Genomic DNA, 288358 nt, shown 5'->3' with positions numbered 1-288358 from the left:
ATATTCAAAATTTAAAATATCCAGATGAACGCATCATTCTTGAGCAACCCTAAATTCCTCAAAGCTCAAAAAGTTCTCTTGGTTTTGGTTTATTGAATTACTATGCTGGTGAAGGAAATTCATTATTATTTTATGTTATAAAGCAAACATGGATTCTTGATCTCGTAATTGAGTTACCTCAATGTGTACTTATATAGCTTCTGATTTCACGACTCAATATTGACCTCAATTTTTTGTAAGAATTATGGACCATAATTTATTAACTATTATCTAAGACATAGCAACATAAAGAATCTAGTAGGTAAAGTATCTTTTCAATATCTCAGGGTGAGAAAAGGTGATGAAGTTAGGATGCAATATCCTAAATGTAGAAAATAAGAAGTGCATGAAAATTTTAGCATATAAAAAGCAACTTCAAAATGATTGAATTATGGATTGTACCAGCTGCTTCTACCGTATGTGCCCTTATAGAAACTAGTTTGAGATGCATGGATCACATGATTGTGGAACGGTTTTAATGGTTAACCATGCAGTATGTAAGGATATTGAAATAGGTAAAATTAAATTCAAAATGTCTTATGGAGTGATTAAACTCCTCATAGGTACTAAACACATTCATAATTAGAAGAATAATTTGATTTCTCTTAGAGTTTTAAATTGAACAGAATGTGTTTATACAGCTAGAAATAGAAAGTTGAAAGTAACCATATGAAACATTGGTTATCAACTTATCATGAAGAGTGAAAAAATTATCAATATGTATAATTTGGTATATACTGCTAGTGGGAGTGGAGTTGCACTCTTCACAATATTAGAATTAGATTCAAATGATGTGAAGTTATGGTACAAAGCTCCTTATTGGGCTTTGAACTCATTTCCCTTAAGGTACTCTCAACTTAGGTGAGGAGTAATAATTGGATTGAAAATTTGTTCTTTGCTAGGATTTTAGTTTAAACTTGTATTTTTGGCATATTGTTTGAATCCCAGAAAATAGTGACTGTCTAGATTGTTTTAAGTTTGAAATGCTTTGGATACTAGTGAAGTGTTTTGATATTATTAGTTTTAACTCTTGTTCCGATCATTACTTTTGGAGTTGTGTTTTGAAGAAAAAAATATGTTTTTATTTACTTTGAATAAGAATTTGGTAATGGGTAACATTTTGGTTACAAGATGTTTAATTGAGTCATTTAAACTTTAAGTTTTCGAGTTTGAAATATGAAATAATCATCATGCCCTTAAAGTGATTTTTAAGGCATGAGAAATTTTAGTTGAAAATGTATAGAGAACAAAATTTCTACTTCAAATTTTATATTAAATATAATATCATTTAAGACAAGTAAACAAGGGAAAATAAACATGCATACAATTGAAGCGACAACTCTATTGATATAATAGAAGATTAATTGTCTGAATTCGCTTAGTTCAATGAATCTATCAATAAAAGAAAATAAAATAAATGATAAATATATACATGTGATCCAACCCCACTCTGTTGGAGCTAAAGGATAGAAAAAGTGTGGACATATAAACATCTATATGCTTTGTGATTCTAAGCTATTCCCTTATCTTTTTCAATGCAAAATGATTTATTTAAGGTAAGCTTGAACTTTATCCATTCCACTTGATGACCTCAATGAAATAGCCATTTTGAAATTAGACGATGAAGGATCTTGAAACAATCGAAGTGAAAATTTTAAAGTCAAGGCACTCTATCATTAAAAGATACCGTTAAAATACTATTGCATTTCAATGCTATGTAGTGCTCACAAATTGTGTTATTTTTTTCTGTTAGCAAAATATTAGTTGAAAATATATGGGGAAACAAAATTTTTACTTCAAATAACATTTAATACAATAAACAAGGGAAAATAAACATGCATACAATTGAAGCAACAACTCTATTAATATAATAAAAGATTAATTGTTTGAATTCGCTTAGTTCAATGAATCTATCAACAAAAGAAAATGAAATAAATGATAAACATATACATGTGATCCAACCCCACTCTATTGGAGGTAAAAGATAGAAAAAGTGTGGATATTTTGATTTTTAAACTTCATCTATTACTTTCCAAATAATGTATTACCACATGTACTCCTCTCCCCCTCAATTATTGACGTCTACACCAACAAGCATAGAGTGAGGTAGGCCAAACATCTTACCTGATACCTAATAATGCTAAACTACATAAACTCCCTAAAGTCTAAGTCAATGAAAAACAAAAGTACTCTCACATATAAGGCTTAACCATTAATGAATGATTGTGAGACTTTAGGTCTTTTGTGTATTCTTACATAATGTTGCTCTTATGAGTAGGAGAAATTTTCAAACACACACCAAATTCACAAAAGTCTAATTTGCATGATTTCACACCTCCCAATCAATTGTATCATGCTCCATTCACCTAAATGTCAAAGACTCATGTACAATAATATTTTTAGGATCGGATCGGATATTGAACCGAAAAAGTTATCAACTCATGGTTCACTGGTCGGATCGATGATCAAACCGCGGTTGAATCAATGATGTCATAAATATATATTTTATATTTTATTAAAATTAAAAATAATTATAAAATATTTAAAATATATAATTAAAAATTAAATAATATTTATAATACTATTTATTCATTTTTATATAAATGTATTAATGGTCTAAATTTATTAAACAAAGTATATACAATATTTAAATATGAAAATATATTCAAAGTGGTTAAAAATAAAATAAAATTCATATTTAAATATGAAAACAAATTGAAAATGAAAAAAAAAATATGTGATTTATATATATATTATTTTTTGAAATAGCCTATATACTTATTTTATGTTTTTATTAACACAAACAAAGATGTAGCACAATAGTGTGGTTATGCCATTATGAGCTTGTGGATTTGTGGTTCAAACCCTCTTGTTGTAGCTTGTAAGAACAAAGTTGATTTTTGCTTTTAAATCCCTTTACCTTATCTCACATCGGAAGTAAGAGAAAAAATAAAGTGCTTTATAAACCTCTTCCCCAACTAACTAAAGCTAGGTGGTTGAGCCAAGTGGTTGGTGGGTTTTATAGCCTAGTACTTGGGTAGGGGGGCCATTTTGCAAGATGGGGGTGGGCATTTTAATGTTGGGTCGTGGAGAGAATATAGTCCATTTGTCAAAAAAAAAAGGTAGGCAATTAATGTTGGGTCGTGAGGGATGGCCCGCTTAACCAAAAAAAAAATGGGGGTGTTGAACCACTCGGCCCAAGCGGTTCGACGGTTCAATTGACTCAAGTGGTTCAACACCGGTCCAATTGATAACCGGCCAAAAAAGGGGAACCGAATCGGAAAGGTCACTGGTTGGACTGGTCCAGTTTTTAAAACACTACTCATATCATTTGAATTTAATTCTAATGTTGTGAAGAGTGCAACTCCACTCAGAGTAGCTTTATGTACCAAATTATATACATTGACAATTTTTTCACTCTTCAAGATAACCAATGTTTCTTTGGGTTACTTTCAACTTTCTATTTCTAGTTGTATAAACATATTTTGATCTATCTAACACTTTTAGAGAAATTAAATTATTCTTCAAATTAGGAATGTGTTTAGCACTTGTGAGGAGTTTAAACACTCCATAAGACATTCTGAATTTAATTTTGCCTATTTCAATATCCTTACATACCGCATGATTAACCATTAAAATTGTTCCACAATCATGTGATCAATACGTCTCAAACTAGTTTCTATAAGGGCACACACAGTAAGAGTAGGTACAATCCATAATCAAAGCATTTTGAAGTTGCTTTTTATATGTCAAAACTTTTAGGCATCTTATTTTCTACATTTAGGATATTGCATCCTAACCTTCATGCCTTTTCTCATCCAGAGGATATTGAAAAGGATACTTTACCTACTAGATTCTTTATGTTGGTATGTCGTAGATAATAGTGAATAAATTATGATCCATAATTCTTACAAAAAATTGAGGCCAATATTGAGTTGTACCTGAAATAAAAAATTATGTGTACACGTTGAGGTAACTCAATTTTGAGATCAAGAATCCTTGTTTGCTTGAACTATTATTGACATAAAATAATAATGAATATCCTTCACTAGCATAGAATTCAATAAACCAAAACAAATAGAACTTTTTGATGACTTTGCTAGATAAAATTTAAAAGAAGGCATACGAGGATATCCTTGTATTTACAAGCAGGACAAATTATGATATCAATATTCGAGTAATGTAAAAATTCCCCATTTCATCTTATGTGCATGTGAAACATGTTATTTAAGGGTGAGTGGGTGCATGAGTTCGTACCACAAAAGAAATATCCAAAATATGAATATGATTCCATGTCTTAATTTTTGGGTGAGTGTGCACATCAATGCTTTTTCAAAACAGGTTGGACCACTGGTTTTAAGGTGTGGGACAGGCCACAAAAATTCGTACAAGCTTGTTTTTGGCGGTTGTGCCGGCCACCTTTTAATTTTCTGAAGCAATGGTTGACAAAATTTTGAAAGAGAATGCTTTTACCGAATGCTTAGATTCCCTTAGTATTTCAGAAGTGGTCCTTCAATGTGGGCGCCTTGACCCTAAATCTTCGACTTTGATTGGTTGGAGATCCTTCATCGTCTTAATTTCAAAATGAATAATATTATTGAGGCTGCCATGTGGAAGGCATGAAGTTCAAACGTACCTTAAATAAGACCTTTTGTATTATTTGGGATATCTTGGAATCACATGCCATATGGAAGCATATATACCACATATTTTTCACTCATTTAGCTCATGGGGTCACATGCACATGTTTACCACTTATTTCACTTTTGTTTTATTTCTTTTTTACTGACTTACTGCCCGAATTGAATTGAGAAAATTAGAATGGTTTGTTCATATTTCTTTGTCTGATTTCAAATATTATTTTAAAATATTTCTTCTTTGGAATAAGAGAATTCAGAAGATTAGAACAGTATCGTTATATTTTTTTAATACTTAGTTTTAAATGTTACTTTAAAGTTAAATAACAAAATAGTTTTTTAGTATTTTATAAAAATAAAAGTATGTGACAAATTATTTTTAAAAACAGTTTCCTTGAAAATAAAAATTAAAACATTTGCTTACATAAGTTATTTTTAAAAATAATTTTTTAATTTGATTGTATAAAAATATTATAAATTCAATTTATATAGTATTACTTAAATTTAATTTAAGTCTTATTAAAAAATAAAAATAGTTTTATAATTACAAATAAATTTTAAAATAAACCATTTTTAGTCAAGTTTGAATAATAATAAAATTATAAATTATATATTATAAAAAATAAAAAAACTATTTTAATATATATTATGAATTACCATATATTAATAGTGGTTGTAGCATGTTGGACAAGCCATAAAAATACTATTTTTTCTTTCTTCTCTTCCCTCACCTACCCTCCATGCTCTCCCACGTCCAAAAGCCCCCCTCTCCACTCTTTATCATGTTTTTTTCTTTTTTTTTATTGATTTTTTCTTTTTTTTTCATTTTGGCCCTCTTCTTCTTCTTCCCCGGAGTCTGCTTCTCGGGCAGGGGGCTCCTCCATTTTTTTTCCTCACAACCCCAATTTCCTTTTTATTTCTTTTATTTTTTTCCTTCCCCAACACCCATTTTGGACGGCCAGGAACCCACACTTCTCCCCCATTTTTTTTAATTTTTTTTTCTTTCTTTTCCTCCTACCCATTTTCCTTCCAATCTTTTTCCCACCATTTTTTTTTTCTTTCTTTCTCCTCCTCCATCATACCCGACTTCCAAAGGCATCAGAATCTTTTCTTTTTCCCTTTCATCTCATTTTCTTTCAATCATTTTCCCTTTTTTTTCCACTTTATTTTTTTATTTTATTTTTTTATCTTTATTATTATTATTATTATTTTCACAAACCCATCAATGTCCCACTGCCGCCCGTTCCTCTTCTCTCTCATTCCCTCACTTCCCCATCACAATTTTCATTATTATTATTATTATTATTATTTTATTATTATTATTGTCATTATTATTGTTATTGTTATTGATATTGTTATTGTTGTTATTATTATATCAATTACATATTATTTATTTGGACTTCGATCTATTGTTAATTGGATATTTGTTTGAGCTTATTAGATTGAGCTTAAGATATTATTTCTTTTAGTCACATGTATTATTAATGTGGGTTTGTTAATTGATATGAATTTTGGGCTTACAATGTGAGTGAAGTTTATTGGATTATTTGAATATTTGATATGAGTTTGGCCAATTTGAATTATTTAATTTGGATATAGGACAATTGTGGTGTATATTAAATTAAGCTTAGACTATGGAATATTAAATTTAGGCCTAATAAAATTTATTTTAATTTATCCAATTTTAGGTTTGGTTCATTGTGTTTGTATTTTTTTTTTTTATGTTTTGGGTTAAGACCTATAGTAATTTGGGCTCATTTTAATTGACGAAATTTATGGGACTAATTTGAAATTGAAATTTAGGTTTGAATATCTGCTTGGGATTTTGCAAATCTTTGCCTATTTACATTTATGCTATCTTTGTTTTTGCATGGACCCATTCTGCAATCTTGTTGGCTAAGTACAAGTTGATGACACGTGAAGCTTGTGGTAAGTTTATTTTGACACATATTTTATTTCTCACTTTTATTTGGTTTTATTTTTATTAGTTCTTGTAAATATTTGTTTGTATATATTTATTGACTGTGTACGGAATTGAACATCGAACAAACTATAAATTTTGTTTAAGTGAGAGGAAGAATTCAGTAAATGTGTTTTGATAAAACAATAATTTTAAAATATTATTTTTAATAAAAGAAAGTTTTTTTTATTGTAATGTATAAAAATTCAGAAAAATCCAAAAGAATTGTTTTTAATAGAATTTGAAAAATTGTTTTTAATAACATTGTCCAAAAATTTACTTGCTTAATAAAAATTGTTCAAAAATTGTTTTGTAATTAAAGTTGTCCCAAAAATTAATTTTTAATAAAATTGTTCAAAAATATTCTTTTAAATGAATTCCTTTTCCTTAATTAAAATGAGATTAAAAGTATTTTGAGAAATAGAGGATTTAATTTTTTGTATTTTTGTTTATTTATTTATTTAAATGAAAATGAATCAAGATATTTTTGCAAATAAAATTGTAAAAATTCATTATTAATCTTGGTGCCCAAATTGAAATTTTGTAATAAATTCTATTGATACCATAAATGTAAATAACTTTTCTTGAAAGTTAAATACAAATCAAATCAAATCAAATCACTTGAAGAAAATGTTTTTGTAAATAAATAAATTGAAATCATCTATTCAAAATTGTTTTTAATAAAATCTTTTGAAATTTTCATATAGTTAATTTTATTTATTTATTTTATTTATTATTATTATTATTATTATTATTTATTTATTATTATTATTATTATTATTATTTAAATATTTTTTTATTAGTTCGATAAATCAATTTGCATAATTCTATTGTCATTTGTTTTGTACATTCTTGTCATTTTATTTTGTTATCACCTTTGTGTATATTGATTTATGTTATTAATTTTGACATCCATTATTAATTAGTTAATTGTCATAATTCCCTCAATTAGTTTAGTAGAGATCGTATGTATACGGGCTTAGAAGGGTGCTACGGCTCATCACCGTACCTTCCCAATAGGTAACCTGACCCCCGAACCCAAACTCGGTTTTCCACAGATCTGTTCTTTTTTCCTTCAGGAGTCACACTTAGGGTTTTTATTTCTTATTTTGTTTTTCCCTTAAAAAAAAAGAATAAAATAAGTGGCGACTCCAAGTCTTTTTCTAAAAATCAAATTTTCATCAAACAAATAATAAAAAAAGCGAGTCACACCATCGAGTGGGAACGCACGTGAAAATGCGAGGTCCACAGTGTGTTATAAAAATCTGGATATTAACATCTTCATAAAAGCATAATTATTATTTTTGTTAAAAATAAATAATAATAATTGTTTACTAATGTTTTATTTAAAATAAATAATAAAAATGTAAATGAGTCTAGTTTTTCATTATATGAAACTAAATTACAAATAGAGTATTATAGCTAAAATGATTTGATTTAATCTGCAATTAATTTTATGTGAGTTTCAAATTATTTTGAGTTTCAAATTTATATGTAAATTTATGGTATTAATTGAGTCACTATTTGAATTTCAAATAATTTTTAAAAATTAATAAACTTGATGATGAATATCATACTTTAAGTCTTATTTAATTTGAAACTTATTGGCTTAGTAAAAAAATTTACAAAAATATGAATATATGCCAAGAAAGAAATGGTCAGCCCATTCAAAATGAATTTCGGCCTATAATTTTTTAATGTTATTGAGTCTTATGATGTTATAGTACTAATTGCATCAACTTTTGAATTTCAAATAATTTTTAAAATTTGAAGTGAAACTTTTGTCTCTATATATTTTCAACTACAATTTTGCTAAGTAAAAAATAATAACACAATTTGAAAGTACTATATAGCATTGAAACACAACGGTATTTCAACTATGTAGCATCGTCTAATTTCAAAATGACTATTTTACTGAGGTTGTCATGTGGAAGGGATAAAGTTCAAGATTGATAAGACATATTGAAAAATGAAAAGGATATGGGAATAGCTTAGAGTCACATGGCATAGATGCTTACGTATCCCCATTTTCTTGTCATTTAGCTCAAGCAAGATGGGTCTGTTCAGCTACGTAATTCAACACGTTTTGAACTTGTGGTTTACGCGTGGAACCCACCTAGCTTATGTTATCCACGTTTTTTTTCAGGTGCAATTTGGTCATCTTGCTGTGGCCCGTGTTCGGGGTTGGTGCCCTATAAATATGAGTGCTGAAAGTCCAAAGAAAACATCGGGCAATAATATTATAACCAATTTCCAAACCATAGTAGAAAAATGTCTGTTCAGTCTTCAGTGGTACTTCTTGCTCCATCTAAAAACCTCAGCCCTGAGGTTGGCCGGCGCTGTGCAAATTATCATCCCAGCATTTGGGGGGATCATTTCCTTTCTTATGCTTCTGAATTCACAGTAAGATATGCCTACTGGCTACTGGCCATTGTTACCTAGTGCGCCCATGCTATCTATTGGGACCCTCCTAGTGTATTTAGAATGTTGTAATATCACAAATTAAACAGCTTATTCAGGGAATGCTGTGAATTTTTTTAACAGGGCGCTCATGTTTATTTTATTAATTTTCAATTTGATGGTGCAGAACACTGATGATCATTTGAAGCAACATGTCCAACAGCTGAAAGAAGAAGTGAGGAAGATGCTAATGGCTGCTGATGATGATTCTGTGCAAAAGTTGCTCTTGATCGATGCAATTCAACGGCTAGGAGTTGCTTACCATTTTGAGAGTGAGATTGATGAAGCATTAAAACACATGTTCGATGGTTCCGTTGCCTCTGCTGAAGAAGATGTTTATACTGCTTCTCTCCGATTTCGGTTACTAAGACAACAAGGTTACCATGTCTCATGTGGTGAGTCTCTTCACTCATATCTTCATTTCTCTCAATATTGTGCTACACATAAAATATTTAGGATAATGAAGTACGAATCTTTTGCCCTCTATTAATATGAACCACATACCTCAATTAGTATTATCCACAAGTTGGAAACTCAAAGAGCCATGTTGTGTGTCATGTAAAGCAGATTTATTCAACAACTTCAAGGATAATGAAGGAAACTTCAAGGAATCCCTCAGCAGCGATGTGCGGGGAATGTTAAGCTTGTATGAAGCTACACACCTCAGGGTGCATGGAGAAGATATATTAGATGAAGCACTCGCTTTCACTACCACTCACCTTCAGTCCGCAGCAAAATACTCTTTAAATCCTCTTGCTGAACAAGTAGTTCATGCCCTAAAGCAGCCCATCCGAAAGGGGTTACCTAGGCTAGAGGCCAGGCATTATTTTTCCATATACCAAGCAGATGATTCTCATCATAAAGCTCTGCTGAAGCTAGCAAAGTTGGATTTCAACCTATTACAGAAATTACACCAGAAGGAACTAAGTGATATTTCCGCGTAAGTACATAATTATGTAGGACTGCTTATTTGTTTGTTTGAAGTTTGAAAGGAGTTAGATTTAACCTGAGGAGTTCCGTTGAATTGTACTGTATTTTAGGTGGTGGAAAGATTTAGACTTCGCACACAAGCTTCCTTTTGCAAGAGATCGAGTGGTGGAGTGCTACTTCTGGATATTGGGGGTGTACTTTGAGCCCCAGTTTTTCTTGGCTAGAAGGATACTTACTAAAGTAATAACCATGACTTCTACTATTGATGACATCTATGACGTGTATGGTACACTTGAAGAACTCGAGCTCTTCACTGAAGCAGTTGAGAGGTTTAATTCATACACTTCTTGACCTTTGGTCTTCAATCTCAGTGTTGAATCCACATTTTGTATAGTCAATAATCCACTTTCATGTTAAAAGTTCAGCTTCTGCATAGTCATTTATCATTCCAGGTACTTGATTTTCAGGTGGGACATCAGTGTCATAGATCAACTACCAGAGTACATGAGAGTGTGTTATCGAGCACTCTTAGATGTATACAGTGAAATTGAGGAAGAAATGGCCAAGGAAGGAAGATCATATCGGTTCTACTATGCGAAAGAAGCAGTAAGGCTTACAAGTAATTATTTTACTTTAAGAAGAAATGACCTTAATTAAAATACTAATGAAATAAAAACCAAATCCATTATTCAGATGAAAAAGCAAGTTAGAGCATACTATGAGGAAGCCCAATGGCTTCAAGCACAACAAATACCAACCATGGAGGAGTATATGCCTGTTGCATCAGCTACCTCTGGATACCCGATGCTTGCAACCACATCCTTTATTGCGATGGGGGATGTTGTGACAAAAGAAACTTTCGATTGGGTTTTCAGTGAGCCTAAGATTGTCAGGGCTTCAGCCACAGTTTCCAGGCTCATGGATGATATGGTTTCCCACAAGGTATGGTAATCCTTATGCTGTTTCAGACTAATAACTTACAAATCAGTAAATATGTTTGGTACCATGAATTATTGGAGCTGTAACACATGTATTATTTCTAAAATTCAAATTGCTCAAATAATGATTTTGTGATATCTCATATTGGATGAGGGAAAAAGTTTTTTTGTTGTATGAGTTCCCCTTAATCATGTAAACGCGTTTTAAAGTTAAGATGATTCATTTGGATCTAAAGCAAATAATATCTATAAAGTTAGAAGCAGGTTATTATCTATAAACTTCGATGTGAGGTTTGTTTAGCTCCATAAAAAGTGTCTATCTATTTGACCTCACAATCTCATAGGACAGAGAACATTGTGTCTGCATGAGGGGTGATTGTGATATCTTATGTCCGGCATGAGGGTCATTGTGATATTCCAAGTCGTATATGTGACAAAGTTGTCATTATGCATGCATATGGGATGATTGTGATATCCCACGTCAGATAAAAGAGAGTTTTTGAAGTTATAGAAGTATGAAATCTTCTTAATCATGTAAATACGTTTTAAAATTGTGAGGGTCGTTTAGACCTAAACAATATCTATAAGGTTAGAAGCGGATTGTTATAGATTTTATGTATTTGCATTTTCCACTAATCTCTATGATTCCGTATTTATAGTTTGAACAAAAGAGAGGACATGTTGCCTCAGCTGTTGAATGTTACATGAAGCAACATGGTGCGTCGGAGCAGGAAACACGCGACGAATTTAAAAAACAAGTAAGAGACGCATGGAAGGATATCAATCAAGAGTGCCTCATGCCAACAGCTGTTCCGATGACCGTCCTCATGCGAATTCTGAATCTTGCACGTGTTATGGATGTTGTATATAAGCATGAAGATGGCTATACCCATTCCGGGACTTTTCTAAAGGATTTAGTAACCTCCCTGCTTATAGATTCTGTGCCAATATGAAGCTAGCTTTCTTTCTGCTGCTTTGTTGAAAAGATTGTCTTGCATTTTAATCTACTTTCTGTAATATGTAACCGGATGCTTTGTTCAAATTTTAAGAATGCTTGGTTTATGATACTTTCCAACCATATAATTGAATTGATGATTTGTCTTTTTTTTTTTTTTAAAAAAAAATTATTTAGTGATATGGTATTTTTTATTTATTAAGTGTTATGATACTTTTAACTATAAGGACATTTCATGGTAAAAAGGAGTTTTTCACGATAAATTTATTTTCACACCGAATTTTTACTATTGGCGATGAAATATTTAGTTATGGTAAAAATTAATATTTAGCCATGACATATATTTGTATTAAATTATTTTCTTTAAGTTTTGGCCACAAATTAATATTTATAACAAAAAATATTTTTATCAGTGCCTACATATAATAAAGTATGTTTGTATTTATAAATGTAAATATACTTCATATTTAAGAGTGAGAAGATACGGATCAAGCATCATCACCGTCCATTTTACTTTCAATGGGGTGTATGTAAGTTTGTGAGTGAGTTGTGATAATGTGTTAATTAGCCAGGAGTACAAAGGGGAAAAGACAATAAGAGAATTAGCAGAGCTTAAATCTGCATCTTTGTAGCTAATACGAACTCTTGCCTAAAGAACAAAGCCTTCTTATATGAACTCTCACTTGAAGAATGAAGCCTTAATGATGATTTTACAACAAATGATGATTAACACAAGGCTTCATTCTTCAACATGTTACCATAAATTTTATCTTATGGAAAAATTATTAACTTTTCTATAAAATTAAATTTTATCGTTAAAAATAATTGTTTATGAACTTATAGCAATAAACTCACCATAAATAATTTTTTATGGAAAAAATTCTTCTACCACAAAATACTATATTTTAATCACAAATTAATTTATGGTAAAAACCCATATTTGTTGTAGTGGATGGAATCCTTATTCTCTTTTGTCTCTTTAGTTTTGAAAAGGATACGACAATATCTTATCACCCAAGGTATATGATTGGCTAATATTAATTTGATTAAGAAACATGTGCTGATGGAGATCTCCTTAAAAATTTAGACATCCACATCACACCGACATTCCATTAACATGTCATTTTTGGGTGAGTGAGTTGATACAGTAACTAGAAAAATAAATAAAAAAATAAAAAAATCTAAGATATGAACATTACCCTATATCTCTTAATTTAATTAGATGATCCTTTACATAAATATTAGTTCTTTTTTATGCTTTGTAATATTAATACTTTAATAAATTTCCCAGTGGCAACACTAACAAATGCTTTAATGATGATTTTACAATTTTGAATATTTTTATAATTTTCTATCAATCAGTACAAAGCATGTTGGACCACTGTTATCAGGTTGAACAAGCTAGTCACAAAAATTCAAGCCAAGGTCTTTTCAGGAATCATACCGGTAACGATTTTTCTGAAATAGTGGATGAAAAAATTTTGAAAAATGAACACTGGTCCTTAATTGTCTAATTTCAAAAGAACATTTTGTTGAGGTCGTCACATCAAGTTTACCTCAAAATATCAGTCTCCCTGTTGTGGTTTACGTGTGATTTACGTGTTGCTTACCATGTCTTTTCACATGCAACTTGGTCAGTTTACGAGCACTGGGCTCTGGATTAGAGCCCTATAAATTCGTGAGCACTGAAGTTGAGGCAAAAGCATCGGGCAATAGTATAACAAACTTCCAAGGCAAAGTAGAAAAATGTCTGTTCAATCTTCAGTAGTGCTTCTTGCTCAATCTCAAAATGCCACCCCCGCAGTTGCCCGGCGCTGTGCAAATTTTCATCCTAGCATTTGGGGACACCGATTTCTTTCATATGCTTCCGAATTCACAGTAAGATATATGTCTACTAGCTGCACGATATTGTTGAGTACTAGCGTGCCCATGCTAGCTCTTGGTACTCCCTATTATAATTAGAATGTTGTGATATCATAAATTAAGTGGCTGATCCAGGGATATTGTGAATTTTTTTAACAAGGCAATAATTTTATTATATTCATTGCTTCAATTTGGTGGTGCAGAACGCTAATCCTTATTTAGAGCAACAAGTTCAACAACTGAAAGAGGAAGTGAGGATGCTGTTAATCACTGCAGCTGATGATTCCGAGCAAAAGTTACACTTGATTGATGCAATCCAACGGCTAGGCCTGGCTTACCATTTTGAGAGTGAGATTGATGAAGCATTACAGCACATGTTCGATGGTTACGTTATCTCTGCTGAAAAAGATGATGATGTTCATACTGCTGCTCTCTGATTTCGGTTACCAAGACAACCAAGGATTGAAATATCGATTTTTACGGATATATCGGTACTTTGATTTTACGGATATATCGGAAATATCGGAAAAATATCGGTGGATATTTTTTCACAAATATCGATAGAGTGAAAATTATTTAAAATTAATAGGAATGCTTGAAAAAACTTCAAAAAATGATAAAATAAGTAAAAATACACATTTTAAAGTTATCTTGTAAGTGTAATTGACATATATATATAATTAAGAAAAAAAATATCGTAAACAAAGATATATTGGTAAATTCGATATTTGAATTTTAAAAATAATATATATGAATTTTGAAAGTATATAGAGTTAGAATTGAGTTAAAAAATATTTGATTTTATTGAATAAAAACAATTTATACATAAATATAATACATATGATATTATAATAGTCCTTATACTAAGGAAAAGATCGATGTGATTTCATTATATTGTTAGATGAAGATGACTCAATTTGTTGAAGATAATATTTATTTAAAAAATTTTAAAATACTTTTATTAAAACATGTTTTATTATATTTTAAATGAAAATTAAATTAATTTATATAAATATTTTATTTGAGATTTAATTTTTAAAATTTTATTAAAAATATATAGTAACAACATTTTTTTATTAATATTAATTTATTTAATAATCAAAATAAAATTTGATAATTTATAATTATTTATATGGATAGAGGAAAATTGTTCTCATGATTTGTTTTTTTTTTTTTTTTACCTCTACTAAATCTAAAAATTAAAAGGGCCACCACTTTTGAAGTTGCCCTCCAACCGAGAGAATTCCCCTTTTCTGAAGTTGCCCTCTAGTCGAGAGAGTTCCTAAAAAGGACCTATCTTCCTCTGCCACTCTCAATCCTCACAGGTACTAATCTAATCACGTTGATATTTTTTTTTTTTTGCAACCCCCGTTTGATTCCCAAGAAAATCCATCCCCCATTCGATTTCTGAGAAAATTCATCCTCGTTTGATTTCCGAGAAAATCCATTCAAAACCCCCAAAGAAAACCAAAAAATTTGCTTTTCTTTTGCTCCCTATGTTTTCTGGATCTGTTTTAAGGGTCGCTTTGCTGTTGTGCCATTGGATTTAAATTTCACGAACCCTAAATCCACGATTTTTGAGCCAGATTTTGTATCCTGTGCGCGGGTTGGACTGGTAGGAAATATCCGGAAATTTTCCGAAAAATCGGTAAAAATACCAAAATATCAACGATATTTTCGGCGATTTTTTTAAATTCTCCTCTGGTTGCTCCGCGCATCAGATCCACTCGCGATTTTTCTCCGATAAATCGATGCTTCACCGATATTTCGCCGATATATCGGCGATTTTGCCGATTTTTCCGTCGATCAATAATCGGTGACGATTATCGTTTCGGTGCCGCCCGATATCCGATATTTCCCGATTTTTCAATCCCTGAAGACAACAAGGGTACAATGTTTCATGTGGTGAGTCTATTCCATCATATCTTCAGTTTTCTCAAAACTATGATACACTCCCATTAGTTATCATGCGAAGAAACTTGATACACATGCAATACTTAGGTAAATGTATGAATATCATCTACAAATTTGAAACTCCTAGTTATGTTGTGTGTTGTGAGTTGTGAAGTAGATGTATTCAACAAGTTCAAGAATCCCTCAACAGTGATGTGCGGGGGATGTTAAGCTTGTATGAAGCTACACATCTCAGGGTACATGGAGAAGACATATTAGATGAAGCACTTGCTTTCTGTACCACTTCTTCAAATTGATAAATGATAGTTTTTTCATTCATCCTTTCATTCGTTCATGTACAGAGTATATATAGAAGGTAATCACCATTCTAAGAATGGGAAAGAATGATACAAGGAAAGAATGATATATGAAAATAACAACTAATATCCTAATATTTCAACTTTCATAATATCTCAATATTCCTAATATCTCAATATTCATAATATCTCAACTTTCCTAATATCTAAACATTCCTAATATCTCAACACTAAATGATATAAGGAAAGAATGATATAAGGAAAACATTCCTAATATCTCAACACTCCCCCTCAAGTTGGTGCATAGATGTCACACATGCCCAACTTGTCTAAAAATTTTGAGAACACTTGACTTGAGACAGCTTTGGTAAGGATATCGGCCAATTGATCTTCTGATCAAATCTTAGGCAATTCCACAATCTTATCATCCAACTTTTCCTTAATGAAGAATCTATCCACCTCGACATGCTTTGTACGATCATGTTGTACTGGATTATGAACAATGTCACATGCGGCTTTATTGTCACAAAACAATCGGATTGGTTGCATAGATAGGTAACCTAAATCCTGTATGAGGAGTCTTAGCCATAATGCCTCACAAAGTCCTAGATTCATACCTCTAAATTCCGCTTCTACACTTGAACGAGCGACGACATTCTGCTTCTTACTTTTCCATGTCACAAGATTACCACCTACAAAGGTAAAGTAACCAGATGTAGATCGCCTATCATCCACTGCACCGGCCCAATCAGCATCAGTATATACTTCTATACTCTGATGATCAACATTTTTAGCAAACAAAATTCCCTTCCCAGGAGCATTCTTCAAATACCCCAAAATACGCATGACTGCATTCATATGTTGCTCTCCAGGATTATGCATGTATTCACTCACTACACTCAATGCATACACAAGATCTGGTCTTGTATGAGCTAAGTACATTAATCTCCCCACAACTCTCTGGTATCTTCCCTTATCGGTTGATACTTGATTAGGCTCAACACACAATTTCAGACCTTCTTCTATTAGTGTATTAACAGGTTGACATCCCGACATTCCAGTCTCCTATAAAAGATCTAAGGCATACTTTCTTTGAGACAGAAAAATTCCTTCACTTGATCGAGAAACTTCAATCCCAAGAAAGTATTTCAGGACCTAGATCATTCATTTCGAATTCTCTAGATAGATAATTTTGCAAAGCTTTTCTTTCTTCAGGATCATTTCCTGTAACTACCATGTCATCCTGTGGACCCGCATTTCTCACGTGCGCCCCCACTCGATTGGCGAGACTCGCTTTTATTTTGGAAAAGTGAAAATTTTAGTTTTTGAAAAAATTAGAGTCGCCACTTATTTTATTTTTATTTTAAAGGGAAAATAAAACAAGAAAGAAAAACCCTAAAAAATGACTCCATAATTTTTGGAAAAAAGGCATGTCTTTGAAAAACCCGAGTCTAGGTACGGGGATCAGGTTACCTATCAAGAAGGTACCTTTAAAAGGTAGCACCCTTCTAAACCCTATAGAGGTCTCTATTAACTAAGTTGAGGGAAATGTGGCAATTAATCGATTAATTATAGATACCTAAGTAAGCTTGGTGATTTTAAAATAACATGTTAACAAGAAAATCAATCACAATCATATAGAAGATTCAGGGTGCGTACCTGAATCACTTCTTAAGCGCTATCATAAAATATCAATTGTTAGTTTAGATAATATATCACTCAGCATGCATTTTATCATGAATGATCAAACAACGTAAGAAATATCAAGACATCCCAAGCATTCTCAAACATAGGTGTAATTTACAAGGACAATCATATTTATAGAATTTAGAAAGTAGGTGACAGGGGACGTACCTGGATAGCATAGATATCTCATAACGTGCTTCCAAAAGACAAGAAGGGTTAGATAATAAATAATAAACAACATAAATCTTATCATTCTGGTTATCTAATTAGCAAAGCAAAAATAATCAAAGTATACGAAATCATTAATTATCGCACACATCTTGTATATAATTCCTAAAAAAATAGATATGATTTCAATAAATGGCAAGGGTGACAGTAAAGATGAGTTTTAAAAAGATGATTTTATGTAGGGGTTTCACCAATTCCCCAATTAATATACACAAAAATTCATTTGCAAAAAAAGAGAAAGAAAAAAAAATTAATTAATTAATAATGGTAATAATAATAAAACCTCATAAAAAAATATATTTGACAATTTAAAAATATATTTTTTTTAATGTAAGAATATCTTTTATAATTTAAATTTTTCTTTAATAATTTTTTTTAACTTTATTTTATTTACAAGAGGATGATTTCCACAACTCTTTATTTAGAAAGCACAAAAAAAAAATTTATTATTTTTTTTAAAACATAATAAAATTTTTAAATAAGATAAACAATTATTTTATATTTTAATCCAAGAGAACAAAAAAAATGTTTAAAATAATTTAAATATTACAACTTTTTATTTTTTATTTTTGAACAAAGCTATCATAAAAATTATCAAAACACTTAAAAATTCAAACTTTTTCATCATCATCAGGAATTATCCCAAAACTAAAATTAAGCACAATATAAATTTTCATTAATATCCAAATTATTGAAAACTAAAAAAAAACTTGCAAAATATTTCAACTTTTCATTAGCATCACAAAATTATCCAAAACGAATAAAACATCTAATTTTTAAACTATCATCCCGAATCATCCAAGACAAATGCCTACAAAAAGTAACATGAAATTAGCAATAATAATAATAATGATAACTAAAATAAAATAAACAAAATAAATTCAAAAACCAAAAAAAAAAACTAAAAATCCTAACTTGATTTATACTTCATTCAAACAATCATTAGGAATTATCCCAAAGCTAAAAAAAATAAGCACAATATAACTTTTCATTAATATCCAAATTATTGAAAACTAAAAAAAACTTGCAAAATATTTCAACTTTTCATTAACATCACAAAATTATCCAAAATGAATAAAACATCTAATTTTTAAACTATCATCCCGAATCATCCAAGACAAATGCCTACAAAAAGTAACATGAGATTAGCAATAATAATAATGATAACTAAAATAAAATAAATAAAATAAATTCAAAAACCAAAAAAACTAAAAATCCTAACTTAATTTATATTTTGTTCAAACAATCATTAACACATCTCATATAAATACATTAAATCCAACAAAACACTCACCGGAAGACATTAAATCCTATTATAACCGTCCATGATTTCATTCCCTTTCCTTTAACAAATAAATAAAAACATGCCAATAGCATTATTCACATCAGGACTGACCATATATTCACATTCGTTTGCATTTTAAATCCAATAAAACGAAGTCAAAGAACACTAACCTTGCTTGCAGCTACCCTCTTTCACGGTTGTGTCACTTTTTCTTCTCAGTCTAGTTGTGTCTGCTTCTTCGATCTGGCTCGTGTGTTCCTTCACCACAAAGAGTCCCCGAATCAGCCTATGCGTCCTTTAGAAGTTCCACCTGGAAATGTGATCTCCATGTCTACAATTTTCTTCTGAATCTCGTTCAAAAAAAAAATCAACCAAAATTCCTCTAGAGCTCTCTTTTTTTCTCTCCCTAAGACATCTCCCTCTATCTTTAAGCTCTTTCTCTAAAAAAATCCTCCTCCTCTCTCCTTAATCGTCTTTCTCATATTCTCCAAAAAAAAAAAACCCCCAAAATCCCCTTCATCACGCCTCTCATCTTTTTTTTGCATGTGAGTTGACTTTTGTTTCCTTCTCTGAATTCCCCCTGCTCTCTTTCTTGCAAAATACAGTCTGTCTCTTCAATATGCCACCTCAATTCTTCCTAAAATATATCATCTCTTTTCCTTTTCCGTTTAAAATATGCTTTGACCCAAAACACTATTGAAACCTCCTTCCATCATCACGTGATTCTTTTTCCAAAAGACAAATTACATTACCTTATTTGCTGCTCATCATTTCTTTTTTCATACATAAGTTGAATCTTCCCCATAACATGGTTCCATTCATTTTTTCCATATGTCTACTCTTGGAACCAATATGGTAGCTACCCACTCCAAGCTTCACATCATAGGCACTTTCTTATCTTTCTATTGGTGGACTTCCTACAAAATTTCAAAGTTAATAAAGTAATTCTAATTATAATAATAATAATAATAATGAAAATGTTTAAACAAAATTATTAAATTAAACTAAATAAGTAAAGACAAGTATTATGGAAAAGTGATAAAATAATAGGAAAATAAAATAAATGAAGAATATACAAAATAATAAATAAAATAAAATAAACAAAAATATAAGGGTAAAAAAAAGTCAAGCAATGTGATTTTACAAAAACGAGTCTTGCAAGTCATACAAGCCATGCAACCATGCAAACCATGCCCATGCAAAAAATGATCTAAATGGACCTAAGGTGCCTAAATGGGCCTAGAATGCCTAAATGGGCCTAAGGTGCCTAAATGGGCCTAAGGTGCCTAAATGGGCTTAGGGTGCCTAAATGGGCCTAAGGTGCCTAAAAGGGCCTATGGTGCCTAAATTGACTTAAGGTGCCTAAGTGGGCCTAAAGTGCCTAAATCGTCCTAGAGTGCCTAAGTGGGCTTAGGGTGGTGCTTAAGTAGGTCTAAGGTGCCTAGGGTGTACCTAAGTGAACCTAAAGTGCCTAAGTGGGCTTAGGGTGACGCCAAATGGGCTAGGTGCGTCTAATGGGCTTAGGGTGTACTAAGTGGGCCTAGGGTGCCTAAATGGGCCTAAAGTGATCTAAGTGGGCCTAAAGTGTCTAAATGGGCCTAAAGTGATGCCTAATGGGCCAAGTGTACCTAAATGGGCCTAAGGTACCTAAATGGGCCTAAAGTAATCTAAATGGGCCTAGGGTGACTAAGTGAGCATAAAGTGGCTAAATGGGCCTAAAGTGATCTAAGTGGGCCTAGGGTAACTAAGTGGGCCTAAAGTGTCTAAATGGGCCTAAAGTGATGCCTAATGGGCCAAGTGTACCTAAATGGGCCTAGGGTTCCTAAATGGGTCTAGGGTGCCTAAGTGGGCCTAGGGTGCCTAAAAGCTATCCTAAAAAAAACAAGAAAAGTCTAAGTCTAAGTTAGGGCTGCCAAGGGTCACAATAAGAGGTCAGATAATCCCTTAACCAAAGTCTCCGAGGTGGCTTAGAAAAGATAGGCTACACGAGTATTAATGGGCCACCAGGGAATTGCTATAAACGACATGTGCGAGGAAGACAAAATAGAGGGTTTACACATCCACATATACAATGAGTGTCGTAATCTTACCATGTTGCTTTTTCAGGAACAAAGTGTGATCTAAATTACTTTGACGATAGCCAAAAGCTCTCATTGACTTTGTGAACCTTCCAAACCATGCTCTCGGGGATTGCTTCAACCCATACAATGACTTCTTCAATTTGCACACCTTCTGACATTGCTTTTCTGGCACCATGCATCCTGGTGGAAGATCCATGTATACTTCTTCAAATAACTCGCCATGCAGAAAGGCATTTTTCACATCGAATTGTTGTAATGGTCAATCTAGGTTTGCAGCTAAAGACAATAATACTCGAACTGTGTTGATCTTAGCTACAGGTGCAAATGTTTCTGTGTAGTCAATTCCATAAGTTTGAGTGTACCCTTTTGCTACCAGTCTTGCTTTAAATCGTTCAATACTACCATCTGCCTTGTACTTCACAGTATAGATCCAACGACACCCAACTGGCTTCTTTCCTGGTGGACATTTTACGAGTTCCCATGTTTCATTCTTCTGCAATAATTTCATCTCTTCATTCATGGCTGCTTTCCACATTGGATCAGCTAAGGCTTCCTGCACACTGTTAGGAATAGTTACAGTAGATAATTGATTTACAAATGACTTATTTGATTCAGACAAACGATGTTTAGACACATAGTTGCTCATGGGATATTTGACTTTGGTAGACAATTCAGATTCATATGTGGGTTTAGGAATACCTCTATTATGATGGTATGGTAACCGTTTTATGAATGGATCAGGTTCCAAATTAAGAACACCCTCAACAGACGACGATTGGTTTGGTATTTCAATGAAGACATCTTCGGACCCAAATTGTTGACCACTCATATCCAACTCACCCGCTTCCTGGTTCACTAGTTCAGATTGTCCAGATTCATCTTCCTCAAAGATATGATAATCATAATCGAGAGTCTGAATTTCCTTATGGTACTTCCCCTGAAGTTCAGACTCAGATGAAAAATACATCGAATCTTCATGAAACACCACATCCATTGTAATATACATTTGTCGAGTTGGAGGATGGTAACATCGATATCCCTTTTTGTGCAATGCATATCCAACAAACACGCATTGCAATGCATGGGAAGTTAACTTGGTGCGTTGGTGCTTGTGTAGATGCACAAATGCCACGCAACCAAAAACACGAGGAGGTAGATTTGGGACGGTTAGGGCAACTACGACATTAGTAAGAGCTTGGAAAGGTGTTTGAAAGTTAATTAAGGTAGAAGGTACTCGATTGATCAAGTATGCGGCAGATGTGATTGCTTCTCCCCAATAAGATATCGGTGTTTTTGCTGCTATCAAGGAAGCACTAACAATCTCTAACAAGTGCCGATTTTTTCGTTCAGCGACTCCATTTTGCTGGGGTGTATTGGAACAAGTAGTTTGATGAATGATGTCATGTCCTTCCAAATACTTTTGAAGATTAGAACTTTGATATTCTCCACCATTATCACTACGCAGAACCCGAACCTTTGCATTGTACCGAGTTTCAATCATTTTATGAAATTTTTGAAACAACAAGTTCACTTCATCTTTGGTTTTCATCAAGCATAACCATGTCATTCTGGTACAATCATCAATAAAAGTAACAAACCAACGTGAGCCACTCAAAGTTGGGACTTTGGATGTGCCCCAAACATCAAAATGTATAACCATAAAAGGAAATGGATTTTTATTCAAAATTAACGGAAACGAAGCACGATGGCTTTTAGCCAATTCACAAATATCACAACGGAAACCAAAAATATCACTCTTTGCAAACAAACTAGGAAACAATTTTTTTAAATAACCAAAGGAAGCATGTCTCAAACGTCAATGCCACAACCAAATTTCAAACTTTTTCTTCTCCCCCTTAGATCCATCTGCCATCAAGGCTTGTTGCAACTTATTTGAATCCTTTGACTGCAAGTCCAAGTAATAGAGTTTTCCCCGCTTAATACCACAACCAATCGTCTGTCTTGTTTGGATGTCTTTAATCACACAAAATTCAGGCCAAAAAATGACAATACAAGATAAGACTGCTGTGATTTGAGAAACTGACAAAAGATTGTAATCTAAAGATGGAACAACTAAAACAGAATCCAAATTCAAAGTATCAGTAAGAGTTAAGGATCCTTCCCCAATGACTGGGGTTGTCTAACCATTGGCTGTGGAAACAATTTTTTGTGAGGAAGGTCTAAGGGGTGAAACCTGTCTAAAATCAAAAGTCATATGATCTGTAGCACCAGAATCAATTATCCATGCACTATTAATAACAGGTGTAAAAGTATTTAAAAACTTACCACCATGATCAGTAGCGGCTACCAATGCAGAGGCTTTCTCAGCAACATTAACCTCTGTTTTTATTTCAACAACAATTGCAGTCGAGGTTTTCTTGGAATCTTTCTTCCTTTGATCACGATTATTATTATTAATAACAAAGTGTTGATAGCCTAAACATGATCTAAAGGTCCATGGTTCAAACCCTCGGTTCCTCATTGTTTTCCTGGTCATACCAAGAGTCGTTGCTTTGAAATTGAGGGATAGCCAAACTGGTGGGACTAGTCTTATTGCAGTGAGTGCATTTGAAGGTTGACTTATCAATATTAGGGCTTGTCTTAGGATGGTTGATCGTTGTCGGACTACCACAGCGACAAAATATCCAGGATTTCAGTTTCATGGCTCTGATACCATCTTCAAATTGATAAATGGTAGTTTTTTCATTCATCCTTTCATTCGTTCATGTACAGAGTATATATATAGGGTAATCACCATTCTAAGAATGAGAAAGAATGATATAAGGAAAGAATGATATATGGAAATAACAACTAATATCTTAATATATCAACTTTCCTAATATCTCAATATTCCTAATATCTCAATATTCATAATATCTCAACTTTCCTAATATCTAAACATTCCTAATATCTCAACACCACTCGCCTTCGGTCCGTGGCAAAGTACTCATCAAATCCTCTTGCTGAACAAGTAGATCATGCCCTAAAGCAGCCCATCCGAAAGGGGTTACCTAGGCTAGAGGCTAGGCATTATTTTTCAATATACCAAGCGGATGATTCTCATAATAAAGCTCTGCTGAAGCTAGCAAAGTTAGATTTCAACCTATTACAGAAATTACACCAGAAGGAGCTAAGTGATATTGCTGCGTAAGTTCATTATGTAGGACTGCCTAATTTGTTTGTTGGAAGCTCAAAAGGTATTAGATTTTACTTGACTAGTTCCCTTGAATTGTACTGTTTTTAGGTGGTGGAAAAATTTAGACTTTGCACACAAGCTTCCTTTTGCAAGAGATCGAGTAGTGGAGTGCTACTTTTGGATATTGGGGGTGTACTTTGAGCCCCAGTTTTTCTTGGCTAGAAGGATACTGACTAAAGTAATAGCCATGACTTCCATTATTGATGACATCTATGACGTGTATGGTACACTCGAAGAACTCGAGCTCTTCACTGAAGCAGTTGAGAGGTTTAATTCATACACTTCTTGATATTTGGTCTTCAATCCCATTGTTGAATCCAGATTTTGTATATTTATGTTAAAAGTTCATCTTCTGCATAGTCATTTATCATTACAGCTACTTGATTTTCAGGTGGGATATCAGTGCCATAGATCAACTACCAGAGTACATGAGAGTGTGCTATCGAGCACTCTTAGATGTATACAGTGAAATTGAGGAAGAAATTGCCAAGGAAGGAAGATCATATCGGTTCTACTATGCGAAAGAAGCAGTAAGGCTTGCCCGTGATTATTATACTTGAAATATCAATAAGCTTAATAACAGTACTGATGAAATAAAAACCAAATCCATTCTTCAGATGAAAAATCAAGTCAGAGCATATCATGAGGAAGCCAAATGGCTTCAAGTACAACAAATACCAACCATGGAGGAGTATATGCATGTGGCATTAGTTACCTCTGCATACTCAATGCTGGCGACCACATCTTTTGTCGGAATGGGAGATGCCGTGACAGAAGAAACTTTCGATTGGGTCTTCAGTCAACCTAAGATTGTCAGGGCTTCAGCAATAATTTGCAGGCTCATGGATGACATGGTTTCTCATAAGGTATGACAGACCTTATGACTTCTGAATTCAAATGGCTCAAACAATTATTTTTAAAACTCTCTAGTTTCCAATAACCTTAATGATTCTAATTTTGTAGTTTGAACAAAAAAGAGGACATGTTGCCTCAGCTGTTGAATGTTACATGAAGCAACATGGTGCCTCGGAGCAGGAAACACACAAGGAATTTAATAAACAAGTAAGAGATGCATGGAAGGATATCAATGAAGAGTGCCTCATGCCAACAGCTGTTCCAATGACCGTTCTAAATCTTGCCCGTGTTATAGATGTTATATACAAGAACGAAGATGGCTATACTCATTCTGAGACCATTCTAAAAGATATTATAACCTCCATGCTAATAGATGCGGTGCCAATATGAGGTTGGAATTAGGTAGCTTTGCCATCCTCCATAAACACTGGAACCTTCTCTCTGCTGCCTCGTTGAAGAGATTATCTTGCATTTTAATTAATCCACTTTCTGTCATATGTAACTGGAAGTTTAGTTCAAATTTTAAGAATGGTTGGTTTATATATGATGCCCTTAAACCACAAATACTATTGAAAACCTACTCTCATGAAATTAAGAGTCTGTTTGCCACAGCCCTTTTAACTTTTTTAACACAAAATTTTTATCTTTAATATTAGGAAGGATAGAAACACTTAAATCATTGTCAAAGGCATTCTAATTTTCCAGTATTAAGTCGCCGGCACTTCTACAAATTCAGCCTGGCCTCCAGATTGTTATCTTCATCATTTACAATGCACCATGTGTTGGTGCCAAGCTATCAATTAGTCATCTTAGCAACTTCCTACAAAAATCTATAACCATATGGCAGAACTCTAAACTCCAAACTGTAGCACAAAAGCACAGCCATCTGAATCAACGTCATGATACCAAAAGCCAAACTCCCCTTCAGAGACATAAATACTCTGATTCGGATCAGTGGTACAGTGAAATCAAGGTGTTTTATTTCTGTATGTTTGCTAGTAGTGCTGGAAACATAAGCTTACCTTAATTAGAAGATAAGGTATTCTTAATGAAAAGAAATAAATAAATAAATCTACCCGTTAAATTACATTTTTTTTGGTTTTGAAAAATAATCTTTCATCCTAATAAGTCCCAAAATATGATTTAATTTCTAAAGGTGAACTAAAATATTTTTAAATTGAGTGATAAATTTTAGATTTTATATTTGAATAATAAATCTTAAAATCAAATGTTGGGATTTTTTGTAAACTATATGCTTCATGTTTGACTCTCTTCATTGAATTTTATTGTTGAATTAATATATTTTAAATCTCTAATTTTGTTCCCATATTCAACCATTTCATGGACGTCTCAGTTTCAGCACACACACTGTACTTCACCATTATTTCATTATAATCCTATTTTTATTTTTTTTTCCTTTTCTTTTATTTCATTTTATTATTTTTGCTCTATTTCTACTTTCATTTTAAAAAAAATATATACAGGAGTTTTCTAAAGAAAATGGAAAGTTTGTGTTTACACTTGCACTCCTTCAGGCTATTGACAATGCACTATCATACTGTAGTTTCTGAAATTATACTGCACCCCTAAGATTCCTCATCAAACCTCAAGACCACCCCTCACTATTAACTTGGCCTGTATTCTGATGTGATGGTCTGATTATATAAAAATGCCAAGGCTACACCTAAAAGCTTCAAGGCTTTCATCTCATCTATTCTCCTTTTCTCCTTCTTCGGCCATTACATCCTTTTCTTTAAAAACGATTTATTCCCAATTTCCATTGGTTCTTCAAATTATGGTTTGCCAAATGAAGTCTTCCATAGTTTTCGATTGCATTTATGGTCCTAGGTGCTCAAGATGTGTATCTCTAGTAAAGACAAACTAGGATATATCAGTGGAGACTTCCCACAGCCTTCACTGATAGACTCTGGGTTTCTGGAAATGGCAAACCAAAAATGCAATCATAAAAGGATGGGTAATCAACTCAATGGACCCACCCTTGATCGGTGATTTTAATCGCTTCCTACTCCAAAAATGGTATGAGATTCTATTGCTGTGACTTTTTTTGTGGAACTGATACATCTCAAGTTTATGATTTGAAAAAAATAAAAATAAGAAAAAGCTTACTAACCTAATGAGACAAGCTGGAGGATCCATCAAAAAGCATTATAATGATTTGCATGGCTTATATATAGAGCGAGATTGATTTTTGTTGTCCTAACCTAATGAAGTGTGTTGATGATATTTAGAAATATCGATCTAACAAGAAGAGAAGGTTTATATATATTTTTGGATGGTTTAGATGATAGATTAGATAAGATTCAGAGTGATGTACTATAGATATGACCGTTTCCTACAATCCAAAAAACCTACGCTCATGTCCAGAGAGAGGATAATAGACAGGCAATGATGATAACAAGTACAAAGATCACCACTAGTGCTACCATGGCATCAAAGTGAGTTAGGGCTAGGCAACCACAGCCATAACCTCTTCAAATTACCAAAATCGAGTCCCTGGAAAGCCAAACATGACCTCCAAGGTGAAAGTACAATTGGAAGGACGAGGTTGTAATCACTGTAAGAATACGAAACGTACCGAGTTTACGGCCAAAGTAGTAGTTCTTTGGAAAAAAAAACCCAAACTAATCCGGTTTTCAAACTATTTACCAAAATACTCTTTTGATCCACATCAGCCATCCACGTCAACAAGCCATCTTCGTCAAACTTGCTTTTTTACTTTGGAGACCCAATTTTTTCCCGAAATCAACCCAGAAAGTATTCTCTGCGGCTCCACCATCTGCAGCTCCATTTTCTCTCCTCACTGGCTGCAACTCCCACCAGTGGCTCCCACCAGCAGCTCCACCGACAGCTAGGTAAATTTTTTTCGAGTTCATGAGTTTTTTCCCACTCATTTTCCTTAGCTTTCTCACCAACTAAACAGAGGAAAACAAGTTGTTTTGAGGACGAATTAAAAATAATTGTAAAACCACAGTTACTAACTGTGGTTTTAAGGGAAATTATAAAACCACAGTTTGTAACTGTGGTTTTAAGGAAACTTCTTTTAAAACCGTAGTTAGTATTTGTGGTTCTAAGAGAAATTGTAAAACCACAGTTTGTAACTGTGGTCTTAAGGAAATTTTTGTAAGTACTAAAACCATAGTCACCAACGGTGGTTCTTTACACTTAAAATCCATGTGAATGCTTACGTGGATAAAGAAGACTACTTTGACAAATATTTTCAAATGGATACTATTCTTATTATTATTTTTTACAAATATATTATTTTGGTCTTAAACTCAAACATACCAGTAAAACTTGTTTTAAGTTACATGGGTATCCTAAGGGGTGGAATGAATTGAAGGTGTGGAAATAATGAGAAGTCGTTTCAAATAGAGGCTTAGAACAAACAATCATTGTAACAACTAAACTACAATTATCCTTTATTCCTCAAGAAGAATTCCCCAACGACCCAACCACGCCTTAACAATCAAGGTACCTGTGATTATACATTACTGAGTTCTAACCAAGATGATTATAATGGATGAACAATTAACTTTAGGGCAACCAACCAAATGACATTTAATCCAAGTGACTTTATATAACTTAACCAAAGGACTAGTATTGTCAATGCAAATGGGATTACATATCCGGTTATAGGGGTTGGAACTATTACTCTCTCACCTTCACTCTCTTTATCAAATATATGACTAGTTTCATCTCTTTCTAATAGATTGATGTTTACGGGTCAAGCCACTAAGGAACTAAATTGTGTTGCTTTAATCTACCTAATTTCTTTGTCTTTTTCGGGATATTCTTATTAGAGAATTCATTATAATAGATTTTCTTTCTATTTTTAAATTATTTTAATTAGTTGTAATTTTCTATTTTTGTGTTTTGGGCTAATTCTTATTTCCTATTTTTATGTTTTGGTAGATTATTTCCTATTTTTGTGTTTTAGGTTTTGTGTATATATATTCATTTTTAATCAATGAAAAAATAAAGTCATTGTTTTTCAATAATCCTCTCTCTACTTCAATATGGTAATAGAGTCAAATCTTCTTTAGAGTATTTTTTTTTTCCTTCTCCTCAATGACTTCCGGTGCATCCTTTTCTTTCACCAACAATCCTATCACCATCCAAAATCATTAAGCAAAGTACTAAGAAAGGGAGGTTGTACTACATGGATGATTTCAATTATTGTAAAGTTAATACTATGAGTCATACTATCAATGGCAAAGAGAGATAGATTTAGCTATGACATCATTGGGTCATCCATCCTTTAGTTTCATGAAGTATTTATTTCTATATTTATTTTCCAATTTACCTATTACAAACTTTAAATGTGAAACTTGCATTTTAGCAAGGTGTCATCACATACCATTTCCGAGAAATTTGAATAAATATGATGTTCTTTTTGCCCTGATCCATTGGGATGTTTAGGGACCCTCCTCCATCAGTACTTTATTTGGTATTTGTTGGTTTGTAACATTTGTAGATTACAGTACTCCAATGACTTGTTTACTTCTATTGAAACATAAAGATGAATTGGGAATTGGGGTTGTTTGGCCTAATATCCATGATCTGTTTCCTTCCCTTTCTCGTTCAAAACTATTCTGCCCAACTTTATAATAATCTTTTCAGGCTATGTTTATGAAAAATAAGTAAGAAAAGGAAAAAAATGATTTTATTTTATTTTTCCTTTTTGCTATGTTTGGTTTTTGAAAAGTATCCAAGAAAGAAAAAAATATGTTAAGAAAAATGATTTAATTATGTTTGGTTTTGTTATGAAAAATATGAGAGAAAGTCAAATATAATTAAAATTATTAATAAATTGTTATATATTTAAATTATTTAATCTTTATATAGAGAAGTTAAATAAATGAAAAAAATTTAAAGTAATATATCAAAATAATTTATTGACTTAAAATTTTTTTTTCTTTATTAATTTTTTTTTTTTTACTTTTCCTTATTATTTTCTTTTCTTTGCATTTTCCTTCAATCTTTTTGGAACCAGACATTTTATGTTTAGATGACTTAGGAAAAAGGAGTGGAAAAAAAAATATAAAGACTATATTCTACTCTAGGAAAATAAGGGAGAAAAGTCAAGAAGGAAAATTAGAATGAAATAAAAATGTAAGAAAAAATATAGTTTTTTTTCTTCTTTATTTGATTATTCTTGAAAATATAAAGGAAAGAAAATCAAATTTTTAAAGAATTACTTTCCCTTATTTTATTTTTAAAGGAAACTTGGAAGAAAAATAGAATGATTATGAAAAATGACCTCCAACATCGATACTTTATAACTAATATTAAGAAAATATTTTTAAAATTATATTTTTGCTTTAATTTGTAAATTAAATGAGTTCTAAAAATTTAAGTTAAAAAACATGCATTGTGACTCACTCATACTCACAAAATAAAATTTATGGTACTATATCTACTTGTGAAGTTGAAATATTTTTAAAAGTCATGTCCTAATGATAAGATTATTAATCCATATTTAAAACCATCAAATATTTTGAATTATATAATCATGTAATTTCATTTTCTAATAAACAAATACTAAATCAATGTCATTTGGACTTATAAATATTACATGAATTTGATTCAGAAATTGATATTTCTATGGATGAGAAATATGTTATAATTGTTTCTTCATTCTCAACAAAACCAATTCTTTCAACTCAAAATTCATTTCAAGTGATCCCAAAGGACTTATGTTTATCAATGTCCAAAATTTGTTTTTGAGACCAATAAAATTGTCTTTATTTATTTATTCAATTTCACTATGTTATATGATATTGTTTTTAAGACATGACAAAATTGTATTTCATTTACACTTGTAACAAGATTTTTCGGTTTTTGGAAATTTCCCCACAAATAATAACATATGCTAGTTTGTTAAATAATAGAAATTTAATTATGTATAATTATATTAATTAATTTAATAAAAAATAATTATTTACTTTTTATTTGATATCTAAATTTTTTACTATAAAATAAACATATGCAAGGAATTGTCATGATATTGTAATATATTTTTAAACGCAAATACTTAATCATTTAAAGATTTAATTTTTTCATTTATTACTAAATTATTTTTTTCATAATTTTTATTAAATAATTTAAAAATTATATAATATTAACTTCATAAAAGTGTCCACGTGCATAACTTAGTATTAATATAAAAGATTTCAAAGTCTTTTTTAAGCCCATGGTATAAAAGGATTGAAAAATGACTTAGAGCCTTCGAACTGTTTTTCAAATTTTAATAATTTTTTAGTAAAATATAATTTTTGAGAACTTATTTTTATTTTGTAATGTTTTAATAATATATTTTAATTATTTTTCTTAATTTTACTTATTTTTTATATTATTTTAAAAAATAATTATATGAATACAAAAAATGATTAAAATAAAATAAATTAAAAAAATATTTAAAAATATAAAAAATAATTTATGAATATTGTTCTAAACAAATTTTTATTAAAAAAAATACACCAAACATTGTTTCTAGAAACTTCCAAAAAAAACGGTTCGTGACAACTGTTTTGAATTTTTTTTTCAAATACCACGCATGTCCCCAGGATGGGTAAGGTGGTAATTTCAAAATACCAACCGCAATATATAAGCAAAAAATTTGGGGTTTCTTCGTCGGAGGCCGCTATCGATCCTCTCCGTTCTCTAGTCGTCTTCTCTCATCACAGGTGTGTCTTTTCTTCTCTCCTCCTCGCTTCTTCTTCATTGTTCTCTGTTATTTTCTTTTCAAATGTACTGATTTGATTCGTATATATTTTTCCTGATTTTACCCAAGTTTTTAAGGCAATAAAATACAGCATCTGTGCATGAAATTTCTGTGGGGTTCAAGAAACTGTGTGATATGAAATTGGGGAAAATTGAGTTTGATATGTGTAAGAATTCAATCTCAGGATTATATCCTCTAGTACAAATCACATACTTAACTACTGGTAGGTCAAACCTAACCCAATAACCAAGGAAAATTTTTTGGATGCTACTCTCATCATGGAGGCTGGGCTTTGAGTAGATCTTGGGTTTCTGTTACCACTCAACAAAACAGAAACTATTTCATAGAAAAATTTGGATATGATTCATTCCATTCTTCATATAATCTCATTATCATATATAGAAAATTTGGAAATTTTCAAACTAAAATGAGTTCATTATGTCTTTATTGGAACATTTTCTTTCAATAAATTGAGAGAATTTTAGAGATTAATACCTACTATTTTTGAAGTAGTGGTATATTTTCGGGTAAGATTCATAAGTATCAGTTCTTCATTGAAAACATCACTTTTGACATCTTATGTTTGAATATTTTTTCAATTATAGTTAGGAGTAAAGCATGTAGACCAAAATGTGAAGAGGACTATGGCCTTAGAGAGCTTCTGAGAGGACTAGAAATTTGGATATGATTCATTCCATTCTTCATATAATCTCATTATCATATATAGAAAATTTGGAAATTTTCAAACTAAAATGAGTTCATTATGTCTTTATTGGAACATTTTCTTTCAATAAATTGAGAGAATTTTAGAGATTAATACTACCTACTATTTTTGAAGTAGTGGTATATTTTCGGGTAAGATTCATAAGTATCAGTTCTTCATTGAAAACATCACTTTTGACATCTTATGTTTGAATATTTTTTCAATTATAGTTAGGAGTAAAGCATGTAGACCAAAATGTGAAGAGGACTATGGCCTTAGAGAGCTTCTGAGAGGACTAGAAATTTGGATATGATTCATTCCATTCTTCATATAATCTCATTATCATATATAGAAAATTTGGAAATTTTCAAACTAAAATGAGTTCATTATGTCTTTATTGGAACATTTTCTTTCAATAAATTGAGAGAATTTTAGAGATTAATACTACCTACTATTTTTGAAGTAGTGGTATATTTTCGGGTAAGATTCATAAGTATCAGTTCTTCATTGAAAACATCACTTTTGACATCTTATGTTTGAATATTTTTTCAATTATAGTTAGGAGTAAAGCATGTAGACCAAAATGTGAAGAGGACTATGGCCTTAGAGAGCTTCTGAGAGGACTAGTGTCCTTATGGATATGTGGCTTGGTTTTTTTTCCCAAGGCCCATCTTCAGAATCACAAAGAGCAAACTATCCAAATAATTTTTCCCCAAAATTCTTAAGGTATACCACAACAAGGACAGACTTGTTGTACTGTGAGGAAGATCACTCAAATTTTCTACTTATTAGTGTTATAATTTTACCAAAAAGGTCTTCAATTTTAAATTGTAACTTTTATTAGACGTGTAGGGAAAGTCTAATGAGGCATTGAACCAACTGATGTCCCAAAGGGGAGTCTACTAGCATCTTTATGTAACTAGAATCCCTCCCCCCTCTCCTTCCCTCCCCCCCTCTCTTTCTTCCACATGAAATTGTAATAATTTGCTTTTAGTTTGGTAGAATTAAGCATACCTTAATCCTTCATTCGGCATGTATGATAACCTTCAATGAGATAATCAAAGCAGTAGGAAGAAATGTAACAGTGCAATCATGCATGCCATGACATGAAGTGACTGGAGTTATGAGCAAACTTGAGTATTCTTTCAAATTATGGCATTTTAGGAAGTTAAGAGAAATGTAATAAAGCTTCAGAGATAGGTTCACAAAGGGAAAGTTGTTGGTTTAGAGTTGAATTGAAATCCTTTGAGATTTCACAAAGGGAAGTCAAGGGGAAGATGGTTGGTAAGATAGTGGAGAGGGGTCGGGGGTTTTCCACTTGGATTAGGGTTGGTGAGAGGGGGCTTGCTCGATTGCTGGAAGAGGTTGAAACTTGTTGTGAAGGAAAGGCGGGGATGGTCTTCAATATGAGGTGAATCGAAGGTGGAAAGGGCTACAAGCTGGTTCTTTGTAGCTACAAGGCAGGGAGATTCTTGCTGTGCTCTGTGCTGTCTATAAAGGAGAGAAGATTCTCCTTAGTTTTACCTGAGGAAAGGGATGGTTTGAGGGGATGGAAGACCCTCACTTCAAAGTTGAGGGGCATTGGTTTTGTTCTTGAGCATAGGCATTTGGAATCTTCCAAGGAGGTTGTTCGTCCTTTGGGGGACAGTAGAGGTGGAGGAGCATTCTTAAAGGGTGAGTATTATGCATAAGTGGTGACAAAGGAAAGAAAGAGGTAGGTGAGGAAGTTTGGGTTCAAGGTGTAATGGAGGAGGTGTTGAATAGCTTGAAACCGCTCAAGAATGCTTGGTGGGGAGATGGGGGATGTTTCTGACCAGGTTCAGGATTTAGGCTCTTTGGAAGCTTAAGCTAGGCCTTCTTAGAGGGTAAAAGGTAATTTGCATCTATCCTTGTTGGGGGACTCTCTTATTCTTTTCAAATGAAGCAATTGAAGCAATTGACTCAATGTTGAAAAGTAATAGGGTTGGGGTACTGTGCAAATTAGATATTGAGAACACATATGATCATGTCAATTGAGGCTTTTTACTTGCGGTCTTGGAAAAAATGGGTTTTGGCAAGAGGTGGATTAGTTGGATTAGTTGGTGCATTTCTACTCCAAGTTTCTTGGTTATTATGAATGGTACCCCTTTAGGTTTCTTCCAAAACTCTAGAGGATTAAGGCAGGGTGATTCTCTTTCTTTGTATTTGTTTGTGCTTGCTATGGAGGCGCTTAGCTGTCTCCTTGGAAGGGCAAGGGAAGATGGCTTTTTGACTGGCTTTAAAGTGAATGGGAGAGGTGGAGAGGGTTTGGAGGTTACTCATCTACTATTTGCAGACGACACTTTGGTGTTTTGTGAGGCCTCCCATACCCAATTGACCTATTTAAGCTAGTTGCTTATGTGGTTTGAAGCCATTTTGGGTTTGAAAATTAATTTAACAAAGAGTGAGCTTATTTTGGTGGGGAGAACAGAGAACCTTGATGAGTTGGCTCTTGCATTAGGCTGTAAAGTGGGAGTGCTCCCGACCACCTATTTAGGGCTCCCTTTAGGTGCCCCTTTTAATTCGTTGGTGGCTTGGGATGGAGTGGAAGAAAGATTTCACAAAAGATTGGTTTTGTGGAAAATACAATATATTTCCAAAGGGGGAAAACTAACGTTGATTAGAAGTACGTTATCTAATTTTGCCAATCTACTTTTTGTCTCTTTTCCGGATGCCAAGGATTGTGGGGTTAAGGTTGGAAAAAATCCAAAGGGACTTCCTATGGGGAGGTGTGACCTTAGATAGTAAGCCTCATCTAGTGAAGTGGGATACCGTTTGCTCTGATAGAAGGATGGGGGGCCTAGGTGTTAGGCGCCTTCACTTGCTTAATAAGGTCGTTCTTTGTAAGTGGATTTGGCGCTTTGCTTCAAAAAGGGAGGCCTTTTGGAGACAAATCATTAATGGTAAATATTGGGATTTGGAAGGGGGTTGGTGCTCTAAGGAAGTGAAAGGAGGCTATGGTGTTGGTTTATGGAAGACCATTAGAAAGTTGTGGGATGTAGTTAGTTCTAATTCGTCCTTTTCGGTGGGCAATGGGAAAATGATAAAGTTTTGGAAAGATAAGTGGTGTGAGGATGAGTCGTTAAATGTTTCTTTTCCCTCTTTATTTGCTCTTTCTAACTCTAAAGATGCTTGGGTGGTGGAGTTGTGGCAACATTCTAATGAGAGGGGGGGTGGTTGGAATCCTAACTTCCTAAGACCCCTAAATGATTGGGAGATTGTTATTGTGAAACACTTTTTGGCAAGACTTCAAGATAAAGTGGTAGAACAGGGTAAAGAGGATAAAGTGTGTTGGGTTGATATGAAGAGTGGAACATTCTCTGTTAAATCACTTTATGCTAGCCTAGAGATAGGAAGGGTAGTGCAATTCCCTTCTAGTGTTGTGTGAAATGCGTGGGTTCCTCTTAAGGTGTGCTTTTTTGCTTGGGAGGTGACTTGGGGAAAAACTTTAACTCTTGACTAGCTTCAAAGGAGGGAGTGGTCTTTAGCCAACCGTTGTTTCCTATGTTTTTCTCATGAGGAGTCTATTGACCACATCCTTTTGCATTGTGACAAGGCAAGGGTGTTGTGGGAGCTATTATTCGTACTCTTTAGAGTTTTTTAGGTGATGCAATCCACAATTAAAGAGACTCTGCTAGGCTGGCATGGTTGCTTTGGTGGAAAAAAGTGGAAAAGGGTTTGGAGGGCAGCTCCTTTATGTCTCTTCCGGACTATTTGGAAAGAGAGAAATAGAAGATATTTTGAGAATGTGGAACTTCCAATCCAAAGGTTGAAATACTTGTTTTTGTGTAACTTGTTAACTTGGGCCAAACTGTTTATAGGTGAAAGATTGATGTCCACAATAGATTTCATTGATTGGTTGGATTCGGTTTAAGGGAGGGAGTATCTTTTTGTCTTCTCCTTTTTTTGTTTTTGGCGCTTCTTGGTTGCCGTTGTATACATTGTGTGTACTTTGGTCTCATTTACTGATTAAAAAAAAAAAAAAATCTCTTATTCTTTTCAAGTTTGATAATACTTGTGAACTGAAATGGGTTTTGCTTCTAGGAAATAGTCGGCTTGAGGGTAAAGCTTTGCGGTTGGATTGGTGGAACCCTAATGTAGGTTGCCTTAGGGTCAAGGATTGTGTCAAAGAGGTTTGGATGGGAGTGTTAGGGTTACCTTTACATTTTTGGGGAGAACAGTTCTTCAAGAGGCTCGGTGATGCTTGTGGATGTTTTATAACAGTTGATGAGGAGACGAGGGAGAGACGGCTTTCGTAGTAGGCTAGGATTCTTGTGAAATCCAATGGGAAGAAGGTTCCAAGAAAGTTGCATCTAGTGGTTGGGGTTGAGGTATATGAAATTTCTTTAACTCCGCGTATAGAGAAGTTTGAACTTAAAATCTGTCTATGTGATAAAAACATCAGACAACTATGTCTGAACTTATCCATTAAAAAGGACATGTTGGACAAACATGAATTCATAGGCAATTTGTAATTTTGCATCTCCAAAATTAAGGAAACAGATTTTAAATAAGCATTTTCTGCTATATAGATCGTTAAATAATTAAATATAGAAAAGGATTCACTCACAGTTTTTGCTTTTCTACTCAATTTATATTAGGCTGTGCCTGGGAAGCTGAAAAAGAACTTGCCTTGAGGTATTACTGTAGTAAAAACTGTTACAATAGTCTTTAATTTAATAGAGGAAAGGGTCATTCTTAGTTGAAATGGAACTGAACCTAACCAATTAAGATATAAGGCTTTATCTATCAAAAATAATAATAAGATTTAAGGCTTTGTTGCTGTGTTTCTGCTATTCTTGTTTCTGTGTATAAATTTGAATATGTATATTATTTTTATTTGTGATTTTACTGTGTGTTTATATGTATGCGTGCACTTGTGTGTATAATTTGTGGTTGTGAAAGATAATTGAACTTTTGCCTGTAATCCTAAAATATATTGATTTGCTATCTCTCAGGCATTTGCAAGGAGCAAAACCCATTACTTTGTGAACAAGGGTTTCTTTCCTTCAAATTCATTCCTGTTGGATAATATTGAAAAGATCAGGTGTATTAATTTAATAATTGTACAGGTATGTTTTTTTTTAACACTTATCACTTGTGTCCTGGCTTTTTTTAGTTATTTTTTGCAGCAAGGAATCCATATAGAAAGAATATTTCATGCATAATGTAGGTACACAGGATGTCCCACTACAATAAATAACACTTAGGGTTAAAACTCATAGTTACGTTTCTTAAAAAATGTGGCCAAGTGGTACTAAATGTGTGGTGACTATAGCTTCCAGTCATGGTGTTTTGAAAACTATGACACCAAACTTCTAGATATAGTTATGGCCATAAAAAAATCATGCCTAAGAAGTATGAAGGTATGGGGAAAAATATTGGACTTTTTGGTCATGATCATGATCATTGTATAAAACGTGACTAAGGTATGCCTTTGGTCGTGGTTGAAGTAAATGAGGAAAATTTCACATGGTGACTACTATATGACTGTCCATGATGATTGTATAAAACGTGACTAAGGTATGCCTTTGGTTGTGATTGAAGTAAATGAGGAAAATTTCACATGGTGACTACTATATGACTGTCTATACAAAATGAAAAATGGCATCAGAGTTTTGATATGAAAACTGGGCAACCAATTTTACAAGTTACTTGCCATAGTGAAAACAAATGAATCATAATCCAATTCAGAATATAAACACTAACAACCTAATATGGGACTAAAATATCCTCAATTGGTAATTGAATATCCTAGTCCATGTTTGGAGAATGGCTTTTCCTGTCAGCCAAACAGCCCTTTAATGACAATATCACCTTCTACTGACCTGTGCATAAATCAATCTGTATAAAATTAAAAATGGGTTCTGGTATTAATCCCCAACTGTAAAAATTATTGACTGATCCTCCCAAATGTCAAATAATCAATTATTAACAAATAATTGATAACTCAATCGTCTGTGATTGAATTCCATTCAACACACAGACCAATAAATTTCCCAGTATGCCAAACAGCCTCCAAATAGTGCATTTCTATCTATCAAAACAAACATATAACATTACCTACTCAAAATCAAAACCCCCTTTCTAGCTCTTGATCCAAAACCCTAAAAATTAGAGCATCCCCAATCGTTCCACTACAAAGACCAGATTATCAAGTATAATAAACAAAACATACAATTATCAAAACAACACATTACAATAATAAAGACCAATTATAAAAATGAAATAAAATAAAACAAGAAAACAGAACACAAGATCTGAGAAAAATGGATCCAAACCCTAGTGAGAACAGATCCAGATACTACAAAACCCAGCAGAAAAGTGAATTAAGTGCATCATACCAACTGAAAATGGCAATTTAGAACAGTTGTAGCTGCAACAAGGAGAGAGATGAAGAAGCTTTGCTTCTCTTGCAGCTCAGATTTTGTACTTCAGCAAGTGGACTGTAGAGAAAGGTCTTAACACTGTGTTGTGAAGGTGTGGCAAATTTGAAAATTTGTTGGAAATTAATGGCTTTTTTTTTCTTATTTCTTGGCTGCCAATAGGGTCATGTTAAACACATTCCAGAGTTTATAAAAACTCCCACCTAACTCTTTGCACGCCTACCATATTTACCTATGCATTCCAAAAAACAAATTCTATCAACTTGTCATTGAATTGGAAAAGTTATTGAATCATGGTTTATTGGTCAAATGAATGGTTGAACCTTGGTTTTGTTTTATGTATTTATGGCTTTTTTTTTCTTATTCCTTTATTGCTAATAGGGTCATGTTAAACACTCATTCCATAGTTTATAAAAACTTCCACCTAACTCTTTGCACTCCTACCATATTTACCTATTCAATTCCACAAAACAAATTCTATCAACTTGTCATTGAATCAGAAAAGTTATTGAGTCACGGTTTACTGATCGAATCAATGGTTGATTTTTGGTTGAATCATGATGTTAACATGACATTATATATATATATATATATATATATTGAAAAAATGGAAGTGGCTTTATTTTTAAACTTTTTAATATTATTATTCCTAGGTGCCTAAGACTTTTTATATACAACTAAATAATTATAAAATCATTCACTTATCGATTGGTCTATGATTAAGTATCATAGGTTGGTTTTAGACTAATTCTTGTCAAAGTTTTATTTTACATCTAATTAATTATATTTGATTAATGTTAATAATGAAAGATAAAATTTCTAAGATATTATTTAATATCTTGAAATTAGTAATATTTATAATTCTATCAGCATTTAGTTAGTAAAATTTTAAATTTTCTAAGTTATTTAATATTTTGTAATCATTAATAATTTTAATTTTATTAACATTTAGCTATTAAAAAAATATATCAGGAGTAAAGTTAAATTTTGTTATTTAATTTGATCAACATTTCAATAATGATACGTTACATTATACTCTTCTTTAAGAAACTATCATATTGTTTTATCTCATTCTAAGTTTATGTAAATTATTTAAACTTTTAAATAACTAATCGAAGTATTGTGTGAATATGATATGTGAAAGAGGCATTTGGCCTGGTGGTTGGCTAGCTCTTTCTTTTGCTCAAGATCACACCATCAACCCCAACCAAACTCAAAAAAGGTGAGAAATCAGGGATAAAAAATTGACCAGCCCAAACTCAAGTAAGAAAGGCCCAAAGTTTTTAACCCACTCAGTTCTAAGATAATCAGCCAGTTCATCTGGTTGGATGGTCTAATGGTCAGGTTAAATGGTTCTCCTCCAATTCAACATATATAATTGAGCAAAAAAATGAGAACCAAAACAGTCAGAGAAAATGATATACATCATAAACCCAAATCCTATAAGCCCATGTGTTCAAATGTTCAAACTTCACCACCACATGTTTGTTTCTGCAATTTATTAAGCCCACATGTAAGTCAAAAAATGGAGGCTACACATAAGGAAGGGTGTTGGAGAGCATGATGTACATTATACATCTAAAACCTACAAGTTTAAGCTTTTAAAAAAATTAGTTGTCCAACAACCAGTTGGTAGTTCGACCAGTTGCACTGGTCTGTCCAATTTGATTGGACAAAGATGCACTTATTTACTTTGGTGCATCTGGTTGAAATTCAAAAGTTATTTAGGGTGTAGAAAATAATATGGTGTGGGTGAACAAAAAAATGGAAAAACATGTGAGGTTAATTGCAATTTACTCTTAGCTTCCTACCAGAAGAAACTATCCCAGTTGATCATTTATTATAATATCTCACCACAACACTGAAAATGAACAAACACTTCTCATGCAGTTTCAGGAAATGGACTTATGAGGAGTTGAACTTGTCTCCTAGTTTATTATTTTGCTTCGGTCTTTTTGAATGGCTTGAAGTCTGTAAGAACTATATTCTTTTGAAGAGTTTAATTGTTTTGCTTTAGTGGTGAAATCTTTGACTAACTACATGTGGATCGATTGGTTTATTGGCCAGGCTTAAAAGGAGTTGATGGCTTCAAAGTTGCAGCAGTTGCAATCCAAGGCTGCTCAAGCATCACAGTTCGTGGTAAAGCATGGATGTGCATACCACAAGCAGTTGTTAGAGCAGAACAAGCAATATGTGCAGGAGCCACCAACTGTGGAGAAATGCAATTTGTTGGCAAAGCAACTATTCTACACTCGCCTTGCTAGGTAATTCTCTAAATATCCTTGTCTAACTGATATTTGGTTTCTGTGTGTGTGTTTTGGTTCAGGTTGGATTTATAATGACCATTCTACAATTGGATCATTTCATGCTCTCTCTTTCATCAACATCTTGCGGCTTGGGGGTACCATCCCTTTGACATTGCAAGATGTGAACTGTAAGGCTTGGTTTGGAATGTGCAGTACACATATCTAGCTAGGCTATTATTTAGGTACCTTGTTGACCTGGCATTTGATTTCACTTTCTTAGCTGGTTAGTCCTTGTAGGTCTTCCCAAGATCATGCCCACTACCCACAACCAGCCCTTCTTTTTCAGCCTTTAATAGGCTTACAATTGCTTGCTGGATACACCCTCAGCTACTTTCCACTCTCTTTGGAGCAGATGCAGCTGCAGATGCTGTATTTTCATTAAACAAATATTGACTTTTTCTTCAATTCTGATCTTGATTTTACTAGTTGGTGTATTGTAATGGAAATAGATGAAATGATTGATTTTCCCCTTGGCTTTCACAAGGAAAAGGGTTTGTTCAGTCACATTGAAATGCTAACTAGAATGGGAAAAGAAAAAGAGGTAAAATAGACTTCCAAGAGGATGTGTTAGAATTTCAGCCTGGGGTCGGTCGGTTTTCCGATTATGTTTGATGAAAATCAATTGATATAAGGAGTTCTGTGTGTGCCTCTGACCCATCCAACTTGATGGATGCTTTTAGTGCCTGGTTTTTTAGCATTAAAAAACAGATTGTATTTTTCTGTTGGAGGTAGCTTTTGATTGTGTCTCATGATAATTAATTGATAAAAGAGCTTTGATTGTATTTTCTTTCATAGTCACATATCTTTAAGAAGCTGCATTTTTTTCATTTGTAATCAGTAGAATGCTCACATGTAGAAACTGGAATTTGTCTACCCATCCATACACATTTTGAATTTTGATGCTACAGTGCTCTAATATAGATCATATGAAGTATATCAAGCAAAAGAAACTAGCTTTGTCTGTCTGTATGCACATATTTGCTGTTTTTTTCCTCACTTGTTTTTATTTCCTACAGTATCCCTGGTCGTTATGAATCTTTCTGGAAGGAGCTTGATTATGTCAAGCACATGTGGAAGAACAGGCAGGAACTTAAGGTCGAGGATGCTGGTATTGCTGCCTTGTTTGGGCTGGAGTGCTATGCATGGTTCTGTGCTGGTGAGATTGTAGGAAGGGGATTTACATTCACTGGTTACTACGTCTGAAAACAACCATTTGGTTAGAAGAGTTTGAGGGTGTTGAATTTGTAAGCCTCTCTTGTCATCTGGTTGGTTTCAATCACTTTCCTACATGCCAATTTTTGTATTTCTGCAAAAAATTTTAAGCTGAGGAATCAGTAAGTTTGATAGCACCAATAATCCATGTACTTGCATTTGTGTGAAGTGGCTTATATGGAAGAGCCTTCAAGTGTTCTGTTAATTCCATTGGATGTCGTGCTCTTCAATGCAGACACGTTAATGCAAAAACATAATGGCAGTCGAGCTTTTAATGTGGTTGACCGATCATGTTTATCGTTGTGGAATGTAAGAATGTTCCATTAAATGAAAGAGAATATTATAGGGGATAGGAAACAAATATAATTATTAAATCTTGAAATATCTTATTGTGGGCCTCGCATTTCGGCTCAATGCGTTTCCCACTTGATGGTGAGCTCGATTTTGATTTCGAAAAAATGATTTAATTGTTGATTAAGAAAAATGATTTGGAGTCGCTACTTATTTTTGTTTTATTTTTAAAAGGGTAAACAAAATAAGAAAGAAAACCCTAAGTGTGACTCCTTATTTTGGAAAAGGTGATCTGTGAAAAACCGGATCGGGTTTGAGGGTCAGGTTACTTATCAAGAAGGTACGATAAAAACCGTAACACCCTTCTAAGCCCCTAAAACGAGTCTCTACTAATAAAATGAAACAATCGTGACATCTAATAAGGAAAATAACGAATACCCGAAACTATCATGCACATACGAGAAACAAAACATACATAGAGAATAACCAAAATGAAAGTGGATGCGTACCTGATCAGCAAACGGCAACGCGCTATCATAAATTAGGGTTAGTGCATAGTAGTGAACATAAAGTATATCATTCATATCACCGAACAGAAAGAATCACTAAAAGCACGCATGACATTTCGTTCAAATTCGTTTCATTTTGAAGAAATTCATTTGATGTCGGGCCCCCACCATAGCCTGTTTATTTTGCATGAACTAATTCCATAAATTCCATAAATTCCATCATTTGGAATTACAGAATTTGACTTCATGCTTATTTTAAATCATTTTAAAAAATCATGAAAAATTCGGAAGTTGCCCGCTGAAAAGAAAATGGAGGCCAAATTTATTGAAAAAGGGATTTTGGGAACCTCAAGGAAATGCTCTAAGGAGGGAGAAAAAGGTGGACCGTCGATCGGACAGAATTTCGGATGCGAGATATCCGGGGAAGATGGAAAGTCAACCGGGTAGAGTTCCGAGTGTGAGACACCCGGATGGAATGGCGGCATAGAAGGATTTCGGATGTGAGACATCCGAATGGAATGGCGGCGCAGAAGGATTCCAGGTGTGAGACACCCGGATGGAATGGCGGTGGAGAGGAATTCGAGGAGTGAGACACCCGGGGGAATGGAGGCGGGGAGGAATTCCAGGAGTGAGACACCCGAATAAGGTAGAACGTTGTTATGAGTAGTATGAAGGATAGGTATGGGTTGTATGGATATGGAGGCTTGGGTGAGTGGTTTTAATGGGTATGCGAAAGAGTGAAGGATAGCATGCACCCGGGAGACTCCATGTAAGTGAGGGAGTGGGATGGGGAATGAATGAGAGGAAAATGGGTGTGGTGGAGGATGCCTGATTGCTTCAAGATTGAGTGAGGAAATGGGTATGACGACTTAGAGAGAGAGGTGGACAGATGAACGATGGGTATAGGAATGCTGATGAGGTGAGCTTTGTTGCCACAACGACTACTTCAGATTTTCTAGGATCTCCTTCAAGCAGGGATCAGAGAAACAACCCATTCCATGAATAGGCGCCAAAAACAGAGGAAGATGAAAAAAAAAACAGAGCACCAAAGAAAACGAATAAATAGATAAAACTACAGAGACTTCACTTCATGAATCATCAGTGAGTCTCCCGAGTAGGCGGGAAAATCATATCAAAAGCTACCCTGGGCATGATTCCCGGGCATTTCATAATCACAATAGAGGCAAACCAAATTTATATACACAATAGCAAGCACAAACACATGGTTATATCCCAACAAACAAACAAGTGGCCTTTAACATCCACCCCAAACAAATCACTGAGCATTCAAATGCCAATAAAAGATATAGAGGATTGATAAACGTACCTGGAAATCCCTTTCTCTGTTGAATATTTGAGGCTTCCAACTCACTGTTTAATATTTTGTGGGTGCTCTGCTAAAAAATCCTTCTCAAACGATCATGGAAACACCTCTCACTCTCTCTACAGCTTCTCCAATATTTCCTCTCCTCTTTTCCTCAGAAAACTCATCCGTTCCCCTCACAATGCTCTCCCTCCCTGGCTTCCTCTCCTCCTCTCCTCTTTTTTTTTCTCCGGGATATCTTCTTCTTTCCTTCTTTTTCCCTTCCCAACGATCTCTGCTGCAGCCCTCTTTTCTGCTTGCTCCTTCTGCAGCTTCAAAAAGCGAGGTCGATTCCCTATGGCCACTAAGGACGCGACACGTGGCCCGCTGGGATAGCGACACCTGGCTAAAAACGTGATCTGCAAAAACAAATAGAGAAAAAGTGACTCAAGCCTAAATGGGGGTCTACACTTATATTTTTACCTTCTTTGTATCTATATCCTGAATCGCGTTCCTTCGGGTTTGGTTTTCCCTCTTTCATCTTCATATGACTTTTCTAAAATATTTATAAGGATGCTCGTCTTATGTTTTCTTATTTTAAAGGGAATTTAATTATAATTACATATGAATTTATGAATTATTTTATATAATATTCTTAATATATATAGTACTTAAGAATTTAAGACATTTTTCGGTTGTGATTATGATGATCAATTAGCAAATATATTTTTGTGATGCCTATTCATATTGATCGGTCATTTTGGTTTTCTTCATTTGATCAATCTTAAGAATTGATTCTCCATATTTTCTTTTTCTTTTTCTTTTTAAACATAGGCCATAGTTTAGAGATATTTGCATGAACAACATTTCTTACATTAGATGAACCAATTAGGATCTTTTGAGTGGGTTGAATTTTAGGCTATGTTTGGTTCTCGAAAAATACTAAGGAAATAAAAAATTACAAAGGAAAATGATTTATTCATGTTTGGTTGTCCTATGAAAAATATCTAAGAAAATTAAATATAATTAAAACTAATTAAAAATTTATGTATTTTTAAATTATTTAATATTTATATTGATGAGTTAATATAAATAAAATAAGTATGAAGTAACAAAAAAAAATATTTTATCAATTTTTAATTTATTCTTTTATTTTTCTTTACTTTTTATTTCCTTCTACTTTTCCTTCCATTTTTCTTCACATTTTTTGCAGCCAAACATAGCTTACGGAATTTTTTTGGGATGTCTCCAGAGGTCTGATCAATCAAATCTTCCGTTTGATCCTCAGAAAAATTATTCTGCCTTTCCATGAGGTTGTTAGTCGTGGTCAACCAGCATTCAATCAACATTCCATGAATTGGCTCATGTTATAAAAACCACTCATTCTAACCACTGTCATTTCTTTTATGGAGAATATCAAGTAAAGAGGAAAATAGAAAAGTAAAGAAAGTATTGAAAAATAAAAATAAAAACATATATTTAAAGTAAATAAAATTAGCATTTATTCTATTTCAAATTCATTTTATTTGTCTTAATTTTTTATGTAATAATTAAATCATTAAAAATTGTATAATCTTTTAACAACTTCTAATTATAATTTGATTTTTTGATTTTTATCTTAATATCTTCCTAAAACCAACCATCACATCAATATTTTTGTTCTTATTTCATCTTATAGTTCTTGACAGAACAAGGGACTGGTGTTTCTATATTTATTTATTTCTCTTAATTTATTTATTTATTTAATTATTTATTTAGTTGTGTGTGTACTCCCTGCAATCTTCTTCCTTCTCTATTAATCTATTATCTATTACTAATCTAAAAGTATGGGCTCATGGTAAAACTTTTTTTACCCAAAACTACCCCTAGAAGTGAAACTCTTCTACCCAAAAACCCTTATAAAATGATTAATTTCTTTTTATATAAAATAAGTAGCACGTCTTTTCGATTTCTATTCCTAATGATCATTATTATGTCTTGGTTTTTCAAACTTTTCTTATAAAAAAATCCTAGAAAAAAAAAATTAATTCTCTTTTATATAAATGAGACCAAAAATCAAACCCTTCTTCAAAAAACCATAATAAAAAGCTAATTCTTTTTTAAATAAAACTAACTAAAAAAAATTTCTTTTATATTATATTCTATAAAATAAAACCTTCTTACTTTGAGAAATTATTTATTTCTTTCAAGTGAGATGAATGGATGTCTATATGTCAATTATTCTATCATTGCTTTGCTCGTCTACTTATAGCATGGAGTTCATCTACTGTTTATACATAAATTAACCCTCAATCACATAATATTTCACTCTCAAATATATATTAGCATCACCAAATATGTATGTATGATGTGGATTAATACTTTCTTGTTTCATTCTTAAGTTGCATTTCCCACTAATTGTTCATGCATGTTTTTACAAGAATAAGAGCATATTCACATTAATTTCCAATGATGGTGAGCCAAGAATGAAAAGAAAGGAGAAAAATGAACATGCAAATTGGGCAAGTCGAACCCACTTAACTCACATCTACAATGATATGGACAAGATTGAAATGAGTTAACTCCGGGTTGGATTAGAATGATACTAACAAAAAAATATTGAAGTTGGCATGGGTTGAAGTTACATTCACATTATTTATTTATTTAGAATTATATTATATATTATTTTATTTAAATACAATATATATATATAAACCATAAGAATGAATTGTAACATTTATTATTTTATAGTTATATTAAAAGGATAAGCAAAACCTTGCATTTTAAGTCGATGGTTGCATGACAAGAAAATTATTTCAGAAAATGGTATTACTTGTTAGGAAAACATATTTGAAGAAAGTACATCATTTTAAAAATTGTATTACTTATTAAGAAATTACCTTTGAAGAAAAGTAGAACATGGACTTGTTCCATTCAAAGGTAGAAAGTAAAGCATTGACTCATTCCATTCAATCCTAGGAATCATGGAACTAACAAAATATACATATATTACAGCTGACATAGGTTAAAGGTGCATCCACATTATTTATTTAGAATTATATTATCTATTAAATACAAAAAATATGTAAAGGGTAAGAATGAATTGTAACATTTATTATTTTATAGTTATATTAAAAGGATAAGAAAAACCTTGCATTTTATGTCAATGGTTGCATGACAAGTAAGGATTACTAGGGGGTGGGTTTTTTCAGGTACTCGTCTCGTTCCCTCTCTAATGGAATAACTTTGAAATTTAAATAAATGAGTTAGGGATAGATTTGATTTAAAAAAAAAAAAAAAAAATCAAGGCGGGTTCAAGTATTGACTTGTCTCACCCTGATTATAAATAAAATAAAATAAATTTAATTTTTTATATTTCCTATTTTTAATATAATAATAATAATAATAACAACATAATTATTATTATTATTATTATTATTATTATTATTATAATACCTTTCAATAAAATAAGTTATAAAAAAGTATAATATGTTAAATATTTATTTTAATGTAATTAAATAAATTTTAAATAATTTTAAAAAATTCAAAAGAGAGTTAAATAGGGTAGGACAGGACAATTATGAAAAATTCGCATACTCACCATGCCCCGACCTTTTAATTTTTTAATGTGATGGAATGAAAATTATTTTGTATAAACAAGACAGGACTGGTATTGAGGTAACCCGTTCTGAACCTTACTTTCTTGTTATCCCTAATGACAAGGAAATCATTTCAAAAAATGGTATTACTTATTAAGAAAACACCTTTGTAGAAAGTACATCATTTTAACAACTGTTATAGTTATTAAGAAAAGTAAAACATTCACTCATTTCTTTGAAAGGTAGAAAGTAAAGTACTCACTCATTCCATTCCATCCTTAGGAATCATGGAGCTAATAAAAAACTATTAAATTTGGCATGAGTTAAAGGTAAATGCACATTATTTATTTATTTAGAATTATATTATATATTATTTTATTTGAATACAAAAAATATAATAAGGATAAAAATGAATTGTAACATTTATTATTTTATAGTTATATTAAAAGGATAAAAAAAACCTTACGTTTGAACTCAGTGGTTGCATGACAAGGAAATCATTTTAGAAAATGGTATTACTTGTTAAGAAAACACTTGAAGAAAGTACATTATTTTAGAAATGGTATTATTTATTAAAAAAACACCTTTGAAGAAAAGTAAAACATTGACTTATTCTATTCAAAGGTAGAAAGTAAAGCGTTAACTATTCCATTCAATCATTCAGAATCATGGAACTAATGGAAAAAAAAATATTAAAGTTGACATGGGTTAAAGATACATTCACATTATTTATTTATTTAGAATTATATTATATTTTATTTTATTTAAATACAAAAAGGATAAGAACGAATTGTAACATTTATTATTTTATAATTATATTAAAAGAAAAAGAAAAACTTTGCATTTTAAAGTCAATGGCTTCATGACAAAGAAATTATTTTAGAAAATGGTATTACTTGTTAAGAAAACACCTGATAATGGTTGAAAGTAAAGCATTGACTCATTTCATTCAATCCTTCGGAATCATGGAGTTAATCTCAATAATAACTTCCACAATTCCTACTATGAAGGAGCATTAGGAAAATCAAGAAAGTTAAAAGGGGATAATGGTTGAATTATCATTTGCAACCTATTTTCACTTCATAATTTTAGTTTTTATAATTTTTATACTTAGATTCATATAATCAACACATTAAATTAATGAAACTTTACCACAATTTTTTGCATTATTGACTTTTAATTCTTCATGGTAACAGAGTCTATCCCTTCTCAAAAACTCACCTCACAAATTTCCACAACTAACCTCACATTTCTATTTTTTTTAATATCATTTTTAATGTCATCCAAGAATTTCTTACCGTATTTCTCATTATCTAACAATCCAACATTTGTCATTAATATATATATATATTATAACCAAAAAAAATTGAATAATTCACCATTTATTATTATTATTAACTATTATCAGACTTTTTATATATTCAATTTAACATAATTTAATTTTTCCTTTATAAAAAGTTTTATAATAGTTAATAATAATAACAAATGGTGAATTATTCAATTTTCTTGATCATAATATTTTCTTTTAATGACAACTAATAAGAATATTTTCTTTTAAATTGAATATATATATATATATATATATATATATATATATAATTCATTCATCATTTATCATTTGTTATTTATAGGAACTATAATAAATCATTTTTTAAATTAAAAACTGAACCCTTTTTAAAAATTAAAAATTGAAATTATTTTAAAATAAAGTATTTGCTAAATAAAATAAAATGATAAATAAAAACTTTATTTAATAAATTTATTTTTAATTTACCTTTAGCAATAAATCAAATTTTGGCAATTACTGGGATTAAAGGTTATTTTTCAAAAAGAAAAAAGGGTAACTTAATGGGTAGATTTATTTATGTCTTTGCAGTAATACCTTATCTTCTAAGGTAAAGCTTATGCTTCCCGCACTACTAGCAAACAAACAGAAAATAAAACACCTTGATTTCATTGTAACACTTTGCAATAATCGGAATCAGAATGTTTGTGTCTCTTGGTATGACGACGTCGATTCAGCAGAGTGAGATGGCCATGCTTTTCTATTTCCTTTAGGCGTTTAGAGTTGTACCATACGGCCATATATTTTTGTAGGAATTTGCTAAGATGACCAATGGACAGCTTGGCACCATCGCGTGGTGCATTGTATGATAAAGATGAAAATCTAGAGGCCAGGCTGAATTCGTAGAAGTGCCGAAAATTAATTTCATGAATGGACTTTCAATAGTATTTGTGGTTTAAGGTTATCATAAGCCAAGCCTTCTTAAAATTTGAACTAAATTTCCAGTTACATATGACTGAAAGTGGATTCAAATGCTAAGATCATAATCTCTTCAAAGAGACAGCATAGAGAAGGTTGTTCCAGTGTGTTTATGGAGGATGGCAAAGCTACCTAATTCCAACCTCATATTTGTTGATACCTCGAGTTTTCGATGATCCACGTAGTTGCCAGATGGATGGACGCGTGATTTCAACTCATAAAGGTTCTTGATCCAGTCGTTATACCTGCAAGAAGGCATCCGGACAGGGTGTCCGGACGCACCCTTCGATGGTTCTGTTAGCCATGGTCAGAGAGAGGGATATAAATCAGTTGGCCTTTTACCAGGTATTAGGAGGTTACCAGGGGGTCGCCTTCTCTTCATGTGAAGGCCTATATATATACAACTTCAGGGGTACTGTTCCTTTCATTAATGGTGAGGAGATATTTTATGTTGTTATGATGATAATAGGCGTTAGTAGGAGCATCATCACCCTATAAGCGGCTGTCAGAAGCCATGGTAGGTGATGCGGTTGTCAGAGATCGTGGGAAGTGGTTATGTAGAATGATCGTGGGAAGTGACTTGCTGTCACTTCATCTTGTCTTCTCATTCTGCAGGTGGCATGATGTGGGCCATGGCTGTTTGTTGTGATAGCGTGTAAGACTCGCTTTACTTTAATTGATGATCCGGACGATTATACCCGGATGACATATACTGATTATCCGGATGTATTGTGAAGCGGATGCATTATGAAGGTTGTCCGGATATCTATGCTCTGCCAGCGTCGTTTGCTCTTCCTTGGATAGGAGAAGCTGAAACGTCATTTGCCTTTCCTTGCGACGGTCCGGATAGGAGAAGCTGAAACGTCATTTGCCTTTCCTTGCGACGGTCCGGATAGGAGAACTGCATCATGCATATCCTTAGGGGAATCCGGATGGTGGTGGTCCGGATGATGATGGTCCGACTGGTGATACGTGTCACGTGTCACTGTGAGATGTGTGCCACGTGTTTCCCAGAGGGAGGGGTCCCTACAATATTGGCACAGAATCGATTAGCATGGAAGTTACGAAATCTTTTAGAACAGTCCTAGAATGAGTATAGCCATCTTCGTTCTTGTATATAACATCTATAACCCGTGAAAGATTTAGAACCCGCGTGAGGATGGTCATTGGAACAGCTGTTGGGATGAGGTACTCTTCATTGACATCCTTCCATGCATTTGTTACTTGTTTATTAAATTCCTTGTGTGTTTCCTGCTCCGAGGCACCATGTTGCTTCACGTGACATTCAACAGCTGAGGCAACATGTTCTCTGTTTTGTTCAAACTACAAAATTAGAATCATAGAGGTTATTGGAAACTAGAAAAATATAAAAATAATTGTTTGAGCCATTTTTGAATTCAGAAGTCATAAGGTCTGCCATACCTTAGGGGAAACCATATCATCCATGAGCCTGCAAATTATTGCTGAAGCCCTGACAATCTTAGGTTGACTGAAGACCCAATCGAAAGTTTCTTCTGTCACTGCATCTCCCATTCCAACAAACGATGTGGTCGCCAGCATGGAGTATGCAGAGGTAACTAATGCCACAGACATATACTCCTCCATGGTTGGTATTTGTTGTACTTGAAGCCATTTGGCTTCCTCATGATATGCTCTGATTTTTCATCTGAAGAATGGATTTGGTTTTTATTTCATCAGTACTGTTATTAGGCTTATTGATTGTTCAAGTATAATAAGCACAGACAAGCCTTACTGCTTCTTTCGCATAGTAGAGCCGATATGATCTTCCTTCCTTGGCCATTTCTTCCTCAATTTCACTGTATACATCTAAGAGCGCTCGATAACACACTCTCATGTACTCTGGTAGTTGATCTATGGCACTGATATCCCACCTGAAAGTCAAAGTAGCTGGAACGATAAATGACTATGCAGAAGATGAACTTTTAACATAAATATACAAAAATTGGAGTCAACAATGGGATCGAAGACCAAATATCAAGAAGTGTATGAATTAAACCTCTCAACTGCTTCAGTGAAGAGCTTGAGTTCTTCGAGTGTACCATACACGTCATAGATGTCATCAATGACAGAAGTCATGGCTATTACTTCAGTCAGAATCTTCTAGCCAAGAAAAACTGGGGCTCAAAGTACACCCCCAATATCCAAAAGTAGCACTCCACCACTCGATCTCTTGCAAAAGGAAGCTTGTGTGCAAAGTCTAAATCTTTCCACCACCTAAAATACAGTGCAATTCAACGGAACTGGTCAAGTTAAATATAATTCCTTAATTTCAAACTTCAAACAAACAAAGTAGGCAGTCCTACATAATTACGAACTTACGCGGAAATCTCACTTAGCTCCTTCTGGTGTAATTTTTGTAATAGGTTGAAATCCAACTTTGCTAGCTTCAGTAGAGCTGTATTATGAGAATCATCGGCTTGGTATATTGAAAAATAATGCCTGGCCTCTAGCCTAGTTAACCCCTTTCGGATGGGCTGCTTTAGGGCATGATCTACTTCTTCAGCAAAAGGATTTGAAGAGTACTTTGCCACGGACTGAAGGTGAGTGGTACAGAAAGCAAGTGCTTCATCTAATATGTCTTCTCCATGTACCTTGAGATGTGTAGCTTCATACGAGCCTAACATCCCCCGCACATTGCTGCTGAGGGATTCCTTGAAGTTTCCCTCACTATTTTTGAGCTTGTTGAATACGCATCTACTTCACAACACACAACATAACTAGGAGTTTCAAATTTGTAGATGATGTTCATACGTATACCTAAATATTGCATGTGTATTAAGTTTCTTCGCATGATAACTAATGGAAGTGTATCATAGTTTTGAGAAAACTGAAGATATGATGGAAAAGACTCACCACATGAAACATTGTACCCTTGTTGTCTTAGTAACCGAAGTCGAAGAGCCGCAGTATAAGCATCATCATCTTCTTCAGCAGAGATAACGTAACCATCGAACACGAGTTGTAATGCTTCATCAATCTCACTCTCAAGATGGTAAGCCACACCTAGCCTCTGGATTGCATCAATCAAGAGCAACTTTTGCTCGGAATCATCATCATCAGTGATTAGCATCTTCCTCACTTCTTTCAGTTGTTGAACTTGTTGCTCTAAATAAGCATGAGTGTTCTGCACCACTAAATTGAAGCAATTAATAAAATAACACAACTTTATTTTATGATGTCACAGCATTCTAATTACACTAGGGAGTCCCAATAGCTAGCATGGGTATACTAGTTAACAATGGTCGGTAGCTAGTAGACAAATATCTTACCGTGCATTCAGAAGCATAAGGAAATGATTCCCCCAAATGCTAGGATGATAATTTGAACAGCGCCGAACAACGGCGGAGCTGACATTTTTCTACTTTGCCTTGAAAGTTGGTTATACTATTGTCCGATGCTTTTGCCTCAACTTCAGTACTCACGTATTTATAGGGCTCTAATCCAGAGCAAAGTGGCCATAAACTGACCAAATTGCATGTAAAAGACATGCACAACATAAGCATAAGCCACACACGTAAACCACAACGTGAAGGCTGACATTTTGAGGTAAGCTAGAACTTTATTTTTTCTTCCAGGTGACGACCTCAAGAAAATGTTCTTTTGAAATTAGACAATTAAAGACCACTCTTCATTTTTCAGAAAAATCGTTACCGGTGCCATTCCCTAAAAAGAACTTGGTTTGAATTTTTGTGACAAGCTTGTGTGACTAGCTTGTTCAACAACATGCTTTGTAATGATTGGTGGAAAATTATAAAAATATTCAAAATTGTAAAATCAACATTAAAACATTTGTTATATATTTTTTAAATTAAAAAATAGTTAATGTTGCCACTAGGAAATTTATTAAAGTATTAATATTACAAAACATAAAAAATAACTAATATTTATGTAGAGGATATCTAAATTAAGAGTTATAGGAACGTACTTGGATTTTATAGATATATCGTAATATATAAAAAAAATCAATAAATATTTTAACAAAATCGATAAAATGAAAATTGATCAAAACTTATAAAAATATTACAAAAATAGAAAAAATGATAAAACAATTATAATACTTATTAAAGTTGTTTTATTAAAGAAATTAATATATATGCAATAATATGTGAATTTTGAAAACATATTAATAAATTTGGAACATTATGTAATAATATTTGAAAATATATTAATATTAAAATGATAATATGTTTAGTTTGAATATATTGAAAGACAAAAAGAAATGATAATATTTAAATAAATATTTTTATTTATAAATTTATATTTGTCTTACATTAATTAGTATATAAATAAATAATAAGATAATTAAAATTAACTTATTTATACTAATTTTATTTTAATTAATTTATATTATAATATATATTAATAATTTAGCAAAGATGTTATGACTTATAATATATATACAATTTCTAACAAGGAATCCCACATCTAAACTTGGAGAGAGAAACAATGTTGATTTGATAGATGTTGCCCCTTTAACTGCCTTAGGAATTAATGGGCGGGTCAGGTGGGCTAGGTGGGCTGATCGTCCAAATTGGGCCCAATGGACCCCAGCAGATTTAGAAGAGATACAATTGATTTCTGGTTCATTATTTTATAAGTTATTTTTAAAAATTAGTAGGCTCGTTAATGAAACCAATGCCTTAATTCTTGCTTGATTTGGAGTTTGTTTGCATAACCGAAAAAATTTGCAAAAATATGATATATGCAAAGAAAAAACTAACTAGGTAATTGAAAATGAGTTTCATAACTTTTTAATACTAATTAAATCGATTTTTGAGCTTCAAATTACTTTTAAAAATCAATATTTTTTTTATATATCAAGTATAGCATGATTTGGAATTTTTTTTTCTTAATGAAAAATTTTAGAGAAATTAAATTTAGAAAGAAAAAAGAACATTTGTAGTTTAAAATAATATCATATTTGAAAATTTTTTGTATCAATATTGGATTATGATGAGAGAAGAAGAATGGTAACATGTTCAATTTTATTTGCTTTTTATGATTTTTTTAATTTGTTTATATATATTTTTGCTTTTAAAAATTGATAAAAAATAACTTCTATTTGCTTTTTAAAAGTTGTTTTGCATTTCACTTTATTTTTAAAAATTTGAAATAAAAAACAATATTATGAATTAATTTTTAAAACACATGATCAAACAAACTTTTACATTTCGTAATAGAGTAGTAACAACAATAAAACCAATAAGGATTCAAGTCGACTGAAAAATCCTCCTACATACTTTACCTTGATAGTGGCATTTATGATTCCAGAGCAACATTTGAAGATGACATGGAGTCCCGATCAGACATAATAATAATAAGATGTTAGATTATTGGGATGCCAATTTCTTAAGGCAGATCTATCACAATAATTTTGGGCAAAACTATTAACAAATTTAATCCCTAAACACCATTAAAACCTGTAATCATCTCGTCTTCGAAGATGTATGTCAAAAATTGAAGCCCTCAAAATAAGCGGATCAAAGCCCTCAATAGCAAAAATCAAAGCCTAAAACAAAATTACTCAAAGTCTGTTTATTGCATGATTTAAAAATTGTTTTTTATTTTTAAAAACATAAAACTATTTTTAAAAATAAAATAAAATAGAGAATAATTTCTAAAGAACAAGTAGAAGTTGTTATCATTAATTTTTAAAGACAAAATAAAAACATACAAAATTTTTAAAAACCTATAAAGAACAAATAAAATTGAATATGATATCATTCTCTTTTTTATCTCAATAATACCGATATTATAAATGATAAAATATAATATTCCTTTAAATTATACGTACTTTTATAAAAATAATAATAATAATAATAACTTTTCTAAAAGTTTTCATTAATCAAATTGTATTTGATAAATAAAATTTATTAATTTTCAAAAACAATAAGTATTGTTGAAATCATTAATCAGTTTAGTAACTTATATAAATAATTTAAAACTTAAATAGTAAATCAATTAATACGAAGAATTTATGAACAAAAATTGGTTTAAAATAACTATTATTTTTCTTCTATATAGAATCATTATTTTCTAATTTCTTTTCAACCAGACAAGTTTCAAATTAAACAAAATTTAACGTATTGGATTCATTAACAAGTTTACTATTTTTAAAAATAATTTGAAACCCAAATAATAAATTCATTAATACTATAAATTTATGAATAAAATTGGTTTGTAATAGTTTTATTAGTTTTTTCTACTCATAAAGTATGTTTTTATGAATTTTCTCACTATAAAAATGAACTTTAAATCAAGTAATACTTTATATTGAATTTATTAATGGGTTTAACAATTTTTAAAAATAATTTGAAAATAAAAAAATATATCTAAATTTCTAATCATTAAAAAAAAAATAATAGATCAAAATTATTTTATTGCTTCTCCTATGCATACAAATATATATTTTGAATTTAGGAAAATAAATTATAAATTAAGACAAAATGAATAATTTAAATTCTTTAATTATTTTAAAAAATTTTAAGAATAATTTTGAATTCAAAAAATTGATCTAATTAATTACAGATTAAATCAAAACAATTTAAAATATTAAGTAAATGTAATGAATAACTTGACTCATTTACATATTAAAAAAGTTAAACTTTATTCAATATTTATTTTAAATAAAATATTATTGTGGACCCCGCATTTCGACTCAATGCGTTTCCCACTCGATGGCGAAATTCGATTTTGACTTTGAAAAATGATTTTACTGGTTAAGAAAAATTGACTTGGAGTCGCCACTTATTTTTGTTTTATTTTAAAAGGGTAAACAAAATAAGAAAGAAAAACCCTAAGTGTGACTCCTTGTTTTGGAAAAGGTGGTCTGTGAAAAACCGGATCGGGTTCGGGGGTCAGGTTACTTATCGGGAAGGTACGGTAGAGACCGTAGCACCCCTCTAAGTCCCTAAAGTCGGGTCTCTACTAATAAAGTGAAACTGACATGGCAATCGAATAAGAAAGTCAATGGATACTCGCATCAATCATGCATATATGAGAATCAGAATATGTATAGTGAATGATCAGAATGAGTGAATGCGTACCTGGGCAACAAACAGCAACGCGCTATCAAGAAACGGGATTAGTGCACAATTAATGAATACAAAATATAGCTCATGCATATCGGAGTGCGAAACGAAGCTCAAGCGAAATACATTAAGCACGACAATTGACAGTCAAAAAGGGATCAAACATAGGGCCCCCAACAAAGCCCAATTTATTGTTCACTAACTAATCTCACGAATCCCGCGTTTTTAGAATTATGAAGAAACTATTATTGCTTATGTAAAATCAAGAAGATCAGAAGATTATTTAGGAACTGAAATGTGATTAAAAACTATTCGAGCGAAAACTGAATTATTGGAGCTTATTTGAAAATTGGAGTATTTGGAATTAAATTTTGAAGATTAGAGCTCCGGTGATTAAATCGAAATTTGTTAAAGAAAATGAGAAACGGACTTTAGGAAATTGAAATACGAGACCATAGACTTTTGAAAGTTGAATTTATAATAATGATAGTAATGAGGTCTTGAGAGGTTGAATTAATAATAATAATAATTATAAGATTTCGAAAGTCTGAATTAATGATAATAATAACAATAATAAGATTTTAAAGGTGTGAATTAATAATAATAATAATAATAATAAGATTTTGAGAATTTGGATTAATGATAATAATAATAATAATAAATAGATTTTGAAAGTTGAGTTAACAATAATGATAATAAGAGAGTTTGGATTAATTATGATAATAATAATAATAAATAGATGTTGAAAGTGCGAATTAATAATAATGATAATGATGAGATTTTGGAGGTTTGGATTAGTGATAATAATAAATAGATGTTGAAAGTATGAATTAATAATAATGATAATAATGAGATTTTTGAAAGTTCGGATTAATGATAATAATAATAATAATAAATAGATTATGAAAGTTGAGTTAATAATAATAATAATAATGAGATTTTTGGAAGTTTGGGTTGATGATGATAATAATAATAATAAATAGATTATGAAAGTTGAGTTAATAATAATAATAATAATGAGATTTTTGGAAGTTTGGGTTGATGATGATAATAATAATAATAAATAGACTTTGAAAGTTGAGTTTATAATAATAATAATAATAATGAGATTTTGAGAGTTGGGATTAATGATAACAATAAATAATAAATAGATGTTGAAAGTTGAGTTAATGATAATAATAATAATAATGAGATTTTTGGAAGTTTGGATTAATGATGATAATAATAATAATAAATAGATGTTGAAAGTTGAGTTAACAATAATGATAATGATAAGATTTTGAGAGTTGGGATTAATGATAATAATAAATAATAATAAATAGATTTTGAAAATGTGAATTAATAATAATGAGATTTTGAAAGTTGAGTTAGCAATAATAATAATAGGGTTTTGAAAGTTTGGATTAATGATAATAATAATAGTAATGAATAGATTTTGAGAATTTGAGGTAATAGTAATAATAATAATGAGATTCTTGAAAGTTTGGGTTAATGATGATAATAATAGTAATAAATGGATGTTGATAGTGTGAAATGATAATAATGATTAATAATAATAATAATAACAATGATAATAATAATTAACAATGATAATAATAATAGAAACCATAATAATAATAATCAATAATAATAATAATAATAACAATAATAATAATAATTAATAATAATGATAATAACAATGATAATAATAATTAATAATAATAATAATAGGCTTTGAAAAGGGGATAAAGATTGGAAATGGGCCTTGGGCCTTGAAAAGGGGTTAAAAGGGGGTTAGGAAATGGGCCTTGGACTTTATCCTAAGCCCAATATCCCTACCATGGGCAAACCCAAGCTGACATCTATCATCAATGGGCAAGCCCAAGGCAATTAAAGCCTTCACAAACTTGGGCTTCTCTAAAAACAAACCCATATTTGATACCTGGGCAAACCAAAAATGGATCACAAGCTTGGGCTTGGCTCTAAAAACTGGCCCAAGTCCAATGTTAGCATGGGCGGGTCCAGAGACTCATCTCCCTCACCAACTCACCCCGCCTGGCTGCAACTCCCCTCACCCTCTCTCCGCGGCAGCGGCGGCTGACTCCATCACGCCGAGATGAAGCTGGCTGCCGGCACGCGCCGCTTTCTCGGCGCGTCCACGTGCTCTCCCTCTTCTCCTCAACTACAGGGGCGACGGCAACAGCAGGAGCACCACCACCAGCTGGAGCGGCAGCAGAGACGGGAGCGCCACCTCCACCGGAACCAACATTGGCAATGAGGCGAATATGTAAGCGGGGGTGCAATGCCGGGTACTGCATTAGTGTAGGGAACGGGTTGAAGATGGTGAGTTTAAGGGACATATATACGGGTAGGAATGGTGTAGATAGATATGGGTGTGCTGTTAAGGTGGAATGAGAACGTGAACGGTGAGCTTAATGGGTATTTGAATGAGCAAGGCTGGCATGTGCGCATGGGGCTTCATGTGCATGGGAAAGTTAGCAATAAGCGGGTAGGAAATGCATGGAATGGATAGTGGCCGGAATGAGAGATGTGAGACGTGAGTGGTGTTGGACATAATGGGTATGTGCGGCCATAAAAAAAAAAAAACAGAGTATCAATAGCAAAGAGCCAACACAAAAAAAAAACAGAGTATCCAAACACATGAGCCTCATCTTATCTTGAAGTCAGAAGGTTCTCGTACAGGTGGGAAAACCAGGTTGAAACAAGACCCAAAGATATGATTCAGGCATCCAAGGGAGAGGTAAAAAGGAATTGGATCACTCTTAAATGAATTTCATAGGAAGAACAAGGCACATATTATTGATAACACAGTCACAACAATAACAAGGAAAACAGCTGCAATAGGTATGCGGTCCAGAAAATGCACCTGATAAGCTTCCTTTCAGCTGCCAATCAGCAAGAAGACCCCTGCGTTCTTTTTTTTCCACCTTTTTTCCATTTTTCTCTGTTTTCCCTTTAGCTCCTTTTTCTTTGGCTTCTCCCGCAAGCCTCTCTGCTGCCTCTCCCATCAGCCGCACTTCTCTGCTCGAGCCAACCTCCCATCAGCCGCCTGAAAGCAGCCCACTTGAGAGCCGTCCGGAAAAACAGCAAAGAAATAATAAAAGAAAAGTCCCCCCAGCTCCTTGGGGGGGTCTACAATTATTAAAATTTATTATTATTCATTTCTAATAAGACAAATTTACCAGATATTAATATCCTTATATTTCTAATATATACTAAAATGGTATATTTTTTATAAAAAAAAATGTAATTTATAATTTTATTATAATATTATTATTTATGTTTTACTAAAAATTATTTTTTAATTTATTTATAGTTATAAAACTATTTTCATTTTTAATAAGAGCTGAATTAAATTTAATTTATACTATATAAATTAAATTTGTAATATTTAAAAAAATATATTTTTAAAAACAACTTGTCAAACATCCTTATTTTTACAAAACATTAAAAACAAATGTTTTTATTCTTTTACTTGAAAATAGTTTTTAAAAACAAATTTTAAAAAATATGTTCAAACTGACGCTAAATATGTGACATGTCCCAGAAAAATTAGTTTGATATTAAACAACCAATTTTCTTGAAAATCTGAGCTTGAAGTAAATCATGCACTCAGTCTAACATTTCTAACATACGTTTATTCATATACAATATTTTACTGGTGCAGGTTGCCCATGAATCATAACTGAGAAAAGAGCTAAAAGCTACTGCCAGAAAGTCTTCACTACTGCTGAACTTCATAGATTCCATCCAACGCTTGGGATTGGCATACCAGTTTAAAAGGGAGATCAAAGAAGCATTACAGGACATGTATCAAACCTATAATCTGGATGATGATGATAATGATATGACCTGGCCAATGCTTCTCTTTGTTTCCGACATCTGAGACAAGAAGGTTACCATATTCCACCTGGTAAAATCCCGTGACCCATTGTTGTCTAAACATATATATGTCATCTGCGATTACATATCATTGATTTCCATATATATATATATATATATATATATATATGTGTATGTGAAATTTTCACTTAAATAAAAAATAAAAATAAAACAAGTGGGAAATCGTCTTTTTAAGGACAACAAAAATGAGAAATTTTCACTTAAATTGAAAAAAAAAAACACCTAAGTGGAGAGACAATTTCCACACAAAAGTGAGAAATTCAAGAGAGTTTTTCTCACTTCTTAAATATTTCTCATATAAAAAATGGAATTTTAGAAATCGTGTCTTGGAAAGACGGTTTTTTTTTATAAATTTTAAGAGACAATTTTACACTTATAATTTTTTTTTTCTTATTCGGATAAAATTGCAGTATATTTGAAATTATTTTTACTACGATAATTTAGGAATTAATTTTTAAAATTATCGTAATTTTATCAAAAAATCCGCATCGTGATTAAAGTGCCCCACAAAATATAGTTATCACTATTTGATGACATGAGCCCACATGGCATGTCAGTACATCAATCATAACATTTGATTAAAATTGTTAGTCAAATTGATGGGATACATCATACACGTGTGGTTGGCATCGCGATTTAAGTGTCCCACAAAATATAGCTATCACTATTTGATGACATAAGCCCACATGGCATGTCATTATTATATGTTCCCGTGAATACATCGTGGCATTTTGGATTCTTCTTCTACTTTTTATTTCCAAATTATAAATAGAAAAAGTTGTGTTTTCATGGACCAATATGGTAATAATATTGTTTTGAGAACCCAATTTTACATATTTCAAACTTGATAATGTAATTAGAAAATATTTGGAGAATCATGCACTTTCAGCTTATGTGTATTTCAATACCAAAAATACCCTTCATCTTGCCAGCTAAGCGTTCCACATCTGAAAATTCAAAAGAGAAAAACCCTTCGAAAAGCCACAAAACCAATATCTCTCTCGTATTCTGCTTTTCCCCTTCTCTCTCCCATTCTCAATCTCAGAAACCCAAAATGTTGTAAAACCTAACCTCTTTCATTTCTGTAACATTCTCGTCTCCCATTTTTGTAACCTTTTCCCCAAATTACTTGATCCAGAAACCCTAATTTCTGAAACGAAGATCAGATCCGGGGAAAATTGGTAATCAGAATCAATGGTGGGTGCATCGAGCTCATGGTCTCGCGCATTGGTTCAGATCTCACCCTCCACTTTCTCCATCATCGGTATCGCCATCGGCATCGGCGTTTCCGTCTTGGGTGCCGCTTAGTACTTTCTTTTCCCTTCCTCCCCTGCAAAATCCACCAAAATAAAACAACTAATAAAATTTTTGCATTCTTGTCAAACCAGCGGAGGTTTAGGTTAAATCGATACATTATATTTGATTTTTTTTTTTTTTGTTGGATCGTTGTTTTGATGGTTGCGTTATTGCTGCATTTTTAGGGGAATTTATATAACTGGAAGTATTTTAATTGGTGCCATCAAAGCTCCTCGGATTACTTCAAAAAATCTGATTAGATGAGTACTTCAACTTTCTTTCTTTCTTTTTTTCTCGCTGGTTTTATGGATCATTGATGTGGTATTACATTGACTGGCTTATTAATGAGAGGTAACTGACAACTTCCATGTGTAAAAAAAATTGAATTATGCCACCACTTGCTAGATTGTCCGGGCATAGGTTACATGGTCGTAGGATAAGCTGATACGCCTATTTACCATCAATATCAATGAGTGTCAATTCTGAAATCTTACTGAACATACATTTGGACAAATCAATATCAATATTGCGACCAATATTTCAGTATGGTTCATGTTGATATTCTATAATATTATTGGTATTCCTCATTTACTTTGATGAACTGAAGATTTTTGTGCTCATTTCCTATGCAATACTTGCTTGTTTTGAGCTTAATTTGAAGACTCATTCAAGATTGCTGCTAAATTCACAAAGTATCGACACGTTGTTGGTGACTTGGAGGCATGAAGGGGCAATTTAGGAACATAAAAAGGAGTCAGCAGAGAGTGCATAAAAATGATAATATTTTCCACTTTGACGGTGAAATTTCCTATTCCAGCTCATTGGGGTTTAAATCCCATATTATTTTCAAATAGTTGTATTAATACATGCATAATGCTTGTATTGTTAGTCATTTTCCTACTATAGTGGCTATTTTTCATTGCATTTTTGAATAAAGATACTAGTTTTAGATTTTTATTCACATGATTTCTCATTTGCCTAGCCTCATTGCTTATATTGGATTTTTAGAAGTTCTATGCAAGTAACTAAACAATTGTGCCAAGTAGTTGTGGGAGAAAGAGATGGAGAAATCCAAAAAAGAGAATGGATATAAAGGAAGTAATAGGGTAGGTTCTCCTTTTTTGACTTTGCATCATTTACTTGAGTGAAAACACAGTAAGCTGGTACTACTCTTCCATATCTGGAGAAGAAACTTGCAACTAGAAACATCTAACACCCCTTTGATGGCCCTTTGACCCTCTCACGCAATAGTTGCTCTATCTATTTGGCTCTAATTTGACATGTGAAATTTACTAATTATCTATCTTTCTACTTAAAGCATGTCCCACAATTTTTTGTTCATGCATTTGTTGAGAATCATAGGCGTATATATGAAGTGATTATATTGATTATTACTTCATCTGACATGATTTTTCAGTAGTGTAATGCCTGCAACCTTTAACTACCATGTTACAAAATTTTACATCATATCATAGTGAATTATTAAATTCCAAGCCTCGGGCCTTTCTTTGTGACCCTTAGAGTATCCCATTATGTGGTTCTCTTGAGTGCTCAAGAGGTCTACCAAATGTTTTTTGGGACTGTAGCTTAGGTACTACCTTAAGGGCCCTTGGGTACTACTTTAGTGGCCTTGAGGTACTACCTTAAGGGACCCTAGGTACTACCTTAAGGTAAACTTGAACTCAACTTCTCCCAAGCCTCGGGTCTTCCTTGGTGACCCTTAGAGCATCCCATCATGTGGTTCTCTTCAGTGTTGAAGTGCTCCACCAATGGTTTTTTCAGACTGTAGCTTAGGTACTACCTTAAGGGCCCTTAGGTACTACCTCAGTGGCCTTGAGGTACTACCTTAAGGGACCCTAGGTACTACCATAAGGCAAACTTGAACTCAACCTCTCCCAAGCCTTGGGCTTTCCTTTGTGACCCTTGGACCATCCCATTATGTGGTTCTCTTCATTCCACAAGTGGTCCACTAAGGGTTTTTTGGGATTGTAGCTTAGGTACTACCTTAAGGGTCCTTAGGTACTACCTTAGTGGCCTTGAGGTACCACCTTAAGGGACCCTAGGTACTACCTTAAGGTAAACTTGAACTCAACTTCTCCCAAGCCTCGGGTCTTCCTTGGTGACCCTTAGAGCATCCCATTATGTGGTTGTCTTCAGTGTTAAAGTGGACCACCAAGGGTTTTTTGGGACTGTAGCTTACCTTAAGGGCCCTTAGGTACTACCTTAGTAGCCTTGAGGTACTACCTTAAGGGACCCTAGGTACTACCTTAAGGTAAACTTGAACTCAACCTCTCCCAAGCCTCGGGTCTTCCTTGGTGACCCTTAGAGCATCCCATCATGTGGTTCTCTTCAATGTTGAAGTGGTCCACCAATGGTTTTTTCAGACTGTAGCTTAGGTACTACCTTAAGGGCCCTTAGGTACTACCTCAGTGGCCTTGAGGTACTACCTTAAGGGTCCTTAGGTACTACCTTAGTGGCCTTGAGGTACCACCTTAAGGGACCCTAGGTACTACCTTAAGGTAAACTTGAACTCAACTTCTCCCAAGCCTCGGGTCTTCCTTGGTGACCCTTAGAGCATCCCATTATGTGGTTGTCTTCAGTGTTAAAGTGGACCACCAAGGGTTTTTTGGGACTGTAACTTACCTTAAGGGCCCTTAGGTACTACCTTAGTAGCCTTGAGGTACTACCTTAAGGGACCTTAGGTACTACCTTAAGGTAAACTTGAACTCAACCTCTCCCAAGCCTCGAGTCTTCCTTGGTGACCCTTAGAGCATCCCATCATGTGGTTCTCTTCAGTGTTGAAGTGGTCCACCAATGGTTTTTTCAGACTGTAGCTTAGGTACTACCTTAAGGGCCCTTAGGTACTACCTCAGTGGCCTTGAGGTACTACCTTAAGGGACCCTAGGTACTACCATAAGGTAAACTTGAACTCAACCTCTCCCAAGCCTCGGGTCTTTCTTGGTGACCCTTGGACCATCCCAGTATGTGGTTCTCTTCATTCCTCAAGTGGTCCACCAATGGTTTCTTGGGACTTTAGCTTAGGTACTACCTTTAGGGCCCTTAGGTACTACCTTAAGGGACCTTAGGCACTACCTTAAGGTAAACTTGAACTCTACCTCTCCCAAGCCTCGGGCCTTCCTTTATGACCCTTAGACTATGTCATTATGTGGTTCTCTTGTGTGCTCAAGTGGTCCACCTTTGGTTTTTTGGGATTGTACCTTAGGTACTACCTTAAGAGCCTTTAGGTACTACCTTAATGGCCCTTAGGTACTACCTTAAGGGACCTCAAGTACTACCTTATCTAAAGTTTGGTTTTTTGTGACTGGCTTGTTGGTTCAAGTGGGTTTTCCCTATTTTATGCTATCTCTCTCAGTTTGGTACTTCTATCATGCTACATTGAACTTGCCATGTCAAAATTGATGATTCTGTGAAACCTTCTACACATACCAGATATAGGATTCTTAGTGCCTTATTTGTGTTCTAATACAGATATCTATTCATATTTGCATCTACTTGGTGAATTTATTCTATCATATGGTATCATGTAAGACTTGGCTTTCTTGCTAAATTATTTCATTAATTATTTGTTCAGGGAAAATCAGCTAACCATGTGAGTGAAGTAGAGCTTGGAAGGGCTACTTGGACTTTTCTCCATACTCTTGCAGCTCAGGTCTGTTTAAACTTGTTGCTTTGGAGGTTTGGATATGATTTTGACATTATCAATTGGTTGACTTCTACTTAGGTCTCAACTGTCAATTGTTTTTCTGCTGGGTTTTCAACATGACCCATTTTACCAAATCAATTCAGGTTTCTGATTTGATGAATGAAACCAAGTTTCTCATAAACCAGAATGGGTGTTGCTCAACATGCAAGTTGGTTTTGTTTGTGCTAATTTGCAATTGTTTTGTGTTTCAACAGCCTTAATAAACCAATATTTCCTTGTAAGAGAGTTGATGCAAGGTGGGGCAAGCTGAAATGCGAGCTGCGTGCATGTTATCTGCAAGGAACTCCAGATTTTGGTGAAGGATGACATTAACATAATTACCATAAACCATCAACTAATGTTATTGTTTGATTTTCAGTGTTACTATTGCAAATAATAAGAGTCATATGAAATTAATTAATATAGGAAATCATTTGAATGTCTTGTATAACTCTCTTTGGTATTGTATAAAACAAAATCAGTTTCCCTTAACTATTTCAAGGATAATTTCAACAATGGTTGTGAACAACTGGTTTTTTCTTAACAACCAACCAGAACCCAACATCCTTCCCAATTTCCAAAATGAGAAGAACAAAAAAAAAAGGACTCAATAGTAGAACCTACAAATCTAATGTACTATGTTGAAACTTAATTGCCTGAAGTTGAAGCTTTTTCTTGATTATCTGTGGTTGGAAATGGAGGGGTCTGGCCAAATTTCAGTATACATGCAGTTTCATAAACAAGGTGGAGTTACAAAATCGCTTGAGCATCCAAATATGCATCGCATGAGAAACACCAAAAAGATAAATCACTGTTCACAAAGTCAAAAGAGGAAACTAATGGAGTTGGTGTAGAGCTTCCATCCGATGATGTCAAACAAGGATTTGAACTTGTTTTTACATTTAGCTCATTCCCAGAACTCTGAACACCAACCAATAACTGGTGCGGGGGCGGGACAACACCATACACCTTACATGAGGAAGCCCTGCAACAGTGAAAAAATGACCAGAAGTCATTACCTAAATCAAACTACCATATGATGTGAATTTATATAAATTCTAATATACGAACTTATTCATATAGACCGCATATGAAGAAATATGCATAAATTGACGTGATATTGAAAACTGAAAAAGTAATTAAAAACAAAATTTTCCACGACCATCACATGGAACTTTACAGGCTGGTTGAAATTCATATTAATAAACATCAGAATAATACTAAAATCTATACTCATTAAATGAAGTGGCACAATATTTTGTGAGGGATAACAGCTGGTAATGATACAGACCTTTTATTACAACAAAATTATAGTATTTAACAAAGTCTAAATAGAAGCTATCTATGAAGAAAATAATATTCACATTCCCCTCAGACTATATTTAAGAGGGTTAATCAAATTACCTCCAAACCCATGGAGTGCTAGGAACACCATTCTTTGGTTTTTTTTTTTTTTTTTTTTTGATAGACAAAGAGAAGAAAAATGATTAAAACACGCCTAAAAGGGGCGCTCCCCATGTACACAGGCAGTATACAAAGAAAGCCAAACCCAAGGCCACAAAAACAACAACAGACTAAAAAGGAAAACAGCTAAACTTCAACCCCATCACCCAAAAAAATCAGAAAGGAGAGATAGTCCAAGTCCAGAAAAGGTTTAGACCACTCTAGAAGAGACCGAAAAAAGAGGTTTCTTAGACTCGTATCTGACATTTCTTCCTCTTGGAAGGTTCTTCGGTTTCGCTCTCCCCAAATGCACCAAAAGAGACAAATAGGCGCTAATCTCCACGCTGCTTTGCTTTTCTTCCCTAGGCCATAATTTTATAAAGGCTCCCCACAAGACTGATAGGCCTAAAATCCTGCACGTCACTAGCCCCTCCTTTCTTCGGGATAAGTACTAAGAATGTTGCATTAAGGCTTCGGCAACACGCATTCTGCAAGTGGAACTCCTCAAACACCTGCATCACTTCCCCCCCGACAATAGGCCAACAAAACTTCCAGAACGCCAACGTAAAACCATCCGGCCCTAGCACCTTATCACCCCCCAAATCTGAGAGAGCTTTGGTAACCTCCTCCTCCGAAAAGTGCCCTTCCAAACTCTCATTATCCAAGGAGTCAAGAGTTTTAAAAAAGTACCTCATAGTTACTTCTTTTTGCTTCTTCTTTCTAGGACTATGCATTCTATTCTTCATATGTACCCAAAGGTGCCCGTGGGCAGCTTATTATACATACATACATATATATATATATGATTTTTATTACTGATAAAAAAAAAGTATACTCAACTTATAAAATTTATTATCCATCAATTCACCATCCAATATATTTTGAAGGTTCCAACAGTCGAGGTAAAGAACAGAAACTCACACATTTGATAATCATAATTTAGTATACTCAACTTATAAAATTTAGTATCCATCAATTCACTATAATGAATTAATTTCAAAATTTCCTCCCTCCTCACCTCTGATCCAAGTTTCAGATATGAACAAGATTTAAAAATACTGTTTCAATTCACTTAATTATAAATCCAAAATACCCGGTTCCACATTCAAATAAATTGGTACTAGAATGAGCCCTGCCCCACTACTATGTGTGCCTGTTTTCTCCTCCCTCTTTCATAATTTTGACTTGAGCTACTTCAAGGGAAAAACAAAATAACACCTACTTCAAGGGAAAAACAAAATAACACCACAATGTTTTTTTCCTTAACAAAGAAAAATAAAAATATGTTATGCCAATATAAGAACATAATTCTTAACCATTTGATGTTTGGGGCATGTAAGCCATTTCCATGTGAGCCTTAGAAGTTCAGAATAGTGAGAGATTCTCTCTCTCTCTCTCTCTCTATCTTCTTCTATTTTTTATGCAGTAAGGACTTGTCACTTTAAACACATTGATTCCAAAAATAAACAAAACAAATAGAATGTAAAAAAGAGTACTGTCCATTTCTTTCAATATACTTGTAACAGAGAATTAAGGACTCACAAATGAGGGTTGGCATCAATCTTGCTGAAAAAATCTCCACCAATGGGATGCAAAGAGCTTATTAATCTGTTCAGAACAACATCTATATCCACATTGAAATATTGTGTATATGATGAGATGCTAAAAACTCCCTTCCAGTTGCTCATTGATTGTTGTGGTCCATCTCCTTCTGCATGAACCGACATATAGAAAGATCATCTGAACCGACGACCTTTATCCCAAAAAAAAAAGAAAAAAGGAAGTGATTAGAACAGAATGCATTAGGTGCGAAGTCATACTCGTTTCTGAAGAAATATATGCAAGGAAAGCCGGAAACATACCCATAGACAAGGTTGGCAAAACCCATAATAATTCCAGAGGCAAAGATTGCATATCTGACTCTAAGGGACTCTGGTGCATAAATATTGGATGCAGGCACACTCTCTAGCTTTGTTTGAAGAATGATTGCCACAATAACTCCATATATAGCAACAACCTCACAGAATATGACACTAAGAACCGAACACCCCAAAAGAGAAAATGACCAAAAAAATAAGTCAAAACCATCATTTCTTAAGGGGTCTGCATTTTGTAGTATCGTTGTGCATACAGTGCAGCAAAAGAAGTCTAATTTTTGTTCACAAAAAACATTCTACAATTCTCCAAAGTGGAGGATTACTTTCCTTTTCATTTTGTTTTTTCTTATGCTTTGAAGAAAACTTGGATAAGCGCAATGTGTTCATCTCCTATTATGCAACTACTTCGCTAGCATATTAACATGATACATGACTCATCCAACACACAAAAATCCTCTTTTTGGTGTTTTCATTTTCCACCAGGCTTTTCCATGCACACACAAAGGCAAAAGTACCAAGACATTAACTCACCCAAGCCACAAATGGACATCTACATTGCATAGATGCAACTCTGCAATTAAAATAACTACTGTAGGCGACTAGAAAAAAAAATTCCTCTTATTGGCTTTTATTTTTCCTTTTATATTGTTCTCTCAACAATACCAGAAGTGGTCAACTACTTTCAGCCACAATCATAACTTTACTTGGGAAGTGACATATATCAAACATGTGGGAACAAGGTTGGCATAAGGGAAAACAAATAACCGCACTACTCACTGCATGCGAGCTCTAGTTTGGTGGCAATTCATATCTGACCATCATTAGCAAGTGAAGGGGGGGCTTTTTTATAAATGACTTTTTTATAAAATTGAAATCAATGTTGTATACATAACTTTGCAAAATGTGAGTCCAAGGAAGCCAAGAGTCCAACAAGGCAAAAGACAAAAAGTGCAATATATCTGAGTACTAAGAGGATAACTACAACAATATAACTGCATCTGATCCTCACTATCTTTAGATTTGATTCCACTATTTTTTAACTATGCTCTAATAGTTATATCCCCATTATTCCATATCCCATTGCAATTTACAGTTGGTTATTCCATCAAAAGGCCATCTCCTACCACTATTGCAAAGCAACAAGGTTTTTTACACCCTCTTCTTCTAAACAATACTGTGAACAAATTACTGACAATCCTTTCTTCACTGACTACAATGGTGAAGAAAGCCATTATTGCCCTAGGGGCTGATTCCCTAATAGCTGAAATGAACTTGGCATGTATAAAACATTTCCACCCCTTCTTCCTCTGGACCTCTTACCATCCCTTTGCTACCTTGAGTGCATTCTCAAAACCCTCTTCATCCTCTTTCTTCTCTGCCATGCCTTATTCTATGGCTGCACGACAACCTCTTCAACTCTTTTCAATCCTCAGCATTTCTAATTCACTTTCCATAATCCTAATGCTTAGAACCCAATCAAATACAACCAAAGACACCATCTTCTCAATTTCAAGCAATTTCCAATGATTTCAAGTCAAACCCTGATTTGAAATCCAATAGGTCATACACTGATTTATGCCTCAAATGTGTGGAACCCTTACAAGGGTTTTGCCAAATTATTGGCTAGCACAGGCTATAGCCATACTCTTTTGTTTATATGGACCAAAACTCATACCATCATCATCCTTTTTATCACAACCCTGGATTTGCAATTATTCACAAAAAGTATTCCCAACAAATAAATTTGCTCATTTCTTGTTAACATGCTCTACATCAAATAGAGCAGATTGTTTATTTGATAACACTATGAAGGAGTTTGCTCTGTTCTTGTTTCTCTTCCTTTATTTCTTCTTCATGCAATTTTTCAGCATGGTATTCAGCCACTTTAAGCTTGTGTAGACTTTTCAGCCACTTTAAGCTTGTGCCACTTTTCAGCCGCTTTAAGCTTATGTAGACTTTGTCAATTTATTCTTAATAATTTTCTCTTCCTCTATTTCTTCTTCATGATATTTTTGGTATTCAGCCACTTTAAGCTTGCTTTGGTATTCAGCCACTTTAATATTATTATTATTTATTTTTCTAACTTCTTTTGTCCACATCTCAATTTTTATCAGAAATTGATTATAATAACTTGTGATCATATTCCCTTCAGATCACGACTAGGGGCTATACAACCAAAGAAATTAAGAAATTCTTATTATTCCAATTACAGGCATTGTATTGTCTAACATCAACTTCACATGAAGTACAAAGGGAATTAGAGTTTGAAATACAGTTCTAGACCTATTTCAATAGCTGTTATAACTGCTATGACCAGAAGCTTTATGCATATTATTCATTACTCTATTTCTTCCTTTCAGAGACCTTATACCTTCTAAGAGGGTGCATACCACAGGATAATACATCAAGTACTTGAACAGTCAACAAGTACCCATCTTGGATGACAGAGAAAAACAAGAATTTCAAAGATGCATAAAAACTTATAATAAGAACCTCCCTTCACTCCACTAGGCACATATCTACAATGCAAGAGACAAAAAATAAATAAATAAATAAATAAATGGCCGCTAAAAAACACTAGGGTTTCAATATTAATGAATTCCAACACATTGAAGCAGCTGGAATAATCCAAAGGAACAAACAGGTTGTAATCCAAATGAAAAAATAAAAATAAAGTCTATTACAATTCTATAGTGCCGATACTTTGTGAATTTAGCAGCAATCTTGAATGAGTCTTCAAATTAAGCTCAAAACAAGCAAGTATTGCATAGGAAATGAGCACAAAAATCTTCAGTTCATCAAAGTAAATGAGGAATACCAATAATATTATAGAATATCAACATGAACCATACTGAAATATTGGCCGCAATATTGATATTGATTTGTCCAAATGTATGTTCAGTAAGATTTCAGAATTGACACTCATTGATATTGATGGTAAATAGGCGTATCAGCTTATCCTACGACCATGTAACCTATGCCCGGACAATCTAGCAAGTGGTGGCATAATTCAATTTTTTTTACACATGGAAGTTGTCAGTTACCTCTCATTAATAAGCCAGTCAATGTAATACCACATCAATGATCCATAAAACCAGCGAGAAAAAAAGAAAGAAAGAAAGTTGAAGTACTCATCTAATCAGATTTTTTGAAGTAATCCGAGGAGCTTTGATGGCACCAATTAAAATACTTCCAGTTATATAAATTCCCCTAAAAATGCAGCAATAACGCAACCATCAAAACAACGATCCAACAAAAAAAAAAAAAAATCAAATATAATGTATCGATTTAACCTAAACCTCCGCTGGTTTGACAAGAATGCAAAAATTTTATTAGTTGTTTTATTTTGGTGGATTTTGCAGGGGAGGAAGGGAAAAGAAAGTACCAAGCGGCACCCAAGACGGAAATGCCGATGCCGATGGCGATACCGATGACGGAGAAAGTGGAGGGTGAGATCTGAACCAATGCGCGAGACCATGAGCTCGATGCACCCACCATTGATTCTGATTACCAATTTTCCCCGGATCTGATCTTCTTTTCAGAAATTAGGGTTTCTGGATCAAGTAATTTGGGGAAAAGGTTACAAAAATGGGAGACGAGAATGTTACAGAAATGAAAGAGGTTAGGTTTTACAACATTTTGGGTTTCTGAGATTGAGAATGGGAGAGAGAAGGGGAAAAGCAGAATACGAGAGAGATATTGGTTTTGTGGCTTTTCGAAGGGTTTTTCTCTTTTGAATTTTCAGATGTGGAACGCTTAGCTGGCAAGATGAAGGGTATTTTTGGTATTGAAATACACATAAGCTGAAAGTGCATGATTCTCCAAATATTTTCTAATTACATTATCAATTTTGAAATATGCAAAATTGGGTTCTCAAAACAATATTATTACCATATTGGCCCATGAAAACACAACTTTCCCTTATAAATAAACGTTTTTATTTATTTATTTATTTTTTTAAAAAGGTAATGCTTGATAAAAACCAGTAAAAAAATAAAGTATTAAAAAAAATTATTATCTCAAATTTTATATATATATTTAAATGTAAATTTTAAAAATTTATCATTGTATTTTTTAAAAAAAAAATAAACATTAGCAAATATTTTGAATTTCATTCTTCACATTCTTTGTATCATCTCCAATTTTTTTTAGTATTTTATTGTTTTAATTTTTTAAGAATATTTTTTTTTATCATTTCTAAGTCTAATTAGAATTGATAGACAATATAATTGCATTTTCAAGTGAAAATAAATCTTTAAAATGAAAAAAAAAAATATAAAATTTCGAGGTTACAAAGAAGATAAAGAATACATTTTTTTTTTTACCTCTTTCAATTTTTAATTTTTTTAATTCTTTTTTTTTTAACAATTCTACAAATAATAACTCAAAATAGTATTATTAAACTATTTTATTATCCTATCAAGTTAAACAGCAAATTTGAGAATTAAAAATAATAATTTAGAGTACAAAAAATGTGAGAAGGGTAGGAAGAATGCAAGTAATACTTTTTTGATACCTTCATCACATAGTTTGTATGACTTTTAATTTTTAATTTTTGAAATTAGAAATTTATTTTTGAAAATACCATCATTAGTAACGCAGAATAGTATAATTATTTATTTTATTATAATTTTAATTTAAAATAATTAAATTAAAAATTTTAAATCTGAAGAGTACAAAAAATATGAGGATTGTCCAATTAACTAATACATTTGCTTTACATATGATTAAAATATCAAAATGTTGAATTTTATGTGGAATTTAAATATTTAATAATTTGTTAAAAATAAAACAATGTAGTAATGACTATGGGATGAATTTTTTTTGTTAATAAATATATTTTACAATTTTTATATTAATTTCATTTTTATTTTATCCAATTCTATTTTTTATCTCAATATTTATCTGTTATTTATTTTATATAACCCCAAAATTGTTGAGGGAGAAGGATGGTGGAAGAAGAGGTAAAAGGAGAAGAGAGGAGAGTGGATCGAAGGTGAGAACCAGTTACTACCTTAACCGGTTAACTTAGTCTTTTTTTTTTTTTTTCAAATTTAAAATGGATGGCCAAGATTTTTTGGTACGGTACCTCTTTTTGTACCGCATAATTTCCCTACTAGAAATTCTCAACTTAACATTAGATTAGTCTTGATATGGATTGAACATATTTGATGGACGAGCTTACCTGAGTTAAACATCAAACACATCCAACTTACCCAATTTTCAACTCTTATTAAAATTAAGAAATGAAATAATGGAGAGCTTTTAGTCTTACATTATGTAATAGTGTAGGCCCCTCATATTGGGTCTAGAAAAGACTTATTCTTTTTTGCCACCTTTCGTTCACGTTCTATTATCTTACCTTTTGGAATGTGAGCTGTAAAAGACAGGTGGCAAAAGAGGATATTCTGGTGGTATGCTATGAGGGTAGGACACATGGCAGTGAGGTTTTGGGGGTTTTTTTGCTGGCTGTTTTAGAGAGGGTAGTGGAGAGTCTGGGTAGCAGGGGGTTTCTGGTAGTTTTGTTAAAGGTAGCAGAAAATGTCCTTTGCAGAGATGACACGTATCAGGAAGGGATATGCTCTCCTTTTGAGGGTGTCTTGAGCTAGATAAAAGAGAGAGAAGGAGAGGAGCTAGAGGCCTTCTTTTTTCTGGAAGGGAGAACTAGCAGAGGGGAGGCAGCAGACACCGTTGGGTAAGATCCATTGGAGGGGAAGAATGCTGAGGGGAGAAGAGAGATGGTCTCTTGGGGGAGAGCAAGAAATTTTGAGTGAGGGAAGTAAGTGAGAGGTGAGGGGCCAGAAGTATGAACTGTGTGTCTCCACACTTTATGATGAGAGTTCAGATGCTGTAATTTCCAAACAGTCTACCACTATTAACCTCTCCACCCCGGGCCCACGGGCATGTGGTTCCAATTTGCATGACCACCCTCCTGTGTTCTTTTCTCAAAGGTTGCGTGTCTCTTTTCTTTCCTCATCTTTGCTTCCAAAAATTGACTTTCAAAAATCCATTTTTCAAATAATTTTGAACTCTTCAGCTCTTTTATTCATCCTTAGATATCTTTAGGAGTCTAAAATCATTTCAATAAATTATTTATTGTCATTTTCTCTTTGGCAAGCATATTTCACAAATTTCCTTAATTTTTATTATTTTTTTTATTTTCTTATTTTTAATAACATTGAATAAATTCTATAATTCCAAATAATGAAATTTGTGGAATTAATTCATCCTAAAATAAATCGGGTATTGGTGGGGCGCAATATCTATGATTGATATTGATTGATTTATGTCCTACTCTATGACATGCATGCAATTATTTTGTACTTGTCCACTAACCATGTTTCCATTATAGCACATTATTGATTCGTTGTTCAAGTACACATCCTATCTTATCTCATTTGTTCGCTCACTTTCCATTGTGCACTTTGGTCATATTACTTTCTTTTATCATTATTTGATATCCATAATTTCCCAATCAATCATCATATTTGCCTAACTAATTAGTAGAAACTCATTTTTAGGGGCTTAGAGGGTGTTACGATTTATTACCGTACTTTCCCGATAGGTAACCTAACTTCCAGACCGGACTCGATTTTTCACAAACCTATTTTTCCTTAAGGAGTCACACTTAGGGTTTTTCTTTCTTATTTTATTGACTCCAAACAAATTTTCAAATAAAAAGCGAATCTCATCATTCAAGTGGGAACACGTGTGAAAAATACGGGATCCACAAATAGACAACAAACTTTCTAAATCATTCCAAGAAGGATATTATTTGTTAAGAAAATATATTTTTCCCCGTCATCCATATAGAAAAGAATGAATTTTTTTTTTCCATTCTCTAAGAATCCAACACACTCTTAATATTCATCAATAAAAGAAAATATTACCACGACAATATTTGAATAATCATCATTTTTTTTACTATTATTAACCATTATGGGACTTTTTAAAGGTAAAATGAATTTATATTTAATCATAATTATTTTAAAGGTGAAGTTAAATTATATTTAATCAGAAATCTACATATAATTCATTTATTATTTATAATTAAATGATATCAATTAAGATGAAAAGCATGGTAATTAAAAATAATAGATTTATAAGAAGTATACTGAACCATTTTTAAAATTAAAAATTGAACTTCTTTTAAAATAAAGTATTCACTATATAAAATAAAATATTAATTATTATAAAATTTAAGGTTAAGATAGAATATTAAGAAAAGTTTTAGTATCAAAAACGGTAATTATCTAATTTTTTTAAAAAAATATTTACATTTCAAAATAAATGATGAAGAAAAAATAGTAGTCCTATTTTTATAGAATAAAAAAATGATATTGTCACGTCCCTAGACCCACTCCAAGGGCGTGACAATCATTTCACACCTAAAACCTTATTTTATAACTGAAAGTTACCAATTATCAAATACTTGTTCAGAGTAGCGGAATAAAATTCTAAAATCTTCAAAACTTAACCTTAAAACTAAGCATCCATCAACCAAAATCTATTATCCAAATAGATTGCAAACTCAAACATTTCAAGTGCTAACAAAAATTTTCATAATCTTCAAAACTCAACTTCAAATTATCATAAAAAATTTAAAAGTTCAATATCTAAATAGCTTCCAAAAACCAAATAATCCAAATGAACATAAACTTATAAACTAACAATATCCAAAAATAACATTCTAAGCAAAATCCTAATGATGACCATTCCTTGGCCCAGCCATCACTCCTCGTCCGAACTAAGGGTACGTGAAAAATTATCAACAAAGGGGAATGAGCTCAAAACCCAATAAAGAACCTTAATACAGTCTATGGATCAAATATTTCAAGTTGACTTGCAAAATAAGAGATATTATAATGAATTATTTTCATAAACTTTTGAGTCAGTTTTATCAATACATTCAAAACCTTTAATTGTACATTTTCATTTCTGATTCAAACATTTTCATATCAAATTCAGTCAAAACATTCAAATCATTTATTTACTCTGGTCATTAAATATCAAATGGTGTCCAGTTAAGTGAGACTTTTCAAATAGGCGGCTAGCCTCAAATTGTTCCTTTAAAGTGGACAGAAACAAAACATTACTAGTACTAATAACCTCTAACCAAACCCCTAGAGGCTGGGATCCAAATCAATTATGTTCCCCACCAAAAAATATAAAAGTCAACTATTATATCCCGTTGACAATGGTCAAAAAGTCAAAAGTCAACCATTATATCCCGTTGACAATGGTCAAACAAATCAGAGTCAAACACTTATTTCAATTATTCAATTTTGCAAAACATAATATCTCCACATTTCTCTGTTGTAAACAAAATATAAGGTTCTAACATACTTTTCATGCAAAAACATATTTGATCCATGCATAAAACGAATAATAACTCAAAACGTTTCCAAATGATGAATATAAAAATTTGTTTCTAAAAAAAAAAAAAAACAACTGCATTAATTTCTCTTACCTCAAAAGAAGTCCTTAAAAACTTGGAAGAAAAATAATTATGGAAAATCTACTATTCATCTAACAAAGTATAAGAGAAATAACAATTACTATTTATCTAAAATTATAGGTTTAACAATCTTAAAATTTTAGGTATTCAAATTAATATTTTTAATTATGAAAGATAATTTAATCTATTCTTATTTTAGAAAAATTAATAAATTTTTAATTCATATAAAACTTAAATTTTATTTTCAATTTATTTCTTTAACATAACATAATTTAATTAAACTACAATTTATTCTACTAATTAAATTTTATGCTACTTATTAACTTACACTCATCATTAATATAATAATATTGATTACTTCTATTCTCTCACTTTCAATTTTTTTTTCTACTAAACATATACTGTATCCCCAATAATTCTCCATTATTACTAACATAATATATATATTAACCACAAAATATCATCCGTACACATCTTCCTTTATTAATAATATTACTATTTTCTTTTTCCTTTCACCGTTCTTCATCTTCCACAAGCACGCATTATATATATTTTTTTTTCAAAAAAAAACTTCCTCCAGTGCACACACGTTCTCTTTCTTTTTTTTTTTTTTCTTTTTTCTAATTTTTTTTAATCCCTTGAGTCACATATAACAATATATTTATTTACTCATTTATTTATTTATTTATTAAAATTTCATTACTTATATCTATTCGTTTAAGAAATTTTTAATTTCCCCATTTCCAACAATAAAACAATTTTTATATTCCTAATTTCAATATTTTAACCTAAAAGTTTTAAATAGGTTAACCGAAATCTTCCAAAGAATCATTTTTTTTTTTTAAAAAAAAAAAAACTTAATATTTCCCAATTTCTAACGATAAAACCACTAATAATCCTAAATTTCCAATATTTTGATATTAAAACGAATTAAAACAAAACTAACCCTAATCTAAATTTAAAAAAAAATAAAGAATAATTAGCGTATTCAGAACTAATTAACGAATATAATATATTAATTTATGATTAGAATTTTACCTGGAAAAACCTGAACTTCAACTCTGAATTTCTAACCCTTGAGCCCTACGATCTCCAATTCTTTAATTGATAGGGTTTTTTAAATGAAGAAGACGAGGAAAAGTTCAATTTATACATAAGATTTTTAATTATAAAAGGACTCTTTCACCCTTAATGAATTTAATTAATGACTTAATTACTTTATAAATTATCCTATTTGGGGTGTTACAGATATTATATTTTTTATAGTTTTAAATATATTATTCCAAACTCTATTATTTAATGAAAATTTAACTATTTCATTGCTATTTTTATCTTCTTGAGATATTATATGTAATATTTAAAATTTTAAAGTATATAATAAATATAAGGGTAAATTTGTAGAAATAAATGAATCATTTTGAACCTCAATTCTTTTTATTATTAAATTTTTTTAATATTTAATTTTCAGTTTTATCAAACATCACCTTATCTTTTAAATAATATTTAATAATTTTAAGAATTACAAAAAAAAATTACACTGATAAAAAAGTGAGGATAATATTTGAGAAATGGTCGTTTTTTATCTTTTTATTTATTTATTTATTATTGTTTTTATTTTCGAATTTGTAAGCTTTTCGTAGTCGGTTCACGATTTTTCTTTCCTTCTTTTATATTTTTCTTCTCTCGTCCTTTTCTTCTATTTCTTGGGGCTAGTGTAGGGCCAGATTGTGCGTAAGCCTAACAACAAATCCACCACGTTAAAAATTTAGAACAGAAGATACTCATGTTGCGTCTGCTCCTAAGCTATCTTCAAAAATCAGTGAACCAAAACAGGCCAGCTGGGTCCTTCCTTTAAATACCCCACTCCCAGACTCAAATACCTACACAAACAACTACAACACTTTCTTTCAGGGTTTCTTCTCCAACCAAAATATGTCTCTTCCACTCTCAGTTACAGCTCCTAGTCCAACCCAAAGGCTTAATCCTGAGGTGGCTCGCCGCAGTGCAAATTTTCGTCCTTGCTTTTGGGGTGATCGTTTCCTCACCTATACTCCTGATGATCCGGTAAATGAGCTTTCATAATTCATGGAAGCAAAAACATGTTATTTTCGGTCATAAGTTAGAGGTTATTTATGATTGTTTTTAAAAAATAGTTATCAGAAAACATGGTTGTTCTTAATATTATGCATCTTGAAAATTTAATTTAATTTTTTTATTTTTTGTATCAAAATGCTATGCACTTTTTGTTGTATTTTCAATTGTTTCTCATGATTTTTTTATTACTTAGAAAACACTTATCGGTTTATTATAAAAAATAATCTAGTCTGAAAAATAGTCATTTTGTAAAATTTAAGTATCGATATATCCGTATTTACCTATATTTCAAACATTGACAATAACTAAATAAAACTCTAAAAATAAGAGTATTCAAGAGAAAAAATAATTTAAAAATATATATATTTTTTTCCAAAAGCTTAATATGGAAAGGGGGGAAATAAACATCATCTTACGGGGAAATAAACATAAAGGAGGTTTTGATTCCATATTAGACAACCAACCAATTTTCTCTGTAAGGGACATAATATTAATCATGTTCCCAATACCCTCCCTCACAAGCAACCTTTTTTCTTTTCGGACTGAACAAATTGGAAAAGTAAATATGTGGCGACCTCCCGGAAAATTTGGTCTAATATTGGACAACCATTTTCTTAAAGTTAATTTCAGCTCGAAGTATGTCATTCACTCAGTCTAACATTTCTAGCATACGATTTGTTCATACAATTTACTGGTGCAGGTAACCCATGCTCGTAAAGTGCAACAAATTGAAGAACTGAAAGATGAACTGAGAAACGAGCTAAAAGCTACTGCCAGGAAGTCTTCACAACTGCTGAACTTCATAGATTCCATCCAACGCTTGGGATTGGCATACCAGTTTGAAAGGGAGATCAAAGAAGCATTAGAGGACATGTATCAAACCTATAATCTGGATGATGATGATAATGATGACCTGACCAATGCTTCTCTTCGTTTCCGACTTCTGAGGCAAGAAGGTTACCATATTCCACCTGGTAAAATCCCATGACCCATTGTTGTCTAAACATATATATGTCATCTGCAATTACATATCATCGATTGAATGGTCAACTTCGCTGATAAACAGATGTATTCAATAAGTTCAAAGACGACGAAGGCAACTTCAAGGAATCATTGACTGGTGACTTACCAGGCTTGCTAGCTTTATACGAAGCTACACATTTAATGGCGCATGGAGAAGCCATACTAGAGGAAGCTCTGGCTTTCAGCACTGCTCACCTTCAGTCCATGGCAACCGATTCAACTCATCCCCTTCCAGCACAAGTGACTCGTGCACTAAAGAGGCCTATTCGCAAGTGCTTAACAAGGGTGGAGGCAAGACATTACATTTCCGTCTACCAAGAAGATGGTCCGCATAATAAAACATTACTCAAGCTCTCAAAGTTAGATTTCAATCTATTGCAGTCACTCCACAGGAAAGAGCTAAGTGAGGTCACTAGGTAAGTTGCGGAACCAACAATATTCAGAAAGCTACATATTTGGCAATTTTCTTCACTCTGATAATCTGTTGATACATCTTTAAGGTGGTGGAAAGGTTTGAATTTTGCCAAAAAGATGCCTTTTGCACGGGACAGATTAGTGGAGGGCTACTTCTGGATATTGGGAGTGTACTTTGAACCCCAATATTCCCTTGCTAGAAGGATCTTAATCAAAGTATTAGCCATGATATCCATCATAGATGATATATATGATGCATATGGTACATTCGAAGAACTCAAACTCTTTACAGAAGCAATTGAAAGGTTTGATACATGCATGCCCATCAAAATTGTTGGCTTAATTTCCAAATTTCTAGTCAAATTTCAAAAAGTTCCAAGGATATCTGTTGCTTCACTTTCAGATGGGATGCCAGCAGCGTAGATCAACTCCCAGATTATATGAAGCCTTGTTATCAGGCTCTCTTGGATGTTTATGAAGAAATGGAGGAAGAGATAGCCAAGGAAGGAAACCTGTACCGTGTTCAATATGCAAAAGCAGCGGTTTGCCTCCAATGACCCTTCTTCTAGTTCCTTAACTCTTTCATAAATATTTTTTCTATCTTCAAAAAATATATTGTAAGCTAGCAGTATAATTAGTCTATTTGCAATATTATGTAAACTCAGATACAAAGGCAAATCCAAGCCTACTTTGTTGAAGCCAAATGGTTGAACCAAGAATATACACCAACATTGGATGAGTATATGAGTAACGCACTAGTAAGCAGTGGTTACTCTATGCTCATAACCACATCTTTTGTTGGCATGGGAGATATAGCAACAAAGGAGGCCTTCGATTGGGTTTTCAGCGACCCTAAGATGGTTAGAGCTTCATCTGTCATTTGCAGGCTCATGGATGACATAGTTTCCCATGAGGTATTACATCATTTATGCTGCTTCATGTTGTGTTGTACTAGCTCTAGCTCTATGTATCCTTGATTTTCTTCGCTTTTCTTTTTGTGCAGTTTGAGCAAAAAAGAGGGCATGTTGCATCAGCAGTTGAATGCTACATGAAGCAACGTGGGGTTTGTAAGCAAGAAGCATATGATGAGTTGAATAAGCAAGTAGTGAACGGATGGAAGGACATGAATGAGGAGTGCCTCAAACCTACACAAGTGCCCATGCCTCTTCTTACACGTGTTCTTAATTTCAGCCGTGTGATTGATATTTTGTATAAGGACGAAGATCAGTACACACATGTTGGAAAATTGATGAAAGATCTCATTGCTTCGATTCTCATTGACCTTGTGCCAATATGAACGGAGAGATGGTTCTGTATCATGCTCTATCCTATATGTCATATAAAAATATGATTAATAATGTGGGTCATGTATATTTTCCTATAATATTATAAGATCTGTACTCATCTTTTAATGAAGCTTATTGATATATGTCATATCTTATAATATCATCTTATCATGTTTAACATCATTTCCGCAATTGTTAGTTATCAAAATCTCTAGTTTTCCAAGAATGGTAATATAACATCAAAGGGTGCAATATTTATGTTCCAGTTATGGTGGCAAGAGCACTTGCCATGATGCAAATTCCAAGCAATCCAAGATCTCAGGGCTAAAATTTTCCCCTGTAGAATTTTTGGGTCCAAATTGACAATTAATCATCTAATTAACTTTATATTTAATTAAATAATTAAAATTTTTCAAAATTGGGATTTTATGAAAAGGTGGTGCTAAATCAGTCTAAAAAGATGAAGGATGATGGATCAATTTATACTAATTTTTATTTCCATTCTAAATATATCTTGGAAATATATTTATATTTACTAAGGTCCAAGAAGTTTAATAAAACAAACCAAATAATCAAAATTGTATCATTTATATTGTCTAAAATATAATCATAGAAATATTATTCTAATATGATAATAGTGAGTAATATAAGAGTATTTTCTTAAAAGACAATTAACTAGCTAATATAACATCCTTTTCCACAAAAATTACAAATGATACCGGAATTATTATTTGAAACTTCTTTCCCAAAATGATTTTTATAATACTTTTCATTTTTATAAAATTTTAAATACGTTTTTGACTTATTAAAATCATAGTGAAAATCTTTTGCCTATTTGAAAATTTCTCATGACATTATGTCAATCATCTCTTTTTTTTCTTCTCAAGAACATATTTTTCTTGAGACAACTTTTTCACATGTCCCAAACTGTTTTTCCAAAACATCAAGCTCATTTTGGAGAAAGACAACTTCCTTTTTTGAAAAAAAAAATTATATATTTTTGTGTCACATTTCTATAAATCAAGGTAAAGTTTTTCAAAAATGTTTTCTAATTCATCATTAATAGTTGAAGAATTTATCTCATCTTTATAGTCAATGTAAAGCATAAAACACATGTTAACAAACCAATTCTGCACATTTCTTACATGAAGTCTTTATCATTCTCATTCAATGTTGTTACAATTATTTTCTTCTTTCTAGTACTTAGGGTTTTTACTTTTAATAAAGTTTTTTCCCCTTTATATTTTCAAACTTAAAATGCTTTATGAATTTTGCGCACTTTTTCCATTGAATATTGGTCTCTTTTTACAAATTTAATAATTAAGAATATAAGTGACATATTAAATTATAAGAGCAATCTAGTATAAAAAGAGAAGAGATAGAGAAATTCCAAATACAAGATTTTATAATAGTTCTCACAATAATCTATATTCACTCTCCTCAAACTCCAAGTAAGATGCGAGTTTTACTATTCTAAGACTTTCAACCCAAGTTTCCAAGCTTTAGGTTAGATTATGGTTCGGAGGGACCTTTGCAACAATAAAACTAATATAAGTGAATGTTCCCATTTGACAAATGATAACTCCTATTTAATCACTTGGCATTTTTTATGAACCAATAAAATAGAAAAGTTATCAAAATAATAATGTATTTACAGAACATTTAAGAAAATAAAACAAATATGTTTAACAAACAACAAAATAAAATAAAGAGAGAGGAGGAACAAGTGTACCCTTTATAGTGCAATCCTTAATATAATGGTCCTCAACAACTCCCAAGATGAAGCCTAATAACACAAAAAATCTCAACCCTCTCACAAAATACAAAGACTACTTCCCCCTACCCTTTTTGTGAGCCCTAGGGTTTTTTATTCTGTAGGCTTCAGTTTGTTTGTCTCTTAGCCAAGACAATAACACCCGTGTAAACTCAGAAATCCAAATCGAAACAAAATAAACTGAAGCCCAATACGAAGCAGTAATCCAAAGCAATAAGGCTCAAGCTCAGTATAAACAAGTCTAATTCAAATCATAATCAAATACCAAGGCCAATATAACATGCAAAGCCCAAAATGCAAACAAGCCCAAACCCATCCAAAGTATTACAGGTCAAATAAAATAAGGAGTCAAAGCCTAAATAAATAAAATTCAAAGCCCATAATCCAAACTAAAATAAATCTAAATCATTACCCAAACCCATGTTAATAATCCAACCAAAGGAAGGCCCAAAACATATATGTCAAGCCCAAAACAAAAAATAATTACCATATAAATCAAAAGGAAACTTACCCAAATCTTTCTTCCCATGATGAAGAACAAAGCAGTGAGGTCGTGGTGGTGATAATGGAGGACGACCTTTGGTAATTAGGGCGGGGAGGAAGACAACTTGCTCACTTGGGGCTCTTTTTCTTTGGTTCCTCTCCTGTTTTGGGCTTGGTATTTTTTTGGTGAGAGAGTCTTGAGATTTTACCTGTATTTTTTTAGTTTTATCTGTGAAAGCTATTATTGTAGGAGGCTCAACTGTATAGGGTACTTTTTCCCCTCTTTTTATTTATTTCTTTTCATTCCAGTTTTGTAAATATAATTGTTTTTTCTTATACTAGTTCTTTATTCGGTTCGTTTTTTATTCATTTATTTTCAATTTTTTTAGCATAATGATTTTGTTGTATATGCTTTGAATCTTTTATTTATTTCATCTTATTTTTATTTGAATAGTTTATTTTGTATACTTTTTATGTATGGTTTAATTTCATTTTTACTATTAGCTATTTTCAATCACAAAATGTGTAAAAAGAACAACCAAAAACTATTTTTGGTAAACTAAAATGTTTTTTTTTGTAATAATTGTAAAATTGTTATAAAATATCAGAATTTGTCCCATTTGTGGATGATTCATATTAATGTGAATTTCTTTGTGACTTCTTATAAAAAAAGAAAACTTCTAATGAAATATTCATGACTTTTTTCTTCTCTTTCACTATATTTTCTACAACATGTTATCAACACGAGCATGATAGAAGAGCAATAGGCCATGGCAAAGGAACATGAGACTATAGCAAAGTCTAAAATCTTGTCTATTTTCAAGGACTCTTACATGATAAGGTGAGTCATAATATAACTTTTTATTTGTATTCTATAATTATTATATTCTTTAATTTTTCATGTTATCATCCAATTTTTCATAGTTGGAAGTTATGTAGAAGGAAAAAAAAAAAAAAAGACTAGTAGACAAATAAATGTTAAACTCATATCTTAAAACTATATGCTACAAATTAAAATTATATATAGTCAAAAGTTATATAATTATTATTCATGTTAAACTCATATAGCTAAAGGTTATATGTTATAAATTAAAATTAGCTTGAGCTATATAATTTTCACTCATAACCATAAGTACAAGGGTACATAGAGCTAGTACAAAACAACATGAAGCAACATAAATGATGTAATACCTCATGGAAAACTATATCATCCATGAGCCTGCAAATGATAGATGGAGAGCTCCAAGAAGAAGTTTTTGTGGCTCAGCCTCAGGGGTTTGTTCACCCCCGCTATCCTCACTATGTTTGCAAATTACATTAGGCACTTTATGGCCTGAAACAGGCCCCTAGAGCTTGGTTTCATAAGCTTCAGGTCGCCTTAGTTGATTATGGGTTTCAACCCTCACGTGCTAACATGTCCCTCTTCATTTACCACACTACTTCAGAGGTGTTTATTCTCCTTGTATACGTCGATGACATTTTGGTCATTGGAAGCAGTCAGAAACTGATCTCTCACTTCATCTCCTATCTCCATGATAAGTTTGCACTCAGAGATCTTGGCCCTCTATCCTATTTCTTGGGTATTCAGGCTCACCGTCAAGGCTCAATCTTGCACCTCAATCAGTAGAAGTATATTACAGACCTCATCAACCGCACTCACATGGAGAACTCCAAACCTACACCCACACCAGGTAGCCTTGGATGCACACTCTCTCAGTCGGATGGTGTGCCTCTATCAAACCCCTCTAAATATCGTCAAACAGTAAGGACTATGCAATATGTCACTTTAACAAGGCCTGATATTGCTTTTTCTGTAAACAAAGCATGTTAGTTCATGTCTAAGCCCTCCGATGTCCATTGGCTTGCTGTCAAACGTGTTGAGATATTAGGAATGTTTCTTATATCATTCTTTCCTTATATCATTTAGTGTTGAGATATTAGGAATGTTTAGATATTAGGAAAGTTGAGATATTATGAATATTGAGATATTGGGAATATTGAGATATTAGGAATATTGAGATATTAGGAAAGTTGAGATATTAGGATATTAGTTGTTATTTCCTTATATCATTATTTCCTTGTATCATTCTTTCCCATTCTTAGAATGGTGATTACCCTCTATATATACTCTGTACACGAACGAATGAAAATATGAATGAAAAAATATCATTTATCAATTTCAACATGGTATCAGAGCCATGGAACTGAAATCCTGGATATTTTGTCGCTATGGTAGTCCAACAGCGATCAACCATCCTAAGACAAGCCCTAATATTGATAAGTCAACCTTCAAATGCACTCAATGCAATAAGACTGATCCCACTAGTATGGATATCCCACAATTTCAAAGCAACGACTCTTGGTACGATCAGGAAAAAAATGAGGAACCGAGGGTTTGAACCATGGACCTTTAGATCATGTTTAGGTTATCAACACTTTGTTAGTAATGATAATAATCGTGATCAATGGAAGAAGGATTCCAAGAAAACCTCGACTGCAAATGTTGCCGAAATAAAAACAGAGACTAATGTTGCTGAGAAAACCTCTGCATTGGTAGCCGCTACAGATCATGGTGGTAAGTTTTTAAATACTTTTACACCTGTTATTAATAGTGCATGGATAATTGATTCTGGTGCTACAGATCATATGAATTTTGATTCTAGACAGGTTTCACCCCTTAGACCTTCCTCACAAAAAATTGTTTCCACAACCAATGGTAACACAACCCCAGTCATTGGGGAAGGATCCTTAACTCTTACTGATACTTTGAATTTGGATTCTGTTTTAGTTGTTCCATCTTTAGATTACAATCTTTTGTCAGTTTCTCACATCACTGCAGCCTTATCTTGTATTGTCATTTTTTGGCCTGAATTTTGTGTGATTAAGGACATCCAAACAAGACAGACGATTGGTTGTGGTTTTAAGCGGGGAAAACTCTATTACTTGGACTTGCAGTCAAAGGATTCAAATAAGTTGCAACAAGCCTTGATGGCAGATGGATCTGAGGAGGAAAAGAAAAAATCTGAAATTTGGTTGTGGCATCGACGTCTGGGACATGCTTCCTTTGGTTATTTAAAAAAATTGTTTCCTAGTTTGTTTGCAAAAAGTGATATTTCTGGTTTCCGTTGTGATATTTGTGAATTGGCTAAAAGCCATCGTGCTTTGTTTCCATTAATTTTAAATAAAAGTCCGTTTCCTTTTATGGTTATACATTCTGATGTTTGGGGTCCATCCAAAGTCCCAACTTTGAGTGGCTCACGTTGGTTTGTTACTTTTATTGATGATTGTACCAGAATGACATGGTTATGCTTGATGAAGACCAAAGATGAAGTGAACTTGTTGTTTCAAAATTTTCATAAAGTGATTGAAACTCAGTACAATGCAAAGGTTCGAGTTCTGCATAGTGATAATAGTGGAGAATATCAAAGTTCTGATCTTCAAAAGTATTTGGAAGGACATGGCATCATTCATCAAACTACTTGTTCCAATACACCCCAGCAAAATGGAGTCGTTGAATGAAAAAATTGACACTTGTTAGAGGTTGTTTGTGCTTCCTTGATAGCAGCAAAAACACCGATATCTTATTGGGGAGAAGCAATCACATCTGCCGCATACTTGATCAATTGGGTACTTTCTAGCTCAATTAACTTTCAAACACCTCTCCAAGCTCTTACTAATGTCGTAGTTGCACCAACTGTCCCAAATCTACCTCCTCGTGTTTTTGGTTGCGTGGCATTTGTGCATCTATACAAGCACCAACGCACCAAGTTAACTTCCCATGCATTGCAATGTGTGTTTGTTGGATATGCATTGCACAAAAAGGGATATCGATGTTACCATCCTCCAACTCGACAAATGTATATTACAATGGATGTGGTGTTTCATGAAGATTCGATGTATTTTTCATTTGAGTCTGAACTTCAGGGGGAGTACCGTAAGGAAATTCAGACTCTTGATTATGATTATCATATCTCTGAGGAAGATGAATCTGGACAATCTGAACTAGTGAACCAGGAAGTGGGTGAGTTGGATATGAGTGGTCAACAATTTGGGTCCGAAGATGTCTTCACTGAAATACCAAACCAATCGTCGTCTGTTGAGGGTGTTCTTAATTTGGAACCTGATCCATTCATGAAACGGTTACTACACCGTCATAATAGAGGTATTCCTAAACCCACATATGAACCTGAATTGTCTACCAATGTCAAATATCCCATGAACAACTATGTGTCTAACCATCGTTTGTCTGAATCAAATAAGTCATTTGTAAATCAATTATCTACTGTAGCTATTCCTAACAGTGTGCAGCAAGCCTTAGCTGATCCAAGGTGGAAAGCAGCCATGAATGAAGAGATGAAATCATTGCAAAAGAATGAATCATGGGAACTCGTAGAATGTCCACCAGGAAAGAAGCCAGTTGGGTGTCGTTGGATCTATACTGTGAAGTACAAGGTAGATGGTAGTATTGAACGATTTAAAGCAAGATTGGTAGCAAAAGGGAACACTCAAACTTATGGAATTGACTACACAGAGACATTTGCACCTGTAGCTAAGATCAACACAGTTCGAGTATTATTGTCTTTAGCTGCAAACCTAGATTGGCCATTACAACAATTCAATGTGAAAAATGTCTTTCTGCATGGCGAGTTATCTGAAGAAGTATACATGGATCTTCCACCAGGATGCATGGTGCCAAAAAAGCAATGTCAGAAGGTGTGCAAATTGAAGAAGTCATTGTATGGGTTGAAACAATCCCCGAGAGCATGGTTTGGAAGGTTCACAAAGTCAATGAGAGCTTTTGGCTATCGTCAAAGTAATTCAGATCACACTTTGTTCCTGAAAAAGCAACATGGTAAGATTACGACACTCATCGTATATGTGGATGACATGGTAGTTACAGGAAATGATCCTGAAGAAAGAAAAGCTCTGCAAAATTATCTATCTAGAGAATTCGAAATGAAAGATCTAGGTCCTCTGAAATACTTTCTTGGGATTGAAGTTTCTCGATCAAGTGAAGGAATTTTTCTATCTCAAAGAAAGTATGCCTTAGATCTTTTACAGGAGACTAGAATGTCGGGATGTCAACCTGTTAATACACCAATAGAAAAAGGTCTGAAATTGTGTGTTGAGCCTAATCAAGTATCAACCGATAAGGGAAGATACCAAAGATTTGTGGGGATATTAATGTACTTAGCTCATACAAGACCAAATCTTGCGTATGCATTGAGTGTAGTGAGTCAATACATGCATAATCCTGGAGAGCAACATATGAATGTAGTCATGCATATTTTGAGGTATTTGAAGAATGCTCCTGGAAAGGGAATTTTGTTCGCTAAAAATGTTGATCATCAGAGTATAGAAGTATATACTAATGCTGATTGGGCCGGTGCAGTGGATGATAGGCGATCTACATCTGGTTACTTTACCTTTGTAGGTGGTAATCTTGTGACATGGAAAAGTAAGAAGCAGAATGTCGTCACTCGTTCAAGTGCAGAAGCGGAATTTAGAGGTATGGCTCTAGGACTTTGTGAGGCATTATGGCTAAGACTCCTCTTACAAGATTTAGGTTACCTATCTAGGCAACCAATCCGATTGTTTTGTGACAATAAAGCCGCATGTGACATTGCTCATAATCCAGTACAACATGATCGTACAAAACATGTCGAGGTGGATAGATTCTTCATTAAGGAAAAGTTGGATGATAAGATTGTGGAATTGCCTAAGATTCGATCAGAAGATCAATTGGCCGATATCCTTACCAAAGCTGTTTCAAGTCAAGTGTTCTCAAAATTTTTAGACAAGTTGGGCATGTGTGACATCTATGCACCAACTTGAGTGGGAGTGTTGAGATATTAGGAATGTTTCCTTATATCATTCTTTCCTTATATCATTTTGTGTTGAGATATTAGGAATGTTTAGATATTAGGAAAGTTGAGATATTATGAATATTGAGATATTGGGAATATTGAGATATTAGGATATTAGTTGTTATTTCCTTATATCATTATTTCCTTGTATCATTCTTTCCCATTCTTAGAATGGTGATTACCCTCTATATATACTCTGTACACGAACGAATGAAAATATGAATGAAAAAATATCATTTATCAATTTCAACAAAACGCATTCTCCGATATTTAAAAGGAACACTTAATCTTGGTCTTCATTTTCAACCTACCACTTCTATGGAACTTTAGGGATATAGTGATGCTGATTAGGCATCTTGTCCCGATGATCATCGAAGCACCAGCGGTTACTATGTCTTTATCGACTCAAATCTTATCTCCTAGTCCTCCTCCAAACAAAGCTTGGTCTCCAAGAGCAGTGTCAAATCTGAATATAGAGGGTTAGTCTCCCTCACAACTGAGTTGGTGTGGATTCAGTCACTTCTTCAAGAGCTTTGCTTACCCACCTCTCCACCCATCTTATGGTATGATAACCAGAGTGCAGCTCATCTCGTTGCTAATCCAATCTTCCACTCTCGATCTAAACACATAGAATTGGACTTGTATTTCATCCGAGATAAAGTTCTACACCAAGAGCTTCATATCTGCTATGTGCCTTCAAGTGACCAGCTTGTTGATTTACTAACCAAACACCTACCTATTTCCCAATTTTGTAGTCTCTGTAGCAAGCTCACAGTCACCAACCCGCCTCTGAGTTTGAGGTGGGGTGATAACCAAACCTCCTAACCACCTCTCTCACAGTTGTAACATATTTCAACCGTGTAACATATCAAAACCACCTCATGTAACTATATATAAATACGTTTGTAATCTTGATTCTCATCTTAATGAAAAATAGTTCAGTTCATTCTCTTCTTCTGCATATTTCTTCAAAGGTGATATATGAAAAACAACAAAGACATGACTCATAATATATTGGTTTTGTTCTATCATTTTTTAAATGATTAGATCTATTTTTTGAGTTCCAAATTATTTTGAAAATTTGTTAAATCCATTAATAAATTCTTAAAAATATGATCATGTACAAAAAATTATAATAGAGTCATTATGAACCAATTTTTATTCACAAAGTTACGGTGTTAATGGGTTTATTATTTGAGTTTCAAATTATTTTTAAAAATAACTAAACTCATTAATGAATTCAACACATTAAGTTTTGTTTAATTTAAAGCTTTGCCTGGTTGAAAAAAATAATAATAATGATTCTATGTAAAGGAAAAACAATAGAGTTATTTTAGACCAATTCTTATTTATAAATTTCTTGTATTGATTGGATCGTTGTTTGAGAATTAAGTTATTTTTAAAAATTATTATAAAATCGTTAATGAATTCAACGCATTAAGTTTTGTTTAATTTGAAATTCATTTATCTAGTGAAAAAAAAATCAAACAATAAAAGTTCTATTTAAAAGAGAAACAATAGAGTCATTCTAAACTAATTTTTATCTATAAATTTTTTGTATTAATTGATTTACTATTTGAGTTTTAAATTATTTTTAAAAATTACTAAATTCATTAATGAATCCAACACATTAAGTATTGCATAATTTGGAGTTTATTTACCTAATAAAAAAATTATATATATATATATATATATATATATATATATATATATATATATAAAGAAAAAGCTAACCCAAACATTTAGAATAAATTTTGGTCTATTGAGTTCCAAGACATTTTAGTATTAATTAAATCAATTTTTGAGTTTCAAATTATTTTTTAAAATTAATAAATTTTATTTGTCAAATACAATTTGATTTGAAAATTGTTTGATTAATGAAAAATTTTAGAAAAGTTAATAGAATTTTTAAAAAGTAGATGTAATTTGAAGGGATATCATATTTTAGGATTTACTGTATTGGTATCAAATCATGGAAAGAAAAAAATAATGATATCATGTTCAATTCTATTTGTTTTTTATGTTTTTTAAAAATTTTCTATGTTTTCATTTTGTTTTTAAAAACTAATGAAAACAAGTTCTACTTATTCTACAAAACTTGTTCTCTATTTCTCTTTATTTTTAGAAAACAATGGTAAAATAGTATTAGGAATTTTTAAAAGCGGATTTCTATTTTAAAAAAAAATGTTTTTAAATTATACAACCAAACAAACTTTAAAATACAATAAAATTGGGAAAGGTAGAAAGAATGTGACAATTCTTCACTTTCTACCTCCCAAATTTGTCCTTCTTTGAATTAAAAAAATAAAAATAAAAATCTATTTCAAATGAATATGATATTGTTTAAAAACACTAATTATACTTAGAATTAATGGAAATGATATACAAAAATTAAAAACTTAAAATACTAAAAAATTGAGGAGAGCACAAACCTCACAATCTATATTTTTAAATGTAATTTTAAAAAATTGATTGTTGTAATTTGTTTTTTTTTTTTAAATAATTTAACCATTAGGAAACATTTTGAATTCTCTCTCAAATAAATTTGACTCTTTTAAGAAAGATTATGATGAAAGTGTTTTTAACGCTTCTATCATAAACACTTTTAAAAAAAATCAATTGATATTTACATATAAATCAATCTAAATGCTTTCAAAGTGTTTTAATCATATATCACATAACAAAACGAAAAAAAAAATATTTTTTTTTGAAGGAAACGCTAATTAAGTATTAAAAAAAATACTTTTAGTGACTCTACAAATTTTTAAATAGTTTTAAAAAACTTTATAAAATATATAATTTTGGCAACAAAACAAAAAAAAAATTTAATATTACCAAATGCTTCTAACATTTAAAAAATATAACCAAATCCTCTCTTTATATTTTGACAATTTTAACAATTTTATCATCATTTGGATCTAAAATATAAAATCATTTGGTATATGACATATGTTGAAATTTATATAGGTGAAGGGGAATTATGACTTTGTTTTTTTTCTTTAGAAAGACACATTGTTGTTTCTTGATAGACACAACTTATTTTAAAGGATGTGTCTTGTATCTAGAAGATGCAACATCTTTCAAATAATATGTTTGATGTCTTAAGATACAACCCTTCAAAAGATGTGTCTAGTACTTTAAAGACACATCTTTTCTAATAAATCACCAACAAATATATAAATAAGGACCCTTGATGACATTATTCGTTCATTCCTCCCTCCCCGGGCCCGCCTTTTTCTTGTTTTGGTCATTCAAGTCCTTAGTTTCAAGTCTAATCATTTTCTTTTTTTGCCAAAAAATGATCTGATTGTCAATAAACCATAAGCACATAAAAAGGACAAATTCATCTTAAGAACATAAAATCAAACTCTAACCTCGACTAACCTTATTTATGAGTTTCAATTTTCAACTTACTTTATTTTATTTGTATGTTTATTATGCACACTTATTATCTATGTATTTTCAAGGATTTAGATAACAACACATACCCATAAAAACCTATTCCAAAAGAAAAAAAATCACTATCAATAAAAACCTATTCAAAAAGAAAAAAAAATCACTATCATAAATAAAACTTTCTTACCTCGCAAAACATTTACTCCTTTTAAGTGAGACTAGTGATTGTCTATCTTCATTTGCGTGCTAATATCATATTGGAAATTCTCAATTTGACACTGGGTTTGGTTTCACAGGTTTCACATGGGTTGAATATACTTAAAATTAAGAAATGAAATAATTGAGAGCTTTTAAGTCTTAAATTGTTTGCTTGAACTTGTAACACGTAAGCCACTTTCCACCGAGTTTAAGACCAAAATAATATATTTATAAAAAAAAATGATAAGAATAGTATCCATTTGAAAATATTTGTCAAAGTAGTCTTCTTTATCCACGTAAGCATCCACATAGATTTTAAGTGTAAAGAACCACCGTTGGTAACTGTGGTTTTAGAACTTACAAAAATTTCCTTAAAACCACAGTTACAAACTGTGGTTTTACAATTTCTCTTAGAACCACAGTTACTAACTGCGGTTTTAAATTAAGTTTCCTTAAAACCACAGTTACAAACTGTGGTTTTACAATTTCCTAACTTTACAATTATTTTTAATTTGTTCCCATTTTAATGGTGTTATAATTTTAATATTATTTTTAAAATATTTTTTTTATCAAAACAACCATAAAACCACAGTTATTCAAATTAGTGATGTTATGTTATTCACATGTTTCCTTGATAATTTAAACAAATAAAACTCAAATGCATCCTAAAGTCTAAATGAAATAAATTCTAATTAAATAAATTATTACAACCACTACCTATTTTTCTTTCATATAATTAAAAAATTATACATTTTAACCCAGACATAAGTTCAAATCATACTTAATAATAAATAACCTAAAATCATAATCACTGACATTAATTTTCATATGAAAAGATAAAATTTTAAAATAATATAAACAATTTCTTTAGTTATTTTAAAATTTAAAAATAATATGAATAAATAATTTTCTTTAGTTCATATGTGAAAATATTTGTAAAACAAATAAATATTTTATTTACTATAAATATATAAATTTTTATGGGAATGCATGTAGACCAAATTATTTTCTCAAATTTTCAAGGAAAATATGAAAAAATAAAGATAATATATATATATATATATTTTAAAACAGTCGTAACAAAAAAATTTGTGAAAAGCAAAATTCGAAAATCCCATACTTTTTTATACATAAGTCCCCTTAAAAATATTTGTGAAAATTACAACATAATTGTAATTTTGATAAAAAAATATTTTAAAAATAATATTAAAATTACAACACCATTAAAATAGATGTGAATTGAAAATAATTGTAAAACCACAGTTACTAACTGTGGTTTTAAGGGAAATTGTAAAACCACAGTTTGTAACTGTGGTTTTAAGGAAACTTCTTTTAAAACCGCAGTTAATAACTGTGGTTCTAAGAGAAATTGTAAAACCACAGTTTGTAACTGTGGTTTTAAGGAAATTTTTGTAAGTACTAAAACCACAGTCACCAACGGTGGTTCTTTACACTTAAAATCCATGTGGATGCTTACGTGGATAAAGAAGACTACTTTGACAAATATTTTCAAATGGATACTATTCTTATCATTTTTTTTTACAAATATATTATTTTGGTCTTAAACTCCTTTCCACCTAAGTCAATGATCGAGCAGCAAGGAAATTATTATTCAAATTGATATGATAGGATGTGAATGGCATCACGATTTAAGTGTGCAGCAAGGATATAGCTATCACTATTTGAGGACATGAGGTGACATGGCATGTCATTAGTCATTACTATATGTTCCCATGAGTACATCGTGGCGTGTTGGATTCTCCTTTTTAAACTTTTATTTCCAAATTACAAATTATTAATTATAATAGATACTTTTATTTATAAAAATAATAATAATAATAACAATAATGCTTAGTAAAAACCAGTAAAAAATAAGTAAATATTACCAAAAAAAAAAAAAATCATTATCTCAAATTTTAATAATTTTTATAATAAAATTTTAAACTATAAAATAAATTTTTATAGTTTTTTATTAGAGTATTTATATTTTTTTTAAGAAATGTAACTGTTTTTCTTTTTTAATGATAAAAAAATACATCATATCAATCACGTTTCCTTCTTGAAGATTGAAATGTATGGTGCAAAGGACAATTCTTAATAAAACTCTGTATTCAAATTGTTTGAATAAAAAGTTATTGAATTTTGGTAACAAATGTATGTGTGTTAAACCCATTTTAAACTCGTTTATTTTTTTTTAAACCCTTTTCATTGGGGATAAAGTAGGATAGGTTTCAAAAAAACCTATCCCATTATCTTTCCTATACAAAAATAAATTTGAAAAAATTATTCATTAATCTATATTTGTTCAAGAAGAATAGGATTCGTGACTTTTAAAAATTTATGATTGTAATTTAAAAAAAAAATTAAACTTTTGAAAACATTTTGGATTCTCTCACAAATAAATTAGACCCAAGATTACGGTGAAAGTGCTTTTAACCCTTTTATCATAAGAAAAAAAAATCAATTAATATTTACATGGAAATCAATCTAAGTGCTTTGAAAAAAAAAATTTATCATATATTATATGACAAAAAAGAAAAAAGAATAAATATTTTTCAAAAGAAACACTAATCAAATATTTAAAAACAAAAAAAAAAAAAAAAAAAACTTTTTGTGACTATTATTTTTAAAATAGTTTTAATTTTTTTTTTAAATATCTAATTTTGACAACAAAACAAAAAAAATACTTTAAATTTTATCAAATGCTTCCAACCTTTAAAAAATATAACCAAATCTTGGGATAATACTTTGACAATTTTAATAATTTTATGATTAATTGGTTCAAAAATATAAAATCATTGGATACCAGTATCTTCATCTCAATTATTTTATCATGCTTTGCCCAAATACACATGGCATGAAGTTCCATCTACCTCTATGTATATAGAAGTAAAGTTTTGGTACTGGAAAAGATAATTATCTATTTTTTTTAAAAAAAATACTTACATTCCAAAATAAAGATGATTAAAAAAAAAATGATATTATTTTTTTTTTTTTACAGTTTTAAATATATTATTTCAAACTCTATTATTTAATGAAAATTTAACTATTTCACTGATATTTTTATCTTCTTGAGATATTATATGTAACATTTAAATTTTTAAAGGATATTATTAAAACTTTTTAATATTTAATTTTCAATTTTATCAAACATCACCTTATATTTTAAATAATATTTAATAATTTTAAGAATTACAAAAAAAAAAGTCCTAAAAAAGTGAGGATAATATTTTTAAAATGGTCTTTTTTATATTTTTATTTGTTTATTTATTATTGTTTTATTTTCGAATTTCTAAGGTTGGCAAGATTTTTCTTTCCTTCTTTTATATTTTTCTCCTCTCATCCTTTTTTCCATTTTTTGGGGCTAGTATAGGGCCAGATTCTCCCTAAGCCTAATAAATCCAAAAGATTTAAAATTTCAAACAGAAGAAAATCGTGCTCGTAACCTATCTTCATAAATCAAGCAGGCCAGGCTCCTTTAAATACCTGACTTCCCAGGCTCAAATACTTAAACAATTACAACACTTTCTTTAAAGGTTTCTTCTCCAACCAAAATATGTCTCTTCCACTCTCAGTTACAGCTCCTATTCCAACCCAAAGGCTTAATCCTGAGGCGGCTCGCCGCAGTGCAAATTTTCGTCCTTGCTTTTGGGGTGATCGTTTCCTCACCTATACTCCTGCTGATCCGGTAAATGCGCTTCCATAATTTGTCAAAGCAAAACATGTTATTTTTAGTCATGATTTAGAGTTTATTTATGGCTGTTTTTAAAATTCACTACTAATATTCATCGATATTTTTATAATATTTTCGATATATCCATAAAATTTAGTACTAATATTCATCGATATTTTTTTAATATTTTTTATATATCCAAAAAATTCAAGTACTGATATATCTGTTTTTACATTTTTTCAAGTAATTCAAAAATACATTTTTTTTCCTAAAAGCTTAACATGGGAAGTGAGGAAATAAACATTCTCCTCCTATAGGGAAATAAACATAAAGTAGGCTTTGATTCCATATTAGACAACCAACCAATTTTCTCTGTAAGGGACATAATATTGATCATGTTCCCAAAACCCTCCCTCACAAGCAACCTTTTTTCTTTTCGGACTGAACAAATTGGAAAAGCAAAATATGTGGCGACCTCCCGGAAAATTTGGTCTAATATTGGACAACCATTTTCTTAAAGTTAATTTCAGCTCGAAGTATGTCATTCACTCAGTCTAACATTTCTAGCATACGATTTGTTCATACAATTTACTGGTGCAGGTAACCCATGCTCGTAAAGTGCAACAAATTGAAGAACTGAAAGATGAACTGAGAAACGAGCTAAAAGCTACTGCCAGGAAGTCTTCACAACTGCTGAACTTCATAGATTCCATCCAACGCTTGGGATTGGCATACCAGTTTGAAAGGGAGATCAAAGAAGCATTAGAGGACATGTATCAAACCTATAATCTGGATGATGATGATAATGATGACCTGACCAATGCTTCTCTTCGTTTCCGACTTCTAAGACAAGAAGGTTACCATATTCCACCTGGTAAAATCCCATGACCCATTGTTGTCTAAACATATATATGTCATCTGCAATTACATATCATCGATTGAATGGTCAACTTCGCTGATAAACAGATGTATTCAATAAGTTCAAAGACGACGAAGGCAACTTCAAGGAATCATTGACTGGTGACTTACCAGGCTTGCTAGCTTTATACGAAGCTACACATTTAATGGTGCATGGAGAAGACATACTAGAGGAAGCTCTGGCTTTCAGCACTGCTCACCTTCAGTCCATGGCAACCGATTCAACTCATCCCCTTGCAGCACAAGTGACTCGTGCACTAAAGAGACCTATTCGCAAGTGCTTAACAAGGGTGGAGGCAAGACATTACATTTCCGTCTACCAAGAAGATGGTCCGCATAATAAAACATTACTCAAGCTCTCAAAGTTAGATTTCAATCTATTGCAGTCACTCCACAGGAAAGAGCTAAGTGAGGTCACTAGGTAAGTTGCGGAACCAACAATATTCAGAAAGCTACATATTTGGCAATTTTCTCACTCTGATAATCTGTTGATATATCTTTAAGGTGGTGGAAAGGTTTGAATTTTGCCAAAAAGATGCCTTTTGCACGGGACAGATTAGTGGAGGGCTACTTCTGGATATTGGGAGTGTATTTTGAACCCCAATATTCCCTTGCTAGAAGGATCTTAATCAAAGTATTAGCCATGATATCCATCATAGATGATATATATGATGCATATGGTACATTCGAAGAACTCAAACTCTTTACAGAAGCAATTGAAAGGTTTGATACATGCATGCCCATCAAAATTGTTGGCTTAATTTCCAAATTTCTAGTCAAATTTCAAAAAGTTCCAAGGATATCTGTTGCTTCACTTTCAGATGGGATGCCAACAGCGTAAATCAACTCCCAGATTATATGAAGCCTTGTTATCAGGCTCTCTTGGATGTTTATGAAGAAATGGAAGAAGAGATGGCCAAGGAAGGAAACTTGTACCGTGTTCAATATGCAAAAGCAGCGGTTTGCCTCCAATGACCCTTCTTCTAGTTCCTTACTCTTTCATAAATATTTTGTCTATCTTCAAAAAATATATTGTAAGCTAGCAGGATAATTAATCTATTTGCAATATTATGTAAACTCAGATAGAAAGGCAAATCCAAGCCTACTTTGTTGAAGCCAAATGGTTGAACCAAGAATATACACCAACATTGGATGAGTATATGAGTAACGCACTAATAAGCAGTGGTTACTCTATGCTCATGACCACATCTTTTGTTGGCATGGGAGATATAGCAACAAAGGAGGCCTTCGATTGGGTTTTCAACGACCCTAAGATGGTTAGAGCTTCATCTGTCATTTGCAGGCTCATGGATGACATAGTTTCCCATGAGGTATTACATCATTTATGCTGCGTCATGTTGTGTTGTACTAGCTCTATGTATCCTTGATTTTCTTCGCTTTTCTTTTTGTGCAGTTTGAGCAAAAAAGAGGGCATGTTGCATCAGCAGTTGAATGCTACATGAAGCAACATGGGGTTTGTAAGCAAGAAGCATATGATGAGTTGAATAAGCAAGTAGTGAACGCATGGAAGGATATGAATAAGGAGTGCCTCAAACCTACACAAGTGCCCATGCCTCTTCTTACTCGTGTTCTTAATTTCAGTCGTGTGATTGATATTTTGTATAAGGACGAAGATCAGTACACACATGTTGGAAAATTGATGAAAGATCTCATTGCTTCGATTCTCATTGACCCTGTGCCAATATGAGTGGAGAGATGGTTCTTATCATGCTCTATCCTATATGTCATATAAAAATATGATTAATAATATTTTCCTATAATATTATAAGGTCTGTACTCATCTTTTAATGAAGTTTACAGATATATATATATATCATATCTTATGATATCATCTTATCATGTTTAACAGTATTTCCACAATTGTTAGTTATCAAAATCTCTAGTTTTCCAAGAACAGTAATCTAGTATCAAAGGGTGCAGTATTTATGTTCCGGTTATGGTGGCAAAAGCACTTGCCATGACGCAAATTGCAAGCAATCCAAGATCTCAAGACTAAAGGTTTGGCCTGTAGAATTTTTCTTTTAGGAGGAGGGGGGTCCAAATTGACAATTAATCATCTAATTAACTTTATATTTAATTAAATAGATAAAAATATTCAAAATTGGGATTTTATGAAAAGGTGATGCTAAATCAGTCTAAAAAGATGAAGGATGGATCATTTTATCCTAATTTTTATTTCCATACTAAATATATCTTGAAAATATATTTATATTTACTAAGGTCCATGAAGTTTAACAAAACAAACCAAATAATCAAAATTGTATCATTTATATTGTCTAAAATAGAATCATATAAATATTATTCTAATATGATAATAGTGAGTAATATAAGAGTATTTTCTTAAAAGACAACTCTCGCTAATATAACATCCTTTTCCACAAAAATTACAAATGATACTTGAATTATTATTTAAAACTTCTTCCACAAAATGATCTTTGTAATACTTTCATTTTTATCAGACTTATAACTTAATCCATTTTTATTAAAAATATAATTTTGACTTATTAAAATCATAGTGAAAATCTTTTGCCTATTTGAAAATTTCTAAAGACATTATGTCAATCATTTCTTTTTCTTCTCGAGAACATATTTTTTCTTGAGATAGCTTTTTCACATGTTCCAAACTGTTTTTCCAAAACATCAAGTTCATTTTGGAGAAAGACAACTTTCTTTTTTTGAAAAAAAAAAAACATTTTTGGGTCAGATGTCTATAAATCAAGGTAAAGTTTTTCAAAAATATTTTATAATTCATCATTAATAAATGAAGAATTTATCTCATCTTTATAGTCAATGTAAAGCATAACACACATGTTAACAAACCATTTGTGCACTCTTCTTACATGAAGTCTTTATCATTCTCATTCAATGTTGTAACAATTATTTTCTTCTGTCTAGTGCTTAGGGTTTTTTCTTTTAATAAAGTCTTTTCCCTTTTATCTTTTCAAACTTGAAATGCTTTATGAATTTATGCACTTTTTCCATTGAATATAAGTGACATATTAAATTATATGAGTAATCAAGTATAAAAAGAGAAGAGATAGAGAAATTGCAAATACAAGATTTTATAATAGTTCGCACAATATGATCTATATTCACTCGATCTCCTCAAACTCCAAGTAAGATGCGAGTTTTACTATTCTAAGACCTTCAACCCAAGCTTCCAAGCTTTAGGTTAGATTATGGTTCAGAGGGACCTTTGTAACAATAAAACTAATATAAGTGAATGTTCCCATTCGACAAATGATAACTCCTATTTAATCACTTGGCATTTTTTATGAACCAATAAAATGGAAAAGTTATCAAAATGATAATGTATTTGCAGAACATTTAAGAAAATAAAACAAATATGTATAACAAACAACAAAATAAAATAAAGAGAGGAGGAACAAGTGTACCCTTTATAGTGCAATCCTTAACATTAATGGCCCTCAATAACTCCCAAGATGAAGCCTAATAACACACAAAAACTCTCAACCCTCTCACAAAATACAAAGACCCCTTCCCCCTACCCTTTTTGTGAGCCCTAGGGTTTTTTATTTTGTAGGCTTCAGCTTGTTTGTCTGTTAGTCGTCACAATAACACCCGTGTAAACTCAGAAATCGAAATCAAAACAAAATAAACTGAAGCACAATACGAAGCACTAATCCAAAGCAATAAGGCTCAAGCTCGGTATAAACAAGTCTAACTCAAATCACAATCAAATGCCAAGGCCAATATAACATGCAAAGCCCAAAATGCAAACAAGCCCAAACCCATCCGAAGTATTACAGGTCAAATAAAATAAGGAGTCAAAGCCTAAATAAATAAAATTCAAAGCCCATAATCCAAACTAAAATAAATCTAAATCATTACCCAAACCCATGTTAATTATCCAACCAAAGGAAGGCCCAAAATATATATCTTAAGCCCAAAACAAAAAATAATTACTATAGAAATCAAAAGTAAACTTACCCAAATCTTTCTTCCCATGATGAAGAACAAAGCAGTGAGGTCGTGGTGGTGAAAATGGAGGACTACCATTGGTAGTTAGGGCGGGGAGGAAGACAACTTGCTCACTTGGGGCTCTTTTTCTTTTTTGTTCCTCTCCTGTTTTGGGCTTGGTATTTTTTTGGTAAGAGAGTCTCGAGATTTTACCTGTATTTTTTTAGTTTTATCTGTGAAAAGTTATTATTGTACTTATTCCCCTATTTATTTATTTTTTTTCATTCCAGTTTTGTAAATATAAATTTTTTTTTCTATACTAGTTCTTTATTCGGTTCATTTTTTACTCATTTATTTTCAATTTTTTTAGCATAATGATTTTGTTGTATCTGCTTTCAATCTTTTATTTATTTCATCTTATTTTTATTTGAATAGTTTATTTTGTATACTTTTTGTGTATAATTTAATTTCATTTTTACTATTAGGTATTTTCAATCACTAAATGTGTAAAAAGAATCAAATTTGAATTTTTTTCAAAAAAAAGGAACAACCGAAAACTATTCTTGGTAAACTATAATATTTTTTTGTAAGAATTATAAAATTGTTATAAAATATTAGAATTTGTCTCATTGCAAAAACTTGTGGATAATTATTCATATTAATGTAAATCTTTTTATGACTCCTCTTAAAAAAAAAAACCTCTAATGAAATATTCATTCAGTTTCTTTCTCAACGTTCTATTTTTTTCTTTCTAGATTTCTTCTCTTTCACTTTATTTTCTACAACATGTTATCAACACAAGCATGATAGAGGAGCAATAGGCTATAGCTAAAGAACATGAGACTATAGCAAAGTCTAAAATCTTGTTTATTTTCAAGGACTCTTACATCATAAGGTGAGTCATAATATAACTTTTTATTTGCATTCTATAATTATTATATTCTTTAATTTTTCATGTTATCAGCCAATTTTTCATAGTTGGAAGCTATGTAGAAGGGAAAAAAATGACTAGTAGACAAATAAATGTTAAACTTATATATCTTAAAACTACATGCTACAAATTAAAATTATACATTGTTTCTTGTGATTTAAAGTGTTACTATCACAAAAAAAAAATGATCTGATTATCAATAAACCATAAATACATAAAAGAGACAAATTCATCTTAAGAACATAGAATCAAACTCCAATCTCGACTAACCTTATTTATGAGTTTCAATTTTCAACTTACTTTATTTTATTTGTATGTTTATTATACACACTTATTATCCATGTATTTTCAAGGATTTAGATAACAACACATACCCATAAAAACCTATTCCCAAAGAAAAAAATCACTATCATAAATAAAACCTTCTTACCTCAAGAACATTTGCTCCTTTTAAGTGAGACTAGTGATTGTGATCGTGGGTTAGGTTTGCGAGCTAATATCATATTGAAAACTCTCAATTTGACACTGGGTTAGTTTCACAGGTTTCGCATGGGTTGAATATAGTGATCGTGCACGGTAGTTAAACTTCAAACCCATCCTAACTAGTCCCATATTTTACAACTCTAGTTAAAATTAAGAAATGAAATAATAGAGAGCTTTAAGTCTTAAATTGTTGGCTTGAACTTGTAACACGTAAGCGACTTTCCACCTAAGTCAATGGTGGAGCAGCAAAGGAAATTTTTATTCAAATTGATATGATAGAATGTCAATGGCATCACGATTTAAGTGTGCAACAAAATATGGCTATCACTATTTGAGGACATGAGGTGACATGGCATGTCATTAGTCATTACTATATGTTCCCGTGAATACATCGTGGCGTGTTGGATTCTTCTTTTTAAACTTTTATTTCCAAATTACAAATTATTAATTATAATAGATACTTTTATTTATGAAAAAAAAAAAATAATGCTTAGTAAAAACCAGTAAAAAATAAGTAAATATTACAAAAAAAAAAATTATTATTATCTCAAATTTTAATAGTTTTTATAACAAAATTTTAAATTATAAAATAAATTTTTATAGTTTTTTTATTAAAGTATTTATATTTTATCTAAGAAATGTAACTGTTTTTTTTTTAATGATAAAGAAATACATCATATCAACCACATTTCTTTCCTAAAGGTTGAAATATGTGGTGCAGGGTACAATTCTTAATCAAGCTCTGTATTTAAATTGTTTGAATAAAAAGTTATTGAATTTCCATGAAATCGTGACAAATATAAATTATAATAAATATTGAATAAATGAATATAAGACAATTCTTAATTCAACTATCTCTAAAAACTTGTTTGAATAAGTTGTTTTTAAAATAATATTTTTTTGGTTTTGTAAAAACATTGCAAATTCAATTTATATAATAATTAAATTTAATTTAGGTCTTATTAAAAATGAAAATAGTTTTATAATTACAAATAAATTAATCAATATTTTTAGTAAAACATGGATAATAATATTATAATAAAATCATAAATTATATTTTTTTATAAAAATATGTACTATTTTATTATATGTTATAAACATAAGGTATTAACATCTTCATAATTTTTTATTATTTAAAATGAATAATAATAATTTTAAAAATATTTTATTTAAAATGAATGATGAATAAAGTTTAGCTTTTTAAACATATAAATGAGTCAAGTTTTTCATTATATGTACATAATATTTTAGAATGTTTTGATCTAATCTTCAATTAATTACATCAATTTTTTTAATTCAAAATTATTCTTAAAAATTAAAAAATTAATTAAAGAATTTAAATTATTAATTATGTCTTACTTAATTTATAATTTATTTATATAAATTCAAAACATATATTTTTGTGTATAGGAGAAACAACAAAGACATGACTCATAATATATCGGTTTTGATCTATTTTTTGAATTCCAAATTATTTTGAAAAATTGTTAAATCCATTAATAAATTCATAAAAAATATGATCATGTACAAAAAGTCATAATAGAATCATTATAAACCAATTTTTATTCACAAAGTTATGATGTTAATGGGTTTATTATTTGAGTTTTAAATTATTTTTAAAAATTATTAAACTCATTAATGAATTAAACACATTAAGTTTGGTTTAATTTAAAGCTTTGTCTGGTTGAAATAAAAAATAAAAAAATAATAATTCTATGTAAAAGAAAAACAATAGAGTTATTTTGGAAAAATTATTGTCCATAAATTTCTTGTATTAATTGGATCATTGTTTGATAATTAAGTTATTTTTAAAAATTACTAAAATCGTTAATGAATTCAACGCATTCAATTTTGTTTAATTTGAAATTCATTTATCTAGTGAAAAAAAATCAAACAATAATAATTCTATGTAAAAGAGAAACAATAAAGGCGTTCTAAACCAATTTTTATCTATAAATTTTTTGTATTAATTGATTACTATTTGAGTTTTAAATTATTTTTAAAAATTACTAAATTCGTTAATGAACCCAACACATTAAGTATTGCTTAATTTGGAGTTTATTTACCTAATAAAAAAATTGTAAATATATATATAAAGAAGAAGCTAACCCAAACATTTAGAATAAATTTTGGTCTATGACATACTATTATTATTGAGTTCCAAGACTTTTTAGTTTTAATTAAATCAATTTTTGAGTTTTAGATTAGTTTTTTAAAATTAATAAATTGTATTTATTAAATACAATTTGATTTTAAAATTATTTGATTAATGAAAATTTTTAGAAAAGTTAATAGAAATTCAAAAAAGTACATGTATAAAGGGATATCATATTTTAGGATTTATTGTATTGGTATCAAATTGTGGAAAGAAAAAAAAACAATGATCTCATGTTTAATTTTATTTGTTTTTTTATGTTTTTTTTTTAAATTCTATGTTTTCATTTTGTTTTTAAAAAATTAGTGAAAACAAGTTCTACTTATTCTATAAAACTTGTTCTCTATTTCACTTTATTTTTAAAAACTATTTGTAGAAAACAATGGTAAAATAGTTGTGGACCCCGCATTTTTGCTCAATGCATTCCCATTCGATGACAAAACTCGTTTTCTATTTATTTGGTGAAATTTTGATTTTTAGAAAAGACTTGGAGTCGCCACTTATTTTTGTTTTATTTTTTAAGGGAAAAAAAAAACCCTAAATGTGACTCCTAAAGGAAAAACAGGTATGTGAAAAACCAAGTCTGCGTCTGGGGTCACGTTACTTATTGGGAAGGTACAGTAAAGATCGTAGCACCCCTTTAAGCCCCTAAAAATGGGTCTCTACTAAATAAGGTGAAACAAGCATGGCAATTGATAAGGAAATTAATGGATACCAATGAAATGATCAAATAATAAAACGAATTAAGAATGATAACAAATGAATAAATGAAGTAGGATTGAGAACATACCTTAGCAACAAGTAATAATACGATATCATGGAAATAAGGTTAGATTAAGTATAAAATTATCACATACATATCAAAGAGCAAGACAAAGATCGAACAATGTTCATTAACCATAACAATTGGCAATCAAAAGAGAAAACTCATATGTAGGGCCCCCACCAAAGCTCAATTTATTTTGCATGAATTAATATCACAAATTCCATTATTTTGGAATTATGAAAAAATCATTCTTGCTTATGTAAAATCAAGAGAAACAAAAGACTATTTGAAAACCAGAGTGAAATTAAAATTGTTTGAGAGAAAACTAGATTTTTAAAATTTATTTGAAAATTGGAGTCTTGGAAATTAAATTTAAGAATTGGAATTTTGGAAATTACATTTGAAAGAAATTGGAATTTTTAAAATTATCTGAGAATTGGAGTTTTGAAAATTAAATTTAAAAATTGGAATTTTGGAAATTAAATTTGAAAGAAATTGGAATTTTTAAAATTATCTGAGAATTTGAGTTTTGAAAAATAAATTTAAGAATTGGAATTTTGGAAAATAAATTTGAAATAAATTAGAATTTTGAAAATTATTTGAGAATTAGAGTTTTGAAAATTAAATTTAAGAATTAGAATTTTGGAAATTAAATTTAAGAATTGGAATTATGGAAATTAAATCTAAGAATTGGAATATGGAAATTAAATTTAAGAATTGAAATTCTGAAGATTTATTTAAAGATGGAATTCTAAAAATAATTAATTAATTAAATTAAATAATAATAATAACGAAAGTAATAATGATTAAATAAATAAATATGAAAAATGGAATTTTGGAAATTAAAAATTAAATTTGGAAATCAGAATTTTAAGGGATTATTTAAAAATGAAATTTTAAAAATGAATGAATAAATAAAATAATACTAATAATAATAATAATAATAATGAAAGTAATAATGATTAAATAAATAAATGTGAAAATTAGAAATTAAATTTGGAAACCGAAATTTTAAAGAATTATTTAAAGATGGAATTTTAAAAATAAATAAATAAATAGAAAAATAATTATAACGAAAATAACAATGATTAAATAAATAAATGTGAAAATTGGAATTTTGGAAATTGTGAATAAAATTTGGAAATCGGAAATTTGAATAATTATTTAAAGATAGAATTTTAAAAATAAATAAATAAAATAATAACAATGAAAATAATAATGATTAAATAAATAAATGTGAAAATTGGAATTTTGAAAATTGGAAATTAAATTTGAAAATCAGAATTTTGAAGAATTATTTAAAGATGGAATTTTAAAAATAAAATAATAATAATAACAAAAATAATAATGATTAAATAAATTAATGTGAAAATTGGAAATTAAATTCGGAAATTGGAAAATAGGAATTTCGGAATTTGGGAATTAAATTTGGAAATCAGAATTTTGAAGAATTATTTAAAGATGGAATTTTAAAAATAAATTAATTAATTAATAATAATAATGAAAATAATAATGATTAAATAAATAAATGTGAAAATTGGAATTTGGAAAATTGGAAATTAAATTCGGAAATTGGAAAATCGGAATTTCGGAAATTGAGGATTAAATTTGGAAATTTTAAAGAATTATTTAAAGATGGAATTTTAAAAATAAATAAATAATAATAATAATAACTAAAAATAATGATGATTAAATAAATAAATGTGAAAATTGGAATTTTGGAAATTGGAAATTAAACTCGAAAATTGAAAAATTGGAATTTCATAAATTGGGAATTAAATTTGGAAATAGAAATTTTGAAGAATTATTTAAAGATAGAATTTTTAAAAGTAAATAAATAAAATAATAATAATAACGAAAATAATAATGATTAAATAAATAAATGTGAAAATTGGAATTTTGGAAATTGAAAATTAAATTCGGAAATTGAAAAATTGGAATTTTGGAAATTGAGAATTATATTTGGAAATAGGAATTTTGAAGAATTATTTAAAGATGGAATTTTAAAATAAATAAATAAAATAATAATAATAACGAAAATAATAATGATTAAATAAATGAATGTGAAAATTGGAGTTTTTGAAATTGAAAATTAAATTTGGAAATTGGAATTTTGAAGAATTATTTAAAAATGTAATTTTTAAAATAAATAAATAAATAAGTGGAATAATAATAAAAAAAAATATAATAATGATTAAATAAATAAATGTAAAAAATTGGAATTTTGGAAATTGAAAAATTAAATTTGGAAGTCGAAATTTTAAAGATTTATTTAAAGATGGAATTTACGGAAATCAAACCTTGACACGTGAGAGAAAAGGAAAATAATAATAATAATAATAATTCACCGTGCCACCGCCACTTATTTGTTCAAAGAACTTAAAGTGCCCCTACCACTAATGCAAATCCCTATGACATTGACTGGTCATTCATCACTTTTTTTTAAAAAAAAACCTTTTTGTAGGGACCCCTCCCCCTGATGCCACATGGCACACATTTCCTAATGACACGTGGCACGTATTCTCATCCGGACTATCCCTATCCGGATTTCCCCAAGAGTACACGTGACGCGCTTCTCCTTTCTGGACTCCCTCAAGGAGAGGCACACGACACTCATAAACATAAACATCCGGATAACCGACATATCGCATCCGAACGACCGACATATACTATCCGGATATGTTTGTCCGGATCATTGACTGAAGTAAGCAAGTCTTACACGTCATCACAACAGCCTGCCATGGCCCACGTTCCGCCACTTGTAGAGTAAGATGACAGGAATGAAGTGACGGCAAGTCACTTCCCACGATCTCTATCAGCCGCCCTATGAGTGATGATGACCCTACCATCACCTAGAGGCATCATGACAAGCCAAAATATCTCCCTACCATTAAAGTGGGAAACAAAGCTCCTGATACGATATATATGAACCTTCACACAAAGAGGAAAGTAAGTTTGCTATACCTAGTAAAAAGCCAACTGATTTATCTCTCTTTCCATGGCTGACAAAACCATCGGAGGGTGTGTCCGGACACCCTGTCCGGACCCCTTTTGCAGGAACAACTGAACCAGGAATCTATATTGGTTGAGATCATGCGTCCATCCATTTGGCAACTACGTGGATCACCAGGGACACAAGGCCTCAACACTTTTCACCTTTGTTTTCCCTCGCATTCAACTCATCTATTCTAAAAAAAATTCTTGAATAGTAGCTCCCACATCTCCAGCTTTGTGGCCATCATAAACACAAAAAAAAAAAAAAAAAAAAAACAAAAACAAAAAGTGGAGGAAATGGTAAGGAAAAATGGTGTGGTGGTGGAACGAGTGTACATGAGGGGTAGAAGGATTGGTGGAATATATGGGTATGGAAATGGGTGTGGGGTAATGAGATGAATGGATATGAATACTAAAGGATGGAGTCGTGGATATTGTGGGTTGGGATGGGTGGTTTCATGAGAAAAATGGGTATAGGGAAGGGTTGATGGAAAAATGGGTATATGCATGCATGAAGAGTGGAAAGGTGATGAGATGGGGTGGCTTTGACAGTGGGCATGAGTAGGAAATGGGTATGGCGGGCATAGAGGGTGTGATGGATGAAAAATTAGAAAGATAAATGGGTATGAGAGGTTCGATGGGTGTGAAGGAAATGAAAACGGCCATGCATGCAAGGTTCCTTTGCATAAGTGAGAAACGAGCGGTGGGGCAGCCGGGTGTGATGGGTGGTGCATGGGGCTTCATGCACGTGAGAAAATGTGGGAATGACCTGAAAATGAGTATTGATGGGAGAAATGGGTCTCATGGGTATTTGAAAAATGGGTATGTGGTGTAGAAAGAGAAATGGGTATGAAGACGGGTATGGAGGATGGAATGATGAAAAATGGGTTTAATGAAGTATGAAGGTTAATGGAATGGGAAGAAGGTGAGGTTGTGTGAGCGGGTGAAATTGAAAGTAATGGGTATGAGAGGTGATTGGTGGAATAGGTGCTAGAAATGCAATGAGAAAGGTGGTTTTCATGGATATTAAAAGGTGGAGCTATGGATATGATGGTGGAATAAGTGCTGGAAATGCAATGAGAACAGGAGCATGAAGGGTGGTAAGATGGGTATGAAGGAACTTTGCAAAGGGGGCTTTGATGCTTTCAAGGGGTCTTTCAAATCAAAACTTGCAGATGTCACCACTGAAATAATCAACCATGTTGGAATCAGGTGTAGGAGATGTTGATGGCAAAATTCCCCTGCTACAATAGTTGTCACCAGCAAAGGAATCTCGATCAACGCATTGTAGTAATTCCTCCTTCCTCCTGCAAAAAAGATGTCCTGATGGGTTGTCCGGACACACCCTCCGATGATTAAGTTAGTCTTTTGGAAGCTGTTGGAAAATAGAGTTTTCATTTGGGAGTGTTGCTCCGTGATTTTCGTCAAGAAAGCTTATTGCTTATTAGGATGCTTATCCCTTATCCCTTGTTCCTTACCTCCCTGAGAGCCTCCTTAGAGTTTATATATGAGTCAAAAAGCATGGCCTCGCTGTGCTAGCAGGTCTCATCGTCATGATTACCGCTCATAGGGTGGCGAAGCAATCATGACGTTTCTGGTGCAAGATGGCAGCTGTTAGGAGGATATTTAGGCGGTGGATGTCGCCTCAATTTATGACTTTAAATATTGGGGATGTGTCAGGCAACCTGAGAAGACTTGGGAATGTCTTGTCAAATGTATCTTGCATTAAAGATGAGTGACAGCTCAGGAGACTTGGTCGTCAGTATTGTCGCTGCTTTTTTTATTGTGGGCGGAAATGGATCCGGCGAATCGCGAGCGTCTGATGAGCCAAGCTGTCCGGGTAAGCGTCACCAGAGGATCCGGACATGTCTGTCCGGGGAAGTTGAATCGTTCTCCTCTCTCACTCGGTGACAAGCGCCGGCTGCGAAATATCCGAAGAATGTGGAACGTCGGCCGGACAGAATTCCGGATGTGAGATATCCAGGTGGAATGTCGACGGAGAAGAATTTCGAATGTGAGATGTCCGGGTGGAATGAGCGATGCCACGTGTCGCAAGAGGCCGTCTGCGTGTCCAAGGGAGAGGGAGCCACGCGGCAATTTTTAGGGAGGATCCCACAAGAGATGTATGGGTGTTTGCTTGAGCAACTTCCAAGTCTGGCCTCAGCCACCACATTAAGACCTCAATTTGAACACTAAGTTAAACTTCCAAGCAGGTTGCCATGGGAGCTCCTGTAAGATGGCAGGTACGGCACTCCCCTGGCTAGATGAACCTCAACTCATCGAATAGACAATAAGGCACATGACTCCCAAAGGCTTTGATACTGAACTATTTCAAAAGCCTTCCATTCCAGGCAACTAACCCAAACATGATACTCACTCCAGAAATATAAAAAACAGAGGATACGGTGAAGGAAAACAGAGCATGCGCAAGAGGAAATAATACGGTTAAATTTGACTATCTTTCATGAAGATCAACGAGAGTTAAAAACTGGTGGGAGGTTTTGTAGTGATTTCAACACATGAACAATGGCATAAGCACCATGCAACTCATTACAAATGAAACAGAGACCAAGCAAATAGAAATGAATAACAGGCTCAAGACATCCAAGCATCAAAATAAACAAAATAAACATTCAAATATCGTCAAGGAGCATGGCATGACTGTGAAAATGGAGAACTTAAGGTGCGAGTTAGTTAAACCTAAACGATCTCCTTTGAGCAAATGTTGTATGGTTTATCACAAGCTACAATCCTCTTCCTCTGTTTCTTCCGTAAAGACTCTCTTCCAACAGTCTCTCCACACAGATTTCCTTTTCTTTTCTTTTTTTCTCAACTACCTCATCTTTTTTTTTCCCTCATTTGGTTTCTCTTTAGCTACATTTTTCTTTCCGTTTCTCTCCAACGGTTGGTATCCTCTCAAATTTGCGTCTCTATAACTCCCAAAAACTCTTTTTTCCTCTTCCTCTTGTTTGCTCTGTAATCAACCCAGAAAAATCCCTTTCTCCCACCAGCCAGCTTACAGAACATGCTCCCCTTGTCTCTTACCGCTCAGGCCATTTTTCCTCGAGTCTCAAAAACGCTCCTCACCCTCTTAGTAGCGAACATGCTCCATCTTTTCCAAACAGTTGTATTTTCTTTTTTTGCTCTGTTGTGCCTCCCTTTTCTGTCTTCCTTGGCAGCCCAAAAACGACTCCTTCTTAGGAAGGCCAGAAGAATAATAATAAAAAATAAAATAAAATAAAAATCAAACCCCTCCGTTTGAGAGGGGTCTATAATAGTATTAGGAATTTTTAAAAGCAAATTTCTATTTTAAAAAATAAAAAAATTGTCTTTAAATCAGACAACCAAACAAACTTTAAAATACTAAAAATTTGGGAAAGATAGAAAGAATATGAGAATTCCTTACATTCTACCCTCCCAAATTTGTCATTCTTTGAATTAAATAAAAATAAAAATAAAAATCTATTTCAAATAAATATGATATTGTTTAAAAACACTAATTATACTTAGAATTGATGGAAATGATGTACAAAAATATAAAACTTAAAATACTAAAAAATTGAGGAGGGCACAAACCTCACAATCTATATTTTTAAATGTAATTTTAAAAAATTGATTGTTGTAATTTGTTTTTTTTTTTTTTAATAATTTAACCATTAGGAAACATTTTGAATTCTCTCTCAAATAAATTTGACTCTTTTAAGAAAGATTATGATGAAAGTGTTTTTAACGCTTCTATCATAAACACTTTTAAAAAAAAAAATCAATTGATATTTACATATAAATCAATCTAAATGCTTTCAAAGTGTTTTGATAATATATCACATAACAATATGAAGAAAAATTATATATATATATATATATATATATATATATATATATATATATATATATATATATATATATATATATATATTTTTAAGGAAACACTAATCAAGTATTAAAAAAAAATACTTTTAGTGACTTTATAAATTTTAAAATAGTTTTAAAAAACTTCATAAAATAGCTAATTTTGGCAACAAAACAATATATATATTACTAAATGCTTCTAACCTATCAAAAATATAATCAAATCCTCTCTTTATATTTTGACAATTTTAACAATTTTAGTATCATTTGGATCTAAAATATAAAATCATTTGGTATATGACATATGTTGAAATTTATATAGGTGAAGGGAAATTATGACTCTTTTTTTTTTTTGGAAAGACACATTGTTTTTTAATAGACACAAGTTATTTTAGAGGACGTGTCTTGTATCTAGAAGATACAACATCTTTCAAATAATGTGTTTGATGTCTTAAGACACAACCCTTCAAAAGATATGTCTAGTATTTTAAAGACACATCTTTTCTAATAAATCACCAACAAATATATAAATAAGAACCTTCCATGACATTATTCATTCATTCATCTATTCTCTCCACTTTTCTTTTCTTTTTTTATCATTCAAGTCCTTCTTAGTTTCAATTCTAATAATTTCCCTTTTCTACCAAATATTTGGTACATAAAAGAATACAAATCATCAAACGATTTATTGTTTCTTGTGATTTAAAGTATTACTATTACAAGAAAATGATATGATTGACAATAAATCATAAGCACATAAAAGGGACAAATTCATCTTAAGGACATAGAGTCAAACTCTAACCTCGACTAACCTTATTTATGAATTTCAATTTTTAGGATTTTCAGCGTACTTTATTTTATTTATATGTTTATCATACACACTTATTATCCATGTATTTTCAAGGATTTAGATAACAACACATACTCATAAAAACCTATTCTAAAAGAAAAAAACCACTATCATAAATAAAACTTTTTTACCTCAAGAAAACATTTACTCCTTTTAAGTGAGACTAGTGATTGTCTATCTTCATTTGCGAGCTAATATCATATTGAAAATTATCATTTTGACACTGGGTTAGTGTAGACCCCTTAAAAAACTAAAGGAAATGATAATTTTTTTCCTTAGGTTTTGGGACCACCCGGGAAATGGGAAGCCTTTCTTTTTAGTAGGGGGGACCCCTTTCTGGAAAAGGGACCGGCTCCATGGACACGGCAAGGAGCATGGATGGCCATGTTGGTGGTTGAGAGGCCATGCTTGCTGATCAAGAAACAAGAGAGTGGGTGATAGCTGTGACAGGAGGGTTTGAGGTTGAGAGGTTTTTGACGTCATAGGGGGAGGTTTTTGTTGAAGACTGATTCAAAGTGGTTGTTGGCATATTCCTATTCTTATGGTTGAGTTAGTCAAATAAGGAGCTTGTTGCTAAAATCGAGTTAGTGGGTGTAGTGGGTCAAGTGTTAGTGGTGTAGTGGGGCAGATTGTGTCCTCTTTGTTTTTTTTTATATAAATAGACATGTTTGCTGTAGTGGAATTAATGACTGCAATAAAAATATCTAGAAACATTTTCTTTGGTCTGGTGAAGCTCTGTTTTTTAGAGTTAAAGAGCTCTATTTTTTTCCTTGCTATTGTTTAGTCTTGTTTTTGTCCAACAATTTTTGGTATCAAAGCAGCCAGGTTCCTTCTGAACTGGGCGAATAATGGCAACAACCAACGGCAGTATGGTGAGTGTGTCTCAACCAGCAATTCCCATTTTCAAAGGTGAGTGCTATGAGTTTTGGAGCATCAAAATGAAGACTTTATTCAAGTCTCAAGATCTGTGGGACTTGGTTGAAAATGGCTATCCTTATCCGGACGAAGAAGCTAGGTTGAAAGAAAATACGAAGAAGGACTCCAAGGCATTGTTCTTTATTCAACAGGCTGTACATGAATCAATCTTCTCAAAGATTGCAGCAGCAACCACAGCAAAAGAGGCGTGGACAACCTTGAAAACTGCATTTAAGGGTTCCTCTAAAGTGATCACGGTGAAGCTCCAGTCCTTGCGCCGTGACTTTGAAACCTTGCACATGAAAAATGGAGAGTCAGTGCAAGATTTTTTGTCAAGAGTTGCTGCTATAGTTAATCAAATGAGGTCGTATGGTGAAGATATTCTTGATCAAACTGTCGTAGCAAAGGTGTTAAGGAGTTTAACGCCTAAGTTTGATCATGTAGTTGCAGCCATTGAGGAGTCTAAGGATCTGTCAACCTATTCATTTGATGAGCTCATGGGATCCTTGCAATCTCATGAAGTGAGGCTGTCCAGAACAGAGGAGAAGAATGAAGAAAAGGCATTTTACACGAAGGGGGAGACATCAGATCAGAAGAATGGAGACAGAGAAGCTACTGGTAGAGGACGTGGCAGAGGAGGTGCTCATGGAAGAGGTGGTCGTGGCAGAGGCTGAGGTGATGCACAAGGTGACCAAAGGCAGTCAACTGAGAAGAGCAGAAACAAGAGTAATATCCAGTGCTACTACTGCAAGTGGTTTGGACATGTTCAAGCTGAATGTTGGAAGAAAGAAAGGCAAGAAAAACAAGCTAACTATGTCGAGCAAGAGGAAAATCAAGTCAAGTTGTTCATGGCCTATAATGAAGAGGTAGTATCTTCCAACAATATTTGGTTTTTGGATAGTGGATGTTCTAACCACATGACAGGGATAAAGTCGCTCTTTAAGGAGCTGGATGAATCACACAAGTTGAAGGTGAAACTTGGTGATGACAAACAAGTGCAAGTGGAAGGCAAGGGGACCGTGGCAGTGAACAATGGTCATGGTAATGTAAAGTTCCTTTACAATGTGTACTTTATTCCTAGTTTGACTCAAAACTTGTTAAGTGTGGGACAACTTATGGTTAGTGGATACTCCATTTTGTTTGATGGTGCTACTTGTGTGATCAATGATAAAAAATCTGATCAAATAATAGTTGATGTTCGTATGGCCGCAAACAAGTTGTTTCCTCTTGAAGTGTCAAGTATAGAAAAGCATGCTCTTGTTGTTAAAGAGACTAGTGAGTCTAATCTGTGGCACTTAAGGTATGGTCATCTAAATGTCAAAGGGTTGAAGTTACTAAGTAAAAAGGAAATGGTGTTTGGACTACCTAAAATTGACTCGGTGAATGTGTGTGAGGGCTGTATTTATGGGAAACAAAGCAAGAAACCATTCCCTAAGGGAAGGTCAAGGAGGGCATCTAGTTGTCTTGAGATTATACATGCTGATCTATGTGGTCCTATGCAAACTGCTTCATTTGGTGGCAGTAGATATTTTTTGTTGTTTACAGATGATCATAGCAGGATGAGTTGGGTGTACTTTCTTCAATCAAAGGCAGAGACTTTTGAGACCTTCAAGAAGTTCAAAGCATTTGTAGAGAAGCAGAGTGGCAAGTGCATTAAGGTGCTGCGGACTGACAAAGGTGGAGAGTTCTTATCAAATGATTTTAAAGTGTTTTGTGAAGAGGAAGGCTTGCATAGAGAGCTGACTACTCCTTATTCACCAGAGCAAAACGGTGTGGCTGAGAGGAAGAATAGAACGGTGGTTGAGATGGCTAGAAGCATGATGAAAGCCAAGAACCTTTCAAACCATTTTTGGGCAGAAGGAGTTGCTACAGCTGTATACTTGCTGAATATTTCTCCAACCAAGGCAGTGTTGAATAGAACTCCATATGAAGCTTGGTATGGGAGGAAACCTTGGGTAAGCCATTTAAAGGTTTTTGATAGTGTTGCCTATACGTTGATTGACTCACATAACCGTAGTAAGCTTGATGAAAAATCAGTAAAGTGCATCTTTATTGGTTATTGCTCTCAATCAAAAGGATATAAGCTATATAACCCTGTTAGTGGTAAGATAATTGTTAGCAGGAATGTGGTGTTTGATGAAAAAGCTAGCTGGACTTGGCGTGTAAGTGAAGACGGTGCTCTTGTGGAGATTTCAAGTGAAAGTGAAATGGCACAGAGTGAAGATTAGCAGCCTTCTGTTCAGATTCCAGCAAGTCCAACTCCCTCTAATTCACCTAGTTCCCCAAATTTGAGTAGCAGCAGTTCTTCACAATCTTCAGAGGAAACCCCTCCAAGGAAATTCAGATCTTTAAGGGACATCTATGAGACTACACAAGTCTTGTTTGTAGCTGATCCAACAACCTTTGAAGAAGCAGTGGAGAAGGAAGAATGGTGCAGTGCTATGAAAGAAGAGATAGCTACCATTGAAAAGAATGAGACTTGGGAACTGGTGGAGCTTTCTGAAGACAAGAATGTGATAGGTGTTAAATGGGTTTTCAGAACCAAGTACCTTAGCAGATAGTAGTATACAAAAGCACAAGGCACGGTTAGTGGCAATGGGCTATGCACAGCAACATGGAGTTGACTTCTCACCAGTTGCACGGTTTGAAACAGTAAGGACCTTATTAGCCTTAGCTGCTCATATGCATTGGTGTGTTTATCAGTTTGATGTCAAGTCTGCTTTTCTTAATGGAGAGCTAGTAGAGGAGGTGTATGTATCTCAGCCTGAAGGCTTCATAGTTCCTGATAAAGAAGAGCACATGTATAGACTAAAGAAGGCCCTTTATGGGTTGAAACAAGCCCCACGAGCATGGTACAGTAAGATAGATTCTTACTTTGTTGAGAATGGCTTTGAAAGGAGCAAGAGTGAGCCAAATCTTTACCTGAAAAGGCAAGGTAAAAATGATCTGCTTATTATTTGTCTTTATGTAGATGACATGATCTATATGGATTCATCCTCTTCTCTTATTAATGAGTTTAAAGCCTGTATGAAGAAGAAGTTTGAGATGTCAGACCTAGGGCTGTTGCATTTCTTTCTTGGTTTAGAGGTAGAACAAGTAGAGGATGGAGTCTTTGTTTCACAAAGAAAGTATGCTATTGATTTGCTTAAGAAGTTCAATATGTTAAATTGCAAAGTAGTAGCTACTCCTATGAATTCAAATGAGAAGTTGCAGGCTGAAGATGGCACTGAAAGAGCTGATGCTAGGAGGTTTAGAAGTCTGGTTGGAGGCCTCATTTATCTGACACATACACGGCCAGATATAGCTTTTGCAGTTGGGGTGATCTCCATATTTATGCATTGTCCTTCGAAGCAACATCTTGGAGCTGCAAAGAGATTGTTGCGATACATTGCTGGAACATATGATTTCGGGATATGGTATGGTCATGTTCAAGAGTTCAAATTGGTTGGCTACACTGATAGTGATTGGGCAGGGTGCTTAGAGGATAGAAAAAGCACTTCAGGCTATATGTTTTCTCTTGGGTCAGGTGCAGTCTGTTGGAGTTCAAAGAAGCAAACAGTGACAGCCTTATCCTCTTCTTAAGTTGAGTATACAGCTGCAACCTCATCCGCATGCCAGGCAGTGTGGTTGAAGCAAATTCTTGCTGATATTAATCAAGAACATGAGGAGCCAACTGTAATTTACTGTGACAACAAAGCTGCCATAGCAATGACCAAGAATCCAGCCTACCATGGAAGGACAGAACATGTTGATATTCGGGTTCATTTCATAAGAGATCTTGTGGTTGAAGGTAAAGTTGTTTTGCAGTATTGTAACACCAATGAGCAAGTAGCGGATGTGCTGACAAAAGCTTTATCTAGAGACAAGCATGTCTACTTCAAAAGCAAGCTTGGAGTTTGCAACTTTGAATCAAAGGGGAGTGTTGAAGACTGATTCAAAGTGGTTGTTGGCATATTCCTATTCTTATGGTTGAGTTAGTCAAATAAGGAGCTTGTTGCTAAAATCAAGTTAGTGGGTGTAGTGGGTCAAGTGTTAGTGGTGTAGTGGGGCAGATTGTGTCCTCTTTGTTTTTTTTATATAAATAGACATGTTTGCTGTAGTGGAATTAATGACTGCAATAAAAATATCTAGAAGCATTTTCTTTGGTCTGGTGAAGCTCTGTTTTTTAGAGCTAAAGAGCTCTATTTTTTTCCTTGCTATTGTTTAGTCTTGTTTTTGTCCAACAGTTTTCTGGGGGTTGGAGAGAAAGCCGCGACAAGAGGAGTTTTTGCAGAGGGATAGGGGGAGGTTTTTCAGGAAGCAGGGGGTGGGGGGGATCCAGAGAGAAAAAAGAGCTCGAATGAGGAAAAAGGAGAGGTACGGTTACCATGGATCTCTGGACTTACTTTATGTATATAATCTCCTTATTTTTCTCTTAATAGTTCCAGTGGATTATCTAATCATATGTTTAGTTTCATGGTTCATGTTTGAGTTATGGGTTGATTACTACTATCTCTTTCACATCTTTGGGTTGTTTTGAGAGCAATGAAGCTTTGTTTTAGCCTCACCATCTATCACGCAGGAGTCTTGCTCTGTCTTTATTGTTGTGAGATGCCCTCAGATTCACCCGCCTCCTCATGACCATTACCATGCTCATCATCCATCCCCAATACCCGCACTGTCACGCTCCAATATATCCAACGCCATGCATCATTCGTCCTACCTCATGCTCACTAAATCCCTCAAACCCGCTCCATTTCATCACCATTTCACGTTCCATGCATGGCCATCACCCTCACATACCCACCTCTACATTTCTCTCTCTACACCACGCCATGCACCCCTGTTGGTTTTCTTAAAGCCAGTAACAAACTTGAAACGCAAACAAACACAGAGGATTTTTGGTGATGCTCAACTCTTGCATCATTTTCTGGTTTTCTTATTATATAAGCAAATACAAAATCATAACTGCACTACTAACATTACAGCCCACGTTTTCTAAAAATAAAACTAACAACATAAACTTTACTTAAATAAATGCTACCCTAATTTTAGCCACACACTGGACTAAAAACTGACAGCCTAATTACGGACTCAAACAAAAACCAAATTTGCTAAAATTAAACAAATCAACTACTGGACACGACCCTCTAACAACAAGATTAACTCATCAATCTCCTCCTTAAGCTTGTTGTTCTCTACTGATGATCCTCACACCAATCCTTTCTCTCATCTCCAAGAACTTCATCCTTGCTAGCGACTTTGTCAGAATATCAGCATGCTGATCTTCTGTGCAAACATGTTGAATTTCAATCATTCCTGATTCAACACAATCTCTAATGTAGTGGAATCGGGTATCGATGTGTTTGCTCCTCTCATGGTGAACTGAATTCTTGCTCAATGTAATTGCGGACTGATTATCGATCTTTAGAACCACTTTCTTAACCTCGGTCTTTAACAAATCTGCCAACAGTCGTCCCAGCCACACTCCTTGACACGATGCTGCACAGGCAGCAATGTACTCCGCTTCACAGGAAGATAACGCAACCACTTTCTGTTTTTGTGAACACCAACTAATAGGATTTGATCCAAGGAAAAATATTAAACTTGAGGTACTTTTCCTATCATCAGTATCACCAGCTAGATCACTATCGGAGTAACCGATCAACTCCAAGCTTCCTTCCTTTTTCTCATAAACGCAACCGAGGTTTAGAGTTCCTTTCACGTACCGCAGTATGTGCTTCACTGCGGCCATGTGCTCCGTTGTGGGCTTCTCCATGTATCTACTCACCATGCCGACAGAGAATGCCAAATCTGGGCGCGTGTGCAGTAGGTATCTTAAACTGCCAACAATACTTCGGTACAGAGTTGTGTCTACAGGTGGACTTGTGCTTTCCTTGCTTAGTTTCAGACGAGGTTCCATCGGGATTTGCGAAGGGTTGCAATCTTTCATGCCGCATTTGTCTAAAACCTTTCTTGCATATGCCGACTGGTTGAGTGTAATCCTTTGAGAATTCTAACAGACTTCAATTCCCAGATAGTAACTTAGTAACCCAAGGTCACTCATGCTAAACAATTTCTTCATCTGTGATTTGAACTTGTCTATGTCTTGAATACACTCTCCAGTGATGATTAAATCATCCACGTAGACTCCAATAATTAAATTCCTTTTACCTTGATTTCTCATGTACACGGCATGCTCTAAAGAACACCTCTCAAAACCGAGTGTCCTCAATGACTTGTCCAGTTTTGAGTTCCAGGCTCTAGGTGCTTGTCGCAAACCGTACAATGCTTTGTGCAGTTTAAACACCTTGTGCTCTTCTCCTTTTATTTCAAAACCCAGCGGTTGAATGACATACACTTCCTCTTCCAAATCACCGTTGAGGAAGGCTGACTTCACATCCATATGATGTACCTTCCATCCTTCATGTGCCGCAATAGAGATCAGCAAACGTACTATCTCTAGCCAAGCAACAAGGGCGAAAACTTCATCAAAGTCTATGCCTTGTCGTTGAACGTACCCCTTTGCCACTAATCTCGCCTTGTGCTTCACAATTCTGCCTTGAGTGTCCTTCTTTAGCTTGTAAACCCACTTTAGACCTATAGGTTTGTGGCTGTCGAGTAATGGAACGAGCTTCCAAGTTTCATTTTTTCGAATAGAGGAAATTTCCTCCTCCATTGCTCTTCTCCACATCGGATCTGCCTTGGCTTCTTCGAAATTTGACGGCTCTTCTTCTCCTAACAAACACAGTCCCGAATACTGCAACTCTATTGGGACTGTTGCATCGTACAAGCTTTTGATGTCACGCTTACCCCGTGGTCCTACTAATGAACTCTCATCAAATGTCAAGGGTTGTAGTGTTTCGGTTGATACTGATTCTTCAAAACTTGTTGCTGGAGTATATGGTGAGTTTGAAACAGATGTTCTAGATCTCGTGTTCATCACTGGTGTAGCATACTGGTATCGGTTACCAGTTTGTTCTTGTGTCGTCTGTGGGAAATCCATGCCAGAATTGCTGATACCAATGCCAGAATCGCTGACACCCTCTTTATCTTCCTGATTTGTCGTATCAGATGCTCCTGCTATGGTAAAATAGTGTGCTGTAAGAGTGTTCCCTGCTGATCCTGTTTCTGTTTCTAGAAATTTGCTCCACTCCCACTTCTTCTCCTCTTCGAACACGACATCCCGTGTCACCACTACTCGTTTTGACTTTGGATCAAACATCCGATAGCCTTTTGTATTCGAATCATAACCTATAAACACCATTGGCTTGCTTTGGGTCTGCAAGTTTTGAGAGGTGAGGTGTAACATCTTTTACGTGTCCCACACATCCAAAGATGCGAAATTGATCAACAGTTGGCTTGCAGTTGTAATATGCTTCATAGGGAGTTTTGCCGATGATGCTTTTTGTTGGTGCTCGATTTAGGAGATATACGGCAGTTGATACCGCTTCTCCCCAAAATTCGCCTGGGACTCCCATGCTTTTCAACAGGCTCCTTGCCATGCCGACCACCGTCTGATTTCTTCGTTCAACAACTCCGTTCTGCTGAGGAGAATAAGGCGCCGTGAGATAACGCTTAATTCCCAACAGCTCACAGTAAGTCTTGAACTCATTTGAGGTGAATTCACCGCCACGATCTGTGCGAAAAGCCTTCAGTTTGCTGTTTTTCTCCATTTCTGCTGATGCTTTGGTCTTCTTGAATGCCTCAAATGCTTCGTCTTTGTTTCGGATCAGCACCTGCCACATGAATCTAGTACAATCGTCAACCAACAGCAGGAAATAGCGCTTGCCTCCGTGTGTAGCAGGAGTTATTGGCCCGCACAAATCTCCATGCCACAGTTCAAGGGGTGATTCTGCTCGGAATTTTGCCACTGCTGGAAATGGATTTCGGTGTTGCTTTCCAATCAAGCAACCATCGCAGATGCGGTCTTCATTCTCGATTACGGGTAGTCCGTGCACCATCTGTTTCTGACTTAGAATTTTCAAGGCATGAAAGTTCACATGCCCGTATCTTACATGCCAGCGCCAAGCACTTTCTTTGCTTCTAGCCATGAGACATTCTGGTAGGACCTGAGCAATGTGCAGCAGATATAAATGACTTCCTGACCTGCTCACTTTTGCTAGTAGCCTTCGTGTCCTGTCCAGGATAGTCATCACTCCTCCTTCAATTACAACCTTGCATCCGTTTTCATCTAACTGACCAAGGCTTATTATGTTGCTCTTCAACTTCGGGATGTAGTAGACATTAGTAAGTACACGATGTTCACCTGTGAAGCATTCAAATAAAACCGAACCTCTTCCTTGTATTTCTACAGCCGAGCCATCTCCAAATTTGACTGACCCTTTAATGGTCGTGTCAATTTCAGCAAATTTTTCGATACAACCGGTCATGTGGTTACTTGCGCCGGTATCTAAATACCAAGCCTTGTCTTGGGTGCTGTTAATCTTTGGCACCACCTTGTCTTCGTGTAGTAACACCTGTTCGTTCTGTATTGCGTGGCTGAGAACACAAGTTTCAGCCATCAACAGTGTCGGTTCATCATCGGTTTGTGTTGTAACAAGATTGGCCCTCTCTCTTCGGTTTGGCTTGGGACACTCTTTTTCAAAGTGACCATATTCATTACAATTGAAACACTTGACCCTGGATTTATCGAAGTTGCATGGCTTTCGGTCTTCGTTAGTGCGTTCACCATTTCCTCGACCTCCACCATATCCACGCCCGCGGCCACGACCTCTCCCGTGACGTCCTCCTCTTTTAGTGTTGCTGAAACCTTCATATTTCTTTCCCTTTAAGCATCTTGCCTCCCACTCGGCTTGGGCAAGAAGTAGTTGTTCTCCATCGCCCTTTGTGTGTACTCGTCCTTTAAGTCCTTCCTCAAAGGTTCTGAGGCGGCCGATTGCTTCTGAGACCGACATGTTCTCAATATTGCCAAACTGCTCGATCGTTCCGATAATTTGGAGAAATCTATCTGGAACTGCGCTGAACAGTTTTTCAACAACTTCGCTGTCGTCAAGCTTCGTGCCCAGCGAGCGGATCTCACCCGCCAGCGTGGTAAGCTTCATGGAAAACTCGTTTATTGTCTCTGAATCCTCTATGTGTAACTTGTTCAGTTGCCGTTTCAGCACCTGTACGCGTGCCTTCTTGACGCGATCTTCACCAACCCGCATCTCCCTGAGTGCGTCCCAAGCCTCCTTTTCCGTCTTCTTCTCCGCGATTGCCATCATCACGTCATCTGGCACGGCTTGAGAAATGGCTACCATGGCGCCTTGATCTTTGTCATCGTTTGTGTCTCCACCTTCGATCACTGACCATACTCCTAGCGAACGCAAGATTATCTTCATCTTGACAGCCCATATGCCGTAGTTCGTTTCGCTTAACGTTGGATATTGGATCGGGATTGAGGCTCCTCTTGCCGTCGGTTTGACGACTGCAAGCGTCTTAGATTGATCTCCTTCAACACCGGCCATTGCTTTGACAATCTAGCTCTGATACCAAATGTTGGTTTTCTTAAAGCCAGTAACAAACTTGAAACGCAAACAAACACAGAGGATTTTTGGTGATGCTCAACTCTTGCATCATTTTCTGGTTTTCTTATTATATAAGCAAATACAAAATCATAACTGCACTACTAACATTACAGCCCACGTTTTCTAAAAATAAAACTAACAACATAAACTTTACTTAAATAACTACTACCCTAATTTTAGCCACACACTGGACTAAAAACTGACAGCCTAATTGCGGACTCAAACAAAAACCAAATTTGCTAAAATTAAACAAATCAACTACTGGACACGACCTTCTAACAACAAGATTAACTCATCAACCCCGAGCTTTCCCGCCTTAGCATGGACATGCATGGCCACATCTTACCCATATCCACGCCCTTTTTCAAACCCACTTCTCTCCATCTCTCTCTCTCTACTATACTTTCTCTTGCTGGAAAACTGTTTTGGGTTCTTTTCTTTTCTTGCAAACCAAACAGCGGGGTCGCGGGCTAGTCCGCCGGAGACCGGGTTCAAGACCATTTCGAGAGCACGGCATCGTTTAGCGCTCTGCCGCTGCAGCCGATGCCCAGGGGCGGTGAAGTTTTCGGTCCGATTGACTGCAGCCTCTTTATGTCCGATCCGCTCGAGCGAGGTGCTCTGTCTGGTCCCCTCGATACCGACGTCGACTCTGACGTGGGAAGAATCCATTTCTTGGCTCCATTGAGCGGACTTTATGTGAAAGAGAAGATGACGAAGGGTGTTTCGGCAACTCGGAAGGCTCTTTACCGGAATCTTTCCGAGAAAAAGCGACCGTGAGTGGTGCCAGTGCTAAAGTCCGTCGACCGGAAGGAAGCTCCCGCAGCCGAAGATGGGAGCGGCTCAGAGGTGAAGAGTGAGAGCAATGTTCAATGAGCTCTAGGGAAGGCTTAAAGGGATCAGAAAGTGGGAAGTTTGAGGTAGGAATGGGCAGGCGGGCATGGACTGCAGGATGTGTTAGATGGATTTTGAAAAATCTAAATATTTGAATTTGAGTTTCTAGACGTTGTACTGGGCTTGCAGAGGGGAGTGCATCCTTTGAATGTTTGAATATTGAGGTAGCATGGGCCACGTTGAGCTTCTCGAGCAAGCAATGGGCCTTCAGTCATGGGCCACTCCAAATGAAGGAAAACTGATGTGGATAAGTCGTGAATCTTACATTTAATGGTGGCCTTTTCATTCTGATATGCTGCCTCAGGCCCGGTCTAGCTTGTATGGCCACCCTTCTTGGCCCATCTTCAAAGCCCACGAATTTTAAAAGTTGATTATTGAAAATTTAGCTTCTAAATAATTCAAGTTCACAATTCTTTTCACCGTCAAATTTTCTTTTTAAACTCTAAATTCAATGTCTCAATTTCCAAAATCCCAAACTTCTGCATTTACTTAATCGTCGTTATTTTCATTATTATTATTATTATTAATTCACTTGCTTATTTTTAAAAAAAAAAAATTCATCTCTAAATATTTCTTCAAATTTCCAATCTCTAAAATTCCGTTATTCACGGTCAGTCGCTTAATTGTTATTTTTCATCACTATCGTTAATATTTCGTACTTATTTATTCATTTCCTTTAAAAATCCCCTAAAATTTTAAAGTCCTAAATTTATTCACTTATTCATGTATTTTTTTTTTCTAAAACAAAAAAAGAATTATTATTATTGCCATATTCAAAAAATCTTCTAAAACTCGATTCTAAACTAAGTTCGCCATACTCTAATTCTCGAAACTCAATTCCTTAAATTTAACTCTTCAAAGTTCAATCTTCAAAATAATTTTTTTTTTTTTTATGTTCTAATTTTAACTTTAATTCTCCAAGATTCGCATTTTTAAATTTAATTTTCCGAAAGCCCCACAATTTTGAATTTAATTTTACATCTTGTATATTATTATTATTCTTTCGTATTTATTTATTCATTTCTTTTAAAAATTCCAGTCATTAAAATTCAACTCTTCAAAAAAAATCTAACTTCCAAATTTAATCTTCAATCTAAAGAAATTTCACTATTCACTTTCATTCGTTTAAATATTACTTTTTGTTAATTATCATTACTATTTCATAATTATCTATTTATTTCTTTTAAAAATCTCAACCATTAGAGTCTAATCCTTCAAAAATCCGACTTCCAAATTTAATTTTCGATCTCAAAAGTCCCGTTATTCGCTTTCATTCTTTTAAATATCATTTTTGATTAATAATTAACGTTATTCATATTTATTTGTTTCTCTTTTAAAAATCTCAAACATCAAAGTCCTATTCTTCAAAAATCCGACTTTCAAATTCAATTTTCGATCTCAAGAATCTTACTATTCATGTTCACTCGTTTAAGCATTATTTTTGTTGTTATTATTGCTATTCCATACTTATTTGTCTATTTCTTTTAAAAATTCCAACCATCAAAGTTCAATTCTTCAAAAGTCTATTTTCCGAATTTAATTTTTAATCTCAAAAATTTTACTTTTCACGTTCATTCGTTTAAGTATTATTTTCGTTATTACTTCCAAATCTAATTCCCTATCTCGAATATTTCACTATTCACATTCACTTGTTTAACGGTTATTATTGCTATTATTATTATCTCATTCACTTATTCATTTACTTAAAATTTCATCTTTAAATAAGTCTTCAAAATTTCGATTTCCAAATTTAGTTCTCTAAAATTCCACTTTTCCAATTTCCGAACTTAATTTTCAATTCCTAGTATTTTAATTCTCTCATTTATTCCATTACTTACTTATTATTATCATTATTATTATCATTTTATTCATTTATTTTTAAAAAATTCTGCCTTCGAACGATTTCTAAGATTTCCAAATTTTATAATTCAATTTTCATAGTTTCTACTTCTCAAATAATTTTCAATTATGATTTCTTTCAAAATTTAATTTCCAAAGTCCCAATTTTCGTAATTTATTTATTTTTTTAATCCCAAACTCTCAAATAATTTTCAGAATTCCAATTTCTTTCAAATTCAATTTCTAAAATTCACATTCTTACATTTAATTTCTAAAAATCTAATTTTCAAAATAAATTTCAAAAATCTAGTTTTCCCTCGAACAGTTTTAATTTCTGTTTAGTGATATAAGTGATATGTTTTGTACTCTTTATCGTACACTGATCTCATTTTTATGATAGCGCATTGCTCGTTTGTGGCCCAGGTACGCATCCACTCCCATTCTGGTCATTCTCTATGCATGTTTTGATTCTCATATGTGCATGATCGATTTGAGTATCTGTTGATTTTCCTATTGATTGTCACGTCAGCTTCATTTTATTAGTAGAGACCCAACTTTAGGGACTTAGAAGGGTGCTACGGTATTTACCGTACCTTCCCAATAAATAGCCTGACCCCCGAGCTCGATTCGGTTTTTCACAGACCACCTTTTCCAAAATAAGGAGTCACACTTAAGGTTTTCTTTCTTATTTTGTTTATCCTTTTAAAAATAAAAATAAAAATAAGTGGCGAATCCAAGTCATTTTTTTTAATAAATAAAATCATTTTCAAATAAAAATCGAGTTCGTCATCAAGTGAAAAACTCATGAGTCGAAATGCGGGGTCCACAGTTAGGTTTCACATGGGTTGAATATAGTGATCGTGCAAGTGAGTCAAACTTCAAACCCATCCTAACTAGTCCCATATTTTACAATTCTAGTTAAAATTAAGAAATGAAATAATAGAGAGTTTAAGTCTTAAATTGTTGGCTTGAACTTGTAACACGTGAGCGACTTTCCACCGAAGTCAGTGGTGGAGCAGCAAAGGAAATTTTTATTCAAATTGATATGATAGAATGTCAATGGCATCACGATTTAAGAGTGCAACAAAATATAGCTATCACTATTTGATGACATGAGGTGACACGGCATGTCATTAGTCATTACTATATGTTCCCGTGAATATATCGTGGCGTGTTGGATTCTTCTTTTTAAACTTTTATTTCCAAATTACAAATTATTAATTATAATAGATACTTTTATTTATAAAAAAAAGAAAAAATAATAATGCTTAGTAAAAAGTAAGTAAATATTACAAAAAAAAATTATTATTATCTCAAATTTTAATAATTTTTATAACAAAATTTTAAATTATAAAATAAATTTTTATAGTTTTTTATTAGAGTATTTATATTTTATCTAAGAAATGTAACTATTTTTTTTAATGATAAAAAAATACATCATATCAACCGCGTTTTTTTCATGAAGGTTGAAATGTATGGTGCATGGTACAATTCTTAATCAAATTCTGTATTCAAATTGTTTGAATAAAAAGTTATTGAATTTCCATGAAATCGTGACAAATATAAATTATAATAAATCATGAATAAATGAATATAATACAATTCTTAATTCAACTATCCTTAAATTGAAATTATTTTTGCAATATACAGATATATATATTTATTGTGTGTTAAACTCGGCCCAAACATATTTATCTTTTCCTTAAACCCTTCTCATCGGGGGTAAGGTAAGATGTTATCTTTCCTATGTAAAAATGAATTTGAAAAAATTAGTCATTCATCTATTCTTGTTCAAGAAAAACTTTTATAGGATTATTTATATTTTTAAATGTAAATTTTAAAAAAGACCCAGGATTATGGTGAAAGTGTTTTTAACCCTTCTATCATAAAGAAAAAAAAATCAATTAATATTTACATGGAAATAAGTCTAAATGCTTTGAAAGCTTTTTTTTATCATATATTATATAACAAAAAAGAAAAAAGAAAAAATATTTTTCAAAAGAAACACTAATCAAATATTTTAAAGAAAAAAATTTAGTGACTAAAATTTTTAAAATAGTTTAAATTTTTTTTTAAATATCTAATTTTGACAATAAAACAAAAAAAAATATTTTAATATTATCAAATGCTTCCAGCCTATAAAAAATATAACCAAATCTTGGGGTAATACTTTGACAATTTTAATAATTTTATGATTGTTTGGTTCGAAAATATAAAATCACTGGATACCGATATCTTCATCTCAATTATTTTGTCATGTTTTGCCCATATACACACGGCATGAAGTTCCATCTATGTATATATAAGTAAAGTTTTGGTACTAGAAAAGCTAATTATCTTTTTCTTTTTTTTTAAATATTTACATTAGATGATTAAAAAAAAAACATGATATGATATGATATATATATATATATATATAGTTTTAAATATATTATTTCAAACTCTATTATTTAATGAAAATTTAACTATTTCACTGCTATTTTTATCTTCTTGAGATATTATATGTAACTGTAGACCCCCCCCCCCCCCCCCCCCCCCCGGAGGCAGAGATTTTTTATTTTGATTTATTTTTTCTTTTCCTTTTCCCAACTTTCTTCCGGAGCCGCTCGACATGATGGTCAGGAGCCGTTTCTCGGGCAGCAAAAGGAGGCTGGCAGCCAAAGATGATGATGAGTGAGCTGTTCTTGAGCAGCCCAAAGGGGACAGAGGAGCTGGGGCTGCAAGGGGGACAGAGGAGATATTTCGGTGGCTTGCTGAGGAAGCCAGGAGGAGGTGAGGTTTAAAAGCAAGAAGAGAGGTTGAAGAGGGGTTCGGTTTTTTCTAGGCTACTGTGGAGAGGGGTCCAGGTGAGGTTCTGGGAGTTAGAGGAAGAAGCTTGGAGTCCTGTTGGTTTTTGCTGGAGAAAAAAAAAACTTCCTCAGGTATGGTTATTGCAGACTTATTGATGTTTTTAGCTGTTACCTCTCTTCCATATCTCTTGTTGATGTTTGGATATTCGTTTGCTTGGGGTGGATAATGAAGGCCACCTATTTGTCTGTTGAAGATGTGATCCTAAACTCATGTTTTTGAGGTTGTTAATCTTACTATGCCATGCTTTTACTGTGAAATATTCCACAGTCATGCCAATAGTTGTATTTGATGTAGTCATTCTCACCTATGCATGGCCATTTCTATTCCTCACTACTCTACCTTCATTACTTCATACCTGTCAAAACCCGTCATCATGTCCATTATAGTGTTCTTTTCTCTCCCTAACCCCCTCGCCCATTCCATACATGCACGCGTGAAGCCCCAATACATGGCCACCTCCATTCCATACCCGTTTTCCTCATGCCCATGCACACGGCCACCCTCACTTCTCACTAATCCACTCGTTTCATGCCCTCCATGTTCACTTATCTCTCTACACCACATACCCGCTCTTTAAATACCCATGAGACCTATTCCACCAACCCCATGCACATAGTCACCACTCATCACACCCGTTACCACCCATTTCCCCTCATAAGCCTTTGCCACTCATTCCACCAACCCATAGCCCGTTTCTTGCACCACGCATGGCCCCCAAAATTCATCCCTAGCCTTCATTAAGGTCCCAACTGCACTCATTCGCGTGCATGGGAACCATGCAAACCTGGCCATCATTCACATACTTCATACTCCCACTCGAAATACCCCCCACGCACCACTTCTCTCTCTACACCGCAGCCATACCCATTCTCTCTCATTACCGCATCCACCACCTTTCCCACTTATCCCCCATTCATCCATCCCATATCTTCCCATGTGCATGCGGTTCATGCACACGGCCTGCTAGCACTCTCCCCAAGCCTTCCTATAATATCCATTTCCCACCATTTTCGAATCCCTTGCCAAGCGCCCCCCCCCCCCCCCCCCCCCCCCCCCCCCCCCACGTTCTGCCCATTTCCTCAAGCCAAAGCTCTAACCGACGCCGACCTGGTCTCTGGTGATGACCACTCCATGGCTGCCGCTCCATGGTCCTCCAAGAGCTGAGCGTGAAGGCACACTTGGTGACAGTCAATGCCCCGTCAAGCCGTCGACACCTCCGCCGTTCCTGCCTTCAGAAGCTCCCATGCCGCTTCCGGTTGCAGTTTTGACGAGGACGAACAAGATCTTGAAGCGGCGTCATCAATGATAGGTCTTCAGAGTCATTAGGATGCCGCGCATGCAGATCAGTTGGCGAGCTCCCGCGGGCACGGCCAGGTTCGTTGAGGTACAATTTGGAGCATAGGATATGGAGTTCGTTGACCCCCAGCCCAGAAGCTTGAGGAGTACATCTCCATGCATGTTGGTATCATTAAAGGCCATGAACGAAGGCCCGGTAGAGTTCAGAAAATTTATTTTGTTGGGTTATTCTAATCAGAAAATGGGTCATTTGGCTTACGCGGAGGACGGCTATCTAACCCTTATGCAATCCAATGGAGGGGGTGTCATTTGAAAGAGGTTGAGTGCAATCGGGCCCGTGTGAACAGTTCCAGTTTGCATGTTCGGCATCCCGTGCCCATTTCCAAAGCCCACTTACTCTTTTTTTTTTTAGTTTCTTTTAGTTACCCATTTTCATGCGTGCACATGTGGGAGTTTTTTTTCTTGTGCTGTCAGGTTGCCATCCTTGGCCCCTTTTCAAAAGCCCACAAGTTTAAAGAATTGTTTATCCTAAAAAAGAAATCTAACTCCCAAGTTAATTTAATTCCACTACTCTCCATCCTTAAAAAGTTTTAGGTCCTAAATTCCATTACCCAATAATTTTCCAAACCTCTAAATTCCCGCATTTATTCACTTAATTATTATTATTTCCATTATGATTATCATCCAATTTGCTTACTTGCTTATTTATTCATTTATTTAAAATTCAATCTTTAATTAATTTTTCAAATTGCCAAATTCACAAATTCAATCTCCAAACTCCCGCATTTATTCACTTAATTATTATTATTTCCATTATAATTATCATTCAATTTGCTTACTTGCTTATTTATTCATTTATTTAAAATTCAATCCTTAATTAATTTTTCAAATTGCCAAATTCACAAATTCAATCTCCACATTCCCGCATTTATTCTCTTAATATTATTATTTCCGTTATAATTATTATCCCATTTATTTATTTATTTATTTTAAAAATTCTATCTTTAAACAAATTTTTTTCAAACTTCTGATTTTCGAATTAAATTCCTAATCCCGAAGAATTCTCACATTCATATTAATTTATCACTAATAGTTTATTTATTCATTCTAAAATTCTATTTTAAACATTTCTTTAAAATTTCCGACTTCCGAATTTAATTTCCAATTTCAAAATTTCCAAAATTCAGGTTTATTTATTTAATCATTATTTTCGTTATTATTATTATTCCATTTATTTATTTACTTATTTTAAAATTCTAACATGAAGCAGTTCCAATTTTCCGACTTCCGAACCTAATTTCCAATACGAAGAAATTCTGAAAATTCCGTTCATTCATTTAATCATCACTTTCATCATTATTATTATTCTATTTATTTTATTTCAAAAATTCATTCTTTAAACAATTCCAATTTTTCGACCTTCAAATCTAATTTCCAATTTCAAAAATTCCAGCATTCCCATTCATTTATTTAATCATTATTTTCGTCCTTATTATTATTATTCCATTTATTTATTTCAAAATTCCATTTTTAAACATTTTTTTGAATCCCAATTTCCGAACTTAATTTCCGATTTCTAAAATTCTAATTTCTTTCAAGTTTGACATCCTAAAATTCCAACTGTTAAATTTAATTCCCAATACACCAATTTTCAAATAAATTTCAAAAATCCAATTTTCTCTCTAACAGTTTTAATTCTCTTCGGGTTTCAAATAATCTTTGGTTTCTCTTGATTTTATATAAGCACGAGTGCTATTTTCATAATTCCAGAATAATGGAATTTGTGGGACTAATTCATGCAAAATAGAATGGGCTTTGGTGGGGGTGCCCACATATGAGATTTCATGATTGATTGATTGATTGATCGATTCATTTGCCATGTGTGATCGATTTATTCTGTTCCTTGATATACATATAATCATTTTGCGTTTATTCACTAACCTCATTCCATGATAGCGCATTGCTGTGTGCTGCCCAGGTATGCATTCCCTCATTCTGATCATTCACTATACATATTCTGATTCTCATATATGCATGATTGATGTGAGTATCCATTGACTTTCTTATTCGATTGCCATGTCAGTTTCACTTTATTAGTAGAGACCCGAATTTAGGGACTTAGAGGGGTGCTACGGTCTCTACCGTACCTTCCCGATAAGTAACCTAACCCCCGAACCCGATCCGGTTTTTCACAGACCACTTTTTTCAAAACAAGGAGTCACACTTAGGATTTTTTTTTCTTATTTTGTTTACCCTTTAAAAATAAAACAAAAATAAGTGGCGACTCCAAGTCAATTTTTCTTAATCAATAAAGATCAATTTTTCAAATTAAAATCGAGCTCACCATCGAGTGGGAAACGCATGAGCCGAAATGCGGGGTCCACAGTAACATTTAAATTTTTAAAGGATATAATAAATATAAGGGGTAATTTGTCAAAAAAATCATTTTAAACTTCAATTCTTTTTATTATTAAAACTTTTTAATATTTAATTTTCAATTTTATCAAACATCACCTTATCTTTTAAATAATATTTAATAATTTTAAGAATTACAAAAAAAAAAATACCCTAAAAAAGTGCGGATAATATTTTTAAAATGGTATTTTTTATATTTTTATTTATTTATTTATTTATTATTGTTTTTATTTTCGAATTTCTAAGCTTGTTACGATTTTTATTTCCATATTTTATATTTTTCTCCTCTCATCCTTTTTTTCATTTTTTGGGGGCTAGTATAGGGCCAGATTCTCCCTAAGCCTAATAAATCCAAAAGATTTAAAATTTCAAACAGAAGAAAATCATGCTCGTAACCTATCTTCATAAATCAAGCAGGTCAGGCTCCTTCAAATACCTGACTTCCCAGCCTCAAATACTTAAACAATTACAACACTTTCTTTTAGGGTTTCTTCTCCAACCAAAGTATGTCTCTTCCCCTCTCAGTTACAGCTCCTATTCCAACCCGAAGGGTTAATCCTGAGGTGGCTCGCCGCACTGCTAATTTTCGTCCTTGCTTTTGGGGTGATCGTTTCCTCACCTATACTCCTGATGATCCGGTAAATGTGCTTTCATAATTTGTGGAAGCAAAAACATGTTATTTTCGGTCATGAGTTATGCAACTTGAAAATTCAAATTTATTTTTTTATTTTTTGTATCAAAATACTCAAGTTTTTTTTTTTTTTTTTTTTTTTTTGTATTTTCAATTGTTTCTCATGGTTTTTTTATTACTTAGAAAACAGTTAGCGGTTTATTATAAAAAATAATCTAGTCTGAAAAATAGTCTTAAAAGTTTAAAACACTATTTTTTACTGTTGAAATAAAAAATTGTTTTGAAGAACAATCTTCAAATATGTTCTTACTTGCTTCAAATGTTTTGGTGTACGGCAAGGAGGGATATGCCAAAAGCTTAGAAATATCAATAAAAAAATCCTAAAAAATAGGAAGTGGGAGCACACGCAGATGGAGGAGAATTTTTCCTCCAAAATCTTCTCGCCGATCTTCTGAAAAAATCAACGATTTTTATGAAAACTCGTCCATTTTTTGGGTGACTTTTCAAAAAACACCAGTTTTTTTCTTCTTTTTTTTCTTTTTTTTTTTGTTAATGATTTTTATGATTTTTTAAATTATTCATTTTTAATTTATCTTTCATTTTAAATTTATATTATCCTTTTATTTTTCACTACTTTTTATATTTATTTCATTAATCTTATTTTAAAAAAATTACTACCATTTTACTCTTAAATTTTTTTATATTTATCCTTGTAATTTTATTTAATTTCAAATAATTTTATTTTAAAATATTAAAAATGCAATTTTACTCAAAAATGGCTACAATATAAAAACAAATTAATGAAATTCTAATATTTTATAAATTAAAATTAATTTGATAAGATAAATTATTAATAAAATTAATTATTTAAATAAATTAATATTAAGAAAAAGTTATACTTATGAAAATTACACTTACAAAATAACTTCAATATATATATTCTTCTTTATTTTATTATTTTTTAAAGTTTTTTAAGCATTTACATGAATTTTGAATCATTTCTAATGGATATATATTTTTGTCAAAACATTTATTGATATTTTTTCAATGTAATCCCCAACATTAATGGCTCTCAAAAGCTTCCAAGATGAAGCTCAAATAACATACAAAAACTCTCAGTCCTCTCATAAAATACAAAGACCCCACCCTTTTTGTGAGCCCTAGGGTTTTTTTATTTTGTAGGCTTCAGCTTGCTTGGCTCTCAGTCAACACAATAATACCCATGTAAAATCAAAAGCCCAAATCAAAATAAAATAAACCGGACCCCAAAGCAAATACTGAAGCCTAATACCAAGCAGTGATCCAAAGCAATAAGGCTCAAGCTCAATATCAGTAAACAAGCCCAACTAAAATCACAATCAAATCCCAAGCCCAATATAACATGCAAAACCCAAAATGCAAACAGGACCAAATCCATCTAAAGTTTTACACTTCAAATAAAATAGGGAGTTAAAGCCCTAATAAATAAAATTCAAATCCCACAATCCAAACTAAAATAAATCTAAATCATTACCAATACCCATGTCATAATCCTACCAAAGGAAGGCCCAAAACATATATCACAAGCCCAAAAACAATTCCCATGATGAAGAACAAGGCAGTGAGGTCGTGCCGTCGTGGTTGGAGGCTGCCATGGTAGAGAAGATGGAGGACGGCCATTGGTAGTTAGGGCCGGGGGGAAAAGACAACTTGCTCACTTGGAGCTCTTTCTTTTTTTTTTTTTCTTTTTTTTTACTTTTTTTAGTTTCTCTCCTATTTTGGCCTTTGTATTTTTTTGGTAAAAGAGTGTTGAAATTTGACCTTTATTTTTTTTACGCGTGGCTGAGGGAGGTGATGGTTGGGACGGCGACGGGCTGAGGGTTGAACAGGAGAGCAGGTCCGTGGCTTGCAGAGGAGTTTTTGACTAATGGAGGTTGAAGGAGGAGAACAGGAGAGGGATCTTGCAGGAAAAAAAAAAAAAAAAAAAGAGCTAGAGGGGGCTCTCGAAAGGCTGTTTTTCGGAGATACTTATAGAGGGTGAAGATTTCATTGCCAGGGGGGAAGAACTCTTCTAGTTGTTACAGAGATATTGAAGGGAGAGGTTTTAACTGAGCTGAGGGGATCGAGGAAGAGGAAAGCTTATTGATCTTTGGAGATTCAAAAGAAAGATTCAGGTATGATTCCTTTGCGTACTCCTTACTCCTACTTCCTCATTGTTTTGGCCTTGATTGTTTCACCTCGCTGTTTGATTATTCTCATTTGTTTTATGACGCTTGGAGTTGCATGAAATCTGAGTTTCTTTGCTTGCTCTGTTTCGTCCCTTCTTGGTTTCTTGAACTCCTTTGATCAACGACTACCATGTCGATTTGTTTTGTTTTATTTAGCTCGTTTTTCTAGTCATGTTATCTTTATTTTTTTATGTTTCTTCCACCTATTCCGGATCCTTGGATTAATATATGGAGTGGGGTCTGGTTCAAAAGCCTACTGGTTTTCCTATAGTTGTGCTCTGTTTTTTTTTTTTTTTTTTGTTTTCTTTACTCTGTGCCTGAATGATACATGGTCCAAGCACTCTCCATTTCCTTTCCGTCTTCATGATCCTTTGGTGACTCTGTTGAGGGCGCTTCAAAATCAGCATTTACTGGCGCGTCATTTTGTTGCGTTTATTGGACTGCTATTGGCTTGGTTCAAAGCAGTTGGATCTAGCTCAGAGCCTCGAGAAATTATTATGGTCATGTCTCCAGGGCTGTTCTTTAGTCTTGCATTGGTTGGCGATGGTCTAAGACTGTATTGTGTGCAAATACCAGTGGTTTTTTTTTTCTCTTGGATCATCATGAACTTTGAAGAATTTGAAGAAAAATATGAAGAATTTGAAGACAAAATATGGAGGAACACCTCAATTCATTCTGTGATACCTTCCTTTACAATGAATGAAAGCATAAATAAATAGCCTACGGATATGAGACAATTCCGGAATGGAATTTCCCTTACATGGAAAGTGAATAAACTCTTACATGGGAAGTGAATAAACTACTCTTACATGGAAAGTGAATAAACTACCTTGCTAGAATTACTTCTAAATATATAAACTACTCTTACATGGAAAGTGAATAAACTACCTTGCTAGAATTACTCCTAAATCAATTATAATAAAGGCTGTACATTACACTAATTAGGGAAGTAAACAGAGGATGCTGGCTTGATTTCCAACACTCTCCCTCAAGCCGCGTTGTAGATGTTGATCATTCCAAGTTTTTCTGTCAGATCTTCGAAGTTAACTCAAGCAAGAGCTTTTGTGAGAATGTCAGTCGTTTGACAGTTTGTCGGAGTGTAGCTGACTTTGAAAACTCCTTCTTCAATCTTTTCCTTGATAAAGTGTCGATCTATCTCCACGTGCTTAGTTCGATCATGATGAATCGGATTCTTAGCGATACTGATGGCAGCTTGATTGTCGCAGTATAACACCATGGGATGCTTCAATGGAACCCGTAATTCTTCTAACAGCCTGTTCAACCAGATTCCCTCGCAAATACCTTGTGCCATAGCACGAAATTCTGCCTCAGCACTGCTACGGGCTACCACTGACTGTTTCTTGCTTCGCCATGTAACCAAGTTCCCCCAGACAAATGAACAATAGCCTGAAGTTGATCTCCGATCAGTCACTGAACCTGCCCAATCTGCATCTGAAAAAATCTCAATCTCTTTCTTTGTTGTTCTTTGAAAGAAGAGACCCTTTCCCGGTGTCATCTTGAGGTATCTCAATATTCTGATCACAGCAGTCATGTGTTTTTCGGTTGGATTATTCATGAATTGACTTACCACACTAACGGAGAAGCCGATGTCTGGCCTTGTATGAGAAAGATAGATGAGTTTCCCCACAAGACGTTGATATCTTCCTTTATCAACTGGCGCACTTCCATCACTTTCTTCCAGTTTGACAGTTGTATCCATAGGTGTTTCTACCGGCTTGCATCCTAGCATTCCTGTTTCATTCAATAAGTCCAGAATGTATTTGCGTTGTGAGACTGCTATACCTTTCTTTGACCTAGCAATCTCCATTCCGAGAAAGTACTTGAGGTTTCCAAGATCCTTGATCTCAAATTCCTTTGTCAGTAATTTTTTAAGTAAGTCAATTTTCTCTTCATGATCACCTGTCAAAATTATGTCGTCCACATATACAATGATAATTGCCAGTTTCCCTTCTGGGAAGTGTTTCACAAATAATGTGTGATCGGATTGACATTGAACGAATCCGTACCCTTTCACTACCTTAGTGAACCGTTCAAACCAGGCCCTGGGAGATTGTTTGAGACCATACAAGGATTTTCGGAGTCTGCAAACCTTGTTGAAATTTGATGTCGTCTCAAGTCCAGCAAGAATGTCCATGTAAACTTCTTCCTCTAAGTCACCATTGAGGAAGACATTCTTCACATCAAGTTGGTGAAGCGACCAATCGAGATTAGCTGCCAAGGATAAAAGTACACGAACAGTATTGAGCTTGGCAACTGGAGCAAAAGTTTCTTGATAGTCAATGCCATAGGATTGGGTGAATCCTTTGGCGACCAACCGAGCCTTATACCTGTCCACATTACCATCTGCCTTGTACTTTACTGTGAAAATCCACTTACACCCAACTGGTTTCTTACCTCTTGGGAGGTCAGTAATTTCCCACGTACCATTCTTTTCCAGCTCCCGAACTTCCTCATCGACTACCGCCTTCCACTTAGGATACTTGAAAGCTTCCTGAATATTCTGAGGAACTTGTATCTCTGTGATGCTAGAAGTGAATGCACGAAACGTAGGTGATAGCTTATCATAAGAAATAAAATTTCCAATGGGATGCTGAGTGCATGATCTAACTCCTTTCCTCCAAGCTATGGGCATATTAAGAATATCATTTTCTAACTCGGAATCAACAGTACCATCAGGAGCATTGTTACCTGGAAGTTTGCTTGGATTAGGACCCGGTTCTGCCTCATGGGTTTGTTGAGAAAGTGCTCTTTCCTCCGTTTCCTCTTGGATGTGCTCCTTATCCCACAAGTCAACAATGGACTCGGGTTGATTAAATGACTCTGGAGGAATGTGATTTTCAGTGGTGATGGGTGACTCACTGAATGACTCAAGATCCCAAAATTGATATTCTTGAGTTGAATTCTCCCCCTGAATATCGTTTTTGGGATAGTAAGGCTGGGTTTCAAAAAAGGTGACATCCATTGAATTGTAGAATTTTCTTGTGACCGGAGAGTAACACTTATACCCTTTTTTATTTGAAGAATACCCAAGAAAGATGCACTTGAGTGACCTAGGATCAAGTTTACTTCTATGTTGTTGATTGATATGAACAAAGACAGAGCACCCGAAAATTTTGGGTGGGACGGTGGAGATGAGACGAGTAGTCGGAAAGGATTTTAGGATTGTTTGACAAGGTGTTTGGAATTTTAGTACCCTAGACGGCATCCTATTGATGAGGTAGGCTGCCGTAAGGACAGCTTGCCCCCAGAATAATTTTGGAACATTCATGGAGAACATTAGTGATCTAGCCACCTCTAACAAATGCCTATTTTTCCTTTCAGCGATTCCGTTTTGTTGTGGGGTATCAACACATGAACTTAAGTGAACTATCCCTTCTTGTGCTAGAAATTCTCCTAGAATGGAGTTGAAATAATCCCTAGCATTATCAGACTTTAGAATTTGTATTTTTGACTGGAATTGGGTCTGAATCATATTTTTAAAATTTTTGAAAATTTGACTTGTTTCAGATTTTTCTTTCATGAGGAATACCCAAGTTAATCTAGTGTGATCATCTATGAATGAGACAAACCACCTAGTACCAGTTACATTTTTTATTCTTGACGGACCCCAGATATCGCTATGAATCATTGAGAATGGACTAGACTCTTTATAGGGTTGAATGGGAAAGTGAGACCGGACTTGCTTTGATAATTGACAGATTTCACACTCAAAGGATTTTGGATTTTTATTAAATAATGAAGGAAATAAATGCTTGAGATACATAACATTTGGATGACCTAAGCGATAGTGCCACAACCTAATTGCACTATCGTTATTTTGACATGAAACCGAAAAAGAATTACTACCAACTGTCATTTGAGGTTGTTCTTGTGGATCGTGGCGCTCCTTAAGGATGTAGAGTCCAGATCATTCCTCAGCATTGCCAATCGTCTTCCCCGAATCCAAATCCTGAAATTCACAGTGAGTGGAGGAAAAATTAGTAATACACTTCTTTTCCTTAGTGAGTTTACTAATTGACAATAGATTACAGTCCAAGTTAGGAACAAGGAGAACAAAGTTGAGAGTAAGATCCCTTGATAGCACAACTGAACCTGTTCCGGCAACCTTTGATAGTGAACCATCTGCTATTCGGACTGTTAAATTATTTGGACATGAGCTATATGTATCAAAAATTGTCGCATCTCCCGTCATATGATCAGATGCTCCTGAGTCCACTATCCAAGGTTTTTTACATTTCTTACCAGCAGTGAAGGCACTCAAAAAATTACCTTTGTGCGCCAAGGTTCCAGAACCAATGACCTGGTTGGAAGATGAGCCAGTTTGTGACTGTATTGATAAAAGAGGAGACAGTAGTTTCCGAAGCATCTCCATTTGCTCCTTATTAAAAGGGCTAGCTTCAGGTTGTGGCGATTGTTCATCGGTAGCCACATGATTGCCTCGTCCTTCTTTCTCAAGTGGTTGACGTGGCTTCCAATCTACTGGCTTTCCATGAATCTTCCAGCAAGTTTCTCTTGAGTGTCCCGGCTTTCTGCAATGATCACACCAAGGTCTACCTCCTTTAATTTTTTGACAGTTGTCAAAAGGAGCGAATTGAGTCTTAAGAGCCGAGCTTTTTGCCATATTCAATTGTTGATGGGATCCCATCATGAGATTTTTCCGACTTTCTTCGCAACGGACTTCAGAGAATGCCTCTCTGAGGCTAGGTAGGGGTTTTACTCCCATGATTCTTCCTCTGATTTCATCAAGATTTTTGTTCAAACCTAACAAAAATTTAAACACACGTTTCCCTTCGACAATCTTTTTATACAAAAAACCATCTATAACACAATTCCAGTTATGAACCTCAAACGTATCAAGTTGACGCCATAGACGAGTAAGAGTATTGAAATATTCAGTTACCGTAAGGTTCCCTTGACGCAAATCGTGGAGGATGCCTTCAATCTGGATGATTTCAGATGTGTTTTCCTTGTCTGAGAAAGTTTCTTTTGCAGTGTCCCAGATTTCTTTGGCAGTATCAAATGACAGAAAATTTTCACCAATGTCAGCGGTCATAGAGTTGACTAGCCAGGACATGACCATATTATTTTCTGCTATCCACTTTTTGTAGGTTGATGCTGTGGTTTCTGGTGCCGCCGAAGCTCCGGTGATGTAGTCATCTTTCTCCTTTCCCCGTATAAACATTAATATGGACTGAGACCATTGCAAATAATTTTGCCCATTCAGTTTATGGGCTGTGATTGGAAGATGAGAGGTTTCCATATGATGAGAGGATGAAGATGATGAGATGATGATATCAGAAGTAGAGGATGATGAATTGGTAGCCATTCCAAAGGCTGGACCGTATTTAGGCATAAATTAGAAGAATAGAATTGAGTAAAAAAAAACTGACTAAAGATGAAGACGAAGAGACAGGATTAAACTTGCTCTGATACCATGAAGAATTTGAAGAAAAATATGAAGAATTTGAAGACAAAATATGGAGGAACACCTCAATTCATTCTGTGATACCTTCCTTTACAATGAATGAAAGCATAAATAAATAGTCTACGGATATGAGACAATTCCGGAATGGAATTTCCCTTACATGGAAAGTGAATAAACTCTTACATAGGAAGTGAATAAACTACTCTTACATGGAAAGTGAATAAACTACCTTGCTAGAATTACTCCTAAATATATAAACTACTCTTACATGGAAAGTGAATAAACTACCTTGCTAGAATTACTCCTAAATCAATTATAATAAAGGCTGTACATTACACTAATTAGGGAAGTAAACAGAGGATGCTGGCTTGATTTCCAACAAACTTCATGTAGTTGGAAAAGAAGGGATTTATTAAAATGTTCTGCTATCTCTAAGCTCTCAAATGGATTTGGAAAGGTAAAGGATGTCAGTTCAGTGGCTTGTGTTTAGAGAGGTTGGATAAATGTCGATATTGGTGAGACTATTTGTAAATCATGTTGAGCACATTTAAGTTTCATCCCTTGACCATCAGAGGCACTTGTTGAAGTTGGTAACGCTGGCGAAGCTTTTGGTAAGTGACTGGACACTGAGCATGAAATCAACAGTCCATAGAGATGGGATATTCGCCTACATTTCCTCATCACCATGCCTATCTCACTCACCTATCACCTAACCCTCTCTTCAAATCTCATTCACGTGTCTAGCCTATTACCCCACACATATCTATTTCATCTCATACCCATGCATGCTAGCCATCACACTTTCTCTCTCTTCACCACAGTGTCTCTTCTCCATATCCATTTCACGCCCACTTACACCGTCTGTTCCATCACCCTCTCAAGTGCCTATATGCCCGTCACCACACCAAACCCGTTTATTTACCACCTTTGCATGGCCATGCATGGCTGCATCACGCTCACTTCGTGCCTCCCAAACACCATATCTATATTTCATTCTTCACCCGTTCATCATACCCATAATCCTATACCCATTTCCTGTCCACTCCCTCCCATCATTCTCTACATATATTCATCACCTTTCAAACCCCATACCTCAACTTACCCATAACCCTTTCCATCACACCACTTTATACCCACATCTCATACCCTCCGTGCACTTTGATTTCCCATTAGTTTATATCACTCCATACCCCTCATTCCACACATACGCTCATCCCTTCGTTTTCTCTCTCTACACCACCACCCAAATTCATTGGAACTCCTCATCACTTAAGCCCACACTCCTATTCAGCTTCTTCACACCCATCTACCCGCAAACCCCATCCATATTATCCACATCTCCATCCTTTAACACCCCTCAAACCCATCTCTCTCCTTCTAAGCCTTCATCTTGTCATGCCATACTCTCCACAGTCAATCTATCCTATGACATTGCACTCACCACCGGCTGTTGATTCCTTCATCATGCCATTTCTTCCACTCTTCATACCCCACGTCCTCATGCATATACCCCTTCTCATACCCCATGCAATATGCCCGTTTCCTCACCACCTTTTCTCTCTCTACACCACACTTCTTTCATGCATCCCGTTTTCTCATTAATCTATACCATCCCATGCCCCCACCCAATGCATACCATCACCCTCACATATATCCACTCACCCGGTTTCTCTCTCTACACTCCATACCTTTCATGCATATCCATTTCTCGTTCATCTACCCCATCCTTCCCACTAGTCCCATATCCTCTTTTTCCTACCATCCACACACCCCATACGTTTCATGTCCATACCCACTACCCTATTCTTCATTAACCTCTTCTTTTTATTCACTTTCTATGCCTACACCACCACCCAAACCCACTCAAACTCATCATCGCTCATGCTCGTGCTTCCGCTCTTCTCACTACCATGTAGCACCCCTTTCTCTCTCTAACAATTTCATCGAACCCACTTCCCGTCATCACCTTCCACTACCCCTTATATCATTCTTTAGTCACCCATTTGCTCCCTCTCCTCTCCTGCGCGTGGAACTTCAAGCATCCATACCCATCTCTCACCCTCTTCACCACCACTTCCAGGCCCATTTTTGAAGTCTAAGGCCTATTAATCCCAGTTTGCATGGTATCACTTCCAGGCCCATTTTTGAAATCCATATTATTATTATTACAGGGCCCATTTTTTAAGCCCATGGCCTATTATTATTATTATTATTATTATTATTATTATTATTATTAATTCACACTTTTAAAATATTATTATTATTATTGTTATTATTAATTCAACTTTTAAAATCTTATTATTATTATTATTATTAATTCAAACTCTCAAAATCTTATTATTGTTATTATTATTAATTCAAACTTTCAAAATCTTATTATTATTATTATTATTATTAATTCAAACTTTCAAAATCTTATTATTATTATTATTATTATTAATTCAAACTTTCAAATTATTATTATTATTATTATTATTATTATTATTATTATTATTAATCCAACTTTCAAAATCGTATTATTATCATCATTACTAATTCAACTTTCAAAATCTTATTATTATTATTATTATTATTATTAATTCAAACTCTCAAAATAATATTATTATCATTATTATTAATCCAACTTTCAAAATCTTATTATTATTATTATTGTTATTAATTCAACTTTCAAAACCTTATTATTATTTTCATTATTAATTGAACTTTCAAAATCTTATTATTATTATCATTATTATTATTATTATTATTATTATTATTATTATTATTATTAATTCAACTTTCAAAAGCCATATTCTCGCAGTTTGATTTCTTAAAGTTCATTTCCTATTATCATCATTATTATTAATTCAACTTTCAAAATCTGCATTCTCGCAATTCAATTTCTTAAAGTTCATTTTTTTTATTATTATTATTACAAATTCAACTTTCAAAATCTATATTCTCGCAGTTTAATCTCCTAAGGTTCATTTCTCATTTTCTTTGACAAATTTCAATTTAATTACCGAAGCTCTAATCCTTTAAATTTAATTCTCAATACTCCAATTTTCAAATAAACTCCAAGAATCCAGTTTACACTCGAATAGTTTTAGTTTCACTTCGGTTCTTAAATAATCTTCTGATCTTCTTAATTCTACGTAAGCAAAAATGAATTCTTCATAATTGTAAAACACGGAATCAGTGATATTAAGTCGCTAAATAAACGGGTTTTGGTGGGGGCCCAACATGGGTGACTTTATGATTAATTGATTGATCATTTGCTTTGATTATCATACGTGATTGATTTACCCTACTCTTTGACATACATGCGATTATTCCTAAATTGTGCACTAACCCTCTCTATTAAAAGTGCATGGCGGCTCGTTGCCCAGGTATGTACCCATCTTCCTTCTAATCGTTGTCTATGCATGTCTCGATTCTTATGTGTGCATGATCATTCAGGATATTTATTGATTTACTCGTAAATTGTCACGTCAGCTTCATTTTATTAGTAGAGACCCGACTTTAGGGACTTAGAGGGGTGCTATGGTCTTTTACCGTACCTTCCCGATAAGTAACCTGACTCTTGAACCCGATCCGATTTTTCGTAGATCACCCTTTCCAAAATAAGGAGTCGCACTTAGGGTTTTCTTTCTTATTTTGTTTACTCTTTTAAAAATAAAACAAAAATAAGTGGCGACTCCAAGTCATTTTCTTAATCAATAAAAATCATTTTTCGAAATCAAAATCAAGCTCGCCTACGAGTGGAAAACGCATGAGCCAAAATACGGGGTCCACAATATGCTTTGAATCTTTTATTTATTTCATCTTATTTTTATTTGAATAGTTTATTTTGTATAGTTTTTCTGTATAGTTTCATTTTATTTTCACTAATAGGTATTTTCAATCACTAAATGTGTAAATAAAATAAATTTTGAACTTTTTTTTTTTTTTTTGAGGAAAAAACAATTAAAAACTATTTTTAGTAAATTGAAATATTTTTTATAAAAATTGTAAAATAGTTATAAAATATGAGAATTTATTTCATTGTGGTTGGAGGCTGCCATGGAAGAGAAGATGGAGGACGGCCATTGGTAGTTAGGGCCGGGGGGAAAAGACAACTTGCTCACTTGGAGCTCTTTCTTTTTTTTTTTTTTTTCTTTTTTTAGTTTCTCTCCTATTTTGGCCTTTGTATTTTTTTGGTAAAAGAGTGTTGAAATTTGACCTTTATTTTTTTTACATTCATCTGTGAAGAGTTATTATTGTAGGAGGCTTGACTGCATAGGGTACTTTTTTCCTTCTATTTATTTCTTTTCATTCCTGTTTTGTAAATATATTTTTTTTTCTATACTAATTCTTTATTCGGTATGTTTTTTTTCATTTACTTTCATTTTTTTTTAGCACAATGATTTGTTGTATATGCTTTGAATCTTTTATTTATTTCATCTTATTTTTATTTGAATAGTTTTTCTGTATAGTTTCATTTTATTTTCACTAATAGGTATTTTCAATCACTAAATGTGTAAATAACATAAAATTTGAACTTTTTTTTTTTTTTTTGAGGAAAAAGCAATTAAAAACTATTTTTGGTAAATTGAAAAAACAGTTATAAAATATGAGAATTTATTTTATTGTGGGAACTTATATAAATGATTATCCATATTAATGTAGATCTCTTTGTGACTCGCTATAACGTGAAGAAGACTTATAATGAAACACATGTCAAACAAGTCCTAGATTATGTGACCAAGTATTCTTAAAAATTAAAGTTTAAAGAAGAAAGAAACAAAAATATTTTTTTTATAATCTTAAAATTTTGATTAGTTAATGAACTTCGATTTGTATAGGTATATGTCTCCACATGTACATAACTTTGATCATTTGTTTATTAAATTTTATTAAAACTTTGTAATCGCAAATAAGTGAAAATTTTTAAGGCAAGACACAAGTGACCTAGTTTTAAGAAATGATTTGCATATTTATTCAAATGGATCATATAAATATAAGAAAAAAAAATACACCTAGATGTCAAGAGTATAAGCATAATTCGATGAATCAAATCCAAGAAAGAGGAACAATAATAATATCTAACTATGTGACACATAGATATGTACTAAGTACTCACACTTTGACCATTGCGTGTAAGGTTTTTGGGTCATAAGGGATTGGTTTGACTCAAACTCTAGTACATAAAAGTGTTTGGCCCCATCTTAATTTTAGGGCTTAGCAGTTAACCCACAACACACAAAACCCATGATCAACAAACCCTTTTCTTTACTCTTTTTCTTCTTTTGGATCCTAAGAAGACCAACTTTAATTTGTCTATCTTAAACAATTTGTCCACGATGACTCTCCCAACTTCTAGTGAAGAGTTTCTAATGGGTAACTATGGATAACTACCTAAAATAATTGATGGATCTTTTGATGTGATGGAATAGTTTTGGTAAAGTTATTACTTTTGTATAAATATGTTTTATTCTCATTGATCTTGTAAAAGTTTTAAATTTATGCTTTGATACCAAACATTAGAATCAAATATTTAATCATCTTATCTGGAATCTTCAACTTAAACTCTAATATCAATTATTATAATCAATATAAGGATTAATCATTTGAAGGCATACAATAGAGTTTGACCATACAATTCGCGTATTTTAAAACCATGACTCATCCTAAGACTTATAACAATATCTAATCATATTCGAGTTTGCACACTTATCCCAATGCCAATTTCAACAATAATTTTTCTTAGGAAACAATATTCTTGCATACCTAATAATAATTATTTAATCTTTATATTATGTTGTTAATATATCTACATTGAAACTTCTTCTAGCATGACAAGTGAGAACAAATTTATATCATGTATTCGAGTTGTAAGGGGTCGCGTGGTAGGAGAGGGGTGACTAGGTATGTTATAATTTTGTTCTTTAAGAATGAAAAATGACTTTCAGATGTACATGTTGTGTGGGAACGGTTAAGCCTCATTCCCGATATGAATATGAATAAGTGCGATGTTAAATATTAGCTTGACCTTATTGGTAGTTAATTGATTTTTTTAATAATATAAATAAAAGAGTGTTATATTCTAACTTTCAAATTTTTCTTCTTTTTTTTTTTATAACTATACAAAATAAAAAAATTTGGAACATTTTAATGAAAAAGTAATTCTTATAAATCAATAAAATAGAATTTTAGAATATGAATTCTACAATATTAAGAAATTAAAAACAAATAAAAATAATGATTATGATATATAGATGATGATACAAAAATTCAAAAATAAATAATATCAAAATAATAATTCTTATGAGTTAGTTAAATAAAGATTATTTAGTATACTAATTTTATCATATCAAATAATTAAAAATGAAGACAAATTTTAAAGGAAATTCATTAAAAGTGAATCTCATAAATCAATTAAAATAAACATTTTAAAATTTGATTAATTTTATTGTATTAAGGAGTTAACAATAAAATGTTTTAATTTTAAAAGAATTAAAATTGTATAATAAAAAAGATTCGACAATAAAAATTATTATTTATTATTTTAGATACGTGAAAAGTAATCAAGGCTAATTTGTTCAAAATGGGAATACACGTGTTAACAACCTGACGAGGGTCAAAAAGGAAAGTTTGAGTGGGTGACTCTAGTGCCCCTCCTCAAGAAGCATATCCCCATGGAAATTCCCCCCTATATGAACTCCGTTCAAGCTCCACAGCCACCAAAAAGAAAAAAAAGGGAAAAATAATAATAATAATTCCCCCTAATATGTCCCAAGCGACCTCGTTCCATGAGGACCAGGACCTCGCGTCGCCGTTGCTCCGGGCGGTGAAGACCCGCGGCGGAGAGCCCCAGAAGCTGTGCATCGACGACATGCTCCAGCGGCACTGCGGCGAGTTTGGGGTGTGGCAACTGAGACACTTCGTTCTCACCAGCCTCGCTTGGGCTCTCGAGGCCTTCCACACCATGGTCATGATCTTTGCCGATCAGGAACCGGCTTGGACGTGCGTGAGCAGCCGCGGCTGCTCCGTCGCGTCAACCAGCGTTTGTGGGTTGGACCCAGGTTCGTGGGAATGGAGCGGCGGTCCGGGGAGCTCTACAGCGGCGGAGTGGGGACTGGTTTGTGAGAACAAATACAAGGTCGGGCTGGTTCAGGCCTTGTTCTTCGGCGGCTGCATGATTGGTGAGTTGACTCAGTTTCTTTGTCTAAGATCTCTGCCCTCCCCTTCTCTCTCTTACGTGTTGAGTCTAATTTTCTAGTTTATCTTCTCTTAATTTAATCTTCACATGCCTATGATCATCGGAAAAAGCCCAGCATTTTGGACCAACCCATCTAGTTCCGATTTTACCCTTCTTTGGACGATTTATAATCGAAAGAGTTGGTATAAACGAGGGTAGAGTGGTCGTTTAATAATCCTTAAATCAAATCAACGTGAGACAAAATATTATAATTTTATATGTTTATTAGGGCTGGCTGTGTAGGCTGTTATTTTCTGGGAAGTGTTTGTCCATATCCGGTTCACAAAATGATTTATTTTTTTATTAACTATGAAGGCTACAGAATTTATTTCCAATATTTTTCCTTTTAATTAATTTTCAAATTTACGTTAAAAAAGAAAAATTCTATAATGTGATGACATCACTTTAGGAAAAGAGATAAGGTGGTGAGTGATAAACATGTGAATAAATATTAATAGCTTGGGTGGGTTGTAACCAATATGAGTCCAGAGAGACTCTGGGGACAGTGATACATGAAAGAGAAGCCCCTTTTGTTTCCTTAGTAAGCATCTTGGGTTGATTGTCAATCCTACCATTTCAGAATTTGACCACCTGTTTTAGTTGCGTTACACGCGGACTGAGTGTGGTTCTTAAGAAAATGCCATATCAGTAAAGAATGCGCTAGAATTGCAGGCATGAAAGGCGCAATCATGAAAGTGGGAAGAATGAGAAAATTAAAGGGAAAGTTAGATTGCGGCCTGCAGGTATCGTATTGGCCTCTTGATCCCCAAAATGGGTTCTCTTTATTTCATCTTGGGATCATGACCTTTTCCATCATATCACGCTTCTTGGTACAACCCATGTGTTGATGATCAATGATCATGGGGCAATAATGTATATACCAACAGTTCATCCATGGTGGATCCTGCTCACATTTAATAGGTTTGGTGATTGGGACCCTCGTGGAGTTCTGACAAGTTGGGTACAATTGGATAAGGATAGGCACTAGGAGTGCTGAAATTTGACTCAAGGAAATGATTCAAAAAGGTTCTAGTGGAAGCATGACATTGTTGAATCTTGATTATACCAACTAAACTTAAATTTCTTTAATCTTTGAATGGAATATAACAGAAGTATTCATTATCTCCCCATGATGTGAAAACTGTTCTAAAAGAGTGTTTTTTTATATCTATTTTTGAAAACTTTTCCTACCATATCCATAATTTTTGTGTAGTGTTTTCAGGTGCAGGAGTTTTTGGTCATCTCTCAGACTCCTTCCTAGGAAGGAAAGGATCTCTAACTGTAGTCTGCATCTTGAATGCCGTCTTCGGCTGCTTGACCGCCTTATCTCCCGGCTTCTGGGCCTACGCCCTCCTCCGTCTTCTCACCGGCTTCAGCACTGGCGGTGTTGGCCTTTGTGCCTTCGTCCTCGCCACCGAGCCCGTCGGCCCTACCAAGCGTGGCGTAGCTGGAATGTCCACGTTCTACTTCTTCTCAACCGGCATTGCACTGCTTTCTGGCATAGCTTATATTTTCCCGTCATGGCGCTCTCTCTACATCGCCTCCTCCCTTCCCTCCGTTCTCTTCGTTATACTTGTCATTCCTTTTCTCTCCGAGTCCCCCAGATGGTACCTCGTACGTGGGAAAATCAATGAGGCCATGGAAGTCATGCGCGTCATTGCCAAGTCCAATGGAAAGCACTTGCCTGATGGGGTCGTCCTTGGCCTGGACGAAGAAACCAACGAGAATTCAACTGATACTGAGAGCTATAAGGAGGAATTGTCCACCAAACAAGCAATATCAGGATCTCTCATAGATGTAATTAGGTCACCTATCACAAGGTTTCGATTATTTCTAGCAGTGGTCATTAACTTCTTGTGCTCAGTAGTGTACTATGGCCTTAGTCTAAACGTCGTCAACCTTGAAACCAACCTCTATCTCAGTGTGCTGCTCAATGCCGTGGCTGAAATGCCAGCATACACCTTGACAGCAGTTTTGTTAGACAGGTTCGGGAGGAAGCCATTGGCGATTGGGACACTGTGGTTCAGTGGATTTTTCTGCCTTTTGGGGACACTGGTGAAAAGCAATGGGATATGGAAGGTTGTCCGAATGGTATGTGGAGTTTTGGGAATATTTGGGATGGCCGGAACTTATAACTTGTTGTTCATTTACACGACGGAGCTGTTTCCGACTGTGGTTAGGAATGCGGCACTCGGGTGTGCGACCCAGGCGGCGCAGATGGGGGCGATATTGGCACCCTTTGTGGTGGTTTTAGGCAAGGTATTGCCATTTGCAGTGTTTGGAGCTTGTGGGATTTCCGGCGGCATACTCGCTTTCTACTTGCCGGAGACTTTGAACCAGCCATTGTACGACACCATGACCGGAATGGAGGATGCTGAGAAGGCATTGAAGGAGTAACAAAGGGTGGTTCTTAGTCAGCTCCATTAGAATGAGCACATAAATTAATATGACTTTGCTTTGTTTTTTTACGCTCTTGTGGAATTTAATTTTCACGTACACAAAAAGAATGACTCAGAGGTGGTTGAATTTGGATTGAGAGCTATTGACCCATCAGTTTATTCTTCTCTTTGGGCTCTAAGTTGAGAACCACACTCAGCCCATATGTCTGGGCTCAAGCTACACATCGTTTGCCTTGGTCCATGCTCGGGTAGCCAAATTTGACTCATTTTTAAAACTGGACTGAGAAGTAAGTAACTATTTTTTAAGCTCAATAAGAGCTTCCATACATGTTTGGTTTATTTTGTTCAAATAGTTTATCATGAAAGTCAAGAAAATGTTACTATTTGTAGAATTTCTAATCAAACTTACGTAGAAATTCCTCTTATGATACCAATATTATTCTTTAAAAATTATGACCCGGATTTTAGTTTTTTGTTAAAATAAAAAATAAGAAGTTATCCCAAACCGTCTAAATATGTTCACATGTCTCTAAAGCTAAGTCATAAGGTACAAGATCAATAATATGCCTTAAATATAACTTTATGGTATAAATGCGAATCTCATATTAGATAGAGGAAGAAATTTCCAACACTGTGTATTGGGTTTGGGTTTTTCCTCAGCTTGTAAATGTATTCTAAAAGTATGAGAGTCTCTTGAGCCCTCAACGTGAGATCAATCATAATGTTACAATCATGTGATACACAACAATAATGATGTGTCCACGTAAATGATTGAATTTTAAATACAAAGTATCTATGGTTGTACCCGCACCTACTAGGTGTATCAGTGTATGCCACCTAATTTTTGCACCTACTAGTGCCTTCCCGGCCCATAGTAACACCACATATCAACAGTGCACTTTGAACAAGACCTTTTCTTTCTTTATCTTTGGACACCCTTCTTGGCTTGTACTCCTTACCAATGGCCTACAGGAAAAGTGAGATTTGGATTTGGAAAAGAAAGGTTCATAGATCATAGGTGAGTGAGAAGGTAGCTTTACAATTATTAGAGATGTGTGAAATTGGTGTGTGAGGGGTTGATGAAATAATTCCAAAGAGATGATGGGGAATGAGATGTGGACAGTTAGCCTATAATCGCCATCCCGCCTCCAAAAAGCAATCTTCTTGGAAAGATTCATTCAACCACTTTTCCTTCACAAAAGTTATAAGCATAGAGCTGCAGTCCCTACCATCTGTTTGAATTTTCCCATGTATCTTCCCCCAGCAGAACAATGCCCACGATTTTGCTAGGGTTTGGTAAGAGAAGGAAAGCAGCTATCTTTTTTTAGAGCGCTATGGGGTAGGAGTCAGCACATTAATAGGCCAGCAAGACAAGAAAAGAAAAGAAAAGAAAAGAAAATTAATTTGTTTCCCACTCCATTTTGTGATGATAAATATGAGAAAAAGAAAAGAAAATAGTTGAAATTATTTTTGAAACATTTTTATACGTTTTGCCCAACGAAACAGTCTTGACACCCCAATGATTGAAGGCTCGCCATGACCAAACGTTGAAAAGGTTTCAGTTGATCAAAGTCGTAACCACTTACCCACAAGAAAAAGAAAAATGGAGAAAAAATAAATAAATAAAGCTGGAAGTCCGAGATATTATCAAAACTTTATCCATTGATCATAACAGCACTGAATGCTTTGCAACATAATATTTTTTAATTTTCGCTTTACTGTTGCAGATTGATTACATTCGTCCGTAATCCTATTTACAGGTTTTGGGTGATGAACACCACTCATCAGAACATGAACGGCGCCGGAGAGAACGTCGGCAGCGTCATCGAAATTTGACTTCGCCTGAAAAAATAATTAATTAATTTTATAAATCATTTTAGATTTCAAAACGACGTCGTATAATCGAGATCGGGGACTGGAACACATGGATTTGCTTACCTGTAATCTTCGTTGTAGCTCCGAACATGAATCTTGGTACTGGATGCAGCCTTCCTCTTCGGCGTCCTCTCCGACTCCGCCGGCCTTTCTTCCTTCTCCAGGACGAGGTTGTCCTCGGAGATCGAGCACAGAGACGGATGCCACTCCACCGACGACGACGACGACCGCGATGACCCTACTCTCTCCTTCCGGTAGCGCCTCCGGAGTTCCACCGTCCGCGATTCCTCGGGGAGCGGCACCTCCTCCGGCACCGCGGGACGAGGTGGCATCCCGCAGCACGACACGAACTCGAAGATGAACTTCATCTCGCCGGAGAGGCTGCCAACGGTTGAAATTACAGCAAAAGGCTTGCGAAAGTGGAATCACGGTATGTGCCAACAACGAGAAACTTGAAGCTTTCTCATTCCGGGTGGAACGGCGTCTTCTTCCGGTGAAGTGAGATTTCTTCTCTCCGCCACTCACGCTCGTTTTATAAAGAGATTTTCATTATTTTGTGCCATACAAAAGGAAAATTTAATAAAATTTGTCTTTATCACCAAGTTGGGTCGTCGTTCGGACGAGCTGACGTGGAGGTGGGCCCGACGGCTCCAGAGAATTATCTACTATTCGCAGCTCCTCATGTGTTGGAGAATGCCTTAAACTTTTCTTCCTTTTTATCTCAAAAGCTTAACCATTTTGTTAGAATTTCTAATTTTAACGGTCGGTTAATAATTTTTATCAACCCACGCTATTTTTAAGATTTGTTATTATTATCGATACGGATTATTCAGGGGAAAGCAGGTTTTAATTCATTACTATGTAAAAAAAATTTCTTTAACTTTTTCGGGTTTGTTTTTGAAGAAAAAAATCTCAAATAATAATAATAAAAATAAACAAAAACACTTATGTGGAATAATCTAATTGTCAATTAGTGTTATGACATGGCAAGTAAAAAAAAGTATCTTAAAAAAATTATATGAATCATCAAAAAGTAGATGCTAATATTAAAATGATTGTCTAAGTCACTCAAATAAGATATTTGATTTTGATTAGATCAAAGTGTCTCAAATATTAGATAAGGATGAATAAATCCTAATTTAGGATGTGCTCAATGATAAGTAGGGCCAAAATATGATAAGTTTGGACACAACTGGATCTCAACCTTTTCATTCCATAATAGGTTAAGCTATTATAAACCTGACATAAAATTTTAATTAATACTAAAATCAATTTGTTTTATTACATAAAACTACGATTATGTTAACATCATGTTGTTTCAGACTTTAAGATTATAAAGTTTGATTTCTAATATGTTTAATTAGCTATATAATTGATTATATACTTTCTGTTTTTATTTTAAAAAATATATATATAGTAAAGCCCTTAGAATTTTACATTAACAAAATAAAAAAATAAAAAATAAATAAAATAAAATAAAACATAAGGTAAAGCAAAAACATTGCTTTTGAATGGAGACAACTTTTGACACTAAAACATTGACCCAAGCTTGTTCACTAGCTAACGAACTCTCTAGTTAAGAAGTATTATATTACTAATAATTTAGCTTTCATGGGAGAAATTATATAGTTATCCATAAATAAGTTATCTCCGTTGTCACAAATGTACAAATGAATGGGTTAAAAATATCGATCATGATAGACATATTTATCTATTTTTGTCTCTCTCGTATGATGAAGGAGAAAAGACATTTATTTTTCTCTTAACCTTACTCGTATTAAATTTCATGAAAAATGCATTTGTTACAAAGTAAATATTATTAAAAATTCATTAACTTCGTCTCGCATAAATCTCAAATCATTCATTAAGAGTTGATAGAGAGTGGTGGGTGTGAGTAGCTAGACATCAATTGTCGAATATACATTTTTAGGGTTGCTTACGTGTCATTTCCTCATTGGTAAAGTTCTCAATTATATGTAACTTGAGAATATTTTTCAAGCCTTGTATGACCCGAGTTCTCACAAACATGACTATTCGAGTTCACGAATTCTACACAGATGTTCAATTGTCATCTCATTATGGTTACTCGATTGACTGGGTAATATTTATATCCAAAATTATTTGGAATTTTCAAACTAATGAAATGTTAAAAACAAGTTTCATAATTATATGATACTGAATATATATTATTAAATATTTAATAATTGTTTGGTGAAGTGTCATGAGGGGTGCTACTGATTTGATAAAACCTAAGAATGTGACTACATTGTTTTTTTTTTTTTTTTTAATTGCCACAATGGAAGTGATTAGTATACATTGAATCTTGAGAATTTGACGATTGAATCGAGGGGATACTTTGGACATTTTTCTTTTTTTGTCCAAAGTAGAATTTGTCAACTCTCTGTATTTTGAAAGTAATCTTCAAAATTGTGGTCAAGCCTTCAAATTTTATAAGAAAAATGCTTCTAATTATTAAAAAAAAAACATTTTTAATATCTTCAAGATTACATTTGGAAATAAATGCTAAGGTGATGATTTTATGTTGGAATGAAGAATGAAAATGAGGAATCAATTATATTATTAGTCATTAATATGTTTGGGTTGTTTTTAGAATGAAAATAAAAATAAAGTATTCATTAATATAAAAATCCTAATACAAGTGAGATATTTTATTTTTTTTGAGTATGTTTTTCTAATAAAAAAATCGAATATATTAATGAATGAAATGGAATTAATTTATATAATACCATGACAATACCAATGTCATTTACCATATCAATACGTGCCAAGGGATTATGGAAAAATATAGTAATTTTAAAAAATAATTATTAAAATGCGACACTTTTGAAACTATTTCCAAAATTATCATACTTTCAAAAAAAATCAATTAAAATTTGTTTTGTAAAAAGACAATTTCAGTTTAATTTTGAAGTTGTCATAAATCTAGAATTAATTTTTAAAAAATTAATTTTTTTTTTTCCCCAAAAATCCCTATACAACTCGGCCCCAAATCACAAAAAAAATCTTTCCACATAGAAAGTTTGATGGGCATTTCAGAGCACAAATATTCCACATGCATGCATATCTAGGAGTATCATAAACGTACAAATGTTGATTCCCACCTAGCCAATCTCTTGATGTAGAGATTGATTTTATCAACCTTTAATTTCACAAATTAAATGTACTTGGACTTTCAACTCCTCAAGTTGAAAATCCACTCACTCACAAAGTCCAAAAATATGACGTGGCAAATCCCATTACAATATTGGCCCATTTTATATGGGTTACTTTTCTTTTTCCTCCAAGATTAAGGTAAATAAAGTAACGCAATTGGAAGTACTGTCAAAAGTTACTTTAATTTATTAGTAAAAAATTGTACATAAATTGCATCCACCTAAGGCTCCAATTACTATAATATTCAAATGACAATTGGATTTTTCTTTTTTTAGTGCATGAATCTCAACCTCAAATCCATTTTGATTCATTGGCGATTCTTCCCCATTTTTTGAGAGGACTAAATGACCGGGATGAAAGGTCCGTTTTGAATAAAGAATAGTCAAAGAAGATATTGCTTGTACGTATCTCCATAGGTCAAATTACAATGTAGAAAAAAATGTACGTATCTTATGTCTGGCTATATTTTCAATATATGAGAAAATGCTAACACACCTCCACCACAAATATTTATAGCAATCAGAAGATTACATGGTAGGGATGGTAATAATGTGGATTTTTTTGTACCTCTCGTCTTGTCCCTAATGAGACCCGTTTGAAATTTAAATAAATGTGTTAGATATGGATTTGAGAGTATTTTTAAAGTTCCAGTGGATTTAGGTATTATCTTATCCTACCCTATCCCAGTTATATATAAAATTAATTTATTTTAATTCATATTTTCTTATTTTTGATATATAATAATAATAATATTTTTTCATATATTTTAATTGTTTATAAAATATATTTATTTTAATATAATTAAAGTTTTTTAAAAAAAAATTTCAAAAAAAAATTAAGCAGGTCGAGGATGAGAACTACCCTATTTAATTGTTTAATGAAAAATATATGAGAATTGTTTTGAATAAATGTACCCTATTTAATGGCTACATTTCAATTGATACGAGAAAATGCAAACACACCTCAACCACAAATATTTATAGCAATTAGAAGCTTACATGATAGGGATGGTAATAATGTGGATTTTTTTGTACCCATCTCGTCTTGCCCCTTATGAGACCGATTTGAAATTTAAATAAATGTGTTAAATATGGATTTGAGAGTTTTTTTAAAGTTCTGATGGATTTGGGTATTGTCTTATTCTACCATATCCTACCCTATCCCAATTATATATAAAATTAATTTACTTTAATTTATATTTTCTTGTTTTTAATATATAATAATAATAATCATTTTTCATATATTTTAATTATTTATAAAATATATTTATTTGAATGTAATTAAAAATTTTGAAAATTTTCATAAAAAAAGTTATACAAAAGGATGAGAACCGCCTTATTTAATTTTTTTAATAAAAAAGGGATGAGAACTGTTTTAAATAAATTGGACAGGACTGGGAGGGGGACAACCCGTCCCAAACCCACCCCATTGTTATTCTCAATACCATGCTCTCAACTCCTTCATACATAATCCCGCTCCTCCTTAACTTGGGTTTTTATTTGTTTACCTAAAAAATATTTTCTTTCCATTTCTTTTGACACAAGCAATTTTTCTCTAGTGAATGCCATCACTGCTGAGAAAAGAAAACGCCATACTGTCATCATCTTGATTTATAATCCTTCCAACAAATCCCATATTGCCATAACTAGCGATACCTTTCTTATACAGCGACGTAGAATTAAGTCCCGAAATATCTCCCATTGCTAATACTTTCTAGCCATGAATTCGTTACATATTGCTTCAACGCCAAGGCAAATGCAATTTGTCCCCAAGCAAAGATTTGAAAATAATGTGCTGTCACAATGGTTGATTTTATGCCACTTGTATACTATGACAATGATAAATGCATAGATGTTTGAATTGGTACGCAGGCTTTGTATTCATCTTAATCGAGTCGCTTTATGTCTATAGGAAAGACACGATTCGATGAGTCAAATCATAGTATGTGAATGGTATATAGTAGGAAAGAGAGGTGGAAGAAGTAGAGATAGCTACGTAGGAGAGTAGGACATGTGTGGTTTGTCCTATGTCTCCATGCATTGGATTTCAGTCAAAATATTTGTGTCTTTGTCAGTGAAGGCAATCTTAATTTATGGAATGGCTCGACTCGTTGTAAGGGGAGAAGGTTATTTTTTGTTTCCCTTTTCTCTTTTGTTTTCCTATTTTTGATGCTTTTTCTATAAATCTTGTTCCAAAATTCTGCTATGAGTGCTTGATCACTTGAAGAGTTCTTTAAACTAGTTTTAAAATTATTTGATCTCAAATTAAAGACTTAAGGTCCACACAATGTCTTATATTACTCTAATTTGTTTTTCTTTAACCTTTTTATATTTTCCTATGTCATTTCAATTGATCACACGATAACCTTAAGTTTTCAATGAAGAGTAAGACATAATTTAAAAAAAAAAATTAAATCAAAATATTTGGAGCATATGTCAATTCTAACTAATTTAATTATATTTAATTTAAAAAATTTATAATAAAACAAATATATATATATATATATATTATTTCAATATTTATTTTTTTAATACTTTCTTGAAACCAAATTTATTTTGATTGAATCAAATTGTATTTTTCATAGCCTCAAATGGGAGTTTTCGATTAAATAGTTTTTTCTTAAAAAAATAATAATAAATAAATAAATAAATTATCAATCTAATATGATGTTGAAAATATTTGTCAAAATAGTGTGTCCTACCAACATCAAATTTAACTTTATTATTTTTTAAAACCATAATTAATAACTGTGATTTTAATTTTAAATTTTAAAAGATAGTTTCCAACCATAATCACCAATTATAGTTTTATATACTAAAAAAAAAAAAAATTCACCTAAATGGGTATATGATGAGAAAGACTAGATTGACAAAAAAAAAATTAAATGTTCTATTTCCATTATTTTTTTCTTCAAAAACACTACTTTGCCATTAAACTCCTCAAATGGGATACGAAAGATGTGAATCATATATATTCAATGGTTCAAATATGGACTTCAATAAATATTAATACGATATCTTAGCATTTTTCAAAATCTTTAGAATCTTCGAATTTTGCCCATTTAGTTAGTAGACTTAGAAGAGAAGTTTGGGGTAGAAGGTCCACCATCCCTCCCAAACTTGATGACAAATTTGTTTTTGAGTGATCAAAGGTTGCATTCCCTCACCCCCCACCCCCCCAAAAAAAAAAAAAAAACAAAAGACTAGTGTGAGTATAATAATAAGCAACTTTGCCCACTATTTTTCATTTGTATAGAGATCCATCCACCTTTAACTTGAAGGCTTGAAGCTAATCTCTTACATAATAAAAATGGTCAGATGCTCCTATAATAATCATAGCTTCAAATAAATGTTCCATGTAGTGGAGGTAGTTATGAGGGCTTGGCCCCTAAGATTAGTTAAGTTAGCCAAAGTGCAGATCCTATTGTCAGAAAGTCATGGATGGTTAACAAACATCCTTTTCTTGATTTGTCCTTTTCCCCCATCAACCAAGAGCATTAAAGTCCACTGCAACATTTAAATATGGAAAACCTAACCCATAAAGTAAATTTCACCTGCAAATGCTATGGACTATACAATAAAGCAGGTCAATTTTCAAAGGATCCAAAGACAATCTCAAGGAGTTGATTTGGAGGATTTGGGCATTAATTGCCAATAACCCATTGTCATGGAAGCTCATAAAACCATAATGAATAATTTTATATTAAACCTGGCCCAAAAATTAACTTACCTCCTAATCACAAATAAACCATAACATTCAACTACCAGAGGGATGGCAGCTATCCAAATCAATTGTGATCTCCATTTCCTAGATGTATTATTAAGACAATGTAAGTAAACCCTAAGCAAACAAATCCCAAATGTACAGTTCAAATAATTACCCTTCAGGCATATTATTATAAACTGAGTTTCTGAAATGCAAATGAATAGAAAATAAAAATAGTTCCACATTATTGTTCCAACATGCACCAATTTGAAATCCATATACTTTTCAGTTTAGTCTGTGCTCAGTTCTCATATAAGGCAAATCTACACCACAAAATGAAGTTCCAGGGAATGGCTGACCAAACAACCTCACATGAGAGGAATCAATGGATAACTGTAGTTCATAAAAACTATAATTATAGGGAACTATAATTGATAGAAGCTGTTCCCAGACAAAATTGGTTTGAAGATGACAAGCTTGATCCGTTGAATATGGGAGTCATCAACGACCATATGGTGGAGCCCCATTGTTTTGAGGAGATGGAGGTGGTCTAGGTCTTGCATACTCTGCAAATATCACCCAACCATCCAGAAACTGCATAACACAAAAAAGGGAGAGTAGTCATCATTCACAATACCAAAAGAGGGAGGGTGGTCCTATGCAGAAAGAAATTTTAGCATCCAGCAAGTGAGCATGCTATGAATTCATTGAATTGTGAACAATGATCCTTTCCTCTCTAGCCTATTGGGCCCATCTGGATACTTGGGGAGCACCCCTGCATTTTGAATGATGGTTTTAATGAATTTTCATCTGCCCACCAAAAAAAAAAAAAAACAGAAAAAAGAGCAATCCTAAAGAACTATGGTGATAAAAAAAACCCTAGAGAAATAATAAAGAGTATGGAAGAGAATATATCAATAATACAATTCAATACTATTAGTTGGAATTTCTTTTAAGTGGGTATAAGTCTATATCTCCATTTGGAAAAAAGAAAAAAGGGAAAATAAAAAAACAAGACAAAAAGAAAAAAAGATGAATTTTTTTTTTTTATGGGTAAACACAAAAGAGAATATATTAATTAGAAAAAAGAAGCCCGGAGGGCAACCCAAGGCATACAGGAAGTATACAGCAAGTGCCAAAAGGCTAAAAAGAGCAAAACAAGAGGGACAACAAAAACCTCACCCACCCTCACCTAGAGCCCAACCAATCAAAAAAGTTGATTAATGATAAAGGGTCAGCATCTATATAAAACTTTGTCCAAGACCATAAACTACACACAAAAGAATACTTCAACCTATATACTGAAAACGCTATCCTATTTCTTCTTTCCACAGCACCCAAAAAAGGCATAAAGGAGCCAACTTCCAAGCTCTTTAAAATAAATAAATAAATATAATATAATATAATATATATATATATATATATATATATATATATATATATATATATATATATATATATATATACACTCTCTCTAGATTAGCTTGCAAAATAACATATAAAAGAGGTTATAACATTAAATGGGGCTAAATGCACTTAGAAACAAGAAAACTCATGCATGAAACTCAAAATTGGACGAAGTTATGTCACCAATGGGGCAAAACAGAAAATTGTGGAACCAAAAAAGGGAAACCCAAATGAGAACAACAAAGTAACTGTAGTTTAAGAGCAGAAAAGTTTAGGAAAATAAATAAATAAATAGGCTACATGAAGACATTCTAGGATAACATGTAATAAAGAAAATTATTTACTAAGTTCTACCTTTCTAAAACAGATTCCCAGACACCAGGATGAATATTTCACGTGGACACAGTCCCTTTATTTTCCCTCACATTCAGAGGATTGGCAGCTCAAAATTCCTAACTGCAGATTGTTATTTCTACTCCTACTTCCATGGGAAAATGTTTAGAAACCCAAAAAATTTCTTCATTCATTTGGTTTCTTAGAAGTTGGATGAGTAGCTTATATATTGGCAATTTCGTGAAGAAGTCAATTGTGTTGTTATTTTGCTTAAACTAGAAGAAGCTCCATATCCATTTTGAAGATATTATAGAATAGGGATAGCAATCTACATCAACCCAGTTCAAGTCTGCATCAAGAACTTCTGCAACTTTAGTGTAAGCCAAATTTTCGAAAGTTCTTTTGCTCGAAAATTTTGCCAAGTTTCAATTTCAAACTAAGTAAGAAAATTGAGCCCAAAGATCTCAAATTTTCAGCCCTAGAAATGGTTTAACTATCTAAAACCTTTTTTTGGGGCTTCAAAATTTACAAAAACTGGGCCAAGCCAGCAATATTGCAACTGGTCAGTTTTTTTTTGATAAGTTATAATGCAACCAGTCAATCAACCCAGGCTAGCAGCTTCAGCCATGTTTGAACTTCCACTTGGACCAATTCAAGAGGAATACTCCACCACTTGAGATATTTAATTGCTTTTGAGAAGTCAAAGGCTCCTTTTTAGCTCAATAAGAATTTTTCCACCTGTCTAAGTAATTTTCATAAAAAATCTTGACTTAAAACAAAAAATACTTAATATCTAAACCAAGAAAATGTTGCTTCTCCTAAAAGCTCTATTTAATTTGTACAAAAATTAATCTCATATTTAATAAAAAATTTACAATACCAATATTGCGCTTTGAAAATCATGAATCCTTATGCAAAAAGCAATTTCATGTTCGATGAAACTTTTACAATACAATATTGTCTTCTAAAAACTATGACTTTGATGTTGGCTTCAACTTCTAGCTAAAGTCATAAACAAAAGTTATCCCAAATGAGGCCTTAGTGTTTCAATCTTTTTAGAACACTCATTTCCAAACTCCCAAACCCTAGTTGACATCTTGCCAAAAAATATATTTCTGCAAGTCTCAGAGAAAATCCTCTTCTTTCTGAGATCAACTTTGCTTCAATACCCTTTTTTTCCTAATGAGCCTAAGTGCAAAGTTTCTGTAGACTTTTGAAAACCTTTCAAAATCAATTACTTCAAGAGATTAGAAATTGCTTCTAAGAAGCAAAACTTATGAGATACATTGATTCAGCAACTCCAAATTAATAATCTAGATATACAAAGCAATCCAGAAGGTTTCAGGCGCATGTGGATTCAAGCAAGGTGTTACATGAAAGACCAAGCCAGAAACCAGCATTGGATCCCAAATCTCTTGGATAGTAACCTGCAAGGCTTCAAAGTTTAATTTACAGTTGATTTGATTCACACCATTGATCCACAAAGGTCTTTGGCCGTAAAATTTCAGGGTTTCCACACTATATCTTGCCTCCTTTTGCATTTTTGCATGATTGATTTACTGTTATAGCATTTCAGAATTAATTTTTAACATTAATTCTTTGAATAGATCTTAGTTTCTTTAGACTAATTTTGATCATTTCAAATCTAATTTGACAGATGAAATCGATTATACAAAAGACACATGATATATGTATATATATACACACACGTTATACAAAGAGCCAGAGAGAGAGTTTTCTACATCATTCAAGCTACTACTACATCTGTTTCATGGTTATCAAATCAAATTTGTTATGATGAGAGAGTGGAATATCATGTCATCCTAAGTTTAGAATGTAATTGGATCAATTTCTCCTAACCTTTAAATGAAATGGAAATAAAGAGACCAATGTGAATGTCAGCTCACCTTGCCATCCATGCCCTTTATACCTTCAGCGGCATCTTCTAAGGAAACATATCTCACAAAACCAAACCCCTTGGAATATCCTGATACACGATCAGTCACTACTCTAGCTACAAAACCACAAAAAACCAGTGATAAGTAATTCAGACATAGTTGTCTGAACTCTGAAGAACTCTTGTAGAAGAACAAACCATTGACCACTTGACCAAACTTTGAAAATGCTTCATGAAGCCCTTCTGAAGTAGTGCGCTTGCTAAGCCCTGTAAATACATCATGAGTAGAATATTATCAAATAACAGTGACTTAAGAAATACTATGAAACCTATATTCAAAATGAAGGATCAAATTAGATTCATGAAAACAAAACATCATGCATATCAAAGACCAAAATACAACCAGAAACAAAAACTTCATTCAGAGAAACCATTCAATATTCAGCAAAAACCTAAACAAAAGAAAACAAATAAAAAGAAGCAGGGGAACCAAGTAAGATAACTTGAAAAGATAAACCATGGTCCTAAAATCCCTTTGTATAATCTCTCCTCCCTCTCCCAATACAAAAACTTCATTCAAAGAAAACAAGACTGAATTTCAACATTCAGAAAAAAACCTAAATAAAAGAAAACAAATAAAAAGAAGCAGGGGAACCAAGTAAGATAACTTGAAAAGATAAACCATGGTCCTAAAATCCCTTTGTACAATCCCCTCTCTCTCTCAATACAAATAACTCTCAACTTATTGACACCCAGACTCCTCCAACTTATTCTTTAAGATACTTACAAAGTATGTGTACACCAACTCCACAGGAGCAGCCCATGGGCCCAACTTTTATCTTAACCTACTGTTGGGAAATAAAGGGTGCAACTCAGGAGGAGCAACCCATGAATTCTTTTCCAGACCTTGGGGAAATTACTTAGGGTAGCCTATAAGTTGGATGGCTCAAGCCACAGGATGCTGGATGCACCAGAAGTGACCTAGGTGAAGCCCCCTCAGGGGGATTAACCTTGATCAAGGTAGATGGCTGGTGAGTGTTTCAGTTAACTTGATTATCTTTATGAGGTTATGGGATTGTAGCTGTGGGGCAAGGACTAACCTTAGTTTAGGAACAAGGTTAGGAGATGGTTGTTTGTGAAACAGATGCCACAAGGATCACTTGCCTGCTCAACTCAAACAGAGCTGGACCCTAGTCATGGAAAACAGGTGAACAGAAGATGAACTGGATGTGCAAGTGCAAGGTCTCTCACAATTTCCAGAAACAGAATGCCTGCAAAGTTCTCATGCAAATTTTGGCCTAAAACCCTCAACACCTAATAATATCTTTAGGCAGCCTCCTTCCCATAGCTCCAGGTTGCTTGGGAGGGACTATATATTGACTTGCTACTAATACATCATGTTGGAACCAAGAAAATATGTGGAACCAAACAACATTTATTTATATTCTTTTCAATTCATGCAGGGCAATCCAAATTATGGAGGACCACCTGCAAAACATAAAAAATCCTCCAATGCTCATGTCAGTGAAGACTTTCGTAGGATGAGAAGTTCTTAGTATAAAAAGTGCATCCTCCAAACTTGTGTTATCAAAGGTGATCATTAGGGTTGCCTAAACCACCAAGAGTAAAAGTCGCCTCTTAAAGACCCAAGCCAAGCGGGCTTCAAAGAGGCAACGCCTAGGCAATCGCCTTGGGGATAGGGTTTAAGGTGTAGAGGAGACCGCCTTTGACCTTGGACTAAGGTTAAACATACTTAGATTGTAGTACAACTCAATCTAAGATTAGATTAAAATAGAGTATACAAGTTATTTTTTATCATAGTGATAATGAGATAAAGGGCTATCAATCTAATCTTGATGGAAGTGATGACAATTTTAATTTCAATTATGACTATGATGATGATGCCTAAAGCTTTTCTAAGTTGTTCATTCTCTTAATTTGTTTTCTATTTTGATTTTTGGATGTTAGAAAAATTAGAATATGCATTTGGACAAAATAAATTTCTCTTAATAATATGATGTTTCTTCCAATGTGGGGCATAATGTTTAATACTTTGAATAATTACTACCACTTTGCTAATTTTATAAGATACCATGACGATGGAAAATTTAATAGTGTTGACTGTTGAAGATGATGTTTGCATTGATGAAGTACTAAATAGGTAAATATATGTGTACTCTTTATTGTCTTACTATACTTGGGCTACCACCTTGTTTTTCACCTTCCTCAGGCTAAAAGGAGTCCTATCACCTTGACTTTGCCTTTTGCTTTTAACAACATTGTTCCAAACCTTTCCTTTAGTCGTTTCATCTATAGCTAACATCAGTATTAGGATAATAATTTACAAATGATGGATAATAATCTCTAAATGATAGAGATTAGGATGTTGTTATTAGGATAATAATTTTCGGATGATGGATATTAGGCTATTATTATTTTAAATATTTGTTGGTATGATCTTAAATTGGAAATCAAAACATCAATATTTGATACATAACCACTCATTTTCACACTTTTTGGGCTTTAGAAAGTGAGAAACTCCATACGAGTGTAACCACTCTAAATAGGACTTGTATCAAAGACCTTGAAGCCTCGCTTTGCCATGAGGATGGTGCCATGGAGGCTTGCCATAAGGCTACTATTACTGAAGCTTGTCATGAGAATATTGTCATTAAAGTTTGTAATGAGACCACTACAATTGAAGCTATGCACTTTGCTTTTAACTTTCTTTCAAAGAAGAGACACTCACTTGCTCTTCTAATAAAAAATAAAATAAAATATGCTTAAAATGGCAAAAAAAAAATTATAGGAATATGAGACCCTTTCATTAAAAATAAAAAAATAAAAAAGGGATAGTAGATGAGAAGAAAAATTCACAATAACAAAGAACGTTTTTCATAAAAAAAAAAAAAAATTAAATAAAGAATTTTTATCATAAAGAAATAAACAAAATTTAACAAATCTAGGAATTTAAGAGATAATTGCAATTCTAACATAATAAAGGAACTCATAAAAGATCTATGTTTTTACCATTGTAGTTTGACATAATAAGAGAACTTGATTCCCAGATTCAGCACCAATTGTAGAAACCAAAAAATATTTACGGAACCTAACAACATTTCCTTTCACTACTTCCAACCATTGGTCTCATCTATAGGCATCAAGTTTCCCTTATAATGTTATAAGTGCAATGGTAAAGATAGAAATTTTTTATATCGTCATCATCTCATAAGCTGTTTGAAAGGAAAAATGTGTGTCGTTGCTCCATTATGCAACTTTTAGACAATTTTGAAGAAAAGGAACAGTAGATTGTCTAAAAATGAGAAGCATTCTTTTCAAGGGCCAAAACACTCTTTTCTTTGTAATCTCTAGGCATAGTCTAAGTTTTTTTTTTTTTTTTTTTTTTTTTGACAAGTCATAGTTTAAGTTGTTTATAGATTTTGGTCCTTCATCTTTAATAGATTTTGTTGATTGGTTGGGCTCTTATTGGGGGGTGTTGTTTTGTGTTGCCCTTCTATTCTTTTGGTGTTGCCTTTAAGCGTTTATTACAGGCTTCATGTGTATGTTGGGGCACTCTATAGACGTTTCCTTTTATAAATTTCTCTTGCTTTACCCATAAAAATAAAAAAATAAAAAAAGTTTTAGATTTATTGCATTTTATTTTTTCCTTTATAAAAAATCTTTATCTAAAATATTTCTATGAAAGAACTATTTGGTACCATGAAAATTGTTTTAGTCTAAAGACTCTAAACTCCTTTATGAAAGGACTCATATTCCTATTTATATATAAAATAAAAAAATTTATAAAAAAAAAAAAAAACATTTTTTAGATTTTTCTATCATAGCAAGTGGGTGACTCTTATTTGATGGCAAATTAAAACCAAGGAGCAAGCCTTAATGGAACAACTTCATGGCAAGCCTCAATAGCTCCAGCCTCGTGGTAAGTTTGAATGGCACTAGCCTCGTTATACAGCATGACTCCTAACTCTTTGATGTGAGCCTCTTAGTTAGAATAGTCAAACTCACATTAAATTTTCCCTTTTTTGAAACTAAAACACTTCAAGAAAATATATCAAAAGGGTGTTATGAAGGACATCACTACAAGCACCAAAGTGGCAAAAGGTCGGGAGAGTTTGTATGAGGTTCAATTCCCAATGGGGACAAAAACCTACCTATAAAAAAAAAAATGAGGGAGCATTACTACTAGCTAATCAAATAACAAAAAATATAAAGATGATATCAAATAGTTAAGTTTTGATTTTAACAACAGATTTTACCAATAAATATTTAAAACAATAATAACCTAATATGCATTACTATCCTAATAACCCATGGGTTATAATTAAAGCCACCAACTATAAGGTGATTGTGTGCTTTTTATACTAAGTATTTTTTATCCCAGAAAGCTCCTTCCTCATAGAGTTTTCTTCTGTTTTGCAGGTGCAGGTACTCGTCCACTGGACTAAGGAATACAATCAAAGTTAAAGTCGTTTGACTCCACATATTTCCTGGTTGCAACACATCACTGTTTCCATGATTCAAAATCCAAAAGTTTCCTTGTTTCTTCTATATTTGTCATTTTGTAGTAAGTTTGCTATAGGACTCAAGCTGCCAGCCCCATAAAAAAAAGGAATGAATAAATAAATAAATTAGTTTGCCCTTCATCATTTTCACATATTCCTCTAGTGTTCTGGAATAACGAAAAGACAATTGAAAACAAACTGAGCTCGAGATCAACACCAGAAGATGCTCCACAAAGACCTTTACACATCTTTTGTACCATAAACGAAGAACTCATTTCAGCACAACGAAATAACGAATCAAAACTATAGAACTCCAAAGGTAGAAGAAAAAAATGAGATGCCAAAATCTAATAAGAGGAACGAAACCACCATTTTCTTATTCGTATCTGAAGTAACAGAAGAAATAACAAATAAATTTAATATTCGGTTAAACCCTAAACCCTACAACCGAAACCCAAAAGCCAAAATCAAAAGGAAAAAAAACAACTCAACCGAATAACTACTAAGCGGTGTTTTTGTTTACTGAAAACCCAAGTTTGAGTTTAAAGTTTATCCATTTTCTAAATTTTCTCGGAAATCAGACAAGGCATAGATGTATTTCACCGAAATGCAAGACCAATGACAAAAAAGTAGGAAAAATAAAACAAAGGATAGATTTGAGGTGATACCAGAGACGAAAAGATTGGTGGAGGGCTCAGCCGGAGGAGTGGCAGGAGTGGCCGCAGTGATCGGCGGAGGAATGAAGGTGGAGGTTGAGAATAGCCGCCTCAAGCTGCGAGGGGCCGCCGCCGCTGCTCTCATCGCCATTTTGGGGTTTGGTTCGGGGGTTTAACACTCTCTCTCAATCTTCGTAATCTCGGGCACGAGTCGCACGACAATAACAATCCTCGGTTTTTATTTCTAGAGAGAGAAGATAGCGTAATTACCACAATACCCTCATATTTTGACAAGTAGGGTTAGAGATTATGTTGACAAAAGGGCCCTTTCCTATGGGGGTATGGGCTGTGGATGGTGCAGGTACAGGGTTCCGTCCAGGCCCAAATCAAAGTTCTGTTCAAGCCCAACCCAAATCTCTAATAGAAGGACCCAAGCATTTTAATTATGAAAAATGATTGGTTTTGGACTCCAATCAATTGAATGGAATGTGTAATTTTGACATAAATGGAATTTTTTATGGATGATTATCCGTAAATTTAGCACTTTTTATTACCACTTTTTAGTACGACACCAGAAATAATTCATTAAAACAAAGTTTAATGGGATGTTTGGTTTGTAGGAAAACATCAGGTGCTTGCAAAATTCGTGGTTGAAACCACAAGACTATACCCAATTCCAAGCATCCCTGAACGAGTGATTGATACTCATTATTGATGAATAATTAGCATTAATACCAGAAAATGACCCATCAAAGGCCCCTCACACAATACCATGAGACTAGTTCGACTAAAACAATCATGATAACCAAGTGATTCTTCAAGAAAAAAGACATCTTGGAAACAAAACTTAGTCCCAAAAAAATGCCACTTGAGTATACCCATCACTGCAGTACTGCCAATGTGACCAAAAGAAAACAAAAACAGAGAAGAAAACAAGAAAATTGCCAGATGTTTCAAAATCTCTCTAAGCCTTATCAGCTTTGGCTGCAGTAGCAGCAGCCTGTCCTCGGAGACGACCAGTCCTCCTGGCAGCGATGAGACCAACCTTCTGCCCAGGTGGGGCGTCACGGCGAACAGTGCTGGCATGACCAATATGCTGGTGGTTACCACCACCATGGGGATGCTCCACAGGGTTCATGGCCACACCACGAACCTTTGGCCAGCAGTTGCGCTTGACCCGGTATTTATGGTATGCATTACCGGCCTTAAGCATTGGCTTCTCAGTTCGGCCACCTCCCGCAACTTGACCAACCATGGCACGACAACCACTTGGAATAATCTTTTTCGCCCCAGATGGAAGTTTAATCCTGTCAATGCAAGGATGTCAAACAGGAAAAGTATCTTAGATTACGGCTTATTTTTAACCCAGTATAACAAAACGACAAACCAGATGGATCAGATGATAGATCAAAAATACAACACTCATGTGATTTAAGTAAATGAAAAAAAAAATTCCAATATAAGGACATTGAAGTAAAGGAGGAACCTAATATGAGACTTCACTTTTAATGGCTGTTTTAAAAGCACGCACTACCAATGACAAACGAATAGAAAGATAGAGCAAACAAAAACATATTGATGATTAATGAAATTAAAAAGACTACTTTTTTTAAGGCAAAGGAAAGGAAAATGATAAAATGTATAAGCCCTTCCCTTGTATCTTACAAGAGATGAGAGAGCTCTCAGCTTGAAAGAAATAAGGAAATGGCCTATTGGATGTTCCTATGTGCCTGCAACGGAACTCAAAGCAGCATAGAAATGATTGCTCACTCGGTTCTTTAAAAGGCAATGCCAAGAAACACTTAACTTTCGAGAAAAGCAAGATTTTCAAAAGATGCATATTCTCTGGAACTCTCACAACCAAACAAAAACCTTCATCTTTCCAAGTCAATAGACCAAATTAACTTCATCTTCTCTCAGAAGCCAGGACCCAATATCCTCATCCCGAACAAATAAAGTGTGTTAGTAAAACCAGTGTAAAGCCGGCATCAAGGAAGATGCCACACGGACATTCATGCTCTTTTCTTAGAGCTAAAAATCATTCTTACCCACAAACAAATAACAAATTTTCAATAACATATAGCTTGATCAATAAACTCCAAGATCAGATTTAGTTGGCAGGATTTGGAGCTTCTGCAATCCCCATTCATATCTCTGGAGATGCCAGAAATCAAAGCATGAAAATGATTTCATTTACATTTCCATCTCTATTCCAGTCACCAAACCCCATTAAATTCCATAACCCAAAAAGAAAGCATTTAAAGCAACAAGATTTTAATCATACAAAATTCCATTATCATCAATAGAGCAAACACTTCTAATGACAAAAGAAAAGAAAGATATAGCAAACAAAAACATTTTGATAATTAATGAAATCAAGAAAACCTTTAATTTTTTTTAAGGCAAGATCAAGAAAATGATAAAATGTATAAGCCCTTCCCTTGTATCTTGCAAGAGATGAGAGAGAACTCACAGCTTGAAAGAAATAAAGAAATGGCTAATTGGATGTTTCTATATGCCTGCAACGGAACTCAAAGCGGCATAGAGATGATTGCTCACTTGGTTCTTTAAAAGGCAATGCCAAAGAAACACTTAAATTTCAAAAAATAAAATGATTTCCAAAGATGCATAATCTTTGGAACTTACAATATCCTTTTTTTAGCAGAGGAATTTAAGGATAGCATCAACCTTAAATGTATCTACAGTCCTTCCTCACAATCAAACAAAAATTCCCATTCATCCGGGTCAATAGACCAAATTAACTCCATCTTCTCTCAGCAGCCAGGACTCAATATCCTCTTCCAGACAAATAAAGCGTGTTAGTGGAACCACAGTGTAAAGCAGACATCAAGGACAAAGCCGCATAGTTATTCATGCTCTGTTTTAGAGCTAAAAATCATTCACACCCACAAAAAAATAACAAATTTTCAATAACTTCACATACAACTTGACCAATGAACTCCAAGATCAGGTTTAGTTGACAGGATTTGGAGTGTTTCTGCAATTCCTATGCATGTCTCTGTAGACAACAGGAATCAAAGCATGAAAATGATTTTCATTTCCATTTCCATTTCCATTCCAGACATGAAACCCCCATTAAATTTCATACCACTAAGTAAACCCAAAAAGACAGCATTTCAAGCAACTAGATTATAATCATGCATAGCTCCATCATCGGCGATAGAGCTAAAATCATTCAGCCCAAAACAAGTCTTTTTTAAATAAATAAAAAATATTTCAACTAGACTTAAAAGTCAACAGCCCGCAACAGTATGACAACACTGAACACTGAAACTAAACCCCAAAAAGATTATTTGAATCGTAGAGTTAAATCAAGCAACTGAAACACAAAAGGCAACTTCTCCATATTTCAACCAAACAAATCAGATCATTAATCTTAAAAATCAACAACCCCATTAACACTGAAAGCAAACCTCCAAAAAATGAATCATTTGAAGCAAAAAAGTTGAACCAATGATACCCACATTCAAATAACAACTTCTCAATATTTCAATCACACAAATCAAATCAATAAACTCAAAAAGAACTCAACAAGCAGAATCAAGGACGACAAAACTGAATCCATACCTAGAGGTTCCATTGTCCGGGTTGTGGCTAACCACAATGGCGTAATCACCAGAAGCCCTAGCGAAGACCCCACGGTCACCAACATGGTGCTCAACGTTACACACAACGGCACCCTCAGGAATGGATCTGACAGGCAATACATTTCCTACAACGAGATTGGCCTTTTTTCCACAATAGACGAACTGGCCAGTGTACATGCCTTCAGCGGCCACGAACAGCTCCTTCTGATGCTTGTAGCGAAAAGGGTGACGGAAGGTAACTCGGGCGAGTGGAGCGCCTCGACCAGGGTCGTGGATGATATCGGTGACAACGCCCTTGAGGTAGCCATTGCGTTCACCGAAGTCGAGGCTGCGGAAGCGAGCTGGACCCTTGCGGTGGTGGGTGTGGGACTTGAAGACTGAGCCAGCACCTTTACGCTGAGCTCTGATGACTCGACCCATTAGGGTTAAGGTTAGGGTTAGGGTTTCGGGGGTCTGAAGGTTGGGGATGGAAAAGGAGGGAAGGGGAGGAGAGAGGAGAGGAGTAGCGAGATTAGGGTTTTAGAGGTGATGTGGGCTGGGGGTTGCCCTAGGGATTGTTTGGTTGGGGAAACAGGATTTTCTCAAACTGGGTTAGGGTTTTCCGGTATTGGAATAGGCATTGGCAAAGGTTGTGTTTGGATGGGTGGAATTGATGGGTTTTTGGGTAGGAATGCAACAGGGCGGGTTTGGTGCGGGCACCCTCATCTAGAGCTGTCCACGGCACGGCCCTATGCCTAGCGGGCCATTACAGGCTAAAGTGCTGGGCAGACACGGCCCACTTAAAAATCGTGTCGAACCGGGTTGACCCATGCAAATCAAATAAGTGACTCAACGTAACCCATAAGCATGTGGCCCAATCGTGCCTTATTATGTTGTATCGGGCGGGCGGCCTATGATTCATGTGCCACTCACTTTCTTAAAATTTTTAATTTGATTTTTTAAGTAATTTTGTCTTAAATTTTTTTATTATTAAATAAAATTTCTTTTTATTACTTTAAATACTTTTTTATTTTTTATATTTATATTTATTGAGTTTGTAATTGTAAAATTTATAAAAATGTTAATTTTTTATTTTTAAAAATAGTACAAAAATTATTTTTTATCAAAATAACAATAAATTTAAAATAATAGAATATAAAAAGAAATAAAATATAAAAAAAATAATAAGTCATTTACTTATTTACCTCTAAAACTAACCTAGTTGTTAGAGGAAGTGTTATAGATATTTAACATAGAAAATATTAATAGGGAGTGATTAATTTATTTATCTTTTAAACTAGTCGTTATATAATTATTAAGAAATATAATATAAACATTTGGCATCAATTAAAAAAAAAAAGTAAAGTTATTGATTTACTTTTTTATCCCTAAAACTAACTATTATATAATTATTAAAATGAATATTATCAATATTTGACATGTAATAAAAAATTAAAAAAAAAAAAAGATATTTAGAAAGGTGAAGTAGACATGGTAGACTGTCTCTTTAGACCCAACACAACCCTCTCCTTTGGGTCGTGCCGACTTGGCCCATTATAGTAATTGGGTAGTGTCGACCCAACCTAACCTTTAGCGTGTTTGGCCACGGGCCAAAATGGGTAGCTCAGTCTAATGGACAGCCCTAATGAGTCATCCCAATATCATCCTATTTATTATCAAAGAAAAAAAATAAAACAAGACAATATGAAAACACAAAATTCATATACCCGTTCCATCTAACCCAGTTTAATTTTTCATAAATTTTAATTATTTTTTCTTTTATTTTTAAAATTTTTAAATTTTATTAAAAATATAACATAATTTATAAATAAATAAATATTAAAAATATTTATAATTTGTTTTTATGAAAAGTAATATTATATACATCATAAAAAAATTAAAAATGAAACATAAATTGACTAAAAAGTAATTTTTTAGTAAACATTAGATATATGAACCTATTCCGGTATCATGTTTTAAAATTTTTTTCAAATATGCCTTGATCCCATATATTCTTATCTCAAACTTTTCCCGTTAGGGGCTAGAAAGAGATGCCCAAACCACCTTCCCATACCATTCTTAGTTTTTTGTAGAGGGTTGGGATATTATATATTTATATGGTAACAGTGATTCTTTTTCTAACATAAACCTACACTTATACCGAAATAAGCATAATTTTGACATAAAAAATTAATGTAATTACGTCTTAAAATGATAAAAATAATTTTAAAAATATCATAATTTTAGAATTTCACATCTAACTCAACTTTAAAAAATGAGTTAACATATATATATATATATAAAAGGTGAACTTATGATGAACGAGTTCAATGTAAAAAGTGAATTCAAAAGACAGATTTAATGTAAAAATTAAATTAAACTTTTAAAAACATGTTTATTTTGAAAAATAATAGTATTTGATTTGTAGATTGTAAATTATGATTATTTTAAGTGCTTATATGATTTGAAAACATAATGTACAAATTTCATGAGTTTCTCATTTTTTTATTTTTTTTAAGAAATAATATTCATGCTCATTATCAAACATATGGTATAATTCTTAACTTAAGTTAGGATAATAAGGAATTAATATAAATAATGGTAATAAACAGTATGGGTTGTGGAAAACAATCTACAACATGAATCAATAATTTAATGATAATTTTTTGTAAATATGAATATTAACATTGCATTTTTTTTAAGAATGATAATGTCAATCAAAAATTACAAAGAGGAAGAGTTGCTTTTTCAAAGGTTTGGAACATAATCGTACATGAGGTGAAATGAGAAATAATTGATAATAATTAAAAAAAAAAAAAAGAAAAAAAAAAAAAGGTAGAATTTGTTTTATCAAACTTTTTGAAGACACTTCTTTGGCCAACTTCAAAAAATAACTCCCATTTTTAAAAAAAATAATATTTTCATAAACTTTTTAATATAATTTTGGTAGGACACCATAAACATAAATATGGTAATTGCAACTATAATGGTTGGAGGTACGTTTTCATTTTCTATTTATGGGCATTGTTCATAAGAATGACAATGAACAGATTTGGGATGGGTGACCAACCCATCTTTAACTAAAAAAACAAATTTAATATCTTCCTTACCCAGCCATGCCCGTTTAATCTTTTTATATTTTTTTCTATCTTTTTAGCCTTTTTTTCCCATTTTTTATTGATAAAATTTTAAATGGTATTAAAAATAAATATAATTTATAAATAAATAAACATTAGAGATATTTATAATTTATTTTTCTAAAAAATAATATTTTATATATGTTAAAAAAAAGTTGAAAATTTAACAAAAAAAATCAATTAAAATTAATTCTTATTTAATATTATATATAATTGAGACAAGTAAAATAAAATAAAACCCGAACCCATCTCAAACCCGTTTACATATTTCCAAAACAAACCTGGGTGAAATGAGATAAATACCCAAAAAAACTCACCTCATTATCCTCCCTATTTATACATGTACCACAAAGAAAAAATGAAAAATGTGAGTTGAATGTGCTCAATACAAATGCAATCATAGGCCATAACTTTCATTTATTATCCAAAATGGTTGTTGAATGATCAATGGAACACGTTACTTTACGTGTAGTCTTCTTTTTAAATAAGCATGTGAGGCCCACAAATTAAAAACTTGTACGTGGGCCAATAAATGGGGAAAATAACAAAGTCATAATACCTCATTAATTTTCCTAAACAAGACTTTAATATCCTATTAAATTAATAAATTATCAATTAACCTAACTAATAGTATAAATTGCTAGGCATTGAGTGTAAGAATGAAAACTAAACATCAGTGTCACTCAAATTTTGATTCCTATCTTCTATGTAGATTACGATTAATTTTCATTTTCGTCCTATTTTCATTCCTGTTTCCACGTGCCAAACGCTAGTGATTTGGCACAAGCAATGGGCCATGCGGTGACTTGTATAGAAAAGTGACCTAGATGGGCCATCCTATGTAAAAAGCAAAGACTACTACATAGGACCATAACTTAATGGAGTATCTAAAAGTAATCTCTCAAGGCTGCCATCACATTTGGACTTCGTTTTCATCTTTGACAAATGAAACTCATGCCTTCCCGACAAGTCATTCGCTCATCCTTTACATAATCTTTTTTTCGTCATTGAACTCAATCTGAAAGCTTAACCCTTTTCAGGATTGAGACTTATATTTTACGCTGGCTGCCTACTACCCTACCCAACAAAACTTGAAGTTGATACGAAATGTTGCTACACTCAAGGTTTAAGTTAACCCATTTTGGAACTTTTTATTCAAATGCCTTCCCTACAAGCTTTGTCTCTAAGCACCAAGACTTCCTCTGCAGGTTCTCCTTGACTGCCAACAATCTCCAAGCTTATCCCTGAACTCACCTTCTACCACAAGAGAAAACCCAGACTTGCTGTTTAAAATTTCTTCTTCAACCATATTTTCTTCAACTTCACATTTAAGATAATAACACAAATTCAGTTTAGTTTAAAATCTCCCGCACAGCAATCTAAAACAAACCCATTGTTCATGGTCTAGAAACCTCACCATGGCAGTCTTGCTGGTCCTGATTTTGATGAGCTGTCTCTTCATGAACTCCGAATCCATCAGCAGAGTTGATTTCCCAGATGGGTTCATCTTTGGAACTGCTTCTTCAGCTTACCAGGTAATGCTTTTCATTTTTCTGAACTTTCAATTTCTTCATGATAGATTCAATAGAATAGCACATGAAATCATATGTTGTAGTTTGAAGGAGCTGTGGATGAAGGAAACAAGGGAGTTAGCATATGGGATACTTTCACAAGGCAACCAGGTAAGAGTTCAAAATTATTCAATTGCAATTTGATTCTATTAACACAGCTTATGACCCAAGACAATAATATTTAGAGACGGGTTTGATATGTTGATCTTGTTTGTCTGTTCTACCAGGGAGGATCCTGGATTTCAGCAATGCAGATATGGCAGTCGACCAATATCACCGGTTTAAGGTGAATTGTGAAGATACATTGGGTTGACTATAGATGTGCTTAATCGGTTTAGAGTACAAAGGCATAAGTTGATTGTTTCAATCTTCTTGCACCAAAAATTAAAAATGAAAATAGAAGAAGAAAAGAAAACTTTCATTTCTTTCAATTTTTAAAGCCATTCCAGTTTTGATGTTTTTTTTTCCCCATTTTTTATGTCAAGTGTATCCCTTGCAAACTTCACAAGAAACTTGTACCTTAAGCTTAAGCAATAGAAAAAGGAAAATAAATAAACAAATCAATAAACAAATAAGAAACAAGATGATGATGATGATGATGTGCCACTAACCTCGATAAGATAAGCATAACATCCAAGTAAGGCAATTAGAAGCATTTTTTTATTTAGTCAACCAACGACTGCACTTTTTCTCTCAAGACTGAGAAGTTAAATTTCAAAATTTACAGACTGATATAGACTTGATGAAGGATTTGGGAATGGATGCTTACAGATTCTCAATATCATGGTCAAGAATTTTTCCTAGTAAGAAAAGAATCCATCCTTATTTTTGTTTTCCTCTAGTTTTTGCTTATCATTTGTTTAACTTTTAATAACTGTCTTAGAATATTCCTTTTAACAGAAGGTACAGGAGAACCGAATCTGGAAGGAATAGAATACTACAACAGTCTTATAGATGCTTTACTTGAAAAAGGTTTCTCAATAACATGACTCATTGAATCTAATTCTCATAGAATATTAGATTATTGAAGGTTTAGCTCTTGTTTTCTATCAGGAATTCAACCCTATGTAACTCTCTATCATTGGGATCTTCCACAGATGCTTGAAGATAGATATGAAGGATGGTTAAGCAAACAGATAGTGTAAGTACATCACAATTATCTATGGTATTTTCATGACATGAAACAGACTTAACCAATAGCCTCCATTCACTCACAGAAAAGACTTCGAGTATTATGCCTCTACCTGCTTCCAAGCTTTTGGAGATAGAGTCAAGAACTGGATCACCTTTAATGAACCCCACGGTTTCGCACTCCAAGGTTATGACACAGGTCTTCAAGCTCCTGGGAGGTGCTCCATTCTTGGGCATTTGTTCTGCAAGACAGGAGAATCCTCCACTGAACCATACATTGTAGCTCACAACATCCTCTTGTCTCATGCTGCAGCTTATCATAATTACCAGCTCCATTTCAAGGTATTCCTCTTCATGAATATGATTGTCTTATAAGATATTCTGGTTCTCCTATCAATTAAAAGAAAATGACAAGAATTTTATTTTCCATTTATGAGGGTCTTTCAGGAAAGTCAAGGGGGTCTAATTGGAATGGCACTGGATGCCAAATGGTATGAACCGATATCTGATAGTGATGAGGACAAAGATGCTGCACGTAGGGCAATGGACTTTGGAATCAGATGGTAATTTCTCTTGTGGGATATATAAAGCTTGAGTTACGGACATTAGCAAGAAATCAATTCCAATATATGAAGTGCATGACACCAAAAATTGACTCAGGTTCCTTGATCCACTTTTCTTCGGTGAATATCCACTGTCAATGCAGAGGCTTGTGGGAAAGAGACTACCAGAGATCTCACCAAAAACAGCCAAGTTTCTGTTGGGGTCCTTGGATTTTGTTGGCATAAATCATTATACCACATTATATGCCCGGAATGACAGGACACGAATTAGGAAATTCATATTGCGGGATGCTTCATCTGATGCAGCGGTTATTACTACCTGTAAGATGCCTAGTCGCTATTTACTGCATCTAAAAATAAAATTAAATAAAAGTCAACTAAGATATGAACGGATAATCATGATGAAATGTTCTTGAATGTAGCTTTTCGAGGTGGAGAAGCTATTGGAGAACGAGTAAGTCACAACTTCTTAGGCCTATCATTTACTTAAACATACCAAATTAAAGCATGCTCATGATTTCTTCCTCCTCCAGGCAGCTTCTCGCTGGCTACACATTGTGCCATGGGGCATCCGAAAGTTAGCTCGATATGTGAAAGATAATTATGGCAATCCACCGGTTATTATAACTGAAAATGGTGAGCAGTGTCAATCTTCTAAGCTAAACATTGACTTTCACAAAATAACATGGTTTAAACTCATGAGTGCAGGCATGGATGACCCAAATAGAGGTTCTATACCTTTAGAGAAGGCTTTGCAGGATGACAAGAGGATAAACTTTCACAGGGACTATCTCACAAACTTATCTGCTGCTATAAGGTAATGGAAAGTCCCAGATGAATGCTTGGTATGATTTCTCTTGGGTTGTCTGGCATGTACTTCTCTTTGAGGCCTTGGATTCTGTATATGACACCTAACGGAAAAGTTAATTACAGGCAAGACAACTGTGATGTGCGTGGTTATTTTGTGTGGTCTTTGCTTGACAACTGGGAGTGGAACTTGGGCTATTCTGTCCGTTTTGGACTCTACTTTGTGGACTACAAGAATAACCTTACAAGGATTCCAAAGACCTCCGTTCAGTGGTTTAGACGTATTCTCAGATCCAACAGTGGTCTGAGAAACCAGTTTTAGAATCTAGCTTGAAGAAACTAAAACAAGCTCATGTTGTACCCCATAATGAAATTTAAAATAATTTTTTAGAAGAAAAAAAAAATTTGGTGAAAAATAACCATTAAGATGTGGGTTCATGAAGCATTCTTCCCTTTCTTTTCTGCGATGATATAATTCCAATTCATTGAAAGCAAATGTAAACCTGATTCATGATTCTAAAAGGGAAAATAATCCAAAGTCTTAACTGTCCATTCAAAGAGAAACAAGGGATGAAAGAAACACCAAAGACAATCAAAGAAAAACATCAAAGCAGCAAATTGATGAAACCAGGACTCAGGGAGGTAGAAAATGACTTGATTTAATCCAAAAATAGAAAACTACATTAGCCTGAAAAGAAATGAATACAAAGGTCTTTCTCAACATAAAGCAATTTGGAAACTACAAAGCTTGAGGTTTATGAAGTACTTGCAGAATCAAAAGCTAAATATGATGCTGTACAAGCTCTCTAATAAACAAATAATATGCTCATATACTTCTAATGGCTAATTCAAGCGGCAAAATTGAACACCTATACGCATTTATTCAAAGAAAACAATCAGAACCCCAAAGATGAGGAAGGATTTGAAACAGAAGTAACAGTAATTTTTCTAACGTTCCAATTTTCTGGCTTCCATAATAGCAAGTACCTTTCCCTATGACATAAAATCATATGTAAATATCATGATTGGATCTGAAATGAATACAAACATAATATGGGTATGTCATCAGTTTATACTAAAATAGGTTATCAAAATTGAACATTCAATCCTACATTAGAGATTCAATTCAAACAGAGAGAGCACACAAAGAAAATGCGCATAATAGAATATGAGCCAGATTGGAAAAAATCATGTCCCAAGAATTCACTTCAAATTCTCTTCTGCTTCCCCCAGATTCCTCGACCTCTGTTTGGTTGCTAAGAAAGCGTAAGAAAAAGAAAACAGAATGAAATTTTGGCATCCTACAAAATCTGTTGTTTCAGCTTCCGAAAGTTGAATCTCAGCTCCACTATACATGGAGGTTTATTTTCTAAGACAACAAACAGTGAAAAACCGAAGCTTCAAGAAAGAAAAAAATAATAATAATAAATAAGCCTGCCTCTTTTATTTTCCTGCGTTTTCTCGGTAACCAATCAGAGGATAAGGCCAAGGGAGCAAATTCTGGTTTCCAAACGGACTGGGATTGGCAGCTTCATCGTCGCTAGGGTTCTGCTTGGGGAGAATCAAATTGTTTCATCTATTTTAATTCTAGTGGGAGTGTTTGGAGTGTGGGGAAGCGCGGAGGCAAGAAACAACTGCTTCCAATTCAAAAGTCAAAAAGAAAAAGTGTTTTAAGAATATTAAAACTACTTTTTATATATATATTTTAAGAAATAATAATTAAGTAACAAGGTAAAATGCAATAAAGAAAAGAATAGGGAGGAAAATGCAAATAAGGATTTTTATCACCGTTCACAAATCCTATAGCCATCCCATCAAATGTCCAAAGTCATAGCCTAGTATGAAGCATATTGTGGTCTATTGAGAAATGGTGCATTGAATTCAAGATGCAGGCAAGACTCTAACAAGTGGTAACATGAGGAAGTTGACATTGACCTTCATAAACATGCAATACACATCTCTACATCTAGTGAAACTAGGGATATATTGGCATGCCACGAGGCAGTTGTTCTCAAGAAAAATGTTGATCATCTCTATTAACTTTTGGATGTATTTAATTCAGTTGACTAAGGTAAGTAATGCAATGTGACCTAAACCTATGTGGAAGGAAGTCATATCTTACAATCTCTATGTAAAAAGCTCGAATTCCCACTGAAAGGATAGTTTTAAACTTAATTTTGTTTTGTTAACCCAAATTTTAGTCTTCATTTCTTTGGCAACTTGATTGAAAGACAACAATTGGCTTACTTGACTTGTGATTACTTATTACCATTGATCTTTGCAGTCTAAGATAAGAAATAGGGACAATTATGCTTTAGGGAGTTCATTTGTTGACAATGAGTTAAATGTCTTTATAAGCTATATAATTGATAGTAATGATATAGTCAATACTCTCATGACATCCAATAAGAACATTGTATGGTAGGTGTGTATGAACTATACCAACCTCAATAAACTGGTAGACACATCACAGATTCATGAATTTCTATCTTTTATGGATTTCCACATCAAATAACCAAATGTCCATGCAACAACGAAATAACAAGAAGTTATTCACTATCAAGAGAGGGTTGTAGTATGAGGCAATGAACTTTAAGTTGAAGAATATGAGGACAACCTATCAAAAGTTGGTAAACAAAGTTTGTACGTAGGGGATATGGAAAACTATGGAGATATAATTGGATTACATGCTTATCAAGGGTCATAGTAGAGAAAATCACCTTTAGCACCTACAATATGCATTTTTATCATAAGAAAGCATGAGATGAGGCTTAATGCTAGTAAACATGCATTAAGTGTTAATACAAGGTTCAAACTATTCAAAATTCCTAAGTGCTAATGGAGTTTTTTGGTAAAATTCTCCATCAACTTTGAGAGTGATGATTTCAATACCTAGATGTTAAAAGTATATAAACGTAGGCTACTCGACCAATAAGAAAAGGTTGGTGTGGTCTTGATTTCACCAAAGAATTAAATAACAATGGTCACCTTTAATCTAACGTGAAAAAACTGACATTAAAATTAATAACAACATGCAATAAATATTTATACATTTAATGAAGCATGCCAAAAAGTATGGTGTCATTCCATGAGTTGACCATTCTAATAGTTGCGAGAAAGAAGTTTATCACCTCTATTAAGACATTTCATACCTTTAATGTGATTAATAGGGTAAGTAATGTTATTTAACCCATCTTACTGATAAGAGAGATCATATTATACTTCTCTTATATGAAGATTGAATTATGTTAAAACAAGTTTTAAACTTGTTTTTTTATCACGACACTCTTAACTTGGTCTCTATTACCATGGTTGACTTATCATTGGAGCACCATTGGCCCACTTAGGGTTTGGTTGCTAATTTTCCCATTGATCTTTGCATTTCCCTTGCTTTTTTCTTATAACGTAATAGGGACTAAACTTCATCCACTTTAGAGTAATATTATGTTTTTGGAAAACCTTTCAATTTACCTTTAAAAATTGAAAATGCTCCTAATTTCATGATCACTTCTGTTAGTTTTTATGAATAAATTCCAAAAATAAAAAAATACACAAACAAACAAATTTGAGGTAGGCATTGCCGCAATGGGCAATGGGCAATGGGCAATGGGCTAGAGGGAGTGACCCAAAACCGGCTTAAGGGATGGGTTGGTGACTAGTGTGTTATATCACGACTATTATTATCCACCAAACTCCATAAATACCCTCTTCTCCGAGAGGGCATCGATCGAGCACCTTTGTCTTTGCTCCATTACCTGTACTAGTTTCAAACAGCAGGGCCACATTGGAATACGGCTTTTTGCAATATTGCCCATGAAGCGAGGGTACACAGAATCTCCATCAACCTCTCTTGGTCCACCGCATTCCAGATTCAGACACAACCCAGAAGGTGAATTTCACTGGAATCTCCCTCTGTCGTTCATTCTTTTGAAGTTCTTGGATGATTATTTGCTTGATTTCTGGATTTTGGGACATGGGTTTTGTGGTTTAGGGGTTGCCCTTGGTTTGGTTGCTGGGAAAGTAGAGGAGAATAAGGGAGCGTGAAATTTAAGCCCTTGAGTTAGGATTTTCTTTCGGGTTTCACGGGCAATTTGTTGATGGCTTGGCTAATTTGTTGATTTTTAGAGCTGAGTTTTGTAGTTTGCATGCTTTTGAGTGTATTTGGTTGATGAGAAAGCAGAGGGAAAGGGAAGAAAATTAAGATTTTGAAAGCCTTTTGTTTAATGTTGTATGCTCCGGTTTTTGAGAGAAAGTGATGCCTACAATTAGTGATTATTGTATGAGGGTTAGTTGAGAATTGAGAAGAGGTTTCTGTTATCTCAGGTGAAACTCAAAGTTTGAATAATCTTTTTTTCCTGTTTCCTGATTTTCTGACGACCTAAATAGAGTGCTCTTTCTTTAATTTTTTTTAGGTTATGTTTAATTGTTGTATTTTATTGTCTTAGGTGATTCACAATTTCTAGAGGATGAAAGCACAAAGAATTTTGCCCGGAAAGTGGCCGACCATTATAGTGCCAGGACCAATCAGACCTTGGAAGAACGAGAAGCAAGTCCAATCATTCATTTGAAGAAACTAAACAACTGGGTATGACTTTTAATCTACTGAAATACATTGTGAAGTTACAAGCATTTGATGAATTTGTGTTGTTTTGATATGTTTGAATTTTTTATCTCATCGAACAGATTAAGAGTGTCCTCATTCAGCTTTATGCTCGCCGAGGGGATGCTGTTCTTGATCTTGCTTGTGGCAAGGTGTTATAGAGCTTTTATATCTATCAAATTGAGTGGCAGTTCTTTTATGCTAATATTCTTTCTTGTTCTTCACCCTTTTTTCACTAGGGTGGTGATCTAATCAAATGGGACAAGGCAAAGATTGGATACTATGTTGGCATCGATATTGCTGAAGGCTCGGTAAACTGCTAATATACTTCTTTCTGTTTCTTGAAACTCTCTTTCTGTTGGACTTTGACGTGGATGAAATTATAATTAATGCATGAACTGGAGGCCATTTGTGCATTTTTCATCATAGTTTGTGAGATTTCATAACTTGATTTGTTCAAACTGGCACCTTAATACACTCATTGTTTGATTTCTTTTTTTCTTGTAAAATGAACAGGCAAAAATAGCAATAACTAGTCCATCTTATGTCACTACTGGCCTCATGTTATATTCATAAAAGGCTGGTATAATTGCATGTTCCTGTTACCACTCTGTATAAGGTGCCATTAATACTTGGGTTTGAGCCTTTTCCCTTATTAAGGCATGGCAAGAATTTTGAATTTTTTTCTCAATTGTCTCTGCTGTTGCATGTTTGCTGTTATAAACTTGCCTATCATTGTGTTTGGCAACTATGTACAGATAGAAGACTGCCGTACACGCTATAATGGTGACGCAGACCATCATCAACGGCGCAAAAAGTTCACATTTCCGGCTCGCCTTATATGTGGAGATTGTTTTGAGGTAATTGCTGTTATAACAGCTAGTTTTTGTAATACATATCATTTCCCGTATTTACTGGATGGTTTTGTTCTATGCTGATATCAGGTTCCCTTGGACAGAGTTTTGGAAGATGATGCACCTTTCGATATTTGCAGTTGCCAGGTGAGTGATTCTCTTGTAGTTGAGGGAAGCCTGTTGACTGTTCTTCAGTGAGTAAAAGATTATATTAAAATACTTGGTTGTGGAACACTTGTTTCTTCTTAAAGATTACCTTATGTATTGTTCTTTTTCTACCTAAGTTCTATTAGTTTGTTTGGTTGTTACTATAATTATCAGTTTGAGCTCCAGAATGTTTGAGATTGAAAATCAAGATGTTGCATTTTCATTTTTGGAGTGACTATTATTTGAATATTTGAAATAGATTATTCTGGGACTTGGTAGCAGGAGACTTGAGAACTCTTTGACAGGACTTACTTTTACTTTCTCACATTCCTTAGCACAACAGAATCATTCCTTTTTCTTTCAAGTTTTTGAAATTCAAAATGTTACTCCATCTTATTGATTTTGTTTCTTTGTTTTTTTTTTTTCTTCCTTCATTTTTATTTTTGTTTTTAGCACTTGCTTTTTTTTTTTTTTTTTTTATAATTAAAATCATGTAGTTGCCGTAATGCTAAATAATTCAATAAATGATCTGCATCTCAAATTGAATTTAAACATAAGAAGTTAGTGTTTTTTTTTAGTCCTACAGCTTCATGAATTGGTCTTCCTGTTCCTTCAGCATTGAACTTTCCAGGTCATGTTGTATACTGGTTTCCAGTGAATCATGCAAACATTAGATATAGATTTTCGAGGCTTCTTCAAGTTTCATTAGATGAATATTTGATTAATTTAGATCATCACCTGATTAAATTTTGCAGTTTGCTATGCATTACTCATGGTCTACTGAGGCACGGGCACGACGTGCTTTGGCCAATGTATCAGCATTACTTCGTCCAGGAGGCATCTTCATCGGAACGATGCCAGATGCCAATGTTATCATCAAAAAGCTTAGAGAAGGTTTTATCCTGTGCTCATGATATTCTCCTTGGTCTTGATTTCATCATTTCATACCATTTCTTTAGCAAATATAAAATGCATTAGAAATGTGCATTTGATGGCATGTGGATGCTTGATTGTAACGACTCCCAATTGAGCATTAAGCTGAGTGGTCAAGACTCAACTCTACTCTAGAATGCTTTATTTGTACTTGCAAATCCCATGAGAGGGTGTTGAAATTGGTTTACATGATGGGAGCATCAAGTTGGACTTCTAGTTGAAACCAATTGTCTAAGATCAGGAAGATTGAACTAAGGTCCTAAAATATACAAGAACATGACCTTCATAACAATCCAGAAAAATAAAATAGCAGAAAGCCTGACTTGTGCAAAAACTCAGCTGGTTTGTCGTTATTGTGAAGTTTATCTTTCATTTAGGCTAAAAAACCAGCAAAAGCTGGTGGTGGATTTTATTCTTAGTTTACTCTTCAAGTATGAATGGTGATGGCTTGCATCTTTGTAGTGTTCTCTTAGTGAACATTTTATAATGGATTGCTCTTGGACTTCAATTAGTTTGTCGTGGCTTAGTCTTTCTGGTAGTTCGAAGAAGAAGTAGAAGGAAGAAAAAGAAAGAAAGAGAGGAGCGCTATGGTAGTTTGGGTTTGGGTGCTGACATTTTCAAAAGTTTTTCCTAAAAAAGAGGGCCAAAAAAAAATAAAAATGCTGTTTAGTTAAAATGGGGGCTAAAGGCCAAAATGACATTCTTCTGCCTTGAGCTTAAAAAGTGGAAAAAAATAGATGAGGTTCACTTCTCAAGCACCACAGCTGGGGAGTAGCTGCATGCTTGGGCTAGGTACTCCAAACACACCTTCAACCATTATGTGCTAAAGACCTTAAGTGCCAAAGAACCCATCATAGTGAGATAATCCACAGTTAAACTGACGAATGGAGACAGCTGTATAGGTGGGATGCAACAATGTCCTGAATCTCTCTTGAGAGATGTGCAAGCTATAATGCAATAGACAATAAGTTAGAAGCCCCAATAACAAGATCACTAGAATTGCCTGGATAATGACAATAGAAGAAGTTGATCTTCTTTATGTTTTTTATTTAGACCAAATAACTACGCCTGATTTCTGCTTCATATTCCCACCATACCTCAGATTTTGAGCATGTGGTAATGATGTTGTCCTGTTGATGATCTCTTGTGATATTTCCAATCCCCATTAACCTTGGATTGCCTAATTGGCTTCTGTTGATGCTAAGCATGACAGAATTCATGGAACATGCAACCAAGGGGGGAGATATGGTAGAGCATGGTGGAGATCAACCTGTCATTCATGGTTATTCTCATTGATGATAAGAATAACCAACAGCATGATGCTATTTTCAGAGTGTATACTCCTTTGCGCCTTCTTAGGTGCTTTTAAATTGGCTATTCTTATTGATGAACTTCTTGGTTACTGCAAGTTGTTTCCAGGATAATGATTTATTGACTGTTATAACTTAAAGTGGGAAAATGGAGAAACCTTCCAAGACATTTGACAAACTTGGAACCTATTGATACTTGTAAAAATTTCTAAATGAGATATTGTTTGATTTAATTTTAGGATAGGTGAAATCTATGAAGCTTTTGTACCCTCTCAGAGCAAATTGTATTGCGTATTGTCAATACGAAATTTAATTTTAGGGTAGGTGAACTCTATGAAGCTTTTGCACCCTCTCAGGGCAAATGGTATTGCATTTGTCAATATGAAGTTTCATTTCTCATCCCTAGTGTATGTAACCATTGAAGCTTCTGTACATGGAATATCTGTTTTGTTATTATTGATGGAATATGCTTCTTAACCTGACTGTGCAGCTGAAGGGTTGGCCATTGGTAATAGCGTATACTGGATACGATTTGATGAAGACTTTTCTAAAAAGGTGGATTCTTTTCTCATCTATTGTGATTACATAGTTTTTGAGAATTTGTTTGTGCTACTGGAAATTGTTTTTGATGCTCCCTTTATTTGATTCAGAAATTTAAAACTTCTAGTCCCTTTGGTATCAAGTACAAGTTCCACCTAGAGGTAATGTTCTATTAAACTTCTTTATTATAAATCCTTTTGCTAATTTTGGTTGGTTGGTATTTTTCAGACTGAATGATGTGCACTATGTTAATGTTTAGATTGTGTGTGTCAATGAGATATATTTTACCGCAATTCTAGACAATATTTACTTGATTACCAGTTTTGATTATGATCCTGCTGCTCAGCTCTACCTTGATTCCTTAAGTTACAGAACCACACAATCCTACCCATAAAATAATATTGAGAAGAAAGAGCTTTTGTTGCAGGATGCTGTTGATTGTCCTGAATGGATTGTCCCATTTCATGTCTTCAAATCATTGGCAGAAGAGGTATAGTTTTGACTATCATGAATTTTTTTGCTTCTGATAATGCTGACAAAACTGCCATACCTCATTAAGACATACATGTTACCCTTTTCCCTCTGCCATTAAAGTGGCCACCTCTTGTGCTTAAACAACAAGATAGATATACAAGGAAAGCCATTGACAAGCCAGAAATTTCCTATTTGTGTGACAAGTAACAATTTAAAGAGTATCCCCTTCCTATTGGATGGCTGGTTTGCTGATTTTCTTGGAAAGGATATTAGGGATTATGTCCATGTCATCTGGAGAGCAAAAGGAGAAAGCTCAACATCAATGTAAAAATGAAAAAAATAATAAACAAGGACATAAAACAAAATGCTCATCAATCAAATATGGTTAATGATTTTTACTTATAGACAGTGTTTAGAAGCCATCAAAATGTTTTTCCACTTTTACATCTCAATCATCTCATACCTTTTTAATATGGGCTGTTTAACTTTGAGGCATTAGTGAGTTTGTGTTTGGCTTTTGCAGTATGATTTGGATCTGGTTTTAGTGAAGAACTCACATGAATTTGTGGATGAGTACTTGAAAAAACCAGAATTTGTTGAGCTTATGCGGAGGCTAGGTGCTTTGGGTGATGGAAACCAAGACCAGAGTAAGTCCAATTCCTGTTTGTTTCCCTCCCATATATCTTTTTTTTCCCCTCTCATCTTCTCCCCTTACCCTTCTTCAACTTGTGTTCTCATTCTAATGATGGAACATTTCTCATTTGCCTTCTGAAATTGCATCATTTTCACATCTCCAAAGAGTATTGACTTTTAAAATATCGTCTTTCAATGTTTAGCCACATTATCACAAGATGAATGGGAGGTAGCTTATCTGTATTTGGCTTTTGTGTTGCGGAAGGTGACCACTGAACCCTTGTATAATAACCATATTAGTCTCTATGTGAAATTCTCTCCATACTCCATGTTTTGTAATTCGAGGCTTTTGAATGAAATGCTGTGTTTGATTTCAGCGAGGTCAACCAGACCGTACACAAGTGAATGGCAGAAGAGATAAAGGACAGATGCAAATATCAAAGGAGGATATCATGTACGTTGGCACTGGGGTTTAAACAAGAATCAAAACCAGGTCCTTGTGTCTCCATTTCCAAACTCATAACAATAACAGAGCCTGCTCCCTGAAGCATGGATCAGCCCACTTAGCCAAATGGGAAACATGTCAAGGTCACAAACTCAAGATGGCTATTCAATTTTGTAGAATCACAATACCAGTTTACAGTTATTTATTTTGTAATGTCTGGACAAGGAATGCGAGAATCAACCAACAGCGAATGTGGTGGTTTACTTCACACCATGCAGAAAAAGGAAAAGGAAAAAAAAAATGAATTTCTGTGTATCTGTGGTTTGATTGTCATTTTATGCCTGCGTACTTCATTAACTTTCTCAGTTGGGAAATAAGAGATAGGCAGCTTCTGCTTCATGGATCCTTGATTGAACTTGGATGCTTTTCAGAGTAGGATTTTTGTTGACCCTGCAAAGATGGAAGGCATCTATATTCACCTTTTGAAAATTGGTACATGTTTTTGGAATATTTGAGAACCATGTTTCTTTGTTTGATGTGCATCTCAATGGGCAATACATGGCCTCAGATGAGGTCTATGGTGTCATAACTCCTAATTTTGTGGTGTGATACTAACATGGATGATCCAGAGGATAAAGAAAAAGAGAGTTTGAAAAAATAACTTTGATACAAGAGAGAAACATATATAAGTTTTGAGAATACAAAATTAAGTTTGAGCACCGCTGTGGAAAACGATTTCTTATTCTTTAAATAATTTATTAATTTTAAATCTATTTTTTATTTCTCTAACATTTTCGCCTCAACCTTTCTAAGAACCAAGTATAGTCTTACCATTTTTTTTTTTTTTTTTTAATTTTTAGGGATACCAAACAGATCCTAAGAGTTCTAAGACAGCATGAGGTAAGAACAAGTCTCAAGTCAACTCTTTCCTATCATACCGAATGCAGAGAAATGTAACTTAAGCACCATTTAATGACACCACAATACAATACCTCTGGTAAATACAACTTCAATAGACAAAAATAAACCATCACCCAAAATACAAATAAATGAAACCTAAATGCCAGAGTGCAATTCTTCACAGAAAAACCCTCAAGGTAAATAACAATCCAAGTTGGGAATCTGATGATCAAAACTAAAAAAAAAAAAAAAAACTAACACCCATTCAAGCAGCACTTTGGGAGATACCGCATCAAATGTAAATCTAATAGCATTTTTAGAAAGCTGAGAGAATTTAGAATAGCAGCAAATGGAACAGAGGACAGCTGATGGCATAAATATTAGCCCAACACCAACAGACTTCAAATCCGCTGTACATAAAAACTTAGTCAAAAGAGTCTTTTGACTACTAATTCATTACTGCGATGTATATAAGATATGGACCTAATTATTCATATTGGCATCCTAATAAACCAAATACACATATAGGATAGGGTTCGTAAATTCGACAAATTAACGTTTCATCACAACCACCATGATAACCATCACTGCCAGTCCTGTTAAGGATGCTCCAAGGCCCATATTCATGACCTGTCCTTCCGGTTTTTCATTGGAATCTGGAGATGACTTAACATCAGCAGCTGGTCGTCCAAAGATGTTGCCCACAATCTCAGCCAGTGAAAGCTTCATAGTCTCAAGCAGAGACGCAAACCAGGAACTCAGGCTTCCAGAATCCCCTGCATCTGATGAATCTTCAAAGCTCTTTGGGGTTTCCTTATTTTGAAACCTGCTTCCAGAATCTCCTTCATCTGATGAATCTTCAAAGCTCTTTGGGGCTTCCTGATCTTGAAACCCAGTATCTGCAACAGATTCCTCCGCATTGAGACCCATACTGGGGTAAGGAGCACCTGCAAACGGCAGAGGGCAAACTTAATTTGGAAGCATCCCACATAATAAGAGCGCAGATCACTGCAAATGAGGTAACCAAATTCTCACATGTTTTTTGTGCCTGCAGGAATTCCACGAGCGCTTCATTTTGCATCACAGCACTCCAAACATTTGGGTCACTTGCAATTGAAGCAACAACATTCTAAAAACAAAACAAAAACCCGATATTTAGTCATACATGGGGAGATTATTATCACTGTCCTGCAACAGAAAGCTAACACAAATAGAAAATGGCCTTAGAATCAGATGTCCATACATAGTTTACTTGATTAGGCATACCATTATACCAAAACTAAAATCTGTGCAAGGCAGTTCAATTTTGGAACTTCATTTGCATCTTGGAGTATTCTAAAATTAGAAAACATGAAATAGAGTTTAATTATTGGGGTTTTACCAAGGTTTACTATGAACTAGCCACCATGCAATTCAATGCTCCGTTAGTTGATGGTTGCAAACATTTCATTCAAGAACATCAGCAACTTAATCTAATAGCCCTTAAAACAACCCAATCAGAGTATCCCATTCATTGAATTCCATCATCACAAAGAAATAAATAAAATCAGCCTAACCTGTGCTGCAGGACTATCTTTCAAATATGCGAATGCCTGAATAGCATGTGCTGGCACAGTGGCCACTGTATTCTCAGTAGTAGCAACACACGCTTTGGTCTCCAAATGATCAGAGTTTGCAATCTGAAGCAGACCCAACTGCTGAACCCCGGATCTGATAGACCTAGACGGTGACAGATATAACCTGAAAATTCATGTTAAGCAACATAGTAAAACATAAGATTATGCTGAGAACGATCCAATTGGCAAACCCACCTATTATCAGTACTGAGTATAGTAACACGTTTTGGACCTAATTGTTAATCCACACATTTTGAAACGGACCATAAAGCTTTGGTACTATGTATGATGGCAACCTAGAACTCCAACTGTGCACTATTCCTCTGTTTGGTTAATGAGAAACCAGTGGACAGGGGAAAATAGAATCACTCAAAAACATCCAAAGCTATTTTAAGAATTTTTTCCGTAATGGTGCTTTCCTTTGATCTGCCTATTTTAAGAATTTTCCTGTACTATTGCTTTCCTTTTCTCCGTCCCTCTTTTTCTCGGCAAATAACCAGAGGTTGTATAGATTGAAAGTGATGAAAATGCAAAATTTTCTACTGAAACTGAAATAAAATTGAAATTATTCATCAAATGTCATAGAATTAATAGAAATATACTGATCCAAAGCATCTTTTAATTCGGAAGTGGCCTCTTTCGCCTCCTGAAGAGTCGGGACTCCTCCAAACACAACCCTAGGCAGCGGCTCACCAGTACCGATATTAATCTCCTCCTCGACGCTGGCGAACTCCCAGTCGTCAAGCTCCCACGACGGCCTCTGCACTGACACAGGGGCGTCACCGAGCTTTGCGGAGGAGATAACAGAGGACACAGGGACCGTGGCTTTACGGGCCGCTGCGGCCATCGGTTGCTCCACCGGCTGGACAGCGGGAGCGCCGCGGAGGCCGGCGTTGACGACGCCGACTCCGGCCACCTTCGCCGCGGTCCTCATCACTCCACCACCCATGATGTTTTCTGCGAAAAAACAAACCCCCGAAATTGGCAAAAGCTCCGAGCGAAGCTTCGTATTTAGAGAGAGATGGAAGATAAGAAGTTAAAGCTTGAGCGCGGAGAGAGAACGTGATTGGGATCTGGACACGTGGCTAATGCAGGGAGTAAGCTTAATGCTGAAGCATGAAAGTCATGAAATCCAACGGTTGAAAATAAAACGATCAGACCAAATTTAAGGGGTTGTTACACGATATATCCCCTGATTGTACGCCTGAAGTAACACACGGGTGTGATGAGTCGTACCGTTCCATGATTTGGTGGGCCAACCCCTACGAATTCTGGTTAAAATTAAAAATAACGAAGAAAAGGAATGAAGATGAGGATGAAAGATAAGATGTCATCGTATGACAAAAAAGGAATTAAAATTTTAATTTATGAATTTTTTATTTTTATTTTTATTTTAAAAAAATAATTCATGATAATGAAATTCATCTTTAAATAAATAAAATATAAATTTCTTTTTATTATATTCAATTATTATTTATTAGACAAGGAGATAATCACTATTTATTATTAGAAAATGATAAAAAATAATATTAAAAGGGGTATTATTAAATTATGTCATTTAGGATTAAAATTAATTTTCAAATATGAATCATTGGGATTTTGAAGATTTAGTATTTTAATCTTCTTTTCTATATTTTAAGATCGATTTTTTTTTTCAATACAATATATGAGTACCCTTTTCCATAATGGATGAAAATCCTTAATTTTTGATAATTTTCTATGATTTGTTTGAATTCTATTTTATTTGTTACCTTAAAAAAATTAATAGTTATGAAGTATTTTTATTAAAAATATTGAATCACATTTCAAGTATTTTTTCGTATTTTTTAAATTTTATCAAACACTTTATTTGCTTCCAAAAACATTTATTTTAAGTTAAAATACTTTCTAAAATTATTATCAAATACTCAAAAAATAAAACTTAATTTAAAAATAAAATTTCAATCTCACCGCTCCCTATCTACCTACTATTAATTTGGATATGACCATCCAAAACTGTTATACCTATTTAAATTACTTCTTTAAATGTGATTTTTATGAAAACTTATAAATATTTATTTCAACTTTACCTTCTCAGACCAAATTTATTTATCAACATAAATTAAAGATAAAAAAAAATAAAATAAAAAGGAATAAAATAGTCAAATAATAATAATAATAATAATAATACAATTCCTCATAATGGATTAAGAAAACAAGTATAGATTTTAAAAGCAAAATTAAAGATTTGTCCTTTGATATTTATTTATAGTATTCATAAATAGGAACCAATGTATAGTTAACTTTTGGGCAGGCCAAGTAAGTATCCAATGCCCACCAATTGAATACCGTATGGATAATAATGAATCATAGTTTTAATTATTAAATTTTAATCTTATATTTGATAAAATTAAATAGTCCAAGTTGAGGATGATGATTAAAAAGCGACAGACAGAAGAGACCATTCGCATGGGGCCCTAAAACATTGAGATGACAGACCAACCTTCCACGAATAGATTCCAATATGGGAAATATCTTTACAGATGGCAAATCCTATCATTATAAGGCCCCACCCTCCAAAAAAAATAATTCTTACATTTTTTATTATACATATGTATAATAATTTACCTGGCTGATTGGGACATTTTCTTTTAATATATGCTTTTGGCATCAAAATGTGTGACATCCTCCATCGAAGTCTTCACATTGTTACAAAATTGATCCTGGATTCTAATCCCAAGATATAAAGAAATGAATCCATCTATGTGACTTTGTCACAAATTAAAAACTTGCTTTTGACATCAGAATAATTTTTTAATTTCATCAAAACCTATTTTGCAAATCATATTTGAATATTATAAATGTTTTTTAAATTATTAAATTTTGTTTTAAAAAACAAAAATAGAATTATTAGAAATCATGTCTATATATATATATAGAAAATATCTAAAAAGTGAAAATTTTTGGAGGGATTCTTTTTTGAAAAATAGAGAGACCATAGGATACCCCGTAGGAAGCTGCTGTGTGGGCCCTACCTTTCCCGCCCATCATAAAGCAATTCCATTCTCCCACTAGGCTCCCAAATTCCAATAGAATATAAACAAAAATAAAATTCCCAACCTTACTTTTTTTCATAATTCCAAACTTACATCCACGGGCCCCTTTTTCCTCCCACTATTAAAAATAAAATAAAAATCATACTATTATTAGATAATTTATATTTGAAAACAATTTAAATATATTGTTTTGATAACGTGTCTTTTTAGAAAAACATTTTAAAAATTTATACTTTCTAAAAGCATTTCTAGAATTAATCCTAAGTTATATTTTGAATATCTTAAAAAACAATAATTTTCAAATATAAAAAACAAAAATCTATCTCAAATTTTAAATTTTTTTAAAATATAAAATAAATTCACTACTATTGATATTTAAGGAGAGAATAATATAAAGAAAGGAAAAAATAAATTATTATCTTAGACATTAAGGACAGATACTTTGCTTTGGTTATCAACAAATCCTTTATCTTTACAGATTAAAAAAAAGGGAATGGAAGAAAAGTTAGAAGATTAGAACTTCTAATCTCATTACCAAAACCAAAACCTGATTCCATATTTCCTACAAAATCATCTAAAAAACCCTAAAATTATGACTATATATAATTACATTATTGATTATTCCTATTATCATTACATTTTAAAATCAAAATTCCAAAATGGCTTCCCATTTTTTTTTTTTTTCTATCTAACAAACTCGAATCCTTTCTCCTTCCTCACGTTCTTCTGTAAAGAACCTGCATCCAAAAAAGACGTGATTTAAAATCAATATAAAATTATATATTGGCAAAAATATTCAAAGGCTGAGGAGTGCTTGTACCTTGTATTGTAACTGATATTATTTTGATTTTTGGTCTAAAAGTGTTGTACCTTTGAGTATTTTTCAAAGAAAAGTTTTCTACATGTTCTCTGTTTGGTCGCCGAGAAAATTCAGAAAAGAAATGAAAAGTAAAAGTGCTTCATTTTCTGCTGTTTAGGCGATAAGAAATGGAGCGTCAGGTTTTTATTTTCCAGTTTCTTGTCATTTTGTTTTCGTGGTTTCTCAGAGATAAAAAGGAAAAACGATCAGTTTTTTTTGGAGGAAGAAGAGCCATGGATGAAACATTAAAGCCAATTCCGTTACAAGATCAAAGAAGATATTTAGAAAAGAAAAAAAAAAATCAATTCGCTGAAATGAAGAGAGATCCAGACACACATTTACCTTGAGGTTTGCAGTCAGGTGGATCCTCAAAGAGCGAGAGCGAAAGCTGCTTGTGAGCGAGGCCGATGTCGAACAAAATCAAGCCAGAGTTGGGATCATCAACGATGATGTCCTTAACGGGAAGCCAGAGAAAGAGCTCCTCCTGGGTGAGACCGACGACTCCAATGAGGCCGCCGTAGCTGAGATTGGCGGTGACGACGCTGTCGAAGTAAACTCTGGTCTCGAACTTGGTGAGGCAAGGGCCGTCCAGGAAGACCTGGAGGCGGCCATCGGGATCGAGGGTGTAGGACCGGACGGCCTTTGGCAGGAGCCCCGCTGGGAGGCCACGGGAGCGGAGGAGGTCGTGGATGGTGTCGACGGCTGAGGAAAGGGAGAAGAGGAGAGAGAGGAACCCCAGAACAGAGAACGCCATGAATGACGTCGGGGTTTAAGAAGGTGGTTTTGTGAGCGAGGTGATGAATCAGACGATGAAGGCTAGGAATGGAGGGAGCATGGCAAGTGGGGAGACGGTTTAAAAAGGGAGGTTTTATTTATGATTTTACTTAACTGCCCTCCGGCGGTGGTTGCCCCGGTGGTTGATTAGGGTTCCATGATTTGTTTTCTAATGCGTCATTTATTTGGCTTATAAAAGGGTTTTGGCATCTTGGGTTGTCCCTTAATTAATTTTTTTTTCCTAAAATAACCTCAAAATAAATATTCTAAAGGGGTTAAGGTCAAATTTTGAATTTAGTCTTTATTACCAACCCAAAAAATATAAATAAAATTTTTAAAAAGGGTTATCGCCTGAAGACAAAGCTCATGCTTTGCATGGAGTGGCACCTTCTTACTTGCTTGCCTTTAAAAATTCAATGCAAATTTGTTGTTTTCTCAACAGAAAGAGAAAGAAAAAGTAAAATATGAAAAAAATAAATGAATAAAAAATCCCAAAGTGGGTCCCGTCTGTTTGCATGATATATACATGTCAACCATGCAATAGTAGAAGCTGGTCTGCTCTTTAACCCATTGCAGACAACTTAACCCAACCAAGGTTACCACACAAGGGCATTTTCGTCAATCAACATATCTCCCGGATTTTGTGCTCTTAGCCGTGTAACGGCAGCAGCCAATGTACTCCGATGGTCACAAGTGGTATTCCAGAAGTTTTAGACCCAAGTGGAGGGTAAAATGGTAATATTCTAGCCTATGGTTATTTTAGGTACGATTCGGTTCCGTGGAATCTGTGCCAGATCTGAATGGCAACGGAAGCTTAACGCTCGGAGGAAATTACGAAGTTCTGAAGACTTATAAATAAGAAGGCACGGGAATATCTGTTATTCGCCGTTTTGCCACTGTGGGTCACTGGCAGGGTCATTTTGGGAATAAAAGGGTAAAATTGGTGATGATTATAGGGCAGAGGGGCCTGTATGTGTGGCACCCCACGGCCTCATTATTTATGACACGTGGAGGCGAGTGAAACCGGGTACCCCTTTTGCAGGTTCGTTGATTCGTTTGTTTTGGCCCTCTGGGAAAGCATGGGCTGGGAGAGCCGGTTGCCAGTTGGAAATGGCCCACGTGTGGATTATGGGGGTTCCCCACGCGTGGTATAGAACTCAGCTTTTCAATAATTAGTGGACCAAGATGGTAAATTTCGAAATTTTAGAAAGAAAAAAAGTTAAAAAAGAAAAATTAGAAAAAAAAAAAAATCACTTCAAACTATTTTTTTCGAGTATTTTGGAATTAATTTTTTTTTTTTTTGTAAAAAATTACAAATATATTAAAAAAAAAGAGAACTAAAATAAAACTAAATATTTACGAATGGAAACAAATTGTACCATTTGAAATAAAATCCCCATTTTTTAGGAAAAACAAAACAATAATAATGGAAGGACATGGAGAAAAGAGATGGCAATTGGTGGTAATGATTGATATTCCTCCGAAGCTGAAGCAAGATTATTGAAAACAAAAACGCCAAAGAGGAAACTGTGGCACACCCACAAAGCCTAACAACCTATGAATATAAAAATCATAGACTTTGAATTAAAAAAGTTGTGAAATGATATTAGTGAATAATAAATAGGTATGATGGTGTCCAGACATGGGATTGGTCAGTCATGTGAGTGCATCCACAGAATCAATCACGGGTCATTGGTATTCTCCATACCAAATTTATAGTGAATCCAATGTAGTAAAATCCAAAGGGAAAAAGTGGTTTCTTTTTCACATATTTTCTTATATGAAATCATTGGCTTGTCTTAGGTTTGTCCTACTTTCCCCTCTTCTTACGTAATTTGGTAGTGGATACCGGATATAGTGACTTCCAGTTGGAACTTGGAAGGGAAGCAGAGTAGGCGTAAGAGTGGGGTAGGATCAAAGGCGGAGCCAGTCTTTGGTCATGATATTGACGAGCCATTCCTCTTAAAAGTGGTACAGAGCTTTGACTGGCATCATGTGGATAAGGAGAAAGTGACTGTCGTGGTTTTTCCATGGTGGGCTTTCTGCTTTTTCTTAATGGGTATTGGCCCTTGAGGCGGTTGCAGAGCTTCTCTTCAGAAGCTGATCAACTGATACATGGTGGCAGAGGGCGTGGAAATGGCTTCTCAGCCTGTCAAAATTAAAAACAGCAATGTGTAGTGGGTTTCAACATGGATATAGGATCTGGTGAGCTGTTTGGTTGGTTGTGCATTGGCTGAGGGGTTTGTCGAATTGAAGGCATGAATGCATAGTTGTTACATGGGGATGTATCAGCCGATGGGTAGTTTGTGCAGCAGAGAGGTTATGAAGAGAGAGAATAAAGTTGCAAAATGCATGAGGATTGTTGGCTCAACGGGGTCGGAGACTCATTCGAATGGTGAGCTCAACAACCCCCTCATCAAACTGGAAGGCGGGCATGGCTCTTGTGCAACATAACCTGTTATGACGGAAGGTTGGGGTACACCTGTACGATCTTCCCTTCCACAGTCAAGTTAGTAAAAGAGTAGGAAGGAGGACGAAAGCAATGTATGAGCAAAGGGTTGGCGGAGGAGTACGATGTTGGAAGAGTGTGCCTTTTCGAAAGAAAAAGCAAATGGTGTAAATTCCACGAAAGAAAAGGCAATGGTGTAAATCCCATACCGGCAAGGGATTGAAACCTTTTTTTTTTTCTTTTTTTGGGTTTGTATTGCCTCACTTAATTAGCCTCATAGGCTTATTGATAGGAAAGTGGGAGATTGATGCCCCATGGGGCCCAAGCCCACTTGAATGAGATTTCAAGCGGTTTGGCCCAGGAAACCATAATACGCACAAACAAGTTAACTAGTATTTTTCTATATGTCCTAGTGGTTCCACTCAAGATTTTAGTTCATTGGGCATATAATTCATAAGTGTATATAAGAAAGTTTAAGTAAAAACGTAAAAATGTATTAGATCTTATGAATTGACTTTTTGAAATGGACTAATTAATTCATTAGAATCTAAATGGGTTGGATTATGTAACCCAAACTTGATTTGAGTTTAAATCGCTTAAGCCCACAAAGAAGCTTATCTAAACCCCTTTAGGGGAGAGAGCTTTAGTCTTGTAATTCAATTTTTTGAAATTCCAGAGAGAAGGATATCTTTTTCTTATGCCAAGACTTGTGAAGGGAGAGATAAGGTGGAAGATTGTTGGATAGATGAGTTATACAACGACCATTGTAGTTTTCAAGTTTCCATCGGATGAAAATCGATTTAAAAACATCCAAATTGCAAGTTTGAGCTTTCCAACACTAAATCTTTATTTTATAATGGTTTTTAAAATCATTTATTTCAACTATGATAGGTCTAAAGTGAGTGCCATTGGGATAGTTGCATGCACTTTATTGATATAGAGCCAAGGAGCAAAGTAATTCAAAGTTCCCAACAACTAATGTTAAATCCCTAAGTTAGGATTTTGCATGTTAGATCTATTTTAAGGAATGCTCATTTTTCTTACAAGGTTGTTTATTCACCCTATAGCCTAAAGATATAAAAAAATGTGTATTGATATTAATATGATGAACATATTTGTGATTAAATGAATATAAATATTTTTTTTCTCCAGATGGGTTGTAAGCCCCATAAGAGGTATAAAATTTTTCTTTGTTGTAAAAATCCATTATTTACATTAATAGATTGGTTGTAAACTTCAATTTGAAAAGAGTATAGGACTTTTCTTTTCCTTATAAAAGTTCATTTTTTTATCAATTTATGTAACCTTGGGAGAAGATGGAAGCGATCAAATCATTCTAAAAAAAAAAAAAAGTTTTTGGATGGAATCACAACCCTGAATTTGACTCAAAATCGAGGGTGTCTTCCATACATTTCATAAGGCAAGCCACATATGGTTTTGAAGCTTAGAAAGTTACCAATCCAAAGCTTTAAATGATTCACAAATTGGAGTTAAAACCAAGGGGATATGGCTAATTGAAGCAACAAGTGCTGGTTGACACCATCTAGTTGAAGAGCTTGAGTGTGCCTAGATAAGAGCTCAAGTGCTTAGATTAGAGCTCCAGTGCTAAAGGCGACAATGAAGGCAACATGTGCTTAGATTAGAGCTCCAGTGCTAAAGGCGACAATGAAGGCAACATGGAGGGGGCAAAAATGGCTCTTTGGGAGTTTTTAGTTTAGGGTTTTATTAACTAACCCTAATTTTGATTCTAGGGCTATTATGATAATTTAGATTTTATTCAAATTTTAATTACAAGATATGCAACAAGATTCTTTATGGAGAAATATTTGTTTAATTATTTTTTAGTTTATTATATGTTATTTATTATATTGCATTAATAAATTTTCATGAGAAGATTTTCTTAAAACCATTTATTTAAATTGGTTGTTCCTAATAAGAGTGTTATTCCTTTTGGAACTATCCTTTTAGTTTTGATACAAGTGATTCTCTAATCTCTCCCCATGAGAATGAAAACTACAAGAGAAGGAGAACAATATCTAAGATGATCCTCCAAATTCTCCTCTTGGAAACAAGAAGGAAACCATCTAATTTGGACATGAATAGTTCAAAGATAAGAAATCAAATAACAATTCTTTCGGGTATTAGAGAATTTATGATAAAAAAAATATTACAAAAATATTTTTGAAAGTTTTAGTAATTTAAGAAAGCTATAAAACATGTTGAAAATACTTTCCATAATAGATTGTTTAATTCATTTTAAGGAAATAAATATTTTTGCAAGTTTTTCATAAAGAATATTTTATGAATTATCAAAAGATTATATTTTTTTATTAACTTACTATTTTTAATAATTTTTATTAAATAATTAAATATTATATAATATAAACTTTATTACCTGTCCCTAATATACCAGTGGTTAATTGCCTACCATTCATCTTGGAGACTAGGGTTCATTTGTAACTTACACGTGTCAATTTTGTTATTGCTCTCTTGGGGATTTGTTAGAAAGTTGCTATGTTATAAATACTATTTTTCTGTTTTTAATAACAAAAATCCATTTTCTAAACACAATTTTCCATTTTTAAGTTCTAAAATACAGTTCACAATTAATATAACAGACCCCATAATTTCCCCCCCTCCTTTTTTTTTCTCCTTATTTTTGCCAAGTCCTATTTATCTTTTTAACCAATAGGTGGATCAGACCATGGAAATTGAGGCAAGAACAGGGGAAAAAGGAATTTTGGAGCATAAGAAATCATATAATCACTCGTACTGATGAAAAGAAATGATATAGCATCCAAACAAGAAGATAAAAATATGTCCTAACCATTCATTTCAATCAGGACCAATGAGGAGATCACCCACCTCTTGGACCACCCATTATTGGTACCCTGCATAATTCACCATGTAAAAGAGTCTCCATTACATGATTAACAATTATGCATGGAACTTTTGCAGGCAACAAGAGGAATGATGCAAGGAAATGGTAAATGGAACAATAGCTCAATGTCTAATGCCAAATCTAACAGTACAAGAACAGAAGCATGAAAGTCCAGGTGCCTATCAAATTCCACAATTAGTTCAATCCATACATCTAAATATCATACTTCCAAAGCTAAACTACACGGGAATAGTTTGATCACACAAATGAGATACCATTAAAGAGATAGATTTGGATTAACTAAATATTCCTCAAGTGTTATCTTCCATCAAAGTTCTTACAGGCTAACAGAACATTTTCCATCGCCCGACAACCATATAACCTGAACTCTACAAAAATCTAAGGACGGATTTGAGTATCCACTGACAAATGTCCTCATATGTAACTAACCATTATCCATTGTAGATCAGTGTAACAGCCACCTCTAGAGAAAAATATTAATGAACTGCCAATACAAAATAAAGAACAGTTACCATACAAATCATAACAATACGATTTATAGAAACATGCGAGGTATCTAAAATTGAATACCTCATCCAGAATTTGATTCTGAGCGGCTTGCTTCTTGTCGTGGTCGTCTTTTTTCAGCAGGAGGGCCATCTCTTCGTCTTTCATATCTTCTGCTCTCATATTTTGATTCTCTTCGTTGTTTTGGCTGGTAAGTAGGGTATGTGCAAGGAATGATCTCCCCATTTATGTATTTATCACCTAAAAACCCACAAGATGAAAAGGGGAGATAGTATGACCATTAGCCACAGCAATAAAGTAAAACCGTTCCTTAATTTCACCAAAGAGTTGAACAAACCAACCTCCATAATCCTTATTCTTAACATCTATGTATGAATCTGGCAGCACCCAAAGAACGCCAGGCAACCCTACATAAATAAGGAAACAGTGCAAAGTGATTCTCCAAAACCCATGCAAGGGACCGTCTATTGAACAATCAAGCACTGGCAATATTCACCTACCCTTGAATTTTTCAGATGTTTCTTCAGACACAGTGCATTGGAACCCAGTATATGTGGTGGTGCTAAAAGCATACATATTCTTCTTTGCTTCTTCCATGCTGTGCAGAAAACGCCCAGGTGAGATCAAGAACAAAGAACCATCAGGTAAAACACACTCAACAATCTCCCTAGTTTGAAAAAGTTCAACACTCTTCTTTTATCCTCAAAGAGTTACAATTTGAAATTCATTAGTTCAGTGCATAGGGCCATGTTATTGAAGCATCAAATGGCAGTACTCTATACAACTCAATCTAGCTTAGCCTACACACTGGAGCTTTTAGATGCATTTGTTGTATCATCATCTTCAAATTAACATGGCACTTAAAGTGAAAAAGACAAAAAAAAAAAAAAGAAGGGAAAAAAGCAGGAAGAATATTCATTCTCTTCCCATCTATGGCTTCCACTCTTCCCACTGATTGCTTTCTAAAATCTTGAAGATACAACTAACATGTTTCCATGTCAACCCAAGAAAAGATTTTGAACCCAACATGCAATAAGGGGTTCATTTGATGAACCAATCATAACCCTCTCAAAACAAGAAATATGTAGTCATTTATTGACTCCAAATTTATTTTTATCTCTTATTTTTCTTCACTTTTTCCTTCCTTTAACTTTCCTTGATATTTTCTGCTCTTCTCATTGTTTTTCTTTTCTTTGCATTTTAACTTGAATTTCCTAGGAACCAAACATAGCCTAAAAGAGAAAAAAGAGGTTCCCTGAATTGACTAACACAAAGATTGTATTAAACCTATAAAATGGTAGGTTAGGTCAACACTGAGTAATATCGAATCTCAGATCTCATTGGAGAGTCCAACATTTCATTTCCAAGATTCCCTCTTAATACCAAGCCATGCTATAGGTCCAGCAAACTCGCCCCTTCTCTTATTCCATTACACATACAGCATAAATAACCCTGATTTTGTGAAAATTTATATCAAAATACATCTAAGCATTTCGGGAAATGAATCATTTTTCTTTAATTAAAGACAAACCACAACCATGGAATGAAAATTCAATACAAGGAACACGCTATTATCCCATAACAAGTTCAAATGCCTAATCATTTCCTTTTTCTTTCATGTCATTTTCTCGACAATCAAACAGAGGACAGGAAAAAGCGAATCGCAAGAGAGAGTACCTTCCCAGTACAGTAGCGAGCGTGTTGAGATACGTATCGATCATCTGCTCTCTCGTGGGAGCCGGGTCTTTGGGGAACTCCATGACAATGAGCCAGTGGTTATAGTCACAGCCGGGTAACATAATCGTTTCTCTAGGTTCATTGCTGCTGCTCCGCTTCGATGAGTACTCGCCATCGCTAACGGCGGCTCGAATCGGACGTACGGCGCCAGAGCGGGAGGTGAGTCGCGGGCGAGAGATTGAGTTGAATCGGAGGGGAAAAGCGAGTTGAACAGTGGACCTAGGGTTTGGGTGGGAGGAGGAGATTAGGGTTTTGAAAGTGAAGGAGGTGGTGGTATATGTGGTCGCCATTGGAGAGAAGTGAATTGCAGAGATGAGGTTTGGAGTTGATATTTATGTTTGACCCCCTGGGCCCCGGATTTTTTTTCTGGTTCTTGGGCTGAGCCCAAGTCACATTTCAGGTAGGTGGCTCCTCAAAACGACGCCGTTGAATATCCTTCGTTTGTACTTGAACTTTTTCTGTTTGTTTTATTCCTGTAGTTAGGTTCACCTATCCAGCCCTAACCCAACCCAACATTTGGGTTGTATAGATAATCATTTTCAATTCTTGGATTGAGTTTGATTTAAAATTTTTCAATCTAGACTTAATTTGAGTTAGGTTTGGACCAATGCCAAATTTAATATTTTTATAATATTTATAATGCATGTTACAATAAAGGATGAATTTTGGTTATAAGTTATTCCCCCTTTACTTCTAAATATTATTGCAGATGTATCATTTATTTATTTTTCTTCTTTGTATTAATTAATTTTACTCTATTTTGCTGAATTGGATTGCTTTGCGGGGGTAGAAAATTTGTTGCTGTCTCTATACTATCAAAGGCTCTAGGGATGTCGGAATAGAAGAGCACTCATCTTAGGATGGACTTACTACTTAAATGCTTTTACCAGTTATTCAATTCACTTAACACTTGGCTACCTAGCTTTTACTGAAGACACAATAATTGGTATGCTAAAGGTGCATCCTTTATACAATTTTCATACTAAGAAAATGTCCTTTCAATGTTTTAATGTCCACACCAAATATGGATTAAACTATCTCACAACATTCTAAATCCAGGTTACGTACTATTTTAACGGGCGAACAACCCAACCCTTTAAATATATTATAACCCGTCAATGTGAACTCTCGGGGGAGATTAACTTGTTATCCTTAAAGTAACTTTTATCTATTAAACGATGACCCTTATACTTAGCACTGTTAGATCACTAAGGTTTACTTTTGTCCTTACTCAATAGGCGGGTCATGCAGTCAAGCTCCCTCCTACCTTTGCACTCAAGGGCTAATCTTCATCTAGTTTGAGAAAACCTTTACATGCCTCCATCATCTTTTAGGAGGCTAGTCCTCATATAAACTGTACATTTAAGATTATCCCTTGGCCTAGAGGTTTTGACAAAAATGTTTTTTAGTGGAAAGAGTGTAATTTATAATTTTTCATTTTCTTTGTGAATCATTTATTAGAATGACTTTAACTAACTATTTGTTTTAATACACTTCTTAATTTTTTTAAAAAAAATAATTATAAAATTTATATAAAAACAAAATATTTTCTAAAAAAAATATTGATTTATCTTATATTTTTAAAATTCTAAAATTTGGGATAGTAATTTTTTTTTTATTTCTCAAATAAATTTTTTTTTAAAAATTCTAAAAACAAAAATTATATCTTACATAAAATTATAATTATTGTCTAATTTTAAAAATAGAAAACAGGAGTGTATTGAAATAGACATTAAACTTATGAGATTCAAAGAATCAAAGAGAGAAAAAAAAATTATCTAAGGCTTGTTTTCTTAACAACATAAGAAAGACTACATACAAAATAAAGTTATGTAAATAGGTTCATAATCAAAGAAAATTAAAATACTACATACAAAATAGAGTTGTTCACAATAAAAATAAATAAATAAAAAAAATTAAAAGATTATATCACCCTTGCTCCTAAATAGTTTCACCTCTTTCTCTACTCATTTCCATAGTGGGTCACGCAGTTTATTTATTTATTTTTTCATCTCTTTTCGCCATGAAAGGTGGCACTGTTCATTACCCAAATGAAAATCGAAAATAATGAAGGTTTTTTTTTGTGTTTGATTGAAACTCGAAGATGGTAGTGAAGCTTGTGGAGAAATAAATGTCTAAGATCAAGTATGTGCATAGAGCAGCCAAAATATCATTGTTGGATATCCTCAAAATATTATACTGATATTTTGAAAAAAAAAAAATTAATGAGATATAAATAGATTAAGAATGTGTTTGGTAATGATTTTACGAAACGTTTTTAATATTTCGAATACTTGAATGATAAAAAATTTTAAGTATTAAAAATATTAGAAATATTTTCTAAAATTATTACCAAACAGATTTTAAAACTTATGTATTGTTTTTTAAAGGTGATAAAATTTCATACGATCCGATAACATAACTTGAACTCAACACACTTTTTGTGAGTTTAGGTTGAGTATAATCTGGTTTAGGTCAAATTGGTGTCGACTTGTATAACATGTTTAATAAATAGACAATTTTTAGGTTAATCACTTAATATGAATTTGATGTGAATTTACTTATTTAATAATTATATTGATTAATTTAATTATAAATTTAAATTATTTAATATATATTTGACTCGTTTTTAAATTTTTTTGTAAATAAATAAATCGATTGAGTTATAAATATATTTTGTTAAAATATTAATCATATAAAATTACATAAAATTTAACTCAGTCTAACATATAAATAAGAGAATTTGATTATTGAATATGTTAAATTACTTGTCAATTATTTAATAGTTAGATAATATTTGATTTTATATTTTTAATCCTTTCATTATTGGTTTGAGTTAATCTATGTACATAAGAATATCTAGGTTTTTGACCCGATTAAGCAAATTCCCACCCCTACCTTTTCCCATATGTAGTCAATTGCTTCAATATTGAGATTAGTCAATTCATTTGTGACATGATTGATAGCTCTAACATCTAGCAACCAGCTACCCTCATATGCCATATAAGGGCTAAGCTATCATGGCTATGTTTGATCCTCGACGACTTCCAATTCCTTAAGCATTAGAAAGTCTAGTTGAACTTGAATCAAACACTTTTGTATAACAGGCCAAACTAACCAAAAATTTGGCACTGAGGCCTAGTATAGAAGATGAGACATTTTAATAGCTTCACTTGACCAGTCTACTCCCAATGCCCCATTATTTCTGAAGTTTACAGGCCAATACAGCCGTGATTACAAAGAAAGAACTCATGGGCTGAACTTGGGTTGGGTCTTAATTGGTGGGGCCTCAATTCTGAGGCTGAATTTGGGCTGAACTGGGTTAAATGAAGTTGGGGAATATTCCCTGAGTGGTAATCTAGAAGCCCAACCTCTCATAATGGGGCAGCTGCCTAATTGTTTATTTTGTATGCTGGTTTGGTGGCTTGCAGATTGCATTCGATCTTATATCTTGTCCTCCTTAGGAGAAATTGGAGAAAATTCACTTTGATATGGGACTTGGAATTTGGTCTAAGTAATTTCACTATCTCCCATTTTCTTTTAACACCATCATCAGCACTTTTGAAAAGAAAACAGCCACTTCCCAAGAAAATAAATAACAATAATAACCCACAAAAGAACCATTGCACCCAATAATAGTACTTCCACAATCACAAAATCACAATTCCATTCAGACCGATCTCTCTCTCTCTCTCTCTCTCCCTCTCTCTCTCTCCAATGGCCAAGTGGTTAAGGGAGAGACAAAGAGAAAAACAATATAATGGTTATGTAAAGTGATTCTACTCCCTCTATATTGTTTATTTTATCAATCATGTCCAACAGTGTCTCTTCCCATTCATTTCTTTAATGGGTTGTAGTTAGTCACAGCTTTGATTCAACACTTAGCTTGAGGGAGGAGGACCAGGGCCAGGACCAGTCACCAGTCTAGTTGAATTCAACAATGCTGGATGTTAGGAAGACCCTAGACATCCACTTACTCCTCAACGCCCCCCTGATTGCTGCTTCAACTACTAACAATATCATTAGTATCATTAATATATAAATGATGCATGTTCCTCACAATCATTCATTAAAGATATAGTCTCCTTCTCCTTTTCTAAATGTAAATAAATTCGACAAGCGCGACACCCGTGTTCAAATTATTACTCTTAATCTTTGTTTTTAAGTATTTAACCTTCAAACATTGTTAGAGCATACGAAATATTCTTGTAAAATAACTTTATATTATAATTTAAAATTAAAAATGATTTTGATTAATCAATTTAATATCTTAATCACTAAAAAACTTAAATGATTTAACTTAAAGTTATCTTAACTTATTAAATAATAAATTTTAATAAATACATAATAATTTGAAAAAAGTAGGATTTGATTCACTAATATGAAAAAAAGAACCCAAAATTTTTTAAATTAGTATTATCTTCATATATTTAAAAATAATTTGAAAAACATGCACTTTTTAATAACTTATCCAATTATTTTCAAAAATACATTTTTTACTTGTCATATCATTCAAATCAATTGACAACTAGATTTTCCATATAAATATTTCCATTCCTTTTAGTTATTTTATTACTATTATTTTATTATTTGAGGTTTTTTTTTTCTCTCTAGAAATAAACACATTGTAGGATTATTATTCTAGTTTCCTAAAAGTTTAGGAAATATTGTGCAAAAAAAAAAAAAAAAATCATATTTAAATAAGATATATATATATATATATATATATATATATATATATATATATATATATATATATATATATATATATATATATTGTATTTTATAAAATTTTAAGTAGAAATATTGTCTAACAAATCATATTTAATCATAATTAACAATTTGAAAAGTAATGAGGCTGTTTATTAAATAATAAATTTAATAATATATAATTATTTTAATCATGATTAGTTTATTTAATATAAAATAATTATTTATTTATTTTTATACTACATATCAAAGTACAACTGTATTGTAAAACATTTTATATCTAAAAAACTCTTACAACAAATTTTATTCTCAATTATATTGCACAATTATTAATATTATATAATAAATATAAATTTATTATTGATTTATTTATTATTAAGAACATGAATTTATTTTTAACTTATTAATACTAAAATAATTTTTTTTTTCAAATTCTTACTTTATAATGTTTCTACAGAAAAAAAAAATCTCAAATAATAAAATGTCTAAAAGAAAATGAAACATTTATATGGAGGAGGAGTCTAGTTGTTAATTGATTTGAGTGATATGACAAGTAAAATTAGTATTTTTTTGGAAATAATTGAATGAGTAATTAAAAAACGCATGTATTTCAAATTACTTTTAAATAGATAAAGATAATATTAATTTAAAAATTTTATGATTTTTTTTTTTCCGTATATTTTCATATTAATGAATCAAATATAACTTTTTCCTAATAATTTCATTAAAAAAAAGCTCATAAAATTGTTTTTAAGTTGAATGGAGTTTTGTTCTCGAAAATGATCGAAAATGGTAAACAAACCACCCTAAAACCTTTTGGATGGTGGAGGCGATGAGGGGGAAATGGGCCATGAGGAAGGGCCCATGAAGGAAACAAGGGAATGATGCCCCACGTGTGGGTGGGGTTGGAAATGAGGGAAGGGGTGGTCAGTCAAAGTCCACATTCTCCAGGCGGGGGGGCGCAGGGCCGGAGGGCGGTGGGGGTGGTAGGGGCCATACGTGTTTATGTCCACCACGTGTGAGGGCGATATTGAAGTGTGCCTCCTCCACAACCACCCAAGTTGAGCCGTCACCCTCTCACCAAATGTGACATTTCACGTGAACTTTGCCCAACGCCCTGCCCCCTCCTTTAGAATTGGGATGAGTGGCCCTTAATCACCTTGCCCTCTCTCTTTACAAATCATTAATATTTTATCATCTTTTTCTTTCTATATATATAATAATAATGCATAGCCCACTCACCAAAAGCCCCCCCACATCTCAATTTCCAGTGATTATTAGCATGATGATGATGATTATTTTTTTTCAAATTCCCAAGTCTATAATAAAATCATTGAATTTCCCATTTCTCCATCATACATATTCTTTCTGATGGGATGTGAGAAGGCTTCATTGGAATGTATGTCTAAGCATATTTAGGTAGTTGAAGTAGTCACCCCTGTAATATAGCTAGATGGATCATAGATAGAATAATATTTGGGCATCTTTTTCTGGGTCAGACTCAGGAATAGTTGTTTGGATGAAGAGAAATTTTTGACAGGGATGGGATTGTGGATGAATCAGGAGCTGTTGTGTTGTCGAGGTAATAATTGATGGGATCCTTGTCATTCTGGCTTGAAATGTCTGGAAAAAGGAGGAGGGGGGTTGCTTTTGGGATCGCTCTCAGGGGAATATGCATCTCTCCTTAAGTGTAGCTCTCAATCGCTCTCCCGGCTCTTCTTTGGCCACGATTATTATTATTATTATTATTATTATTATTATTGAGATGATGTGATAATTATCATTTTCAATGCTCCGACATCTACACCTCTCATGAATGCTACTGCTGTCCATCGTGGTTTTCCTATTTTTGCTCCTTTCAAGTCTTACCATCCCACGTCAACCCAAAATAATTCATTTCTATGTATATATTTCCTTTTCATTTTGTTTCATTCCATTCAATCCTTCTTCTTCACCCTTTTTTCTTTTGTCTCCCTTCCAATTGTCTCGTAATTTAACTTAGTTTTAGTTTTTTCTTTTTATAGCTTCTGCTTGTCTTATTAAGCATTGATTTTCATATAAATAATGTTCAATATTTACGTGTGAAGAGATTTGTATTTAAGTTCAATGAGCTCTTGCAACTTAAAAAATTCAAGAAAATGTTAAGAAAATTTTGAAAAAAATATTTAGGTTTGATTTTAGGAATACTAGAAAAAGAAAAAAAAAAGAGTTTATTGTGAAGGATATGCAAAAAATTCTTTTAATCCAAATGGTTCGAAGGACGTTCTACTAGGCAATCTTCATTTTTATCTTTACCGTTCAAATAATGTTTCCTTCTCCAGATGATGGACTTGATTTACAACACTTGATTGCTTAGTGTTTTCATCATTTTCCCATTGAAAATCACATATACTATTAAGGGAAAAGTAAAATAGAACAATGTTGATGAAGATCTTTTTATGAAAGAAAATAAATATAATTAAAATTAGTTAAAAACTTATGAATCTTTTAATTATTTAATTTTAGTGGATTTAATTTTTTTTATAAATTTTTTTTAATCTATATACTTTCTTGTAACTAATAATAACATTATCAATTTTTTTTGTTTCCTTTCATGTTTAGTTACAAGAAAGTATTAAAAACAGGAAAAAAAAAAAAAAAAAAAAAAACAATGCAAAGGAAAATTGTTTTTCTCTCCATTTTATTTTTTTTGTCGGACTATGTTTGGTTTCCCAAAAATTTGAAAGAAAATACAGGAAAAGAAAACAAAAAAAACAGAAAAAATGAAGAAAAATTAAAAATAAATCTAAATTAATAAATTATTTTTGTACTTTTTTTCAAACTCATTTTATTTATCTTTCTCTATTATATAAAAATTAAATAAGTTTAAAATACATACATTTCTAACTAATTTTAATTATATTTGATTTTCTTTCGTTTTTTTCCCAATGAAACTAAACATGAGAAAATCATTTTCTTTAATATTTTTTTTCTTTCCTTAATACTTTCCAAAAACCAAACATAAACTTAAACTTTCCAAAAACCAAAAAGCCTAATAATTTTTTCTTCCATGCTTATACAAATTTATCTCTACTACCTCCTCTCATATATAGAAAATAACCAAAAATTTGAAAATGCTTAAATTTAAATAATTCTAATTATATTGAATTTTTATTTTTATATTTTAGAATAAATTAAATACATTTTTTTTTGAATTGATTATTATTTTTTTATTTGGGTCGTTTTCTTGGTGTATTATATGAACATCTAGTTAATGTCTTGTCTCTCTTGACATCTACTTTTTCCTTATCTGTTATTTGTATTATTAATTAAGTGACCAACTAAACTTTCATTTTCACTAATGTCTAATTTTCATAATGCTCCACTTTACATTATTAAGTCAATGCCTCGCCTTTTCTAAATGTCAATTTTTCTATTTTCTTTGTTTGGTGGCATTCCACTTTTTGCACGTTTATATTATTAGTCAGCAGGTGGATATGTATCAATAATAATAATATTATTAATTGATTACCCTTATTTCATATATATATATTAAAAATAGTTAAAAAAAAAATTAAAATATAAAATTTTTTGAACACCTTAAATTTAATTTTTTTTAAAGCGATTATAGATACTAAACTAATATATAATTTTTCTTTGTTTTGATGGTAAAATTAGTCTTTTTTTTCTTACCTTTTCGAAAGGGGTGTTTTTTTTATTTTTTTTATTTTTATATTGAGGATTGAAAATGCTCAAAATCTTTTAGAATAACTAGAATTGCATCACAGTTGTCAAATGCACGGAGGAATTTTTTGCAAAAGGAGGACCTTTACAAGAATTCTTTTCGCACCCCTTTCTCAATAATCACAAGAGTTATCCTCCCTTTATCATTTCATGATTAAGGCTTTACACATATCATTGCCTTTGTGACTGCTATAAGCTTTGTTGCCGTGTGAGGATAACAACAGTTGTGTTTATCTTTTTAGGTATAGGTCGGTCGATTAAGTCAACTTACAAGTTTGGAGGTTGTTTCTTTTCATCATTCTTATTTTGGGATAAAATGAATTTATGTACCCTTAGATTTTGAGATAAAGCATTCCCGTTATGGTTTGATTTTTAATAACTCCAAGGACTATTTTTTTATTATTTAATTGTAAAATAAGTGTTCATCCTTCCATAATTATGAGCTGATTTTCACAATCATATGATAAAGGAAATTGGAACTTCAATTGCTTTTCAAATTGGCACTTTGGATGTTTTTCAAGGGAGCCTTTTTTCTATTTTTCTTTGGGTGTGTGTTACATGTGAATGCACAAGAAGTCCAATCACCTTTATTATATATATATGTCACGATTATTTTCCAAAAAAGCTATAAATATCTTCCCTTATGTTCCATCTTGTCTAACATGTAAAATATCACACACAAATTTTGTGCTAATAAGCTGTTTTCTTCCTCTCAAATGATTTGCTCATGTAAATAAATTAAAAATTTATTTAAATTCAGCTCAAACTTTGCTCATTTGAAATCTACTTGTCAAAAAAAAAATTATAATAATAATTAAAACCCATTTAAAATATAGGTTGAATTTGGATATGACATCACTCATAAAATCATTGGAGGGTGGGGTCAACTCACCATGTTTACATCCTCGCTTTTGACTTAAAAAATAATAACTAATTTTAAATTCACATTTTTCTAGGTAAAAAATGGTAATAATACAACGTTGTTAATGAAACAAATTAGAATTAAAATAAATAGATTTTTTATTTTATTTTTTTAAACTTGGGATAGATAGTGTTTTAATTCTTTTGAATGAAAAATATTATGAAAAAATTATAAATTTATTTTATTTAAAAACATATTTAGCTTAAGTGTAATTAATTTTTTTTTTTAAAATTAGAAGAAAAAAAAAAAACCAGTGGGTATGAAAAAAAAAATTAAATAAAAAATTGAAAATTAAAAGAAATGGTGAGGAGTGGATATTGGACAGGAAAAGAGTGATATGTCCAAAAAAACCTAAAAATACGGGTGGGAGGGGTTTGTTTGTTATCTAAGTAGGGGCCGACCGAGCCACGAACTTCAAAGGACATGCCCACGTGGATTGCGGTGCCCTTACTGGCTTATGCCACTCTGGGTCCCACCCACGCTTTCCTCTACACGTCAGGTCAACGCCAACTTTCTTGCCAAGTGTCAGGCCTCCATGCGTGGTCCCTTCTCTCCCCGGATTCTACGCTTATGGGCACTCGTGATTTCATGCACTCTGGGGCCCACCCGACAACGGGGATCGGTAGATACGTGTATTTGTCTCCTTCTCTCTCCGTATCCCGGTTTCGTCGCCGACTTCTGAACCTCTTTGATTCCTTGCCATCTCCATCTCTACGATTATTTCATTACCATAAGCGTAAGTTATAGCTTCTTCTTTCGTATTTGGAAAATTCTGCCCTACTTAATAATAAATTAATAATTACCATTCTGAATTCAGATTTAAATTACTAAACAAAGGAATGAGACTTTAATCCAATAAAAAAGTTTTTTTTTTTTTTAAATTTCACAAGAAGTAAAATGAATCAAATACAAAAATATAAGTAATTTTATTTTATAAAAAACATGTGAGGATTTTATTTATTTTATTTTATTTTTTACAATCTAATAGATTAAAATCATTTGTAATAGCCTTTTAAATACAAAAAACATTTTCGTCAATTATCAAAGATGATGTCGATGTAAAGAGATTATATGAAGATATAAGTAAGTTTTAAAACATGTTGTATTGATCTTGATGGTCTCTTATTTCATTCTTATCTTCATTCGATCGCTAAAAGTTGATGTTGGAACTTCACATGCTCTTAGATGTGGTTTGATAATTTAAAATAAATTTTAAGTTAATTTTATTAAACAACTTTAATACTAAAAGTAAAAATTAGATAATAAGTTTTAAATTAATAATTTAAATATAATTTAACTTAAAATCAACTTAAATTGTTAAATAATAAATATTAAGTTTTAACAAACGCCCTTTTAATTTTGAAATATTTTTAATGTATATATATAAATGAATTGTGAACTAAGATTTGGTTAATCTCGATTTTGATGATAATAAAACAAAGTTTGGAATTAATGATTATATTTAAAGTGTGATTATACAAGAACATTTTTAAAGTGATAATTACAAAGACAAAATCAAGTCAAAGGAAAATCAATAAGAAGAAAAAGATCTCAAAGAGAAGTATTTTTCAAGACTTAAACTTCATAGGATACCTTTGTAAGCTTTTAAACCTACCATGCATTAAATACTAACGGTTAGTGAACCAGTCAAACCAAAACTCGACTAGACGAACCTCCAACAGTTAATTTGACATTTTTCCTTTATAAAAAGGTTTCAATCTTCATTACTTCAAGAACTTAACTTTCTTAAACATTTTTAAATATATTTAAATCTTGAGAGAGTGTTTTTTAGTGCACTATTGTTTTAAAACATGTATATCATTAATACACCTTTCAATCCTAATTTTTCTTGTACATTTGAACTTAAAGTTTTGTACTAGGATTTTATAAAATTATTTTTTATCTTCATTTCTACATCATTGAGAGGAAGAATTTAAGTGTAAGGTATCACTTAGGGATTCTTAAATGTGGGGTATCACTTGATGTGTTATTCAAGAGTGAGGTATCTCTTGAAGATTGTAAAGGGTGCTTGGAGCGTAAAGTCAAGAGAATGGATTAGAACCATAATCCAATTGTATTGCTTGAATGCGTGATTTGGAAGCCTTGAATTAGTGGAACTTCAAGTTTGAGATTGAAGTTAGAAGATAGTGGACGTAGGTCGGGTTGCGCCAAATCATTATAAAAATCTTGTGTTTGTATTTTATTTTCCCTACTCCTTTACTTTATATATAATTGTTTTTATATTGTTTTATTATATATTTACATATAATTGTCTCTTGTATTTACATAATTTAAATTTGCAAAAAGAAACCATCATCCTATTCACCCCCCTTTAGGTGATTATCTTAGGTTGAATTAACCCATTTTTTTTTAAATATTAATGAGCTTGAAAAAAATAATTTATTAACTTTAATAATACGTAGCATCTAAGAAAGTACCAAGAAAAGAAATAAAAAAACTTAGAAAAATGAAAAATCATTTTCACATGTTTGATTTACTGTAGAAAATAAAAAAAGAAAATTAAATTTAATTAATGAGAAGAAACTTATGTATTTTAAAATTATTTAAATATTTAATAAAAAAAGTCAAAATAAATATAAAATAATATGTAAAAATAATTTATTAACTTTAAATTTTTTAATCTTTTTATTTTTATTTTCTTTCTTTCACTTTTCCTCCATATTTTCTTTGGATCTCATTTTCATTTAAAATTTCTATTTATTTTTCCTCTAAATAATAATAATAATAATAATAATTTGTAAACTCTTTTTAATATAAAATATAACTCTTATTATACACTTTGTTTTTTATTTTTAAAATAAAAAATAGAAATAATTTTTAAATAAAATGTACAAACTTTTAAAGATTTACATTGAAAAATAATTATTTTAAAAATCCAGGTATAAAAAATTTTACTATCTCAAATTTAAAAATTTAAAAAATATAGGATAATTCTATAAGTTTTGTACAAAAGGTTGGACTTTTTGTGACAATAAATAATAATATAAATTATTTTTCTGATGTTGCATTTCAACGCTGTCAACTACCTAATCCATGGCTGAGGTTGCTTTCAAATGTCTTGTGAATCACGAACTCATCCTCACGTCAACCTTATCCGTATAAATTTCACAAAATATTTTTTCTATTCACAATGCTTCTCTACGTGCCACAACTAAATCCTATTATATCAATTAAATGTTCTTGTCACCCCTTTAATAGTGTAGTTTGAGAAAATGTGTAGTGTAAAAAGTTATGATTCCATTGATTTTTTTGAGAAAAAGTTAGTGGTATCGATACAATTCGAAAGGTGGAAGCTAAGACAAAAAAAGAAAGAATCGATCATTCGAGTATTATCAAATTATACAAAAAAAAATGAGAAAAAGGGAAATATATATGTGTGGTATATATTTTATGTATATTGAATTGCAGATATGGAAATGATAGAATCATTTTTTATTGGACTAAGTACAAATATGATTGATATAAAGATAAGATAAAAAAAATAGATAAAAAAAAAAGAGTCGATATCGGATGAATTCAAAGGTTTCAACATAAGCATAAATAAAAGAAAAAAAGAAGTTGAATTAAAATTGAAAGCGTACTTAAAATCCATCTAATTTGGTTTAAATGATACGTTTTTAAAAGCAACTATAACTAATTTTGGTTTGAAGTTCAATGACATTAAATATAATGAATATATTTAAAAATTAATTTGACCATATTTTTTAATAATAATGAGTCATTTTAATGGAATCTACAACATTTATACAATAATAAATATTTAAAAACTCATCAAATATTGAATAATTATAAATATAGAAGTGTTAAAATATGGTAAAATTTGGTTTTTCAATCTTTCTTATTTTTGTTTTTTTTTTATGATACTGAAAAATTGTGTGGGTAGTGCAAGCTCTTAAATGCAACTGTCATTTTCTCTTTAATATTTTCTAAAAATAAAAATGAAAAAATGTTTTTCAATAAATATCTTGAAAAGATAGTCAAAGGTTGTGGTTGCAACTATCATTTTCTATTTAATATTTTATTAAAAATAAAAATATAAAATTTTTAAATAAATATTTAGAAAAGGAAGTTAGGTCAAAAGTGTTCGTCTTTATTTTTATATTAATTCTTGAATTGAATTTTGACCATTTTCTAATCATCGAGCATTCTTGAATTGAATTTTGATTCATTTTAATTACAGATTTCAAATCTAAAAATCGATCCACATGTCATAAGAGTTTATAACCTATAACCCTCAATTCTAATACCAATTTTTAGATCGATTTTGAGATTGACTTTCATGTTGGAAACATGAAAGATTTAGTGTATCCAAAGATTCCAAACATAGAAAAGGGACATTTTTATAATCTAAAAGGTTATATCTTTCATGATTTTAAAGTGGGAAGGGGTTAGTGGGTGTTATCTTTCAACCAAATATCCCCTAGCTTATCCATACTCCATAGCACCCTGAGTAGAAATTAGAAATAGGTAAATACTAAATAGTATAAATGTAAAATACAGATGGGTATGGTACATTTGATACAGTTCCCTGCACCACAATGACCACACAAATGGACAGAAGCAACACCTCATCAGGATTATCACTGAGAGATCAATGAGTTGTTTTTTTTTTTTTCCTCTCTCTCTCTTGAAGCTTTCTCTGTGAAGATTGTCTTTCTCTTTCTATCTCTGCGATTGTCCCCCTCTTTTTCTGGGTTTGTCTGAAAGCAATTGATTGATAATTGTCCACCTGACCGAGTCCTGAAAATCTGTTACAAAAACAGACCTGTTCTTGTTTGATTCTTTTAGACAAATGGCCAAAGCCCTCAGAGGGGAACACTCTCTGATCGAATCATCTTTCTTTTTCCCTTATCTCTATTGCCCCTCATAGACACAAACCCCTCCTCCTCTGCTCTTTCACCACTGCTTGTCTCCTTTTTCACTATGGTGATTTTCCCTTTTTTATCTTTCAAGGGTGGACCACAAAAGCTTCTGCGGGATAATGTTGGTGAAAACTGGTTTAATCTCAAGTGTACTTTGGTGGGTAATTGTTCTTTTTCTGATGCCGACGTCCAAAGATTTTGTTGGCGGAGAAAGAGAAATTCGTGAGGTACATATGTTTCTTGTTGATTCTAACAATTTTTATAGATATATAGATAGATATAATGGCTTTGTAATTGAGAAAAATTAGACAGAAGAGCTGGAAAAAAGAGCTTCCTTGGAGAAGGAACTGTCTTTGTACATGGCTAATCCAAAGTCTCTATGCATATTAAACAACGGTTAAAAAAATCGAAAAGAAAAAAGGGAAGATAAGGAACATGGAAAAAGATGGGTCAATTAACCTAAAGGGCTTAATTCTTTTCTTCCTTCTAAGATGATAATGGTGATGATGATAGAAAGGGTTGAGAGCAGTAGTCCACCAAATTCTTCAGTTCTTGTTGCACCATTGCTTGTGTCCAGGAATCCATTTGGGGCACTTGGGGCTGAAGTAGTTGGACACAACCCTTGAGTTCAATAGCTCAATGATGGGCGCAAATTTCACACACCGTGGGGTCTTGTACTGGTTTATGGACGCCCCTAGGCTAATGGCATAGTCCATCAGCTTGTCGAATGTCCCTGACTCCACAATCTTCATCTCCAGTGGCCCAATCGACTTGTCTGAGACCCTGCCTTGCCGGTACACGCTGTTGAGGGATTCTTCGACAGTCAGGCAGCAGTCCTCGAAAACAGATGGAGGAATTGGGGTTGACCCCCTCAGGCTCAGCTCCCAGTACAGGACATAGTGGCCTGGAATTGTGGTGGTATCCGCATAGCTTGTGTACTCGGTGAGAGTCGCGTCGAACGGCATCAGGTGGTTCACCGCATTCTTCACCGCCGCCTGCAGCTCAACCTCATCCGTCTTATCGGAATCGATGCTCAACACCACATTCTTCCGGCATACGAAGTTGAACTGGGGTGCCTTGTTCTTGAATCCGGCCACACGGAGCACATCTCCTACTCTATACCTATACAGCCCTGCAGCATCAAGTTCATGACATATATATCAGCATACATTTGAAAGACAAATGAAAAAAATTAAGTCAATTATGTCGGGCAACTGACCGGCATAAGTGGTGACGACCAGCTCATACTCCTGCCCAAGCTTGACATCGACGAGATCGACCAAGTCTTGTTGCTCCTTGTCATTGAGGGATTTGGGGACAGAGATGGAATTGGTCCCATTGTTTCTGTGAACGGGCAAGAACTCGAAATAGGCCATAGTGGGAATGAGGGTGTAGGAGACTTCGCTTGGCTTGCAGAGAGGGTTGAGGTTGACACCAAAATAACACTCGGAAGAAGCATACATGGTGCACACTAAAGGGAGGTCATTGCTATAGTAATCAAGAGTTGGAATGTACTGTGACATGGTCCCAGTCACAATTACATCCACATACTTGGTATTAGGCCACAGCCTTGTGATGATCCCTTGCCATGACTCCTTCCTACATTCACCCTCCACGAAATCCGCAAGCTTGGGATCGGGTTTAAGCACCCTCATGACCGCCTCCCTCACGGAGGGGTCGGTGATTTGTTGGTCGATGGTTCCAGTCCTTATGTCCCTGCAAAGAAGAGTCCAGTGCTTCTCCAGGAAGCGAATTGCCCGAATGAAGCCGGAGGCGAACACGGCGCCCACCCGGAGGACCTCCTTGTTCTGGACAAGGCCACAGAGCATTTGGGAGTACATGCTCTGGTAAGAGTCTGGACAGAGAATGGTTTCGTTTGGGCTAGTGTAGTTGGTGTAAGGGTCATAAGGCCTCTCCCTGAAATGGGAGCTTTTGTAGTAGCTTGTGAGCACCGGGCGTGCCACAAGCCCACCTGGGGTTTTGGCCTCAGACTTAATGAACAAAAAATACATCCCTTTTCCCTTTTCGAGTCCCTGAACGGACTGGCTCATCACCGGCATGAGCAGACTATAAAGCAATGACCTCCTCTCCAGCTCTTCTTCTATGGTTGGCATCAGCTTCCTCTCCCCGCCAGAAGTCCCCGAGCTGCAAAGCAAAGCAAATAAAAAGCAACCGCATTCAGTTTCAATCCATTTGAGTACACATTCTGAAAAGCCTCTCACCCCAATTACCAACAACGAACAATACCTTGTGAGGAACTCGGAGATGGGGTTGGAGCACAGAATCAGAGAGGTATCCCCATTGGCGATACGGGTGATATCAGGCTGCAAATCCTCGTAGGTGATGACAGGCATGAGTTTCTTGAAGGTGTCACGGTCAGTGTGGCCGCCGAGGCCGTGGCGGTGCAAGTACTCAACGTGGGCATTGCGGGTGAGAATTTCAGCCAACACCCTCTTCTGGACTTGATCAGCGTTGGTGGTGACATCTTCAATGAACTGAAGAGCCTTCTTGTTCTTCTCTGCCAGACAGTAGTCGTGCCCCGTTGCTTTGAATGACTTCTTTGGAGCTTCAGGCATGGTTGGTTGCAGAGAGAGAGAGAGAGAGAGAGAGGAGGGATGATGAGTAGAAGAAGATGGTTTTTGGGTGCTTGAAAATGGTGAGAGAAGTGGGTATATATAGGGGAAATCAGCCATCCCCATGCTCCACCTTAGGGTTTAAAAGCGCATAAACTATTCCCACAGGTGAAGGGCATCCTTGGAATTACCCCCCACTTTATGATCATTTTGTTTTAAATTTTTTCAACACTCTTTCATCACATAAAATTAAATTATGCATTCCTCAACCTCACTCTCCTCCTCTCCCTCTACCATGTCTTAAATATATCATAATCATATAGAACCTCTAAAGCTTATTGTACTAACCACCCCCAACTACTTGAGGATGGTGGAGCCTACTCCTTTGTAAAATTCACTTGTAACACAAAATCTTGGATCAATCCATTCCGAGTTGATGTCCATACACTTAATTTTAACTCGCCTTTAATTTTGACTTTTGTACGCTAAGTAGGAATCCCATTATAAAAATTCTCCTGCCCTCATTCTTATGCTCCTTGGGATGCCACCTTGACAAACTAGAGTGTGCTTGTCGTACAAGAAAAACAGGGCCACTTTTGAAATGCATCCTCTCACGGTATTTGAAGGCCAATTAGAGGAGGAGAATTTTGACTGCCCATCTCCGGTAAACATGCAGTGACTTCACCGGTTACATGTGTGCTTGTACCGCGGGTGTTCCTCCAAACCCCGGCAACCACTTTTCTAATATCTTGGTTAAGAAACATCCTCTCATTTTAATATATAGTTTTTGTATCAGATTTATAGGTAGCTCTGGAATTAAACAAACAGCCTCGTTAATAATGAGAACGAGTGATGGGGGTTTCAAGTTTGGGGATTTATTGCACACAGGAAGGAGTTTCTTACACTACTTTCCAACCCTTGTCCCCCTCTTTCTTCCCTTCACGTACCTACTTTTCCAGCTACAACCGACTGGCGGCCGTTGATATTGATGACTAATAGACCATTGCCATACCTAATTCCCCCTCCGCCGTTGATGTAGGCGACCTCCCACGAGATCAAACCAGTTTGAAAACCTACACAGCATGAGAGAAACGACCGAGCCTAACCAAAAATTGCAAATACATTTTGTAGAGGCTTTCCATGTACAAACAAAGTTGATTCTGTACGGAATATCATAAGGGAATGATGAAGATGAACAATTCCTTAGCTGGCATTTGGGATATACAACAAAAAAAAAAGAAAAAAGAAAAATTCAAAGTCTTCCCATTTACATAGTTTGGTGGAAATTTGGCCATTCTTGAACTTGACTTCTTTCCGGGTTTGTTTAGGCTTTTTAAGCTTGTGGGTTAAAACTTTCCCCCCCCCCCCCCCCCTCCCTAGAAAAAGACAGAGAGAAAAATGATTGATGTTGAATTCTTGCTGAGTGATTTTAATGACGGAGATGAGTGATGGTATCCCAATGTCATTCTCCAATATATTTTATTGTGCCCATAATGAAAAAGAAATTGATAGTTTACCTAATTTGATTGATGTAGATCTTTATATTAATAACCTTACTCCTTTTGAGACCACCTTTTTAACGAGGAGAAAGCTCTTCTGGGAGAATATCTTTCTTATCTCTCACAAAATAGCATATATACTATTTCTTCAATCACACCATTTAGGTGTGACAAGATATCATATGCTTAGTTGAAAAATATTTGAAGTCATTCTATAGAGGATTTCAATAGTTACTACCTCATACGTCAGATTAAACCATTCACATGCACACACATATGCTTATCACTATTCTATTGCATTTGCATTTGCATTTCATCTATAATATCATTTGATATTTAAATTTTCCTTTAAGTCCTCGTGTTTGACTAATTGAATAACGTTTCGTGTATATTTTGATGTTCTAGAATTATTTGTTGTTTTATTCAATGGTTTGAATCTTATTATAGATATTTTTAATGGTTGAGATGAGACGGGTTTGATAAGTCGTGGTTTAGGATTTTGTTAATATTTATTTATTTATTATTTTATTTGAAAAATAAGAATGATAGGAATGGGAAGAAATGTTAAGTCAATGATACGTGTTTTTAATCCTTTAATAAGGTATTGTTTGGAAATAATTTTGAAATTTATGCTTGGGTTTTTTTAATGTGTGATTTTAGATGGATGTAATTGTCAATATTTATCCAGAGGAAAAATGGACACGTCAGCATGAAAAGGGCAGGCTTTTTTCCAATGTCGTATCCAGGAAATGCCCAGAATTCAGGAGAGGTTGTTGGGTAAAGGGCACTCAAAGTGACGTCATTGACACGTCACAGCACAGCCTTCCCACCAGGATTATGATCTGCAACCTAGCCACGTTTTCCAACCCCGGCCCTCCCGCCACTTGTCCTCCTCCCTCCCCCGGCCCCACTTTCGCTCTCGTCACGTGTCGCCCTACCCACCCCGTTGACCAGTCAACAACGGACCCCTCTGCCCTTGATTCTGACGACTAGTAACGCCATCCAATGGCCAGGAACGCACCACAGCTAATCCATAAACTTATAAATATCTTTTTTCTATTTTTAAATTAAAAAAGAAAAAAAAAGGGAGACCGTTGCTTGAGGGGGGAGGAATCCTGGGAAGGCGGGTGCACCGAGGCAGGTAGGGCCGCACCCAAGTGGGGGGTGCATCGTGCTTGGTGCAGTGGCAAAGAGTTTTTGGGGAATGTTCAAGTGAGAATGTGTGTACGTGAGACTGTGTTGTCTACGGGAGACACAAACAGTAATGCAAATCTTTGACCGTTGACTTCTCACCTTATTTTAAATAAAAATAAGAAATAAAAAAAATTGTTTTAACATCTCGAGAAAATACTGATATTAAATTTAAAAAACCCAAAAAATAAAAAAAAATAAAAAATAAAAAAAAGCAAGTGAATGTGCAAAATCCTCAAATCACTGCTCTTCTTCACTGTCTCCCATTATCCATGCTCTCTGCTGTCTCTCATTAATTCTTATCTATTCATATAATTTGATTAATGGGTATTGATTTTTGGGCCTACAAATTCATGGGGTTGTCCTTGGACTACTAGGGTTTATTGCCAAGATTAGGGTTTTTGTCTATTTCTTTTTTCAAAAAAAAAAAGAAAAAGAAAAAGAAAAAGGCATTTCAGTCAATCTTGAACTACTAAACATAAATTCAACGACTTGTTGACCATGATAAATCCATTCGATAAACCACCAAAATTTTCCATTTGAGGAGGGAATATTATAGAAGATCAAAACAAATATGGACTCACTGAAATTAATGTCAGTTGTTGTTACAAACAAAAACCTTGATTTGGGCTCAATTGTCGAAAGAAGAAGATGAAGTGGTTGGCTTTCTTGTTTTACCTGCGGACAAGGTTTTACTTCGAAGGTGGGAAAGCAAAACTAAATCCAGAGTAGTCTTCATATTTAGTATGAAAAATCATTTCATTTAATCTTGAACTACAAAACATAAATGATAAATCCGTTCAATAAACCACTTAATTTTTCCATTTAAGGAGGGAATATTACAGAAGACCAAAACAAATATGGACTCACTGAAATTAATGTCAGTCGTTGTTACAAACAAAAACCTTGATTTAGGCTTAATTGTCGAAGGAAGAAGATGAAGTGGTTGGCTTTCTTGTTTTACCTGCGGACAAGGTTTTACTTGGAAGGTGGGAAAGCAAAATTAAATCCAGAGAAGTCTTCATATTTAGTATGAAAGATTTGATTGATTCAATAAAACATCCATCATGTATGATCAGCTTGTAGAGCCCTTTGCCCCCATATAAAACTGAAGGCAACAATTATAAACTCTCTCATGCAGACAGTCTTCTACGTAAAATAAACAAGAGTAAGCGAAGACACGTGAAGTCCAAGTTGCAGAAGGGCTATTCTCGTGTCGGATATGATGCATGATGATATCGTAACATGTGGGGTATCGCATGTTGAGTTAGAAGGGGCTTGCGGCACGAGGGGAGAGCCAGGATCATGGATTAAAAAACAAAACCCTAATTTGTTTTTATATAGTTGCTTACACGGGTTGCAGACCGTGGCATGCATAAAGAATATAAACAGCTTTTTAGGAGATAATTTAGTTAAGGAAATCGATAATGTGGTCCATCTTATATGATGTGGTGGGATTGGGGGTGTGGCATGGAAGATAGTTCCACTGACTGTACTAACATGGAGGCATTAGTTTAATCCAGTGAAGAAATCATAACCGGATCGTCAGGGCAGGATCCTGCCTTAATGCGACGGTTTTTCGGGTTTATTACTGTGATTTAATAAGCCAGATTAGTCTGGACCAGGGTTCTAATTGGCTATTAGAGATTCCAATCAGTGTAAAAACTGTAAAGTAATGTGATGCTTCACATGCCAACTTTTTAGCTTGGAATTTTTATCATGGCACACAGTTAAGGTCAGCTGGCTTATTGAATTCTTTTTCTTCATACTTCTTCAAAAGACTTTGGAGTCTGTGTTTTGAAATATTTTTGCAAAGCTTTTTCAATTTCTTCATGGTGTTTTCTTTTTTTGAGTTGTTTAGGCACTGCCCACAGAAAGACTCATGCAGCTTCCAATTCATGTAATCATGAACTCCAAGACTGTCTGAGCTAGCTTTATCATTTTTGGAGCCCTACCTTGCTGTATTATTGCTGGAATCTTTTCATCTTTCCTCATCAGGTGAAAAAAAAAAAAAAAAGTAATGTACCAACAAAATCATGGAATCTGAAACATGTTGAAAGAAGGAAAATTTTGTGTGGCATTGAAAGCTATAGATCATATTTCTTGGAATGCCTGTGTCCCTATTTCTATCATACTCCTATGTCTCTGTTGCCCCCATTTTCTTCCACTGTGACCCCAAATCCCTGCCTAACTCTTAAGTCTTCGTTGACGTGGAGGATGGTGCCTGGAATCTGCTCATGCCCGTCAAAATCAGCCAACTTTATGTCAGCAAGTGATCAGAACTTTTTTTGGTGTTCAATATTGGGATAGAATTTCTTTTCCTTGATATTTTGAAGGAACTTCAATCATATACAATGTAATAATGCCAGTGCTCAAAGCTTCAAATGGCGTTGCAGGAGTAGACATCAAAGAAGGATCATATAGTTCATAGCTTCCTTTCATTTGGATTATGATCCTAATTGAAAAATTAGTCTTTGAAGTGTTCATAGTGTTATACTTTTCAAATTTAAACAAATTCTAATTCGGATGAAATTGACAGCAATGATCAGGAAAAGGGACCGGGATCAATATATAAGTTTAGACTCTTAGTACTAAAGATATTGTAAACATGTAGGCCTAGTTCCATGAATACAACATCCCCATTAACTCTCTAATGCATGCAGAGAAGTCCTCAATCCTCATCATTAATACCTGCACCTTTTGAGTATCAAGTGCCATATATTTGTATATATGTCACATGTCCACAAAGGGCTGAGTCCTCATGTTTAAAGGCAAAAAGGTTCAAATTTGAGACAAATTTTTCGAACTTTATTCTTTTCCATAGTTGGGTTATTAGGCATGCAGTGCTTTCACAATAATTGGCATGTGATAAATGGCTTGAATTATTTCTTGTGTTTGTGATCATCTTTTGGATGCATTACTGGAACAAGAAATCGTTTAGATTCTCTCAATTTGTAGGGCTAATTAAACACGTTACCGACACGTGTAATTCGCCTTGATTTGCCGACATGAGAAGCATCATGATCGAGAGGTAGAGAAATAGAGTATGAAGGGTGCATGTAAATGTGAAAGAGGTCGGCCAGGTACTTGGCTCGTACCAGATGTAAGGGCATGCATATGGGCTCTTGCATGCTTGAATAAGAAACTAAAGGTGAAAAGTATATGGATGGGAGTAGTTAGCTTGCTTTATTGCTGATTTGAAATGATGCCATGTTCTCCACTTCATGCACCATACAGATAACACAGTACCACACCATTACTACAAAAGTGAAATCTATCTCTATCAGTATTTTTCACCTCCCAACACAAGTATCAAAAGCCCACTAGCACAAAGGCAAAGGGCACTGCAAATTTGACATATTTCTTTTCTTTTTCTTTCCCTTTCTTTCCTTTTCTTTTCTTTTACCCCAAAGCTCAAATCAGGAATCATGGACAAGAGCTTATGGGGAGAGTGCTGAAGTCCTTGTCTCTGTGGCTTTATCCATACTCACCAAATAACTGTTGCCGATGACTTTGGCTTTAATTTTGTACGTGTTTTTCATATGGCTTATCCCTCCCTTGGCCCCTTTATTTCTTTCACTTTCATGGACAGTGATTTTACCCATTTGAGGAATGGGTGCTTCCCCTTCATGGCTTCTGCTTTCATTTCCTCCTGGTTCGTGATTATGGGGCTGCTGGTAGATGGGTCTTTATCCATTTACTGTTTCTGCACTCTTGTCGGTCAAGTGCCCCTTGACATTAGAGATACTGTTTTATGCCCATTGCAGTCAATCCTCCACCTACTGGAATAATCCTCACTTATTATCAATGTGTATGTGCATGCCACTACTCAGTGTCAAAGGGAGCTCCCAATTATTGTGTCACTTCAAAAGTATCTCTCTTTCCTTTCTCCATACTATTAGTTTTACCATTGCTGGATGTTGTTACAGTACTTATTCCTTACTACTTAATTTTCCACTTTCCTTACCACCCACTATTATAAACAATTAGCATGTCGAATTTCATCGACTGTCATGTGAAGCGATAAAACATAAAGCGATAAAGAAGAGGGCACACCCTCATTTTGACTTCAATTTCCTTGTTCCATGAGATCTTTTCAATTTTTTGCAGTTTGGTTGGGGTATCCTAAGGGCGTACTTATTAGGGAAATGAAAATATGAAGATACTTAGGAAAGCAGTCCATAGGTGCTGAGGCACTCATCAAAAAGTTGTCCCTCAGATGTATACCCTACAATCTTTCAAGAAAGCTGTCGAAACGCCAGATGTATACCCTACAATCAGTGTCTTTCAAGAAAAAATTGGAACCCCCTCCAACAAATTAAGAATGAAAACCTCAAAAGAGGATGTGCCCCCTACATGGTTGCTCCTTAGTCACATACACGTAGCACCTGAACAAGCACATGTCCATGAATATGGACTGTATCTCAAGTGGAAAATGATGTTTTGGGGTATCAAAGTACAGATATGGAATTGGTCGAAATACACATGATTTTCTCAAACAATGGTTGGGAACAGATATTGGTTTACAGTATATGAAGGTACCCAACAGTTCTAAGTCCACCAAAAAAGTACATGATAAGGAGTAAAAGTACCATTACAGTTCAAAGTACAGATTTGGGAGAAAGGGCTGCGGATTAACGAAAAAGAAAAGGTAGTGAAAATGAAATCGGCTGTGATCAATATAAAAATGTAAAGCAAGTAGATGTTTTGGTGTTCTGAGTTTGTGGATCCAACAGGGTGATTAACATGGATTAAACATGTTGTGGGTGGGGTTGTAGCTTTTAGGGGATATGATTAGGGTTAGAAATTCTTGTTTTAAGATTGAGGCTTAGATTATAATCATGCTGGTCATGTCTGTGGATCATACAACAGGAAGATATAAAATAAAATTTAAGCAAAAATGAAGTGCCAGCACTAGATGAATGGCTACATGGCCTACACAGAAACTCTAGTCAGGGAATACTTCCTAAATAGGAAAAAAGAGGGCATTTAACAAAATCATTGTTGTTGCTTTGCAAAGATTATTAAATATTTGAACCATTTGAGGTGTAAAAAAAGAAGAAGCAACCAATTGGGCAACTGGGTTGTGGCCACAAATCACATGGTATACCAATAAAATGAGCTTGTCGGCTCACTTTTCGCGGTTGGGATTGGTAGAATGGTGATAACATTGTGCGCTGAGGCCCAAACACATTGATTATACACTATATAGTCTAAGAGGATAAACATTAATCTAAAGTTGAAAACATGACAAGATGGATCAAAAAGGAAAAAAAAAAAGGAATGATGACAGATAAAGATGATGACTAGTTGGGGGGGTTTTTGTGATACTAAAGCAACAATTCTCCATCGTTAGGCAAACTCTCAGATTCCCTTTGAATGACATATTTGGTTCCCTAATCAAAGGCCAATACACTTAGTGATCTAGGCAATGGAGTTTATGTCCAATCCTAGTGATTGGATGGCATTGGTAAAAACTTTGAGCCCATTGTTTTGTGTCTCCCAGTTAGGCTAGCCTGTGGGGCCTAATGGTGCGGACACCCGCTTGACCACAAAGTACGGGGAAAAAAGTCTCTCTCTTTTACATGATGATTGCAGTCATATGGAGTGGGGGCAGGCATACTTGAGCTTACTATAGTTTTCATAGCTATTTTCTTTGCTCTTCCTTTACAACTTTCCATTTGTTTAAGGCATGGTGTGATACAGAGGGAGATCTAGAGAGGTTGGGGGGCATTAGACCATGTAAGGTGGGGAACACATTCATATGGAAGTTGAAACCTGAGAACCAAAAAAAAAGAAAAGAAAAGTGAATAAACATATGCAAATAGGTTGCGTATGACCCTCTATCTTGCTCTAAATGGGATGAGGGGATTTCCATATTTTCCAATACAAACAGTTTTAGGAGTGGGGGTTGTGGACCATATCTGCATTGAACAAATGCTGGCTTGTCTGGATAGTGGTTTGGAATATGATATATGCAAATACAAGCCTGTTTTTCTCTTCTTTTAGTTTTTTTGGGATCATTTTTTTTTTTGACTTGTATCTCGCGTTTTGGGAGGGGGTGGTGGTGTTGAAAGATAGGGGCTTTGAGGAGGGAGGGGGGGTGTTGGGGGCCCATCTGCAAATGCATCTAAAAAGGGAGGGGGTGTGTCATGTCCCCCTACAATTGGCCCCCCCCATGAAGAATGGAAAGGGGATTGCATAATTATGTCTTGTTCAAGTATCCTTTTTGGCCCCTCCATTTGCCCTATTCTCCTTCAAAGGGTGGGGATGAACATAAGCTCAGCTTTGAGTGTTTGCCCCCACAACCTCCCCTCTTAAATGAATCATATCTGTTTTCTGATGGCAGGTATGGGTTAGGAGTACCTGGACATGGGTGCGTGGCTCATTGCCTTCGACCGCTCTCCTTCAAAAGTATCCTTTTTTTTTTAATGTACATTTTCGTGTATAACATGTGTATATGTATTGTTACTTTTGGACAGTCATCATGTAAAGGATGGAACCATCGCCTTCTCCTCTGCATTAAGACACCAGACCAGGCATGCACAGTCAGTTTCATGGGGCTTGTGGAGGTGTCCAAATTTCAAAATGCATTCATGCATATGCTTAAAGAACCATGATGGACCCTCTGAGCAGCACTCAACTAGCTGACACAGGTAGGTTTTCTCATCTTCAAGAAAGTGAAAGTTTTGTCCCTCAATATTTAATCACCACCTCCTGCGATTTGTCCCCTATGTTTCCCCTCTCATGCCAACTCCTTACAGTGTCACTTTCCTCATTAACCATGATCTTGCACAAACAATAGTCACTGTACTGCAGCTTCCCACACATTACACTGGATTCTGTCTCCATTTTCGCAGAAATTTTTCACACACATATCTATGAAGCTCCAAACTTGTTTTTATTGGATTCCGTCTTGTATCGCATGAAATTTCTGATTCAATGTAAGTAAAAAAGACGGTGTTTTCGCCTGCATTTTGGAAGTTTCACATGGGCCTTCAGAGTAGGTCTCTTTAAGGGGGAAATGGCTCTGCCAGGGAAGTAAATTGTTACATAGAATCGCATTTCATTGAAACAGGTCTCCAAAATTTAAGGTAATTATATGTACAACTTTACTGTTCTCTGCAGCAGTGGTCGGTAAGATATGATATGTGTCACCCTAGGATGAAAACTTGGGGGAAAAGGACAAACAATAATGACTCAATGGGGATCAAGACTCAAAAGAGTTTTGAGGTCATAATACACCCAGTGAAAGACAAACTCCTGGTACATTCCTCATTCACCTCCTATTATTGTAGTAAGGTGCAGTTTGAACCCATCATGTTTTGTATGCTCCGTTAACAAGTTCCTGTGCCCAGCAGTCTCATGCTCAACAAGAATTGGTGCTGAACGCGGACAAAACTTGTTGCTTGCTCACAAAAAAACCAGAAACACACAAGCACAGGAGAAATTTGACCCGGTATTTTTCCTTGTGGTTCCCTCTCAGAAACTAAATCTAGGAATTTCCTCTCGATATTTCCCTTTTTTGCCTAACTTTCTGATGGCCTAACAGCGCCCTTGAATAAGAAAAGTGTTCATCAGCCATCTGGATTGAATGCTGAAGCGTATCTTACTTCCAACTGTATGAAGCAATAACATTAGATGTGAGGGTATAGAAAGTAACATCCATTCAATCTTGCTCACATGATTTGACTTCTGTGACAAGCTCTAATGATCTATAGCCGGAGATGTACCACATGCTGGGCAATGTGAAATGTAACATCTCACTCAAACACTGAAACCGCACCATCCCAACCGCATGCAGCAATCACGTTAGGTAAGAGGGGATGGAAAGCAACGTCTATGCATGCTTGCTCATATGCCTTGATTTTTTGGACAAGTTCAGATGATCTGTAGTCATAAAGGTATATACAACCATCCGAGGAGCCTGAGGCGAGTTTCTCACCATCCAAACTGAAGTTGCACTTGATGGGGAACCCAGAAACCCCATGGTTCTCATACCTCTTGTACTTGTCTAGTTTGAAAGGAGGGCATGACGAGAAGATTGCAATATAATTTCCATTTGATTGCGCAATGAAAAATGGATCAGATGGATGGCATCTAATGCAGGGACAGGTATAGGCTTCCACATAAACCTGATACAGAAAGAGAGAGAAAAGAAAAAAAATAACTTTGCTGAATTTTCTATTTCACACAAGATGGAACAGATTGGAGAATAGGAAATGTTAATATCTTACTGCATAAAAGGTCAAAACACAGTTCACATTTGATCCATGTTATTACCAAAATGCATAATGGAGCTAAGTATAAACAGTCTAAACACATCAAATATGGTAAAATAAACCTTATTGACACAGCATGCCAATGATGAGGACATGCTTATGTTTAATGAAATGTCACCTAGATGGGTATTTTCATATCAAACCATCTAACTAGAGTTCAAAAATTGACAGATTGAACATTTGACCAAATGGGATGCAATTTCAAATTCGCATTGATATAGCATCATTTAAAATGAAATCCTTGAAAGGTAAATCAAATGAGACAAATAATGCATGAAGAGGATTAGAAATCCTCCCTAGTTGCCATATTCTCTAAAACTCAATTCAGTGCCTTGATAAAAAGAGATTTGAGTTTGAAGCTCTCTTTTATGAAAGAAATTCATTAGAATTTTCTCACTCACATAGTCCATGAAATTAAGGTCAAGTTGACACATGAAAAATATGAGAAGGTTAAAGGAAAAATAGTGCTCATATGCACACATGGACAAGTTCACAGATTTGGGCACGATTAAACTAGATACACATCAATAGCTTAAAACACCTATTCTGATCAAGATAAAAAGTTAAAAGAGAAACAACCTTTTTTCTTTTAATTTAATTTCAACACAGTAGAAGATATGGAGTTCTTATATCTCAAAAAATGTAAAATAAATTTATTAAATCTGATTATTATTTTAATAAAGGCATCTATCTAATGGAACACATGAAAATCTATTTTCCATAGGACCTCCATCAATATTTAACTCTATCAATGAACAATACAACTACTTGATAATATCAGGAAGATGGGATATATCTTCCACTAGAGAAAGGAGGAAATGGTGAGACAGTCTTACCTGATTAGACAATGGAACCTGTCGTGAGACATCCCAAACAACAATAGAGTTCTCACTCATGTTACTTCCAGACACATCACTGGAAGAGATAAATTGTTTGGCATTAACAGTGAATTCAATGTCAAGTATTGGACCAAGACCTCGAATGTATTCATGAACTACCTTGCCAGTTCTAATATCCCATAATCTGAGGCGTCCTTTTGATCCCCCAGACAGGAAGAGGTTGGAGTTGTCTGGATGGAGCTTTATGACACCAACCACCTGATCCTCTGTAAAAATCTGAGTTTGCAACCCCTTCTCAACATCAATTAATCTTGACGAGCAGTCATATCCACAAGAAAGCACAGATAATCCTTGCTGCAACCACTTGACATCTTTCACTGCTGCATTATGATAGCTGAATTCACGTGCTTTCTTCTGATCTCTACTCCATGCATTCCATATGCAGATGGCATGATCCATTCCAGCGGAAGCAAGAAGATGGGCTGTTGAGGAACTTTAATTAACATCTCAACAAGATAAGTAATATACATCATAAAAATAATGCATTATGATGAAACAAAAATGATCAAAAGGACAACCTGAAATTTAAACAAGCTGATGAAGTTGAAATGGAACATGCAACTTTAAACAGTCAAAAGGGTAGCCCGCAACTCAAACAAACTAATAAATTTGAAATGGGATATGCATGCAACTTTAAACAGTTGGCAGGATGACCTGCATCCCAGAGAATCAGACAGTGAACGGTATTATGAAACCCAGTTTAGTTCCTCTTGTGGTTGGGTTGATGTCCATGTTCTGACCAATTGATCTACATTTAAAATTGTAATCTAATCCAACTAAATTGTTACATTACAAACATTAGGATGTTATTTGAATTTTTTTTTTAATTGCAGGCTAATCCATTCTATTATTCAATTTCTGGCCCATGTTAGAAAACACCAATGACAAATTGAAGTGACATGTCAAAGAGTATTATATGCTGCCTTATTGAATTATGATGAAATACTAATGTGCATCCAATGCAGGGGTGGCTCAACAAAATTTGGAGCCTTATGCATAAACTTTAGATAAGGTCATTTTAAACAATTATACTAATATAAATAATATCATTAATGTAATAAAAATATAATTATTTTTATATAATAAACATGATCCATTTTGAATTTATTGGTATTACTTTTTAACATATAAAATTATTAATCAAGATCTTATGTTGTGTCATTTAAAACTCTGTTATTTTAGTTGTGAAATTTAATGATATTCTATACAAGTAATAGATGCAATTAAGAAAAACACAGCTTTTTATATATAATTTAGTGTTTCAATTATATTATTTATTTGAAAAATAAATACAAACCATCAATATTAGAAAACTCAACATGGTTAAAACATATTTATCATCAATATAAGACCAATCTTGATTCATTAATTTTTTCATTATTACCACAAATTCCTTTTTTAAGGTATTATGCAAAGCTAAAGACCTCATTTTGAATGAAGGTCTCTAACATCTAATTGAAATGATACTTCATCAAACTTTCAAAGATGAAATTTAAACCTTATGTCCAGTAAACCTAACATGTAATGCATCGGGTTGTGAACAGAATTGGAGCATCTTTGAAAATGTAAGTGACCAAAATAATTACAAGTAATAGTTTAATAGAGTCTTGAATGTAACTTAAAAGTTAAAAGTTATAACTTTAAAATATATTTATAAGCTTATAAATTTTTGTAGATTCATAGCAAGAGGAGAAATAGGTATCATCAACGCTTGAATGATTTGGTATACATTAAGTATAATCGAGCCTTGAAGAAAAGATACAATGAATGTGACACCATTGACCCAATTTCCTTGAAAGATATAGATGATAGCAATGAATGGTTGATAGGAAGAATGGAAGATGGGGATTCTTATGGAGGTGCACAAGATGATTTTGTATTTGATGATGATAATTTGACATGGGGTGATGTTGCTAGAGCTACTGGAGTTGAGGAGGCTAGACTTGATACTAGAACTAGAGCAAGCTCAAACATAATACCACCACCGAGGGGGATAGCTTCAAGCTCTAGAACTTTGCCTTCTCATTCACTAATAGATGAAAATGAAGATGAAGATGGAGAAATGATTGATTTAGTAGATGAGGAAGATGGGAAAGGTTACAAATGTGATGATGGAAATGATGATGATGATTTTGTTGATTTAGAGGACAAGTGATGATTGATTGTTGTGGACATTTGTTATTCAAGTGTTTTTTAATGATGTTTTTGAATTGTGGACAAGTTTCATGTTTTGGTTTGGAAATTTTGGATTTGGATACGTATTAGCAATCATGATGCTTTGTTATTATGCTTTGAGTTCATTATTTTTATGTTTTTTGTTGATTAAATTGAAGTTTTGGATAATATTGATGATTTAAGTGTTTAGGACATTATTAAATTTGATTATATTATATAAAAATATATATGTAAATTAGGGTGCGCCTCACTTCACTAAAGCTCGCGCCTTAGGTGCACCTTGCACCTCAGGCTCTAGGAGTACTTTACGCCTTGGTGTGCCTTGAGAATTTTAAAACTATGGTGGGGAGTGTCCATTGAAAGACAAATTTCAGGTCCTGTTTCATTTGGCTTCTCCAAGAAATGCTTGGATGGCAAATCTTTTGGAAGCAATTAGGCAAACAAGGTATTGATTCCCTTATTTTTAGAAATATTTCCTTCATGGAAAATTGGAGATGTTGCAAGCTTTTGCTTCATTGTACTAAACTGGTGAATAAGGGCAAATTATTCTGATAAGTTGAGTTGGAGGCTAGCAAGGATTGATAATTTCACTGCCAAATCATTCAATAGCTTTTTGAGCCTAAATGTGTCTACTTCTTTCCTTGCTAAGGAGCTTTTAGGTCATCTAGTGACTCCTAAATCAAGCTCATGAAGCAAGGGTGGACTCTAGTTGGTTGGTCTTGCCTTTGAAAGTGGTAAGATGAGTCTGCTAATCATATTATCACTCTCTATGCGATGGCCTGTAATTTGTAGTCATTGTTGTTTTCTCTATTTGGGATCACTCCTTGATTGGTTAGAGACCTTTTGCTGGGTCAACATGGAACCCTTGTTGAGAGGAGTTGAAAGAGGTAGTGGAGACTTACCCCTCCGCTTTTTGGTCCAATTGGGAAAAGTAGAATAGAAATTTTTTTATTTTATTTTATTTTATTTTTTTATTTTTTATTTTTATAGGTAATTTGAGCTTGAATTAGAAGCGGCGAAAACGGTACACATGAAGTATACAATTAGAATGCCAAAAAAAACTAGGCAAAGAAGACAAAAAACCTTTCCCCTAACTAGACATATGGCCATTCTATAAAGTCAATCATAAACAAAATATGATCCTCTATAAACACCCTATCCCAATTAACAAGAGTATACAAAAAGGAGTGTTTTAAAGCTTGGTTCAACCGTTCGATATCATTGTATGCTCTTTCATTTCTTTCCTTCCATAAGGTCCACATTAAGCATAAAGGGGTAGCCCTCCAAGCCTTCTCCCTCCTCTTACCCACAAAGGCACCATGCCAACCAAACAAATTCCTTTTAATAGAAGAATGCAAAACCCACTGCACACCAAAAAGGGAGAAAATCAAACTCCAAAGTATTGCAGCCTTTTTACAAAACAATATTAAAAGGTCGGAAATATTCCAAGTAGCACCTATTCGGCATATTCCATCCCCTCTTTTTGAGCTGGTCAATGGTTGAAATTCTGTTCCAAGATGCTTCCCAAGCAAAAAAGCTCACCCTCATGGGAGCCCAAGACCTCCAAGTAAGACCCCAAGGAAAAGGGTCACTATAGGCCCTCATGAAGGAGGGGTAGAGGGATCTAACAGAGAAAATGTCATCCCTACTTTCCTTTCAACTCAATACATCCTCCAATTCTCTTCTCACTACCAAAGGATGCTATTTTCGGAACAAGCCCTCCACCTCTTCCAATTCCCAATCATTAAAATGCCTTGAGAAGTGGATTCCAACAACCCGACACTCCACTCCCCTCCAAAGCATTTGACACCCACTCATCTTTGTTAACCGTCAACCAGTATTGGTAAAATTGATGTATTGGTAAAAGACATCATTATTAGATTTTTTTTTTAAGGCTCTTGGTCAAGGGCTTTGTCAGATTCTAATGTTGATAAACTTACAGAGTTCAAATTGTTTACATAGATTATAGGTTGTTGTATAACTTTCTTTTTTCTTATGCCTTCACTTCTTTTTATTGTTCTTTGTAATTCTCCAATGAACTTGAATCGTGTATGAGTTTTTGTCTTGCAGCACACAATGCTCTTCTTTTTAAGTGCTAAAAATGACAAACCAAAAAGGAAGAAAAAAAGAAAAAAGGAATGGGACCTTCAAAAGATGACATAAATTAATAAATTTTCCCAAACGGTTGCAAATAATCAAGCATGATTGTAAGTGCAAATGAAGGACAAGGTCAACGTTTCAATTTGAAAAATACAGGCAAAGATGGTGACAAAGGGATACACCAAACATCCAGCATCAACCACTAAGGAAGTTGGCACAAAGCATAAATTAAATTCAACAAGGGCTCGCTTTATAACAGAAAAAATTCTCATAAACCATTAGTTGGAAGCTAAGAACCATCTTAATCAAGAAGCATATCTAGAGACCCCCCATTTCTAACTTCTGTAGCAGTAAATAAAATTATATCGAAAAGGAACTTGGTTAAAAAGGTTTATTTCTGCAAGATTCTTTGTTAGAAAGATTAGCCACATTGGACAGTGAGGCGTTTAAAGTTGAGTGGAATACATGGTAGAATGAAACGGAGGAGGACATTAGAGATGGTGAAGTTCCAGATGACAAGTGGTGTTCTTAAGCTTGGAGAGAATCTTGAAAATATAGAAGAATCTAGGAGAATAGGTTTTCTTGTAGGAAATGGAGAGTTTCATATTGCTCTAAAAAGGTAACTCATTGAGTACCATATGATGATGCAGCAGCTTCTGGTGAAGATATATGTCTTACAAACATTGGTAGTCCCCTCTCCTCATTTTGGTTGAAATGACCTTGATGCATGTCAATCCATCCCCAGAGAGCTCAAAAAAAATCCTGAAGTACTAAGATGATGTTTGATAAAGTTGAAAATTAAGCACTAAATCCATAAAAGTGAAAAATGTTTGGTATTAACTAAAAAGCTTAAGTGCAGATTTTTTTTTTTTGACAAATAAAATGATTAAAATTTGAACATAATCAATTTTACAAATTTACCATCACACTCGCGTCAAGACATATGGATCATTCCTAATAGATTTAGTATCATCTACATTAGTCATCCTTACATATTAAACAATCACGTAAGTTAATACTGCATGATCTTATAATATATGACCCATAATTTTTCTTTGTTCTTTTTTATCAAATTCTCAAAATTTAAACAAACTGTATTTATTGCATCTATAAAACAAAACAGTTTGTTCCTCTATATTATAGAAAACGACCAAACTTAGATAATAAAATATTAAAAAAAATGCACCTTTTTTGGGTACAAGGATTATTTAAGCGTAGTTTAATTACACCCTTGAACTTTCTTATAAAATATTTATAAAAAATAAGCCCTGATTTATGCAACTTGTTTCATAATAAAGAATATGTTATAAAAACCAAATATTTTTAACAAGAAAATTTAATGAAAATAATTTCTAGAGAAAGATATTACATAGAGGGAAAAAAAATTCTTACTTGACCTACTAAATTCAAGAACCATAAGACATGGGATTGTGTAAATAAATTATCACACATACACATGCATAAAAAAAATACAAATAAATTGTATTTAAGATTTTCAAAATCATACTTAGCATTTTTTATCTTTACTCTAGGAACAAGAAAAACTTTTCAAAACTCTTATTATTGACAAATTAATTATGGTAAATCATAAAGTAAAAGAATTTCTCTAGTAGTAAAATTTTATCATAGAAAGGATTTAACATTAAAAATGTCAATTAAAAATTAATTAAATTTTAATAAAAAAAAATCTCTTTTAGTAAAATTTTTAAACAGTAAACAATTTTGTTTTAAAACAAGAGGTAAAGTTGGAATTAAAAAGTTGTAAAATTTTAGAAATCATTTGTCATGTTTTGTTTTAAGCGGTTAGTCAAGTCTCTCTTACTAAAGTATTAAGTAGCTTCCAAATAGTTTTTAATTTTACATGGTTTGTAATTTTTGTTATCAAATACAATTAGTTAATGACACCCAATAATTTTTTAGATTTTCAGTACTTATTGTAGTTATCAAACACTCCCTTAATAATGGGAGGGTCAAACTCATTAGCAAGATGTGCAATGCCCGTATTGGAACCCTAGCCCACACAGAGCCTTGCTTCCAACTAGGGCAAATGTATCAGCATTTAGGCACTGTGCCAAAGATGACAACTTCGAAAGGGTATAACAGAAAATTATATAGATATTTTGGAGAGATATTAACTGTTTTCTTGGCATCAAGGGCTAAAGAATCATCCTCTTAGGTGCATACAACATCACCTTCACCCAAAGAAGAAATAGGGGAACCCCCTGGGCATCTGCTATAAGTAGGCATTCACACTCTATGCACATTCAAAGAACCAAGGCATGTACCTAATGGTACGCATCTTTGCATGTATACTATAACACTATGGCACAAGAAGAGGTATGGAGATAGCAAGCATGGTCAACGATAGAAGACACCAAATAGCATGCTTGTGGAGAATTGCCTAGTTAGATGACATTAAATGTATATTACTGGTGGTGCTCACCCATTGGTTATGCTACAATGATGCCTACATATTGCAAATTGCTTATGTGTTCAACAATCAACTCAAAGGGGCTACTTATAGGTATCAAGGAAACCATCATCATCCATTAAGCATTCGGCCAGTACATGCATTTATGTGTACTTGTCTGTGTGGCCATTTATGCATGTAGCCACAGTTATGTGTCTCCATATATTAACTTTTTGGGTTTGCCTGTTGAACATCTTGTGTCCACGTCCATAAGTCATAGGAATAAACAAATTGAGGTAGATCAGCACTTCTAAGAAGTTGGCAACCAGCTTATTCATACTTGTAGGAAAACAGAATAATGGACTACTCATATTTTGACGAAAAGAGGGAACAAAGATCATTATCCTGAAATTCTGGGCTCATCATCCATATTAGCCTATTCTCCAACTTGAATGAGAATGTAAGCAGGAGTTACAGGGTACCTCCCTGCAAGGCAGCATATTTTGGTATCCTTTTACAATCTGGCCACATTTAAAGTTACCAAGAAACCTAGGGTGGGGAAATCAGACAATCACTCCCATCCCTCTTTTCTCATTTTTAAAAACCCTTTTTCCTGAATCACTCTACAAACACCCTTCATTTTCCCCACACAAACCAATTGACTCTTAATAAGTTTATTCTCCTCCTCCATCAGCCATTTGATGAACAACTTGGTACTTTTGTCTCCCTCCTTAAACCAAATAGTTTGCAACCCCACTATTTGATTCTTTCTCATCTTCATCTCCTCTTTCTTTTATGATGTAAGATCTCTTACTTTCTTCCCTTGAAAAGTCCTTAAAATGTGAAGAAAACTCCAACCATTCTTTTTTAGCCATAAATTCTACTATCATGTGCAAATTGCCCTCATACCTAAATGGTCCAGTTTTGCATGTCAACTTGCTGCTCTCCATCGATCTCAACTACAAATACTAAATGTTCCCCCTTTTCATGTCACAAAAGGTCTATCATTGCAAAAAGAATTTAAAATCCAGTGACATTGATAAAGTTCTAGAAATTTGATTCCATGAACTCCAATCCTGTCCACAGTTGTGTAATATTAAAATATTAAAGGAAAGCTAGCAAGACTTCCAAACATTTATTAAAGCAAATGAGGCATCCATATCAAATCTTCAAAGAAAATATAGGTATTGAATATCACATTAGATGCTTAATATGACTAAGTCAAACCACAAAAGGACGGACAGCCATTATCACCACTCAACTGAAATTAAGAGAAATAACTCTCCAATCAAATATTTCTATGATTGGGCTTTCACAAGCATATGACTGAGATTATTTATTTTTTTTCTGATAGAAAACAAGAACATGCATTAATAAGTGCCAAAAAAGGAGGGGGCGCACCTTACGTATACAGGTTGTATACATAGAAACAAGCCAAACACACCTCAAATAAAGAAAGACCACATAAACAAAACAAAGCAAAGTTAACCACAAAAAAGAGTATCTAGGAAAATCAACATAGAGGGGAAATCCAGCTCAAAGAATCCCTAGTCCACTAAAAAAGAGTCCGAAAGAAGAGATCCTTTAAACCCTGGTAGGAGAGTTCTTTTAAAAGTATACAAGAAAGCATCCAGTGCATATGAAGGGAGTTGCTCAATGAACCTAAATTCTGTGATCTCTATCATTTTTCCCTTTTTAAAGACTCATCTTTGGTTATCTAAATCCGACCTTGGATTGCATGAAAAGATTTCTATTTCAAATGCTTAAAACCATTAATTAGGACCATAGAATCTAAGAGCTATCATAAAATCAGAAGAAATCAACCATGCTAAATGACGGATTGGTTCCCCTGATGACTCCACAAAAACAACAATAAAAAGGTTTTCACCACAAATGTATGGGGAATTAAGACAACTAACCAAAGAAGTAAATGGAATTGATAAGAAATTAAAGAGCAAACAAAAATTTCAACAAATTCTTGATTAAGAGCACTAACCATGGGTCGGTGACCACTGAATAGTATTGACAGACTTTTTGTGGCTCTTCAAATCTACGGACAGCCTTTCAGATATTCGACCTAGCTGTGAACGGCCCTTTGCTTGATGCCTCAATGATGACAAGATATCACGTGGTAGATCTGAATCTGAAATACTACCCATAACTAAACACAAGAAAAAAACAATTACTTCAGGCAAGCAAAGCAATATGTTTCGATCAATGGAATCAAGAATCAACTTCAAGAGGGCATGATCATCTAACAAATTTTTTTTTTCTTAATATGCATGTAAAGAAACTTGCTCAATAATTTAAACTACGATAAAACAGTCACACTAGAAAATGACAGACTATGGAAATAAAGATCTAGCACTTGAAAAAGAGCTTGTCAAAATCTAAATATACAGTTACATCCTTTTATTGTCTGTGTGCAGCTCTCCACCAAACATAGATTTCCATGAGCTTTTCCAAATGCTGACCAATCCATAATGAACATTCTTTTACCCTCTGATACCCAGACTTTTCAATTTCAACCAATGTACATGTGTACATGTGTTGACACGACATGACATGGGGTGTGGGCATGGGATCCTTATTGGATACTCTTATTTTACTTTGAATGTAGTTGTTTGATTTTTTCATTGATATTCTTCTATTCTTTCAAATTTCTTAGTAATAATTACATTAGAGAAAAAGAAGAGTTAGTTAAAAAGTGATTTTTTATAAAAATATTTAAGGAGAAGAGGAAAAAAGGGATTAGAGGGAAAAGATGTGAGCTTTTAAAATGATATCCTCACTTCCAATTTTTTTTTAATTTTCTTTTTCTCTTTTATTATGTCCTATAGCAGTACTCATGCCCATTTTTTAGATCCTTTTTAGCTAAGTTCTTGTATCCTAAAATTTGAGTTGTGAAGGATTAGACACCTGAATACATACCCACATCTACCACGCATACCCAAACCCATGCAACATAGGTTATACCCTCACATCCAAACCCATACCAGCACAAGGAAAGATAAATCATAAAATGTTAACCTAACCAAAGTTTGATCCCATGCTAAGCTATCATTTTTTTCTTTTTTGATAAGTAAGAGTATTGTATTACAAAAAGGTGCTAAAATAGCGGCTTAAGATCTAAAGAAAGAGATGCTTACCCCCATATAGCTGAAACAAAAAAACTGTCCAACAAGATGTACAAAAAACAACCCTTCCCTCAATGGAAACCCACCCAATCAATGAAATTAATTAACGTCGAAGGGCCATCTTTTATAAACAATTTAGACTCCGACCAAAGTAAATGTGCAAAAAACGTTTGCAACTTTTGAATGGACAGCACACCGCCTTCAAAGGCAATTTTGTTCCTTGCCTTCCAAACTGACCAAAACAAGCATAAAGGGCCCACATTCCAAACTGCCCTATGTTTCTTACCCACAAAAAACCCTTTCCACCCCAAGATGGTTTCCCTAATTGAGGACGGAAACACCTAAAATACTCCTAACAGAGTAAAGAACAACTTCCACACTTCCCTTGTCTTTTCTCAATGGAGAAGAAGATGGTCTATGGACTCCTCATGCGCTTGGTACAAATAACATCTATTTGCTAAGGTCCAACCCCTCTTCTAAACTTGGTATAAAGTTAGAACTTTTCCTCATGACGCTTCCCAAACAAAGAAGCTTACTTTTGGCTGCGCACTAGAGTTCCATATTATCTTCATTGGGAAACACCTTGTTGAGTCCAACTCTAAGGCTTTGTAAAGAGACTTTACCGAAAAAATGTCATCCTTTGATTCCACCCACCTCACCCTATCCTCATCCACAATCACTCTTTTCCCACTCAAACACAACAACAAGTTTTCCATCTCATTTATCTCCCCATCATTAAAAGGCCTAGAGAAACAAGGGCTCCAACAATTCCAACATCTTTCACTCAAGCCTCTTTGGAAGTAGTTAAGGCAAATAAGGAGGGAAAAGATTTGCACAAAGGTGTAGTTCCACATCACTTGTCCTTCCAAAAGCTCACCCTCTGCCCATTTCTCATCACAAAAGAAATTCTAGAGCTAACAAGGTTCCCAAGCTTCCTAATTGATTTCCATAGGCCTACACCATACCCATCCCTAACTTCTCAAGAACACCACCCACCACGCTCCTCCCCATATTTCCCCCTTATTACTTGATTCCAAAATGCCTCTTTTTCATTTGCATAGCGTCAACTCCATTTTCCAAGGAGAGCCTTATTGAGCATAGCAAGGCTCTTCACCCCCAGCCCTCCTTTTATTTTATCTCGACGAACCATCGTCCACCTTACTAAATGAGGTTTTCTCTTTAGAGCCCCACCTCCCCAAAGAAAACCCCTCTAAATCTGCTTCAATCTCATTCTAACCACTCTTGGTAATTGGAGAATAGACATACCATGGTAAGCTATCATATTGGCCTAAAAGCTTAAGTTGTTAGCTATTGGGGTCCATGATGCATATCAAGCTAACATTACTCACCCCAAATATTCCTTTGTGGTTAGAGGGGCTAATGGATCCACCAATTCTCATCCAAGAAATCTCATACGAACATTCATACAAGGCAGCGCCATACAAACAGTACCATCAACATATAGCTCCAGATCTAAAATTTCTTGTATCTTCAAATAGGATATCTAATTCTTATCCTTTTCATTCTCTGCAAATCATTGAAGTTCATCGAGGATGCTCGAGGTAATACCCAAAGGAACATGATAAAACAGTGTATTAGAACAAGATGATCAGTTTTATGGCCAAGAAAAGGTTTCTAACTGCCTGAGTCAGTAAATTAGGCTTCACTTGCAATGCAAAGGTCTGTTATGGATTTCATGATCTATGCTATAAACGAATGATATATTGATTCTTTCAGCCATTGATCCAAGTGCAACAGAGCTATACCTTAACAGAAAACAGTTTTTTCGCCAAACATTCCTCCTCTTCCCTTCTCCTACAGACTCAACTGCATGTCCATCCGTTGGAGTTGAATAAATTTTACAACAAAAATAATAAGGTATACGAGAAGCCTTTCCAATTTGCCTATCCGAGACGATCAGTGTCACGATATGAAATTGTATACACAATCAGTATCATTCAAATTCCATATTTTGGAAACAACATAGTGAAGCATGAATAAGGAATGAGAAGAATGAGAAAAGCAAGTACCAGGAGATGCAGAGGCAGCCGGATTCGGAAGGGGAGGAGAAAGGGCCGGGCTGAGGAGAGATCGCTCTCTCTTGGATATGTATCTGCCAGCAATGAGAGGGTAGGGTTTGGGGAGGAGAGGAGGGTTTTGGGGTTTAAATCGCTTCAATGGAGGGGGTGTTGGTTCTGCTACTGGTCGTGGTTCGTCATCGTCGTCGTCTGAAGGAGTAGAGTACGCATTGCACAGAAGATCCATGGCAGATTTGGGACTATGCCCTGCTTCAATTCTGATTTCTTCTTTTATTCCACTTCATCACAGTGGAAAAAACATAAAAATATACAATCAACATCAACCTAAGATATTCGAATGGGAAATGATGCATCTCGGCCCAGTGGAAATATTTGGTCTTAGCCCACAGGGCCCGAATTTGGGCCTGTTGCAATCAGGTGAAATTGGGCCAAACAACAAGCATGAATTTCTCAAAGGCGTTAGCATGGCAATGAGTTGATTTCATGGTCTTGAGATCACAAATTTTTGTAGTCTTTAATCATCAGCTATCCACCCAATCCTCAACTTCCCATTCCATAAAGAATTTGCTTCATTTGTGAGTAAGGAGGTCTTTCTTTGTTTGTTTACTTAATTCTAAATACAACTTAAAACTCAATAGTATTAAGTTGTTGGTTTTTTCTAATATTTTATTTTTGTTAAGTATTAAAAATAAAGAAATATCAATATATTTGTAGACCCCCATTTTGGGAGCACTTTCTTTTTGAATTTGTTGCAGCTTATTTGGCCAGATGGAGCATTTCTAGGAGGCCACGTGTCGATCCCTGATTGGCTATCATGGAATCAGAACAGTGTTTTTGAAAGCCAATCAGAGATTGACACCTAGCAAGGAGGAATCTGCAAAAGCTGCAGGTTGTTGAGGGGTAGCAGGGCAGCTGCAGGTGGGTACTGGAGGTGGAGTGCTTTTCAGGTGGTGCTTTTCCATTTTTAGAGGAGGCTGCAGAGAGCTTTGGGGAAGAGGAGCTTTTGTTTGGTTTTAGAGAGGACGGTTAGGGACATTTTAGGGGGGCGTCAGGGAAAGAGGAGGGGGGCTTCCATTGCCATGGTAGAGATTTTCTTGGGAGGCTGTCGATCATAGAGAGAAAGCAGAGAGAGAACAGAGAATAGCTGGAGAGGAAAAACAGGGAAGTTTGAGTGGGAGCAGAGAGGTGAGTTTCTGGGTTAGCAGAGAGAGAGGTCAAAAAGGAGGATGAGGAAGCTCTGAGAGAGGAAAACACTATAGAGAGACACTTTGGAGAGAGATATTTTGAGAGAGGGAGAGAGAGTGAGGTAATGCGAGAGGGTAATGTGTTTTCTGGTTGCTGAGAGGAGCTTTTTGGGAGTACCTTGAGAAGCAAGACAGAGAGCAAGAGCTTAAAAAAGGAGATAACAGAGGAAGAGAGTAGCTGCAGGTAAGTTTGAGGTGAGTTTCTTGCTTACTTTGATTCATATATTTCTCATCTCTTTCCCATTTTGATTTACTCTACATTGCTCGCCAATTTGAGTTGGATAATATGGATTACATGCTGAATTTATTGGTTTTTGGATCCTTTCTTATGCTCTGTTGCTGTTGATCTTACTGTCATTTCTTGTGGTTTGGTTTGGAGCTAGTGGGACTCTGTTTTTCATACACTCTGTAAGTCTAGCTTAAGATCTCCTCACCTGTATGAGCCCATGGATGTCACCTGAAATGAGGCTTTATACATTCATGCTTTACCTGATTCCCAGTCCATCATTCTCTCAATTTTCACTCTGGTCTCTGCCTTTGTTTTCATTCCTTTGATTTTGCTGTGGTTGTGGTGTTAAATATCTCATTTGGGATTGGCTATCATGGTTTGGAGGTGGGGTGTCTCTGAGAGAGCCTCATGAGGGTCACTTTCCATACAGTTGAGTATTTCTGAGTGCCTGAAAAGCTATGTAGATCACATTGGACGTACAGAGGAAAGAAACTTGAGCTAAATCCTCGTGAGAATGCGTATATTGTGAATGCTTTGGCCGATGCCTTTACTGTGTCTATAGATGCACCCTTTCTGCTGAATCTGGAATGTAATCACCACACCAATGACAGTGAGGCTCTTAAGGAGATTGTGCTGCACAATGGACTGGAAAAAGACAGATGACCTTCACCATGTGGTCCAAAAGGTCAAATCTGAATTGCATGAAGCAGTACCTGTTCTTCATGTGGACATTTATTCTGAGTTTGGGTCATTATTGACTCATTGCTCAGGGAGTTGTTGAATTATTCTACTCAGAATTGGTGACTGCCATACCTGGGCATTAGTATTGCCTCTTGACTGCTGATGGTTCATGCATCTATACTGCTGGAGTTGAGCAGGGTGATCACCAAAATGGGTTGTAATTCAGGAAATCGAATCAGGAAGTCCTTCTTGGAAGACTGTGATCTTCGTCATGATTCAAACTTCATACGCATTGAAACTACATGCTACCCCATGGGAGATTGTTGTGCCACCCCCTCTAGATGTATTTTCAAATTCGAATCCTCAAAGTCAAGCTTGAAGAGTTCATCGCCTTGGGAATCTCTCAGTTTCTGGGCATGATACAGAGGAGGCAGTTATACTGGACCTTATGCCAAACCCAGGTCGTGGTGGGTACATACCCCATTAGTGCCCCAATATCCTTTTTGGGCGTTTTTGTGATGAGAACTCTTGTGCTCGAAGAAAGTCTTTTAGCAGGATACAATCACTAAAAGAATGATGGCCATTGAGGAAATGGCATGCATGGATGCTCTCTGCAATGACAAGACAGGAACATTGACCTTGAACAAGTTGACTGTTGACTGAAATCTTATTGAAGTGATTACAGAAAGTGTAGAGCACTCCTCAGGTGACGTTGCTTGGGTTTCATCCTCTTGTAATAGTGGTGATAATTCCATAATAGCTACAGAAGGTTCTAGTTACATACAGTGAGGGACCATAATGAAACAACAATGATGAATGGGTGTTTCTCTCGATGGGTCCCGCGCATGCTTTATAATGAATGGGAAAAGGTCATGGGATGTTACAGAGGAAACTTACTCAAGGAAATGCTGTAAATCTGTGGAAAAGAAAAACTGGGAATAGGCAACCCGTTCAGTCATGCATGGCTCCACATCTCCGTACCCATACTTCTATTTCCTAACACCCCCAAACCTGTTTTCCCTCTCACTATCACCTTCATGTCCATCATACCCATCTTCTATCTCATTCTCTCATCATTCATCTTCATCCATTAATTTCCCCTTCACCTATTCCACAATCCTCTCGCATGCATGCATCTCATGCATACGATCCCTCACCATTATTCCTATATTCTCATCCTTCCAAACTCATCAACACAACACCTAACTCTCATACCCGTACCCATTTTTCACGCCCCTCATACTAGCTTCTCCATTGTACACTTCACATTGCTTCATCAACCACCTCGTCCAACAAATATGTCACTGTCATCCCTTGTCTTGATGGTTTCCCAGAAGAAGTTCCAAGACCCAAAGAGATGATGTCAGGGTTCAGGTTTGTTCTCGGTATCCCTACTGGAGAAAGAATAAGTCATTCATGCAAAGGTCTTCAAGGTGTTGAAGTGACTTAGAGAGCCGAACCTCCATTTTTTTTATATATTCAGTCATGAGCATCAAAAAGTAAGCCCAATGAAAGTCTGGGCTGTTCTCACTGATTTGGGTTTGAGACTATGGAGAGACCCAGGTGATAAGTCCAAGCCGCCAACAGCCCATATGCAAGGAAAATTCCCTGTGCGTTATAAAATGGCAGTATTGGGTGGGGATTTCACGTTTGCACAGTCATCACGGTAACTTGCAAATCTGGAAAATCTTGAACTCATAAAGCTCATCAGTCAGGTTATTGAATATTTTGCAAGTGATGCAAGAAGCAATGGAGCTCAGGAAACCAGGGTGAGGCTGAAAAGGAGACTCTACACTTGAAAGTTGCTGAAGCTGCGAATTGAGAGACAGGAAATGAAGCTAATTGATGACCTGGCCATGCAAGCTGTTGCCTGTCTTTAAGTGCAATCTCTTGTTACGGAAGATGTTCCCAAGGAGATTTTGAGCCAGGAAAGAGAGATTGAGATGCAGAGGGAAGATCTTTTGTCGAACCCAGAATATATCAAACCCTAAATCTGGAAGTTGACTCAGTTTTTCTCAAATCAGGCTCGCTGTACTAAGAAAGGAAATAAGAGAAAGAACACTCCTTCAAAGTGGGCCAAAAATGGGATCTTCTCTGCATGGCCACCATCCTTATGCTGCATGTCACTTCCTTTCAAATCCCTTCCTTGTGATTTCGAAATAAAGATTTCCTAACCCTGTTTTCAAATGATTTTCCAATTTTCGTTTTTTTTTAAATGATTTCAAGTCATCAAAATTTTCATCCTTAGAGTCTTTAGGTTCCACAAGACTCATTTTCAATAAAATTTGGCCGCCATTTTCTTTTCGGCGAGCCACTTTCGAATTTTTTTTCATCATTTTAAAACGTTTTAAAATAAACATGAATTTAAATTCCGTAGTTCCGAATAATGGAATTTGTGGAATTAATTCATGCAAAAATAAACGGGCTTTGGTGGGGCCCCACATATGTGATTTATGATTGATCGATTGATTGGTTGATTTGATTGCTATTCATATATGATTTATTCTGCTCTATGATATGCATGTGACTATTCCTTAATTGTGCACTAATCTCACTTCTTGATAGCGCATTGAAGATCGTTGCCCAGGTACGCATCTGTTCTTATTCTGGTCTTGCTATATGCATGTTTTGATACTCATATGTGCATGATTGATTCGAGTATTCATTGATTTTCTCATTGATTACCATGTCAGCTTCATTTTATTAGTAGAGACCCGTTTTTAGGGACTTAGAGGGGTGCTACGGTCTTTACCGTACCTTCCCGATAAGTAATCTGACCCCCGAACCCGATCCGGTTTTTCGCAGATCACCTTTTCCAAAATAAGGAGTCACACTTAGGGTTTTTTCTTTCTTATTTTGTTTACCCTTTAAAAATAAAACAAAAATAAGTGGCGACTCCAAGTCATTTTCAAATAATCAATAAAAATCATTTTTTTTAAATAATAAATCGAGCTCGTCATCGAGTGGGAAACGCATTCGAGCCATCGAAATGCGGGGTCCACAATATTACTTTTAACATTTTAAAAAGCTAAATATTTTGAATTTATCTAGTTAGTAAAAATAAATAAATAAATAATAAATTAACAAAAAGTATAAAAATTAACAATTTGAAATATAAAAATAAGTTGCTTTTAGCAAAAAGTTAAAAAAACAAACAACATCTAAAGGTCTGTTTGGTTGGTGTTCTCAAGAATTGTTTTATATTCTTGAAAACAAAAAACAGTAAAAACTTGTTTGGTTGAGAAAGTTGTTTTTGTTTTTCTTGTTCTCCGTGTTCTCAAAATGACACTTTTTAGAGAACAAAAAAATGTTGTTTTCTCCGCTTTTTTACTATTTACAAGAAAAAAAAACCATAAGAGAACAACTATTCTCCGTGTTTTTTTTCTTCCCGTTTCTCAGTTTTGTTATTCGAATGAGATTTGAGTTTTTTTTATCATGTGTTATTAGTTTTTTTATTTTTCCCGTTTGGATGCTGAGAAAAGTGGGGAACAAGAAAGAAAACAAAAACGAAAAAAATTCCTGATTTTTCCCATTTCTTAGTTTTGATTTTTCTTAAGTTGTTTTGTTCAAGAAAAACAAAAAACCTGCTTAAGGACATGAAAGATAGAGAAAATCGAGTTGCTTATTGAGAGGGTTTTGTAGGTGATTTTTGTCTCAGTTTTGAAGAAGATGAAAGACGGCAGAGTGTGACAATAGCAATATGTAAATAAGGTAGTAATATTGGATAAAGACTTTTCTCAAGATTGGAACGGTGAGAGACATTTTTAAGGGATATGAGAGTCATTTGTATGGATAAAATGGTTGGTAAAAAAAAAATGATATGAGAGTCATTTGTATGGATAAAATGGTTAGTAAAAAAAAAAATTATATATAAAGTGAAAATCAATTGGTTAAAGCATATTGGTTGGTAAAATATATTGGTCAACACAAATACACCACCATCTTGGACCATGGAATCCCTTGGAAAGTGACCATCTTCAAACTTCACCTTACTTTCATTTATTTTCATGTCCTATTTATTTTATTTACAAGCTTGTTAGGTGAAAATTAGTTGTAAATTAAAAATTTAATTAATTCTTTTTAAAACTTTTTATCTCATCTTAATTGAATATACTATAATTTTTAATAAAATTAAAGATTAAATTAAGAAAAAAAAACGTTAATAAAAATGATTTTATCATGATTTATTTTTTTAAAATATAAAAAAATATTTTTATTTTAAAATTAATCAAACTATTATCATTTTTATTTACTTTTCTTTCATTTTTCCCCAATTTTTGTTTCAAATTTTATAAAAACTAAAAAAAAGTATTTAAAATCTAATTAATATCAAATCTATTTTTAAAATTTTAAAATAAAGTAATTTTTTTTTAATTTAAATGAATTGTGTATATAAAAATTATTTATAAATTTATAATATAAATTTACTTGAAGAAAACACTTTATTAATTGGAAAAAAAAACATATTTTTTGTTTTACTTGTTCTAAAAAACTTTTTTATCAACTCAACTAAACATGTTTTTTTTTTTTTTTTAAGAAAAAAAACTTTTTTTCCAAAATTTAGTTCCCAAACATAATTTTTTTTTTTTTTCTAAAAACGCCAAAAACTGTTTTCCAAAACAGTTTTCAAAAACAACAACCAAACAGGTCCCAACTCTCTAATGTGTTTTGTTTGAAATTTTAATGGGGTCTAAATGTTTCTGATACATTAAGCGGTTGTTTGGTAAAATTTAATATTTATTATTTAATGATTTAAGTTAATTTGTTGTTAAATTATTCTTAGTTTGTTAAGTGATAACTTATTATTTGGTTTTTACGTTAAGTATTAAGGTTATTCAATAAAGTTAACTTGAAATTTATTCTAAATCACCAAATTAACATTTTTACCCTTGTTCGTTTTAACAAATATTTATCATTATTAATTTTAACTAATATTTATTTTTACTAACCTTAAAGAATAAATTTATTTGTTAAATATTCATATTTGAAGTATAGGAGATATATATTGCAAAATATTTATTATAAAAAATGAATTATGAATGTGAAGTCATAATTGTAAAATATACTTTAATTATATGTGGGCAAATAAGACAAAAAAAAATTAATATTATCAATAAGTTTACTATTTAATATGTTTGGAAAATCAACTTAATGATTCAATATAACTTAATAAATAAGTTATTAAGTAAATTAAATATATTTGATAAAACAACTTAATATCATAACTTAAAATAAAAAATAACTTAAAGTATTAAATTAAAACAGTTAACTTATTCTTAACGTCAAGTCTTTTTTCTTTTTTACCTATTTTACCCATATCTAATGATTTAGAATAAATATTAATTTAATTTTACCACATAACCTCAATACTGAAAAAAAAAAAAAAATTAAGTCAATAACTCAAAAATAATTTAATATAAAATCAACTTAAATTATTAAGTTCTATCAAACATCCACTTAAGCTTAATATTTAAAATTATTTTTAACTTTAAATTGTGGTAGTAAGTCTCTTTAATGATTTAAATTAAATTATTAAATTACATTAAATTGTTAAATGGATTTAGCCAACACTTTCTAAATCTTGTTATGTTGGAATGTAAGTATATAAAAAATATTTAAAAAAAAATATATTCTCATTTGAAATATGAAGTTGGAATGATATAATATTAATTTTTATTCCAAATTAAGAGGAAGTTCAGAGAAATTTAGTCATATTAACACTTCCAAAAACAAAACAAATGTCACCCAAATTTAAGTACTAAGTGTTGCCCACCATATCCCCAAGTTGCTTTGTCTTGTATGTAATAGAAAATGAAATGATTCAGAAGGCATAATTTTAGAACATTGTTTAATTTTTTAATTTATATGTCACATCATATTAATTTTTTGATAGGCTAATAGAAGAATATTCTAATTAATGATAACCTTATACATTTTTCTTTGAATCAAAACCCATTGAAAGACTTAAGTTTTTTTCTTTTCAACAGAAAAAAAAAAAAAGAACATGTATGAACAAAATATTGATATGTAGCTTGAACATCAGTCATGACAGAAGAAGAAAGGGAATGTAAAGAGTGGGTCCACCCTATCTTCTTCCTCCTCTCTATACCATCATGTAGATTCATGGAGGCTTTAAAATAACTCCACTGGCAGTCCTAAAGTCATTTAGGGTTCCCCGACAAAAGAAAAATGAGGTCATGCTGTGTAGCTTATTGTTCAAACTTTTATTGAATCCTTTCTTCATGGTTTCATTGAGAAGGTTTGCCCATACTTGTCATATTTCTACACCCAAACCATTAGATTCTTAGTAAAGTTCATTCTCCTCCCCTCCCCTAGCCATTTGATGAAACAATTTGTTATTCTTGTCTTCCTTCTTAAATCTAGTAACTTGCAGCTTTCGGCCTTCAAGTGACATCTTCTAGACTGCTCAACTGCTCGCTTCTTTGTCTATCATCTCATGTAAAATCTCTTCCTCTCTTCCTCTCAATATATGGAAATTTGATTACATGAACTCCAATCATGTCGGATCATGTCTTAACCCTAGAAAAGGAGTGACAATCATAATATCTACTGCAACTAAAATTTAGAGTATGTTTGACAATATTTTTATTAGAAATTTTTTTTAATGAAAGTGTTTTTCAAAAAATTATCTCTCAACTACTTTTCCATGAAGTAAGACTAGAAATAACATTGCTACCCCCACTTGCTAACAGTACCATACACATGCGATTGATGTACATATGTGACCCTTGCGTTGATCTTACCTTCGTTGTCTACCCATATGTGGGTCGACTCACAAGAAATGTAGCTAGCCCATCAACTAACTCTTCATGTTTGAACTTGTTGACTTGCTCTTACTTTATTGTTATTTATACACTATCTTAATTGATGGACTTGGTAACCTATGTGAATATCCAGATGGATAGAGACGGATCCCTTTCTACATATATAGCCCCACCCCTAGATACATACATACTATAAGTGATTTTTAAAATTTTGTACATTTCTTGATTTTTCTTCAAAAACATTTTTTATGCTAAAAGTACTTTCTAAAACTACTGTTGATTTTACCATCTATAGGAAAGTCAATCAAATATTTCTATGATTGGGCTGGTGACCTCCATGAAGTGTCATTAAGCATTAGGTAAAATGATCAATATAGATTATTATCATCTTTTTGGATGAAAAGGGCTTTTAAGCCCAGTGGAAATGAACTGAAAATTTTATTTGGTCTTAACCAACAGGCCCAAATCTGGGCTTGTTAGTTATGGCAAACAGATGGCATTGGGCCAAAACTCAAAACAGTTTGTATGAATTTCATGGGTTTGAGATGATGACCAGGAGTACAAAGTAATAATTTTTTAATTCTTGGCTTTAGAATATTGAATATTTTACCATCCCCTACTGAATTTGGATTGGCAAGAATCAAAGGGCCATGACTGATCATGAAAATGATGACCAAAAAATCCAATGGGTGGAAAGTAATAACACTGGCTTTTTTATGAAGAGATTAGAATCTAGATCAGCTGTTTACCCTCAAATGGAAAAATAAGTGACAACAACTAATATTTAGTAATTTTGAAGCTTCATATTTCCATTATCGGCCCTGCATGATCCAAGCACAAATGACCTTTCTCTCTTGCTTTTGTTTGGATTATGTTGGAGGCTGAAATTACTTGTTGAACTTCTCCACCTTAGTGCGCATTCCTTCAAGAAGAAAAGAATTGATTCATTTGCAAGCCTGTGATATTATGAAAATATAATATTATGAGAAAAAAAAATTCCTCAAACTTGATTTAATTCTCACCCACCAAAGAAAACAAATAAAGTGTAACCTCGCATGATTTTAGTAGGATTACGATTGAAATTTGAGGTTTGAATATTATAATGTGTTTAATGAGATTGTGAGGTTAGATAACTTTTCATATATCCAATGTCAAAAACTTTTTCTTCTAATGATGATATTTTTGTCAAGATTCATAGGATTACAAGACTACTAAATTACAAGGTCAAATAGGTAAATATCATTTACGAAGTCTCATGTATAGATATCATTTACTCTAATTTAATGGAATTTTTTGATTTTAAAATAAGCCTATATAATTATGAAAAATTCACGATATATTTTATATCAAGAACTTCTTTATTACATTTATATTTTAGGTAAAAAGATAAATATTACTTAAATCTGATTATTAAAACACTCTTTATCATTTTTTTCGACCTGTCTAGTCTTCTACCTAACAAAAAATGAAGTAATTCTAGTATGTATATATATTTATATGTTTAAGCATGTTGATAATATTAGAATATTGCTTATTTTCAATTACTATTTCCCATCATTTTAATTTTTTATAGGCAAATACGAGAATATTCTTATTAGTATATCATATCATTCTATATTTTTGCTTTGGATCAAAGCCCATTTGAGGAACTTTAGTCTTAAAAAAGATACATGTATGGACAGGAAAATATTGATATGGGGCTTGAACATCAATCATGACAAGCGAAGAAAGGGAATACAAAGAGTAGGTCCATCCTATCTTCTCCTCCTCAATACCATCATGTAGATCCACGGAAGCTTTAAAATAACTCCAAATGGACAGTCGTATAAAGTCACTGCTGTGTAGGGTTACCCTATTGAGAAAAGAAAGTGGAGAAAAATGGAAGTTTGTTAATGATGCAACAATGAGGTCATGCTGTGGGAGTGTGAATCCAGAAACTGAGCCAACTTGTCACTTGAAGCCTCTGGCTGCAGTAGGATTTTGTGATTGGTGCTGTCATGGTGCCCAATTGCCACATGGGTGTTCTTGGTAGATTCTTTAATGCCACATGATTGTGTCATTATCTATGAAATTTTGTTTATAAAATTTGGACCCATTTTGATACGGTTATAACTTATAAGAAGGGGTTGCTATTTAGTGTACATATTTCACAAGTTCTCTCCAGAGAAGTAATTTCTAGAATTTTTTTTTTATTTAAAAAAGACCCTTTAGGTTTAATGCCTATTAGGTTGGATCATAATGTGAGATAATTGAAGGGTTTTGATAAATGAGTCGACATTTCTTTCTCCAATAAGTATAACGTTGGTAAACCAAATGAATGAGTTAAAATAACTTAATGACTTAATTTATATCAATTTGAAATTTTGTTGTAAATATAATTTTAAATTTAAGTAAGAATAAGTTAGCTTTAAGTATTAAATTAAAATAATTAACTTATTCTTATTTAAATCTAAAACCATATTTATAAAAAAGATTTGAGGTTGATATAAATTAAGTCACTCATTTTAAATTATTAAGTCATTAAGTTACTTTAAATCATTAATTTCAATCTTATCTTCGTTTTGACAAACTACTAAATATTAATTATAAATATCAAATCATTGGAAAATAATATTTTTGAAAAATTATATCATGTTTTATATATGAACCTTTTATTTTAGAAATATTTGATTAGAAGGGATGATATAATTCTTAAATTGTAAATATAACATTTCTCATGTTTTTACTTAAAAAGTAACTCATTTGTCTTTTATCATTTCAAGTATTTACATGTAAATTTAAAAAAAAAAATTATTTTCACAAGAAAATAGTAAAAGTATTTTTATCGAAATGAAACTGCAAAAAAAGGACAAAGAATTAAATTTCAAAAATTAGGTTTTCACATACCATTTTAATCAAATAACTCTTTATTTTAATAACTCGGATGAGTTATTTCTTGGTTTTTGGTTTAGTTAGAAAATGAAGTTAGAAGTGAAAGTCATAAGTTTTAAAAATGGTATTATAAAAGTATTATTAAATATGATTTTTTTTTTTCATAAGTCAAAATAGAACAAAAGTGATATTTTTCTTTCATATTAAGGTATTTAATTAGATCTTAAGTTCTTTAAATAAAATTAATGAAATTGATATAAAATCTCTTATGAAATTTGAAAAAAGAACTTTTAACTTCTTCCATCCAAACAAGGCCAAGCATAGTTGTTAGTGTGCATGCACCATAAAGATATTTTAAAAGTAAAAAAGCTTTATAAGGCAATGAAAAGACTAGTAAACAAAACATTATTACTTTATTACACTTCATGAGTTTATTCATAATCATTTAAGAGACCACTGTGACCAGACAATCTTGAATCAGCAGAGGGTGGAATCCCATGGCATGGCATATTCAAAAGTTTAAGGGAATGGAATTGAGGAGAAGCCTGGTCCATGATTTGAAATTTTATACTTAAAAAATTTGTAATAAAGTTGAGGGGGACTCACTAGCTTTAATACCAAATGAAAATTTTAAGAAATTAATACAAACAACATATTTCACACAGCCAGAAGACAAAATAAATAATTGAAAGGAATGTGAAAGAAAGCAAAAGAAGACAAGCCAATGAAGCAGCTTTTCTCAACCCATTGTCTTCAAATATTGTAGGATTGTAAGAAAGTTGTGCAAGGCATGTGGGGGTCCCAAAATGACTCAAAAGGAATGTTTCATCAAAGAGGGTCAAGTATCCATGTCAACTCCACCCATGGAAGAGAAGACCAATTTGGTGACAAGACATGAGCCCCCCCCATTAGTCAAATTCTTATTTACTGGCTCACAGGAACCCCCTTTTCTTTGTGGTGGAAAATGCCACAGTTTATCCTATTTTCAACTCACAAAATTCAAACAAGTCAATCAAAAGAAAGAAGGTCCTATAAGGCACATACCCAGAAAAAAAACAAAAAAAATCTCTATCTCAAGGAAGTCCAAATGGGTCTGTCTTCCAAAATTCAAAAAGAAATATAACAATAAAGAGGGGGTGTATTTGGATTAGGGTTGGTGAGGATAGCAAGGATTTGGACAAGTTAGTGAAGGAGAAAACTTTAGGGTTTAGTTTTTTATATAGCCCATTATTTGGACTTTAAGATTTCATATTTTATGATTATCTTCTTGAATGGGGCTGTCAAATCCTTAGAACTAACTTGAATATCTTATGTTGTCACTAAACCATCTATCATATACATCTTGTTAATTATTAGAATAATAAACAAGGGGTGATATATGGGCTATTTTTAAATCATTTATTTGCATTATTTTAATTTTCTAGGGTTGAAAACCATGACCTACTGTTCCTTTGGAGCCAGCTTTTTAAAAGCTAGAGTACCATCTTTTGGTTATTGTTTATCAGATACTCTAGCACAACAAAGTGGAGTCTTAGTTGGTTTCGTATGAGGAATATATCAATGTGTGGGGGTTGAAGTCGGGATAAGGTAGTATTTTATAGTGAATAGGCAAAGTATGCACTTTATAAATGAAGCAAACTAAAACTAGGCAATTGTATGGTACATGGTATGCAATATATTAACATCCAAAGAATATTCGTGGAAAAATATCGAATTATTAGAAAAGTTAGTGGCATTATTCCAATGGATATCTTTGATCATTTATGAGTTAATTATACCTGTTACGTTTGAGAATATTTATAGTTAAAGGATTCTGCACAGATCAGCTCATTTTCTAATTTGATAAATAAAAAATGTATGAGCATATGAAGAATCGAGTCATTTGATCTATATGACAACTTTATAATATTATTGAATCCATGATAGTAAATTTATTATTTATGAACAAATTATTTATTAACAAATACATAATAAGAAAAAGATAACTTCAATAATTATTATAGTGAGGAAAATGTTTATGTGTAGTGCTTTATTGTAGTGGTTTTTATTATCTTGTTGACTCGATTTTTTTTTTTTCTTCCTTTTGGTATTTTTTTTTTGTCATTTCCTTTGAAGACCTAATAATAGAATATTAGGATATTAAGTCATTAAAAAATGAAAATAAAATTCTCATTCTTAAAAGCTACACCCCCAAATTAGAAACCCACTCACAAGGAAAACCTATCAAATTTGAACCATCCAATGTGAAGTGTCACCTCTTGCACAAGTCAATCTCCAAAATCATATCAGTTGACTACTCCTCAATGGTTATAATCTCTTGACTTCCATCTATGCCTTTAAAAAATTGTCCCATTTGATGTCACTCACTCCTGGTCACCATTTTATCACATCACAAATCCAATTAAATGCCAATTTAAAACACTAATTAAACCATATATATTATCAAACTCATCATACTCTTGTTATTTTCATATGATTCTTTAAATTTATTTTTATTTTTAATATAAAAATTAAATAACTTAAAATTTCTGTATAAATTTTATCTACATGAAAAAATGTTTTTTTTTTCATTTTTAGTATATTTCAAAACCAAATATAACTTAAATTATTAAAAATATAATTTAAAGATAAGAATAATTTAAACATTTTTAAAATTTTAATTAAATAAAACTATTTTTCGTATTTAAGAAAAAAATACTATAAAAATTATAGAAGTTTATCCAAATGCTCTTAAAAAAATATAAGAAGGTCTTCCAAATGGGACGACTTAATCGTATTATTTTTCAATAAACTCATCCTACTCATCCTACTCTTACTCAAATGGTTGTCTAAATCAAAGTCATAAATAGTACACACAATATAAGATATATTTTTTTTCCCATGAAACAAACAATTTGATGGATGATTTTTTTAATATAGAGAAAAAGTGAAATTAAAAAAAGAAAAGAAAAGAAAAAGAAAAATGGGCGGCTAAAACGCGGTTCATGATTTACTCTAGTTTAGGGTTGACTTAAAGGGGGGTTTGAATTGAGCAAAAAGAAAACATGTGAATGGAATGGGAGTTGGAGGCAACACATGGTCACCCATTCTCAGCTCACTCACCCCTCCTCTGCCTTGTCTCTTCTTCTTATTTTGTCCCTTTCCACACCTCAGCCTTATCACACTGTGACATAATTTTGAACCCACAATTCTCCACTCATCTCTCTCTCTCTCTCTCTCTCTCTCTCTCTCTCTCTTCTCTAAATGCCAAGTGAAATTAAACAACAATATTATGATTTATTAGAAGTAAACAAAGAAGTAAACAAAGGAGTATTGGTTTATATTCACATGGGAATGGAGATATTATTTTTAGGGTTTATGATTGGGTTATATATGGAGGAAATGATTATCAGTGGGTGGAGACAAACTCTATTTTCAGGAGTTCTCATGGATGGATGAGGGGAAGTGGGACAATCCAATAAGGAGACTCCAACTATGAGTAGTAATTGATGGTGTTTGGGAGACTCCATGGACAGTTGGGAGTCATTTTATGGACTTTGAGATTCTTTTGAGAAAAATAATTAAGCTTATTTAATTACTTTAAAACTAGTAATAAATGGAATGATATCTAGGTTATGGGTCAAGGCATAGCTACACGTTGGGAGAAGGATTGTTATAGATATAACAAAAACTCACCGATGAAAGAGGGTATAAAATTGAAAGTGGTTAAGTATCGTTAAAGTCTCGGGATGAGTTAAGACTTAGAGGTGAATGTTTTATATGGGATATATAAATCTCATATATTTTTGAATGATTAAACCTCAAAATTAATGTGATATTGGATCACAATAAAAGGATTAATTGTATTTTATTGATAATCAATTAACCTTTAAATAAGATAATTAAGTCTCTAATCCTAATAACTATTATTGAAGATAATTCATGAATTTAAATTATAGAACCTAAAATAATATGAGATCTTGAAAAAAACCATCATTATAAAATAATCGTATTAGATAAGTTACGACTTTGAAATGATCTTATGTTAAAAATGAGTGCATTGTGTGGAATAGATTAAATTTCATTTTTTATCGAACGTTCAGGTCAAGATGAATGCATCGATAGTAATAAAATAAAATAAAATCTAATTTCAGTGTATAGACCAATGACAAATTAAAATGGAAAATAATATCATCAATTATAAAATAATAAAATCTAAGTAGACTTGGACATGATTCATGATGTTTTTGATATTACGAAGAAGCAAAGAGACGAAAGAAAAAAAGATGGTGAAGAAAGGGAGGGTGTGAAATTAAGAGAAAATGGGAGGTGGGGTTGGAGTCAAATGATTAGGATGGAAGAAGGAATAAATCAGTGTCAGGGCTCTGACTCTTAGGAGGGATGGAGGGTGAGGGTCCCACGTGTCTGTGCACGCGTGCACGCCGCGTGGACCCTACGCACACTCAGTTGACTTTTTTGTTTTCCGCTCATTCTTCTTCCCTCTCCTCATCACCCATCACCCATCACCCATCATCTTCACCTGAAACTCCCACCTGCCGCCTCCTTGGAATTCCATTTCCAGGAGAACACACACCTTCCATCAATCCCATTCCTCTTCTGCCCCCAAGCTTAAATGGCCAACAAAATAGATATTTATCAAGCTCCCCAAAAAAAAAATAAAAAAATAAAAAATTCTACCCATGTAGCTTCATGGTATTAATAATCATGGGGACAATTATAGAGATTAGATGTGGGTGATTAGCATAAATTAATGTAATTTACCTGTGTAGAAGACAAAATACTTGTTTAACACGAGAAAAGCAATCATTTAAATTTGACATAACCCAAAATTAACAGAAAGAAATGGAAAGATTCACCTAACCAAAAGTCTAAAGTCTAAACCAGAGACTGAGATATTTTTTTTTTTTACCAATAAATGGGAACAATTGGTCAACAAAGGAACTGTGGTACTTTCAGAGATGTGTTGCTCTCAACCCACACAATTTCTCATACCATCGACTACAATTTTGACACAATCTCTCTCTCTTAGGGTTTGACGCACTAAGGTGATCGTCAACTGGCCTCCTTCTTGATGTTGTGTTTGTAGAAAAATTAATGATAAAATATGGGGGGGTGGGTTGGCTCCTTGTTTTGGTCAATCTTGGGTCCAAATATGGATCTACTCATGGCTAGTTGGAAAATTGAAAATAATGAACAAAAAAGGCTCCTTTTAATATAAAATATTTATATTTAACAATTTAATCATGAAAAGCATGACAGAAAACCACTTCCTCGAAGTTTCATGTGTTTCAAGAAAATACTCGATGGTATTGTGCCAATAAAAACTTTAGTACAGATAATACTAGTTTTCACACAAGGTTTGAATGTAATTCAATTAATCATATTTACATTTATGAATAAGGAAAAATCTTTTCACTATACCATAAAAAATATTACAGAACATCTTTTATGAACCAAACACAGTCATGATTTACCTTAGGAAGACTACTTCAATTTTTTCTTTATCAATTTGTTTTTCTATTGGAGTTGACATGACAAAAAATAAGTATTCTTATTTGATGATTTTACGCATTTGTTGAATATAAGTTTTTGCATGGTCTCTACCATATCTTAAAGGCACTTTATTTTGGTGCTCTCCTACTTGATATTCACTTATTGTCATTGTTTTACTTTGATAAATAACAAAATAATAAAATTCATATTATTAGGTCAACTCATTTACTACATAATTCTTTTTGCTTTTTTGATAATTTGTAATTGATCATACCATTAAGTACTTCTTATCTTTAAATTTATGTTCTCCACACGCTTCAACTTCAATTGAAGTATAATAATCAAAGATGAGTTAGAAATTAATGTCATGTCCAATTAATTCAATTGAAATAAAGAATTAAGTGGGTAAAAAGTAAATTTATAATTATGATAATCTTGATTCAAAATTTCAATTTAATGAATGATATTTTTACCCAAAAATCAATTTCCATTGTGGAAGTATTGGAGAAAGGGGGAAAAATGGAAAGAAATCCAAATTCTCATTTGGTTTGCTATAAAATTAGTAAAAAATTATTTATGATACAAATTATTTAAAACTTTATTTATGTATGAAAGAGAAAATAAGAAATTCTAAGTTGTGAACTTTGGAGATAATCCAAGCCCACTCTTGACCTCTTTGCCACTGAGAAACGAAGGTCAACCCACAAAAGATATTCCTCCAAACCAAAAAAAAAATAAAAAAATATTAACATAGTTTGGTGAGGTAGAAAAAAGGAACACCCTTTTGACCTGGCATCCCCTGATTGGGCAATTTCTATCTATACTTTTTCCTCCCAATAGCTTTGTATAAAAGAAAGTTTTATTTATGTATATATTTATATAAATTTATTTTTTTTTAAAAAAAAAAAAAGAGAGAAAAAAAAAGAAAAAGGAAAATGAATTTCCAATTTCAAAATGACTTTTCCTTCTGTCCTGTCATGCTTGAAATGTCAACCAAATTCCAACCGGAGTCTCATGGACACACCGAAATGGTTTCTTATTTATATAAATAGCTGAGATGCAGCTATTCGTGTTTCATTATTTCATGGTACCCTTTGCAAGTACAGAAGCTGAAGAAGAGAGGTTGATCAGAAGGTGAAGCGTCTAAACTGCATAGCCTCATCATCAAAAATATCAAACGGAAAGCACAAGAAGAGGAAGAAGACGACGAAGCAGCTTTTTCAGCTTAATTCCCAGCCATGGCGGATGAGTTTCAGACCGGTATTTGCAGCGGAAACTGGTGGGATTCATCGAGGAACAGGTATGAAAGCGCTTCATCGCCTGCGTCTACTGTGCTCACGAGTGTGGGAAGCTATGCATGGCAACCGGATATGGTGGACATCAAGGCAACTAGGTCTGCTTCCATGGATTCGGTGTCGGTCTCCGGTACTACCTCCGTTGTTTTTCCGGACACCCAGAAGATGCAAGGGCCTGATTCTTCCAGTGGCGGTGGCGGCGGTGGTGGCGTGTTGGCGGATCCCAATTTGCAGATGATGGGTCTAGGCCTATCATCCCAGGCCATGGATTGGAACCAAGCGTTATTGTAAGTGAAGTCTGAAACCCTAAAACAAGGATCGATCAAAACTCTCTAGAAGATAAATAATTCGATTTTGCTTTACTTAAAAATTTTGTACAGGCGCAGTGGAAAAGCTGAGAGCAGCTTCGGTTCGATGCTTCAAGATCAAGACATGAGCTCGAATTCGAATTTTAACGCAGATCAAGCTCAATGGAGGCAGAAACTATTTTCGGGGAGCTGTGAAGATTCATCAGGGACCGAGTATAAGCAAGTGAACCGGGGTTTTTCGCTGGATCAGCCGCAGTTTAGTTCCCATAGCAGCCCCGGTGAAAGTACGGTGACATGCCAGGGCCTACCGACAAGTTTTCAGGTAGATTCCTCAGTGTATGGTAGTCCTTCCACCATACTACAAGGACTATTGGGATCAGATCATCAGCAAAACCAGTCTTCCTTCGAGAACCGACCGATGAATTATCCGTATTTAGGAACCTATGGCGTTAACTCTAATGAGTTCTTGCCTTCCTGGTCTAAAGTCCCTCAATTCTTGCGAACTTCACCTCCAAAACAGCCATCGCATACCCAGTTACACTTCTCCAACAACGCGCCCTTTTGGAATGCATCCGCGGCGGCCATGGCTGCTGACAGTAGACCCAGCTTCTCACCAACCTTGCAACCTCAATTTTCCACACCTACCTTCAATGAAAAACCAAAGGTGATTAACTATTAATATACATGATTGGGTTGCACAAGGTAACATCTTTATTATGATTAGGGTTTTATGTTTTATTCAGGTTTTGATGTTAATATCTTTCATCTATCAATTTTTCCAACAGAATTCTTCAGAGATTCGGGACATTAGCTCAGTGGCGAAGAAAAGTAGCGGTGAAACAGGAACCAAAAGGCCACGAAGTGAGACACCATCGCCTTTGCCAGCTTTTAAGGTACATAAGTTCAAAAAATCTTTTGACAAGAGGGAGCTTTAAGCTTAGCTTTTTTTCCCCCCTTTTTTCATTGACATAGATGAGAACTTCTACCTATGCTCTTAGGTGAGGAAAGAGAAGATGGGGGACAGAATCACTGCACTCCAACAATTGGTTTCGCCTTTCGGAAAGGTAATCGAACACTCATGAATGAACAGTACTTTTTTAGCTATGGAGGAATGTCATGAGATGTCATTTTCCTTCTGAATTCATTAAATCTTACCAGCTGTTTGATTGATCTAGATCGTGCTATATGTTTTTTCAGACTGACACAGCCTCAGTGCTCTCTGAAGCTATTGAATACATCAAGTTTCTCCATGAACAAGTTAGTGTAAGTTTGATGATAGAGAAGCAAATAGTTTATTCCCATTGATGAACTAACAAAATGTATAGAAGTTTCAGCCATTTCTAATACATATTCTATTAATTTTTTTCCATATAATATCAGGCTTTGAGTACTCCATACATGAAAAGTGGAGCATCCATACAACACCAGCAGGTACAAAATTCTCTTTCTTTTCTCTTTCTTTCCTGCTATATTTGCGTAAAATAATTGAGTGATGATAAGTTGGTTTAGTATCGGATAGATTTAAGGTTCTTTTTCCATCTCCTTCAACTGAAATCCATTTTCTCACCAAACATGCAGAATTCTGAGAAGTCTAAGGAGCCTGAAGGACCCAGACAGGATCTCAGAAGCCGAGGACTGTGTCTAGTACCCGTTTCAAGCACCTTCCCGGTCACCCATGAGACCTCTGTTGATTTCTGGACACCTACATTTGGAGGAACATTCAGGTAGAGGAAATTAACTGAGCCATCGAAGTCTGAGGCAAAGAAACCAATTAATATATTTCTCCCCGACTATACTATCTACCTAATCAAACCCTAGCCAAGCTGGGAATGATAAGATCAACCACGACAACAACAAAAGTACAGAAAAACACAGCAGCCAGCCATGTACTAATTAAAGAAATGGTGACAGACAAGGAAGGAGGAGATGGCCCTTCAAAGAACAGGCCATTAGTAGGGTAACAACAGGAAAATGTTTGCAGGTTTGGCTGATAATTGGCACCAATGAGGCTGAATAAAGTGTTGTAATGATTGAAGAATTATGGATAAGTACTAGGGGTGGGAGGCATGGTTTAGGATTAATTGGAACAGGTGCTAATGCTTAGTTTTAGAGATAATTTGTTGTTAATTAGTAGGTGAATTTAGCAGAAAGGGAGGATAAAGCTGCTAAGCTAGCTAGAAGGTTTTATTTGTTCATGTTTTGTGTCTGTATTTGAATGTGAATAGAGCTGGCACTACCTTTAGTTTAAGAGAAGAAAGAAAAAAAGTGGAAACAAAGAGAAAAGAAATGAAGGGAATAATTGAATTCCAGAATAGAAGTGAGTGTATGTGGGGAGGTCTCAAATTGATTTGAAATCTTTCACTTTTGATTTGTTTATGTGATTGGAATATGTTAGTGGTAGTCAGAGGCTGACCCACATCTCCACCTTTTAGGGTTTGGTTTTTTCTCCTCTTTTTTTTTTCTCACAATTTTTGTTTTCTTTGGCATGGTTTAATTTCTTTTTAAAAACCTAGAAATGGGGGAATGTTTGTGGGTATGTGCAGGAGCTATCAGTCTTGCTTTTGTGCTTTTCATTGAATGGTCACATTGAGGAGGCTCCATTGGAAGGGGAGAGAGAACAATGACAAATCTTCCTCTTCTTCTCTCTCTCTCTCTTTCTCTCTCTCTCTCTCTCTCTCTCCATTGGTTTTCTTTCCTCAATGGAACCATGTTACTGGTTCTAGCTCCTTTCTTCTTTCTTTTATAATTTTTTTCTGGTATTATTTGGAATGACATGATATAATTTTCTTTCTTTTGAATTTCAATTCTAAGTTTGAAATTTTGAATTAGATGAATTACATATTTTTCAAAAGGTTTATCATTTTGGTATAGTTGGATGTTTAGTGGCATCAATTAGAAAGAGGAAAAAAAAAACAAAATCACCATCAACATCCATTCATTTATATCATTTCCCTTGGACAGAAGATGATGGCCATAAACAGAAATAGAAAATGACTGAGAACACATCTTGAATAGGAGCATGACATCCATTTCCATCTTTATTGTTTTCTTCTGGTTTTAATTTTTTTCCTTTTTGTTTATTTGTATTTTATCAGCCACATACTAATAATCTTCAATTCATCAATAGGATCTTATAATTTCTAAAAGTTCGAACTCATCAAGAAAAGTTTTGAGAAAATTAGCATTAAAGACAACATCCAAAATTTGGTAAACGTTACTTCTTAACGTTGAAATTATAATTCATTTGAGATTTTTGTCGGGAAAAAATATATTTTCTTGTACGATGAATTTGAAATAGAGAAAAGTCATGTCAAGAAAATTAAAATAATAAGCATGGGTTGACATTTTTATAATCGTTCACAACATTCAAACATTTTGGTATTACTTTGATCCAACAACACAAATGAAAATTATTTTCTTAGAAATTCCTTTCTTTATGAAAATAAAAACATTGACTAGTTTTATTTTATCAATTTTTTTGTTCTAAAATATAAAAATAATTTAATAATTTTTAATAAATGACTTATGTGTAGGATTGATCACTCTAGATCCAAATGAGCCCATACGACTTTAAAATACGTTAAGATGAACCCAAACATATATATTTTAGTAACTTCCTTCCATTTCCGATGTAAATATCATAAAATATATTTAAAAAATATATTATCAAATATATTTATAATATTATTTTTTTTCTTTTTCCTTTCTTTATTTAAGAATAGAAAACATTTCCTACTTCCGGCTTGGAATAAACTCCTACATTTAGCTTCTTCATGAATATAAATGAAGATTCGGATTCTGATTGATGATGAAAAAAAGTTCAAAAAATTGAAAGAAAAAAAGAAAGGAAAAACAATGAGTCTTAGGAATAATCCAGGTAATTTTCCCAGTAGTGTAATGTGGATTGTGGAATGGCAATCTCTCAGAAAAAGAAATACTTATTCTTGAAGTATCATTGAGATAACAGACTAAATCATCAACAACTTTATATGATTCTACCAGGAAAAAAAAGGAAAAAGAAGAAAAGAAAAAGTAGTTTCATCAGAAAATCTACTTGATTGGTATATATTTGAAACCAACTTTACATCTTACTTAGCAATTGGCTCAAGGGTACCATATGGAATTTTTTGGGGATCAGAACCTGGTGATCCAGGACTTTATGGAGAACTAGAATTAATTTTCTTGGGGAAGATCAGCTTTCCTGGAAAATGAAAACAAAAAGTAAGCCTCAAGGAATCATTATCAGGGTTATTATACTGGTGTAGTGTTATTGACTCCAAGCTCTTTCCAGCTTTTCTTTTCTTTGGATTTTAGCTTTTCTTTTCTAAGTTTATAGATTCCTAAAGGGCCATGGGCCATGGTGACGTCCAAATGCTAATGTAGGCCAACTTTCTCTGATTCAGGGTTTATTAGTTTTCTTTGTTTATTTTGAAAGCACTTTGTAAGCCAAAGTAGCTTTCTTGGAGTGATGCTACTTAGGGCTTCTCATTAGACCTAAGTTTAGAATGAGTTCGATTACATTCTAAATTACTTTAAACTAATGAAATGAGACTCAAATTGCTTCAAAATTTACGACGATTAGAAATTTATAGTATTATTTAGTCGTTGAAAATAATAATACCGCATCGAAAACATATAATTAATTAGTAGTGTTTTTGGTAGGTGAGAATAAGAATAAAAATAGGGGTGAATCATAATCCCATGTAAAAGTAAAAGTAGGGAAGACAATAAGAAATGGGTTTCAGATAGGAACATCCATATCTCAACTCTGTTTCAATTATTTAAATATATTTTCATTTCTATTTCAAAAAAATAAAATAAAATACAATAAATCGAGCGTGGCGGGCATGAGAAATCCCATTTAATTTTTTTTCATTTTTAAAAAAAATTTAGATTACATAAATAAATATCATATAAAATTTTAGTTTTATAATTCATTTAAAACTAAGACATGATGGGCATTATCATCCTTAACTTAGAAGAGAGTAGTAGAAGCTATAAAGAGAATGAGATTTGGTTTTCTTCCTCATTTTCAATTCCAATATATATATTGGAAATTGGAATTATATTTGGGGGGCTCTGGATTGATTGGCTGTAATAATTTTTTTCCATGACCTTCTCCACGTATCCATGAAGCAAAGCAGAGAAGTCCACAAAAGGGACACTATCATTACTAGCCACCATACCAAGCAATGCTTTATTACATTCGGCTGTAATAATAAAAAGCTTCAAATTTTCTTTGTAACGTGTGCTTCACTAAGCGAACAAGAATTTTGTGACCTATAATAATTACAGCTTATAATACACCTCACCTCATTTCAATAAAATTTTGGTCACACCTACTAGGAAGGACGATTGATATGGATGTGATGAAGACTAGCTTCTGGAAATTTAGGTCTCGTGTTGACTATGGAGGAGAAAGTAACAAATTTCCAGATTTTGGGGTATAGATTTGATTTTGCTGGTGGGAATTGGGCGTGATGGATGGAATTGAATGCACTTTACAAGGAATATATGCTGCTAGGAAATTAATACATAGTCAAGAGTAGTAGGTACTTGTTAGCTGTCCAATCTGTGGAGTGTATCATCTCCACCCCTACTTTCCTTCTGTAACATCAAAGATTAGGCCAAATTTTAGATTACATTCCTAAGGACTTCATTGGTAGAATCCAGGTGGTGTGTAGGATTAAAGCCCCCCGTTAACAGTCTCAATCCCAGTAAATTTCCAACCTTCACTGCTGAAAGGAAGGACCTCTCACCTACCTAATCTATACCAGAAACCAATAGAAAATGACAGGGATTAATTGTTACCAATATAAAATTCTGGGTTTAGTGTGAAAGGGGGAGAAAGAGGACATTTTTTCAAGTTGGATGAGCAATCTTACTTTATCATTAACAGAAACCAATGTTCTGAGTACATACAACACATAGAGCATATGCCAAACACAGCAACAATTATTCTTTTTTTTTTTTGTTTTTTTGGCAATCACATAGAAATACGGAACTTAAATTCTAGAAGTGAAAAAATGGAAGAATGCAAAACAATCTCAGAATAGGGAATGGATATTAAGCTGCTTCCTTGAGTTTCTTTGTGATGCCAGCAATGTACTTCCCCTGGTGGAAAGCTTGCTCCAATTCGAGCTCAGATGGTTGTCTTGAGCCGTCCCCAGCGAAAGTTCCTGCACCGTAGGGACTCCCGCCTTTCACCTTCTCCATCTCAAACATCCCAGCTCCAAAAGTGTATCCAATGGGAACAAAGATCATCCCATGATGAACCAGCTGAGTAATTGCAGTCAACCTGCAATGTCTCAAAAATTTTCAAGTTAGTTCTTCTTTGGATCTGAAAGTTTTTCAAGGGTTGATCAACTAGGTAACTATGATATATGGACTTACGCAGTAGTCTCTTGTCCACCACCTTGAGATCCGGTGCTATAGAAGATCCCAGCTGGTTTACCTGCAAGCTGTTGTGTTCTCCATAGGCCACCAGTAGCATCAAGAAACGCTTTGAATTGAGCAGCCATCATTCCAAATCTTGTAGGGAAGCCGAAAACAAATCCATCAGCCTCAGCAAGGTCAGTCGGTGTAATTATTGGTGTATCACTTTTTGGTGGTGCACTCATCTTGCCAAGGACCTCCTCTGGTAGTGTCTCAGGAACCTGTTCCCCATGCATCCGAAAGTTAGCTCGAGTATTTTCTTTTACGTATTGTAGGGAAGAATAAAACTAGAAAAGAACTCGAAACATAGACTAGAGTATTAAGAATTTTTATTTCTGTTAAACAGTAAGTAGGAAACATTTGCTTGCACAAGGCAAAGAATGTTTAAAGGTGGCAACAACCTTCCCGACAGAAGTAATTAGGAAAGTAAACGTCCCTGTCCTTCAAAAATTGGTGAAGACAATTTCCAGTATTACATCCATTGGAAATTTACAAAGAATCACAAAACTGAAATTTCAAGAGATGTACTTAAAAAATTACAGTTGGTAGCTATCTCAATCAAGTTAAAAGCCAAGTCTCAACATCCAGAGCAGCCCACAGGGACAACTAAGAAACCTTTTTCTTGTCACAAGACTTGTTGAAGAACTAAAAATATTTAAGGTAAAGATGTTTAAGATGGATAGATATCAAAAATCTGGAGTGAAAACTAGAAAGCGTATAGGCTGCAGGAATTTTACAAAATAAGGGAGAGCAGAGATGCTAGATCATGACATCATAACTATGACAAGAACATGTGGAAGTTTTCGGATAAAATTAGAACCAACCAAGAACAAAACCATGATGGAAATAGTGACAAAAAATCTGGAAACTCAGATACTGAAAAAATGTCTCACTCAAAATACTAAATACGGCAAAATTTTAAGAGAGACAGACAGAGATAGATAGAGAAAGAGGGACAGCAATTGAGAGAACATGCAACCAACTCTTAAACAGTTAGGAAAAAGATTAGGAAATGATGGTGAGTTGGATTAGCCATTCAACTGAAACATACAACTCATCACTTCTAGAACCTTAGAAAGGACAAAATCACTAGATTAATTTTTCCTCTCACTAATCAAGTGTACCAACTGCATTGACAATTTTTTTTCTTGGTAATCACACAATAACATTACAAGTTAATCATTTGCAAGCCCATGTACCCTTTTCTCTGTGGATGTATCTCTTTACGCCCCTTAAAATCCGTGTTACATTTACTTCAATTTTTCTGTGGTACTATAGTAGGGAACCTGCTAAAAGATCAGAATCTAGTACTTTATTGAATTAACAGTGCCTCACAATCCATAAACTAGGGAACAGAGCTTTAATCAAAGTGCTCTTCAAAAGGTAGTCTTAATCAAAAGTAGTACCCACTTGCTCATATATCTGCCAAAATGTGTATTAATACTACTTCAAAAGATGGGAAACCAAACATGCATCCCAAATTTTGTTTGTCTTGGTTTATTTCAATATGGAGTCAAATCTGAAACAACCAGTAATAACTAGCACATACCTGCCATAGTTTGGCTTCAACTCCTTCAACAGATGCAGCTCCTTTCTTTATCTCTTCTGCGAGCTTCTCTACATGTCCATACATAGAGTAGTACCTGTAGCAGGATTATAAAGTTTCATCATGAACATCTATATAGATGTTAAACAATCACATGGGAACTATTGTACCATGTAAATATTAAGCTATTACATTTTTTGTTTTTTTGAAACAGGTAAGAGTTTGGTAAATGCAATTAACATTTATCAAAATTGTTTTTAAGAATTGATAAAAATATTTTTAACAAAATAATGAACATCATTGTTTACTTCCGAATAAGAAAGTGGTGCACCCCATTCATATAAAAAAAAAAAAAAGGAAGGAAAGATTGTAGCAAGTACGTGAGAATGCAAAAAAAAAAAAGAAAAAGAAAAAAGCTGAAACCTGTATCACTGTTAGTTAACATAAATTAACTAGAAAGTGGACATAATGGCAGTGAGAAGCAAATTGCCCTACTTTTATAGAATAATTCAGCATAAAAATATATTGCTGAGAGATTAAAAATTGTGAAATGCATTTTCTATACAAATATAATGCACAAGTCAAATAGTGGAACCTTTTTATATCAAAGTTTAAGTGGCCAATATTAAAATATACAGTATTTGTAAACTTATCATAGTGTGGAAATTTTTTTATCAAATTTTATTTAGACCATAAGGAACAACTTATAGTTTAGCACACATTTATTAATTTTCAGTTCCATATCTAGAATCCAGGACTTGATGAGTGAAATTGATAAGTTTTTGGTAAGAATTTCAAGTCAAGAAGATACATACAATTATGTGTTCTCTAGTTTATGAGACCAAGTACATTACTCCATTGAAAGGTTTGCATCAGCATTGTAACATGTTTTTGCACACAGCATTCAGAAGAGTAAGGGACAAGTTGGAACCCATGAGTTGAATGGCATAACATGACCCACTTTATAAATTCTTAAAAAAAAAAAAAAAAAAAAACATTTTTATGTTCATAAGTACAAAATCATAATTAAGAATAAAAAAAGAAAGCAACATACTTTTATTTTGCCACTGATGGTTATTTAGGCTAAAATACATATGTCAAGGTTTCTGTTGAGTTTTAAAGACTGAAATCACCACTATTGAGAGAAAAAAATTTAAGGATGTACTAACTCTTTGAGTTAAGCTGGTAGCCAAAAATTTTCCCTACAGCATTCAAGTCAACTCAATGGCATCACAATGAGATATCCTAGCAGTTCCATAAAATACCTACAAGAGATTAAATACAACCTCTCCTGCCCTTTTCATTTACTGTTATTATTTGTTAGTTCCTTCCTCCACTGATATAAAACAGAACTGCAAAGTTACGCCACCTAGCCAAACCAGTTTGTTTGGGTTTGGGGATATTTAGGTATATCTATTTATTAATGGAACTTTGATGCAAGCCCTAGTATTCAGTTAGGTAGGAAATGACTAGAGAAAATATCTAAAATATACCAACTATGATAAAACTATTCCCTTCTCATTGATTGATGTGGAAGGGAGAATTACCAACGTGTAATAATATTGCCTTACGAAGCAAACCAGAAGTGAAAGGGTTTGCAGCTGTCTTTTTAGATTCTTTAAATGTCAATGGAACCCTTACATGAAAACCTGCAAGTATCATCTCCATCTTAACCCTTTAGTCTTGTATTATTCTCTTATCAATCAAAATCTTAGCCTCATTTTTTTCAGCTAGAATAATTAGCTGCCTACAGATTTTGCCAGGAAAGGTTCTAATTGAAAGAAAATGAAAGTTCCACCAGAACATTACAATAATATTTCTGATTCTCTATTCTTTTAATGAAAATCAATTTCTTTTAAACATTTATATAGAAAAAGAGACATAGACTACCTAAGTTTCTTCTGAGGTGATAAACCATGTCGATATCACCTTCCCAGTAATTATGAAATAATCCCATATAATTTCATATGAATAAGTAGAACTGCAGGGAACTACAGCATTTCCTAGGTATATAATCAGGTAAAAATGATTTAATAATATGAGAAATTTTCATCTATATTCAATCAATAGATTAAGTAGGCTAAAGCTAATGCCGTAATGGCAATTAAAAGCCCCCATTTTCAACCATGCAAACCTGGCAGTTAGTGGTATTATTTATATAGAGATTTACAAATACCATGAAAGCAGAACATCAAACTACATTTTCTTAAATTTAATTTTGATTAAAATCAGAGATCAAAGAAGGACTCCACCAAAAACACAATTTGACTGGAATTTCAACTTTTTCATATTTTTAAATTTATTTGACAAGTCACCACAACCACTGAACCATCTTTTTCAAGAAACAAACGAACTAAAAATATAAGCAGCATTTCCCAGCTCAACAGCTGTGATACAGCTCAACAGCTGTGATAACCAATTCTAACTATAAAAACAACATAACAAATACAGCACAATTCTAACGGATCGAGATAAAATTTTCTTTCGCACTTCATTTCTAGCCATGGAAAAGCATCAAAGCAAATAGATCCAAGATTTAAACCAGAAAAGTACAGAACTTAGAAAAACCTAAAGTGATCAAACAGGACAAAGACCAAAACGATCACAATACCTGAAGAATCCAATCAAATCCAAAACAAAAATTAGAAAAACTAAACAATCAGAAAAACCTAATTGGCGCAATCAAATGCCAAACAAATTTTATTGAAGTTTAGAAAGAAAAATCCAGAAATGCGCAAAGGCATACATAAATATACAGAGATTTGTAGAGAGAAAAATTTTAGAGAGACTCACACAATATACACTTTGGTCACCATTGTTGAACTCCTGAAAGCTTTCTTTCGCTTCTCTCTTTTCTCTCTGTGTATTGGGTAACGTTGACGATTAAAAATGGAAGAGAGGGGGGCTTTATATAGAGTTGCGGTTGGTTTAATTTATGGATTTAGCCCTAAATTAAAGGCTAATCACAAAACTAATTAGGTACCAAAACGACACCGATTCGTTTCAGAACGGCGCCGTTTTTGTGGAGAAGTGGTTACTCAGGACTCGTGATGATATGTTGTTGTCACGCTCATCATCATTTGAAGTACTCTAGAAAATGCCATTTTAATATTTTTTTTAATTATTATTCCCAGGAGTTTTCATATGAAAGAAATCCAAGGACAAATGGAAACCAATTTTTGTACACGTGGACAAATCATATGGCGCGCCTCGACGAATCTGGCCCGTTGACTTTGCATACAAAAGGTGAACAGTTGGAAGGCAACTGGGGAACACCAAGGTACATGGTCAATTATTTGAATCGATCAATTTTGGACGCTCCATTGGACGATTTTATTTGACTTTCTATTATCCAAAGCCTTCACAAATTCCAATTCCGTGTCATATCCTGCTTGCTTGCAGATCAGAACTTACCACATTTTCCTTCAAAATTTGATGATTTAGGGTTTTTTTCTTTGAAATAAAAAAAACAATAATTTATTTATATTATAATTATAATTATAATTTATTAATATTTAAGTGTTAAATATATATATATATATATATATATATATTAATAAATTAAAATTAAAATTTAAAAATGGATATAACACCAAACCATATTTTAAATTTTTTGTAATAAGATTTCTATATATTACCAATTTTTCTTGTATAAAAAAAAAATCAGTGTAGGTAATCGTGACATGGCCATGAGGTCACCGATTTTTTTTATTTTTGACCAAAATGTTGATTAATTTAAAAAAGAAAAAAAATACAAGTGGTGCCTTCATGACTCTGCTTGTTCTTAAGAGACTAGGACGTGATATATTGTAATCATGTGCCAGGGACGGTGTATCATGTTAAATTATATTTATAATTTTTATTTAATTATTTTAATATCTATGTTGGAATATTTTATTCTGATTTTTTTTTTTTAACATTTCTATGGAAAATGCCAAAACCCTCTTTTTTATGTCCTTGTTGGTTCCTAGGTTTAGTAGTAAGGATTAAAATTATAATTTAATACAATATTCTAGGTATGGATTTAATTAGTTTGATCGCCAGTTAGATCTGTATTTTTGTCGTTCCACATTTATTATCCTTCCAATTAAAGCAAAAAATAAATAAATAAATTTGGTAACCGTGACATGGCAATGAGTCAACTTTTTTTTTTTATTAATAATAAAATTAGAATTACTAAAAAAAAATAAAGGTTGCTGTTGAATAGGAATCTTGAACGAATCTCGAAAGAAAATAAATAAATAAAAAGATTATATAAGAGAGGCGGCTCATTGACTTTGAATCCTATTGTAAGAACCCATTGTAAATCTCGATGAAAATGTCTCTAAAAATAAAGTAATATATATAGACAAATTATTTTCAAACATATTTAAAAACTTAAAAAATAGATTAAAAATATTTCGAATTTTTAAAGAAAATTTTATTTTATAAAATATTAAAAAACAGTTTTTAAAAATTGTTTTCAAAAATTATTTTTAAAAACATTTTTTAATAGATATTATGGACTTTGATTATTTTTTAAAATAATTTTAAAAAATAGTTTTTGAAACTAGTTTTTAAATTTGTTTTTATTTTTATAAAATGAAAGTTTATTTGAAAATTTAAAATATTTTTAATCCATTTTTAATATTTTTAAAAATAAATTTTATATCTAATCTTTTATTTTCAATTATTTATATTTTTATATAATTATTTATTAAAATATTCCTTAAAAAATAAATGAAAATAATATAAAATAATTACAAGATATTATCTAAAACACAGTATTAGAAAATAGTTTTTGATTATTTAAAATTTTTTTTGTATTTTTTTTATAATAGAAAACCGTTCATAAAAAGCAGTTTCCAACCGACCCTATTATTTTATTTAAAAAAATGCATTTTTAAGTATAAAGTTTTTATTTATTTATGTATTTATGATGACAACAATCATAGTTCATAATTTGAAGAGGAGCCCCACAAAATGGCATGCATGGAGACAATGGACAATGGCTGTTGCTTCAAGAATTCCACATGCCACTGCAGCCTCCCTTCCCCCCATAATGTTGAAGCCTGCTGCCTTGTTGGAAAAGCTAATACAATTCACAAATGTCTTCAATAACATTAAGTTAATAAGTTTTGAATTAGGATATTCAATATAATTAATACTAAAATTATTTTAAGAAATTAAATATTAAATTTTAGCATAGTAGCTTATTATGTAGTACATAACGTTCAAAACAATTCATTATTATAAAATACTTATTTTGTTAGTGTGATATCCCATATTGGATAAAAAAAAAGTTTTTCGTTGTTGTGTATGTTTGGACTACTTTTAACCATAAACACATTTTAAAATCATGAGAGCAATTAAGGTATAAAGTAGACAATATTTATACAATTAAAAGTAAATTATTATAAATAGTATTAGAGTCGATGTTTAACCATAATATGGAAACTTGTTTGACCTTTTTAAGGGGTATTGTTTGTTTGGGAGGTTGTGTTTGTATCAGGGAGAGAAGGGGGAGGGAATGTGTAATTGTGATTTCATACATCGGATAAGGGAAAAACTTCTTAGCATTATATACGTGTGGACTCATCTTAACTTTGTAAGCACATTTTAAAGTCCTTATAAATGCATTTTAAATTTATGAGGACCACTTGAGTTATCTACACAATTGAGAGTGAATTTTTACAAATGGTATCAAAACTAATCTTCAACCTTGGTGTGAAAATTTATTTGGTTTCGCAATCCTATAAAACATAATGAAGACATCATATCTTCATGAGGAAAGGGAAAGGAAGCGAAGTTGATGGTGATATCTCATATTGAATAGAAGAAAAAGTTCATAACATTATATATATATATATATGAACTCTCTTAACTTTATAAACTTAGGTCTATAACAGACAATATTTACACAGTTAGGAGTAAGTCCTCATAAATGGTATTTGAATTGATCCTTAATCTTGACGTGAGAGTTTATTGTGAAATCCCACATTGAGATATAAACTCCTCTTGACCTTGTAAATACATTTTTAAAGTCATATGAGCATAAGAACGAACAATATCTACATGATTAGAAACATGTTATTATAAATGGTATCAAAGCTTGGTATTAGAGCTAATCTTCGACCCTGATGTTGTAATATTGTGGGATACAATAGAAACATTATGTTTACATGAGAGAAGGGATAGAAGAAAAAGTTAGCAGTATTCTATATGTATGATGTTGATGTCTATCTGTTTAACTCGTAATCTTGTGGGACACAATAGGAGCATGATGTTTACATGAGAGAAGGGATAGAGGAAAAAGTTAGCAAACATCTCACACTTTCAACCGTATAGATATTATTTGCTTTGAACCCAAAGAGGTCTTTACGGTTTTAAAACACATATACCAAGTTAGTATAAAAAACTTTATTCCTTATTCGATGTGGGACATCACATCCTATCTGTGAGAGTAGAGGGAGGAGGGTTTTGTGGGGAAGCGGGTTAAATTTTGTTAGAGTCCATTTGACAATGTTCCAAGAAAACACTAGTAAAATAAAAAAGTATTTTTTCAAAAAAAATCAAACCTTTAATAAAATTTAAAAATTATTTTTAAAATTTTGAAAAATCATTTATAATACTTCTTAAAAACCCACACTTGATAAATAATTATTCTAAAAATAATTTTAAGAAAACATTTCTACCAAAATCAATTTGAATGGAAATATTATTCATCATAATGTTAGTTAAGTTTGTAATATCAATAGTGTTTTTGCCCCGTTTTTGGGAGGTTATATTCATCTACTTGTGGATAGGGTTGGGTTCAACTTGTCCAAAGTATTTTTCTTTTTCACTTATTTTTTTGTACCAAAATATAAAATGCTAATAAGATAATATTTTACTATTATAAAAAAGAGAAATAATTTTGTTTATCATTTTAGTAAAATAAAATAGTATAAAACATAATTTTAATTTATTATTTTCATTTTTTATAAAAAAAAATATAAATGATATTACTATAAATTATGCGATAATTATTATAAATATTTTTAGAGTCGGTTTGAGTAATTATTAGTAATATTTATTTTTAGAGTCGGTTTGAGTAATTATTAGTAATATTTAAGAAAGAATCATTTAACATACGAAAACAAACTAATAAAAACTCCGAGAATGTTTTTCTGCATTGCATAATATGAGATTTTTTTTTTTTTTTTTAAAAAAAAACCATTCCCAAAATGAAGATCTCTCATTAGGGTAAATCATAAATGGAGTAGAAGAGAAGTTCGTTATCGTGGGAGACACGTACGTGGAGCACAGAGAGCACTTAGGCCATTATAACGTTGTCGCGTGGGATCACAGGCACAGTAGAATGAATAAAACGATGTCGTTTGAGTGAAAGTCGTCGAAGAGAAAAGCACGCGCTGATTGCGCTAGTCAAACACGCATTATTTAAGATTATCCGTTTCCCAACCCATCTTCTCATCTTCTCCACTCCACTCCAAGTCTCCACCCGACCCCCATTCCATCACCTTTTCTTCCTCTGCACAAAAACTCTGCTCCGCGTTTTTGACTTTCCCTCTCTTTCCCATTATGCTCCTGCTGCTACTTTGAATTTTGAAGCAAATCCCAGAAAAAGTTTTCTTCCAGAATCAGTCATCTATTCCAAGAATCTACCCCTGTTCATACCCATCCCTACTCAAAACCTTCCGCCACGGCAAAATCCAAGACCCTCTGTTTGGTGTGCAAGAAAGCTCCGAAAAGAAAAAGAAATAGCTTTGGCTCTGGCTCTGGATCAAAGCAGCATGACTGGTATATCCAACCGTTCACCTATAGCGGGTCCGTTTCTCAAAACGATGCCGTTTCACACGCTCCGATCCATCAAATGATCATTCCTTTGCTTCTTCATGATGCATGAGTCTTACGTAAGGAAACTGATTTGGGCCCTATTTGGTTTTATTTATTTATTTTTGCATGTAAGATGATAATCACATTTTCTAAGTTTGATGGGCTGGACTACAAGACAAGGCCCAAATCCATTCTAACATTTCTTAACATACTAACGAATAAGGCTAAGTGGCTTATATTTGAATTGATCACAAAGGCAAAGGCATGTTTGAATAAATTTTTACAAAGTAATTCCCGTTAGGCTTAGTGTTAATGACTAATTCGAACTCAATCCAATTTAAGAAACAATTAACTCAAAATCAACTTAAACCGGACTCTAATTCGAGATACTTAAGCCATGCACTATCCAATCTCATTTTTTTTTTTTAAGTTCAAGTTGAATTTGAATTGTTCAAGTTAGATTTGGGTTAATCAGATTATATAATTCAAAATCAATTTTTAATATTTTTAAATTTTTTTTTAATATATTTATATAAAAACTTAAATAGTAAATAAAGCAAAATTTCAAGATAGCAACAAAAGAATAAATATACATTTATATATTTTCTAAAATAAATGAAAAATATGTGATATAATATAATTTGATATTTTTTTATATAAAAAATAGAAAAAGAAAATGAACATTATTATATTAGACGATATAAATTATATGTATATTATATAAACATTAAATTAGGTTTGAGTTAGGCTCAAGTTGCCTAAACTTTAGCCCAAATCTAATCCAAATTGAGTTAGGTTGAAAAAACCTAACCCAACCCATGTATTTAAAATGTATTGCCCAAGCTCGGCCAAACGCGGGTTTGGGTTGGGCCAACTTAAGTTGCACCCCTAGTTTAGGGTGCAATTTAGACAAATCTCCTATTCAAATTGAATCCAATTCAACTATTGAGTAGGTTAGGTTTGGATAATCATTTTTAAATTTTTTCGATCTAAACTCAATTTGGTTGAACTTAGGTTAAGGTTCGAATAACACAAGTCTAACCTATATCGATTACTAGTAATAATATTCATCTTATTCATTTTCTTTTTAAATTATTAAGAAAAAAAAACAAATTATAATTATATCACATATTTTTTTAATTTCTTTCATGATGATATATAAATTTACTTTACCTTTTTAATCATTATCAAGAGCTTTGATTGAATTAATTATTTCTTAATTCGAATTTGGGTTAAATTACCCCGAACCCAACCCCACCAAATTGCACCCCTTTCTGTGGCACTTCAACACAAGAACTCCTAAAGTTGAAAGACTCGGAATTACAATTCTGAATTGCTATTGTATTTTGACTCTTTAGCCTATTCATGTCGGTTGCCTAATATTATAAATGAAGAAATTGTTGTGGTTCAGTATAGTGAATATCTTTAATTGCAGTGGTTGGACGGTCAGATTCATTTTGGGTTGCTAATCAGAGATGCCATCAATATACGAGTCAGGGACAGAGGTCAACAATGTTTCAAACTTCCCCTGTATAGCAGGGAAGAACACTATATATATTAATGTTTCCATTCAGGCTCGTTTTACATTTTGGTAAAGTGTAAACCAAATCAAAATACCCACTGGTTTACTACAGATATATTTCTGTGTGTAAATTTCAATTTTCAAACCCAACATCAACGATCCATTACAACAAAAGGTCTCAAATCAGTAAAGAAACAACTAAAGAAGAAAAAAATGAAGATCAATGATGATTCTTGAGCTCCTGTTGAAGGGCTTCTTCCAGCCAAAACTCAGACTCCTCCATCAACTCAGGGCTTAATCTGAACATGAGCACACAAAACTCCATCTGATTCAGGGCCCCATCACCATCAAAATCCCCTTCCCTCAGCATGCTCCACAGATCATCATCGGACAAGCCCTCCAACCCCAGAAGAGCAGAGTTCCTTTTCAGACTCTCAAAAGTGATGACGCCCTTACTGCTGTCCATCAGCAGATTGAAGCCATTGCAGAGCTCACTCATCAGTCCCTCACCCCCCAACTTGTGGGCCATCAGAGGCAAGAAATCCTGGAAGTTCGATGGGTCCTGGGATGCCATTATGGAGAAGTAATCAAGCAATCAAGCAATCAAGCAAAGATGTGTATTGTGTTGGAGAGGGAGAGAGTTGCGGAGGGCTAAATAAAGGGAGAAGAGGAGGGATTGGGACCCGGAATACAACTCATTTACAGGTAATAAAAGGTTGGCTGATTCTGAAGCCTGAAGTTGCTTCTCGATTTCTGAGAAGGTGATGAGGGTCTTGAGGAGGAAGCTTGTCGGAGACTTCTTGGCTACTTCCATTTCATATCAAAGAATGAAGCTTAGTCTACACCCTTCAGGGGTAGAATGGTCCATTTGGGAGAAGTTGGGACGCCCACTGGGAACTTTCACTGCTGCTTAATGCCACTATTGCATGGAATGTTCCAAAAATATGAAATTTCAGTCCCAATTGCCTCTAAATTTCCGTTATTGGCTTGTCACATCCTTATGACATGATTTGAAGATGATATTTTCTTGCCCACTTGCCCACTTGCGTGGTCTATGTCAACTTCAAAGATAATGAAAAAAAAAAAAAAACTTTAGATTACAAGTAATTAAGGTTATTATTAGCCATGCACCATATGATATTTTGCCTAATTGCTAACATCCAGGATCACCAAAGAAGACACATATTCGTTTGGCACATGAGAATATGAATGAAAATGAAAATAAATAATAATATTATGTAGAATAGAGGAATCAAAATTTAATAAACGATAAGATATGATTTTCATATTAATCAATTTTTTATTTTTGTATTCTTACTTTTAAAAATAATTTAATTATTTTCATAAATGGAAATGGAATTAATTTCTCATTTTTATGTTCTATTTTAAGGTTATAATAAATAAAATCAGCTTTTATTCCGACAAAACTTAATATCGTTGTTCAAGGGTCTTCATGAAAATCATTCCTTGGTTTTTTAACTTTTGCAAAAATTTTCCAATACTCCATCATATTCTGACAACTTCTTGAACGCACTACTCCATTAGATTGAAGTAGAAGGAAATATAAAGGAATAAAATATAGTAGAAATCATTTAAAGTTTTATATATTTAAAATTTTTAAAATTTTGTATTAAAGAAAAATAAAAAATAAAAAATAAAAAATTTGAAAAAAACATGTATGAAAGACTGATTTAATTTAAGCTTTCTTAGGAAGTATCCCAAGTTCTTGATTAGTAAAAATTCTTTTTCGTAAAAATATTGTATAAAATATTATTGTAATATCAAATTTTCTTATTGAATAAGAAAATTTATTAGAAATATATCTATAAATATTATTGGTCATGAAGGGAAAAAGTAATAATGAGATAAGATGAGTTTGTGAAGATTATATGAAATGAATAAAGATATGAGGAACAAGATGTAAATATAAGGAACAAGGAAATATGAAATGTTTTAGAAATGTAATAATTGTATTTAATTTTCATCATTTATCATATTGTTTATGGTATAGTAGAATGATTATCTCTCATCCGTAGATGTAGGTACGATAGATTGAACCATATTAAAATCTTGTATACTTTTGTGTATATTATTTTATGTTTGTGTTCTTGAATTAATTTTGTTTGCATTAAAACTTATGTTAGTATAACAAATTAGCATAAGAGCTCAAGATGAAGATCTCTAGAAGAGACAAAAGAGAACAAAGCATACAAGAAAACAACAAAAAAAGATTGATGAAGTTGATTATTTTGGATTGGTAAAAAAAAAAAAACGTGTATCATAAAGAGATAGAATACCGATTTAATGAAATTTGATCAAAGGTGGAGATTGTTAGGAAGTATCTCAACTTCTTAATTAGTAAAGATTCCATTTTGAGAAGAATATTTCTTAAGTTGATATCTTACTGTAATATTAGATTTTCTTATTTTTAAAAAAAGTTATTATGAATATTTTTATAAATATTATAGTTATGAGATGAAAATAAACTTGTAAAGATTATATGAGTTGGATCGAGATTTGAGGAAGAATGGGACACATGGGTGTAAATATAAGGAGTAAGGAAATATAAGATGATTTAAAAACCCAATAATTGGATCTGATTTCTATCATATGTAATTTCTTTATAATATGATAGAATGATTTTCTCTCATCAGTGGATATAGGTATGGTTGGTCGAATTATGTTAAAACCTCACGTATCTTTGTATAGATTATTTTATTTTTGTGTTTTTAAATTAACATTATTTACATTAAAACTTCATTTACGACAACACTTATTTTATTTTTCTTCATGCTTTTGATTTTTTTTCTTTATTTGTTAATTTATATATATATGGAAGGACGAGAGAAGAAAAAAAAAATGAGGAAAAGGGAAAATACAAATAAAAACAAGTTAGTTTGATTTTCAAGAATTTAACATAATTTGCTAATGTTATTCCCTATTAAACCATAAAATTTAGCATAGGTGCAACTTAGTTGGGCTTGGTTAGATCCAATTTGACATTTGAATGAGTTTGAACAATCATTTTTATCGCTGAATTTAGGTTATAGTTAACTTTTTATTGATTTTTTTTTTTTTTAAATAGGGTGACTTGGCATCGATGATTACCTAAATTCCTATTAAAGATCAAACTTACAAGAATAATGTTGCCTTTTGAATGAATTTTTTTTATATTACTCATTAATAACCTTGTCATTATGACAAGACCCATGGTTTATCAATAATGCATACCTCATTCCTCAAAAAAATGATTTCTCATTTGAATATGACCTATTATCTTATAAAGGTTTATTTATTTATTTATTTAATTTATTTATAAAAAAAGCTAGGTTTTCTAAAAGAAAAGCATTATTTTGCTTAGACGTGTATGTAGAATATCAAATCTAATTAGATGCTAGAATTATCATAAAAATAATTTAATAAATTTATATTATTAATTTAGTGTATTATTTTGTAAACACATCATTTTAGTGAAATGATAAAACAATTTAATAACTTTATCCTATTCTAAAATATTAAAAAATTTATAAAAATGGTGTTGAGTAAATTGAAGTAAGTTAATTGAATGAAGTAATACTCTCAAAGAAATATTTTTATACCTCATTGACATCTATTATATCATACAAGTATATTAATATCAATGACTCAATACATTAAAATTCTCGACTAATTTATCTATATATTATTAGCATTGTGAATCCAGATTGCTACTTCATTTAACTTCTAAAGTTAATTTATGACATTGAACATGAAAGGAATATAGTGGGATAATTCACAACTGTCAATTTTGTAAAAATATTTAAATTTTTTTAATTTGGACCTTATCATAATATATATAATATTAGTATATTTTTGTTGTAAATGATTATATTTATGTTATATTTATATTTTTTTAGAAAGGAAATAGTCTTAGAGATGTTGATTTATACCTCATTGGTTTTTGTATTAATAGATCGATGCAATGCATTAGAAAAGAATAATTTAATAAATTTGTTAATTCTAAGATATTAAAGAATTTAGGAAAAACGAATCAAGCAAATTAAATTAAGTAATAGTTGCAGATATATCTTTTTATACTTCAATGACATTAGACACATCATACACTTACATCAATGACTTAGTGAATTCAAATTACTAATTAATATTTAAATAAAAAGTTTATAAGCATTGTGAATTCATATTAGTATTTTGATTGACTTTTAAAGTTGTTTTATTGAATTAAACATATTAGGGATATGCTAGAATTACTCACAATTGCCAATTTTGTAAAAAAGTTTGACAAATTTTAAATTAGATTTTATTATAATGTTAATGTATTTATATTATAAGTGTAGTGTTGTATCGTATTTGTCTTTTATAACAAAAGTAATAATTTTAGAAATATCTTTTTGTATCCGATTGAGATTAAATATATCACATTAAGTATTATCATGCATTCAATGCATTCATAAAACGTAAATTTTAAAAATAATTATAAAAAACATGAAAATAAATATCATACAAAGAAAAAAAAAGTCATAAATAAAAAGAAAAAATTATATAATTCTGTGAGTATTTCATTAATATTTTTATAATATTTATAATATCTATGTTCCTTTATATTAATATTTATCTTATTTATTTGTTAGATTTTTAAGAAAAAAATCAAATTATAATTACATCATATTAAAAAAAGATAAATAAACTTATATATTTTTTGTTATTATATTGAAATATTATCTTATTTATTATTTTACTACTCAAATTTTGGTATAATTATATAGTTTTTTTTTTTAAAATTGAAGGTAAACTTTGAATCATCAACCTGATTAACCCGAGTCTAGCTTAATTAACTAATATCTAATCCAACTTAATCAATCTAAGTTGGATCTAAGTCTAATTTAAAAATTTGTTGGTGGATTTTGAATTATCAACCCGATTTTTTTATGTTTTAGATTGGACTGTTTTGAATTAAAAGTCAAGTTTGATTAGTTGAATTCAAATTAAACACTAACTGGATAAAACCTGTTGATAGCTTCAGAATCTAGACTTTTAAAAATATGTAAATTTTAAATAATTTTATTTATATTTATATTTGGTGAAAATTCAAATAAGAACATAAAAAAATAAAGAATAAATTAAGAAATTAATACATGACACCATAGCCTGTCATGAGGTTGTTAGAGAAGGCACGTTAATTCAAATTCTAACTGTCCTTGTCTTAAATAATTGAAGAAGAAGAGAAGAATGGACTGGTTCAACTCATCCGCCAACTCCATTATGGTGTATATCACTTGTGGAAAGGGAACAGAAATGTTTTATTTCCCTTTTACCATCACAAAATGCCACCTCATTTATTTATTTATTTTGTGGTGCAAGTGCAACATTGACCTTTGGGGCTGCCTGGGATGGTGGTGGCTCCAGTTCAATGGCAGTCAAGCTCTGGGTC

The 288358-nt window shown here is 33.3% G+C and overlaps 21 protein-coding genes, 2 long non-coding RNA genes and 1 pseudogene across 33 annotated transcripts; 9 read left to right on the top strand and 15 right to left on the bottom strand.

Annotated features, from left to right (window-relative positions):
* The first annotated feature begins 5395 nt into the window (after nt 1-5395).
* Nucleotides 5396-12031, top strand: LOC100257265 ((E)-beta-caryophyllene synthase). 3 transcript variants are annotated; one of them, XM_019216862.2, is made up of 8 exons: nt 5396-6605; nt 8783-9039; nt 9224-9491; nt 9661-10036; nt 10137-10355; nt 10494-10632; nt 10720-10968; nt 11624-12031. In XM_019216862.2, exons 2-8 carry the CDS (start codon nt 8908-8910, stop codon nt 11915-11917), a joined length of 1677 nt encoding a protein of 558 aa, XP_019072407.1. In that variant the 5' UTR covers nt 5396-6605; nt 8783-8907; the 3' UTR covers nt 11918-12031.
* Nucleotides 12032-13642: 1611 nt separating this feature from the next.
* On the top strand, nt 13643-25713 carry LOC100252140 ((-)-germacrene D synthase). The gene is given in 10 exon segments (XM_059735366.1): nt 13643-13797; nt 13986-14229; nt 15658-15687; nt 15854-15868; nt 15871-15969; nt 24185-24419; nt 24517-24735; nt 24860-24998; nt 25086-25334; nt 25432-25713. Coding segments are annotated over 10 exon segments (1644 nt in total). The 5' UTR covers nt 13643-13665.
* Nucleotides 25714-31927: 6214 nt separating this feature from the next.
* On the top strand, nt 31928-42984 carry LOC100247007 (uncharacterized). Of its 3 annotated transcripts, XR_002029137.1 has the most exons (5): nt 31934-32030; nt 37748-37861; nt 41066-41148; nt 41243-41439; nt 42498-42984. It is a non-coding gene; the product is annotated as an uncharacterized LOC100247007 (long non-coding RNA). The 3 variants fall into 3 exon arrangements; XR_784605.3 differs by lacking the exon at nt 41066-41148 and having other exon boundaries at nt 31928-32030; XR_784606.3 differs by lacking the exons at nt 37748-37861; nt 41066-41148 and having other exon boundaries at nt 31979-32030.
* An 8679-nt stretch (nt 42985-51663) lies between these two features.
* Nucleotides 51664-60028, bottom strand: LOC100252089 ((-)-germacrene D synthase-like; annotated as a pseudogene).
* Nucleotides 60029-67004: 6976 nt separating this feature from the next.
* On the bottom strand, nt 67005-73733 carry LOC100854699 (V-type proton ATPase subunit c''1-like). Of its 3 annotated transcripts, none has more exons than XR_009465281.1 (4): nt 73297-73733; nt 69897-73121; nt 69577-69787; nt 67005-67576 (listed from the first exon to the last, which is right to left on the bottom strand). XR_009465281.1 is itself a non-coding variant. In XM_059735416.1 (4 exons), the coding sequence occupies exons 1-3, from the start codon at nt 73407-73409 to the stop codon at nt 69697-69699; spliced, it is 375 nt and encodes a 124-aa protein (XP_059591399.1). In that variant the 5' UTR covers nt 73410-73732; the 3' UTR covers nt 67005-67576; nt 69577-69696. The 3 variants fall into 3 exon arrangements, 1 of the variants encoding a protein (XP_059591399.1); XM_059735416.1 differs by having other exon boundaries at nt 69897-70067; nt 73297-73732; XR_002029130.2 differs by lacking the exon at nt 69897-73121 and having other exon boundaries at nt 73297-73717.
* A 6524-nt stretch (nt 73734-80257) lies between these two features.
* LOC100241877 ((-)-germacrene D synthase) lies at nt 80258-83344 on the top strand. The gene is made up of 7 exons (XM_002283034.4): nt 80258-80433; nt 81164-81437; nt 81530-81902; nt 81987-82205; nt 82304-82442; nt 82566-82814; nt 82904-83344. Exons 1-7 carry the CDS (start codon nt 80302-80304, stop codon nt 83195-83197), a joined length of 1680 nt encoding a protein of 559 aa, XP_002283070.1. The 5' UTR covers nt 80258-80301; the 3' UTR covers nt 83198-83344.
* Nucleotides 83345-98438: 15094 nt separating this feature from the next.
* Nucleotides 98439-101284, top strand: LOC100264159 ((-)-germacrene D synthase). The gene is made up of 7 exons (XM_002283040.5): nt 98439-98592; nt 99178-99451; nt 99544-99916; nt 100000-100218; nt 100317-100455; nt 100578-100826; nt 100910-101284. Exons 1-7 carry the CDS (start codon nt 98461-98463, stop codon nt 101201-101203), a joined length of 1680 nt encoding a protein of 559 aa, XP_002283076.1. The 5' UTR covers nt 98439-98460; the 3' UTR covers nt 101204-101284.
* Nucleotides 101285-121541: 20257 nt separating this feature from the next.
* On the bottom strand, nt 121542-122282 carry LOC132253456 (secreted RxLR effector protein 161-like). The gene has a single exon (XM_059735549.1). It carries the CDS (start codon nt 122280-122282, stop codon nt 121542-121544), a length of 741 nt encoding a protein of 246 aa, XP_059591532.1.
* Nucleotides 122283-137622: 15340 nt separating this feature from the next.
* On the bottom strand, nt 137623-143221 carry LOC132253455 (uncharacterized). Its single transcript, XM_059735548.1, has 4 exons — nt 142309-143221; nt 139702-139770; nt 139222-139455; nt 137623-137750 (listed from the first exon to the last, which is right to left on the bottom strand). Exons 1-4 carry the CDS (start codon nt 143219-143221, stop codon nt 137623-137625), a joined length of 1344 nt encoding a protein of 447 aa, XP_059591531.1.
* Nucleotides 143222-150057: 6836 nt separating this feature from the next.
* Nucleotides 150058-153236, top strand: LOC100265876 (organic cation/carnitine transporter 4). Its single transcript, XM_002280273.5, has 2 exons — nt 150058-150627; nt 151906-153236. The coding sequence occupies exons 1-2, from the start codon at nt 150213-150215 to the stop codon at nt 153078-153080; spliced, it is 1590 nt and encodes a 529-aa protein (XP_002280309.1). The 5' UTR covers nt 150058-150212; the 3' UTR covers nt 153081-153236.
* Nucleotides 153237-154726: 1490 nt separating this feature from the next.
* LOC100258992 (uncharacterized) lies at nt 154727-155519 on the bottom strand. Its single transcript, XM_002283097.4, has 2 exons — nt 155021-155519; nt 154727-154924 (listed from the first exon to the last, which is right to left on the bottom strand). The coding sequence occupies exons 1-2, from the start codon at nt 155323-155325 to the stop codon at nt 154867-154869; spliced, it is 363 nt and encodes a 120-aa protein (XP_002283133.1). The 5' UTR covers nt 155326-155519; the 3' UTR covers nt 154727-154866.
* Nucleotides 155520-161993: 6474 nt separating this feature from the next.
* LOC100253846 (organelle RRM domain-containing protein 2, mitochondrial) lies at nt 161994-170956 on the bottom strand. Its single transcript, XM_002283108.5, has 4 exons — nt 170665-170956; nt 165672-165740; nt 165484-165590; nt 161994-162430 (listed from the first exon to the last, which is right to left on the bottom strand). Exons 1-4 carry the CDS (start codon nt 170801-170803, stop codon nt 162338-162340), a joined length of 408 nt encoding a protein of 135 aa, XP_002283144.1. The 5' UTR covers nt 170804-170956; the 3' UTR covers nt 161994-162337.
* Nucleotides 170957-171440: 484 nt separating this feature from the next.
* Nucleotides 171441-174933, bottom strand: LOC100248750 (large ribosomal subunit protein uL2). Its single transcript, XM_002283113.5, has 2 exons — nt 174241-174933; nt 171441-171959 (listed from the first exon to the last, which is right to left on the bottom strand). Exons 1-2 carry the CDS (start codon nt 174678-174680, stop codon nt 171617-171619), a joined length of 783 nt encoding a protein of 260 aa, XP_002283149.1. The 5' UTR covers nt 174681-174933; the 3' UTR covers nt 171441-171616.
* A 3723-nt stretch (nt 174934-178656) lies between these two features.
* LOC109121736 (uncharacterized) lies at nt 178657-181495 on the bottom strand. The gene is made up of 2 exons (XR_009465302.1): nt 181380-181495; nt 178657-181268 (listed from the first exon to the last, which is right to left on the bottom strand). It is a non-coding gene; the product is annotated as an uncharacterized LOC109121736 (long non-coding RNA).
* LOC100260663 (putative beta-glucosidase 41) lies at nt 178795-181890 on the top strand. The gene is made up of 13 exons (XM_010646011.3): nt 178795-178911; nt 178992-179058; nt 179175-179233; nt 179675-179750; nt 179848-179919; nt 180001-180088; nt 180165-180420; nt 180526-180641; nt 180739-180962; nt 181064-181095; nt 181175-181277; nt 181350-181458; nt 181575-181890. Exons 1-13 carry the CDS (start codon nt 178795-178797, stop codon nt 181768-181770), a joined length of 1515 nt encoding a protein of 504 aa, XP_010644313.1. The 3' UTR covers nt 181771-181890.
* Nucleotides 181891-185060: 3170 nt separating this feature from the next.
* Nucleotides 185061-191789, top strand: LOC100243615 (mRNA cap guanine-N7 methyltransferase 1). 2 transcript variants are annotated; one of them, XM_002283127.5, is made up of 13 exons: nt 185061-185337; nt 185894-186033; nt 186132-186200; nt 186288-186359; nt 186807-186908; nt 186993-187049; nt 187805-187943; nt 189783-189847; nt 189943-189993; nt 190260-190322; nt 190830-190953; nt 191143-191204; nt 191317-191789. In XM_002283127.5, exons 1-13 carry the CDS (start codon nt 185262-185264, stop codon nt 191413-191415), a joined length of 1119 nt encoding a protein of 372 aa, XP_002283163.1. In that variant the 5' UTR covers nt 185061-185261; the 3' UTR covers nt 191416-191789. The 2 variants fall into 2 exon arrangements, with proteins under 2 accessions (XP_002283163.1, XP_059591645.1); XM_059735662.1 differs by having other exon boundaries at nt 191143-191789.
* An 835-nt stretch (nt 191790-192624) lies between these two features.
* Nucleotides 192625-195057, bottom strand: LOC100265933 (uncharacterized). The gene is made up of 4 exons (XM_002283145.4): nt 194503-195057; nt 193841-194024; nt 193320-193413; nt 192625-193231 (listed from the first exon to the last, which is right to left on the bottom strand). The coding sequence occupies exons 1-4, from the start codon at nt 194847-194849 to the stop codon at nt 192837-192839; spliced, it is 1020 nt and encodes a 339-aa protein (XP_002283181.1). The 5' UTR covers nt 194850-195057; the 3' UTR covers nt 192625-192836.
* A 2372-nt stretch (nt 195058-197429) lies between these two features.
* LOC100260725 (uncharacterized) lies at nt 197430-198646 on the bottom strand. The gene is made up of 2 exons (XM_002283164.4): nt 198137-198646; nt 197430-197672 (listed from the first exon to the last, which is right to left on the bottom strand). Exons 1-2 carry the CDS (start codon nt 198546-198548, stop codon nt 197620-197622), a joined length of 465 nt encoding a protein of 154 aa, XP_002283200.1. The 5' UTR covers nt 198549-198646; the 3' UTR covers nt 197430-197619.
* A 5410-nt stretch (nt 198647-204056) lies between these two features.
* On the bottom strand, nt 204057-206505 carry LOC100255654 (multiple organellar RNA editing factor 9, chloroplastic). Of its 2 annotated transcripts, XM_002283175.5 has the most exons (5): nt 206104-206505; nt 204927-205024; nt 204768-204833; nt 204490-204666; nt 204057-204403 (listed from the first exon to the last, which is right to left on the bottom strand). In XM_002283175.5, the coding sequence occupies exons 1-4, from the start codon at nt 206451-206453 to the stop codon at nt 204491-204493; spliced, it is 690 nt and encodes a 229-aa protein (XP_002283211.1). In that variant the 5' UTR covers nt 206454-206505; the 3' UTR covers nt 204057-204403; nt 204490. The 2 variants fall into 2 exon arrangements, with proteins under 2 accessions (XP_002283211.1, XP_059591363.1); XM_059735380.1 differs by having other exon boundaries at nt 204057-204666; nt 206104-206492.
* Nucleotides 206506-220719: 14214 nt separating this feature from the next.
* Nucleotides 220720-223083, bottom strand: LOC100250242 (indole-3-acetic acid-amido synthetase GH3.6-like). The gene is made up of 3 exons (XM_002283193.4): nt 222649-223083; nt 221621-222546; nt 220720-221533 (listed from the first exon to the last, which is right to left on the bottom strand). Exons 1-3 carry the CDS (start codon nt 222975-222977, stop codon nt 220947-220949), a joined length of 1842 nt encoding a protein of 613 aa, XP_002283229.3. The 5' UTR covers nt 222978-223083; the 3' UTR covers nt 220720-220946.
* Nucleotides 223084-232710: 9627 nt separating this feature from the next.
* On the bottom strand, nt 232711-247016 carry LOC100250407 (uncharacterized). Of its 2 annotated transcripts, none has more exons than XM_002280310.4 (4): nt 246698-247016; nt 243527-243691; nt 234783-235267; nt 232711-233799 (listed from the first exon to the last, which is right to left on the bottom strand). In XM_002280310.4, the coding sequence occupies exons 1-4, from the start codon at nt 246930-246932 to the stop codon at nt 233428-233430; spliced, it is 1257 nt and encodes a 418-aa protein (XP_002280346.1). In that variant the 5' UTR covers nt 246933-247016; the 3' UTR covers nt 232711-233427. The 2 variants fall into 2 exon arrangements, with proteins under 2 accessions (XP_002280346.1, XP_019073047.1); XM_019217502.2 differs by lacking the exon at nt 246698-247016 and adding an exon at nt 246434-246500.
* An 18007-nt stretch (nt 247017-265023) lies between these two features.
* On the top strand, nt 265024-268128 carry LOC100267585 (transcription factor bHLH123). 2 transcript variants are annotated; one of them, XM_010646008.3, is made up of 7 exons: nt 265024-265591; nt 265685-266276; nt 266398-266505; nt 266611-266676; nt 266810-266869; nt 266993-267043; nt 267191-268128. In XM_010646008.3, exons 1-7 carry the CDS (start codon nt 265248-265250, stop codon nt 267338-267340), a joined length of 1371 nt encoding a protein of 456 aa, XP_010644310.1. In that variant the 5' UTR covers nt 265024-265247; the 3' UTR covers nt 267341-268128. The 2 variants fall into 2 exon arrangements, with proteins under 2 accessions (XP_010644310.1, XP_002280367.3); XM_002280331.5 differs by having other exon boundaries at nt 265025-265591; nt 266810-266875.
* A 3419-nt stretch (nt 268129-271547) lies between these two features.
* Nucleotides 271548-276519, bottom strand: LOC100232919 (NAD(P)H dehydrogenase (quinone) FQR1). The gene is made up of 4 exons (XM_002283250.5): nt 276387-276519; nt 273597-273690; nt 272006-272268; nt 271548-271910 (listed from the first exon to the last, which is right to left on the bottom strand). Exons 1-4 carry the CDS (start codon nt 276407-276409, stop codon nt 271679-271681), a joined length of 612 nt encoding a protein of 203 aa, XP_002283286.1. The 5' UTR covers nt 276410-276519; the 3' UTR covers nt 271548-271678.
* Nucleotides 276520-282923: 6404 nt separating this feature from the next.
* On the bottom strand, nt 282924-283886 carry LOC100267424 (calcium-binding protein PBP1-like). The gene has a single exon (XM_002283267.5). It carries the CDS (start codon nt 283502-283504, stop codon nt 283151-283153), a length of 354 nt encoding a protein of 117 aa, XP_002283303.1. The 5' UTR covers nt 283505-283886; the 3' UTR covers nt 282924-283150.
* Between the last annotated feature and the right edge of the window lie 4472 nt (nt 283887-288358).

The sequence above is a fragment of the Vitis vinifera genome, chromosome 19 (assembly GCF_030704535.1).
Source record: "Vitis vinifera cultivar Pinot Noir 40024 chromosome 19, ASM3070453v1".
Classification (NCBI taxonomy): Eukaryota; Viridiplantae; Streptophyta; class Magnoliopsida; order Vitales; family Vitaceae; genus Vitis; species Vitis vinifera.
The sequence above is the reverse complement of the archived record's forward strand: the minus strand, read 5'-3'. Positions and strand labels throughout refer to the sequence as shown.

Bases quoted from the DNA above. Each gene is read 5' to 3' on its own strand.
- LOC100257265 (XM_019216862.2), top strand. From the start codon at position 8,908: ATGTCTGTTCAGTCTTCAGTGGTACTTCTTGCTCCATCTAAAAACCTC. The intron at 9,492-9,660 runs GTGAGTCTCTTC...TGTCATGTAAAG, and splicing joins AGGTTACCATGTCTCATGTG to CAGATTTATTCAACAACTTC. The intron at 10,969-11,623 runs GTATGGTAATCC...CCGTATTTATAG, and splicing joins ATGATATGGTTTCCCACAAG to TTTGAACAAAAGAGAGGACA.
- LOC100854699 (XM_059735416.1), bottom strand. From the start codon at position 73,409: ATGGTGGGTGCATCGAGCTCATGGTCTCGCGCATTGGTTCAGATCTCA. The intron at 70,068-73,296 runs GTACTTTCTTTT...TTCGGTTCTTAG, and splicing joins TCCGTCTTGGGTGCCGCTTG to TGTCATATTCTGTGAGGTTG. The intron at 69,788-69,896 runs GTATGTTTCCGG...TTTGGGATAAAG, and splicing joins TTTGCCAACCTTGTCTATGG to GTCGTCGGTTCAGATGATCT.
- LOC100241877 (XM_002283034.4), top strand. From the start codon at position 80,302: ATGTCTCTTCCACTCTCAGTTACAGCTCCTAGTCCAACCCAAAGGCTT. The intron at 80,434-81,163 runs GTAAATGAGCTT...TTACTGGTGCAG, and splicing joins CCTATACTCCTGATGATCCG to GTAACCCATGCTCGTAAAGT. The intron at 82,815-82,903 runs GTATTACATCAT...CTTTTTGTGCAG, and splicing joins ATGACATAGTTTCCCATGAG to TTTGAGCAAAAAAGAGGGCA.
- LOC100264159 (XM_002283040.5), top strand. From the start codon at position 98,461: ATGTCTCTTCCACTCTCAGTTACAGCTCCTATTCCAACCCAAAGGCTT. The intron at 100,219-100,316 runs GTTTGATACATG...CTTCACTTTCAG, and splicing joins TTTACAGAAGCAATTGAAAG to ATGGGATGCCAACAGCGTAA. The intron at 100,827-100,909 runs GTATTACATCAT...CTTTTTGTGCAG, and splicing joins ATGACATAGTTTCCCATGAG to TTTGAGCAAAAAAGAGGGCA.
- LOC132253456 (XM_059735549.1), bottom strand. From the start codon at position 122,282: ATGGAACCTCGTCTGAAACTAAGCAAGGAAAGCACAAGTCCACCTGTA.
- LOC132253455 (XM_059735548.1), bottom strand. From the start codon at position 143,221: ATGTTTATACGGGGAAAGGAGAAAGATGACTACATCACCGGAGCTTCG. The intron at 139,771-142,308 runs GTAATTTTTTGA...TGAATGAAACAG, and splicing joins TGGAACCTTGGCGCACAAAG to GAATGCTAGGATGCAAGCCG. The intron at 139,456-139,701 runs GTGCGCCAGTTG...CAGATTGGGCAG, and splicing joins ACTGGAAGAAAGTGATGGAA to GTTCAGTGACTGATCGGAGA.
- LOC100265876 (XM_002280273.5), top strand. From the start codon at position 150,213: ATGTCCCAAGCGACCTCGTTCCATGAGGACCAGGACCTCGCGTCGCCG. The intron at 150,628-151,905 runs GTGAGTTGACTC...TAGTGTTTTCAG, and splicing joins CTTCGGCGGCTGCATGATTG to GTGCAGGAGTTTTTGGTCAT.
- LOC100258992 (XM_002283097.4), bottom strand. From the start codon at position 155,325: ATGAAGTTCATCTTCGAGTTCGTGTCGTGCTGCGGGATGCCACCTCGT. The intron at 154,925-155,020 runs GTAAGCAAATCC...TTATTTTTTCAG, and splicing joins AGCTACAACGAAGATTACAG to GCGAAGTCAAATTTCGATGA.
- LOC100253846 (XM_002283108.5), bottom strand. From the start codon at position 170,803: ATGGCGATGAGAGCAGCGGCGGCGGCCCCTCGCAGCTTGAGGCGGCTA. The intron at 165,741-170,664 runs GTATCACCTCAA...ATGTATTTACAG, and splicing joins CACCAATCTTTTCGTCTCTG to GGCTTAGCAAGCGCACTACT. The intron at 162,431-165,483 runs GTGAGCTGACAT...TGTGTTATGCAG, and splicing joins TAAAGGGCATGGATGGCAAG to TTTCTGGATGGTTGGGTGAT.
- LOC100248750 (XM_002283113.5), bottom strand. From the start codon at position 174,680: ATGGGTCGAGTCATCAGAGCTCAGCGTAAAGGTGCTGGCTCAGTCTTC. The intron at 171,960-174,240 runs GTATGGATTCAG...TTGCATTGACAG, and splicing joins CCGGACAATGGAACCTCTAG to GATTAAACTTCCATCTGGGG.
- LOC100260663 (XM_010646011.3), top strand. From the start codon at position 178,795: ATGGCAGTCTTGCTGGTCCTGATTTTGATGAGCTGTCTCTTCATGAAC. The intron at 179,059-179,174 runs GTAAGAGTTCAA...CTGTTCTACCAG, and splicing joins TACTTTCACAAGGCAACCAG to GGAGGATCCTGGATTTCAGC. The intron at 179,751-179,847 runs GTAAGAAAAGAA...TCCTTTTAACAG, and splicing joins ATGGTCAAGAATTTTTCCTA to AAGGTACAGGAGAACCGAAT.
- LOC100243615 (XM_059735662.1), top strand. From the start codon at position 185,262: ATGAAGCGAGGGTACACAGAATCTCCATCAACCTCTCTTGGTCCACCG. The intron at 185,338-185,893 runs GTGAATTTCACT...TTATTGTCTTAG, and splicing joins ATTCAGACACAACCCAGAAG to GTGATTCACAATTTCTAGAG. The intron at 186,201-186,287 runs GTGTTATAGAGC...TTTTTTCACTAG, and splicing joins TTGATCTTGCTTGTGGCAAG to GGTGGTGATCTAATCAAATG.
- LOC100265933 (XM_002283145.4), bottom strand. From the start codon at position 194,849: ATGGGTGGTGGAGTGATGAGGACCGCGGCGAAGGTGGCCGGAGTCGGC. The intron at 193,414-193,840 runs GTTAGGCTGATT...TTTTGTTTTTAG, and splicing joins AAGATAGTCCTGCAGCACAG to AATGTTGTTGCTTCAATTGC. The intron at 193,232-193,319 runs GTGAGAATTTGG...TGCCGTTTGCAG, and splicing joins CCTGCAGGCACAAAAAACAT to GTGCTCCTTACCCCAGTATG.
- LOC100260725 (XM_002283164.4), bottom strand. From the start codon at position 198,548: ATGGCGTTCTCTGTTCTGGGGTTCCTCTCTCTCCTCTTCTCCCTTTCC. The intron at 197,673-198,136 runs GTAAATGTGTGT...TTTTGGATGCAG, and splicing joins ACCTGACTGCAAACCTCAAG to GTTCTTTACAGAAGAACGTG.
- LOC100255654 (XM_002283175.5), bottom strand. From the start codon at position 206,453: ATGGCGACCACATATACCACCACCTCCTTCACTTTCAAAACCCTAATC. The intron at 205,025-206,103 runs GTACTCTCTCTT...TTTTCTGCACAG, and splicing joins CTCGCTACTGTACTGGGAAG to CATGGAAGAAGCAAAGAAGA. The intron at 204,667-204,767 runs GTTGGTTTGTTC...GTGGGTTTTTAG, and splicing joins TAAGAATAAGGATTATGGAG to GTGATAAATACATAAATGGG.
- LOC100250242 (XM_002283193.4), bottom strand. From the start codon at position 222,977: ATGCCTGAAGCTCCAAAGAAGTCATTCAAAGCAACGGGGCACGACTAC. The intron at 222,547-222,648 runs GTATTGTTCGTT...TTTGCTTTGCAG, and splicing joins ATCTCCGAGTTCCTCACAAG to CTCGGGGACTTCTGGCGGGG. The intron at 221,534-221,620 runs GTCAGTTGCCCG...TTGATGCTGCAG, and splicing joins GGTCGTCACCACTTATGCCG to GGCTGTATAGGTATAGAGTA.
- LOC100250407 (XM_002280310.4), bottom strand. From the start codon at position 246,932: ATGGATCTTCTGTGCAATGCGTACTCTACTCCTTCAGACGACGACGAT. The intron at 243,692-246,697 runs GTACTTGCTTTT...TCTTGTGTTTAG, and splicing joins GGCTGCCTCTGCATCTCCTG to TTATGGGTAGTATTTCAGAT. The intron at 235,268-243,526 runs GTTAGTGCTCTT...GTTCCTCAACAG, and splicing joins TCAGTGGTCACCGACCCATG to CCCATCTTCTTGCTTCCGCT.
- LOC100267585 (XM_002280331.5), top strand. From the start codon at position 265,248: ATGGCGGATGAGTTTCAGACCGGTATTTGCAGCGGAAACTGGTGGGAT. The intron at 266,677-266,809 runs GTAATCGAACAC...ATGTTTTTTCAG, and splicing joins TGGTTTCGCCTTTCGGAAAG to ACTGACACAGCCTCAGTGCT. The intron at 267,044-267,190 runs GTACAAAATTCT...CCAAACATGCAG, and splicing joins CATCCATACAACACCAGCAG to AATTCTGAGAAGTCTAAGGA.
- LOC100232919 (XM_002283250.5), bottom strand. From the start codon at position 276,409: ATGGTGACCAAAGTGTATATTGT. The intron at 273,691-276,386 runs GTGAGTCTCTCT...ATCCTGCTACAG, and splicing joins GTGACCAAAGTGTATATTGT to GTACTACTCTATGTATGGAC. The intron at 271,911-272,005 runs GTAAGTCCATAT...GAGACATTGCAG, and splicing joins GGTGGACAAGAGACTACTGC to GTTGACTGCAATTACTCAGC.
- LOC100267424 (XM_002283267.5), bottom strand. From the start codon at position 283,504: ATGGCATCCCAGGACCCATCGAACTTCCAGGATTTCTTGCCTCTGATG.